The following is a 262,972-nucleotide window of genomic DNA, read 5'->3' as shown; positions in this document are numbered from 1 at the left end:
CGCCAGGTGTCCCTGTGTCAGGAGATGAGCTGACCAGAAGGGGGCCATCATACCAGCAGGGGCAGTTGGCCCCATCCTCAGGAGGGGAATGAGCGACCAGATTTGTACTCCAGTGGTCCACAGGGTGTCTCTTGGTGTTCCCCCGCCCAAGTGTGATGGTAACTAGACATCATGCAGAAGCCACAGCCCGAGAAGGACACGCCGACCGGGATTTCCAACCCTGGAGATGAGGGGCTGGGTCGCCCTGCCAGGTAAGCTGCCTCGACCAGCAGGGGTCCTGGCTGGTGGGGGAAAGGGGTCGAGAATGGACAGAACAGGAGGGAGGTGATGACTAGCATGTGGCCTCAAGACTGCCTGCAGCGAGGTCACTCTTACTCTGGTAAGTTTCCCCAGGAAAAGAGACTAACCAGGACCCTGGGGCGCTGTTTCCAGATGAGGCGAACTTGCTGCATGCAGCTGTTGCACAAAAGGTGATAAAGTACCTGCCCACACTCCCACTTCGCCGTCAAGGCCCCGATCTCCCGGGTGCAGGGAATGCTGTCTGCTGAAGGCTCACAACTGTTCTTCTCCAGGTGTGGTCCTCACCTGAAGCGAGCTGTCCTACCCAAGGCCCCGTCTCCTCTCCAGGGGCAGCCCCACCCAACCATTAGTCGCTGCAAAGATACAAAAGGCTGGGCCCCCTTACAGCCTTAGGACACACGTGTGTATCATGGTAAATATCTCACAACCGGTTCTCTGGGGGAAAAGCCCTCATTTGTAATGTTGGGAGATTTCAAACTCCCACCATGGCCAGTTTCAAGAGCAAGCTGACATCACCGAGTGAGGAGCTGGGAGGAGACACATGCAGTGACTCCCACGAGCTGGTAGGAACCAGTCCAGCTACTGACACCCCTCAAAGAGCCATCAGGATCAGAGCTCCCGTGGGATCCGCTAAGACCTGTGGAAAGCACATCCCTGTTCAGCTTCGCCCTCCACCCAGTCCTGCCTCCTCCTGCCTTCCAGGCGCTGAGCCTGAGACACGCCCAAGGCACCTGCTCGGTCGTCTCCCAGGGAACCTACGCCACAGCCGTCCCCTGGAGTTGGCACACTTGGGAGTCTGTCCTTGGCTCTGCCCTCGCTCTGTAGCCTTTCCCTGGGCAGACCCTGCCTCCCACACTTGGCCATCGCCTCTGAGTCAGGTGACGCCACTCCACTCCGGCCTTCAGAAGTCTCCAGAGTCCCGCGGAAGCTAAACAGGCCTCCCCGGTGCTCAATATACACAAAACACGCTCCTTATCTTCCCCCCAAACCTGCTTTTCCTTCTATGCTCTTTCAGTCAATGAGTCATCACCTTCCCAGCAAAGGGCTCGGAATTTAACTGTTTTTTCTGCCTAAACTCGTTTGGTCTCCGAAGGCAGGTCCCTTGCTCACTCCCTCCGTCCCCACCTCGCCGAGGTCCACGCTGCTCCTGCCGGCACTGTCCTCCCGCCCCAGGTCCCTGTGACTCCCTTCCCTCCGTGTCCCTGCCGGTCCCCGTGTAGCCCGGCGGCACCCGGCGTGGAGGGGCCTGCAACCCACTGGAGGCGGCAGAGGCACCGGGCCGCCCCTTTTAGTGAAACGCATGCTCACTTTTTTTGTCGCTATGGTCAATAAAGTTTGCAGATCACTGCTCACCACGGCCAATCCGGGGACCTTTCTGCCGCACAGATCCTCAGATGTCCCTCCTGCATTCGGGGCCTCCCTGGGCTCAAATGCCACCTCCCTCACGGGCCTGTCCAGTTTCCCATGTTCTCATCTGCTCCCTTCCCTTGTTACCAGAGCTCCTCACGTGACGCATACATTGTTTGGCCTTGTAATATAAATATTTATGTAAGCTCTCCTTACCCTCTGGCATGTTTTGAGCTCCCTGGGGACAGAGACTGTATGTGCATTTCCCCCAGAACCCAGCACTGCTCCTTGCGTATAGAAAGACATGTTTGTTGAATGAATATTTTCCGTATCCCACACCTCAAAGATGGACCTCAATGATGTACTTTACACGCGAATCATCTGTTTTTCTTAGAAAGTGTAACGGTGGTCAATAAGACGCTGTTTAGGATTAAACACTACCCTTTTCAATAAAAGTCGGCGTTCTCTATCAGGCAACTGTAACAAAAAGAAGTCATAGAAGGGCATTACCACAGGGACATTACCACAAGGTGGCAGAATGACATCGCTCTGCCATAAATATTTTCCAGCTTCAAATTCTCTTCCAAATGGTTATTAGCCCACCCATTAAGCCACCTTAGAACACGTCGCATGTCCCCAGAAAGTGGAGTTGGAGCCAGTTCTACTCCTGAGTCATCCTCAGTCCTTTCTGCTGGGCCCTGACCTTTGCAAAGGACACTAGGCAACAGGCAGGGCCATCTCCGAGCCCACGGACAGGGGGTGCGGACTCAGCAGGTCTGGTCCCTGCGCAGACGGTCGGACGCAGCCATCTCAGCCTCAGCACCTGTGGGCTCAGGGTGCCGGCGTGGCCTCGACACCAGACACCAGACGCCAGACGCCAGAGAACCAGGTGGAAGCTAACATTTGGAGATGTGAACAGAGGTGCCCCTGCCTGTCACTGTACCAGGCACCCCCCGCATTCAGTCAGGGGTGCCCACATGTATGGTTCATCATGGGGGCCCCGCATCAGACAGAATTCAGACAGCAGGACCCCACAGCCAAGAAGCCAGGCCCACGCCCCGAACTTCCGTGCCCACTGCTGCCCTGAGTGGGACACGTAGGAGCAGAGAGCCGGGCCTGCGGGGGGCTGAGGTTGCCCGAGGAATGACTCTACTGTGAGCCATATGGACTGTCCCCCGAAGGCCAGTCAAGACATCCGAGCAGACCTCAGCCAGGGTGAGACTCGGTCCCCCACTTCTGCCACAGCCCCACATAAACCCTCCACAACTTGGAAGTTACCCTGAGGAAAGGTTCCAACCAAATCGGTTGATTTCTACTCTCTAATGGATCGATGGCTCAAAGTAGAAATTAAATTCAGTACCAGAAAGGTCAACCAAAAATCTGGTTTCCTGCACATCTGACTTGGTCGACTGAGGTTCACACCCAGAGTGAGGGAACGGAAGAGCCCGGCATGCTGGGCACCGCTCTACCCAGCCCTGTTCGGCGTCAGCACCTTAACCACCCCCACACAGTGCGAGGGGCTCCTCGTCCCCCTGTGTTGACAGAGGACACCCAGGAGCAAACAGGTCAAGGGCTAGCCCTGGCCAGTGTGGCTCAGTTGGTTGAGTGCCATCCCATGAGCCAGAAAGTTGCCAGGTCGATTCCCAGTCAGGGCACAGGCCGGGATTGGGGGCTCGATCCCCAGTGAGGGGGCATGTGGGAGGCAACCGAGCTATGTTTCTCTTTCATCAATGTTTCTCTCCCTCTCCCTTCCTCTCTCTCTAAAATCAATAAAAACATATTTTTTTAAAAAGAGAGAGAGAGGTCAAGGGCTGCAAAGGCAATGGCCAGTGTGTGGTGGAGCCAGAATTCAAACCAAACTTTGTCCAACGTAAACTCGCAGGGTATTTCCACCGCTAGGAGGCCTTGAACATAGAGATCAACCTCTCCAAGGCCGCCATCCCACATCTGCCAAGCTCAGGGAGGAAGCGAAGGCTCCTGGACATGCCAACCAGCCCGCTCTGCTCTGTCCCCTCACTCAGTCTCTTCACAGAGAACTCACGAGGTTCTAGAATCTTCTCTCATTTGGTACAAATGACTCCTTTTATTTGCAGCTTTTGGAACTATCTTATCTGTGATTTTGATAAAGGGAGCTTTGCTGAAAAGCCCTTGACAGTTGCTCAGTTAGAGGAATTTTTTTATTTAAATAGCTTTATTGAGATTCATTGGCATGCAATAAATTGCCTATTGACATATAAAAAACTGTCTATTTAAAGCTGACAACTTGATATATGCATATGCTGGTAGAACAGCAGCCCAGTCAAGACAGTGAAAACATACCTTCCAGAAGTTCCCGGTGCCTCTCCTGTGTAATCCCTCCCTCCCTGCTACCTGCAAACAACCACTGCTCTGCTTCCTGTCACTATAGGTAAGTTTGCATTTTCTAGACTTTACCATAAGTGGAATCATACACTATGTGCTCCTCTTTGTCTGGATTGTCTGGATTCTTTCACTCACTGTAATTATTTTGAGATTCATTGACATTGTTACATGGATCAACACTTCATTCCTTTTTATTGCTGCATAATATCCCGTCGTCATTGCTCATTTATCCACTCACCTGCTGATGGGGATTTGGGCTGGATTCTAGGAACGTTAGTGTACGTGTCTTTGAAAATATGTCTTTTTTCCTAGGAGTGGACTGGATGGGTATAGGGTACGTGTATGTCTAATTTTTTAAGATACTAAAAATGGGTACACTGGCCTGGCCACAGTGGTTAGAGCATCAGGCCACTGACCAAGGGGTCTTGGGTTCGATTCTCGGTCAAGGGCACATACCTGGGTTGCAGGTTCTCCCCACCCCGGTTGGGGCAAGTTCGGGAGGCAACCAGTCGATGTGTCTCTCTCACATCGATGCTTCTCTCTCTCCCTCCCCCTCCCTCCCTCCCTCCCTCCCCCTCTCTCTCTGAAAAGCAATGGAAAGAATATCCTCAGGTGAGGATTTAAAAAGAGATGGGCGCACCATTGTACGTTTCCACCAGCAGAGTCCGAGAGACCCACCTTTTGCACATACTCACCAACTCTGGGTGGGTGTGGTTAGTCTTTTAAATTTTAGCCAGTGTGACAGGTGTGCAGTGTCGCCTCGCTGTGGTTTGAATTTGCATTTCCCGAATGTCTAAGGACGATGAGCAACTTTTCATGCTTACTTGCCACCCTTATACCTTCCATCCAGCTGGCTAACTTTTCCCCATTTTAAAGCTGGGTTACTTATTGCTGATTTTTTGAGAGTTCTTTATATATTCTGGACACCAGTTTTTTTTCAGATACACGCTTTGCAAAGATTTCCTCCCCATCTATGGCTTTTCTTTTCATTCTCTTTACAGAATCTGTCAAAGAGCAGAGTTTTTAATCTTGATGAAGCACAATTTATCAATTTGTTATTTTATGGGCTGTGCTTTTGGTGTTATGTGTAAGAAACCTTTGCCTAAGCCGAGGCAATAGATTTTCTGTTATGCTTTCTTCTGCAAGTTTTAAGTTTTACATTCAGGTCTAGATCCAATTTGAGATAATTTTTACATATGGTGCAAGTTATAAATCCAAGTTCATTTTTTTTTTTTGCATATGAATACACAATTCTTCCAGAACCAGTTGTTGGAAAGACTATTTTTTCTCCATCTCATTGTCTTTGCACGTTTGCCAAACATCAGTTGTCCATATATGTGTGGGTTTACTTCTGGACTCTCTATTCTGCTCCACCGATCTATTTGTCTGTCTTTATGCCAATGCCACACTGTTTTGATTGCAGGAGGGGAATTTAAGGTGTGATGAGAAGCTTAGAAGAAGGGGCCGAGGTCCATCCATCCTGGAGAGTCTGCGTGTCCCTCCTCCCCCCCAGGACAGTGGCAGCCCGCACACCCTCTTCCCAGGGCTGGTTCAGCAGGGCCCACCTTCTGCTCCGACGGTGTGAGGACGGCTGCCACCAGATTGCGGCAGAGAACATCCCGGGCCTGTGTGAGAACATAAATGACGGAAACTCTTCAAGAACTTTATCCATCATTTGAACCTAACTCCCCAAACCAGCGCCTGAACCAAGCTGAAAGCAAATAACCTCACGGAGCCGCACCCCGGGCAGGCAGACGTGTCCAGTAGGAATAGGGCTGTTGCTGTTCCTGGCACTGGCAACGGTGTGGACATTGCTGGCAGTTTCTGTAAAGATCTGCAGAGAGGGAGACTGAAATTAACCATTGAAGTGAAATTTGAGAATGTTCGAGAATTCATGGCACTGACTCCCTCCCAACATCACTCCCAATCCTTCTGCTTTGAAAATTGTGAGCCAGCTCTGATGAGACCCCGGGGGAGGAGGGGCTGGGAACTGAGCAGCGATCCCCCGGCATCTGTGGACCCTCCCCACTGGTGGAGCATTGGTTCTCCGTGGGCAAGTCAGGATCCAATGCAAATATCCAACACTTGGGCAAATTATGCGACACCATCGAGTGCAACTTTATGCTGGCATTAAAAATTATGCTTCTACGTGTAATCACTTAAAAGTATATGTAGTATTTCTGGGCAGAGGTTAACTCACTGTTTTATGATCATATTCGATATTTTCATGCCTGAAGAAAAAAATGTTCATGGGACCAAAGACGTAGCTGGTCCTTGTAGATTCTGAACCGTGTACATGGTGGGGCACACGGCTTCCCGGGCGGTTAAGCAAACCCAGGGAACTCTTTGGCCAAGATCTCCTGTATTCTGCTTGTGCAAAAAAATCATCCCTCTGAAGCTTATTTGTAGGAAAATCAGATGATTCAATTTAAGGTGCAAAAAGCTGAATGCAGAACAGTGATGATGTTAAATTTTATTTTATTTGTAAATCGTTAAAAAGATGAGGAGGACATATATGAAAACATGGTTGTCGCTCACAGGGGTCACTTTGTATTCTCTTTTTTTTTTTTTAACATATCTTTATTGATTTCAGAGAGAGGAAAGGAGGGAGAGAGAGAGAGATAGAAACATCAATGATGAGAGAGTCATTGATCGGCTGCCTAGCCCGCAAGCCGGGCATGTGCCCTGACCAGGAATCGAACCCCGATCTCCTGGATCCTAGGTCGACGCTCAACCTCTGAGCCACGCCCGGCCGGGCTGCATTCTCTTTATACGTTTCTACTTCCCAGACCCTCTGCAATAAGCACTTAGTATCTTTTAATTAGAAAAAAGGTAAACATTATCAAGTGGACACACTTCCGTGGCTGCCAGCCATGGGGAGCTCGTGGAAGCGCCTGGGACTCTGCCCGGGGAAAGGAGGCCGCAGACATGGCTGAGAAGATGCGACTATTTGTGTTGCTGTTGCTATGGTTACCAAGCCCCCGCTTCCCTCCCCGGGCTGATGCGGTGCGGACAGGCAAGGGTGATGGAGAGTTCACGTGAAACATAAAACCCAGCTCATTGCCATCCCTTGACAGAGAACACTCCAGGCTTTAGGAGAGCACTGTTAACTATTAAGGCCTGTACTAATGTGAGACCTTCCTTTTTCCCCCCATAGTTGTAATAAAAATGGGCCGGAGCTGGGTCCTGCGTGTTGGCCTAAGGAGGTCCCCATGTTTCCTCTTCTTCACACCAGGCATGGACTGTGGCACCAACTCAGATTCTCACACATTCAGTTGCTTTATGTATAGTCCGGATAAAGATATTTTTTTAGCCATTTACAGCCTACCCACTTTATATGACCCATGAAACTGCACCCAACATTTGTTAGCCACACATCACACACACCCTGTAGCTGTTGGCCAAGGTTCTTCAGAGAACAGAACCGTAAGAGATGATGGATGGATAGATGATGATAGATTAGATAGATAGATGATAGATAGATAGATGATAGATATAGATAGATTTTAAGAAACTGGCTCATGCAGCTATGGAGGCTGACAAGTCCCAAGATTTGTAGTTGACAAGCTGGAGATCCAGGAGAGCTGATGGTGTAAGTTCCAGTTTAAGTCCAAGTTCAAAGGCAAGAGTCCAATTCCCAGCTTGAAGAAAGTTGGGCAGAAAGAGCAAATTCTCCCTTACTTCATCTTTTTTTTAAAAAAATCCAGGCTTTCAGCGAGCTGGATGAGGCCCACCCACATTGGGAAGGGCAGTCTGCTTTACTCAAGCCACCAAGTCAAATGCTAGTCTCATCCAGAAACACCTTCCCAGGCAAACCCAGAATCCTGTTTAACCAAACATCTGGGCACCCTTGGCCCAGACCAGTTGACACAAAATTAACCGTCACGACTCCAAACTGCTGCTGCCCTCGGGAGCTCTCTGACCCGGAGACTCCCCACCCTGCTGCTGAGTGACATCACCTGGACACATGTAAACCCCCTCTCTGAGTCCCCTAGGCCTCAGGATTCCCATGCCCCCTTCCCCTTCTGGGTGGCGCCGCTGTGCCCCTGCCTCTGGAAGGGCTCCTGCTGTGAGGGACCTCCCCCTGCAGGCGATGAAGCTGCTGTGCAACACTGCCACCTGGTGGTCCCGTCGCTTCCTTCATCAGTTTCGAAAACCTCCCCCTGACCGCGATAATCCTCATTGCGGCATGGAAGGACTTCCTTAGGACCCTTCCTGCCCCTGTCCAAACTCTTGGGATCACCTTCAAATAATCATGTTCTCTGCATCAAATGTGTCCTCAAGCTCCTTGAATTTCTTATCCCTAGCCCAAGGAATCCTGGGAGAGAAGATGTGTTGAGGAGAAGCAGGCAGGGAGACCGAAGCGTCCTGTCTCCATCTTCCAGGTTCTCGGCCAAGTCTGCAAAGTCGGAACGTGGACTACTCTGAGACTTTTAGTGGTCCCGAGCCCAGAAACGGTTACGATGCCCACCACCTGCCCTCTATGACCTTCAAAATAAGAACAACAGTAAACCTTATAACTCAACCCTTCTATGTGTGTTGAATTAAAAATAATTTCTAGATTTTTCTGTAAGCAAAATGCTAAGTAAGTTGGTGGAAATCAAGTATTTTGTTTTGCTTTGTTTTTATTCCTGTCTTGTTCAAAACAGGGAACAATCCTGCACTGCTTACACTCAGGCCTGGTACAAAATGTACCAGGGCCACCCCATTGACACTCAGCACAGTGCTCAGTCAGCTTCTGAACTGATTTGCATCAACAAGGTAGAGAATTACAATGACCATTTTAAATTCGCATACTATGGAGGACTATGTTTTTCTTACAGTTGACCTCAAGCAACTAAAATAATGTGATATGGAGAGTACTGTATTATATTTATTGTTGTTTCTTTCTAACAAGAAAAATCAAAAGGGAAAAAAATCTTCATGCATGATCCCTGAAAAAAAATAATTGATAAACTGGACTTTATTAAAATTAACAACTTTTGCTACATGAAATGTCAAGGAAACAAGGCAAGTCACAGACTGGGAGAAAATGTTTACAAAAGACACAACTTGTAGAGGATTGTTATCCAAAATATACAAAGAAAGCTTAAAACTAAACAATAGGAAAACAACCTGATTAAAAAATGAGCCAAAGACCTTAACAGACACTTCACCAAAGAAGATATAAGGATGGCATATAGGCATATGAAAAGATGCTCCACATCATGTGTCATCAGGGAAATGCAAATTAAAAAACAATGAGATACCACTACACACCTACAAGAATGGCCAAAATCTAGAACGATGACAACATCAAATGCTGACAAGGATACAGAGCAACAAACTCTCATTCATTGCTGGTGGGAATGCAAATGGTACAGCCACTTTGGAAGATAGTTTGGCAGTTTCTTACAGAACTAAACATAATCTCAGACAATCTAGCAATTGTGCTCCTTGGTATTTACCCAAAGGAGTTGAAAACTTACATCCACACAAAAACCTGCACATGGATATTCATAGCAGCGTTATTCATAATTGCCAAAACCTGGAAGCAACCAAGATGTCCCTCAGCAGGTGAATGGATAAATAAACTGTGCTACATCCAGGTAATGGAATATTACTCAGTACTAAAAATAAGTGAACTAACCATAATAATACATGAAGGAATCTTAACTACATACTATTAAATGAAAGAAGCCAATCTGAAAAGGCTACATACTATATGATTCCAACTATAAGGCATTCTGGAAAAGACAAAGCTATGGAGACAGTAAAAAGATCAGTAATTGCCAGAAGTTAGAAGGCAGGGAGGGAGGGGTAAATAGGCAGAGCTCAGAGAATTTTTAGGGATGTGAAAATACAGTAGTCCCCCTTATCTGTGGTTTTGCTTTCTATGGTTTCAATTATCCATGGTCAACCTCGGTCTAAAAATATTAAATGGAAAATTCTAGAAATAAACGATTCATAAGTTTTAAATTAAGTGCTGTTCTGAGTAGTGTGATGAAATTGTGTGCCTGCCCTCCCCATCCTGCCCAGGATGTGAATCACTCCTTGGTCTAGCGTATCCACGTGGTAGTTACTTGGTAGCTATCTAGGTTATCAGACGGACTCGCAGTATCGTAGTGCTTGTGTTCAAGAAACCCTCATTTTACTTAACAGTGTCCCCAAAGTGCAAGAGTAGTGACGCTGCTTCAGATATGCCAGAGAGAAGCCATAAAGAACTTCCTTTAATGAAAAGGTATGAATGTATGAGAGAAAACCTAGTATATAAAGAGTTCGGGACTATCCAGGGTTTCAGGTATCCACTGGGGGTCTTGCAGTGAAGAGGGAGACTGCTGTACTCTGTATGATTCTATAAGGACTGACACATGTCGGATAGAATGACATGTCCAAATCCATGGAATGCACGCCAAAACTGAACTGTCATGTTATCTATGGACTTTGGGTGACTATGACATGTCCCTGTAGGTTCATCAATTGTAACCAATGTACCCTCTGCTGGGGGGTGTTGGTAATGGGGGAAACTATGCCTGTGTGGGGGCAGAGGGCACATGAGCCATTTCTGTACCTTTCCCCCAATTTTGTTGTGAACTTCAAGCTACTTTAAAAAATAAAGTCTTAAAAATTTTTGTCTTAAACAAACATTAATATTTCTAAATTTAAATAGAGATTAAAAAAACAAACAAACTCAGATCTTTGCCCTGAGTGGTGCGGCTCAGTTGGTTGGGCATCATCTGGTGAACAGAAAGGTTGCCAGTTTGATTCCCGGTTAGGGCACATGCCCAGGTTGTGGCCTCGATCCCTGCCGGTAGGAGGCATGCAGGAGGCAGTTGATCAATGTTTTGCTCTCACATCAATGTTTCTCTCTCTCTCTCCCTTCCTCTCTAAAAATCAATAAAAATATTTTAAAACTCGGGTCTTTATTTGGTAGAAGGAGGCTGCACTATTATATAACCCTTTCTGTTGCCAACATCCAATGTAAATTAACTCAAAGGTCAGAACTGTACATTAAAAATATCTTAAACCAGCCCTAGCTGGTTTTGCTCAGTGGTTAGAGCGTCGGCCCGTGGGCTGAAGGGTCCCGGGTTTGATTCCGGCCAAGGGCACACACCACAGTTGCAGGCTTCATCCCCAGCCCAGTCGGGGCGCTTGAGGGAGGCAACCAATCGGTCTGTCTCTCTCACATTGATGTTTATCTGTCTGTCTCTCTCCCTTCCACTCTCTCTGAAAGCAACAGAAAATATATCTCAGATGAGGGTTAAAAAATATATATATAAAATATATCTTAAGCCATTTTTTTGGATCACTGAAAGCACAGAAGACCTCTGATTTTCATTTGTCTTGTTATTAGGTAATTAATAAATATATTTAGAAAGATTCTTCCCTTCATAAAAATATTATGCTAGTTAATGTTCCTCATAAAAAGATGACAGGCAGAACCAGTATGATGCTATTTGCAGCATTTTCAGCAGAAAACTGAAGAATGATTTATTTGGCTCATTAAGCGCTGCCTGTCTCTGAAAGCCAACGCAACTCCAAACTCCGACTTCTTAAATGTCAAAACCCTGTGATTAACTGTCTTCATGGCTACAATCTGTCTGAGACTATTATCTGCTGAAATGTATTTGCTTCTGCCAAACACATTCCCTATAACCCTGGGTGGTTGGGATTTTCTTTGTTGGAAGTGAACTAACACTAAAGTAAGTCCCTGTTTGGGGCTCCTGGGGGGGTGCACCCTAGCAGGGGAGTGCAAGCCAGAGGCAGAGGACACCTTCCAAATCCGCAGCCAGCCTCAAATCAGCTCAGCTCACAATTGGGTTAAGGTGATCGGACTCCACTCTCCGCCTCACCAAAGTTTGCAGTGAACACTCTCTCGGAAAATAACATCACCCAGAACTTCTACACTGTTCCTAATCGGGGCCCTATGGACCCCCCGGGGCTTTGGGTTGCAATGCAATGTAACTGGTTTCTTTGTAAGCACATGCATCTGATTATCTGCATTTAAAAATATTCTTCTAAGAAGGAGTCTGTAGGCTTTGCTGGATTGGCAAAGGGCCCCCCCGCACACATTTCTCACGTACGATGTCCAGAATTCAGCCAACAATTACCAGGCATGGCAAAAAAATAGGACAGAGAGTGAAAATCTATTGCATTTTTATAGCAACAGTTGGGAAGCAAAATTAACACAAAACAAAACCTCCACTATTTACAATAGCAACAAAACTAAAGGGTGCCTGGAAAAAAAATCTAAAAAAAATGTGCAAGACCGTTACTCAGAAAATTATAAAGCCTTTGTTAAAAGGTACTAAAAAAGACTTATAAGTTAAAAAAATGTTTCATATTCATGTGTAAAAAATATTTAATGTCATAAGGGCATAATTCTCCTCCCAAACTGGCTTATATATTCTATTCAAAAAAAAAAAATCCAAACAAAATCGCAACAGGATTTTCATGTAACCTGGAAAGATATTCTAAAATGTCTGTGGAATATAAACGCAGGAATACGTGCGAAAGGGATGTATTGGGACAGGTTCCCCAAAAAACCGGTGGTGAAATAGGGCACATAAAGGAATCTACAGGGATTTGGGCAGGGCACCGGCAGCATTTGCTGTATCACCCCCAATAAAATGAATGGGGTGAGAAAATTCCCCTATCAGATATCAAGATGTATATATAAGGCTATAGTTATTAAAGCGGTTTAAGTAACTGAGGCTAATTAAGACAGTCAGAGAGTTAAAAGTTGACCAGTGGAAAAAAATTCAAGGTGCAGCACGGCCATGCTCCCTCTGAAGGCTCAGAGAAGATCCCTGTCTTGTGTCCGCCTACCTTCTGGTGGCTGCTGGCGACCTTGGGCAGCCCTTGGCTTGTAGACACAGCTCCAAGTTCCGCTTCTGTCTCTCGTGGCCGTCTTCCCTGGCATGCGTGTCTTCCTTCGCATGGCTCTCTTCTAGGGACACCAGTGCTGGGACTAAGGGGTGACCTCTTTAACAATCTGGCAGGCGCACCTTAAGTCTACAATCATGCACCCTTTCCCCCTCCAGGCCGCACTCACAGAGGATCAGCCGGGCCCAGGTGCTGTGCGGCCTGGATTGCTGTTCCCCACCTGACCTGCCGCACCCCCCAAAATCTCCTATTGTTTATCAGTCTGAGCCAGCAATCCTACTTCTAGGTACGTGCCGAGAGACATTCTTGCTCGAGCATGCTAGGAGGCATGGGTAGGAATGCCCCCCAACAGTAACGTTTCCCACTTTAAAAAAGCAACTGGAAACACTCCAGGGGCAAGAGAACCAAATGTGGTCTGTTTGCTCCGAGGAATAGCTTTCAGGTGTGAGAAATAAACGGACTACATGACGCGCAACAGCAGAGGCGAATCCCTCAACCCAATGCGGAGTGAAAAAACCGTGCGCAGCCCGGCCGGTGTGGCTCAGCGGCTGAGCATCGACCTAGGATCCAGGAGATCCCGGTGCGATTCCCGATCAGGGCGCATGCCCGGGTTGCGGGCTCGACCCCCAGCAAGGGGAGTGCAGGGGGCAGCCGATCAATGACTCTCTCATTGATGTTTCTCTTTCTCCCTCTCTGTTCCTCTCTCCGACATCAGTAAAATATTTTCTAAAAACCACAATGTGCAGAAGTGCAGCAGAAGACGACATAGACTGTGACATCATTGTTGTACAAAAGCGAGCACAAAAACGGCTGTGTATTGTGTAGCAGGCACGTGCGAGGAGGTGGGACGAGTGGTGGTAACTGCAAGAGTGTGATAGAGATCAGCAGCGCTGGTGCAGGTGCAGGTGCAGGTGCAGGTGCAGGTGCAGGTGCAGGTGCAGGTGCAGGGAGGTGAACCGCGGGTGGCACGGGGGCCTCAAGGCCGAGCCTGAGCGGGGCTCACAGGCGGGGAGAGAGGTGGTTGCTTTTTTACACAAAAGCTTTCTCTGTTCAGTCAGTCAGCAGCTATGGAGACGCAAAAGCTGTCGAAGGTGGGGCCTCTCCGGAGGCTCGCTGCTGAGGGTAAAAGGGGGGCGCTGGTCTGGATCATTCTGGAAAAGGAAGGAGCTCCAAACATGGGGAGGGGGCAGAGTGCATGAAGACTTTTTCTTTATTTTAAAAAATTTTTACTTCTTGGATGAAAGAAGATGTAGATTCCAGCTAATTATTACGTAATTTGTTTTTATTCGTAATTTTGTATACTCTTGATCTTTATATTTCTCAAACCAATTTCACTCCTCTTTGTTCATTAGCTTGGGTATTTTGTCACCTCCTTTAGCCTTATGTTTTATTGTCTAATTTCTCTCCTGTTCTCAAGATGCCTAGAACTGCCCTCTGTCTTTCCGGCCCGGCTGTCTGTCTTCTGCTTTCACTCTGGACCCTCCAACCTGCCTCGCCTGGGGCACCGACGCCGTTTGCTGCCTCCCAGGCCGGGTCCGCGGCCGGTTCAGGAGGAGCAGCCGCGGGTGAGAGTGGCCCGCGGAGCAGGCGTTTCCAGATGCTCCCGGGGCTGGAACCCAGGCCCCCCGGGTGCCCCGCGTCCTGGGCCCTCCTCGGCTCCTCTCCCTCGTCCCGTGTCGTCTGCAGGCAGCGGCTGCGGCCGGTACAGAACCTTCCCCCAGACCCGAGAGAGGCGGGAGCAGCCCTTCCAGGCGCCGGGCCCGAGCGGGGTCGGGAGCCATGAAGGAGTTGGAGCCCGGAGTCAGCTTCCTCGCTGGCTCAGCCCTGCGCTTAGCCCTGGACGATGCTGGGCTGGAAGCAACAGCTTCACCGCCCTCCAGGGACCTCTCGTGTCACCCACCGACTCCAAGCTTCCCCACTTCCTCTCCGGGGGTCCCAGTGAAAGCGAGTCCTAGGCCGCAGGGGAGGACGGGGCATTCTGGTGAGATGGAGACTGGAGGCGAGCTGGCACTGGGCGCGGCGAGCCGGCACTGGGCGCTGGCTCTGCGCTAAGGAGCCCTAGGACGGGGGAGACAGCAACGGTACCCACTCATCAGGTCGTATCAAATGAGATCTACACGGGAAGCCCGGAGGGAAGAGCCTGGCAAATAGCAAAGGGCCCCTTGAGTTAGTGGCGTTTTTCTCCATTTCACGAAGGAATCAGTATTTATGCAAATGAAGCCTCGGCCACCGCCAGCGGGTCTTCCTTCCGAACTCCTGCCTCCCAGGAAAGATGACTGTCCCGGGAGATGTGGCTGATTCACTGCACAAGCCCACGCCCCTTCTGTTTAAAACACAAGGAGTCGGTCCCACAGGTACCCAAACTTAAAGCTGGCCGAGGTTCTAGAGGAAATAAGAAAGTTTGTCCCCTCGGTTTCCTATGAGAAATCGTGGAATTGAAAAAAATTTAGCCTGTCATCATATAATTTTTAAATAATTTTTTTCAATTACAGTTGACATACAATGTTATATTAGTTTCAGGTGTATACATAGTGATTAAATATTTAGATAACTTACAAAGTGATCAGTCTAGTGCCCATCTGACACCATGCATAGTCATTTCAATAGCACTGACTATATTCCCTATGCTGCACCTTACGTCCCCTGTAATCTTTTATCGTTGGCTCATACCCATGTAGATCATGCAGAACTATACCATAGATCGCATCATCTTAGCTGCGCAGATGGATATTCAACAGAATGTAAGTAGGATGGCAAATATCTTAATTTTTCAGAAGCAATAATTACCCAGATAATGAATATTTGCTACCCTGTGATTTCCTTCTTTTTAGGGTTTTCTATTTTGTTGCTTCTCTCTAAACCCAGAGAAAGGATTCCAGGGCAAGAAATTGGGAGAGAAATCGGTGTCGCCCGCATTCAACCAGAGCCAGTGAAACTGAAGGATTTTTAATGGTGTTCTGTTGTGCTGTTGTTTTGTTTTATGTGTTTTAAGGAGTGCTTTTAGCTTTCTACATTTGCCTAAGGGCCAATCATTCTCTAGGGGACACTTGATTGAAAGCACACATCAGTATATCAGTGTGATAATGAACTCTGCATTAATAATATCCTGAAATATTTACCCCACAACTTGTGACAAGGCTTATGTTCCTTGTTTAGGATGGTGATGGTACAAAGCTTGCAAGTGCTAATCAACCCAATATTCGGAACATTCTGTTTTCCTAACTCGTTAGCAATTAGAATTTATTCATGCTGTACCCAAAGCCATATGTGAGATCTTCATCCTTCTGAAAACCCAACAGGAGCCCTGGCCAGGTGGCTCAGATGGTTGGAGCATCACCCCACACATCAAAAAGTTGCAGGTTCCATTCCTGGTCAGGGCACATACCTAGGTTTTGGGTTCGATCCCCGGTCAGGGTTCGTAGGGAGGCATCAATCAGTGTGTCTCTCTCACACTGATGTCTCTCTTTCTCCCCCCTCCTTCTCTAAAATAAACTTTTTAAAAAACCAACAAGAATTCTTATGCATGAGCACCTCATTCCTGATCTCTGAAAAACTCCAATAATTTCCTCTGAACCCAGAGAATATGGTCGGGTATGACTGAACGAAATGGTCCCTGAGCATAGGATTGGAATTATATTTACTGCCAAGTTAACTCCCATAGAAAATATCTCCCTTGTTTTCTAGGAGCCCTTATGGTTCACCAGGAGTGGAATTTCTGGCTTCACACCTATCTCACTCATCAGGTCTGAGTCAGGATGTCGGCTGGGCCTTTTGCAAAGTCAGATCTCCAGGCAACAATGAAGACTTACCACCACCAAGGTCAGGATTATACAAGGATGTGTTGCAGCCACAATGAAGTCAATTCCAGAAGAAGGATTCCCAAAATACTCTAGGCCAGGGAGGCAAATTACTGTGGCCACCAAAGCCAGCCACAGCTTGTTTTCATGTGGCTACAGCTAAGAGTAATTTTACACATGTTTAAATGTTTAGGAAAAAGGAGAATATTTTTTAGAGAGAGAAGAAAAGAGAGAGAGAAAGAAAAACATCGATTTGTTGTTCCACTTTTTTATGCATTCATTGGTTGATTCTTATATGTGTCCTGACTGGGGATCGAACCCTCAACCTTGACACAGCAGGAAGACACTACAACCAACTGAACTATCTGGCCAGCGCAAGGAGAATTTTTATGACACATGAAAATTACATGAAATTTCATTTTAGTACCTGCCAATAAAGTTTTGTTGGAACACAGCCATGCTCATATTTACCAATTGATGAGGGCTGCTTTTCTGCAGAAAGGGCAGAGGGGAGTCCTTGCCACACAGACTGTGTGGCCTTCAAAGTCCAAAACGGTGACTCTGGCCTCTGCAGTGGCTTCGTTGGGATCACGGGGAGCTGCTCCAGAGGAAACACACACACTTGAAAATGCAGACTCTGAGATGTATTGTTTAATTAAGCTTCACTCTCGCTGGGGACGGCGCCAGCGCAGCGCCCCCTGGTGTGACGGAGGGAGTTTGTCTTCCTTCTTCGTCACCAGCCCTATCAGCGCCGTGCCCATCCCTGGGTCAGGTGCTGTCAAGGAGGCCCAGGAGCACACCTAGGGCCTTGAAAGTATAAAGACTAGTTGTTTTTATTGTGGTAAAATATATATAGCACAGCCTTTACCATTTTCACCATTTTTAAGGGGCATTGAGCACATTCACATTTCTACGCAACCATCACCACCTCCCATCTCCAGAACCCTTTCATTTTCCCAAACTGACACTGTCCCATCCGACACCCCCATTCCACCCTCCCCCGGCTCCTGGCAGCCACCCTCTACTTCCTGTCTCCGGGAATTTCACGCCTCTAGGGGACTCACATAAGGGGAATCACACAGGGCTTGTCCTTTTGTCTCTGGCTTATCTCACCTAGCGTGTTGTCTAAGTCACTTTTGGTGGCTGTTTTCCATTTTACTCAGAGCCTCACACACATCTCTCACCTACGTGCCCAGCTACCCCGTGAGGCAGCCCCTTTCATCCCGCCAGAGCAGGTGTCGTCCGTCACCCGGAGACCACCCTGAGGTCACCTGGAGTCAGGCCCCGCACCTGCCCATGCCTCCCTGAGCCTCTCTGCCTCCAAGTGTTCTCACCGTGGCCAGCAGTGATAGGACATCTTTTATTTCATAGTTACTTTTTTGAATATAAAAAACTGGATAATTTTTGCAAAAATATCTGAAGACATCATTAGTTTTTCCCAAGAGCCTTCCTTAGACTTTGCTATTAAAACCCTTCTTTTTGGAAGTTCTCATCACATCACCATCTCGTTTATCTTCCTCTGATTCGACTGCTAAAGGGGTCTGACTGTGCCCGGTGCTCTTTTGGCAATAGTTTGGAATTTTATTTCAACAATTCTCCGACCCCTCATATTTTTTTAATTTTTATTGATTTGGGGGAGGGGGGGAGAGATAGAGAGAAAGAGATAAACGTCGATTTATTGTTCCACTTAGTTATGCATCATTGGTTGTCTCTTGTATGTGCCCTGACCGGGGATGGAGCCCACAACTTGGTGTAGCAGGATGACACTCTAACCAGCTGAGCCACCAGGCCAGGGCTGACGCCTTTTACCAGCTTCACAGGATCCTGAATATTTTGCAAGGAGGGAGGGAGGCTTGCTGGAAACCAATTTCATCCGTGATTACATTTGGTAATTAATGTTTTCGTGTTTTGAGGATTTTTATTTTCCACACCTTGTAATGTTAGAAATGTTAGAGCCAAGAGTGAAACAGAAAGAAGCTTCCAGAAAGGGGAGGAGGGCTCACACGTTATGGCTCCCTCCTTTCCTGCCCCTGCCCGCCCCTCCCCGCGGGCGAGCAGCCTTGGCACCTGGGTGCTGCTCTGCAGGCCCCTCCCAGGAGAAGCGGGGCAAGAGGTGTCTGTGACTCGGCGTGTTCTCCTTTCCGGGTAAAAAATCAAAATTTAACCTAAAATAATTCTTGCACTCAGGGCAAGATTGTAGGAACCCCATGGGCATCTGCCAGCTGCTCCTCACACAACTCCATGAGGGCAACTAACCGTCCCGAGTCCATCTACCTCGGGCACAGGGGCGGGAGGCGTGAGGGGACAGGCTGGGGCTCTCCGGGTGTCACCTCAGCGCGTGCAGTGCTGTCTACAGAGAAAGGCCCCGCGCGGGGGTGGGGGTGGGGGTGGGGGGGAGCCAGGTGGATGATGCAGTAACCACCCTGCCCTCGCCCGGCTCCCCCAACATCTGTCCTCTTGGCCTGGCCTGAAATGGCTGGTGCCTGACAAAGAAGGGAGACACTGGAGGAACATCCTGGAGCAGGCGCCGGGGCGGGCCTGGCGCGCAGCTGGGGGCTCACCGCAGCCAGGAAACGAGGGACGCCCCCGGGCGCGGGGATGCGGTGGGTCAGCAGAGAGGATGCTGGTCGGGGGCGGGAGGTTTCTTCTGGCTGCCGCCATTCTCCTGAAAAGGGAAGCGAGCCATCAGCGAGAGTGAGGGCGGAGAAGAGATGCTGGAAGACAGGGTGTGAAATGGCGATTCCAGGAAGGGGCTCCTGAGGGGCTCCCGTGTGAGCTGGACTAGACGGATGAATGGAATTTGCCAGACTAAATAAAACAAGGGAAGGGAACCTATGCCAAGAGAATCCCATCGTCTGGGGAACAGGTGACTAGCGGTGTCATTCGCTGAGAAAGGAACACAGGAGGAATGGCGGGGACCTGGGCAGGTGCATCCGAGGTGTTTGCAGGGCAGCAATCAGATGTCCTTCAGGTGGGTGGCTATAAGGACCCCCAGGACATCCGGGGGATACAGCACAGCAAAGGGTCATGGTCAGCTGGTGTAGTGTTGAGGGTCACTAAAGTGTAAGTGATTATGGATCAGGACCCCGGGGAGAGTGGGCGGAAGCAGCGAGCAGAGGCCCAGCCACTGAGTCACAGAAAACGTGGCCATTGAGGGGAGCAGCAGGGGGGACAATGGAAGAGAGGAGAAGACTCTGAGAAGGTGGGACAGGATGAAGCATGACACCAATGAGGAGAGAGTCATTGGTGTTTCTCTCTCTCTCTCTCTCTCTGAAATCAGTTGCAATACGGCTCGGAGTGTAGCTCAGGAAGGAGAGAGGCCGAGGGTCCGCAGAGTTGACGCAGGGACGGGGCGAGTGCAGGGCTGGTGGAGATAAGCTAGAACGGCTGCCTCGGCAAGGCTGGGTGACAGTGACAGCGGCTGGGGACAGGGGCCAGGAGCCACATGTCAGAGGACGTGAAGAACGTGGGCCAGAAGGCCAAAGACGACAGCAGCAGAGGCAGAGGAGGGCGGCGAGCAGGACCCCGCGGTCTCGGGGCGTCTGCGGCAGCCAGTGCACGGAAGGGAGAGGCCGACTTGCTCCTCTGGGGCTGGCTCGTCCTTGACTTCACTCGGGCCTGTCCCCTGCCCGGAACCCTCTCCCTCTTCAGCCTCAACCGAAGGGCACCTCCACGCAACATTCCCTTTTTACTACAAAGGATGTGATTTCACCTCCCTCTTGACTGCACACAGCGTGTTCATGGCACTCTCCTGGCGCGGATCTGTCTGCCGCTGGGAGCAGTAGGTGCCTGCGTGGTCTCCCCGCCTACCCCGGCCCAGCGGCGTCCACCGCTCCTCTGGGCCTTGTCCACATCCGGGAGCTTGGCGGAGGAGGCCACCCACGAATATTTTATCATGAATGCTACAGGCCTTCCCCGTCATCGGGGACAGGCGTCAGGCCCAGGGAATGCTCAGACACGGCACCCCTAACCTGCGATGCTCGGGCGCACCGTCCAAATTCCCAGTGAGCGTACATCCTCTAGTCTGCTCTCCACACGGGCTCGTTTACTTAAGTGTTCCCGGTTTAGTTTTACCTTATGCTTTACTTTGGGGGATGAATTTAGGTGAAATAAGAGAGGAATTTGTCCTTACAACACTGCCAAACCCCGAATCCTACCTCTTTGCAAATCATGACTCTTTAAACGGTTAGAAGAATTTTTATATTCATGAACACATTCGGTTTCCCCACTTTATCTGCAGAAGGGCCATTAATGGGAGCTTCCCATTAGTTCATCGAATTTCCCTTGTTCCTAAGAGTCTGTAATTCTTCTTCTCACCGGGGTCCCTCTGAGACGAGAGGAGGCTGATCGCTTTCTCACTGACCACGCGGCCAGCGCAGCCTCGCGGAGACGGCGGCAGAGGTCAGCACTCTGATCCCCATCTTCTCCGCATTCCCAGCGAAGACTCTGTTTCCAGTCACAAACAGGATCATTCTAAATGTCACCGCTCCACACCCATCTGGGGCTGCAGAGAGCAAGCCGCCTCGTTTCTGAATCAGATGTCGTCCCCCACTGAAAAGCCGCCGGCACCCGAGGGGAAGGCTGGCATCTCTGCACCGGGAGGCTGCCCCCCGCCAGCACCCGAGGGGAAGGCTGGCATCTCTGCACCGGGAGGCTGCCCCCCGCCGGCACCCGAGGGGAAGGCTGGCATCTCTGCACCCGGAGGCTGCCCCCCGCCGGCACCCGAGGGGAAGGCTGGCATCTCTGCACCGGGAAGCTGCCCCCCTCTGGCACCCGAGGGGAAGGCTGGCATCTCTGCACCGGGAGGCTGCCCCCCGCCAGCACCCGAGGGGAAGGCTGGCATCTCTGCACCGGGAGGCTGCCCCCCGCCGGCACCCGAGGGGAAGGCTGGCATCTCTGCACCGGGAGGCTGCCCCCCGCCGGCACCCGAGGGGAAGGCTGGCATCTCTGCACCGGGAGGCTGCCCCCCACCGGCAACCGAGGGGAAGGCTGGCATCTCTGCACCGGGAAGCTGCCCCCGAACTCACAGGAGACAGTTTCCTTCTGAAAGGAAAGGTAAGCGGATGGAGAGGGCAGGCGGCAAAGGGAACCGCTTCACCACGACTTCTCGGCGCTTCGGAGAAGTTAAAACAAACAGGAAAGGGCATGAGCACGGTGCTCCCCACAGAGCCACACGAAGCATCGCCGTTTTCACGGGCGCCCGGAGGAGGCAGCGGGAAACTAGCACAGCGACGTAATCCACGGGCCGTGACAGGGTCCCAGCTGAAACCCGGGACATGCTGCCGAAGTCACAGACCTGAGTCACGGCAGGCGAGCGTAAGACACTAAGACGCTGAGCAAGTCCTGCCAAGTTCCCTCCGAGACGTGGCCACGCTGCCACCAGCCCCTACCGCCCAGCCCCCTTCGGGAAGGACACGCAGAGATGCGCTCAGGAGGAGCGGAGGCCCGGAGAGCCAGAGACGGGCACCGGCTGCGGGCGACAACTCCGAGGCTGCCATAAATAACCCGCCTCTTCACGGGGAGCGGGGTTCCGAAAACGCAATGAATCTGGAATTAAGTTCCAATCGTGAAAACCGATGACAAGCAAAGCACGTCGAACCAGACTTTCACGACACTAATCATTCCCGCAGAGGGAAGGGGGGCCACGAGCAACCCCTCGACTGGTGGCCCAGAGTTTTCGTTCACAACCTGGAACGATGCTCTGCCGCGTGGCCGCGTGGATATTGTAACCTCTGCGGGCCTTTCTGCAGCGGCCTTTGCCGTGGAAAGCACTCACGCGTGTCAGAAAGAAGACCGTAAATCCACACTCCACATTTGGAACCATCCGAAAGCACTGGAGCATGACAGCCAGCGTGTGCTCCCCAGAACGGGAGCGTTTCTTCTTCCACTTGAAGGACTGGGGAGAGACTGACGTTTCTGGAACGTTGACAACAGGCAAGGGCTTTGCATGTCTTATCTCCCCATGTCACCCTCGCTGCGAGCCCGGAGGGGACTACACTGTCAGGCATTTCATAAGTGAGTCGACAGGGCTCCGAGAGGCTAAACCACATGCCTGATGTCCCACGGCCAGCAAGTGACAGTCAGCCTGACCCCAAACCCAGTGCTCCACTTCCTCAAGTCCCAGCAGATGCCTGTGGTACCTTTTCCTGTCCACATCTGCGGGCCTTCCTGCTAGAATAACCTTTATAGTTCTCGGGGAGAGCTTGAGGCGAAACAGAAGAGTTTTTTTGACAGGTACAGAAATGACGAGGTTCGTATTTAGGCATTTCCAGAAGATACGCTCCGAGAGTGCAAGCTCATGGTTAATCAGCATCTCACGCACACGGGTGGGGGCCCTTCTGTGTCACACTTAGGAGCTACTTCAGTTGTATTTCAAGCACAGGCTACAAATGACCTGCGTCCCACCATTTTTGTCCTCAGACGACGGTCTCGATGGTGACGGGGTTGCCACTGTCCTCCTGGCGCCGGGGCTGCATCTCATCTTTGAAAGCCCTGATCAGAACCACCTTTAGGGGCTCCTTGAACCGCTTCTTCCGACGGCTGCCCACAAAGAAGTAAATGAAAGGGTTGGCGCTGCTGTTGATGGTGGAGAAGAGCAGGGAGATGCCCTGGAGGGTCCCGAACGTCGACCAGTCCTCGTAGTACAGCAGGTAGAGGAGCCTCATGGGCATGGCGAAAATGAGGAAGATGACAGCGGTGATGGCGATGACCATGTACAGCTTCGAGGACTGGGACGGCCACGTGTTCTTCCGGATCTTGACCACCAGGACGGTGCTGGACACCACCATGAGCGGGGTGAAGACCAGGAAGCTCAGAATGGCTATGAAGATGATCACCGCCCTGCAGTCACCTTGAGAATGGCTCTGCCCTTCGTCGTCAATGCACATGACGTATTCCATGGTGGTCACTAGGCAGGAGAGTGCCCACAGCAGGGCGCAGATGAGCGCTGACTGGTGCTTGGGGCGATGACATCGGTACCAGATGGGGTACAGGACGGACAGGCACCTCTCCACGCTGATGGCCGTCAGCAGGTAGAGGCCCGTGTTGTAGCCAAACAGGAACGTCGCCGATAACGTGACGATCGTGTATTGGTAGCCAGAAGAGAGCTCGCAGTCCAAAGCATAGTCGACAGTCAAAATAAAAATACAAAAGAGCAGCGAGATGTCGGCGATGGACAGGTGGGTGATGTAGACGGTGAAGGGGTTTCTCCGCATCCGGAAGCAGAGGAACCAGAGGAGGACCCCGTTCTCCACGAAGCCCAGCGGGGACAGGCTCATGATCACCCAGTGCACGGCCGGGATTTCCTCGGGCGCGCCCCCGGAGGAGGCGTTCGGGCCGGCCGAGGCGTTCGCGGAGCCCTCCACAACACACGACGTGACGTTGGGCACATCCATGAGGAGGCCTCGCCCTGCGGCTCTTCGGGTAATTTTCTATAAATAAGTAAAAAAGAAAATTGATGAACTGGAGTAAAAGGGAGAATTTCAACTGTGAATCATAGCCTTCGTGTTATAATCAGACCCAGGTTATGATCATACAAAAGGTTACATACAGGTAAACTTCATAGAAAAAAATGTTTAAGAGACTGTGCAATTCTGTTTCTAAGGATGATAAATGAGACATTTCACCGGGAGAGAACTGATTTAATAATTGTTTTTGATCCCCCAATAGTCTTTAATTCTGCATTATTATTTGCATGTGGCTCATGCCAGAGGCATCCAGCAAAGCAAGAGGGTCAGGATTCCTGGTGTCCGTTTCTGGTCTGGTCCACGCCTTCTGAGTGGAAAATCATGTCATCTCCTGTGCCTCCATCTCCTGGCCTGAGGAACCAAGTTCTTCACATTAAAATGTGACGACAAGCCCAGCCGGTGTGGCTCAGCAGTTGAGCATCAACATAGGCTCCAGGAGATCCCGGTTTGATTCCCGGTCAGGGCATATGCCCAGGTTGTGGGCTCCATCCCCAGTCTGGGGCGTGCAGGAGGCAGCCGATCAATGGTTCTCTCATCATTGATGTTTCTATCTCTCTCCCTCTCCCTTCCTCTCTCTAAAATCAATAAAAACATTTTTTTTTAATGTGATGACAAAATACATGCTTGGGCAATGCTGCTATTGTCATTTTTTTAAGGCATAAAGTGCCGTAAGCAATAGGTAAATGAGAGGAAACAGCTCCCTAAATGATGCTCAACAGCGCGCAAATATTTCTGAAGGTGTGAGCAATTAGAAGGCATTTACTTCACGTGGTCTCGGTTCTGTGACAAAGCTGGGCACCTACTCAGACTAAGTGAGCTGTGCAAAGCAGCCCTGTGACAGATGGTGCTCACAACGAGGTGTGTCCACGCCCCCGCGAACCTCAGGCCAGACCATGCAGGCACACGACCGGCAGACGCTAAACAAAGTCCGCACCTGAAACCGAGACAAATGCTCAATATTTTCGACTGCAAAGCATAGATTCTCAGAAACTTTCCTCACACTTTCCAAAATGCAAAATAAATATTTGCACAGCCCCTCCTTCCTCTTGTATAACAAACATATACATGTGTGTGTGTATATATGTGTGTGTGTGTATATATATGTGTGTGTGTGTGTGTGTGTGTGTGTGTGTGTATACATATATATATACACACACACACACATGCCAGTTCCACCACTGGAGAGAGGAAAAGGGAAGTGGCCGCTGGAGAGCATCTCCCTTGCTGCAACTCCAACCTGTTCTTGGTGTTTCCTTCTAGACTCTTTGGGAGTGCTAAAATATTGTTCTTCTGCTTCTTTTTAATCCTTACCTGAAGATATGTTTCTATTTATTTTAGAGAGAGGAAGGGAGAGAGAGAGAGAAACATCCATCGGTTGCCTCCCGAACACACTCCGACTGGGGATTGAACCTGAAGCCTAGGTATGTGCCCCGACCAGGAATTGAACCCGCAGCCTTTTGGTGCACGGGATGATGCTCCAACCAACCAAACCAAACCGTGGAGCCAGGACTTGTTCTTTGCTTTTTGAACTTTGCCCTTGCAGACCACAGTCCCTAATTATATGCAAATAATTAACCTTTAAGAAGTTGATCAAAACAATAGTATGAATTAGCGAATATCTGCCTTTTGCCCAAATCAGGACATAGATGTGATATTTTGTGCAGCTTGAATGTCTCTGACGATATTAGATGTTTCTGGGATGCAGTCGGCAGAACCCCGGCATGGGCAGGCCTCCAAGTTTTGATCTCAGTACAGCTGTGCCTGAAACCTGGACTAGCAAGCAGGCTGGTGCGAAGGATAGTCCCCTCCCCGGTGGTGTGACCCAGGACACCTCAGCTGGGGACAGAGTCCAGGACGCTGAGTAGCTAACGGCACCACGACTGGTGAGCACTACTGGCAGCATCATAGGAGCATCTCTGGGGAGGAAGCAATGGGTTGGAGCAGAGAAGGCCGCTGTGCGGGACTTTCCGGTAGGGGGACCTCTCTGTGCCAGCCTTGCCTCCTCCAATCAGCTTGGGGGGGCCGATAAGGAAGGCGTTACTGTCCCCCTTCACAGAGGAAAAACTAAGGACTAATCAGGGGGTCAAGTTCAGAGCCACTGGGTCACACAGCTGCAGGGGGGCTCACCACTCCTCCTTCACTGTGCCTGGTGCTCCCTGGTCCCTGCAGGGGGTCAGGGCCTGAGGGGTCACATGGATCCTGAGCACAAAGCCAGCCAGGCAGGAGCGCAGGTCCCCACTTGTCTCTGAGAGCTGAGCCAGTGCCCCACGTAGAGTCTGAATCCATTGGTCTAATCAGACCCTTCACTTCACAGACCACTAAGTGGAAGCCAGAGAGCTCTGAGGGACCCAGCATTCACAGCTAACGCGGGGAAGCCGCCGAGCTGGGAGCTCCTCTCGCTCCTGAGCGCTCACACTCTGCCCTGGGGCCCCATCCTATTTTTAAGCCCTTACCTTTTATAGCCTCTCTGTTACATGTTTTCCAATCTACTGCACTTCTAATGCTTTCCACTTAAGGAATGGGAGGCATCCTAGTCCCTGATGTTATAGGGAATTTCTTTCCCCCAAAGACTTGTTTAATTTCTAACTGGGACTTGTCCAGTGTATAACCGGGGTCCCATGTGCTCTCTACATTCAAATTCTGCTGTAAATAAAGCAGCCACAGGTACTGATTAAACTGCCCTGCTGTACATATGTGTTCACTGAAGGAAATTTGAAATTTTTTCACAAATAAATCATACATGAAACCACTACTCAAGTTTAACCCCATTTAACATTTGGAATATTTCCTTTTAGTCCTTCTATGTCTCACACACATCTTTTAAAAGTTGAAATTGCATTTTGATAATCAGTTTTGGTACCCTGCTTTTTTTCATTTGATAGCGTGTTGTAAACCTATTCTTTGTCAGCATATACTTTAAAAACCTGACTCCAATAGTCACTCTTTAGATGAACCATAATTTACCTTTAATAATCTTCTAACCTGGGACATACCAGTTGCTTCTGGATGTTCTGCCAGGCACAGCTCATCTCCTAGGCTCCCTGCACCAGTCCCCAGGACCAGCCACTTCTCCAAGGAGCCCTAGTTCCTTTCAGTAGAGAAGGGTATTTAGAAGCCAAGATCTGGGTGCCAGGTGTGCCCACTGCTCTGGGGGTGTCGCTGCTCCCAAGCCTTTTCAGTGGACAGCCACACACACACACACACTGACATCTACACTTCAATACGTGATATCTATAGATATACTATACATCTAGATCTAGGTAACCAACGGGTTTACACCAACATACCGAGCTCAATATTGTTTTACTCTTCTCCATATTTGCAACCCCTTCTCTGATGGTGAGACACTTGGCTCCATGATCCCTCATACATTTACTTAGTTGATCAAATCACCTGTAGGTAGATCATCTCCTGTGCCTGCCACTGCCCATCCCCCACCGCATGCACAGGTGTCCTCCTCTTGTCAGGCCACCGATGCAGTGCCCCTGCCCTGGGGCACACCCCTCACCCAGCAGAAGCTCTGAACCTGGAACCAGGTCCCTTTGTCCACCACGCAGACGCCCTCTTCGCCCCGCCGTGTCCTCACCACCACCCTCACCCCGCTGGATGCCCCCCTGCGCACACTCCTCACCTGCTCAGGCTCCCACACCTCCCACAGCTTTGGGGGGCGAGGCGGGTTCACCATGGCAGAGGGTATACTTAATGCCCACCACCCTCCCCCCAGAATCAAAAGGATCCTAGGCAGTGTGGCACCTGCATGCAAGAGAGATGTTTGAGAAGAGAGGTGTGACATTGTTCAAATGACTCTGCGGAGGGGACTGCCACTCTGCCTCGAAGCCACTCCTTCCATCTAACTGACCCCTGATGTGAGCCCTGAGCAAAGCAGTGTGGCTCCGCTGACCTCGGCTCCCTCGCTTGGCTGCCAGTGTCATGGGTTTCTGAAGGGCTGGGGTGTAAGGAGACCTAGAGGTTGGAAAGCGCTTAGTCGGTATGAGTCTCCGGGAAATGCCAAACTGAGGCGGTGAATCAGCTCACAGACGAAACAAGCACAAGGTCTCCATAGACATTTGAGGAGGTGAGCTTTGCAGAGCCCTGGAAAGCTACCTGCATTCACCTCTCACAGAAGTGAGGGACAGAGGGACAGCAGGGCTGACAGAAAAGTAAGGGGAATCAAAGCAGGCAGAGATGTGGGGTAGTTTTGTTTTTTCTGTTTTTTTCAGCCTTATTAAGGTATAAGGCTTTGTGCTTGCTGACGTTTCCTGTGCTTAGATCTCTAAGGAGATCTGAGAAGTGAACATCTCTTTCTAGGTCCCCATTTAGTTGGCCACCACCTACCCGCAGTCCTGGATTCCCAGCCCAGCACGTCAGGAAGGAGGGAAGGAAGGAAGGAAGGAAGGAAGGAAGGAAGGAAGGAAGGAAGGAAGGAAGGAAGGAAGGAAGGAAGGAAGGAAGGAAGGAAGGAAGGAAGGAAGGAAGGAAGGAAGGAAACTAGGGTTCTGGGGGGCCATCTGAAACATTGTCTTGTTCCTAGGCAACCAGAGAGAGAGGCCTGACCCTAGGCTGGACCTTCCAGGTACACGGCTCCAGAGAAAGGGCAAATGCTCCTCTGTGTGTGTGTGCAGTGACCTGGACAAACAGAAACCCATCTGTGAGATGGAATTTCCATGGCAGGGAAGGGATCGGGTGGGAATGTGCTAGGCAGGAACATCTGTCCAGTATTTAACACCCGTCCCCATCTTCCTGACACTAGAGCCATCTGCATGGAGAGGCGGAAACTTGCACCCTCTCCAGGTGCACAGCAGGACTGACTTAGAGCCCTGGTCTCAAAAGGGGGGCTGTGATTTTTGTCCCCTAGGGGACATTTGGCACTCCTGGGGATTTTGGTTGTCACAACTGAGAAGAGGGGGCTACTGGCATCTAGTGGGTCAAGGGCAGGGATACTGCTAGACATCCTACAACACACAGAACAGCCCCCACAACAAAGAGCTGTCTGATCCAGTGTCCTGGGTGAGGCTGAGAGGCCCTGCTCCAGAGGCAGGCTGGGCGCCACCTTCTCACTGCCGCCCACATAGCATCGAACAGCGTCCTGTACTTTGCCCACCTTCCCCCACCACCCTGCCTGGGAAATATTGCCGAGATACTCACACCAAAGATCAAGGCTGAGCGGAGTCCTTTCCATAGACACCGGCCGCCCAAGGGCAGCACACCGACTCTGCAAGCCTCAGAGGCTAGTGCCGACGTGGTGCCCACTAAGGAAAGGCAAAGGAAAACCACTCCAGCCTGCCTCTGGCCGTGCCTGACTGCTTCTAATCAAGCGACTTCCCCAGCAAAATCAAGTATGATAACAGTCCTCTCAATCCCCAGCTCCTTTATTTATAAATTGATCCCACCCCATCACGAGTCAAAAAAAGAAAATGCTAACACAGAAGTTTCAACCCTGAAGTTGAAAAGCACTGCTTGGGGACAGTTAGCCCAGCAAAGACGAAAACTTTCCAAAACAAGGGCAGGAAGAAACAAAGGTCTTTGTCAACACACACAAACGTCTAACACACTAAAAACGACTGGCACAGAAAGAGTCCCCCGGGCGATAGCTTTTTGAAGAGGGAGGGTCTGGCTCTGGCTGTCAGGGGCAGCTGAGCAGTGAAAAAGTTGGGGCAGACTCACTAGCTCCAGTGGCTCAGGGAGGGTCAGAGGCGGCAGCAGGGAGGCAGTCCCTTCGCACCCCGGGGCACCGCCGCCCCGCCGGCCTCAGGGTCTCTGGTCCCAACGTCTCTGAGGATGGCTGCAGCCTCCCTTCTCGGAAGAATTGGAGCCGCTCCCCCACAGCTGAATGTGCCAGGCAGATGGTCCCACACTTATCAGCAGGAGCTGTGTTCAAATAGCATCATTCAGTGACATACTCGAGTGAAATCTTCACGCTGATCCCAGGCAGGAACAAGGTGGTGAACGTGCGAGGTGGTTGACCCCCTCGAACCACCAGGGCCAGGTGGGGCTAAGGAGAGAGAGGAGCCAGAGACCTGTCCCATGGAAGGGCAAAGTCACGTGTTGGAAAGATGGAGCCAGCTCAGATTCCCGACTCAGCCGGTAACTAGCCATGGGATCTCAGCCAAGCTCTCTGAGACTCAGTTTTGCCACCTGCAAAATGGAGCTAACCATATTACTGCAAAAAGTAGCTATTAAATGAGACATTTGTATATGCCTGCACAGCGAGGGACACGCTGTTCAATAATTAAGTATCGGTTCCCTTCCTACAGCCCATCTGCAGAGTCTTGTGCGTAAGGACGATGCGAGGGAGGGGACAGAAAGCCCGGGAGTGGGCTCCGAGGCGGAGGGACACCGTGGGCGACCCCAGGCTGCACCTCAGCCTGGTTTGGAGACCGTCCCTGGGGCAGCTGGCTCTGGTGGCCACATCTGCTCACCCACGCGGTCGGGTTACTTTCCCCGACCCCTGTCCCCTCTTTCCACAGACCCGACGTAAAGGCGCCAAGGCCGAGCGGGAGAGCTCCGGGAGGCCTGACCAGCCAAGGCCCGGGTGAAGACCCCCCTCGTTTGTGGCAGTATTTCTTCTTTTCAAAACCATTCCTTCGTGGTTACTGTGTCAAAGGAGTCACGGACCCCTGGGACTGATCAGATCAAAACAGGGTGAGAAGGCAGCTGCGGATTCTGTGGGAAAGCGGACTTGGGAACCCGAGCTCGAAGCCCTCCTCGGACTGTTTCCATAAGCGCGGGGCCCAGGGCCAGCCAGGCTGCTCCTGCGGGAAGCCGACCTGGGACAGGGACCCAGGGGACACCCCCTACAGACCTTCAACCACCGGCAAAGCAAGGAGAGAGCCGGGCACCTGCCGGACAGGCGGGGCCTGAGCAGCAAATCTCCAGAGCAGGCGGCCCCCGCCCGGAAGCCGCAAGCGCCCTTGGTACCTGGTCCTGATGCTCCAGCGAGGAAAAGAGTAGCTCCTGGGGTGCGCGGCCCCGGAGGGCGGTCAGGGGCTGGACGGAAAACCGGGAGCACCTGAGGCAAACGGCAAGGGCACCAGGCTCACGGGAGGAAGCACGAGGAGGCCCGGAGGAACAGTCAGGGCTGGGAAGGAAGGGACCCCTGAAGGGAAAGAGGGGTGAAGGACAGCAGGGTGGAGAGGGGGACCTGCTCGGCTCTCCTGCTCACATGCTGCTTCTCAGGCTCAGGGCTGTCCAGATAGTACGAGCATTTCACCCGGTCGCTGTGGGGGCTGTGAAACCCTGAGCAGAGTGACCAACGGGAAGGACTCCAACGTCACTGTTTAAGTCAACAGGACACGGGGCCTCACCAGTTTGCTTTTTCCAGCTCCTACCAGAACACAGAAGTCTGTGCATACTGGCAGAGAAGAACTTGCCCAATTTGGAAATTGATCAGTCCCAAGGTGACCGGGGAACGAGCCACCAGGAAGCTGGACTGGCCAGATGGTGTATAGGTAGGGGGGCTGGGGGGGGCTAGTCAGGGGAGCCTGGAAGAGACGGGCTCTCCCTCCAGATTGAGGGGGTGGAAGACGGCGCCAATTGTTTTGTGACTAATTGGCACCACTAACAAAAGCAGGAATTATTGCGGATAGAGCTGGAGTTTCATTTGTGGTAGATAATGATTTGGATTTAGAGAAAATACAGCAACTCCCTGTAAAAATAAAACTGCTTGCACTTCAGCCACAAATAGGCGGGCTATTTCTGTGCCGGGCTTGTCTTTGTGAGCAGTCCTCCTCTTTGGAGAGGTAAGGAGCGTTGGGGGAGGGAGGTGGGCAGAGCGCGGGTAACAGAACCAGCGCAGCCTGGGGACATGATGTCTGTGGCCCCCAAAGTCCAGTGTGGAAGGAGGTTCTAGCTTCACCTCCACAAGTCAAGTCGCACCTTCCAAAGTTTCCTAGAGAAACAACATCCCCGTTTCTCCCCTCAAACAACAAGGAAACATGGGGAGGAGGCCTGGGGAAGGACCTTATGGGGGCAAGGAAGAAGGCTATGGGATAGACCCAGAGTGGTAGACCCCATAAGAGGTAGACCTCATAAGTGGTAGACCCCGTAAGTAGGCCCACAAGTGGTAAAATTCTTTTCTTCCACCAGTTCACTCTTGGGTTCCTAACCCTCTCAATGCCACGGGAGCTTTACTCAGGGCCAAGCCCAGGGAAGCCCAGTGAATTCTGGTCACTGCCAAGAACGTATGTATTCCTCATGTGGAAGGAACTCTGCTCTCTCCACCCTAGGTGCTGAGCCTACGGTTACGGGGAGAAAGGTTTTAAGCGCTTCACAAAGCCCAGCACTACCCTTGGTGTTAGAAAGTTAGAGTTAGAATATCAAGGGCCTGGGCCACTCCTACTGAGAGAATGGCCACGGGTGCGGCAGGTCCAAGGGCCCATTTTCATAGCAAGACACCAGGCTCCAGTCGGGGCTGAGAAACAGCAGATCCCCGCGACGGCAGACAACTAAGATAGTACAAATTGTCCAGATTCACCATTTGGAAGCAGAACAACTTCCAGCATGCTAGAAATTTGGCCTTCCAAATTTGACAGGAGTGATGAGTGATATTTTGTCCCATCTGTTTGATTGACAGGGTCTCAGAGCAGGGCTGGCCCCGCCCTCTGCCCCCCAGTCCTGCAAGAGGGACTTCAGATCTCACTGGTCAGATAAACGGCTGAGATAAAACCCTGAGAACAGAACTCTCCCAGCTGACCTGAATCCCATCAGCCTTGGGGAATCTTCTCCAGGCTTCTCTACCCTACCCGGTCCTAGGATTGGTTGGGTCTGTCCCAAGGAACGATATTCACTTTCAGTGCCCTTTTCTTAAACAACAATTTTTTTTTTAACCCTCACCCGAGGGTGTTTTTTCCATTGCTTTTCAGAGAGAGTAGAAGGCGGGGAGGGAGGAAGAGAGAAACATCCACGTGAGAGGGACACATCGATTGGTTGCCTCTCGCTCTCGCACCCACCGGGGCCGGGGATGGAGCCTGCAGCTGGGGTATGTGCCCTTGGCAGGAATCGAACCCGGGACCCTTCAGTCCGCAGGCGGACACTCTAACCACTGAGCAAACCGACCAGGGCTTAAACAGCAAATCTTAAAGAGAAGTGGCATTTTCTCCCCATGTCCCTCTCCTACAACTACATAGGCCCACCTGGTGGGGCAGAAACCACAGCAGGCACAACGGGGGGGGGGGGGGACGGGGGGGCAGGGGAGCAGCCCCATGTGGAAGTTAAGGGAGCAATAGACTCCTGGATAAACCCTGGGAAGGGTCCAAAACGGACCCGGGCTGCAGATTAGACCCAGCTGTGAGAGGCTGGGTCCCCACCCCCGAGTGCTCGCCCCCAGCCCACCCCCCCTTTTTAGAATCTGCCAGAAAGGAGACTTTTCCAGATCTTACAGAGAGATGGGGAGAATGTGAAGTGACCCCAGACGAGGCCAGCAGTCCCTCATCACAGACGGCTCTGTGCACCGAGGGCCGCGGGAGCAGGTCTGCGGTGGTCGCCCTCGCAGGCACCGGGAAGGGGCAGGTTCCTTCACTTGAACAAGCGCGACGTCTCCCTGCGCTCTGCGCCGGCACCCCCTCGGCTGCGCAGACACCGGCCTCCGGATTCCTTACCCAGATTGTCACCGCGCGTTCCCTCTTGTGCAAACACCACAAAAACGTCCAGTTGTGAGAAAGAGTATTTTTGGAGTGTTGCCTCGGGACATGGAGTCTGCCCATTCCTCTACATGCTCTAAATATTCCCCGGGCACAGCCGCGTACTTGGCCAGCGCTGTGTCGGCCCTTCATCCAACTGTACTTTCTAAACCATCCTTTGGAGATATGCATCAGCTCGCTTTCAGGGGCTCGGAAAAAAGACGTAAAAGATCAGAGCTGTGTTGCTGGGGTCTGGCTCGCACCCCCCCATGCTCCGCGCCCCCTCCCGGAGCTCCGCATCAGGAGCAGCAGCGGCCAGGGCCCTCGTGGGAAAAGGGCGCCTACAGGTGTGCGACTGTTGCAACTGTTTTCTTCCCCTGCCAGGAAGCCCCAAGACACATAGGTCACCTGCCTTTGGAAATGGACCACGTGGCTACTTATAAGAAAAATGTTTGACATGTGCTACTTCCCTCAGCTCAGAACGTGGCCTCTGTCTTACTCCATCCCCGGCCTGGTGCCTGGGGTCCTCGGGGGGGTGGGGGCGCTCAGCCCTGAGTCCTTAGCCAGACCTGCTGGCCTAGTTGGGTCCCCAATCCTCTGGACCCCTTTCTGGGGAAGACTTTCGGTGGGTGGTATATGGGACCCGCAGGACGAGCACCCCGTTTTCATTGCTGCGGCGCCATCCGCACTGAATCCTGAAGTCAGCTAACGTGGCCGTCCACCTCGGACCCCAGCCTCTGTCTGATCCTGTGAGCGGTTACGTGGGGGGGCCACAAAGACGGCCCATCCTCCTGGTTTCAGGAGATACCAGTCTCTAGGGGCCAGCGTGGAGAGTGGGAAATCCAACTTGACGTAGGCTTCAAGTCTCGCTCTCACAGACTCAGATACACAAAACCTGCTCTTTGGAGGACATTTTATATGTCATTTTTTTATGTTAAAACACATACCCTAAAATTTACAATTTTAACCATTTTTTAAAATACTATATTTTTTAAAATGTTTTTATTGATTTTAGAGAGAGGAAGGGAGAGATAGAAACATCAATGATGAGAGTCATTGATCGGCTGCCTCCTGCACGCCCCGGACTGGGGATCAAGTCCGCAACCCGGGCTGTGCCCTGACCGGGAATCGAACCGTGACCTCCTGGTGAGGCACTAGGGGGACATGCCCTTCTTTCCATCTGGTTTTCAGGAACACTTTTGGAATCAATAATCTAATATACTTCATCTAAAACAACACAGAAGGTACTTTGCAGGTATTCCTGGCCCAAAACTCTACTTGGGCCAAGGGACCCGTATCAGTTAGGGTTTTAAGTGCAAACAACAGAAACAGACTCCCGCTAACTTGAGTGGAAGGGGGATTTATTAAAAGCCTACCCGCTAGCTCAAGGACTCTCCAGGACAAAAAAATCCAGGCTAAGCTAGGATGCCAAAAACAACTGCACGACGCTAAAACTGTGCGGCAGATTAGCTCCATCAGGACGCTGCTGCTGCCTCCGCCAAGCCAGGGGCCACGGAGGGATGAACCGCCCCCTCGCTGCCACTGGCACCGAGCACCCCGGGCACCCTTAGCTCTGGTCCTGCTGCGTTGGGTGCTCCATCTCCCTAACCCCCACCGGAGAGGATTCTCAGTGTCCCTGCTCCCTTGTCACCAGCGGTTGAGGCAAAGTCAGGACCAGGCACACCTGGCTGGCCGTGCCAACATCCCACAGGAAGGGAGGCTGGGAGAGGGAGACTGTCATAAGGTGGGGAGGGGCCCCCCGTTCTGGGTGTCCAAGAGGAGAGACAAAGGTCTGTGTTAGGTTTTAATGGCACGTGTCCTTCATAGGTCACCAGGAGTCAGAGCCAACTGGACCGCGGGGGAACACACACACCAGCCCTCCCCCACCCTCAGCACAGGCAGCAGGTATCCCTGAGCCCCACCCCCCTCATGTCCCGCCCACCTAAGTCCATAGCACCTGGACATGAGCCTGCCCACAGCCTGCGGCCCTCTCCCTGGAGGTCATGCTCTGGGAGCCCAGGGCCGTGGTTCTCTGGACCAAATAGCACTGAGCCTGCTCCCAGGGCCTGGCCCCTGAGGGTAACTGGTTGCCCACAGATACCCCTGGGCCAAGGGTGTGAGTGAGGCCCTCGTGGTGAGGGACAGGGCCAAGCTCAGGAGGAGGAGAGGGTTGGGCAGAGGCCAACGGCTGGCTCTCCCACGTGGCTATTTTCCAGACCGGGACTCCAAGTTGTCCAAGAATTCTGACTGAAACCTGGTCTTCTGATTGTACAAAGGTATATGTTTGTCAAGGTCGAAGGACAGGGTGAACTTTAACAGTTTGGTAGCTTGCATTTTTGTGGTAAAACATACATGACATAAACTCTACCATTTTAACCATCAAGTGTGCAGTTTAACGCGTTAAGTACACCCACGACACAACCGTGACACTGTGCAGCCATCTCCACCATCATCTCCAGAACTTTTCCATCTTCCCAAACTGACACTCTGGCCCCAGTAAACGCGACTCCCCAGCCTCCCTCCCCAGCCCGCTGCCCTGGAATCTGCCTCTGCCCCTGAGCTCACTCCTCTGTGCACCTCTGTAGGTGGGCCCGTGCAGTATTTGTCCTTCTATGTCTGGCTCATGGGACATCACGGCCTGAGGGGGCGTGTGAGCCAGTCCTCCGGGGAGAAACAAGAAGGTAGGATTAATGCACATGGCCAGCATTAGGGGACCACCTGTGAGAAAAAGGGGAGAAACCAACAGGCTGGAGAGCTGCCAGACCTCAGAGCCAGTTTGACCCTGTCTGAAGTGGGAGGGAGGGCAGGAAGGATGGCTGGTGGCATGTCCTGGCCTCCTGCAGACAAAGGAAGGGTCAGCAAGGCCCATGGGACATCCTGGAGCCCAGGTTGGCCATCAGTGGAGTCCCTTTGGCCTCAGCATCCTGCAGCTCAGCCTTGCTAGGAGCAGCACCGAGGAAGGGAGGCCTCAGGGTCCACATGGAGTTGGATCCCTACCACCGACACAGGCCTCCCCCAGCTATCACCAAGCTGCTGGCCTCTGGGCCTCTTCAGCCTGGCTCTGGGACATCTCCTCACTACATTCTACCTTTATCCCCAGCAATAATAAAAGTGCTTGTTCTCAGCCCTGCCCAAAGAAGTGATCACCCCACCAGCCTACCCCTCCCTGGCCACATCCTGACCCCTCCACCCAGGGTCCCAGGCAGGAAGTAGATTAGGGCCACCTCTCCTGCAGGTTCTTACACCCCCTGGGCTATCTACCCCCTGGGGTCTGAGCATGGTGTCGTGTCTCCCTCCTTCCCCAGGCCCCATGCCCAGCTCCCACAGGGACTTCATGGGCGGCATCAGCCCCTCAGTCCAGTCTGTCTTAAAATAGACACTGAGGCTTCAGTCCCCCAGGCGAGGCCTATAGACATTTGCAGCCCACCTCCCGGTCCCCAGGAAGCCTGCTCAATGTCTCCAGGATCATTCTGTAAACTCTTTTAAACTACAGGCTGGGCAATGAGGTGATGAGCTCTCCCCAGAACAAAAATACATCACCCTTAGTTCAAAAAGCAGCACCCATCCCCCACATGTGGGGAGAGTACAGTTTTAAATGACTCCACCAGGGACAAGGAGAGGCTCAGGGTTTCCTGTTTCTTGGTGCTATCAAGTGGTGAGTTAGGTTTTCAAAGAATGGAAATCGTTCAGCATAACCCATAACCCATGGACACAGGCAATAGTGTGGCGGAAACCTGGGGGTGAAGGGGGTCAATGGGGGGGGAGGGACATCTGTAATACTTTTGACAATAAATTTTAAAAAATCATTCTAATGATTATTCTGTTTCCCAGCTTCTGTAGGAAGTTGTGTTTTTCTCTCTTGAATTGTTATTTTAGGGGAGTTCCCCACCCCCAAAACAGGGAAGCTTCCTTTACCCGGGCAGACCCCAAGTTAGTTAAACAGCTGTTTTACAAAGTCAGTGAGTGAGAAACTCGAGTCTGAGGCAGCACTCACAGGGGTTTTGAGGAAATCCCTTCGTCTCCAGATAACAGGAGTGCTCGGACCCCACCCACACCGCTTCCACCGCCCTCCCTCCCCCTCTCCTTGAATTGTCCCCAAGGTCCAAGCGGGTACTGGGCGCTGCCCACCTCACCAGGGTGGACAAAGGTGGACCGGCCACTGCTCTTCCCTCAGAAGTCCCGGCCGTCCCCACCCTGCCTCCCCACCTACCACGGGGCCTCCTTTCCGCCCAGACGAGTGGGAACTCAGGCCTGTTCCCACGGCGGCTCCGTCGCTACAGGAATAGGAGGGCGGCAGCCGGCAAAGCTGGGAGAGAACTGACCACCATAAATATTAACCACTTTGCTTTTACCCTTAGTTACACTAAACATTTGAGATGACTTAAATGTTCATAATAAACGACGTAGATGAAATTAAGACCTTATATATGGCAAACTAATATTTGATTAGACCTTCACTCCTTCCTTCCTTCCTTCCTTCCTTCCTTCCTTCCTTCCTTCCTCCCTTCCTTCTTTCCCTCCTTCCCTCCTTCCCTCCTTCCCTCCTTCCCTCCTTCCCTTCTCTTTCTCTTTCTTTCTTTATAAGCTACACTGATGATGAAACGAGTAAATGAATGCATTTATCTGATCAGGATTCTTAAATGCGGTACTATATCAAGATAGCTCAGTATTTTAAAAAAATATTTTTATTGATTTTTAGAGAGAGGGAAAGGGAGAGATGGAAACATCAGTGCCAGAGTGAAACATCAATCGGCTGCCTCCTGCACGCCCTCTACTGGGGATCAAGCTCACAGTCGGGCATGTGCCCTGACCGGGAATCAACCAGCAATGTTTTGGTGCACTGGACACACCCAACCAACTGAGCCACACCGGCCAGGGCTCTTTTTTTTTAATTTTTTTTATGAGTTTATTTAGAAAGTCACAGAGGTAGAAGTAAGCTATAGAAGAAATGGGCTCAGGAAACAAGTTACAGAGGCAAGAGGGCCCTTGGAGCTTAGGGGGACAGAGAGAAGGGTAAAGTAACAGCCTGGGGGAGGAAGAGGGGAAGGGGAAAGGGAAGGGCATGCTCCCGGGAGAGCCACCCAAAGGTTTCTTTATCATTGATAATATTTACAGGATTTTTCGTTCAAAATATAACAAAATTCCTCACAATGACCAGACAGATCCGCCTGCAAGTAGAATACAAGTCACAGGAACAAAAGCAGGCCGGCCTCCTGGAAAGGGCGGAGAGGGCGAACCGCAGGCGGCTAGGGCGTCAGGGGCTAGGCCGGCCCAGGAGGAGCGCGGCAAGCGCCCAGGCCGTAACTACGCCGCAGACTCTGCAAGGCAAGACGTGGGTCGGCGGCCAGGGGGCTCAGCTGGGCCGTGCGCCCCACAGGCTCGCCCCTCTGGCTTCCTGACTTTGCTCAGCAAATGTTCCTTTTCCTCCCGCCTGTCCCAGCGAGCTGCCGCCTCTCCAGGTGAGAATGGCTCTGGGACACAGAGCAGTCACTCTTCCTAGCGAGTTCCATCAGAGGCTGACACAGGGAAAAGGACTGCCCCGGGTCTTTCCAGATGCTCTGGCTAAAAGCTCTGGACTCAAACTTGACTTTGCTCCAGTCGGTCAGTGACAGCACCTCCACTGCCCCCACTGTGCCCCCAAGCAGTCCAAGCCATGAGCAAACTGTGACCGGGTAATCCAGCTTCCAAACTTCCTCCCGCCTTGCATCCGCCACCCCCGCCCCGTCTGTCTCCTGTCTCAACAGAGCCACGCAGCACGGCTCTGCTCAAACCCCCCACGGTCTGCAGTTTCTCCCCCAGTTCTTACCCATGGCCCTCCATGCGGTTGGGACCCACTTATGACTCTAGTCTCATCTCCTTACTTGTTCACTCCTGGCACTGTGGCCTTCTGGCTGCCCAGGCACCTCCCACCCGAGGGCCTCTGCCTTGTGGCCCCTCTGCCTGGACACTGGGCCTCCCATCTTCTCCTTCATCCCCACCCCTGCCCCTCCACTCCCACCTCCTGAATTGCTCTTCTTGTTAATAAGCACCTGTCACCTAATAGATGATGCAGTTCACTCGATTACTTATAGATACTTCCCACTACAGTGCAAGCTCCCTGAGAACAGGAGCCGACATGTCAAACGTTACTGAATCACGTTCAGTTCACTACCCTCGTCGACGACTCCTTTACAGCACACACCAGCTACCGAACTGCGCTCCACGCAGACCAAATGGGGACCACAGGACAGTGTGGCAAGCAGCCTCAGTCCTGGTCACTTACTGCAACAAGCAGTTGATGTCCGGGGAGTGCCTCCAGTACCGATAGAGGGAGACCTGCAGGGTGGGGTGGCCCCTGTACTCCTTCAGGATGCTCCGAGCGCTGCCAAAGGAAGGGTGCTCAGGTCAGGCACGTGAGCGGCAGCCAAGTGGCTGTGGGCAAAGAGATAGGGTGGCCGGGAGGACAAGGGACGGGACAGCTGAGAACCAGGGCACCTACTCCTTGAACTTATTGGTCAAGAGCAGGAACTGGTTGCGCGTGAGTCGCCGGACATCGAATTTGCAGAGACTGTGGAACTCGCGGTAGACCTGCTGCTCGCTGACCCCAGGCCACCTCCTGACGCTGAGCAGGAGGATGGGAGGTCGGATACTGGGGTAATCTGGACCAGAAAAGTTCTGGAAGACAGGAAGAAGAGCCGAAGAAAGTTTCCACCATTCCTACTGATGACCCCCCAGTCTGAAAATCCTGAGAGAGAAGCTAGGAAGGGCTCCATCTGGGGTTGGAGGGAGGGGAGACGGAAGGAAAGAGAGGGTCCATGTTGGTTTTGGCAGAAAGACAAGAAAAAATAACCAGTTTGGTGGAGCATGAGCACCCCCTTCAACTCTGAGTTTGGTAGTTATCAGAACCCCCGAGATATTCCAGAGGACCAGGCTGCCTCTCAGCACAGCCTCTGAACAGGAGAAGGAGCTAAGCGAAGGCTACTCACGATCTTAGGGACCCCAGCTCGGATCAGATTCACCTGGTTCACGTAGGGGGCCAGCACGTCAAGGTACAGGGGGAAGGAAGGCTCAGGTATGGAGCCAGCTCTACACGGACAGAGAGAACCCGAAGCACTCAGGCAGGCACGCACCCACCCTGGGCCGGGGCTAAGATCCCCGGGCAGATCAGGGGAAGGGCTGCCTCGGACGACTCTCCTTTCCTCCCTCACAATTCCTGAGGCTCAGGTCGGTGTGCTTCCCCCACTGACCAACCTCATAAAGGTCCCTCCATGGCCCACACCGAAGCGGAGCTTCCAGTGGTCACCATCTGTTGGTGACAGTTTGGTGGCAATCCCTCCACTGATAAACATTAGCAACAGAGCTCAGAGAATTAGCGAGAGGCCACTGTTCAGAAGATGGTCCAGTGATCATCCCTCGACTCCACATGGCCAACCCTCAGTCCCTTGTCCCACCCCCTTGTCCTGCTACCAGCCCTGCCTCCATCCAGAGAGACCACACCCGAGCACAGGCTGTAAGGAGGCTCAGGCTTTGGAGGTGGGCGGGCCTGGGCCACTCCGGAGCTTCTCTAAACCTGGGAGGGTTTTAGGTGGTGAGGGTTGAAAGGAATAAAGGCCGTAGGCCCAGGGGCCATGGCACTGAGGGCCTCTGCTGCTGTTAGCTGCCTTGCCGCTGGCCAGGGACTGCATTTACGTAGTGACTTTCTGCGCCCTCCGTTCTTTGGGAGAGCCAAGGGAGCCCGGAGGTCAGCGGGGAGGGGGGCGAATCGCAGGAGGAAAGAAGGGACACTCACCCGTGCACTCTCCACAGGAGCAAGTGAGCCACTTTCAAAAGAACTGGGGGGAAAAGCCAGAAATGTAGCTCAACCTGATCATCACTGTATCAAAACGTGCAAACGCACATGTTACTTCCATCATGTGCAACCCACCCGGGAGTGCGTGGGACGGCATGCACTATCACAAATTAAACATGAATCTCCTTTTAATTTTTTTTTTTTAATCCTGACCAGAGGATATTTTTTCCATTGACTTTGAGAGAGAGTGGAAGAGACGGAGGAGGGGGGAGGAGAGAGAGAAGCATCGGAGAGAGACACATCAAATGGCTGCCTCCCAACCAGGGCTGGGGATCGAACCTGCAACCGAGGTATGTGCCGGAATCGAACCAGAGACCCTTCAGTCTGAGGGCCGATGGTCTAACCACTGAGCAAAACTGCACAGGGCAAACATGAGTCTCCTTTTAAAGGAACAGTGACTCACCTGATCCGCAGAGGAAGGCGTCGTAGGCTGCTTCGTGGGGGTACTTTGTCTCCACTGAGGCATTCCAGAAGCAGGAGAGAGTCAAGCAGCGATTAGAACACACCTGGAAAAGGAGTCTCTCCCCTACCCTGGCATCGCACCCCGTGGGCTGTGAACACACCGCTGTCCCCACCCAGGTCCGGGTTCCACTCGCACTGGCTGTGCACACACAACCTCCAACCGCCCTTCTTCCAGAGCCGCGTGCACCCGTCTCCCACCCACACCCCATCCTCACCTCGGTCCTCCCCAGGGCGGCAGGAGCACCCACAGGGGGAGGAAGCAGAAAGCCGAGAGCCTCCCAACAGACTACTCACCATGGCCAAGGGGAGCAGACACCCCCCACCCTGGCCCAGGACCTCGATGCCTCCAGGATGGCTCCTTTCGAGCGAGGGGGTGACAGGCAGCACAGGACAGGACACCGGTGGAGAAAGCCCCAGCCGCCCCGTGCACACTCCTGGGCCCCAGGGAGACCCGGCCCCAGCTCTGGCCCCTCAGCACCTCGCCCACTGTGAGGAGTGGGCGCTCTTGGGCACTTACCGTATTTCTCACACTCGCTGGCGTGAATAATCACTGGCCCAGAATTTTTGGTGGGATTCAAGTCACTGTTGCAGAAGAGAAACAGGACAAAGACTGTTTACCAAGAATAGTCCCTCTGGGTCTCCCCTCACGCTCTTAAGTGAACATAAATAAAAATGTTCTCAGTACTGGGGCACCTTTAAAGGGAAAAAAAAAATCTAGGCCTGGGTAAATAAGGCCTTGGTAACTAGGCAACTGGATGGGTGAGAGAGCAGCGGGCACAAAGCTGAACCGACCAGTGGTTCTGAGCATCTATGGGAAGCTTAACCCAAGCCCAGGCACCAATGTGAACTCGATGCCGGTTCTGCCCAAGGGCTGGCTGTCCAGTGGTCTCAAGGACAAACAGAGAGATGATCGCATCCGCATGCTACATGTGCAGCACCTGAGGCCTGAACAGGGCACACCAAAGGTCAGAGACTCACCCAGGTATTGGCATCACTCATTCATGCAAGTGTTTAATGTGCACCTATTACGTCTTGCACTGCTTTAGGCACCAAGAGAAACCTCAGCGTTCCAAAGAAAAACAAAACAAACAAAACCACCCAGTTCTCATGGAGCTCATCACTCCAATAATCAGAAACAGATCAAAAGAAACACAAAACCCTGGCCCACAGAAAATAGCACGTCATTAAACAGCTGTAGGCATTTTTACCAGGCCCCGCCCCTCTAGAACAGTTTCTCAGCCTCAGCACCACCAGCATTTTGGGCTGGAGAGCTCTGTGTTGGGTGTCCTGGGTGTCCTGGCCTCACTCCCGCAGTGGCACCCCCAGCTCTAACTGTCTTGACATTGCCAACCTGTCCTGGGGAGCAAAATCGCCCGACTGAGAAGCCTGCTCTAGAGGCAGCTCCAAACAAAAGCTTCCTCACCTGTTTAGGACTTCATAAACTTCGGAAAGATTTGAAACCCTTGGGAAATTCAGTTCCTATAATTATGGAAAACAAATTAGGGAGAATGAAGGGTGTTTGCTTTTGCTGACGTTCTGCTTCAGGTGCTAGCAAGTGGCCACTCAAATGACCTGGGGAACGTCAACTCCCATACCTCTCTCCAAACATACCTCTCCTGATTACTAATTAGATTGCCACGGTGGCTAGTGTCCTTGGATTGGGTTCCTATAAGGGACCCAATAACCCAAGCTAGAAAAAGCTGCCACAAACACAGCCCATACTATCTTCCTTTAAAGACAAGTGTTTAAGAAGTTCTAGAAACACAGGACTCCACAGACCCAGGCCAAGGACACACATGTAGAACACCAGGCATGCTAAGGACAGAGGGCCTCGGGCAGTGCAGGGTCGGGCGTCCAAGAGTCCGTCTCATCTTGTGTGGAAAGCAGCAGCACCGGTTCCCTGAGATCAGCCCCACACCCTTCCCTCTGCCCCAGGACAGTTACCCGGAGACAAGCAGCGTCACAGAACACTGTCAGAGCTGAAACATGTGAAGCACGAAAAGAGTGCGTCTCCAGGCAAAGATGTACCTGCCAGGCTCATTTTTGTGGCTCCCTTATGGAACCATTAACTTTAAGTGATCACCTTAAGGCTTAAAAACACTGGTCCAATTCCTCTTTCTTTGCGCCTCAGTTTAACGTCTAAGCAGCATTTAAACCAATTGGGTGCTTCCCCACAAATGCACAACAGAAGTCCCCTGGGAGCTTCGGAAATCCCAGCCCTCCCCTCCGACCCGGAGAAGCTGCCGGTAGGGTCCAGGTGTTGGGACTTAGTTCCCAGGTGATTCTGATGGGCTGTCAGGGTTGAAAACCCAGGACCTTAAGGCTCAGTAAAGATATTTTCTCACAATGTTTTAAGAGGGCCCCCCCCCATGCTCTTTACATGTTGCAAATACTAGGTACGAGTCAGCTCTAGAACAAGTTCTGCTGCCCCATCTAAACAACTATACACAAGTAAGTCCAAACATGGGAACGTGAATGAGGGAGGGAAAAAAATTATATATACGCTGGTATCATCCAGAGGGGCCAAAACCAAAAAGGAAACTGAGGCTGGTTGTAATATACGAGAGCACGGTTCGAGGAACAATTTTTTGAGAGAGAGAGAGAGAGAGAGAGAGAGAGAGAGAGAGAGAGATGAGTCACTGGGACAAAGCATCCCGTAACCTAAAGCAACGTCATTCCTCACCTTCCATATGTCCTTCGTCACATTCTTAGTGTCAATGAGGACAGGAAAAAGGCTGTGGATATTCAGCTTAAACTGATTGTAGCTTTCTGAAGGGAAAGACCCAGAGGGTCAGAAGTGGGTATGTCACAAAAGTGAGTTTGTTGGTAAAATGGGAAGTTCTTCAACCTAGCTCGTCACCAACTGGTTAACAAATAAAACAAAAAAGGAACCGAAAACATCCTTATTACTAGTGGTTAAGGATTCTAAATCTCAACCCAACCTGCCACCACCGTTTGTAACAGTAAAAGCCACATGGTTTTCCAGTACATTCGGGATATTGCCATTGCCAACATTGGTTCACGCAGTTTGCAAAGTTCTAGCCAATGGAAAAAGGGGAAAGGGGGGTTACTGGGAATCAAATATGAAATCATCACTTGTAAATGACTGTTCACAGAAAAATGAACTAGAAATCATTATAATGAGAGTAAAGTGCCCTGATAACAATTTTTAAACCGCCTGCTCTGCTCCTCTCACCACCTCCCATTTCCTGCTCCCTGAAGGCAAGAAGGCAACTGCCTTCCCTTCTTTTTCTGTTGGTGTCGCTCCCATCTCTCTAAACAACACATTTACCTGGCAGGTGGCTTCCCCAGGCTCAGCCACTTAACTACTGACCCCCCCTGTGTAAAACCGTAACTGCCTCCCACCCACGGCCAGCGCCCCTCATCACAGCCCGATGCATGCTGGCTGCCAGGGGCCACAAGGGGCCGCTCTCCAGCGACTCTGACTTTCCTATACAGCTTGTTCTCCCAGGACTTGCATTGTGCTCTCTGCTTAGTTTTTTAGTGAGGGCTTATTATTATTAATCAACCCCCCGTTCTCCAGTTCTCAATATGCTCCAATTGACGTGTTTTGTCCATTCATTTCTTGGGGAAATCTCTCCTAGAACCTCCTCACCCCCCCTTTCGATCTAGACAAGTGTTCTCTGTATATTTATTAGTTCAGTTAATCCCAAACAACCCTGGGATATGGGTACTATGAACACCCTCGCTGTATAGGCAAGGAAACGGAGCAGAGGTGTGTTAATATAACTCACTTGAGAACACACATAACCTGCTGCTGTACGTCCAACAAGGTGTCCATGTGGAAAAGTATGGGACAGCTGTACGGCAGGGCCACACAGCCATTACAATCACATTTATAGGATAATGACACAGTAAACACTTTCAGTAAGTGAAAAACAAATGCCAAATACAACATCAAATGTGTTATGTGATCAAACATGTAAGAACTCAGAACAGGAAAGGCCAAGTGTCAGGACTAGGGCTGAGATTACAGGGGGTTTGTCTCCTTCACCGTTTCTGACTCTGCCAAGTTTCATACAGTGAGACTGAGCACCCTCTGTAACGGGGGAGGAGCATCAATCCAGACTCGAGCTTTCTTCCCTGAGAATGTCCCCTGGTCTCTACTCTGGGGTATGGAAACCAGCACAGAGGTGCCAACCCCTGCAGAAGCACGCAGACCCTGGGGAGGGGCGTGCACGCAGGGCTCCTGTGCGAGCAGGATTCGGGGCCAATCCCCTTCCAGGTGTGAACTAAGAGCAAAGGAGGGAGACTGTCAGGCGCACCCTACCTGGGAGAGGTCGGAAGAACTTCTCGTGCAGATGCAGCAGGTCCATCATCATATTGTGTCCCACTAAGGGCTACTTGGATCAACAGGAAGGGAAACAGAACTTTAATAATAGAAACAGACACCTACAGACTAATCGTCTCCTGCAAAGGGTGCAGTTTTAGAACCCACAGCAATTCTGACCAAGTGGGAATCCATCCCCTCACCCCCACCCCTGAAAAGTAGCCCAAGTGTTTAAATCCCAGAAAAGAAGGAAAGCAGTGAGTAGGAGCCACACTGGGAAGCAGATAAACACTCACTTCCCCAGTAGTTAGTATTGAAATGCCTGAAAGGAGCAAAGAAATAACAACAATTCATATGGACGGTCTCTCCTCAAATTAACCCATCATGATTTGGTGAAAGCAAGTTAGACCCGAACAGCCAGCTATCAACAAGGAGGAATCACTTATTTTAAGGAATTTTCACCGTTGGAGGTCCCACCAGTGTTACGGCCAGAAATACAAAAGACTGCTACGGACCAAGAAAACAGAGATCTTCCTACCTTCTGGGCTTTCACCAGCATCTGGAAAAACACAGAGAAGCCCCTCGCAGAGAGAAGAATCTTCTCCCTCCAGCGGCTCTCTCGATCGCAGGAGGTGTTCTGGAGGTACCAGCGATGCTGCCTGCTCACCTTCTTCACCATCACCTGGAACGAGACAGGCTCCCTGAGTCCCGGGAAGGCTGCTGCCAAGGATGCGGCTCGTCATCGCAAAAGGGGGGGGGGGGGGGAGACACAGAGACTCGGATCACAGAGGCCAGATGTGGCCGGACGAGAGAGAGGATGGAGTGGCTAAGGCGCCGGCTCCAGGTGAGAACTCACCCCTTGGTCGCCCAGCACCGTCCAGATGTCAGGGAGGGCCTGCCTCAGGACCAGCTGCACCTCGAAGGCCTGGAAGCCTGCGGCAGGGAAACACAAGGCTTGCACAGAACCCCGCCACCCTGGGCCGGCATCCACCTTCCCCTCGAGAGGCCCGAGAGAAGCAGAAGCTGGGAGACGGGTCAGACGGAAAAGCAGCTCCCGGGTGTGCCGACGCCCAGGAGCCCACGCGGCAGGGACGGCGCAGCGTGTCGTGGCAACGATCTAGGGCAGCAGTTTATCTCAGGGCCCCTTTTCGACTGAGGGCCCCAAAGGGTCTTTTTGTGTGTGAATTATAGCTATCAATAGTCACTGTATTAGAAATTAAAGCTATACATTAAACTCAAAATTGTAAAGTTTTCTTTTCAAATAATAAGCCCATTCTGCTTTACCCAGGGTTTTGTAGCATCACACACTGGCTATTTGGAAAACACTGGTTTGCCGAGCTACACAGATCTTCCAATGTCTACACATTTCACTGTAGAACAGCAACAAAAGACGCCTGTAAGTATGCCACAGGCCTCATCAGAAAGGTCTCGGTGCTGCGAAGCTGTCAAGCCTGTGGCGGCAGACTCGAGTTTCCCAAAGCTCCAGTTTTGACTGAAGGCTCGTTTATCACTCGCGAATATTGAGTCATTCTCCCTGAAGGGCAGGCTCGCTTTTTTTCATTTGGCAAAATGGTTGAAAATACCCAAGTCAAAATAACTGCAGTCAGTTCCTTTAAGTAAAAATAATATTCCATTAAAAAAATAAATAAATAAAAGCAGCTGATTCAGTTCTCAACTCCAAAACGCACGATTTTTCCCTCAAGACAACCACGCAGTTTGGTGGGCAGCTGCAATGTTTTATGTACACTTACTTTTCTACATACTCATTTTGACACAGAATTATTTAAAAAGATGAGCAATGGTTGAGATTTAATAAAATTAAGAATTATTACTTTTTCAACAAGGAAAATGTTAAGTAAAAATTGATTTTTTTAATCCTCACTTAAGGATATGTTCATTGATTTTTAGAGGGGGAGGAAAGAGAGAAGCATCAATCAATTGCCTCTCACATGAGCCCCAACCGGAGACCAAACCTGAAACCTACTTAGGTATGTGCCCTGACCAAGAATCAAACCCGCAATCCTTCAGTGTATGGGACAACGCTCCAACCACACTGGCCAGGGCAAAATTGGATTTTTTTTTAACTGAGAGTAACTGGTGACAGAATATACTGACTACTGGCACGTTGACGCCACACCTTAATCTGTGCCCAGGTGATGACAGGTTCACCCACCGGTGCTTCAATACCATCAGCGCAGGTGGCACAGCGACAATGGCAATTGATAGCTGAGTGATATTCTGACACTTTCAACCTCATGGACCCCCCGGAAAAGGGCTGAGAGACCCCAGGGGTCCACAGACCAGGGCTGAGGACCACTAATCTAGGGCATGTTCATTGCAATTTAGCATGGCACTGTAGGGGGGAAATTCAGGGATTAACAAAAGTAAATACAAGTGCAGGGGGCACTCAGGATTGGGACCAAAGGATGACTCTGAATAGAACTTCACTTTCTCAACCTCAAAATTCAGGATAGGTCCAAAAGCCTTCAATTTCTGAATGCAGGTCAGGACTCTCTCACCACAAGGACCAAGCGTCTGCTGAGCGAATGCCCAGGCCCCGTGGAAGGAGAGGGTGTGTGTAGTGACCAGGCCAACGTCTCCTGCCTACCGGCGATACCAGGGAGAGTCATCCAGTCGCCTTCCTCTGCCAGGTTCAGCCACCGCGTCACCTCATCAATCACCACCTTCATTTGGTCTTTATCCAGAGAACTGAAAATGGGCACACGAGAGTGGAAATACTGGAGAAAACCCCCGGAACTGTAAGATGATGTTAGCGTGGGCGTGGCTCCTGAGGCCTCCAGTGTTAACATTGTGATCCTGGCAAGAAAACGTACCCAGAAAAGACTATTTATTTTCCAAGTCTCGTTCTGCAACAGGAAGCCAGGCCCTGGCCTGTCCCCCCATATGTCGATGGGAGAACGCCCCGTGCCTCCCGCTGTGCTAGCACCGACGGGGGAGCTGGCAACTAGCCGGCCCTGCACACTAACAGCCGGCCCGTCTCCCTAACTCAGCTTTCGGAGGTGAAAAGGTGCCACCTGGCCGAGGAGGACCAGACGGGAGCTCTGGGGAGAGCATCTTCTCAGGTGTCGGTATCCTGAGACACCGAAAGACTTCACCGACATCTGAAAACAGAACGCTAAAAATTCAAATTGCTCTTTCCCTTACAAAAAGCTACATTTTTATGTGAAAACCACAAACAAGGATTAAAAAAAATTTTTTTAAAGCAAAAAACTCCAACATGACATAAGATCATGATCTGGACCAAATAATGATCACCTTGCAGAGCAAAATGCTGTCTAATTTAACCCCTTTCCTGATGGGGCGTAGAACAGGAGCTAAGCCCATCCTGAGCCAGACAAAGGCATGAATCTGAAGCCCAGAGAGCTTAAGTAACTTGTTCAAAACCAGGCAACGGGACCTGGCAGCCTGTCCCTTCCACCACACAGTGCTGCCACTCACCCACCACCTCACCCCTGCCCCCGCTCTACAGGAGGACAAGATCTCAAGGATGACACCTGGCACTGGGGCCAAAAGGAAAGAGGCAGACACCTTGCCCTCGGGGGACACAGCAGGATCAAGCACAAGAGGTGAGGCATGTGAACTGCACGGTCAAGGTTATCCGTGACGTGCCCCTGAAAACTTCCTAGGACCACAGTGAGGCCAACATACCATCTCAGACAGAGCCATCTCCCCCAGCGGGGGTGCACTTCCTGCTTCTGTGAGTACCGATTTAAGAGTCAGTTCTTTTTCTTTTTTCCTTTCTTTTTTTTTTTTAAATGTTTTTATTGACTTCAGAGAGAGGAAGGGAGAAGGAGGGAGAGAGACAGAAACATCAGTGATGAGAGGGAATTGTTGATTGGCGCCTCCTGCATGCCCCCTGCTGGGGATCAAGCCCACAACCCGGGCATGTGCCAGGACAGGGACTCTGTTACCTCCTGGTTCACAGGTTGATGCTCAACCACTCCCTTCATCTTTAAGCACTGAACTCACACTCGGTGCAGTGAGCGGTCTCTCCATTCAGGCGTGGGAATGGCATCGCTGGCACTTCGAGCGGTTCTGTTTGACCGGGCACAGGCAGCAGGGGCCACCCCAGCTAAGGGGGACGGGGCCGGTCACCACACTCTGGAGGGAGCATGCCCACCCACAGGAAACGCGGAAGAACTCCCGCAGTGATGCAACCCCCCCAAGCCCCCCGAGGGCGGGCTTTACCTGCGGACTCTCCAGTTCCCGGTCAGGATGCTGTGCTGGATTTTCTTCTCCTGCTCTTCATTCATATACGGGATTCCATTTTTGAGAAACTAAAGACAGGAAGAGAACTGGGAGTCTAGTAGCGTCATCCTCGGTGTTGGGGAGCAGAGTGGAAAGAAACCCCCCTTATCCGGTTCCACACAGACATGAAAGGGGAGGGAAGCGGGACTCAGGGGCCCCTGGGACCAGGTGCCCTCTCAAACCTCCCGTTTCCTCTTCCAGTGCCATACCTTGTTGTAGTCGAAGCCATACTGATTCAAAAACTGAACACTAGAAGCCTGGAAAGAGAATTCCGAGTCCAAAATCCCAAACGTTGTAGGGAAGAGAAAGAAATTACATGAATGGGCTACGTACCTATAAACAAAAAAGTAAACACAAGGAGAAAAAGCCAAAACCATTTTTAAGACTCTGGCTCAGAGCAGGCTTCAGAGTGGGCTCTTCCTTTCACTTGAAAAGTAGTATTTGCATGTCGGCTGTTCCCCGTACTATGGCTGGCCCTGGGGGTCAATGAGAAGAGGCAGAGACGCTGCCCTTGAAGAACAGGATCTGCCCCCCTATCCTGAGCCCAGCAGGACTGCCATCAGCACTGTTTCAGACTGTTGGTGCCTGGGAGCTACATCACCCTCAGTATAACACTGTGCTCACTGCTGCCCTGAAGGCCCACTCAGGAAACAGGGAAAGGAGCGCAGAAAGTGCAGGGCAGGGTGTAAGGAGAGGCCCCCAGAAAGGTGTTGCTTCCAGAGACTTGAAGGACAAGCCGGAGTCTGCAGGGGAGAGAGCAAGGGAAGGGCACAGAAGCAGGGGAGACCATGCGGCATCCAGGGCCAAAGTGGTTCAGAGCCTGGAGCAGAATCTGGGGGCAGCGGGTGGAGAAGGGAAATTGGCGAGGGGCAGGTGTTCTGCAAAGGTCTGGGTACATACTTGTTTGGCTCTCCTTCAATACTGGAAAACACAGACAATCCTAGAAGAAGGACAGTAGGGGGAATGAGTACCAAAGAAGAGCCACCAGAAGTTAAACAAAGCATTTTGAACAGTACTTTGCACCCAGAAATACTGGGAGGGCTTTAGAGGAAGATAAGCTCTTTTTAAAAAAAATAAAGAAAAGCAGAGGAGGAGATACATTGAAAACACGAGCGCGGTCGACCTGTGATTCACCTGAAATCACTAAAGCATAATTGTGCATGGTTCTTCAAACAGCCGTAAAATTAAATTGACTTTTTTTTTCTTGGTTAACCCTTACCTGAGGATATTTTTCCATTGCTTTTCAGAGAGAGGGGAAAGGAGAGGGAAACATCAATGTGAGAGAGACACATCGATGGGCTCCTCCCGCACGTGCCCCGACCGGAGCCAGGGATCAAGCCTGTAACCGAGGTCCGGGCCCTTGACCAGAATCGGATCTCGAGCCTTCAGTCCGCAGGCCAACGCTCTAACCACTGAACCAAACTGGCTAGGGCTAACTGGACATTTTTATAGTTTTAAAACTAACCAGAGGAAACACCCAAAACCATGAAGATTTATATATTTAATTGACTTAAAATGTCTGTATTGTTAAAAATACCATACACAACGTGAAAAAGGTTTCCAAGCAACAGAAACACACGTGTTTCCCACACTTCTCAAAGAGGCCTTACAATCACCGAGTTTAACCACCCCCCCCCACCCCCCCCGGAGAATAAGCAAAAGACAAGGAAAGAGCAAAACACACACAGATGTTCACCATCATTTACAGGAAAAGCAAGGGTAAAACCTGTCAAGGCCTGTTTTATAAAGTTTTATTGAAATACAGCCATGCTCATTCATTCCTATACTATCTATAGCTGACTTCCCATCACCAATGGCAAAATTGAGTAGTTGTAACAGACCAAATGCAAAACCTAAAATATTTATTGTACAGCCTTTACAGAAAAAGTTTGTTGACCCTGTATTAAAAATGTAAATCAGAATAACAATTACATCATTTATTCCTCTACTACGTGGGCAACAAAAATTTAAGAGTCATAATAGCGAGCGTGAGTGAGGGAAACTGGCACACTCACTGCTGTTAGTGGGTCACTGTAATCTTTGTGGATGGTGGGTAGGAGGCAACACAGCAATGCTTTAACACACACTCTAACTCTGCAGCTCCACTGCTCCAAGTACCCCAAACACATACACTCACGAGAGCGCAGTAATGTATAAATACTAAGCCAGTCAGTGCTACCTTGCTCTATCACACACAAATGGTACCCAAAGTATGTACCATTAGGAAACAGTCAATAGATACATTCATAGTTTGGAATAAAGCTGTTCAACATGAATAGGAGATCTGCGTGTGCTGATACAGAGAGACCTCTAAACCCCATTAGTGAAAAACAAAGGATGCAGAACAACATGTGTGCAGTGTGATCGTTTGCATCGGTTTTCTCTGAACAAAAATCATACACATTTCTCCTTGAAAGATAGTACAAGGTACCTTAATGTTGATTTATTTAGGCATCGAAATATTGCTGCTAAATTAATCTCTGCCTGTTCCAAAGTGTTAGGTCCGACAGGCATAATACGACCAAAACCAAACAAGCACACAAAATGATAGCTAGGTTCTTTGATAGACGTCACAGCTGTTTGATCAATAAGAAACATAAAGACAATAAAAGTAGCTCTCTTAGTAACTCATGACAAACAACTGAAGATCAAACTCACCAATCTGACAGATGGTAAACTGCTGAACACTCTGACGTGTCTTTAGATACCACTCCGATGGCAAGTCAAAAAGACTGTGAAAAAACAGGCATCTCATTCCAGAGGCAGAGATGGCATCAAGGTGCCCGGCCTCCACACTGGATCAGCACCTCTCAACCATTCTTCCCTGTTACAGCTGGCGAACACCACTAGCCTTTAGTGGACAAAGGCCAGGTCCCCAGCGCCCCACAATGTTGTCCTGCCCGCCCAGTGCCTTTAGGTGCCTGCTGAGAAACAATGCTGGTATGGCCAGGATGCCACCCAGGGGGGCACAGGTGAGCGCCTAGCTCAGCTCTAAGGCAGTTTTAGCTTTACCTGATCTGCTGGGACCGGGACAGGTTAGTGCGAAGGCCGGTGAACTCTATGTCCAGACCTGCCGGGAAAGCAAAACAGAGGAGAGTCCCCGGCGCCACCGCTGCCACTGCTCTCTATGCTGTAAATGCTGCAGGTGGCAAGCTCGGCTCACACTGCTCCGGAGGCCGGGTGAGTTCAAGAAGGGAAAACGGAGGGAGCCAAGGCAAGGACAAGCCAGGCCACCCAGGTCCGTGGGATAGGTTCCTCCTGGGCCACTGAGGGGCCAAGGGGGTAACTGCCGCTCAATATCCCTCTGCCCAGGCCGAGCAGGAATCTGTCCTTCGGAGGGGCCCTCGCTGAGCCTCCCACGGCCTAGCGACCGTCCCGGCAGGCCTCCCCTCTCCGCCCTGTCCCACCCACGCCACACCCCCGCGGGCTCTCCCAGCCCAAACGGGAACCCCGAGCCTTACCCACGAAGTCCGCGCCCAGAACAAGCTCCTGCAGCAGAGGCAGGCTCTGCTCGAACTCGTTGGCGCCCACGTCCATGGCTGCGCGGCCGCGGCCCCGGTGCGGCCACGCGCTCCACGCGCTCCCACGCGCCCCCTCCGTGCCGCCGGCCTTAAAGGGCTCGCGCAGGTAAACGGGCCGCCCCGCGCCCACACCAGCCCCAGGAGCCCTAGGATCAGGGTCCCGGCCGCGCGCCTCCCCCCGGGCTCAGAGGCGTTTGCTTTTAAACCTTGTTGGCCACGGCAGGGTCGCTTAGACCCGCCTTTCCTTTTCCATGGAAGCCCGTTTGTTTACCTTGCTCCACAGCCCTTTCTTTAGTCGAGACAAACTTCTTCCCGTCCTTTACGTAGACCTGGAAAGCAGGGTTCGGGGGGCGGGGGGGAATTGGGGTCCGAGCACGAGCAAAACCAGGCCTGAGCGGCTCCTCAGCAGACGCGGGGATGGGGGGCCCACACCTCGCCTGCTTCCTGAGAGGCTTCTCCCCAGCTCTGCCATCCTTGCCAGTACTGGCCTGTCCCCCTCCGTTTCCCCACACCCCATTTTTTCCTCACTTTACTTTGTCTGCATCACCACTTACTGATTGATTTTAGAGAAAGAAACATCGATCTGTGGTTCCACTTATTTACGCATCACTGGTTGCCTCCTGCGTGTGCTCTGACGGATCCAATCCAAAACCTTGGCATAGGGGACGATGCTCCCACCAACGGAGCTGCCCAGCCAGGGCTGCACCCTCACTGTCTTTAATACCTTTATCACACGCCATACAAAGCCTCAAGAATTGCCAAACTGAAGGAATCCTTGGTGCAGAGATACCTAGGACAATCATTTTCCTTGCAGAAAAAAAAAAATCCCTGCCTACGGAAAGGATGCAGGTGAACCATTTCGTCATCATCATTTCCAAAGCCACTACTCCCCTCCATGGCCTTTTTTACCTCCTTCCTTGAATTCTGGACTTGTTTGAACAGCCTTCTAGAACCATGGCCTTCAAAATGAGATGCTCCAATCACTCTTTAAGGTGAGGGAAGAAAATAGAACATGTATTTGTAAATGCTCCACTGGGGAGACCCTGGCAGGGTGACTCGGTTGGTTGGATCCTCATCCGGATGCGCCAAGGTTTCTGGTTCAATCTCTGGTCGGGGCACATGCAGGGAACCACCAATGAATACATAGGTGGGTGGAACAGCAGATCAATGTCTCTCTCTAAATATCAATCAATCAATAAATTTTTTTAAATGCACTGGGGTATTTATTGATCAAAAGGGGATTAAGCCATTGCACTCCGAAAGCCTCTCCAAATCAGTTATACTTTTTAAAAATGTTGGTGAATACGTTATCTCTAAAAAACACACTGAATACCCAGATTGACAGTAGTAATGTTCTTTCACTTCTATAGGATGTAATTGGCTATACGTCTAATATTCAAAGGGAAAATGCTCTAGAAGCCACCCTAGCTGTTCACAGGTTCTCCCTCTTCTCATCTTCAACAGCCATTAATGGTTCACACCTTACTTTGATTTAATCAACTCCTTTGCGAGAACTGTCATGATTCCCATCTACCCCAGCTTCAACTTTAGGTTACCTTGAATGCACTTGCAGCTTCATCTCCCATCTCACAAATTTTTTCTTCATGGCAAATTCAGAGTATGCTAACCCTGCCCATTTCCACCTCCATTTTCAGTTCCTCACTGAATTCCTTCACTCTTTCAAATCTGCTTCTGCCTGTTAGGACCCAGGAGCCCAACTGGGGTTAGAATTTGTCCCTTTTATCTCCACATTACTAAGACTGCTTATAATAAATTGATACTGATATTTCATATTTAAAAAAACACCTCCACACCCTGAATAGCAACAGCTATCATTTGGATCACCCACTGTGAGTTAGACATAGTAACAAGTGCTTTGCATAAACCTCTTACGTGTACTCTTGCCAGACTGAGCTGAAAAAGTGAACAAATTTAGCATAACCAGAAAATAAAAGTTCATACTATGCCTTTATTCTTTAACTTATAAACATTTAATTTGTCCTTCAAAAGTTAATTACAAGTGGTGACAGCTTTTCTCAGACATTTCTCTCATGTCCAAGAGAAGGGAAGACTTTAGCCCCACACACACAAGGGGAGAAGGGGATGATCATAACTGCTACCAACACTCCACAGTTACGTTACAGCATAAAACTTCCAAGCTGGCTGTTCTTCCAGATGCTCCCTTCTGACGGATGTAATAGTTGACAGCCTGATATTTACACGTCCCAAACAATGCATCTATTTCATTCATAAATTCTCCGAGGCTCCTGTAGCACCACACCCCCTTCTGTCAGAGCACTCTGTAGTCGTTTCATCTGGTTTTAAAGACCAGAAAAAAAGGGAAAGATTAAATCAGCACCACAAGTAAGCTGACAATAAACAGCCCACTTCCCAGGAGAAACAGAACTGAACTACTGATTTGCTCTTCGCTAACTTCCCACCCACCCTGGTTTTTCAGAAGGTGATCTTAATGACATAGATACGAAAAAAGAATGTAGAAACATCAAGGATATCAAGCTGTTTTAAATATTATATAGATGGTGTGTTAATATGTGAACAGGTAATCAAAGTGTTCGGCATGGTGGCTATGGAATTTGTCGCTGTGGGTTTGAACTACTCCCCCCCCCCCCGACTCTCTGGGCAAGCCAGTCTCGGGGTATTTATACACAGAACCAGCAACATTAGTGCTGCCCTTGGGCTGCTGTGAGAATGAAACCAGGTAATGCACATCAGGACACTCACCTCCGAGTGTGATACATGAAAATAACTTGAAGTATGGAACTATTAGTATTATGTTAGTATCTAATGTCAAGAATTAACACAATGCCTTTTAAATAAGTACATGAAAACAAATATACCGAGTCTGAGGCTGCCTCCCAAGGAGTTGGTTGGTAGACCATGAAGTTGATTCCTGCCTGTAAGCATCGTTCTGCCAGCACTCGTCCTACACTCTCACAAGCCACCACGTTTTTGGTACTGTAAAGGTGCTTTTTAATAGCCCATTCACGTGTGGATGCAGAAACCACAACCTGGCCATTGCGATGCTCAACAAGTGCTTCTACGTGATGCTGAGTCCTTATAACTCGCAGCCTAAATGAGAAAAGAGAACAATATCATAAAAGACTCCTAAAGATAAACGACCACTGGTGAACACATGCCTAAATATTTTGATCATTTACTTCAACAGAGTTAAACTGGATTTTACTTGGGAAAGGTACTTTTCCTCTGCCCTTATGAGAATATCCTCAATAATAAACCAAACACTTCACTTAACCTCAAATATCAAAGAGAAACTTAGTACTTCTGAGAGCAGAGATTTATTTACACAGCAACTACTTCAAAAAAGGATTTGAGGAGTTAGAGCTAAGTTGCTGACCCTACACTGGGTAAAGATAAGCTTACTCTATGCTTTTATTTTCCAGCTAACACCAAAATAAGTGTAAGACGGATCAAAGACTTAAATGTATATAAAACAGCTAACATAGTTCCTGGCAAACAGAAAGTGTTCAGTAAATAACCATCTTTATAACAGACTCCTAACTAATCTTCTCGCTTCTAAAAATGCATTCTCCCTAAAGTAACCAGAATGATCTTTAATTCAGGCTCAAACTTTAAATCCTCTCATAGTTTCTCACTGCACTGAAACGAAGTCTAAAGCGCTTACTTTGATTTACAAGTTAACGATCTGTATCCTACCTGCCTCTCCATTTTCACCTTACACCATTCACCCCTTTGTCCACAGAGATCTTCAAACAAACCAAGCTCACACCCACCCTAGCTGCTGTTTCTTCTGCCGGCAATGCTCTTCTTGGCAGATAACTGGGCTTATTCCTCTCTCAGAGGGTCCTAGTAGGCACCCAGTCCCCCATTCAACCATCACCCTCTTTAAATGTTCCCCGTGACACCTCCTTGTTTCCGCCCCCTCACTTCCGCTACCCCCTCCTCCGCCCACCGCACCTCCGCTTCCTCAGGACAGAGTCCCCAGCAGTATGAATGGACTGGTGCAAGCAATCTGCAGGGCACGGCGCGCTGCTCTGTCAGTAGCCAGCAGGCTTAGTTACCTGTGCCAGAACTCCCGGGAGGGCCACACTGTCCCCCAGCCCCGCTCCTTCCTGGCCACAGCAAGGAGCTCCAGGTTCCGGGGGTTCCTGTTGGTGAACTCTGGGGCAACAGCCTCATTTACCAGAGGGTCCACTTCAGGCGCCACCTCTGTCTTGGAACTGGTGGAGAGCGCCGCGACCCCACGTCCTAAGAACGGAAACCACCAAACGGATCTTTAAAAATGACGAATACGGACAAGACAGGAACATTCCCATCCACTCCCCCCCAGTCTTTGCGCCCTGGAAGGGGAACAAAACGTATGCTTGGCCACAGCGTGGCCTGATCTCAGACCCCGGTCCTTAAATTTTTACGACTGTCACAATGCTGTTAGGTCGTTTACCCTTCGATGTTGAAAATAAAATACGACTTGCACATGCACTTCACCCCAGGGAGTAATCTCCGAGAAGCGGGAAGATTAAGTACCCGGGTTCCTGCAAACCGTCAACAACTCCCAGGACCGTGACCGAAGCGCCATCGCTGAGGGGATCATGGGCAAAGCCCAGGGAAAGCTTCGCCTCCTTCCCTCACCCGCGACCCCACGGCTCACTGGCCGCAGCCATATTAACTCAGGAAAAAGCCTGAGGATCACGCTGGTCACAGACGCCTCCGCCCGGAACTAACGACTTCCCTGCCGCTGAATGGCTAAGGAGACAACCTGTTATCTCCGCTCCTCCAATCATCGCTTACGCTGGGGTGCACCCAGCCGCCCTGAGCCGACCAACCACCTCGCAGAAACGCACCAGGGGGTGGGCGCGTCGGGGGGGCGGGGTTAGGAATCCGCAAAGGCGCACCGGCTCCAGAGCACTCACTACCATCGGCTTTTTGCCGGAGCCCCGCGAAGAGCCCGCAGCCTCTTGCTACCTTACTGGGCTCTGTGGTCGCAGAGCCTAGACCGACTGTGAAGCCACACACACCTGCTGGGCACCGGGAGAGACCGGGCAGAGCGTGATGCAGTTTTCTCTTCAGAAGCGGCGCCTGTCATTTTCCTGACGGGCCCTGGGAAGCCTCGCCCGGCCCAGCCTGGCCCAAGCGTACGCGCAGCCCAGGAACCAGGCCGCGGCTGTGTGCTCTCCAAGGCAGTTCCTGCGCTAAAGGAGGACGAGGAAAACGTTTACCGCGTAAGCCACGGGTGCCCGCAAGAATTTCTCAAACATGCAACCCCGGACTCGTCAGGGACACCGACCTCTTTTCCCTTACACTGTCAAGTGACGACAGCTTACACTGCCCAGTGTGAATGAACCAGAACTATACCTATTTTTGTCATATCGGCAAAATATACTTCTTGGTGTGCCACAAAACGGAAAAGCTGTTCAAACTCGCTGGTACAAAACAACCCGCACCAGCCCCTCTGAACCCCCCCCCCCGCTCCGCCGCCTCGAGGACGGCCCGCCCCTTCCCCTCCCCTCACGCTCCGAGCTCCACCCCACCGCGAACCACCCCTTCTAGAAGGCACTAGAATGTGCAAACGCGCACGCGCAGCGGAGCGCTTTCTACCAACGGCCCGAGACGCTGACTTCCGCTCTACCTTCGCGCCCCTCTCATTCGCTAATTGGTAGAACGTGCCGGTCCCGCCCCCTTCCGCACCTCACTTCCTGCACGTTCACGCTTCTCGCCCCCTCCCCCATTTTCTTTCCCGCCGTGCCCCGCGGCGACGCCGAGGCTGGGTTGGGGGAAGGGAAGAGGTGGAGCGGCGTTCCCAGCAGCCCCTGCGGCACTGCTTGTGTCCGTTCCACGCCGTCGCTGCCGCCGCCTCGAGTGTGGCCGCCGCTCGGCCTGGGGACCGAGGAGCCTTTTGTCCGCGGTGAAGCCAGACGTGCACCCTGCCGCGAGAATGGAGGGGCCTTTGTCCGTGTTCGGGGACCGCAGCACTGGGGAGGCGATCCGCTCCCAGAACGGTAAGGGCCGGCAAGGCCTGGGTTGGGCCGACGCAGGGCGCACCCCCGCTCCCGCCGCGGGGTCGGTCCGTGTGTTTTCCTTCTCCCCCAAAGAAGGGTCTGGGGGTGGGGTGCGGGCCCTACCCGCGGGGGCTCGTAGTTTCTGGGCGGGGCGGCAGCTTCCCCTTCCGCCGGGAGGAACGGCGCGGGAGCGGCGGGTTGCGGATGCCCGGGCTCCGGGGCGGACAAGCGAGTCCCGGCGCCACGTGCGGGCCGCGCCTGGGTCCCCTTTGGTTGCCCTGTGCCCCTTTTGTTCCGATTCCAACCTCGAGGAGCGTCTCTCAACCTCTAGGCCTCGTTTTAGGACCATTAACCAGAAAAGACTAGTTTCAACTGCTCCTTTTCCTGATGAGCAAATGGCCACGATTCGGACGACTTGCCCGTGGTACCCCACCTATCGCTGACAGCTTCTTGAAATAAAAATAGCCCGCGGAATTTTAGTTGGATGTTAGCATAAGCGATACTTGAGATGAATGTGCTCCAGTAAACACTGACACGAATTAAAGCATTTGTTGGTGAGCCTCTCTTGAGAGCGCTTACGCTTGGAGGCCATGGATGCCTGTCGATCTTACCGTTATTTGATTTTTGCTTTGGATGAATTTGCAATAAAGTCAGAACATATAAGTGAGATCATGCGATACTTTTTTGATTCACTGTTGATTTTAGTAGGATTTGTTCAAAAAGAACAACTTGCTAGTTTCAGGAGGAAAAGACATGTATCTTTCTCTTTTTTCCTATATGAGGTGGCAGAACCCGAAATTATGATTAGATTACCTTTTTTAAGTGATTAGGACAGACGTGTAGATTTGGAAAATTCAGAGACTGTTGGATGTCATTTACTTTCTTGAAGCTGAAATTGTCCTTTGAAAAACTGGCTTTTTCTAATGTCATTATTTCATTTTTACAGTTATGGCTGCAGCTTCTATTGCCAATATTGTAAAAAGTTCTCTTGGACCAGTTGGCTTGGATAAAATGTTGGTGGATGATATTGGTGTAAGTACAGCTAGATGTTTGTTTCTTTAAATTAAAAAGGTAGATCTTAAATGTTTTATTATGTAAATTCTTTGTTTTTAATCACAGTGCTGGTATTGGAAGGTGTAGTAAAGGTGAATGTATGTCATAATGTGATTGTGTTAATTAGAGGATGTACTGTTTCTGTAGGTGATTGTGGTATGTGTTTTTTTTCTTCCCTGTAAATTTCTTAGGATGTCACCATTACTAATGATGGTGCAACCATCCTGAAGTTACTGGAGGTTGAACACCCTGCAGCTAAAGTTCTTTGTGAGCTAGCTGATCTGCAAGACAAAGAAGTGGGAGATGGAACTACCTCCGTGGTAGGTAGTCACTTGGTAGATGGCTAAAGGCTAGCTTTCTTAAATCAAGCTTTCAGAAAGTAAACTATAGTAAATCATTTGCTTCTAAGTCAGAATTAAGTTACATAAGAGGGGGAAAATTTGTTTCTTGGGTAGTAATTCTGAAACAAAATCTAAAAAACTGATGGCTGTAACTAGTTCGCACAATTTAAGAAGAGAAGAAACTTAAGAGGTAATTTAATGTGATCCCCTCATTTAAGTTTTATTTTTCCAACCCCCTAATGACCTGAGACTTAAAAATTTCTAGCCGGGCCAGGCGTGGCTCAGCGGTTGAGCATCGACCTAGGATCCAGGAGATCACTGTTCAGTTTCTGGTCAGGGCGCATTCCTGGTCTTTGGGCTGGATCCCCAGCAGGGGGCGTGCAGGAGGCAGCCAATCAGTGACTGTCTCTCATTGATGTTTCCATCTCTCTCTGAAATCAATAAAGATATATTTAATAAATAAATTCTAAAACCTTCCCTCTATAATTATCAAATGAAAAAATATCACCAGTTTATAAAAAGATGTTTTTTATATTTTAAATGCTGACAAGGCAGACTCATGAGTTCAAAATGGGAGTGTGAGAAAGTCTATAAACGCGTAATCAGTAACATAAACTTGGAGAGCATCCAGCACATTGATGTAAAAACGCCGTTATTTGATGATGAACAAATAATTTGCTCTAAAGAAACTTTACTATGGGGGGAAATGTTTACATTTCTAAGTTAAACTATAAGCCGTGAAAGAATGAAATCTACCTCTTCTAAATAATAAAGATGGTCTTAAAATTATAATTTCCCCAAAAGGAGTATTTCTGAAGTCTTTTTAATTAAAAAATACTTTTTAATGTCCTTAAGTGATTTTTTAAACCAAGTAATAAGCTAAAATAGTACAGGTCACTTGAGTAGTCAGACTCTTCATTTAGCCTCTGTTGGACACAATCTTTAAAGGTAATGGATATGTAATCCTTTACTATTGTACTGCAGAACTGGTTTATTAGCCAGAACATTCTTGTGACTCTATTTGGCCTTGGCCATTTGCATTAACCTCTTTCAGGTTTCTAATCAGTTACTCATTTCACTGCCATCACAATTCTGGTTACTAATATCTGGTCGTTTTGGTATTTTTACATATGTGTTGCACATATTGAATGTCAGACTAATATTACAGCAGTGAATGTTTTCCCAACAGGTTATTATTGCAGCAGAACTTCTGAAAAATGCCGATGAACTAGTCAAACAGAAAATTCATCCCACATCCGTTATTAGTGGCTATCGACTTGCTTGCAAGTAAGATTGTTTGCATTCAGAGAAAATTTTATTATTTGATATTATAATTGCAAACTGTATTTAAATGTTTTCGTTAATGATTACATCTTATTTTGAAAAGGTTAATATTTGAAGAAAGAAGTAGGACCAGTGTCTTTTCTTCCCGTTTGACTACCACATTTTCTCCTAATAGATTTTAGTGGCTATGCTTATGGGATAGATTAAAACTGCCATGATCTGAAGAGGGGGGTTATTTGTGCCCTCCTTCTATATGAAATGGCTGAACAGAAAATTGGTGCCTATGACACTTTGACACTATGGTAAAACAGAAGTTTAAATGGTGAATTAATTTGTAACTCTCCCCTTCACCCCCCCCACTCTTTAAACAGGGAAGCAGTGCGTTACATCAGTGAAAATCTAATTATTAACACAGATGAACTTGGAAGAGATTGCCTGACTAATGCTGCTAAGACATCGATGTCATCAAAAATTATTGGGATGTATCCTTATGATGGTCCAATAAAGCTGTAGGCTTTTTTTTTTTTTTTTTAAAAGAACGAACTTGTGTGTGTTTTCATGCCAGGTGAAAGTTAATATGAAGTGTTTGTAGAAGTATTATGAATTGCATGTAGTGATAAATAGTACTCTAGCACTTTGGTGGTGTAAATAATGCTTGTTTCCTTGATGAGATTGGGAAAAGGAAGTGTCTTTGAATTACCCTTGATTTTCATGTTTACCTGTTGTCCATTCCAAGTCTCTTATTTTCCTTAACTGTTGCCTTAGAGATGGTGATTTCTTTGCTAATATGGTAGTAGATGCTGTACTTGCTATTAAATACACAGATGTAAGAGGCCAGCCTCGCTATCCAGTCAATTCCATTAATATTCTGAAAGCCCATGGGAGAAGTCAAATGGAGAGTATGCTCATCAATGGCTACGCACTCAACTGTGTCGTGGGATCCCAGGGTAAAGCTCCGGATTTGGTCACGTAACCAGGACTAGAGATTAAAATTAGCTTTTGTGGACAGCATACTATTGTCTTCAGATGAACTGTCCAAGCTGTGCACTTACTGTTACTTAAGGAATTGTACATCTGGTTGTCACTTTTCTCTTTAGTAACTTAAGCACAAACTTAGGAAAAATGCAAGTTAGAAGAAAGTACATGTGTTTAATACCATAAAAATGTGTTTGTAAGAAAACAACAAAATCAAAATTTGTGTTTACATATAATATTAATCTCTGTGTTATCCTCTTATGCTTGATGGCTGGGTGTATGTTATAAAATGTAGCATTATCAGTAGTTACTGTAAAAGAACTTTATATTATGTTCAATTATAGGCATGCCCAAGAGAATAGTTAATGCAAAAATTGCTTGCCTTGACTTCAGCCTGCAGAAAACAAAAATGAAGCTTGGTGTACAGGTGGTTATTACAGACCCTGAGAAACTGGACCAGATCAGACAGAGGTATGTTGACATTATTTTTGACCTCTGAAAAGAGTTGTTTCTAAATTACACTTCTTTTAGAGCAGACAGTAAACTGAAAAAGAATGAGTGCTATAGTTAATGTGTTTCCTCAGATAAGCAGTAGGGGAACCAAGCAGTATACTGTGTGCCTACTGTATGCCTGGCAAGTTCTGGGGGGTACAGATGGTGGTACTTATTAGCATGCTAGAGACCTAGTCAAATAGAAGTTTTTAATGGTTGGTCAGTTAGGTTTTTTTTTGTTTTTAATTAGCTGAACCAAATCTACAAGAAATATTTGCCAAGAGTCAGGAATGTTCTCATCAGAAAGTGTCCTTCCATCAAACTCCAGTCCCCCTACAATAAATGTTCCAGATTCCGTGTACCTTCTGCCTTAGAGCCTTGCAGTTCTTTCTCATCTGCGTCTTCAACTACTCATTCTACTCTTCATTCCTTTCTAGATTTCACTTGTAGCCCACACGTTTTGCTCCAGTTCCTCCCTATCTTCCCCATCTCTTTGCAGCCAGATGTCTTAAGAGTGATTTACACAAAAACTGTTTTCAGGCCCTTTATTTCTCATTCCTTTTACAGTTCTGTTCTCCAATGGAGGGCCACTTGCTTAGGTCACTGGTGACTAAGTGAAATTCACTGGACACATTCAACGCTCACTTGACTTTTATCGAGCCCTTGCTGCTTTCTTGAAACGCCTGGAGAGGCCCTGTGATACTGCCTCACCTCTATTCCTGTGCCTGGATGGCTGCCACCTCGCTGCTCGCCCCAGGATAACTCCATTCTGTGACTTCACTTCTTATTTGGGAGACTTCCAAATCTATTTCTCTGAGCTCCAAACACACGTTTTTGTGTAGTTAAATATTGTTTAAAACTAAACTTGTGTCCCTAGCCAGTTTTGCTCAGTGGTTAGTGTGTCAGCTCGCTGACCATAGGCTCCCGGGCTCGATTCCAGCTAAGGGCACGTACCTCCATTGCAGGCTCTATCCCCGGCGCTCGTCAGAGCACGTGAGGGAGGCAACCCATCGATGTGTCTCTCTCACATCAATGTTTCTCGCTCTCCCTTCCACTCTAGAAAAGCAATGGAAAAAATATCCTCAGATAAGGTTAAAACAAAACAAAAAGTCTGAACTGTGGTGACACACCCCAGATCCGTTCTTGGCTATTTTAGTATGAGAACCCCCTACTCAGGCAGAAAACTAGAAAGTATCTTTAACACTTTTTTTTTCTTTTAACCTAATAACTTTTTCCCTCCTAATTTTTCACCTAGATCGTCTGATTTCTTTTGTTTGTTTGTTTAATATATCTGTATTGATTTCAGAGAGAGGAAGGGAGAGGGAGAGAAACATCAATGACAAGAGAGTCATTGATTGGCTGCCTCCTGCAAGCCCCCGCCTGAGGATCGAGCCTGCAACCCGGGCATGTGCCCTGATCGGGAATCAAACCATGATCTCCTGGATTCTAGGTCGATGTGCTACCACTGAGCCACGCCCGGCTGGGCTAGACCATCTGATTTCTATCTTCAAATTCATCTGTTTGCCATTTGCATTCTCTGACTATGGCAGAGGCACCCACACTAGTCATCTGGAGCTCACTCTCATCCCCTCCTAGCTACTTCCAGGGCAGCTAAGTTGGTCTCATCACTTCTAAGGCCAGAGCCTTTTTAATACCCTACATATTCTTTTCACTGTGGTCCAACCACAACAGGGACTAGGATTCACCAAACTCTTCTTCCACAGGACCTAGAATGTTTCTCCCTCTGCCTGTAGCACGCTCTCTACTTACTTGTTTTAATTTTTTGCTTTTTAGGTGGTGTATCTCAAAGAAACTTTTTTTTTTAATATATCTATTTCAGAGAGAGGAAGGGAGAGGAGAGAGAGAGATAGAAACATCAATGATGAGTCATTGATCGGCTGCCTCCTGCATGCACTTGACTGAGTATCGAGCCCGCAATTGATCAGGAATCGAACTGTGATCTCCTGGATCCTAGGTCGATGCTCAACTGCCGAGCCACGCCTGGCTGGGCAAAGAAGCTTCTCTTTATCCCTCAGTCTAAATTATCCTCTACCATGACTTTCTATACCTTGTCTTCCTGGGACTTACCACAGTTTCTGTGTGTTTGTATGACTTAGATTATAAGTTCTGAAGGAGGTAGAGAGTGAATGATCTCCTTGGCTTTGTAGCCATTTTTAGTAGTTCCTGGCAGACAGCACTTGTTCAGTATATACAAAGGGATTTATTTTGAGGTTAGTCTTTAATTCATTTCATTTTAAGAATTCTTTGAATGATCTTATCTACTGTTTCAATGATAAATGAAATGGCTTCATTTATCTATATATTATTTCCCATAGCTTGCTTGTGATTTCCGTACATGTCTGACCGCCTCCGGGCAGCGTCACCTGAATAACACAGCTGCATCAAACTCGTGTTATTGAAAACTGAACTCTCCTTTCTCATCCTGCCTGCAACCTGTTAGTGTTTATTACTCCAGGAGTCAGTGGCTGAACCTGCCAAGTTTGATTTCTCTGTTCTGATCATCTGTATATCCTATTATTGCTTCCTTGCCTCAGTCTTCCACCTTTCCAGTGCAGTTTCCACAGTGACATCAAGGGATCCTTTTGAAAAAACAGATTTGATAATGCTACTCTTGTTTAAAAGGATGACACAATCCAGACTCTTTAACAGCCCTACAGGGTTCTTTATTTTCTGGTCCCACCTGTAATTTCAACTCTGGAACCCTCTCAGGTCCAGACCTTCAAGCTTTCCTTGTCCTGTCTGCCAGGATGGATTTCCGTCTCCCATGTGCTCTTCATCTCTGCATTCCACTTGTGGTGGCTTTGGCCACTGAAAATGGTTGACAGTCTGCCTCCCTGCCAGGTCATCAAAGGCAGGGACACTTTCCTTTCTAATCACAGTTCTTAGTTAGGAACTCCAATGGGGGTGTGGGGCAGCTAAGTGGAAATTTTTAATCCCTGGAACTTTTATGTAAATTGGACTGATTTAAATTCTGCTCATAGAAGGAAAAGGGTGGTTAACGTAATTTAATCTGCAGTTCTGTGAAAAATACTGAATGGAACTTAAAGCTCTGTTATATAAAAAAACAGAAAGTAACTTTGGGTTACTACTCAAGTACTTTATCTGTAGAGAATCAGATATCAGCAAGGAGCGAATCCAGAAGATCCTGGCAACTGGAGCCAACGTTATTCTAACCACTGGTGGAATTGACGATATGTGTCTGAAGTATTTTGTGGAGGCTGGTGCAATGGCAGTTAGAAGAGTTTTAAAAAAGGACCTTAAACGCATTGCTAAAGCTTCTGGAGGTATGTTTGCCAACTCTCAGGTGTCTGACATTTCACGTTACTGTACATGACCATGTATGTCTCTGTACACTAGAGTCAGTACTAAGCAGTGTCAAAAACTTTTTCCTTTTTACTCCCTGTAATGATTTGTTACACAAATATATTTATAGTCATTTTTCATGTAACTGGAAAAGTTCTTTGGTTTTACTGAATTTCTTCATCTCAAAATGACAGTTCCATCTTAATGACAAAAAGATAGTTGCTTGTCTGATGCCTAACTGTAAACGTTAAACTTGTATTTGAGCATCGCTTTTTCACAAATGTTTCTGAATCTAAGGATGTGAAAATATTCTTGGGAGGACAGTGTTTACAGATCTCTAATTACCTTCATAGCAATGATCCTGTCAACCCTGGCCAATTTGGAAGGTGAAGAAACCTTTGAGGCGTCAATGTTGGGACAGGCAGAAGAGGTGGTACAGGAGAGAATCTGTGATGATGAACTGATCCTGATCAAAAAGTAAGAGCTACTTTTTAAATTACAAAGCTATATAGATTTTATTAATGAATAAAAATAGATTGCCTTCCCATTTATTTGCTGCTATAGTCTTTTCAATGACATGAGCAGTTATACGCGTGGGATAAAAGAACATTGGGCCATTGTCAATTGAGATGGGATGACCGTTTCATCTCTCCTGCATGCATGGTCTAGACATTGTGTCCATATTTCAAATGTCCTAATGTAAGCAGGATTTAATCAAATGTCTAAACTGAATTTCTATACAGACTTATAAAAGTATTGATTTGAGAATTTCACTTTATTTTTTTAATAGCACTAAGGCTCGTACATCTGCATCAATTATCTTACGTGGGGCAAATGATTTTATGTGTGATGAGATGGAGCGGTCTTTACACGATGCTCTTTGTGTGGTGAGGAGAGTTTTGGAGTCAAAATCTGTGGTTCCAGGTGGGGGTGCTGTAGAAGCTGCCCTTTCCATATACTTGGAAAACTACGCAACCAGCATGGTAAGAACGTCCAGAAACCTACTTTCTTTTCAAGCACATGAGAGATTGTCTCTAGCATTTTGTTAATACGCTTCATCTGAAACCTTAGCTGCTGCTGTGCATTTTAATTTTTTTGAAGACACCACCTTGTCTGTCTTCTTAGGGATCTCGGGAACAGCTCGCTATTGCAGAGTTTGCACGGTCCCTTCTTGTTATTCCGAACACACTGGCAGTTAATGCTGCCCAAGACTCCACTGATCTGGTTGCAAAGTTAAGAGCTTTCCATAATGAGGCTCAAGTTAACCCAGAACGTAAGAATCTAAAGTGGTAAGTATACAATTTCCCTGGGGTTTTTTTTGTTTTTCATTGTCATCTGTATGTCATATATATTGTGTTTTCTGGTGACTTAGCATCAATGAATGTGTCTTAGGTAGCCCTGACCCCTCCTTGCCTCTTTGGGTAGTTAACCTACAGGACAATCCAGTAGAGGAAGAGGGGAGATTATTTTGGGGCAATCTATAACCATTTCTAAGCAACCCTTTTATAAGATAATAGTTTCTTTACTACCATCTAGTGCCTTTCTACAACTTTTTGCTAATTTTTGTTAATTCATAAAGAACTGCTTTAGTATTCAAAGGATAGGGTGGGTATGTGTTGTAAGAGGTCATTTAATAGATTTTTTTCCTAAATTTCAGGATTGGTCTTGATCTGGTTAATGGTAAACCTCGAGACAACAAGCAAGCAGGGGTGTTTGAACCAACTATAGTGAAAGTTAAGAGCTTGAAATTTGCAACAGAGGCTGCAATTACCATTCTTCGAATTGATGATCTTATTAAATTACATCCAGAAAGCAAAGATGATAAGCATGGAGGTTATGAAGATGCTGTTCACTCAGGAGCCCTGGATGACTGATCTGATTTATTTATAATAACACTGTAAGGTGCAGTTGTCTTACACCTCGCACGTTACACATTAAAGTACAAGCTGTCAAAGCCTTGGGTTCTTGTGAAGTGGAAGTGGCTTCCATCCTCACATTGGTCCTGACTTCACATATTGGTGCCTTATTAATTTTGAAAGAAATGAGGTTCAAATTTGTTAGGCAGGTTCACCCTCTCTGAACACACATTGCTATCCCCATCCCACCCCCAATGCACAGAGCAGCCACACCACGACGTGCACCCTCTCGCTCCATTGTGTGTAACAGGGTAACAAGAATCCGACAGCCAGATGCCCCAAGAGGATGGCCCAAGGCTATAGCTCCTCCTTCAGTGTTGACCTAAGGGGGGGAAACATCCATTATTCAGTAGATACAGGGTTAAAATCCTAAACTGTTACCTTTTTTTCTCTTAATGTTATACCAGTAAGCTACCCTCTTTAACTGTTTAGAAACTGATTTATACCCTTGTGACATCCACCTATCCTGACTACCTTCCCTTATTCCTTAAATTTTTTTTTAAAGCCCTGTTCCTGTCTGAAGTAAGCTAATGCAGTTGAGGGGGTTTTGCCTTGAGATGCAACAAAATAAATGAACCCACAGTCCTAGCAGGAACTTACCTACTAGCCACCCATTACTACTATGTGGTCAATACCTGGGATATACTATGCAACTACATATGTGTGTTTTGCTGTTTATAGTCTTAAAACTGCATTGTGAATGTTCATTTGCAAGCTCTCCTCAGGCTGCTTGCTCAGCTTTACCTTCTCTGGGTTCAGTCCAAGTTCCTTAGCTATTGCAACCGAGAGGGCTGCAAAGGCTTCGTTGATTTCAAATACGTCCACATCCTCCAGTGACCAACCTGCTTTTGCAACCTGAAGGAAAGATTAATGGGAGAGACCTAAAAACTGGGCAGAAGCATTCTTCATTGTAGACAGTAAGAAGGAATATGTTACAATATTGAAGGACCCCTAAAAACTGCCATCTGGGGTTCCTACATCAGCCTAGTGATAGCACATTTTGCCTTGACACCAATTCTAAGAGGTTAAGGACAAAACCACCCTTGGAAATTCTAAACTGTCTTAAGTTTTGAACCAGTAATGTCTGTCGTGTGTAGGAGGGGTGACAGAGTATCAGTTCCCCTAAAGCACATGATCCAAAAGTTCTTGGCTGCCCTTTGTAGTAGGGAGAATAGGCAAGGGAATGAAAGAGCTCATTTAAAGCTAATTAGGCCCGGCCAGGCATGGCTCAGCGGTTGAGCGTCAACCTACGATCCAGGCGATCAGGGTTCGATTCCCGGTCAGGGCACATGCCCGGTTGCGGGCTTGGTCAGTGACTCTCATCATTGATGTTTCTATCTCTCTCTCTCCCTTTCCTCTCTCTCTGAAATCAATAAAGATATATTTTTAAAAATAAATAAATAAAGCTAATTGGAAGACTCATAAAAGGGAAACAAAGCAAATGAAACCTGATAGGAATAAACATGAAAACAAGCTAAAGCTCAATCTTGCCATTTTGGAGTGGAAAGGAGCTAGACAAAGTTTCAGAGGGCAGGGCTTCTAACATGGAACTGCAGGTTAGCAAAAGACGCTAACATACAGAATCAAACTCACAGCTTGCTTTATTGCTGGAATCGGTCCTATTCCCATAATGGAAGGCTCCACGCCTACTTGTGACCAGGAAACTATCTGTGCTAAAGGTATGAGCCCACGACGATCAGCTTCTGACTTCTTCATGAGAAGCACAGCTGCAGCACCATCATTTATTCCTGCAAAATACGACTTGATTTCTAATTTCAGTTGTGTACCTGTGTTTACTCTTAACATCTGAAGACTTGAGTTAAATTAACATATCTTGGCAAAGACATGTGCCATATTTCAGACTTTACAGTATAATTTGAAATGGTAAGTTAGGAAATAAGACAATTGACCACAGAACATTCCAATGGGAGAAAGGAAAGATTAAAATAGTGGGGGAGGGGAGAGGAATGAAAATAGCCCCAACCTCGTGGGGGTACTGACAGTTTGGTTTTGGAAAAGTGCAAAGGGGAGATAAACTGGTGTTCCCTGGTTTGCTCTGTCATCTCCGTCTAGTTGGGACATTGGTAAAGCAAATCCATTCAGTATATACAGGTTAAGTCTAATCAAATAGAACATTTTCCCCTAAAGCAGCTAAAACAAGGTTTTAGAATAATGGGTATAAATAGTTAATGAAATAAAAGAAAAAAGGTATTAACCTTGCAGACCTACCAGAAAATGGGATTCTCCAACTGCCCTTTGAAAAACCTAACCTGGCCCTGGCTGGGCAGCTCAGTTGGTTAGAACATCCCAGTATGTCAAGGCTGTGGGTTCGATCCCCAGTCGGGGCACATACAAGGAGCAACCACTGAAGGCATCAATAAGTGGAACAACAAATTAATGTCTCTCTCCCCCTGACTTCCTCTCTCAAATAAAAAACGTGTTTAACCTGAAGCATTAGCTGCAGTGACTGTTCCTGTCCCGTCTGTAAGGAAGTGAGGCTTTAGTTTAGACAGGGCTTCCATGTTGCTCCCATGGCGAGGAAACTCATCTGTTTTAACTTCGGTAAGACCTGAGAAAAGAAATGATCTGAGATTAGAAGAGAGTGGCAGCACGTTTAGGAATGGTGGATTCCTCAGATCTGATTCATGAAGATTTGTATTTGGAAGGAAGGTTTATTAGAAAATACTTTGATTCCAGTAAAAGTACGCACTAATAAAAATTATTGTATGTTAAAACATTTTGTGAGCACTGTTGTCATGAGAGATTCTGAGGGTTTTCCATATCCATATCTGTGGAGGGCAGTTACAGAGAGTTCCTCATGCAAATCAGCTATGGCCTGAGGCACGGGACTTGGCTGGTTACAGACTGGATTTGGGAGTGGGAAAGCCAATCTCTTAAGGACTGGACATAAGGGAGATGTCAGTTAATCACTAACAGAACTTGACTGAAGCACTTGAATGCGAAGTGACCCATTAAGATCCACCCAAGAAATAAATGTACACAGAAGCAACGGCGTAATGGATGTTCACTTCTGAGGAGAGTTAGCCTGTAAAAGGTCAGACGTTGCCTCACGACCCTGAGCCAGTGTAGACACTGGGACCAAGAGTATCTGAATGCTGGCACAGCTTCCCATGTTTCCTTACCATAGACATCACCCCACCCCCAAGCCTGATTCAGATGCATCCAGGGTACATCTTTCAGTTGCAACCTGAAAGACATAGCTAGGACACAGTTCATACACAGTCCAATATATATTACTCCTACTTTAAACACCCATGCTGATGTTTAAATCGTCATGATTTACATACCCACCTTTTCTAGAAGATACACACACTGGTACAATCTCTTTGTCAAAATGGCCAGCTTTCTGTGCGCGCTCTGTCCTGTTCTGGGACAGGACTGCAAACTTGTCCTGATCTTCTCTATTCACTTGCCATTTTTTGGCTACATTTTCAGCTGTGAAAAAATAGACAAAACATTTACAGGAACTGGCTTTTGGTATCTCAAGTTTTTCACATTTAAAAGAGCACGAAGCGCCCAACACCAGCAGACTCACTAGTGGGCTAGGGTACAGTGCTTCTGCTGGCAATCTTGCCTCCCACTGGCAATGAATATGAAAATGCTGCAGTGACTTAAGAAGTCATTTTCTTTCTTTGCTTCCTTCCTTCTCTTTTCCTTTTATATAATTTTAAACTTTTAGAAATTTCCTTTATGCAGATTTGCCAATTGTCTATTTTTGCCCCAATTGCTTTATCATTCTCTTTCTGAACCATCTGAAAGTTATAGATATCACGCTCCTTTATCCCTACATTTTAACAGTGTATATTTCCCCACAAATAAGGCCATTTTCTTATATAACCACAGCTTTAAAAATCAGGAAATATAACATCAATACAATACTCTTATCTAATTCTTAATCCATATTCAGATTTCACTTATTGTCCCAATAGTTTTTTAAATACTTTTATTGATTTTTAGAGAAAGAGGGACACATCCATGTGAGAGTGAACCACAGATCAGCTGCCTGCTGCACACCCGCAACTAGGGTATGTCCCCTGACCTGAAGTTGAACCACTGACCTTTTGGTGCACAGGACAACACTCTACCACTGAGCCACAATGGCCAGGGTCCAATTACTTTCTTTATAGCTAATCTGTTCAATCCAGGATCCAATCCAGAATCATGCACTCCATTGTCAATTTCTTCACTTTTTATTTGAAAGAGTTCCTCAGACAACCTTTGTGTTTCTTAACCTTGGTATTTTTGAAGATCAGGGGCCAATTCTTTTGTCAAACGTCCCTGACTTGGGTTTGTTTGTTTCCTCAAGATTAGATTAAGATTTTTAACATTTGTAAACATGTCTTTAGCTATGTCTGCGTTACCTGTAATGCCCATGTGATAGTTGTGAAATGCATCTGTAAGCCCATCACAGAGAATACTGTCAGTCAGTGGTGTTTCCCCAATCCTGACTCCTGTCCTCAAGTGAACCAGGTGAGGAGCCTGGGAATAAGAATACAAGTGAATTTAGGCTTGGTTATAGCGGGTCCTCTCCCCCACTCCTACTATCCAGCAGTCCCCAAAAGCCCTCGTGACCCTCCCTCCCCAGTTCTGGCCCATTCTCCTCACCCGGGGTCCAGGACCTGGAAGCCCCTGGAATCAGCAGACCACTCCACCTGTCTACTCTTGGGAGCCTGTTACTCTCCTACCTACCCAATTCCATTTTCCATCAAACCTATCCTTTCATGTCCTATTTCCTTAAGAACCTCATTCTTTTTTTTTTTTTAATATATCTTTAGTGATTTCAGAGAGAGGAAGGAAGAGGGAGAGAGACAGAAACATTAATGATAAGAGAGTCGTTATTGATCGGCTGCCTCCTGCACGCCCCCGACTGGGGATTGAGCCCACAACCCGGGCATGTGCCCTGACTGGGAATCGAACCCTGATCTCCTGGATCCTAGGTCAATGCACAACTGCTAAGCCACGCCAGGCCAGGCTCATTCATTCTTTCCAAAGAGGCAACTAGTTATTTGTTAAATGAAGAGCTCATCTAAGGGCTTAAGTGATGCCAACAATGTGTTACTTATTTTTATGAGACATGTCTACAGTGAGAATAATCAGGTTGCCTAACTAACCAATGGGGAGGGATTTCTGGGTAGGACGCCCTCTTAACTCTTACCAACTCAACAGCAGCTATACTAGAATAGGACTTGGAGTCAGAAGACCTGCATTTGAATCCTGGCTCTGGGAGTCATTTTACTTACATGTAAATTAACAATGACACCGTCTACCCTGTAAGGGCTATTGTGACTGACTGTATAAAAGCACCTCATAGAGTACAACACAGATATTAGTAGGGTCCCATCAGAATCACTCTGTGTTTGCTACCTTCAGCCTGCCTCCTCCTGGGCCTCAGCAATGGCTGAGCTGAAGAGACCTCTGCTTAGCAATTCCCAAGGTCAGACCCTTGAACTGCCTACAGGAAGCAGGGAGATATACTTTTTCCTTTTTCATTGTGCCAGTTTGAGGGATGGAGCTTGGTGAAAACAAATCCCACCTAGCAAATTTATTAGAGAAGGGTACCTCTCAGTGGTCCCCTTTCCTATGTTCCATACCTCCCAGAGGTCAACAAAATTTGGTCCCTGGGGTCCTCTTTGTCATGTGCAGGAAGAAGTAGATGGCAACATCTGTCTTTGACTTTTCCTCACAATGAGAAATTGAAGACCAAGGATATCTACCAACTAATGTTATAGGTTTAATTCAGAAAATACTTTATGCTTCGTGAATACTTTAGGAAAACCATTCTGTTCTAATCACAGTGGTTGACAGGCTTTTTCTTCAATCCAAATTTCCCATCTAATTTGAAAAATATTTAAGATTCAGGTCAGGATCAAGGTTGAATCCATTTTTTGGTTTATTTGTTTACTGTCTGGTTCCAGCTCTAATGTAAATCTATTTACGCTGCATGGACACAACGAATTTATCAGCAAGAGGGTTATGACAGCCATCTCTTCACAGGCCTTACCTTGCTCATATTTTCCATGCCTCCTGCAACCACAATGCTGGAGTCTCCTATCCCAATGGACTGGGCTGCAAGGCACACAGCTTTCAGGCCTGACCCACAAATCATCTGGCAGCTCCATGCTGGAACAGAGTAGGGGATCCCTGCACCCACACTGGCTTGTCGAACAGGATTCTGCCCACAACCTAGGAGAAGGAAGAGAGGCCTCTCAGCAATCAAAGAGAAAGACAAAATATTTGGGTGGAGGCACTACGCAAAATACTGCAGCTGGATCTCCTGCTACTGCCAAGACAAGCTCTACCAGAGGCAAAAAGACCCATTACACTCTACATCTGTCTGAGTTTAGCCCTGAAATACGTATTATCTTGTGGTGTTCTAAAGATACTTACGAATATAAGCTTTCTTCTCCACAAAGTCATTAGTACCTTAAGAAGGAACTCTCTTCTTGACTTTTTGAAGGGCTTGAATAAGCACACACTCCCTTAAAAAGATAGGGCAGAACATGGGCATTGTTTATAGTTCTAGCTAGGCTCTGTAATTCCGTGATTGGCTAAGATACCTTAACCAGGGGAAAATAAGAGGGTTACTTAAACAGGAACATCTCTGATAAGAAGCACTTCTTTCCTTAATATGCACTAGGCCATGGCTAATTGGCTATGTAACAAGTTAGGTACAAAATGAGAACTGACAAATACCTTCCCAGAATTCAACTGTGAGGAGTTCCTTCAGGGAATGGGAAGAAATATATCACTCAATTTAATCAGAGTATCAGAGAAGGAGATGGAGTTGAAAGTTTTAGGTATTCTTAGTCACTGCTGTCTGTATTAAAGGGTGAGGGTTTATACAGTGGTCACTCTATTGCAAATTACTGATATCCCCACACTTAACAACTTTCCTTGGTGAGTTTGTTGGGGGGGGGGTAACCTAGCAAATGGGTTATTGACAAAATGTTGCGATTATATTTATCACAGTGTTATTAATCTGGGGTGAGGCTGGACATGCAGAGTCAATGTAGGAAAAATGTTAAAAACACAGTATTAAAATATTCTCTGAATTAAACTCGTAAGACACTAGTTAATAAAGAATGCAGTATTATTTAAGGTTCCTGCTTTTTAAGCTACAATGAATTACATATGCATTTAAGTTCTTTACAAAAATTTTATGTATTTATTCATAATCTTTGTCTTCAGGTACTTAGTTAAGAAATGAGTGTTGAACATAATTAATTAGTAGTCTAGCATTTAGCAAAATATGAGCTGCATAAGAATGATGATTTCTATCTTATGTGATCATTTATCTCTAGCTGATAGAATAGTACCTGGGAAATAGCAGGTGCTCAGTAAATATTTGTTATGTGATTGTGGACGGTACCTGGGCTTAAAGGCAGATGTGGGTTCAAGGGTCAGATCCTCTTCAAACTGTGACCCTGGATACATTACTTAACCTCTCCAAATCTCATTTACTCATTTGTAAAATGGAGATTAAAAGATCCAATAGACTAAGAGAAGTAAATGAGGCAACGAAAGGAACGCGCTAAGCACAGTGCTTTAACGGCCAGCACTAAGCAGGCCCTGAATAAACGTAGCTATATTTTTATTACATGTGGAGATACTGTAGAGGCGAGATGTGGAAAAGACAAGATAGAAACCAGTAGGTGAGAACCCTATGGCAACTGAGTAGGTCTGAGTCATGGGTCTGGAAAGGAAGGAGGGGTGGGACTGAGCAGCCAGTCGAGGCAGTACTCATATTTAAAGCCTCCCAATCATGAGAAATCGGCATGCTTCAACTTGGAGGCCCACAGGGACAAGTGGTGAAAGGAGGACTGGGAAAAGGAACTACACAGTAAATACACACAAAAATGGGCCAGTTATCAGCAAGGGTAGGTGCAGAAGTTGGTTGTCAGTGAGCATTACCAATTATCACTATAAATAATTAGGACTTATGCTACTGAATGAGCATGAGACAACTTACTGTTAACTAATTAGGAACTGGCAAGGACTGCTGGTCCATTAACCCCAGCGGGAATCAGAGGATTGCAGCGCTCTGGTGACTTACTGTGCCCATCCCCGGAGCGAGTCACCCCGTCTGAGGAGCGTGAGGCCAACCTGTCTTACCAGCTGGGGAGTGGGACCGGTGGGGCCGGACCTCACCCGTGTGGCTGGAGCCCTGTCCCAAGCGCCCAGCACAGTGCGGCCCACGGAGGAATTCCATGGGCTTCTACTGAATGTGTGGCACCTGGGGAGTACGGAGGCTCCTGCACACTCAGCCAGGTGCCAGGCCGGCCCTGCTTCTAAGGAATGAAAAGGCGGGGAGGGTGGGCCAGCTTCCCTCGGGACTCAGAGGAAGTATATTCGAGGCGCTGAGCAGAGGGGCTGCTCCCGGACGCGGCAGAGGGGCCGCGGGAGGACTATGACCGAAGGAGCTCCGCGCACGAACGGGGCCAGAGCAGGAGCTGGCGGGGCAGGGGCGGCTGAGGGGCCGCTTCTAATCAACAGGACCCTCTGCGGGGTCTCCGAGGAGTTACCTGCTGCCAAAACGTGCCCCAACACGACCTCTGACACCTCTTCCGGGGCCACCGCCGCCCTCTTCAGGACTTCTTTGATGACAGTTGAGCCCAGGTCATGGACAGGGACGGTGGACAAAGCACCATTGAAGGAGCCTAGGACGGAAGGGAAGGCGAGGGCGATGGGGAGGCCGCCCACGGAGGGGCCGGCCCGGGCTCTCCGCCCGCACGGGCGCCCCCCGCAGCTCTGCTGGGTACACGGCGGAGCGCGCGCGCGGCTCGCAGCAGCCGAGACCAGGCGGGCGGCTCCCAGAGCGCGTGGGGGGCCGCGCTGCCCCGGGAAGCCTGCCGGCCATTCCCCAAATCAGAGGGGGCGCTTCCCCACCAAGAGAGGCCGGCCCGCCCGCGCCCCAAGGCCTTTGAAAACTCGACGGCGCTTGGGGGACGCAGACAGTTCACAGGAACCCTCCGACCACCCGGCAGCCCCGCCCGAAGCCACAGCACTGAGGTGGCCAATCAGAAGGCCGCGAGAGAGCGCCTCTTTCTGCCAGCCAATGGGGGAGACGAACGGCGCAGTGGCTCTACCAGGGGAGCCAATCGGAGCACGCGGAAAGAAATTATTCTCGGCCGAGGGGGCGGGACTGCCAGGCGGGCCCCGGGAGAGGCGAGGCTCCAGGTTCTGAGGGTCCCGGGCGTCCCAGGGGTCCCAGGGGTCCCAGGGGTCCCAGGGGTCCCAGGGGTCGCCGGGGCCGGCCTGGCCCGCGTCTCCCACGCCGCGCAGGGCCTGCGGGCCACTCACCTATGACGGTCCGCGCCGCGGAGACGATGACCACAGGGTCCGAGCCTGCACTCATGCTGCCACAAGACCTCTCCACACGCAACTGTGGACCCGTTGCTCCCGCAAGCGAGGAACAGCCCCCTCTGACGCCAGCGGGCCACGCAGCGGGGCGGAGCCGCAGGCCGCCCCGCCCACCCGCAGGCGCTGGTGCGCAGGTGCGAGGGTGGGCGAATGGGGCGGGGCCTGGGGGCAGGGAACCCCCACCGAGAAACCAGCCACCACCTGAGCCCTTGCAAGCGTATCCCAGTGTCGCGTTTTCTTTTTTCTTTTTAATATAAAACAAATCCTTTAATAAATATTTTAAAAAACAATTTTATACTTAAGCCAGCCTTGAAGATAAGCACAAAACTTACCAGTATATATGTTAATATATATATTAATCCCCACCCAAGAATATTTTTTCCATTGCTTTTCCGAGTAGAAGGGGGAGAGAGAGGCAGAGATAGAGAAACATTATGTGACATCGAGTGGCTGCCTCTCCGATGACTGACGCCCTAACTGCTGAGCCACCAGTTTATATTTTTAACCCACAACTCAAGCACCCACTCTGTGCATGGCACTAGTCTAGGGGCAATAAAAGGGATTCTTAACCTTAGAAACGCGATTTCACTTTCTGAAATTGTATTACCACCTTTTCCAGGGAGGAAAAATAAATAAAATCACCATTCTTTACTACTGATCTGCCCCAAACTCACTTCAGGCTCAAGGAAAAGCTAATGTCTGCCAAATTTAAGGTGTTTCAATGAACTCACCAATGAGGCATTTTCTGTCATGACGTTTTTATTTGGGGAGGAGTGTTGGTGTTTTTGAACTTGGTGTTTTTCGAGTCAGTGAAAGGTTCTGCCCCACACTGGAATCCCAATGGCGAGAATATCAATGCAAATCCAGCCAAAGGCAGGCCTGCGCTCCGTGCTGTGCACTTTTGCTCTCCTGGTCGCGAAAGTTCCCCCACATTTTGCCTGGGTGCCTATAATCATCATTCCCCTTAGGGGTTAACTTGGTTCTCCTCTAGGCAGGCCGGTGGAAGGACTCTATGCCCTGTGGGGTTGACACCATGTGCCTTTCTTACCTGGCAGATCAGCTCCAGGTGAAGCAGCCCTGTCTGTGTCCTACAAGTCAAGAGGATTGCCTCTGGCTGACAGTTTGCACAATCTGAAGGAGAGGAACATGTAATAAATTGGGTCACTCTTCTGTTTAAAACCCTTTGCAACATTCTGTTCCCAATCTTGCAAAGTTCAAAATCTTTTAGGGCTCAGTGGAACCTGAACATCTGACCCATCATTTTCTAGCCCCAGCTCTGGCTGTTTCCCCTGGACTCGCCTCACTCACAATCTAAGCTCCTAGACAGAGGTCTCGCTTTGTCTTATTCTCACTAGCTCATAGGACAGTGTTGAGTAAGCAGTCGGAACTTAATTAATGCTTATCAAATGTTAATAACTTTTCAAGATTATCACCTTTAACAATCCCCAGGGCTGCATGAGGCCCCTATACAGAGAGGTTAGAATCAGCTACAGATATGGAGATTTACAAGTACCAAGCCTGACAAGCTCAGGGGAGGCCTGCATGGCAGGCCTTAAAAACTCAGAGACCAAAAGTAACCTCATAGGAGGGTTTGAAAATAAAAATTCCTAACTAAAATCAGGTCGTGGTGAGTAGTCACATCCTAGACCTGTAGCTTCCTTGACAAAGGTCAATCTTTACCTTAAGTGAGCCTATTGTGTTTTTTTGCATCTAAGATAACACCCTTGAAATATCAGAGTAATCCCTTTTCCAGACCTCAGAAGTTACACCCACCTCACCAGAGCACGAGACCACAGAGCCCCTCATTGTTACCTTGTTCCCCCAATACCATCTCTAGGTGCTGGAATAGCTGATTAACAACCCCATACCCACCAATGTATCTCTGTTTTACTCTATCACTCTCAGAGCTTTCCCCACTTTGCTTTCTCCTGCTTCCCTAACCTACCACCAATGGATTTCATGTAACTCCCCTTTTGTCTCCTTCAATTGTAATGTATAAAATAAGCTGCAGCCCGGCCGCGCGTGGCTCAGCAGTTGAGCATCGACCTAAGATCCAGGTGATCAGGGTTCGATTTCCGGTCAGGGCACATGCCTGGGTTGTAGGCTCGATCCCCAGTCTGGGGCGTGCAGCAGGCAGCCGATCAATGACTCTGTCTCATCACTGATGTTTCTCTCTCTCTCCCTCTCCTTTCCTCTCTCTGAAATCAATAAAGATATATTTAAAAAAAAAAAAAAAATCTATTAAAATAAGCTGCAAAACTGCCATTCTCCAGAGCAGTTTCTCAGTCCTTTGGGATTTTGCTTCCTGGCAATTGTCAATTTGTCTTAAATAGACCCTTAAAAATTCTCTACAGGTATGGTCGTTTCTTACGTCAACACAAGTATTTGAATAATTAACATTGAACCACCATCAATTGTCAATATTGGCAGGGTACGTTTGAGTAAAGGGTAAACACGTCGGTGGGATAACCAGAGATGGCTGGAATTTCATGATTATTACAGGGACTTGATACATTTCACCTCTTTCCATGAATCCAGTTATGGTGATTGATCTCCAATATCCATTTGTACTCCATAGCCCTGGCCAATGAGCATGTGACCTAATCTTTGCCACCAAAATGGGAAGGTTGTGGAGGGTGGCTCTGGGAAAGGTATTCTCTGTCCTAAGAGATACAAAGAAGATAGACCCTTTTCCCTTTGGACATTGCATCTCTGGCTGCTCCTGTCTCCTTTGGGGGCTTCCTTTGACTGCTCCTCAATATATTCCCTAACGTTCTTACCATGCACTGGCACTGTAATACCAGTCACTCCCATTGCTTCAGTTACCACCCATACACTGACTGCTCTGAATCTCTCTCTAAGCTAGTTGTCTCCTGAGCAAACAGGCCTTCTGCATTAAAATTTCCCATAAGCACATCAAATTCAACACATCTAAACCTAACTCGTTGTATCCACCTTTCAGCCTTTGTTTCTTCTCTATTTAAAATGTTGGTGAGCACTGTAACTATCTTGTTAGTCGACCTAACCTGTAGCACTCCCCCTAGGAAGGCCTCCTGGAGGAAGTGATGTCTATCTCCTGCATTTGGTGCTCCTTCGCATCTTAATTTCTGTTTACCATATGCTCTAATTCCTAGTTCCACCTGTCTCCTCTACTGGACTATGTAAGCCTTGCAAGACAATCTTGTTATATGGCTTTATGCACTGTTCCTGGCACATTACGGGCATTCAATATGAATACTAATATATTCTTTATGCCTAGTGCCTAACACATATGAATGTGAATATATTCTTCTGGATGCAAGGAAAGTTTCCTACCTGGGGGCTCTATCCAGAAGCAACTTTAAGAGCAAAAATTGAGAAGGTAATTGCTTGCTTTTGTTGTGTAGCCACACAGAACCTGTCCTCTGGGAGTCCTCATTACAGTTGCTCAGCAATCATCTATTCAAAACCATGTATGGGCCTGAGGGGGACCAAGAATAACGAATAGGTGAAAGAAGAAATCACTTAAAAATTCCTTTGGGATCTAGGATCACATGCCACCTCAGCTGGTGAGGAGCACGAAGGAGAAGACAGTTAGAGCTGGGCTCCTGAGCCAGTTTCTCCTGAAGGGGCCTTGCAACCCTTCTTGGTGAAGTTTCACAAACAGGGTCACAGGTGTCCAGAACAGATTTTAGCAGAAGGCAGAATTCACCAACCTCCCACGCAACAACTCTTGGTGGTCTGAAGGGCTAGAGCTGGAAGCGTGCTCCTTACAACAGGGGCTCAACTCTCCCACGATGGGTGCTTATCAAAGAACAAAGGTAATGGCGTACCCAGGGTTGTACAAACTGTTCATTATAACCACAGGAATAAATGAACTCTCAAGAAAGAGTCATCTGCTCGGCTGGTACGGCTCAGTGGTTGAGCACCGACCCATGAACCAAAAGGTTCCCATTCAATTTTTTTTAAAAAGTGTCATCAGAGAAGAGCAGTAGGAATGACTGGGTACAGGGGACAAACTGCTATTGAGAAATAAGGAACATCTGAGAGAAAACTGTCAAAGAATGTTTTTTTTTTAATGTTTGATTTTTTTGAGAGGAAGGGAGAGGGATAGAGGGAAACATCTATGAGAGTCATCGATCAGCTGCCTCCTGCATGACCCCTACTGGGGACCGAACCCACAACCCTGGAACGTGCCCTGACCAAGAATCGAACCGGTGACCTCTTGGTTCATGGATAGACGCTCAACCACTCAGCCACCGTGGCTGGGCAAAGAATGGTTTTGAGAATTATTTTTGCAAGTGTCCCAGAAACTAGATTGGTCACTTGCATCAAATACACCTGAGAAGCCAAGAGAACTGACATCTAGGGAGCCCTATGTAACAAGCACTTCTACATTTGTTCTCATGAAAATCTCCCTAGCAGTAAATTGTATCCACTAAACCTTACGTGAAGAGATGGCACCTGGAACACCCTCCAATGCCAGACCTTTGGGAAATGTTCTCATTCCTCTTGTCCTACAAGGACCAAGTTAACCACTGCTGGAACTAACCTCTTACCTTGGCCAGCATCTCGAACTATATACCTGAGCTTTACAATCTGCTTTTTCCATCACTGCATTACCATTTCACATGACTGTTCCCAGCCAGAATGTATCTGGCACAGCAACGAGACTATGAGATGTCACCCTCAGCAGCTCAGGTTAACATTTCTTCACCTCTTTCAAGATGTATTATGACACAGTGGCAAGTCTGGCCTCTTGTTATCAGACGTGGTACCAGCTTCGAGGTGTTGTCCAGGGAGCTTTAAAGACAACACCCCAGAGGGCAGCTCCAACACTTACCAACCCTTTGGTAGCTACTTGAACCTTTAAAGCCCATTTCCTATTCTGTAAATGGGGATATCAAGTGCCTATCTCATGGGGTAACGACGTAGATCATAACGCATACAAAATACCTGTCAGTTTCCAGCACGTATGTACTCCATAGATGTCAAAAAGTGCTAAGGCATTTTTTACTACCTTCAACTCTCTGGAATGATGTTAAATAACAAACATTAAAACTTTCTTACTGTATCTTGGACTTTATCCAAGTTGGCTGTCTTAAAAATTAACCTTCTTTGGCAGTACTCATCAAGCTTTCACCGATTCTGGGTTTCTTGGTTTCCAAGAGACAGCTGAAGACTGTTTCGCACTCCCACTTGTCCTGCTCCAAAAGCAACGCACTTTAAACAGAAAAAGTAAACAAGGGCAATTAGCTTTTCTTTTTTACATCAAAGGTATCACAATCCATTTAATTAAAGATACTATGGAAATTAATCAAACAATATTGACCAAGGGAGATTGTGGGGAGCCGGCTGGCTGCCCCTCATGAATAGTCTCCCTGGTAGGGTGCTGCCCTGGAGTCTCTCCAGGGGCTCGCCGACCCTAGCGCCGCCTTAGAGAGAAATCTCTGGCACGTTGACCCGCAGGGTGGGTCGGTTGAGCTAGCACCTCTACCCCCTGTAGCGTAGTTTAAAGATTGACCATTGCTTTAGGGCAGTAGAAGCTTTGCACAATAGATTTATGGCCTTACCTGGAGACATCCAGTCTCGATAAACAGGTGCGGATATGCGGGAATTTGAATTGTGTAAAGGTCACTGCTGGGGGCATTGTTTCACTGCTTGGGGTATTGTTTGGGTGCACTATAAAAAGCTTGTAATCAATAAACTCGGGGCCTCAGCCTGACTCAGCTTAACTTAGCTCTGCCTTGGTTGTGGCCCTCCCGATCCCATCCTTTTGTCTTTTTCTTTCTTTTCTAATCCTCACCCCCTCAATCAGGTCCCGGCTGGCTCCGGCAGGAGATGGCCTGTCCTCAGGGCTGAACTTCACCTTGAGATGGTAGTAATGGCTAACATTTATGGAGCAGTCACTGTGTACTTGGTACTGTGGTGAGCACTTTTTGTGTATTACCTCATTTAATGCTCTTTACAGGGAAGAAGTGAGCCACAGAGAGATTAAGCTGTTTGCCCAAGCCATGAAGCAGATACGCAGTGAAGCCCGGATTCAAACCCATTAGCTCCAGAGGCCTCTCTTGGCCTGCATTATGATTTACCACCTTTCTTATCAGTCATACCAGCAAATGAAGCATCACTTCCAGAAACGAAGGATGTTGACTCTGCACAACCTTACGTTCTCTCCACCCAAGTTATTCATTAATGCAGATACAAAGACGTGTAAAAACTGGTAATGACACATAATAGTTCTATATTAAATTTAGTCATAAAATTATATTAATAGTTGAACAATTAATGTCCTATTGAATTGCATAACACCTAATGGAAAGCGAGATTTCATTTTAGTTTAACTTGGGGAAATTAAAAGAACATTCACAACAAAAGAGCAAAACCAAAGCCCACAGCACTTGATAAATCAAGGGAATATTATTTAGTATTCTAGTACACACCAATATGTGTATCATTAGCAACTTTATTCAATTTTGTATAGGCTTTTAATTTACCTGGGCACTGCACAAAAGGTTAAGGCAAGAAGTGCAGTACTTTAAACACACCACGTAAGACAACCAAACAAGCAAAAACACAGGAGTTATTTTCAAATAAATTGTACCTCAGATTCAAGTATCATAATTCCACTTCTCAGGTTCCTTTATGATAAGTAGTATTATCTAAAACAAAAAAATATTTTGCTTTCAGCAAATCACACTTCATCTCCATCATACATATAAAAAGCTATAGATTCTATAGCTTCCAGTACCATAGACCTTGATACTTAATGTTTAAAATCACAAAGCATACTTTGAGTCTTGCATCTTAAAAACATTTTCTCCTTCATTCTAACACTCAACACCCTTACTATGTAATATTAGCAGATGTGTTAACAGTATAAATCAGTAGCAATTGGCCAATGTTTTGAAACAAATATCACTGACTACACAGAAACCCTAATTACCTGAAATCATTTCACAAAAACAATGTCTGCTTTACAATTAAAATCTAACAAAGGTCAACTATTTTCTTCTTTTATAGTTCTCTGTAATTTTGAATATTTTACAACATTTATTTTTACAAGTCAGGGGGAAAAACTTTAATTATTGTCCTAAACTCCAAGTTTACTTTGCAAAGCATAAATTTTTACTTTTTTTTTTTTTTTTTTTTAAGAGAACGGGAAAGGGAAAGAAAATGTGAGAAACATCAACAGGCTGCCTCCCACACACAAGACCAGGGATTGAACCTGCAGTCTGGGCACGTGCCCTGACTGGGAATCAACACTCCGGTGCACGGGACGACACTTCAACTGAACCACACCAGCCAGGGCAACAGCATAAATTTTTTAAAAATTAAGTGCACAACCAAAATTGATACATGGACTTAAGTTTCACCTTTGTGGTATGATACTGAAGGACAATGATTAGAAATTAAGCAACTCAATGAAAATAAATAACAAGTGCTAAACACACAAAAAAGCAAAACAACTAATGCAGGAGTTACAATAAAAATCTTTATTTAGGTTTGGTCAGTACAGGGAAGATATACTGGAGTCACAGAGCAATATGCATTAACAGGATACAACAGTCCATAAAAACTGAGTAACTATGCACACAAATTTCTTAAACATTCAGTCACCTAAAGAGAAAATGCACAGATGTATGGTGGAAAAAAACTGTATCTAACACTGAAACTACCATAGGACTCCATCAACAAGTCCAACTTTTAGTGATAAAACTACTGCACTGGGCAAACTTGGCAGTCATACACCCACACCTACTCTAACAAGTCTGAATGGTGCATAAGCATAGTAACAGCATGAGTAAGGATGCCCTACACAGCACAGGTTCTAGAGACACAGATTTATACAGACATCATTGTGTTATACTTGAAGGAAAGATTTCCATTTACAACTTCACATTAACTCATATAAAAATAACCTGACCCTACACAAAATGTCCTTTTAGCAACAAAGTAATTAACTGTTACAATTTTCAAAGTGGCAGAGGTATTGAAGCAAAGGAAAAGAAAAAATAAACCACACCCACCAAAAAAGGCAAATTGTGACAAAAGTATGCGGTAATTTTCTGGGTAGTATCCTCTCCCAAATTAAATGACACTGTATAAAAATTTGCTGGAAAAATATTACAAAACTGAACCCTGTACATTTACACTTGAGTCCAAGCCATTCTGAACGTGGCGGGAACCCGCAGTTCGGTTACCTTTCCCACTCACTGTTTTCTCCTCTTGAGGGTCATGATTGGAGTCTGTGTCATTTGAGTGGTGTGTGAGAGAGTTCTCACTGCCCGTGGGAGAGTCTACACTTTCATACCCCGCACTGAGTTGGTTTACGTAACTACTACCTCCTTTGCCAGTTCTCTCCTCTGAGCTGTTGGAGGCCTTATTACCATTCCCTGGAGAAGAAGGAAAGCCATCTTCAGTTGTCTCCCCCTCCCTGTGACATCCAGACCCAGACGTCCTCGGCCGGGAAGAACTGCCATTGCTTGGTCCGTTGGCCAGCCGACTGCAGTCTTTACCTGGGGCCTCTGCCTGTCCTCCAGGCTCGGAAGACGTAGTCCTGCTGGTACTTGGGGCTGGGGCTTGAGACTGCTGCTGTTGGTACTGAGCCAACTGTTGGCGTGTCTCCTTCAGTTGTTGCTGAAGAACCAGAATGGTACTCTGCATGCCCTCTACTTCTTCGTCAAGTTGAATGATGAAGTCATTCAGTTCTGCGCAAAGGAGAGTCAAACCTACTTTAATATCTCTTATAGCATACTTTAAAATACTTCTTACTGCCTGCCACAAAGCCAGATGGTCAATAAATACGTTAAGTGAACAAATACAATTCTAAACTTGATTTTAAAATTTTGCTTGGAATTTTAAAAGTCATTCAAAAATGAGTTTCTTTTGGGGGGGAAGACAGATGGTTAAAATAACTGTATTAAAGCAACCAAGTTTAAATTAACTCAAACCATCTAGCCATATAAAACTGATGACAGCCCACAGAATCTGCTTCGCGCCTGTCTGACCCATGGGTCGGCACCCTGGTCCTCTTGCTCATCCTCAGCCAGTGAGTGTTTCCAGCTCCACAGCGGGCCAGCCCCTAGAACCATATGGTGTTCAACTCTAACACTCCAGAAAAGCCTAGGCTGTAACCAAGGGCTTATTCCACATCCCAAAAACCCCAAAATCAAAATCCAGAGAAAATAACTCTTGAAAATTTCTAGAATACAAATGTCCATTAAGTTCTAAAAGCCTTCTGGGGAAGGAAAAAAGTCCTCACTACTACACAAAATCTCCAATTTGCTTTGTTTACAAAGAGTAAGAGCTAAAGAATATCACTTTGAAAATGGAGTTGTAAAGATGTATTTGACTACTGATCTTTGTAATTAACTGTCAGATACAGTAATTCATAATTTCATTTTCAGAGTTTAGATATTTTTCTTACCATTAATCTTCCTCATAAAGATGAGAAACAGCTATATTTGCCCCCAAAACGGATGGCAGCTGACAAGTTTGGTCTGTCCTAGAAATTTAACTGTTGTACCTCATTCAGTAAATAGGACCTCATCAGGCACAATCCACGAGGTGCCTTTAGACCACTGGAAATAGCCAGATACTTCCGAGATTTACGAGATAGACTGGTTAAATGAAAATACTCCCTTTTTTAAGCACTGATTATAAATTTATATATCCATGTACTCCCTTGGTAATAATGTAACAGCCTCTCTTTCACCAAATCCCACCCCTGAAAAACAAAAACTTATTATGAAATTACACAATAAACAATCAGAAGAGTGGGAAGAAAACCACTACAATTAAATGGCTTTTATTTACAGACTTAACTAAAACTGTTTTGTTCATAATTCCATAAAACCATTGACCAGGGATTAGCATGTAGAAAACCTAATCTGTAATATTCACGCCTGGCAGGTTTTAAAGCCAGTGCGACGTTAACCGAACTTTTCAAAAATCCCCTTACCATCCTGACTGCTTTTAAGCTCCTCACTATATTTCTTCTGTAAAGCCAACTCTGCTTCAAGTTGTGCAATACGTCCCTGGGACAGCTGCCTTCCAAGCTCTTGATTCTCCTGGATAAGCATTCGACACTTCGCCATTAACTTTTTGCCTGTTTGGCTGCAAAGGAAAGAGCCATCCATCACAAAATGAAGACAAAGCAGTCTACAACCTTCTTTGCTTGCAATTAGTACAGCGATACAGTTAACAGGTACAGAACATAACTATGTCACAGCAGATGCCTCCCTGTAATTACCATCTTCCTCTCTGGAACACATCCATCTTCAGCATTTCAGTATTCTGCCAATATAGCAGTAAAAATAAACCCTACACAAAAAGTACCCAAATGGCCACTTTTTATTGCTATTACATTAATAATTCTGAAATCTATTTTATTCCAAATTATCATTTGAAATAGAAACAGGCCAGTTAATTAACACACCTCAGACATACCAATATTAATAAAACACTACGGTACTTAGCTTTACGGAAAAGTTCTTGAAAAAAATGCAACATCATAAATGTACAATTCTTTAAAATACCTAATATATGAAAACCAGTACCAATATAGGGTGTCCCCCCAAAATGTATATACACACTTTGAATAATGATAAAGACAGTGCTTATTAAAATACATTTCCTTTTCAAAACTGAGCTATCAGTTGTTCAAGTGTGTATACATTTTGGGGGGACACCCTGTATAAATGAGAGTACACTTATTCTCACCAGAACAGCATTTAATAAGGATGCCTCTTAATAGGCAGTTCTAGCAAAAATGTTTATTGCATTAAGGAAGGCTTTTTCAGTAATTGTTTTTAAAGAAGCTTTTAAAAATAAAAGGCTTGAGACTATTTCTATTCACTAATCCTTCACTTAGCCTCTTTATATGATATACTTTTGAGCTGTCTTAAAATATGACATTAAAGTTTTTAAAAATTAAGTATTAAGACGTGTTTAAGATTTTATTTATGTTATAAAAGATTATCCTTAGGACACAAAAGATTTGGGTTACTTATCACAAATAATGCAAATATTTGCCAAATTAGGAGTGCTATATTTTCACAAATTAGTTACCAACTGCTAATATATATATATATAGTTACCAACCAGTGCAACATACTATAGAACCCTACATGCATGTATACAGCAACAGCAAAAAATGCAATCAAAAGCTCTAACAGCAGTCTCTCTTCTTTAGCCTCAGCAATAACAATAGAAATGACTTTTAAATGCACCTGACAAATATATAATTGTGATTGTTACCCTTGAAGTTTAATAGTCTTGTGATGGCATTAAGTTCAGAATGACCATACTGGTTAAAAAGATTGTTTTGCTGACACTTTCTATTTCTTCCTTCTTTTAGTGAGGTTTTCGCTTGCCCAACCTATTATTTCAGAATGCATCTGATTCTATTAAGCCTCAGAACTTTTAAATGGGAGCACTTTATAAATGATTCTCATTCTTTTGACTCAGCGTTGCAAGGTTCTTTTAGTGAGAAGTACCAATTCTAACCTAATTTCCTTACGCAAACCTGTGAAGTACAACCTGGGTTACTACTGCTCAAAGGAGCCTCAGGTGAAAGCCGCCAGTCAGCACCTGGTAAGGGTTTTATTCTCTACGTGGCAACTTTATTAGGTACTGTACTTGTTTGTTGCTACTGTTGCTACAGATAGCTCCCATTTCCCCTTAGCATCCTCAGACCTGCGCATCCACCTTAACAAGAGTTTAGAAATCAAACGAGGAATTAAACAGGCAGCACCATCAAAAGACATTGTTGTGCCTTCCTCCCACAACTTTTTCTTGCTAAGTATGTAATATCAGTGTTTTCCAACTAACCTGAAAAATCTTCTATACAAACTGAATAAAGACTAGGGGGAAAAAACAACCAAAATCAATACATTAATTTGTGACCTGACTTGATCTCATAAAGTAGCAAAAATTCTAATGCAAAAAAATTTCATTTATGAAACCAAATCTTTTTATAAGTGCCCGTTCTCAGATAATCCTATCACTTCTAAAATTGATTACTAAGACAAATCTTAACAAACTGCTGTTCTTTAAACATTCTGTAACTTTATGTCATTTTACTAATATGTCATGTGAAATTTGTGTTGTGTTCATTATATCACAAAAACATGGTTAGAATTTAATTATAAAGTAACTGTCTCTGGAATAATTTTTCTTAACTACAAAAAGAAAATATCCAACCCATTCCTAAAATAAAAAAATCCACAAAGGAAATATAATAGGAATTAATCTCAGAGAAAAAGTTTATGCAAAAGAATGGACACTGTACATTGCTTTATCATCAAGGGAGCGACAATATCTTGGAGAGATGTACACACAATTATCTAAATGGTTAAATGCAAACTGAAAACTGCCAAAATACTGAAACATACCCCACTAAATACTCTAAAACATATGCATTGTCACATGCATAAACTATTTTAACTAGAGTGGACAAAATAATTTAGGGAATCTCAAAATGAAAACAGGAAAAAAACAAACAAAAAAACCCCACAACCCATTCCATTCGAACTATTCCAGACATAGTACTGATTAAGTACTATTTGTTTCAAATTAATGATGTATTTGTAGTGCCTGGAATACCCTGGCTTATAGCTATTTTTTCAGAGAACAAAAATCCATTTATAGGTGATTAAAATACACTAAGACAATGGAAATATTATGTAACCATTAAAAATTAACAACAACAAAAAAAGGTAAAATGTCAAAGAGATAAAGTGAAAAACAAAATCCAAAGCAGCTGATCATCTGTAGCATGTTCACATTTGTTTAAAACCAATATATAAGATGACTGTATATGTACAGGACTTATCTTGATGATACCCAAGAAATTTTAACAGTGCTTATTGCTCCTGGAGAGCACAATGGGCAAGGGCAAGGTCACACCCAGGAGTGACTCTCACTTTCCGTCTTCACCCTTCTTCACGCTGTTTCGATTTTATTCATGAGCATGTATTATCTTAATTTTAAAAATATTTTTTAACAGTAAAAAGAAAAAACCCAGAGACTCCAAAGTGACTGTAACCTAAATGCAAAGAAAAATGCTGGCTATATTAAAGTACATGTTAATAATACATTTTATAAATTATTTCTTGACCTACAAAAAATATTTAGGCCATTTTTACTGTGATCTTAAATGGCATAAAGCATATACAAAAGCCTTAATGCGGGCACAATCATCTAATTTCAAACAGATTTTATTACTTACCCTCCAACCCCCACAAATAATGAGAATTTCAGAAGCGGATTTCTTGCTGTAAAGTCACACAAACCACTTCCTCAACCCACCCTCTGCCCCACAATCAGTTCCCTAAAGCATAAACATACATGATACTTACAATTGATTTGAATGATTAAGAGAGAACTTAAGTCACCCTTGTTAAAACTGCACTTAAACGTTGGGACAATCTGGAACATTTATCTTCACTCATCTTAGACTCCATTATCACCAAGAGAAAATTCGAATTGGTGACTTACAGAATGATCTGAAGAAAAAAAATTCACCTCCAGGACTGGATGGAAGCATGAAGAAAATGCCTCATTTATCTAAATGATCAAATGAATTTACTACAAATGATTCACAAAATGTCTCACTTAGGCCAGTCCACAGTTCCAACACATTATTTCCCCAATCTTCTGGCAGGCACCCTGTGAAGCTGTCCCACATTAATTTCTACTTCAATATCCTGGGACAAGGCGTCAAAAAGTAACAAGTCTCAAGTTTCCTTGTCTTTTATGATACCAGCTGGAAAACAGAGGCATAGCCTTTTCCTTTCCTTTGAAGAGCACAGCAACAATTTTCCCAAAATCAATCTGCTCTCCACAGCCCCCCAAAATCAAAATGTTAAAAGTACAACAAAATCATCATATAGTATTCCTTGAACTTAAAAAAAACCCAACTATTTCAAGGCACATTTAATTTAATATCAAGAGTGTGATACAAAAGGCCCAAAATACAATGAAGGAACACATTCCCCCATTAACACCAATGACAATGCTCTTTCAACTTGTGCCTGTTGAATGAAATGGGGATTTAATAAATTTCACTACTAAAAAAATAACGCAGTGAGTCTCATCACAGCCAATATCCTTATACAATCTAGTTGTGAAATGAATGTTTATAATGCTTCAAACAGTTTAAACCTGAAGTTTGATACCACACCTTCATGTTTGTACAGTCCTCAGTAAGATTATCTACAGTATTAGCAACCATTCAAAGAACAAACCATTGATTAAAACCACATTGATTTAAGGCTCAATCAGGTAATAGAGCCCCAAATTAAATGGTTAAATATATCAACTACTTGTATTGATATCTACTATTTGATTCTCTTATAACTATGAAGTTGTTTCTTAGCAAATAACCCCTTAAATGCAAAATTCACCTCATTTGAGTTTTAACCAAGAAGTTCAACAACAATCATGAAGTCCACAGTCTTATTGGCAAAACTGATATACAGTGTCTCTAAGTCACTATGCTCAAGGGTAAGAGCGATGCATATTCCATTTTTACATTTTACTGGAATTTTACATGTTCAATTCATGATTTTAAATCTCTAGGTTTTCATTCCTCCAGACTGTCTGAAGACACAGTGTGCCACAGACTTAAGACTTCTGTTTCTCCCTCAATTTTCTTCAAACAGAAACATTTCTCAAGTGTCTACATGTTCTAGAAGGGGAATTTTTCGGAGGTGGCCACTTCTTCGGAATAGTCCGACGCCATCAGGCCTCTGAAGCAAGGGGAGGGGGAAGAGAAAAAAGCTGAAACACAAGGTTCATCTGGTAAGTTTTACATTAACCAATACAAGCTGGATAGTATAAGAATGTGGCTTTTTTGGCTCAAAAAGTCTGAGTCTTGGAGTGGAAACGAGTACTTGGCTGTCCCACCACAGCTTTCTCGCAGTGGGACTGTCAGGGAAGTCTTGACTGGGGAGTATGATTTGTTTACCTATCAGGCGTAAACTTCCAGGCACTCAGTTCATTTTGGGCTTGTTCCAGTTTGTCTTTAGTCTGTTCCAGTTCACCTTTCATTTTTAGGAAAAACAAGTTGATCGCGGGGTCTACCATTGTTGATCTCAGTTGGGCGACACTGGGCTGCTGGACTTGCTTGAGGTACTGGATTTGAGTCTGTGCAAAGCAAAAGAAACAATTACTACCAAATCAAAGGAAACATACATAAGCAGGTGGGGTAAAATCCCTTTCATTCACTGGATTTACCAACTTGTTCATTAAAACTCTCCCTCTTTGATCTTAAAATCCTCTAGAAAAAGTAAAAATTAAAAACTCTTTAAGGTTATCCATGTAGGAATTAGGCTATTTGATTGCATTTCCCTATTTGGAATCTTTAAATAAAGAGGCTACACATTTTACTTTGCAACCAAAACAGTACCAAAAAAAAAAAGAAAAAAGTCTGTTTTATTTATTAAAAATACTAGCACAGACTGGAAAAAAACCAAGTTTAAAATATTAATTCTATAACACTAGAGTGCTTTACTCATTCAAATTTGTGCCTATGGAAGTTATTTTATATACAATGCAAATCCCTTAAAAATACACCAGGTATAAGGTTGTAATTTAAAATACACATTTGCATCTCTATATTTCAAAATATGCAGTATTTTTATATTTAAGTGAGTTGGCATTATTTTATAAACAGCACCTTATAAATAGCTTTATAAATAGCACCTTAAGACAAAATAAATCATGTTTATTTTTTTCCCCTTCAGAATAGATTTAAATCACAGAATTATAAAGTTGGAAAGTGACTGACCTAGTCTAAACTGCTTATTTTTGATAAATTACAGAAACCAATTGTCCACAAATACAGTTGGTTCAGTGCCAGAACTGGGACTAGAATTCTAGTTCTCAAGCCTCCTGACTCCCAGTCTAGGGCTTTTCCCACCACACCAGGCCTTCTCTACTTACATATGAAACCTTCCATTTCGACTTCAGTTTTTATTTACTAGCACATTAAAAATACCTTTCTAAAATATGAAATATAGTTTATTAGCATTCAATGCATCACTTTCTTCACACCCAAAGAAGATATGGTTCAAGATCCTGCTCCGCACTAAAGCTTAAATAAGATTTAGGTTAACATTTCATAAGTAGTTAGTTTCTATCATAAATTTAATAAAAGCTAAAAATATACTGAATTGATTTGGAATATAATTACTATTTCACTGAGCAAACAGCTGATTTTTACTTAGCTAAGGGAGATTTTTTTCAAACAAAAAAATACAACTGCTTATTCAGTGTAAGGCCAGTTGCTAAGACATTTAACAGGAATAAAGCATGCCATATAGTATGTACCACATACTACTATCACTAAAGAAAACCCTGCCTCTCTAACACTGACATAGTCACTATTTGGATTTATGGAGTGAACTGCTCTTGTCTGCCACATTAACCTGGCCCTTTCCCTGTGTTTTTGTTCCTGCTACCCTTTCTGTAAAACTTCACTCTGTATTCTAACTGAAAGAACACAGTTGTGAGTTCTTCAACAGGCCTGTGAAGGGACTGTAAAAAAATGTGGCTGGAAAAGGTTAGGTTCTAGTTGAGATAATCTTAAAATCTAGGCTGAGAAGACAAAAGAGTGATGGGGCATCAAGAAAAGCTTTGATCGGGCATGATGCTATCAACACTGCCAGTGTATACAGGACAGCTGAAGAATCGTAGACCTCAGTAGCACATATTGTCTAAAGGAAGTGGTGAGAAGTCCCTGAACTAGGAGAGCAAGAGGAGGACTCAAGAAGAGAGAGTTCCAGACACACTGGTGTCATGAGGAATTACCACTGGACCATCCATTCCCACTCCATCTACCAGGTGTTAGCATCTGGAGGTAAGATTCATCCTCTGCATATGTAAGCATCTTGCACAATGCCATGCAAACAGGGAGATCTAAAACTACTGAATAGGGGAATGGTAGAATCTAGAACCCTAAGTACCAGAAAAAGGAGGAAGGAATTAAATGGTTCTGAGACTGAGCACAAGAGAGAAAAAATTTTAGTTGGGAGGGATGAGGTGGGTGTTACATAAAAAAGAAAACAACAATATTCAAACTATTGGTGAGACTTCTCGGAACCAACAGCCAAAAGTGAGGATGGTTAATAGTTGAAAATACAGAAAGTGAAGGCCTACGAATACTGAGAAAAAGAGAAATTTATTAAATTTGCATTAGTTAGTGACATTAGAGGTGGGAAAAAAATCAGTGGCAGTGAAGATAGAAACAAAAGGAAAAAAGTGATGAGAAAGTAGAGACAATGACCAAGGCTACTGTTTTCTTAAGCAAAGTGACAGGTGAAGAGTCATTTTGAAAAAATGAAGGAAGAGGGACAAGAGACTTTTGTGAAGATGTGGACAATCTCTGCATAGGAAGTAAAAGGATGAGAGAACAGGAATAGGACTGTGCCCCATACATTAGTCCCTAGTGACCAGAATACTGCCATACGCATTAGATTTTAATAAATATATATCAAACGAATGAAGATTACAACAAAATGATTCAAGAAAAGTTCAGATTTTAAAATGAGAAAAAACAGTGATAGAGCTTCCTCTATTTAGTATAACTTACATATACTAACACTGAATTTAAAAAATGGCTACCCCTAGCCAGTTTTCCTCAGTGGTTAGAGCATCGGCCTACGGACTGAAGGGTCCCAGGTTCGACTCCAGCCAAGCGCATGTACCTCAGTTGCAGGCCCGGGGATGTGTCTCTTTCACATCAATGTTTCTCTCTCTCCCCCCACCCCAATCCTCTCTGAAAAGCAATGGAAAAAAATATCCTCGGGTGAGGAGTTCAAAAAAAGAAAAAAGTACATAAAATTGAATCTAAATGCAACCAGAGCTAAATCATCAAATATATCACTACAATTTAGATCTATGTAGACATGAAAAAGGGTACAAATAAAAGCTACAATAATTATACTAAGAAAAATAGTTTTAGGCACTGAGGGATAAAGAGCACAGAGAAGAAACTAATCAGATGGTTTATTTAGTGTCCTCCTTATACCCTCAGATATCAAGTTACTAAAAAAATATTTGAATCAATATACTAATTCTCATAAATCACGAACCTTTCAGGGAATAACTTTAAACTTCTGACTTCTTGGCCACACAAAACATATATATATGTATTTTAATCCTCAATAAAGGACATGTCTTTATTGATTTTAGAGAGAAGAAGGAAGGGAGGGAAGGAGGGAAGGGGGGGAGAGGGGAGGGGGGAGGGGGGAGGGGGGAAGAGAGGAGAGGGAGAGAAATATCGAACGGTTGCCTCCCATACACACCCCACTGGGGACTGAACCTGAAACACAGGCATATGCCCTTGGCAGGAATTGAACACGGGATCCTTCAGTCCGAGGGTCGACGGTCTGAGTCAAACTGGCTAGGACTATTTATTGATTTTCAGAGAGAAAAACATCAACCCGTCGTTCCACCTATTTATGCATTCATTGGTTGATTGTTGTATGTGCCCTGACTGGGGATCAAGCCTGCAGCTTTGGTTATCGGGATGACACTCTAACCAATTGAGTTACCTGGCCAGGGCACAAAAACCTATTTTAAATCCAATCATGACAGGCTATCAACCAAAAATTTACATTTAGCTATTTATAGCTCAAAGCATACCGACCTAACAAAACTTGAATTTATATTATTAAGTATATATAATTAGCTGAGTACTAATTAGCACATGAAATGTGGGCTAAAATACAATTCCTCAAAAAGAGTTAAAAGATCTGAAATACTTACAGTACACTCTTGCATCTCTTGCTCCTTGGTTGCTAGTCTCATTACAAGGATGTTTTCCCTTCGTGCAGACTCTTGCTGTTGTTGCTTTAGTTTTTCCTCCGACTCCCTTAAGCCAGTTACATCATTAGCTGATGATTAAAAAAATTTTTTTTCAAAACATTATGAAATACAATTCAAAATCAAACTGAACTAATGAAATAAAAGTTATGACTGCCCTTGTCAAGGATAATAAAAACCAGGGTAAAAAATCATTAAGTCTTTAGTTTCTATCTTAACTACTTTTAGAACAGGAAAGTTGTTCCCAAGCACAAGTGCTCTTTCAGGAGAAAATCACGGTGTGATAGTGGTCCAAAGCCACCTAAAACTAGATGGAGTTATGATACAGTCTAATCTGTTCCAATGGAACACAGGAAACTTTATTATTTGCATTTGTTTATATTAAACAGTATTCCAGAGTCCTGGCTAGTATTGATTTTAACCTATTCAAAATAATAAACATGTCAATAACTGCATGAACAATTACTACTTTAAGTTTTCATAATGTTCATAAATCTATAGATTATAATATAGTTGTATAATTGAAATTTCAGGATATTAAGCTTTCTGGGCTTAGAAAACAATATTGGTTTTTATACTCACAAATAGTATGTTACTCTCAGTGAAAAGTGACAGACGAAAATGGTATGAAATTATAAACTTTGTTGGTATTTTTAGCAGATTTTGGAAAATCTGTAAAAATATAGCCACGTCCTAGTTTTACAATTTAAATAATAATTAAGTCACAATTTAAATAAATTTATTACTGGTTGTTTCTATATACCTTCTAGACTAATAATTCATGCTTTAATTCAAATTCCTCTGTGGAAGGGGTTAGGGACAGACCTAGGAAAGTTTCAAATAGTTGTTAAGTTTCTCTATCCATGCTCTCTCAGAACCTTGCATATAATTCCGCTAAAACAGTCATAGTGTTATATGATCACTGCATGTCAGTCTTCCCCAATGACTGGAAACTCCCCAAGAAGAGAGATCATGTCTCATTCATCTATTTCCTAGCACTCAATATAGTGCTCAGACATAGTTCTTTAATGTTTGAATAAAAATTGCATTTGCTTAGCAAAATCAATTATCCTGCATGTCTATAACAGTCTAAAAGGAGTCTTTAGGAAGCTATAACTCAAACTTACAGTTCAGATCTGTGTACTTGCCCTCCAAAGCTTGCACATATGCTTCATACTGTTTCCATCTAGTACAAAAAGAAATTCATGTTAGTTGTTAAACTGAAGTAGCTTTATTAAAAACTAGAAAAATCACATCCATAAACTTATAAATTTAACACTGAGATTTCTGCAGCATGATTTTTTTTTTTTAAATATATCTTTATTGATTTCAGAGAGAGGGAGGGAGAGAGAGAGAGAAACATCAATGATGAGAGAGTCATCACTGATCGGCTGCCTCCTGCATGCCCCAGCCTGGGGATTGAGCCTGAAACCCTGGCATGTGCCCTGACCGAGAATCGAACTGCTATCTACTGGATCCTATGTCGATGCTCAACTGCTGAGCCGCGCTCAGCTGGGTCTGCTGCATGATTTTTAAGGTCTCTTCCATTTTGAGATAAGTATAAATCTAGTTTAACCAATAACAAACTAGTCACTTCATTATTCCTTCTCAACTTAATGGAGGTTTTGTAAAAGGAATCACAGAGAAAAGTGTCCTCTCCTGAGAACATACCACGTGTGCTTCTCTGGGTCAGATCACACACCATACAGGATTTTGTATAACTGATGTTCAGCCAATGCCTGGATAATGGAAGCTGAGTAAAAAGCCTACTACTACTTTCAGGTATGCTGTCCACCTCAAACAAAAGGAATATAAAAATATGCTTAATTGTAAGGGACTGCAGGTTGTCTTGGCTCTTTTGTGAATATAACATGTCACTCTCTCAAAATAATATTTATTTCTGCCTGTAAAAAAGGGGAGAGAACATACTATTTTTCAAGACTATTTTTAAAGCTGTATCTAAATGGCAGAAACAACTTGCATAAATGCCATATACAGAGTATGAGACCTTTCTTCCTCATTATATTCCTCTACCCACAGAACATAAGCTATATGAGCTGTTCTTGCAATTACTGCATACAAACAACAGAGCTTTTCCCAGTCATAGGTTTAAGCAACTGCTTATGCAAGAGTAATCTGCCCTGAATGTCACTATCTTGCTTACCGAATAGCTATGTTTTCAAGCTACTCTTCCATTACAGCTAATCAAAATTTAATTTTAGAAAATCTTTTTAATATCTTAAAAACTTTGACAGGTCTTCTGTAAGATTTATTATTACAATGTAATGGCCAAAAAATACTTCATAATACCAAGCTAATTTACCTTCCATATAAAGACTGTTACTCAGCCAAAAGTTATGGCCCAGGCAACCTAGGACACTAACAGAGTGCATTCACTGTTTGGGGATGAATAAAGGTCTCTTGTGGAGGCTATGTAAGAACTACTTGTTTTAGAGAACTAGAAAAATATAAAAGCTCAAAAAGAACATCTTTATCAAGAAGACAAAAGGCACAGACTAGTTAAGTAGCAGTTGATTTAAAATCACCGAGAATTAATGAGGAAAAAACTCACCTAAAAGTCATAAATGAGAGAATTCCCTAAAGAAAGATGTTAAACTGACATCAAGAATATACACTACACATGATTTTAAAACCTTAAAGGTAACATTAAAAAGTGTTACTATGATTTTTATTAAGATTATAGTACTAATCTCACACACACAATTAAACCAAGAAAAAAGACTGCACATACCAAGCAGAGGAATTACCTAAGAAAGGATAAAAGGCCACGTCAGAGGCACGAAGCAGGTGAACGGTGCATCGTAAGCCAGCGCCTGCCTCAGCACGTGAGGACAAGTGTTTCAGAAAGCAAGGACTCGAATTTACGTGGAGGAAACAAGCATGCAATGGAAAGCCTGTCCTACGCATGCGATTACAGAAAAGGAAGAGAAAGGGGCGTCCACAACAGAGTACGTAGAACAAGGGTGACTCTAGGAAACAACAGGAGGAGCCATCTGTCTGTCTTACAAAACACGTCTTCTCTCCCCTACCTCCAGCCTGTTAGATTTACTTAGTTCTTCAAGTAAAACTTCTTTGAAATTTCTAGAGAAAAAAGTTCAATGACCCTGAAAAAATTCATTTTATTTTTACCTAAAGATGTCATGTAAAAAAACTTACCAACCATGGTATAAAATGCAGAAAAAATGTGATCACCTTTTCTGATTTTTTTAAACCTCACCTGAGGATATTTTTTCCATTGCTTTTCGGGGGGCAGGGGGGGACAGGACACATATCCATGTGCAAGAGACACCTCGATTGGTTGCCTCCCGCACGTGCCCCGACCAAGCCTGCATGGAACCGGGGACCCTTTAGTCTGCGGGCCAGCGCTCTAACCACTGCGCAAACCAGCTAGGGCCCTCTTCTGATTTCTTGCACTTAATAAATACCGTAATGCTGCATCTGACAATCCAGGACATTTATAAAACCACCACAGAAAATCAGAGCTGGAAGTAACTGTTAAAAGTAATTTAATCCAACTCCTTCAACTCCCAGATGAGAAAATGAAGGATATAAAGAGCTACACGAGCTGACCAAGGTCAGTTATGAGAAAGAGTGACTTGCCTCCTCGGTAAATAATGTATTTCTTCCGTAACTAAAAACATATCCTTTAGTACTGACTTTCTCATATATTAAACAGAAAAGGAAGAAATAACTACATTAAACCAAGCCTACATATATTTTAAACTGAAAGCAGAATCTTTACTCACATCAAGTTATACTCATGAAGCATAAATGCTTTTCAAGGTAAAATTCTGAATATCTTCCCTTTGCAAGAAAAAAATTCAGGATACCTATTTGTCTAGAAGTTAGATCTTTAAAGTTATATGCTTTTCTCAATGTTTATACAATAAAGAAATAGGCCATAAAAACACATTCCAAAAATACATTAAGTGATTTTAAGATGTATCACATTAAAAAATAAAATATCTGATATAAAAACAAAAACTTTATAGAATCACAATGTAATGTTCTACAGAAATATTTTTATATTTTGATAAAAGAACATTTTACCTTAAAATTAACTCATCTCGTGCCATAACTTTGAAGTCTGTCTCACTCAGTCGAACCTATAAAGAGAATTACAATATGAACTGAGTGCTCTTGCTAAAAATTTTAAGTATTAAATACCACTAGCACTAAGCTCTTCATATTTTATGAAGACAGGATCATAACTTCTAATCCCTCAATTGCTGGTTTTTACTAGGATTCCCTTTATTTACTGAAGACACACAAAGCCCCTTCCAAAAGGAGCCCTGTACTGAGACATATGGAACATCTCCAGAGTCTGAGACTCAAATGGCTCAGTACATACTGTAATTTTTAAAAACACAAGCTCTTACTTTATTGGAAAGAAGTTTTAAAAAGGTGAACTATTTATCTTTAAAATGTGCATCATTAAGCAAATGCAAATTAAAACCCCAATGAGCTATCATTATACACCTAGTAAAATGGCTAAATAAAAGACTGTGCTAACAACCCCAAACAGGAGATGAAGACGCAGAACCTCAACCTTCATACGCTGCTGATGAGAACGTAAAATGGCACAGCTGCTCCGAAAAAGTTTGGTGGTTCCTTTCAAAACTAAAAATGGGTATGCTAGACAACCCAGCATTTGCACTCTTAAGCACGTATCCAAGAAATGAAAATTTATTTTCACACAGAAACTTGCACATGAATGTACAGCTTTATTTGTAACAGCCAAAACTTGGCAACTACCCAAACTGCAACAGGTGAATAGTTAAACTATGATACATCCACATCATAGGATACTAAAAAGAAACACACTACTGATATGTGCAACTTGGATAAACCTTATGGAAAACTATACTGAGTGAAAAAATCAATCTCAAAAGGATACATATACTGCATGGTTTCATTTATATAACATTTGTAGAGTAGCATAATTATAGAAAAGGAAAACTGTTTGCCAGGTGTTAGGGAAGGAGAGGAAGGGAATGGATATGGCTATAAGGAAATGACACAAGGGAGGCTTGTGGTAGTGATTCAGTCAACTAATTTGGTTGTGGTGGGGGTTATACTAAGTTATGCAAGATAAAACTACACAGACACTCTCTCTCTCTCTCTGCATATAGAACCTGTGAAATCTGAACAAGCCGTGTCAAGTTCCTGGTTTTGACAATGTTATGCAAGGTGCCTGATAGTTATACATGACATTAACACTGAAGGAGGTTGGAGGAAGAGTACAAAGAACCTCCCAGTATATTTCTTTGCAACTTTCTGTGAATCAATAATTATTTCAAAATAAAGTTTTAAAAAATGGGCATAATAGTCTAGTTAGCTGAAATTGCTTTGTAAATTGAGGGACATTTAACTGTTTTCTCTATAATGAAGATTATAAAGGTGAGGCACCTCTCCTACTCTAGTATAAAATTATGGCTATATTAGTTTCCCTTATAACGTACTTATCTCAATTGTTCACTTAAATATTCACGAATTAGTAAGCACACACCCTGCTTCCCCAATTGAATTATAAATTCCTCTTAGAAACAGCATTACTGCTTCTTTTTTTTACTAAAACAAGTATGATTTAACAATTTGGGACACATTTGACTTTGGGCTTGTGCTCTGTACTAAGGCAAGCTAACAGCTAGAATCTGAAGCACCACCTCTTTTTTCCCTTTTTACTGAATGTATTGAGGTCACACTGATTAACAAAATCATACAGGTTTCAGGTACACAATTCCACAACACATCTGTACACCACACTGTGTGTTCACCATGCCAAGTCAAGTCTCCATCCATCACCATTTATCACCCCTATGCCCTCCCCCTTCTCTACCCCCGCTGAGCAATCACTACACTGTCTGAGTTTTTTTCGCTCAATCCCTCCACCCCACCAAACCATCCCCAACAGCTGTCACCTTGCTCACTATCTGTGAGTCTGTCTCTATTTTGCTTGTTAATTCATTTTGTTCATTAGATTCCACATGAGTGAAATCTTATGGTACTTGTCTTTCTCTGCTGGCCTATTTCACTTAGCATAATGTTCTCCAGGTCCATCCATGCAGTCACAAAAGGTAAGATTTCCTTCTTCTTTATGACCAAGTAGTATTCCATTGTGTAAACATACCACAGCTTTTTTAGACACTCATCTACTGACTGACACTTGGGCTGCTTCCAAATCTTGGCTATTGTAAATAATGCTGCAGTGAGCACAGGGGTGCATATATTCTTTCGAATTAGTGGTTCCGGTTTCTTCAGGTAAATTCCCAGAGGTGGAATCACTGGGCCACAAGGCAGTTACATTTTAAATTTTTTTAGGCAACTCCATACTGCTTTCCTCAGGGACTACACCATTCTGCATTCCCACCAACAGTGCATGAGGGTGCCCTTTTCCGGCCAACACTTGTTTGATGACAGGCATTCTGGCAGATGTGAGGTGGTATTTCATTGTGGTTTTAATTTGCATCCCTCTAATTATTAGTGACATTGAACATCTTTTTCTTATGTCTATTGGCCATCTATATGTTGTCTTTGAAGAAGTATCTATTCAGATCTTTTGCCCATTTCTTAACTGTATATATATATATTTTTTTTGGTATTGAGTTTTATAAATTCTTTATAAATTTTAGATATTAACCTCTTATCAGGTATATCGGCGAATATGTTCTCCCATTCAGTGGGTTAGCTTTTCATTTTGTTGACAGTTTCCTTTGCTGTGCAAAACCTCTTAGTTTGATTTAAGTCCCATTTGTTTATTTTTTGTTTCCCTTGCCCAAGGAGATGTATCAGAAAAAAATATTGCTATGAGAAATGACTAAGATTTTACTGCCTATGTTACTTCTTGTATCTGTGTGTGTGTAATAGTGAATAAACTGACAGGGGGAATAAGACGAGAGGAAAAGGTAGAATCTAAGAACTAAGCAGCTGTAACTTCTTTTTTGGAAAAATATAGAAGTGATTTTAACATTATAATCAAAGGAATTTAAATTAGGAAAAAAGAAAATATGTAACTTATAGGAACCTGTGAAATAATCTCCTTTTCTGACATTATTTGTATAATGTTCATATAATAAGGGCTAAGAGCAGAGCATGGGGACAACGTTACAAGAGTTTTCCAAAATCTGAAAATGTTCTAAAAATACACTGCATACAAGAGACACCGTCTAGTATATTATACACCACCATGCTATTACTGTCACAGGGAAAGCAGTGAGCAATAAACAAACAATCCAGACAGACCCTTCAGCTCTATTATCCAAAAACAAACAACAAAAAACTGCTGGAAAAAACACACCTTTTTGGGAAGAGGTTCCTCGTTGGTCATCTTGAATCCTAGAAAAAAAGATAGAGAGATGAGGTTCTATTTCCTTTTTTTCCACTGAAAGTAGAAACAAAAAATACTGGCCTTTTCGAACCAATTTATTAGTGAACTCAATTATGACCAAATCATTAAGGGTTCTTTTTAAGTAAATCTTTTCTTTTATAAGTTTTAGATGTACAGAACAGTTGCAAAGATATTACAACAGGACTCCTGTATACTCCACACCCAGTTTCTCCTTTGTTAACATCTTACATTAGCATTACAATTACATTACACTACTATTGTTATTATGTTATTTTAAAATACTCTTTTGTAAAAAAGTTGATCACTCTTTTTAAGTTGCCATAAAGGATTGAGAGATAATTTTTCAGTGCATTCTTACAACTGCCCTATGAAAAACAAATCCTGCAGAAGGGACAGCTTTGTGTTGAAGTCAGATATTGACCTCAGGCAGTATCCCAGGCATCTTGCTGAACTGATTTAGAGGGTAGTACCAGTTGCTAGGCCTTTCCTCCTACAGCATTATGGTGTTACAGTTAAAGTAAAATTCATCTATCACTGTCACAATTCACTACTGTACAATGCTTACATATAACATATAGGTATTAATGAAAACTTTCCTACACTATTTAATTTCATGTCACAGTAATTTGTATCTCAAAATTAGTTCCTTTATATAAGTTTATACAAAATCCACTTAATCTTGCTGCAAAAGATAGGTAAACGAAAGAACTATTCTCATTAACTTTATTTGCTTACTGAAAACACTTCTGTTACTTCCTAATATTCAAATTTAACAAGGAGACAAGCTAATTTAAATTTATTTCTAAGTATCATTTCCAATAGCATAGTCATGAATGTTCCCTTACACACTTTCTTTATACTTTATCTTACTTACCCAAACTCACTACAAATTCCAAATTACTAAAAATTTAACTAAATAGAAACAAAGTCATGGAGATGTAATGTACAGCATGGTGACTATAGTTAATACTGTACTGCATATTGAAAGTTGCTAAGTTAAGTAAGTCTTTTTTAAAAAAATGTTTTTATTGATTTCAGAGAGGGGAAAGGAGAGGAAGAGAAAGATAGAAACAGCAACGTGAGAAGCATGAATGGGCTGCCTCCTGCATGCCCCCTACTGGGGATAGAGCCTGAAACCCGGGCATGTGCTCAGACAGGGAATGCAACCTGTGACCTCCTGGTGCATGGAACGATGATGCTCAACCAACTGAGCCATACTAGCCTGGAAAGAAAGTAAATCTTAAAAGCCTTCATCACACATACAGTTTTTCTTTGTATGGTGGTGCATGGTAAACTAGACTTAATGTGATTACCTCGCAATGTATACATATATAGAATTGTTACGTTGTGCACTTGAAACTAACGTTATTTGTCATTGTCAATTATACCTCAATTTAAAAAATGTAACCAGCCCAGCCGAGTGTGGGTCAGCAGTTGAGCATCGACCTAGGATCCAGGAGATTGAGGTTCGATTCCCGGTCAGGGCACATGCCCGGGTTTCCGGCTCCATCCCCAGCAGGGGGCGTGGAGGAGGCAGCCGATCAATGACTCTCATCACTGATGTTTCTCTCTCTCTCCCCTTCTCCCTTCCTCTCTCTGAAATCAAAAAAGATATCTTTAAAAAAATAGATACAATAAATAAATAATGTAACCAAAGAATTTATAGTGCTACTTGACTTCTTAGTGAATATATGAGAAGGGTATTCCAGTACCATTTTTTATATCACATACAATCCCAACTCTGTAAGTCAAATACTCTTAAGCCCCAATTTTCAGGTTACACTGTGAAGAAATCAGTACATCTTAGAAAATAAACATAAATTGATCATTACATAAATTACTGGCTTAATTCTTCCCTCTTTAATTAGCTTATCATTGGATGTCACTAGCAAAAACCTGAGTATATCATTTGTTTCTGAGCTGACAGCTGGCTCAGTGACTATCTTAACGTGAGACCAGTGATTCCAATCATTTGAGGAACAAACCCTCACCATGTTTATCTCCACAGAGGTCTGACTACTTACTATTTTAGCATGGCTTTAATGTGCATTCACCCCACTAGACTGTAACCTCTTAGAACCCAGAAAGTTTGCCATTTGTCCAGAGCTAAACAGAGTAGGTAAACAACAATAATCTATTAAAAAAAAACACCAAAACCCTACAAGATGATTTTAGAAGTTCTATCCACATTTAACCAGTATATAAATGTGTACCCATGTATGTCACTATTCTGGTTAAGTCTTTCTAAGGGCTTTTCATCTCACTCAAAACAGTGCATGCCTTACCCTGCTATCCCCTCATATCAGGCTTTGTTTTTCTTCATACCTCTTAGCATGACTGACACTTTATATGCATATCTATTTCTCCCAGTTATGAAATAAGCTCCATGAGAAAACTGTTTAATTCACTGCTGATGCCTCAGTACATGGTAGGCACTCAAACATATGCTAAATAAACAAATGAATTTGCTTCAGTTACCATTAAATCATAAAGTGAGCTAAATAAGCCAATCTAGTTTTTTTCCAAAATCAACTAAGATGACCATCCTGTAAAACTCTGAGTATATATACAGAACTTAATATTAACAGGTATTGTGATAGAGTTCTATGAGTGACAGTTTGAAAACAGCGAAATTTACCACTGTAGATAGGTAGTCTACCTGCTGTCTAGTTACTGGGCACCAGAGACACTCAAAATTTTAGTTATAAAACTAAAGTATCATGGATGCTATTTAATATAGAGTAAATATCAAATTGCAGTTTATAAACTAGTGTAAGTTTCTACAGCCTGACACTTTCCCAGGTCCATTTGTTCATTCTTTTCTTAATACATAGTTATCCAGCTTCCTATTCCATTAAAATAAAATTGCAAGTTTTAATTAGCAATAAATATGCCAAAGTGTTTTTAAAGGGCATTTACAGGACCGAGAAGTTCTAACAACCCTGCTTTTCTAGAACAGGGTGACAAACTGAAAATAAAAAAGGCAGCATAACCTCAGAGCTTCAGTTTCCCCATCTCGAAAAGGATTACCACCACCACCACCACGGCTCAAAATTATTGTACTATTTTTTAAGATAAACATTACACTTTAGCATGGTGACTGGCACAAAGTAAGCATTTAATTATTAGTTTCCTCCCCATCAACAAAAACAGGTTGAGAATAACAATATTTGTTTCTAAGCCTTATTGTAGAATGCTTGGTGATCTCCAGTTTTTAGAATTCGAAACAATTCTAATTTCTAACACTGGCTTACATTCTCTTTCCTTTTAAAGTTTGATGCTGGGTAGATTTTAATAACACACTGCTTAAAGGATATTTCTATTTTCTTTATAAAAAATTTCTAAATTTGTAATATAAGTCAAGAATAAATACAGGTTTTGTATAAATCTTCGAATTTCACAGGTCAATTATCACAGTCACAGGTCATTCCACAAGTTATGGGAATTCAAAGCAATTTAGAAAGAAACTCCTCCCTGCCCAGCCAGGCATGGCTCAGCAGTTGGGCATAAACCTAGGATCTGACCTAGGATCCAGGAGATTGGTGGTCCGATTCCCGGTCAGGGCACATGCCTGGGGTTGCAGGCTTGATCCGGTGTTGGGGGCATGTAGGAGGCAGCCAATCAATGACGACTCTCATCAGTGATGTTTCAACTCTCTCCCTCTCTCTTCCTCTCTTCTGAAATCAATACAGATATATTCAAAAAAAAGAAAAAAAGAAAAAAGAAACTCCTCCCTTATCTTTAGCTGATGATAAGTCAATCTTCCCTTGAGAGTCTATGATATTGCACAATAGTTAAATGGGCAGGCTGGCAAAAGGCAAATTAAAACAGGTTTAAAATTTAAAAGCATAAACATTCAACAACTTAGTCAAAATAGAACCTGGTTCTCAAGTTTGACTTCCACTGTGCACAAATGTGCTACGAAATTTATTATTTCCCAAGGCAATTTTTGGGGGGCACAAATGACAGCACAACAACCATCTAAAGTGAATTCTACAGTCATATAGACAATAGACATTCCAGCTTCTTAGTACAATCAATCTATTCGTGTACCAGAAAGATGGAATGACTGAAATATCATTTGAAGCTGAACCTTGAAGGAAAAAAATGAGTATGTGTCCAGTGCTATAAACCACCTATTTAATAATCACAACTTTTCAAAGTTAATCCCCATTTTCCAGATGACGATATGACAAAAGTCGGTAACTAATGGAGATGGGTAATTCTCCCTCTCCCCCATCCTAAACAATGAGCAAGCAGCTTATAGCTAAAGTAGAAAATGCAGAAAAGCAAAATACATAAAATTCAAAGTTGGCCAATTTGGTTACATTTTAGCACACTTAAGAAAACCGGTTAAACATAATTTTAAAATTATGTAACGGTTCCAGTTATTCATGTGGATAATTCAAAAAGATAATATAGCTCAAGCTTAGAATGTCAGAACCACCATCCACTCTTGATGCCTTAATATTGAAAAACAGCCTATGATCTAGAGGCTCAGTTTTGGTTGGCTAGGTGCCTAGCATCCCAAACCCCAGTACTTCCCAGCTCTTAGCATTGTGATCCTAAGTTATGCAACTCAGTTTTCTTGAAACTGAGAGGCAAGCAGCAGCCAACACAACTTCAGTAAGCATGTACCTGGCTAAACTCGTAACTAAACACAACAAACTAATAATCCAACACTGTACCAGCCTTGGCACTGTAGTAGAAAGGGTACAAGTTAGGAATTGGAAGACCACCTCAACCTGACTCTTGTACCTTCTAAGTCTTGTGATCCTAAGCAAGTCACTTAATTCTCTGGGCTACAGTCTCCAAATCAGCAAAAAGGGAACAGCAATTTTGCCTGCCTCACAAAGTGGGGCAAATCTCAATGCTTTAAGTGCTATACCCCCCAAAAAAAGATTTTTCAAGTAAAATACTAACATTGACGTAAAAGATAATTTTAATGTGCATTTAAAAAAAACTAAATTTCACCACGTATATTTTCAAGAAGGAGAACATTTATTTAGAACATTGAATTCTAGCCTGATTCACCACCTTAACAGCCAACATACTACTATGGACATATTAAAGTTTTCCTTCTGATGTTTAATAACAGAAAATTACTTAAGAGGCAGATTAGTGGGAGATAGTAGCTAGGTCTTGTTTTGCTAAATGACCCACCAACATAAAACTTTAAGAGCAAGAAAAAAACTTTCTTCCAGGAGCTACATAATATACAATTTATGAAAATGATCAAGACTGCTACTAAGTATACAGAGGGGGGCAAAAGTAGGTTTACAACTGTGAGCACGGGAAACAGTGTTTATTCTTGCTTTTTTAGTAATCATTGGATAATTTTAGATGTGAACTGTAACCCTCCCTTCGCCCACTCCCTGTATGTTCGGGGGGTTCCATACCACACACACACGAGACTGTGAGGGGCTGTGAAACTCACGCGCTCCACAAACGCGATTGTTAAGCTCACACCCACATCACAGGGCTGGGGTGCGGAGCGGGCTCCCACCTCCCGCCAGCGCGGAATTCACTCAGCGCTAGGAGATGGGAAACGAGACCGACAATTCACGACTATAAATAAATGCTCAGGGAGAGATTTTTCTGCCACGGGAAAAAGAAGCGGTTTTCACTATATTGACACACTTAGAATTTTAACACAGTCGTTTGGGATCGAACATCGAGTTGACTTCACCAACACAAGAACTTGGACTTGGGTTCCCCACAAAAAAAGACATGATTTAAGAAAAAAACTTTAACTGGCAGCCTTACAAGGACCCAAGGTGAGACTTTTAAGATTTCACGAAAACCTGTCAGTAATTCAGTAGAAAGTCGCCTTTTAACTCGGAACGCACCGCTCATTTAAAAATGGAAGTCTCTGGGCGAGCGCAGCTGCAGTCGCCAGCTCCTGCGCGACGTGAAATGTGGTCAATGAACGCGGCTTTCCTCCGCCGCTAACTTGCTGAACTCGCCAGCCCCGGGGTCCCGCCGCGGGGCGGGAGGGGCGACTCCGAGGCGGGGACGGGACGCACACCGAGGGGGCGGACTCCCGTCTCGCCCGCCCGCGGGACGCTCACCTCACACCGGGCCCCGGGGACCGGGGAGGAGGTAAAATGGCCTCGAGACGCCGGAAGTGTCCCCGCAGGAGGGAAGGCGGCGCGGCTAACGGGAGGCCGGCGGGCCCGGGGCGGGGGCCCCGAGTCGCCCTAGGGGCTCTGAGCGCCCCTTCCCGGGCCGGCGCGGCCGCGCCTCAGCCCTCGGGATCCAGAGATCCTCGAGGCCGCTCCCGCCGACGGCCCGCACTTACCTCTCCAGGCCGAGGTCGCGCCGGCGCCGCCCAGTCACATAGGCCGAGGCCGCGCTGCCCGATCGCCTCCCAGGCCGCCCGATCGCGCTCCCGCAGACCCCGCGCTCCCCTTTATTTGCGGGTCTCGCCGCCACAAAATGGCGCTGAGGGAGGAAGTGAGGCCCCGCTGCCCCACCCCCTTCCCGCTCCTCCCGCCGCCCCGCCCCGCCCCGCCCGGCCCCAACGCGCCGCCGCCCGCCCCCGGCCGCCCCGTCGGGTTCGCGTCCCGCCCACTCACCGACCGGTAGCCTCCCGACGGGCCGCAACTACCCGGCCGCCGCAGGCCCCGCCGCGGGGAGGAAAGGCCAAGGGACGGCGCCCGACCCGGGGCTCGAGGCGCTGAGAGAGGAGCTGCGCTCACGCGGAACCCCCCGGCGGCCGGAGCGCCGCACGCTCGGCGGGGGCGGGGCGGGGGCGGGGCGGGGACTGAGGCGGCCCGCGGGGAGGGTGGGCCGCGAGGTCGGAGGTCAGCCGTGAGGCATCACGGGAAGGGCAGCGGGGTCGCGATTGGCGGCGCCGGGCGGACGCGCTCGCCGGCCACCTGCGACTGCGGCGCGGCCCCGGCGGAGGAATCCGCGCCCGGGCGGCGCGTGATTGGCCGGCCGCGCACAAAGCCGGGCTGCGGCGCTTCCGCGGCCGGCGGGCCAGGTGCGCGCTCCGAGCGCCCGGGAGCGCGGCGGGCGGGGCGCGGGCTCGGTTCCCGCCGCCCTCGGGCTGCCGGTGACGCGCGTGGAGAGCTAGGAGCCGGTGCTTTGTCTCCCGCGGGGAAGGGCCGCCGCCCGGCCGCTGGGCGCCCCCCGACTTGACCTCTCGAGGCGAACGGCGGCGCCGTTGTCTAGCAGACGGAGGTTGTGCCCTCGGGGCAGCTCTAGGGGCACCTCGCTGACCCGGAGCGAGGGGAGGCGCGTGCCGTGGGGGTGCAATGAGCCCGGCTAACTGAGCCTTGAGGCCGGAGGACACCCTGACGCGGCGCCGCGAGCCGCGCGGGCCACTGCGGGGGGCGGGGGGGGGTGTCGCTGGAAACGGGGAGCGGCGCCGGCGCTGACCGCGGGGGTCAGGGGGTCTCCTGATCGGCCCGCCCGCACCGGCTCTACCCAAACGGTCATCCCCGAAGGTGTCGGGGGCTTAGAGTGGGGTATCCCCAGTAATCAGGTCGGTGTGGAGAAAACAGGTGCGACTCACATCACAGGATCCCCAAACTGAAGGACCGGAGCCCAAAGAGGACGCGGGCGAGCAGCTGGGGGGGGCGCTGGGAGCGCGGTGAGCCGGGGGCGGTGAGCGGCGGAGGGGCGCCAACGAGCAAGCCGCTTCCGTCTTTGAACTTGGAAGTCTTTACGTAGCAAAAAGTTAACAGAAAAGGGAACTAAACGCAAAGTTGAAAGCAAATTACAATAAGTGAACTTGACTCTTAAGTCAAATCGGTAACATAACTATGTCATTAAACAGAGAAAAGAATTGTCCCCCAGATATTTTTATTTTTTTTAATCCTCACCTGCGGATGTTTTTATTGATTTTAGAAAGAAAGGGAGCGAGGAAAAGAAACACCTATTGGTCGCCTCTCATAGGCTCCCCAACTGGAGATCCAACCTTCAACCTAGGTATGTGCCCAGACCCAGAATCAAATACCTATTGTTGACCCAGCTGACGCTCCGATTAGCTGAGCCACCCGGCCTGGGCTCCCCCAAATGTATATAAATATTTTTAATCCTCACCAGAGAATGATATGTTTTCCGTTGCTTTTCAGAGAGTGGAAGGGAGAGAGAGATACATCAACTGGTTGCCTTGCGCACCTGCAGGCGCCCCAACCAGAGCCAGGTATTGAGCCTGCTAGCGAGGCACATGTCCGTGGTCAAAATTAAACCCAGGACCCTTCAGTCCCAGTGCCAGGCTCTAGCCACTAAGCCAAACCAGCTAGGTGCCCCCCAGATGTTTTTAACATACTACTCAGAGAGTATGTGGTGGGGTGTGTTAGACGTGAACAGAACAAGGACAATGCACTAGGACAGAGACCAGGACAGAAAGCCCTGGATGCCTGCAAGGGGCAAAACTGGGAAAACAAGAACCTTGTCCCCAGGGTAACTTGTCCTCCCCCATCACATCGCTGGTCATGCTGCTCAGACCTCTGAGTGGTTCCTGCCTAAAGATAACATCTAGGCCTCAGTTGTAGTTTAGCTCCAGGCCCAGAAAAGCAGCAAAACCAGAAAAGTGGCCGCCTCAGGACCAGCTACATTAACTAATGGCCCCCTGCCCTGGCACCGGCCAATCTGTGGAGACAGTGAACCTGGAAGAGTGCACCTAGAAAGCTGATGACTATTCTATTGCAACACTCCCCTGAGCCCTCCCCTAAGATTCCCACCTGCAAGAGATAAATACTCTGAGGACAAAGGACCCAGAGCACGCTCCCCAGGTAGCTGGCCAGCACCATCTCCTTCCCTCCAAGGGGACCCCCCCACACACAAGACCTCCAATCGGGAGCAATGGGCAGTGGTGGCTTGTCCCTGTCTTACCCCCTGAAGCTGTCTCCAAGGCCCCTTCTCACTTCTCAGTGAGCTGAGGCAGCCGAGCCAGGCTCTCCTGTTGCTTCTAGGCTCTTCCTTGTTTAACCGTCCCAAGTATGTTTTTGCTGCCATCATGGACCCAGTACCCTTTGACTCATTGCTGGGTGACCCTTCCCTTTGCATATCCCCATCCCCTTTCCTTAAATAAATTAAATTTTTCTTTATCCACTGTCATAGATGGCTCTTTAGCCTCCCCGAGCACCACTAACCTTCACCTTTTAGGATATATGCTAAGGATGAAAAAAGGACTGCAAAGGAATCTTCAGCTACATTTAGTGGTTTATAATTAATGGTAATATTGTTGCTATGGTTTTGAAACTATATTGTAGGGTACACAAATATTTAAATGTTAAAATGCACAAGACTTTCAGTGTAAGAGAAAATGAAATACAGATACAAAATCAAGGAATTTCAGGGGAAAACCTGTAATATATTTAAATTGAAAATATCAGTTTGAGCACATGATTTTTTTTTTAATATATTTTTGTTGACTTCAGAGAGAAGGAGAGAGAGAGAGAAACATCAATGATGAGAGTCATTGATTGGCCCGCTCCTGCACGCCCCCTGCTGGGGATTGAATCCCGAAACCCAGGCATGTGACCTGATAAGGAATCAAACCTCTATCTCCTGGATCCTAGGTCAATGCTCAACCGCTGAGCCACACCAGCCGGGCAAGCACATGATTTTTAAAATTTCCTAGTCCTATGAACTGAAAGGATCTGGAAGAGTAGTTGACCAGTTAATTCCAGTTTGCCGGGGACTGAGAGGATTTCCCAGAATGTTTGACTTTGTGTTAATACTGTCCCAGGTAAACCATTAAGGCTGGTTAGCTTATAGCAACGATGAACACACTTGCCCATCAGATCATGGTTTCTAAATTCCACTTCCAACTAAATAGATTGAGAGCATCTTGGAGAATTGGCTGACTCCAGTTCTGGGGCAGGGAAAGTCCACGTTAGGTCAGACCTTTTGTTGTGCCTGAATGCAATGGAAGTGCTTAGACTAATGAAGCTATGTCAACAGCACTTAGGAGAACAGGCAGAGCTAATCCATAGTGATAGACGCCAAATCCAAATTTGGCTAGGAGGAAGAAGGAGCAGGATCCACTGGGAGGGAAGGTGAGGAAACTTCTGGGGGTGATGAACATTTTCTACATCGTGATTAGGGTTGTGATTACCCAGGTGTGTGTGTGTGTGTGTGTGTGTATATTTGTCAAAACTCATTAAACTGTACCACTAAAATGGGTGTACTTAATGTAAATTATATTTCATGTATATTATACCTCAGTAAAGTGTAGAAATAAATGAAGAACCAACAAAATTTAAAAAGCAGAGGCTGTATTCAGAGGTTGCTGTAGCAAGAAAGCCACCATCACTTGTGTTTGGCAGAGACTCAAAGGCAGGCAGAGGAGAGGGGAGCTTCTTAGTGGAGGGAAGGGGAGGCCCACATGCACCCTGGTGGGGGCTGTGGCAGAGACGCTGGAGGCAGCTGATTAGCGGTGGGGCATCCCTATGATTGGTTAGGGGTGTATATTTGGCTTTCTTCAGTTCTAAGTTGGAAGTGGGAACAAAAATTAGAGAAGCTGTCAGTTTTTAATCAAGTCCTACCATATTGAGCTGATTGTTACAGAAGGTTTGTTTAGCTGTCTGGATTGTTACAGAGATAACAGTCTGACTTCCTTCAAGTCTGACTTATAGCAGGCTGGCTTCCTGGGCTAGTTACTGGAGATATGGAGGTTGGTTTCCTAAGCATTTTGCTGCAGGTCGTGGGTCAGAATTCTATCTTTATATATGGTCTGGCCATGTCCATTTGTACATTCAGTCTTCAAAAGTAAATTTAAATAAGTAAATGTAAAATTTTTTTAAAAAGAAGCCAGCTTGGAAGATCTTTCACAGGCCAAATTTAGGGCAATTTTAGCATGTGACTACAATTGATGGTAAATACTGAATAGATAAAAATCTATACAGTTATACTTGATGAGAGAGAAGGGGGGCAGGAGACTATTTTTCATCATTGGAAATTACTACTACACCAAATTCTTACTCTGAAAATTGGTTATTAAAGGGAAACAGTGTTTGCCCTGCCTTTGCAATCGGGTGCTAACAACTAAATGTAGAATAAATGCTATAGTTAGAAAATGACTTATACAGATCCTAAAGAAATAATTGAGCCCTGGCCAGGCGTGGCTCAGCGGTTGAGCATTGACCTAGGATCCAGGAGATTGCAGTTCAATTCCTGGTCAGGGCACATGCCCGGGTTGTGGGCTCGATCCCCAGTTGGGGGTGTGCAGGAGGCAGCCAATCAATGACTCTCATCATTGATGTTTCTTTCTGTCTCCCTCTCTCTTCCTCTCTCTGAAATCAATAAAAGATATATTTTAAAAAAATAATAATAATTGACTTAAGCAAGGGTTATTCATGGACTTTAAAACCTTTAGATGGCAGATTGCTGAGAAATAGGAGTATTCATGTGGCACCAAAATATCACTCCACAGGTAATTTATCTAATTGTAGAGAACACACTTGTGTAGCGGAGTCATCTGGTGGTCACCACCTGTACCAACCAGTCATTTAGAATCTGTAATAATGAGACAACCTCCAATTTGCAGAAAGTACAGGAGAAAGAGTAGTAGCGCAAATCTAAAAATACTAGCAAAATTAATTATCCCCAAAAAACACTTTATGAAACTATCAACAATAAATATTTACTAAGCACCTGAGTTAGGCCTAGTTTTCAATATCCACACCACTTCAAGCTGCAATTTCAAATGAGATATCAAAGTATGATGACATTTCTTACATATTACTGTTTTAAGTAGCACACACTATTGAGTTAGATTGATGTTAAGAAAATTGGCCACATCTTTCCCATCTGCCTACTACTTAGACTCCAACCTTTATTCCTATTATGATTTAGGAGCCACCTAGTAGGATGTTAATAGACCAGATGGAAAAAAGAAAACTGCATCTGCAGTAAGTCTGGCCTGTGTCATTGGCACCCAAAAAGTCCAGGGACCCGTGACATGGGGAGAACAGAGGTTGAAGAAGTTGATAGTGATTCATGGGCGCTCTCATGAGCCTCAGAGCCGGTGTGACCATGACCCTGAGCATGAACAGATCGTGCTGTCCCGTGAGCCAGGACCGTTGCTCGGGCCATTCCTCCTGTCTGCAGTGCTCTTTCCACGATTCCTCACCAGGTTATCTCCTGTTCCTCATTAGCAATCAGCTTCAGAGACATTACTTATTTAGCTTATTATGTGTCAAAGATTTGTGGTTTTATAGTTATGGGAGCTAAACCAAGCTTTCTAGACTAATTCTTTTTTATCCCCACCCGAGGATATTTTTTTCCATTGCTTTTCAGAGAGAATGGAAGAGAGAGAGAGACATCGATGTGAGAGAGACACCTTGGTTGATTGCCTCCCACACTCTCCCCTACCAGGGCAGACACTCTAAGCGCTGAGCGGAACCAGCTAGAGCTGGTACACGGTTTCGACAAATTGTGAAACAGGCAGTGCTTTGTAGGACTCTGGGAAAGAGCGCCACCTAGTGAGGGAACAAAAGCAAAACATCTAAATGCTGTGCTTCCGAGCTCTGGTCAAAGCCAAGTCAACGCAGGCCCTTGGAAGACTATTCACTATAGACCCAGACTGGGGAGGGAGGCGGGGTTGTGCGGTCAAGAGAAGGGACTGATGAAGCCCAAATGGAATGCCTTAGAATGTTCCAGATCAAAGCCAGGCTCATCCCTCTTGAGCAGGTTGAAGTCTGTATGAGGTGCGTTACCCAGTGGGAGACTCGGAAATCTGAGATCTCGCTGGGTTTCTGGAGAGCAAATAGAATACAGGGAAAGGTGTAGACAGAACGAGAGATGGGAAGTGATGGCTAACCCTTTGCTGGGCACTTAGTGTGCATTGTTTCCTTAGTCCCCACAGCAGGCAAGAGGTAAAACCTCAACTTGGATGAAGTTAAGCTGATTTTAGACTCCGCTCTCTTAAACATTCACAACAGGCTTCCCATAGGTACATAAGCAATACTAGCAACCTTTAGCAAAATAACAGTACAACCACTGCAGAGAATGACATAAGGTGTGTTTAATCTCATCAGACTGATGTGGTAAACCTAAGTGTCTCCTATTGGGACATCCTCATGTCGTGCCCATAGGCTCTTGACCAGAATAACAAGTCTTCCTCTTGGCAGGAGAAAGCTTAGACATGGGAAGGTTGTCTTGTTCCTAGGAATGAAGTACTTCATATAGCGAAACGATTCCAGACAGTTGAGTAGTGTTTCTGCCCAGACAGAGGAACAGCCAAAAGGTAGGGAGGGCAGGTCTGGGTAGGAGGCAAACTAAAAGAGGCTACAGAGTCTTTTTTTATTTTTAGAGAGAGAGGAAGGGAAAGAGAGAAACATCAATGTGAGAGTAAAACATCAATCTGCTTCCTCCTGAACATCCCCAACTGGGGATGGAGCCCAAACCCTGGGCATGTGCCCTGACCCGGAATGGAACCAGCGACCTCTCGGTGCATGGCACAGTGCTCAGGCAACTGAATCACACTGGCCAGGGCCACAGAGTCTTTCTTAATAAGGAAAACAGGACTATCCAAGGCCTTGGAAAGCATGGAAAACTTAGGTGTGTTTAAGCAAACAAAAGTTTCCAGAGGCCCATTCTCAGCAGTGAGGGAGCCCTGGAGGTGGAAGTAAAGCAGGATGGGGGTGGGGCTCTGTGGTGGTTAGTTCCATTCCACTAGGACCCCAGGAGTAAGCCCTTCACAAAGAAGGGGATCCAGCCCCTAGAAGAAGAGACTGGCAAGGGCCAGGAAGTGTTCCAAGGCCTCAGACACTGAAAACAAGGAATGAGCAAGGTATACAGGAAAAACAGCAAATGAACAGGAATTCCTGTTCTGTACAGGAATCTTATTAGAAGGCATTAAAAAGCCCGGCTGGGCGGTTGAGCATTGACTATGATCCAGGAGATCAAGGTTCGATTCCAGGTCAGAGCATATGGGCAGCAGGGGGCGTGCAGGAGAGCAGCTGATCAGTGACTCATCTTTTGTGTTTTTATCTCTCTCTCCCTCTCCCTTCTTCTCTCTGAAGTCAATAAAAATATATATATTTAAAATAAAACTAAATTTAAACTGTTACTACTAAATATTTTTCTAAATATTTTAATAGAATAATTTTATTTATTTTAGATACAGCTTCAGAATTATTCTTGAATTTCTAAAGTTCCTTCTGTGATGGTTCTATGTGTCTTTAACCAAATGTTGATCATAACAATAGGCCATTAGGGCCCTAGCCAGTTTTCTCAGTGGTTAGAGCGTCAGCCTGGGGACTAAAGGGTCCCGGGTTCTATTCCAGTCAAGGACATGTACCTTGGTTGCAGGCTCAATCCCCGCCCAGGTCGGCAGGAGGCAACCAATTGATGTGTTTCTCTGCCCCCCCTTCCACTCTCTCTCAAAAGCAATGGAAAAAATATCCTCAGGAGAGGATTAAAAAAAAAAAAGGCCATTAGGCATTCAGTAACTCGTGCATTTACTGCATTTCTAAATGCTATAGCAAGCGGCTGAAGGAGAGCAGAATATGCCACTCCAAAATGTGCCACTTTGGCATGTAGATGAATCTGAGCTGAAGTCAATCAAGACCCAGCAGACTCAAGAAAAATGTTTACCTTTTTCTTATTTACTTCAAAGAATTTACATAGGGGGCCAGGCCCACAATGAGTACTATTATCAGAAATAACTTTTTATCTATAAAACCTATCTGTGTGGCAGGGCAAACATCTAATTACCAAACATTCCTTCTTTGTCCTGTGAATGACCTTCCTCTCTTTTTTTTTAATGTATCTTTATTGATTTCAGAGAGAGGAAAGAGGAGGGAGAGAGAGAGAGAGAAAAACATCAATGATGAGAGAGTCATTGATCAGCTGCGGCCAGCCACCCGGGCATGGGCCCTGACTGGGAATCAAACCCTGATCGCCTGGATCCTAGGTCGACGCTCAACCACTGAGCCACGCCCAGCCAGGCGACCCTCCTCTTTTTTGAAGACCCAGGCTCCTACTCCCATTCCAGAGCTCAGGACGGCATATGAACCTCAACTACCTGCTTTGCCCTCGAGTCTCATATCTTTGGGGCTCCTGCACACACAAGATTAAAATTTTTTTCTCTCCAGTTTATCTATGTTAACTTAATTATTAAGCCAGTCAAAAGAACCTAGAAGGGTAGAGGGGAAAAAATGTCCGCCCCTACACAGCTAGTAGAATTATGTTATCACATTTCTTGATATCTTCTGAATATTAATTTACATCTTAACATTTACTAGTTATAGAATCTCATATATATATATATTTGTGACTGGACTTGTTAAGTACTCACCAAGTCCATTCCTCTTCTTCCTGGTCATAGAGGTGAGCTCCGTGGTCCCTCTTCCTTGCAGTCTAATGTCGCCAGGTGGCCGAGTTCCAGATGATGGGATGTGGGCAGAGGGGTGTATGGCATTTCAAGGCTGCGCCCAAAACCACCTCTCTCATTCTCTTTCCCATCCTGCAGCTGATGGAGAGGAAGACAGGGAACGCGCATGCTGGACCGTGCTGGGGATGTAAACCCCGAAGAGGCAGGAGCTCATCTGCCGGAGCAGCTGATGTTTGATACTCTTCACACTCTTCCAAGAGAATTTCAAGAAATGTTCAAAAACAACCAAGGAAGCCATAAGGTGTCTAGGAGAACCTAAGTTGTAAATCTGCCAACTACTTTCTAAATTTGAAGGTCACATTTGGCTGGGGGTGGGTGCTCCTAGGCAAGATGGTTGTGTAAACTCCTAAATCCCCACTGAAGTGACTCAGGGCAAAAATACCCACATCAGTGCTAGAAACCTGGAGTTACACTCAGCTGCCAGAAATAAGGGGGAATGTCTGGTAGACTTTTTTGTTGATGTGTTACTAGCACATTGAGTAACTAGCACATTAAGTAACAGTGTGACTCTTGGGATGTGATCATAATGTGACTTCCCTTTTGTCACTCATTGTGTCTTTACATTGGCCTCATGGGTTTGTTTTTTCTTTGTCCCTGGAACAAAATGCTGGTTCCTTGATTTTTTTTTTTTTAATTCTTAGGTAACAAAAGGTCATATAATCACTTTAAGTCAGAACACAGGCTCAGTCTGAAATGCCCAGTCCTATATAATAAAACCCTGACTCTGACTTACAGTTGAGGCTTCCCCGTTCGGTGCAGGCCTGTAGCAGCCCACAGGGGGAGATAGGTGCGGAGCTGGTCGGGGGTTTCTACTTCCCTGCCTTGTTCTGCGCCTTCTCTGTTAGCAGACCAGTCATGGGTTCTGACTTCTCCATGTATTGAACTGCAGGAGGGAGGAGGTGTGCGGTTACTGTTCACGGTGGTAGCCTGTTAGAGGCACGTTGCAGGAGTATCTTATTTGACTACTATTGTCTTGCCTGGCAGTTGTTCGAAGGGGACTCTTTCTCTCCTGGTTTTAGAGACCACCCTGTTGTTGAGAATTTCTCACCTAGAGTTGAGTCAAAAAACTAAGACTACAGTTGTACTCCAGGGAATCTTAAGAAAACCATATCTCTCCTTTGGACTTCAAAAGGTTACACTAAACCTAAACGAAAAGTAGGCCAATGAAAAGTGAAATTTTCACAAAAATAGACATTGCGTCAAAGACCTGACATTTATTTTCACTGTCTTACAATTTTATTTGTCAATTATACTTCACTAAAAGGGGAAGGGGCGAGGAGAAGATGGGGTAGTCACAGTCTGCAAATGAGCACCATTGCCCAGGTGGAACGATGTCTCAGACTTGTTGGGACCCCAGAATTTGTATAGGCAAGAGCTTTGTGTGCCAGCAAAGACCAGACACTAAACACAACTTCCAGAGTGCTCCATGGAGATATTTATTCTTCATTTAGCGCTAAAAGATGAAGGCTTTTTATTCCATGTCATCAAAGTTGGAGTTAGAATAAAATATCACATACTTACCTTAAACAATGCATTTTAACTTAAAACATACAAGTGCATATTCATTCAATACTTTCCAGATGAAGAGTCAGAAAATGATTGGACCTACCTATCACCACACTATAACGCACTGTCTGTGATTTCCATTTTCAGTTCTCTGAAGGGGAGTGGGAACTTAAAGACACCTGCAAAGAATCTGATCCTTCAGCTGTTTAATGATTTTCCCAGTCTTATATATTTCTTTTGCCCACATCTAATTGAACAGTGATTATTTTTAGCGGCTCACCTTTATTGAGCATTCCATTTAGTTTTCATCGAAATAACTTTTCCTTTTCAAACTCATTTTTTATTAGTTTACGTAGTACTGTCCTTTCCGGTAGTTAATGTGTTCCCTGAGGATGCAATCTGATTATAATTAGCTTCATGATGTGTGTGTGCCGGGAGCTCACTTTGAGCCCTTTGTTAATGATACCACTTCTCTAGCATCACTTTCTCTTTTAGCCTGGATCACTGATTTTAATTTTTTAAAAAATATATATCTTTATTGATTTCAGAGAGAGGAAAGGAGAGGGAGAGAGAGAGAGAGAGAAACATCAATGATGAGAGAGTCATTGATCGAGCCCACAACCCGGGCATGTGCTCTGACCGGGAATTGAACCCCGATCGCCTGGATCCTAGGTTGACACTCAACCGCTGAGCCACGCCCAGCTGGGCCATGGATCACTGATTTTATTTCAGCATTTAAGTGCTACTCTCAGTCCTATTAACAACCCCAGTTATGCAAAGGAAAAGTTGGTCCAGCATTTTCACTTAGATTCCTACCTGGGTAAAATGTTTGGTACAAAGGATAAAATGGAAGAGAGAGAAAGAGGGAGGGAGGGAGGGAGGGAGGGAGGGAGGGAGGGAGGGAGGGAGGGAGGGAGGGAGGGAGGGAGAGAATGTAGCTAAGGTCACTCCATTAGTGGTCAGAGTTCACATCCAAGTATGTGGAAACACTGCCCCGTGGGAGGATGTGTGGCAGAGGCTGTATTTTCCAATCCATTACTCATTTTCTCTAGTTACGGAATTCCAGCCTTTTCCAGACTGGAAATGCTCACAGCTGAATGACCATGCTTTCCAGTGTCCTCCTAGCTAGGTGCAGCCTTGTACCTAAATTCCAAGTGGAATTGGGTGATCTACCACAAAGGATCCTTAAAAGGGAGACACCTGGGGCCCAACCTCTGCCCTCCCTGTTCGTGGAAAGGAGGTGAGACGGCTGGTGCAGTAGAAGCTACAGGGATCTTGAGGCAACTCTGAGGACAGAGGAACCTGAGTCCTTGATGACGCTGTCCTCTCAGCCCTGGACTGCCTACTCCAGATCTCCTCTACTTGAGGGAATGCACTCATGTGTTGGATGCACTGTGGCTGGGTCTCTGTTAGTAGCATATGAATGCAATTAATAACTGGCTCAAAATGATTTCACCTCGACATTTTGCCTCTTCCAACCAACATGTTGGTCTAGAGTACGGTGAGTCTGAAGCTGGCTGTGAAGTAGCCTTCAGAAGTTTATTCAAGGGAAATCCACAGTCATGGTGCCCTGATGTGCCAGATGACATCCTGAGCTGGCAGGAGGAACTTGGGACAGACCCCAGTCAACTGTAATCAGTCTAACCCCTTGCGCTAATTGAATGAGTACTGCTTACAGTGGTCACATAAAAAAGAGAGAGGCCTGTTTATTGGGTGTGGTAGGCAGAGAATGTAAGAAACTTTCTTCTCATTACCACCCATACCCCCAAGCCCTTGGTCTCAATCTCCGATACCCTCATAGTTGGGGTTGTCTTCTGGAAGGCTGTAGCTGATGCCAGACACTACGGTAGAGAACTCCCGCTGGACTGTTACTCTCACTTCCCCACTCCCGTCTTTGTTGCTTGTTCAAAGAGGGCATGTCCTTTGTGATAACTATGTGTGGTGCCAGGTGGGTACCAGACCTATCAGGGGGAATCACTTCTTAAATTATATAAATATCTAATCGCTGCACTGTACACCTGAACTAATAAAATAATATTGAATGTCAACTGTAATTGAAAAAAGACAAAAATTAAATCACACTTCTATTCCACCTCAACAGCATTTCCTACCCTTCTAGAAGTAACCGATATTCTATTCCTGGTGATTAACATCTCCAATGTGTTTTCTTATAGTTTTGCCAGCTCACTCTCTCTCATCCTGGTTTCGACAATACTATACGGTACATCTCAACTGCTGATCTTACCCTCCTTCCACTGTATTTCACATCCCATCTTACTGTAACTACCTGCTATATACTCAACTCCTTTACCCATTCTGGTCTCATCTCATCTGATACCTGAGTAAATCAGAATATCAAGTTTGTTCATCCCTTCTCCCCTGCAAATGAGATGACTGAAGAAAAATGCAAAAGGGGAAGGGGAATATAGTCAATATTGCGATAGTTTACATGATGACAGACTGTTACTAGAATTAGTGGGGTGATCACACTGTAAGGTTTAAAAATGTCAAGTCACTATATTGTACACCTGAAACTAACATAAACAATATAAGATTGTATACCAACTAAAATAAAATTTAAAAAAATTAAGAAAAAGGCAGGTCCTAGGGGTCAATTTAAGTCTCAAAGTATCATCTGTACAAACAAGCAGCACATTGATGCAGTGACTGGGCTGTCTCCTGAGAGTGATATTTTGTTCTCACCAGGTCAAGTCCTTTTACTAGTGACTAATCTGTCACTGAACTCTGTTGTTCCATCCCTCAAAATCCCCTCCCCATTTTAAAATATGTTTTTATTGATTTCAGAGAGGCAGGGAGATGGAGAGAGAGAGAAACATCAATGATAAGGGAGAGTCAGTCATTGACCAGCTGCCTCCTGCACACCCCCTAATGGGGATCCAGCCCACAACTCAGGCATGTGGCCTGATGGGAAATCAAACTGTGACCTCCTGGTTCATAGGTCAGTGCTCAACCGCTGAGCCACGCCAGCCTGACTCAATGTCCCTTTTTCTTCCAGTTCTCATAGCTGGTACCCTAAAACTGGCTCTTGGTACCTCATGTTGGATTCATGCAACAGCTTCCTAACTAGCCCTCCCCTCTTGACATCATGCCAGACTACCTTGTCTGAAAAACTACTTTTGGTGTGTCTCAATTCAGCTAAAATGCTTCTCAATTTCCTGTTACTAACCATATGTCTAAGGACTTCCATCATCTTTTCAACTCGAGTTTCCTCCTCCGAACACATCCTTGTTTACATTCTCCTGCCTGCCAGTAAGCCCAGCCCTCCTGCTGGGAAGCCCTGCAGTGTGGTTCCCCTTGCTGTTCCCCAAAGCCAAAGCTAGTCATCCTTGGGGGGGGGGGGTGTGCAGAGGTAGGGGTTAGAGGGTTGTGAAGGAGGTGGGAGAAAATAACTGAAATTCTTTTTCCTCATGCTCTAAAGGGTAATTTATTTGAATCTGTTAATTTCTTTTCTCTCAAAATTGCGAAGATAGAGAAACAAACTATGAGGCAAAGGGAAGCTGGTCTTTAAGAATTCGTGCCTTCGGGATTTTACTGGTCTAACAATCCTTTCAAGCTTGGAGCTGCTCAAAGGCGAACGTTGGATATAAGGAGAAAGACTGTTTCAAACAGGTCCTGTGGCGTGCATGCCGCAGCAGAAGCTGGTCAGAGCACACCGTTTCTTCAAACCCGCGTTGATATATAAATTAGACATTTTTGGGGGAATGATTAATTTCTGGTAGAGTCAATCTAACATTATGTCAACTTTTGCATTTATTGTAGACACTATTTTAAGTACTAGAGGTTAAATTTTAATCACCCAAACATGAGAATAACAGCTACTACTAAGGCGATGAGCTGTGAAATTCATTCCCCAGCAATGCTTTGAAAATATACCCTGGCTAAGAGAAAATCAGACTTTTTCACATTTTTCAGTCATCTATTGTTGGCTTGTCACTCTTCTTATTTGACCCCAACCAATTAGGCACCAGTGTTTCTCAGCTCTTCAGCTAAGGGCCATTTTTTCTTCTACTTCTGTGCACACAGGATTAGTCAAAACAATTTTGCCCAGGTTGGCCTTGACGGCACTAACTCTCTCCTTTTGACAGGGATCCCATGTTCGCCACGAGCACTTCATTCTTAGACAACTTTTGTGTGTTTGCTGTTTTTTGTCCCCTTCAGAGCACACATCTAGAAACCGTCTAAGCAGGAAATGGGAGATTTCCAATTCTGTGAAGATCTCAGGAAAACTCCAATTGCACCATGTACCTGACCCACCATTCTGTCAGCCTGGCAGGAAGTGGGGTGGTTTTTTGTTCTAACTCCCATAAAACCTGCTGGAGCGTCATACTGAAGTTTATTATGTTTTGCAAACAGTGACTCAATTTTGGAAAAAAATTAGTTTACACGTGTTAACGTAGGAAATCACTCAAATATTAAGAATTGTGAATAATTTGAGTTTATTTGAGCCAAATGTTGACAATTGTCGGGAAGCCAATACCTCAAAGGATTGAGGTAATGCTCCAGAGAATGGCAGTTTTGCAGTTTGTTTTATATACACTAGAATCAAAGGGGGAGACCTAAGTGGGTTACATGAAATCCAATAGTGATAGATTAGGGAGGTGGGAGAAAGCAAAGCAGGGAAAGCTCTGGGATTGGATAAAAAGTAACATGATATGCCCAGCCAGCGTGGCTCAGCAGTTAAGCATCGACCTAGGATCCAGGAGATTGAGGTTCAATTCCCCGTCAGGGCACATGCCCAGGTTTCGGGCTTGATCCCCAGTCGGGGGCCTGCAGGAGGCAGCCAATAACTCATCATTGACGTTTCTATTTCTCCCTCTCCCTTCCTCTCTCTGAAATCAATAAAGACATACTTAAAAAAAAAAAAAAGTAAAATGATAAATACATGCTTCTTTTACATAGGTGGGTACAGGATAGCTAACAGTCAACAGTTAACAAGATATCAATAACAATGAGAAGATTCCTGGTGTCTGCCCTGGTGCACTGAGCGCCTGGAAAAAGGGGAAATGACTGTTTTGCAAAGGTATGTATTAGGTATGTTATCTGAGATGCAAAAGACAACCCACAGGCTTAAAGTGAAAATTAACCTTTGTGAAGGAAATATACTGCCTTAGGGCGTGACTACCCACCACAAACTGCTTATGTTTAAAAAGTTTTAATTTCAGACCATCCTTTGTGGTTATTTTAGGTCTCTGAGTTTGCAAGGCCTCCACGCAGGCCTGCCCTGAGCCTGTCAGGTTAGCACGTGGCCCCTTTTCATCCACACACACGTTTTCCTTCACCATCTATGGAAGCAATACCAGGTTTGACTTCTATCTCCTGGCCCACCTTTAATTCCCCTTTTAGAATACGACCACCAGCTACTCCCGCCCCCAGCAGAGCCATCAACTTCTCAGCCAGGTTTGTTGACATCAAAGGAACTAAGAAGTATTTCAATATTGTTTTTTAGCTGAACAGAAATTGGAATAATAGGAGCTCCTTGGGGCTACTGTACCTTTCACAAATGCAAGGATCTGTTCATACTGTTTTTTAGCCAGGCTTGCTTTTACCAAATCAATTTTATTTTGTCAACTCAACATATGCTTTAGTTTCATTTCTACAGCAGCCAAATGTTCAGAAGTATGAGGCCGAGGACAAGACTAATTGCCAGCTGTCAACAGAAGAGCTGCATCCATCACTGCTGCAGGGTTCGGTGTGGTAGCCATCGAAACACCGTGGCCAGGACAGACGACAAGGGAAACATGTCTGGCTAATTTGAAGTTCCCTTTGGTCCCAGGAATGTCTGTAGGAAAGTCATGAAGTGTGCTACCTCCACAGGACCTGTAACATTCTGGCGGAGGACAACTTGAGTCATCAAGCGTATAAATGTTAGCATTAGAATATCCAAGCTTGATTGTAATATTTCTTTCTAGTTCATTTTTGAACCTGACAGTGTGAACTCCAGAAACAGCTCTTATACCTGTGTATTTCCCATGAGTTACATGACCAATTGCACCCATATTAATTGTGCCTTGTCTGCTGGTAACTTCACATGGAAGTGGCCTCAACTTGATAACATCCAGTGCAGTGAGATGAGATCCTGGGCAGAAAGATGTGGCAGCCTGAGTCGCTCCCGCCCCCTACCCCCCTGTATCCCCACCCTCGCCATTTTTGCGGGAGGGCTGAAATTTTTTTTTTTTTTTGGAAAGTGTTTCTTTTTCTTTTTTCTAAATATATCTTTATTGATTTCGGAAAGAGGAAGGGAGAGGGGTAGAGAGAGATAGAAACATCAATGATGAGAGAGTCATTGATCGAGCCCACAACCCGGGCATGTGCCCTGACTGGGAATCGAACCCCGATCGCCTGGATCCTAGGTCCACGCTCAGCCGCTGAGCCACGCCCGGCAGGGCAGCTGTATTTCTTTAATACAGCGGCTGGTTCACGGAAGCCACTCCTAACAAATACTGAAGACGACGGGCAGGTCTCAGTACCCAACAAATGATGGACCCCGAGTTCTGACCTTCCTCCTTTACTTAATAACCCTGTTCTCGGGGCAACCTGCTCACCTTCGGAGAACTCGACCTGCAGCCTCGAGTGGACACCACCTACCGGGGAGACGCGGCTAAGCGCGCGCACCCCCGCGGCGCACCCCGGCCGCTCGGTGCTCGGCAGCCCCGGCCCGGCTCCGGCCGGAGGAGGCCCCAAGGTCAGCTCCCGCGGAGAGGCCGGGCCGGGGCGGGGCGGGGCCTGCAGCGTCGCGGCGCCCGGGCGCCTTCCCCTCGGACGCGCTGGGCCGGCGCCAAGGCCGTTCAGGGAAACGGGAGTCGTTCCTCCGGGAAGGTCGCGGGCCCGGGGCTGCCCCAGCGCTGCCCCCTGGGAAGGGGCGGGGGCGCACTCGCACCCCCGCGACCCGCCTCGCCCTCCCGGACCCGCGGGCCGCGCCGGCGCGGGCAGGGCCGTGGGCCGTACCATCTGACACGGGGGGGGCGGGCGGCCTTCCCCGGGGCCGCGCGCGGGAAAGCGCGGCAGGGGCGCCCCGCGGCTCCGCGGCCCCCTGGAGACGGGGTCTCTGCCCCCGTTCTCGCGCCCCGTGGGCCCAGGGCGCGGGCCGGGCGTGGGCGGGGCCGCTCCCGGGGCCGCGCACCCCTCGGGGTGGGAGCGGCGAGCAGGGGGCGGGGCCTCGGCCGCGCCGTGTCCTTGCGGCGCAGCCTGCTCGCGGGTTCACTGGGTCGCTCCGGGCGGTCATCGCGGCGGCTCGAGCTCCGAGGGGCCTGCGCGGGGCGTCACCATGTTGTCCCGGGCGGCGTGCAGGTGAGGCGCCCGGGCCACGCGGCGCGGCGGGGACGCGGTTCGGGCCCCGAGGGTGAAGGGCAGGGGCGGCGGGGTCGAGGGCACCTTCGGGGCGCAGGTGTCGCGGGACGCTGCGGGCGGCCCTGCCTGAGGGCAGGTGTGCGTGGGGCCCGACCAGGTGCTGCGGGGCCGGGACATCAGCGTTAGTTTAACGCTTCAGGGAGTGTGGCTGGCGGGCGAGCGAGCTATTGGAAAAGAAGGCCCCGGGGCGCTGCGTGCCCTCAGCCTCCCGCCTCAGCCTCCGCGCCTCAGCCTCCCGCCTCAGCCGCCCGGGGCGCGCTGGCAGCGACCGGCCCCCCGAGCGCAGCGGCCTGTGCTTGTCCTTGCAGCACGAGCCGGCAGCTGGTGCCCGCGCTGGGGTCCCTGGGCGCCAGGCAGAAGCACCAACTCCCCGACCTGCCGTACGACTATGGCGCCCTGGAGCCTCACATCAACGCCCAGATCATGCAGCTGCACCACAGCAAGCACCACGCGGCCTACGTGAACAACCTCAACGCCACGGAGGACAAGTACCGCGAGGCGCTGCAGAAGGGTAGGTGCGGGCCCACCGCGGCCCCCAGAACCGCCCGGCCACGGGGCGGCCGGCGCGCCTCCGCCGAGGCTCCTGTGTTCGCACGGCTCCGTGCGCTCTTGAAATTCACAGGGAAAGGATCCTTGTGGGAAACGGAAACAGGCTCGTGTTTACTTACGAACGTTTAGAATTCAATGAAAATGTAATATGGAGTTACTTTTTTTTTTTTTTAAAGTCCGGTTGACAAAACCAGTCGCTCGGGGACGTTGCGTGTTGTGCGCCTGGGGGTGTAGGTGGGAACAGTGTGATTTAATGTTTCTGCACAAAACACTCTTACACTTTCGACCTATTAGTTTAAGCAGCGTTTGCAGAGTAGGTAATTGACAGTCGTGTTTCCAGACTACAGGTATGGCCCCATGAGCAACACAGTTACAAGCGTATTTTCCTTAAACAGACCTATTTTCGTTGACTTTCAGCCCTGTGAAGTAGGTGGAGTGAATTTTGGACAGCAGCATCTTGTTGACTGGGGGGCACCTAGTGGGAAAGTGTAGTATTTCAGCCTGACTGTGTGCGAGGCAAATGGCTGCACCAGGAGGAAGCCGCGTCCCGGAATGCTTGTTTACCCCGACCTCGGAAACCCCGAGCGTGGCAGGAGGCTCTGAATGCCGTAGAAGTCTTGGTGGCTTAGGACATAACACTGTGGGTAGCAGTGAGGCTGGGGAATATCCCAGTTGTGAAAGTGTTTCCTGTATGACGACAACATCTGACACCGGTGAACCTCTCTCTTCAGTATTTGAAAAACAGATTACTTTCCCTTCTTGTGCAATCGAAGCTTTACTTGTTTAATGAAAGTCACTGGAAAAAAAGCTTTATGTCACTTTCTGTATTGCCTGTAAATAAGTACCTGCAGAGCTTTTTTTTTTAATTTAAAAAGTTATATTTTAAAAGTTGTTAAAGAGCTAAATCTTCATGTTTGAAATTTGGGATAAAAGGAGTATAAGTAAAATTACAGCCTCTCATCACATGTAAGATGCTTTTCAAAGAAACACTGTTTGACGGAAGAAAAAAACTGAAGTGAAGTCAAAGAAAACGTTGAACTTCAGAAAAGTTCTTAAAGGCAGATCCTAAGTCCCCCCAAATTTCTGTTAAAATTGAAAAATTATTAACTAAACTTTAAGAGATTGAAATTATTAAACAAATTCTCAATAAATATGTTTCTTTCCCATTAGAAAAATGTAGTTACTGTTGACTTATTAAAACACAATTTAATAAACTTACATTTATTTTTAGGGTGACTTTCCAAGAAAAATTGATAAAGGGAGACACTGATCTGTGAGAAAATTATTTTGTAAACATAACAGCAAAAAGTTGGCATCTTAAAAAAACTCTTAAAGATCAACTACGTCTTCAGGTACACGTGGTCCTCTCCTCTGAATTGCTAACCAGCTGGAGGTGTGGCCTTGTTTCAGGAAACAGTAGTATTTCTTACATTTGTTCTTAGTGTGCCTTAGGAACAGAAGTATAGAGCTTTTCTATGATGTAAACTTTGAGCAGTGAGTGCTCAGTGGTTCTTTGTGTCCTTCACTTTGAGTTCAGTTCATCTGTAACTTCTAGAAGGCATAGAAAAAACATTTTATTTTGCCTACTTGTCAAGCAAGGTAAGAAAAAAAGCCTTTAAACATGACATTCTTTTTTTTTTTTGAGTACTATAGATATCAGAATTTTTTTACCTAGAAACTACATTCAGCATATTCAATGATCTAGTCAGTCAACAAGCATTCATTGAGTGTCTGCTCTGTATGAGGCAATTTCTCAGGCCCTGGGACACAGCAGTGCATGGAAGTCCTTGTCCTCACTGGAGCGTCCATTCTAGTGGGGAGACAGATGAACAAGTAAATATGTAGGATGGCAGGGGTTGTCTTAGAAAAGCAAGTAGAGGATTTGCCCGTTTTTTTACTGTGGTTAGAGAAGGCTTCACTGATAGGGTTGGTGGTTCAGTAGGAACTTGGAGAAACGAGGCAGTGAAGCATCAGGCTGCCTCTGGTGTTTCCCCATGGGAAGCTGGGCAGCCCTAAGCTGGGAGAGCGCTAGCTGCTCTTGTAAGAGCGCCAAGGCCAGTGTGACTGGGGCCGGGCCAGCTAGGAGCTGTGGAGGGTCACTCGGGCGTGTAGGGCGGGCATTTCTGTAGCTGATTGTAAGGACCTGGGGTTCACTCTGAGAGGAGCAGCCTGTGGAGGGGTTTGCCTAGAGGAGTGCTCTGATCCATGTGGCGTCTATAAGAGCCTTCTGGCCACTGCTTTGAGAACAGACTGTTAGGGCAGATGTGGAAGCAGGAGATAAGCGCCTGAGGGTGGCAGGAATGCTGGTGGGAGGTAGATGCTGCTGGTCTGCACCAGATATCGGAAGGCATTGGATTTTGCATGTGCTTTTTTTTTTTTTTAATATCCCTTTATTGATTTCAGAGAGAGGAAGGGAGAGGAAGAGACAGAGATAGAAACATCAATGATGAGAGAGTCATTGATTGTCTGCAGCCCGCAACCCGGGCATGTGCCCTGACCGGGAATCGAACCCTGATCTCCTGGAACCTAGGTGGAAGCTCAGCTGCTGAGCCACGCCTGGCTGGGCTGCATGTGTTTTAACGGGAGAGTGGGCCTTGCTGGTGGATATGCTGGTGGGTTAGGAAAGGAGTCAAAGATGACCAAGTTATCAAAATGGCCTGAGGAGATAGCTGGCACTACTGAGATGGGGAAGCCCACAGCAGGAGTAAGTTTGGGGTTGGAAATCTGGGGTCGGTTTTGAATATGTTGTGTTTCTTGTTAATGTAACAGATATTTCTCAGTGAATAGTTGTCTACCTCGATTAGAAAATGAGAGGTGGAAATTTCCGTATATATGGAACCATACATTTTAGCATTCCACTGTTTTCTTCTATCTTTGTTCTTCATTATTTCATTTGCTGAAATCTTTTCTATCTAAGAAAACTGAATTCTTTGAAGCTCAGAAGTGAATTTCCTTCTAGCTTTGCCACCCCTGCTGTCTCATTAGTTGTTCGGCCTGGTACCAATCACCTGAAAATCCACTGGGACAAATAATTCGGGAAGGTCTTTATTGGTAGAATATGAAATTGTAGAATTTTAGGACCTATAATATGTTATAGATAAGCTGATCCAATTATGACATTTTACAAACAATAAAATAGTGCGTAGAATGGCTGGAAAAGTAAAAATTTTTTTAAAATGTATTTGCATTTTAACATTTCAGGTGATGTTACAGCTCAGGTAGCTCTTCAGCCTGCACTGAAGTTCAATGGTGGAGGCCACATCAATCACAGCATTTTCTGGACAAACCTGAGCCCTAAGGGTGGTGGAGAACCCAAAGGTCAGTATATGTTGGTACAAGCTTAGCTACATTTTGTGCATGATAGGATTGACTGTTGATTTGTTTTGTTTCCCTAATTTTCTCTGAGGTATCATAATAGCATATTTTTCATAGCAAGGAGTGCAGTCAAGTTGTAGTAACTTCCAAAGGGACATATGTATGAATGGAGAGTGCATTTGGGGGGTCGTGTCATCAGATTTTATATGTACATACATGTAATATCGCATATGGTGTCGACTTTTGGTTGAAATGCTCTGTGTTGTACATTAGGGAAAGACCAAGAAACGGTTTTTAGAAAAGACAAGATTTCACTTACTAGCTCTAGGACCTGGGGTGAGATACTTAACCCTTCTGAACCTTCCTTTCTTCCTCTATATATTATAATAGGGCTATTTTGAGAATTAAGTAAGTTATTACATGTAAAGTACATAGAGTAGTGCCGTTTGCTCTTACTTTACTACTCTTCCTAAGAGATAAGAAGTCAGTTGTCCCAGAAAATTAGGTTTTCCAGGAGAGCTGCAGATGACGGGAGTACAGGGCTGATCGTCTGGCCCCTCCTCTCATTCACTTGACTTTCTGTGCAGTGTGCGGAGACTTTAGTTATCCCCCTCACCCCTGGGAAGGTCTGGGGCACAAATATAGCTCCCCTCCTGTTTCTGGGCTTCTGGGATGTACCTTAAATTTGTGTGTGTGTTGTGTTTTTATTTATTTAAGTAGGTCTATTGATTTCAGAGAGAGGAAGGGAGGGGAGAGAGAGAGATTGAAACTTCAGTGATGAGACAGTCATCATTGATTGGCTGCCTCCTGCACGCCCCCAACTGGGGATCGAGCCCACAACCCAGGCATGTGCCCTGACCGGGAATGGAGCCACCATCTCCTGAATCCTAAGTTGATGCTCAACCGCCGAGCCACACCCAGCCGGGCTGTGTGTGTGTTTGAATTGTGTTCTAAAAGGCATCTTATGCACTCGAAATAAACAATTTCATTAGGAAATAACACTGAATGGGGGAGTAAGTATGGGAAGTTGGACAATTTATTTCTTGTGAATTAGGTCTTCAGACCATAATTGAACACTGTTGAGGTTTTGTGAGTTACCAGAGTATCAGAGACACCCCTATTCAATCAACAGGTGTCGGTACTCTGCCACTTTGTGTTCTCTGCATCACGGTGTTCCATCGTTTGTGCTTATAACATGATTGCTTTTAACAGAGAGGTGATATTTTTGGCCTAGTTGAGTTGGTTGATGTGGTCAGTCTAGAATTCTATATTGCTACAGAATAAAATGGCTGTAGCCCTTAAAGTGTACCCTTAGTTCAGTAATAGAAAAGAAAAATCACTCCTTTTAAAATGCTATCATTGAGATAAGAAAGATCTAGCCCACCTTGGAGAAGAACCAGATAACAGCCGTAACGTTTTATTCCCAAATTGAGACAGAATAGGTAGAGTAGAAGTTGAAGTAAAATTTTTACTGACTGGAAAAAAAGAAAGCTAATGGAAAATATTCTTTCTTTCCTGATGGCAATAGCACAGTGAAGGAAGAAATCCTCCAATGCTTCAGTAATGAACATGTGAATTACAATTGAGGCCTGGGACACTGGTCTCAGGGCAGAGTAGCATGGTGTTGTGGAGGCTCATTGGGCTTTGTTGTGTCTTCTGTATGGTGTTGTCTAGTTGTATCTTTGGCCATAGGACAAGAATACTTTAATATATGTAATAAAATATTGTAACTATTGCCATCTGCTCATTTGTGGGTGTTCTTTGGATTTTTTTTTAAATAGGGGAATTGCTGGACGTCATCAAACGTGACTTTGGTTCCTTCGCCGCATTTAAGGAGAAGTTGACTGCTGTTTCTGCTGGCGTTCAAGGCTCAGGTTGGGGTTGGCTTGGTTATAATAAGGAACAAGGACGCCTGCAGATTGCTGCTTGTTCTAACCAGGACCCCCTTCAGGGGACAACAGGTTAGATTGGAAAGTTGTTACCCATTCTTTCAGGGCAGATGGTTCACTATAAGGCCTTTAACTTGAAATATGAAATACTAGCCATGTTTAAGCCTATAATGAGCATGTACTTATTTGAGCAAATCTTGACAGGTGATACCCAGAGTCTGTGTAAGTAAAAGTGCTTTAAAAGTTTTCAATATTTTGAAATCTTAAATTTTATAAAAAATAAGCGCATGTAATTTTACAGGTACATTAACAAAAAATGTTTTAGACATAAACTGCTTCATTTGACAGTGAGTTTGTATCAACTTACATAACTGTATGCACTAAGACGAAAAACTAAATATAAACAACAAGAACAAGGAAAAGAGATCTGATTTCAAACCTTGGACTCACTCTCTCCTGAGCACTTGTGGTCAAACTGGGAGGCGAGCTCAGATTTCCAGACTACTGCCCTGGGGGGTTTTGGTATAGGACAATATTTGGCTTAGAAGTGCCAGACTGGGCTCACCCAACCCTTTTTTATGTTAGCAAGCTCTTTAGGAGAAAGAATCCTAAGTCATCTAGCAGGTAGTGGGACATGTGACCTTAATGTAAAGAAGCCAAAGCGACACCTTAACATCAAACAACAGCGGTTCTCAGCCACCTGCTCTACCTCCACACATCAGAAGATTTGGTTACGTGACTCTTCAGTGGACGTACTCAGAGTTTTCCAGAACCTAAACGGCTCTTGGGGGAAAGTGAGATATCACAGAATTTGTAAAGGCAGCAAAAGATTTGTGAGCACTGCGTGCTGTAGGGAGCCGGGTATACCTCTGAAGGTACCCCACTGGAGACGCTGTGCTTTCCAGGCAAAACCTGGCTATGCCTTCTGTGTATCTCTGCAGTCCTATTCAGTTTTCCCTGTTAACTTGTTCTTTCTTTCTGCATCTCAAACACTTATTCTCTAAGACTAACAGCCTTGGGGAGCAGAGCAGGCTTCTCATCACCTCCCTGAGTACTCAGGATCTTCGGAGTGTCCTCTGTCACTCCACAAATGGCACACTCTTACTGAGACCCCCACTGAGAACTGGCTCTTAGGTAAATCTGTTGGTATTTTAAGGACAGCTATTAAAATACTGTAGTTAATTGATTTTCCCAGGTTTATTTTTACCATTTTTAGTACTAATCACATTTTCTTCCAAACAGTAAAGTTTAAAATTTTTTTATAGAAATATTTATTCTTAGGCACATTTTCTCTTTATGTAAGAAACTGAGAAATGTATGAGAATGTTGTAAAGTGTAATAGTGGATACATAGGATAAAGGTTAAATTGGGAAGATGCAGTGTTTAAATGGAAATAATTTTTGCTTTTTTTCTTTCCAATAGGTCTTATTCCACTGCTGGGGATTGATGTGTGGGAGCATGCTTATTACCTTCAGTATAAAAATGTCAGACCTGATTATCTAAAAGCTATTTGGAATGTAATCAACTGGGAGAATGTAGCTGAAAGATACATGGCTTGCAAAAAGTAAATCGTCAGCATTACACCGAGGACACCAAGCTCTTTCCGGTGTTTTTGTAGTAGTGCGGAGTACCTCAGTGTACCCGTAGCTGCTCCGTTGTAGCGTTTCTGAATGTAGCTTATTCAGGTATTTGATAAACACAATTTAATGCTATGAGTAATTTCTTGTTTTAAAGTTTTGCTATTGGGCATCTGTTTGAAGATATTAAATGCTTTGTATGATTTAGTCTTTTGGTTGAACATTTTCTTCAGAGAGCTAAAATACCCAGGAGCTTAGAAATGTCATCATAAAGCCATCAGAAGTATTGCATCCCTGTACCATTGGGGCCCCTATGGAAGCCTTTCTGATTCTGTTCTTCTGCATTTATAGGAAATCTACACATTTGCCCCTGTTGTTTAACAATAAAATATTAAAGCTTTTCCCAAGGGAAATACTTAGTTTTTCTATTGAAAATTGCTTGTTTTGCAAGTAATCCTACGTCTAGTATTATTTCTGGTAGGCATCACCCTGCGGTCTCTTAATTATTTGTGGTCACATGTTGCACAAAGTTAACACCATTTTGTCATTAAAAAATATGTATAATGTGATTGCCAATTGAGTGTTGCTTTATTCTTAGAAGGAAGTAGTTGTGTACCTGAATTTCTCTGTAGCGGGAAAGATGAAGACTTGTATGTGAAATTTTGTTCTCACATAGAAGAGTGTATTGTATAAGTGCTCAGAAGGGATACATTCAGGCCTGGGTGATAAAATCAGTGATAGGGATGAGGCCACCGCTTCCTCCTTTCAGGCCTTTTGTGAGCACCCACCTACCTGCCAGGTGCTGCCTTCCCAGAAAATGGCAGTGGTTCCTGGGCACAGCAGCAGTGCGCCTCCTGCAGGAACAGTCATGCTTAAAGACTTATTATTGAGTCATTCTGCCCATTTTGATGTTTTTCTTTTCTTTTAGAAAATAGTCACTATAGAAGCTTTATATAGTTGAGTGTTTTCAATAAAGGGAAAACTGCACATAATACTGCGACAGCATATCAGATTATGTTCCTGTTTTGTTGCAAAAGGAGCTGTTTGCACATGGCACGGTGCCATGGTGTATTTGGCTCAACATTGTGTGTTCCATGTTTCAGCATCTTCCTTTTTTTTTTTTTCTTTTTTAAATATATCTTTATTGATTTCAGAGAGAGGAAAGGAGAGGGAGAGAGAGAGAAACATTAATGATGAGAGAGTCATTTATCTGCTGCCTCATGCACGCCCCCGACCAGGGATTGAGCCTGCAATCTGGGCATGTGCCCTGACTGAGAATTGAACCCCCATCACCTGGACCCCAGGTCGACACTCAACCACTGAGCCACGCCCGGCAGGGCCCTCATTGTCTTTTTTAAAATTTGATTTTAGAGAGAGGAAGGGAGAGAGAAAGAGAAGCATCCATTAGGTGCCCCGTGCAGGTACGCTGAATAGGATGGCACCTGCAGCCTGAGTATGTGCCCTGACCTGGAATCAAACCCTTGACCTGTCAGTGCACTGGACAATGGTCACCCAGCTGAGCCACATTGGCTAGGGCCTCATTGTCTTAGTGGCTGTAGAACATTTTGTCAATCTTACATTTCCTAATTGGTTCTACAGTTCTCTTACTGAACACTTCATTTGTTTCTGTTTTATTACAAATAATGCTGTTGAGCAACCCATAGAGAGGTTTTACCTTCCATTGCAATATTTTTTCTATAGAGGTTTTATTCTTAAACCTATTTAGTAGCAGGATTATTTTCCCAAGTTCATCCCCCCCTTAATTTTTTTCATGGAAAAATGGAGTAACTTAGTTTCAATATGGAAGACTGAAGTTTTTAAAACAATTTAAGGCACTTTGAGGATTCAGTGAGGAAAGCATGCAGGCTTTGTGCATTGCCAGGTGTGGAGGCTGATGACTACCATGCGTGCGGGCACGTGCGGACTGAAAACGCTTCAGAGACCGACGGTCTTTCCACAGCGCAGTAAAGGGACCTGCCCGGAGCAGCAGTGATCACGTGGTTGCTGCTTGCATCCGTCGCCTGTGTGCCTGTGTGCCTGTGTCTGTGCCTGTACACCAGGCAGTGGGCCGTCTAGAAAAGGCAGGACCTTGGTGAAGGATGAGCTTTTGAATATGTGTGTTCTGCTAGGTCATGGTGTGTACTGAACTAAGATATGCAGAGACTACTGATTTATATAAAGCTCTGACTCTTACTGAGCTTTAAGATTTCAAAGACATTCACTTGAAATTTCTCGGGCTCTGTTTTTGCTTTGGCTTTATGTTGAGGGAAGCACGCTTTCTTGAGGCTTTGCTTTTTCTTCACCATCGGATTGATTTTTAGGAGACAAGATAATTGACAGTAAAGATTTTAATCATCCAGCAGAAAATGAGACCAAGATTCTGTTCAGCACTGTTTTTCATAATAGAAAAGAAACAGGAAAGGTGAAATAGCTGTCTCTGGAAAAGAGCGTGTTTGTGCAGGGAGGGTCTCTGGGCATCAGTGGTCCCTGCTCCAGCCCACACACCTCACAACTAGCGCGGTCTGTGCTGTGGGAAATGGGACTCAGACAGACACTGTCTGAAATGCTACCTGTGGCTTGATACATGTACATTGTGAGTTATATCTAAAACTAGGTGTAAATACAAACTTTATTTCCTGTTTTAATTTCAGGGGAACTACTGCTTAGGAAAGCTACTAGGTAATGTATAAATTACTTTCATTTTTCAGTCACACCCGAATGATCCAGCAAGCTAATGTTCTAAGATACGCGTGGGCACCTTAAAAATCCTATAAGGTCCTTGATAGTTTCACTTAATTGCTCATTAGTAAGACATTTATTCTATTGTAAGTGTGACTTTTTTGATTGTTAATAAGAGAGTGTCAACTATCAAAAGAGGTATACTATGCATGTGTGTAAAACAATAATAATTGTAGACTTTATTTTTACTGTGGGAAAGGAATACTAAATAGGTAGCTGAAATTTTACCCTTAAAACCCAGATGGCATATGAAGTCTATCTACATTCCTCTCTGCAGTAACGTAATGTAATAGCACATAAGGTATTTTATATAGCAAGTTATAAAGTTACCATAACATAGACCATTAACCAAACGTAGATTGTTGCCTAAACTCTGGAAAAAAGAAGTAATCAGGCTTATCACAAGATGTATTTGACATAAGGTGATCTTTTATTCACGCTGGTTTTGGAAAGTCTGAGCCTACCCAGTGTCCCTTTCCCTGGAGGGCTGGGATAATGTTTTGGGAAAGCAAGATGAGGCTCACCCGTGTCTGGTGAAGTCACGCTGTTTGCTGTCATGTGTAAGCTTCTAATAGCCTCCCAGGGTGCTTCTGGAGCACATTCTGAAAAAAGTACGATGTCTCAGTTTAGTTGGATGGTAAGAGAATGAATGTTTCTGCTTCATTGTACTTTCGGTGTGTCCATTGCTTGTTCATTTGTGTCTTTGGTCTCGCGCACACAATTCTGGGCCCATATTAAGATATTTTTATTAAGGGATGTGCTTTAATAGAGCCATCATAATGTAAATAATTGGTATCCCCGAGGCTCAGGTTAACACAGCAAAACCCACAGTCTGTGTGACGGCACAGCCCCTGTGACTGCGAGGGCAGTGGGCTCGCTCCTCTCCTGCTGCTTGCCTTTGCACACGGCACAGAAAGAACAAGGAATGAGGTCCTGGGAGGCCTGGGCCCTGGGGCCTTGACTCAGCGCCTGTGTGATGCTGTCAGCATGCATGATCAGGGGCTTATTCCTTTTACGAAAAACAATAGGTTTGCACAGGATCTTAGGTGCCAACTCTAGCACTTCCTGCATTTATCTGTGTGTGGACTAAAGTTATGGTGGGTAAACGCATATGGTGATACTAGATGGTCATGTCATTTACAAAAGGTGTCCCATGTATGTTCTTTACCAAGGGTTCTCCAACCGACAGGATACTTGCTGCTGGTCACAGCTGGCTGTGTCTTTGGGGCTCAGGGAGAATGCGGAGGAAGAAAACAAAAGGGTTTTTAGCCCCTAGTCCCCATCAGCATGAAAGGATGTGAAAGCCGCGGTCTGCGCCTACACCGCCCACTTGGTATCAGGGGAGTGGGATAGATAGCACAGGTTGCGAGCCAGCCTGCTGGGTTTGTTTCAGCTCCGTCACGGGTTTTAGTTCAGGTAAATACCAGTTGCTGTCCCGAGAACCCCTAAGCAGCCGCTAGATGAATGAGCTCCAGTAGTTGTTTTCTCTTGTAAAAAGATGCGAGCGCTGCATCTGGTTGGCGATCCACTCTCCTATTAGTGATTCGCATGCTCCGGCTTCTGTGGGGGCCCCACCATTTTCGATACATGGCTTCCAGGGTTCCTGTACCTGTCAGCAGCAAGCTGCAGGAGGGGGAGTTGCTCATGGGAAGTTCTATGGTCTGGCTCACGTCACTTCTGCTCACATTGCGTTGCTGAAACTTGGTCATATAGCAACATCAAACTGCCAGGACACTGGTGGGGAATGTAGTCTTGTCTGCTGGGATGGTCACTACTGTCAGCACGGATTTCTGCCTGATACCAAGTCTGTGTTTCATTCTCATTTTCAGAGCAGGTACCCTTCTTCAAGGGAGGAATCCCAAAGTCCCGGCTCCAAATAATGTACAGTTCTCTGAATTATATGTACCTGTGGCTCCCCATGGTCTGGGGATCTATGAACCAAAAAGTCAAGGTGCTTGCCTGACCTTCCTTTCCCAACCCATGGACAGAAAATTACAAAAAAAAGTCCCATTAGTAAAGGGGAGAAGGGCCCGGCCTGCATGGCTCAGTAGTTGAGTGTCGACCTCTGGACCAGGAGGTCACAGTTTGATTCCCGGTCAGGGCACACCCCTGGGTTTCCAGGCTCCATCCCCAGTGTGGGGGCGTGCAGGAGGCAGCCGATCAATGACGCATCATTGATATTTCTATCTCTCCCTCTCCCTCTCCCTTCCCCTCTCTGAAATCAATAAAAACAAATTAAAAAAAACAACAACTTAGCACTCACGGGTACCTGGCAGGCACTGGGGAGACACTCAGAGGGGGGTGAGAGCAGTCCCCTGATCAGACCCGATCTTGCTCCCTTCTCCTGTCTTTCTCTGTCAGCTGGGCCACTTCTCTATGTGTCAGCTTAGATCTAGGAACGGCCTCTTACATCATGTGGGCCCTTCCCAGACAAACTCCTGGAAAGGGTCACACTTAACAGTGCTTTCCCTTCCCCTATTGTGGACCATGCCACCACCCTCGGGTCCACCCCACACCTGTGATGTCCCAGCCCATGGCCCGTGTGTGCTGAGCACCGTGTGGACATTTGTAGTTCTGTCTGACAAACTCTTCATGAACTCCTTCCTCAGGCCACGCTCCGTGGCCTAAGATGGGTTAATCAGTGTTCTTCCCTCAAACAAATTTTAAAAAAATATGTTTTTATTGATTTCAGAGAGAGGAAGTGAGAGGGAGAGACAGAAACATCAGTGATGAGAGAGAGTCATTGGTCGGCTGCCCCCTGCACAGCCCCCACTGGGGATCGAGCCTGGAAACCCAGGTGTGTGCCCTGACCAGGAATCGAACCGTGACCTCCTGGTTCAGAGGGTGACATTCAACCACTGAGCCGCACGGGCTGGGTCTTCCCTCAAACTTTTAAGACTAGAATTTTAAAACAGTTAGTTCCTCTCTTTATACTTAAAACTGTTAGCTGTCTTTCCCCCACTCAGAGGGAACCTCAGGATTGCCCGCCCCCCAGTACCCTAAATACCCAGGGTGGGGCAAAAGTAAGTCCCATTTGTTCTTATAGAAAATAATACAGTAACGAATAAATAATACAAGGAACTGTTTTCCACCCTAGCAGTTTCACTCAGTGGTTAGAGCGTTGGCCCTTGGACAGAAAGTTCCCGGGTTTGATTCTGGCCAAGGGGACGTAGCTCAGTGTAGGCTCCATCCCAGTGGGAGGCAATCGATGTATCTCACATCGGGGTTTCTCTCTCTCTCCTCGCCTTCTACTCTTTCTGAAAAGCAATGGAAAAAATTTCCTGGGGTAAGGATTAAAAAAACAGAAAGTGCCTGGTCAGGTGCAGCTCAGTGGCTGGGCGGGTTCGATTCCCAGATGGGGCACATGCCCGGGTTTCAGGCTCGATCCCTAGTGGGGGGGGTGCAGGAGGCAGCTGATCCATGACTTTCTGATCACTGATGTTCTTATCTCCCTCTCCCTTCCCCTTTCTGAAATCAATAAAGATATTATTTAAAATAAAATAAACTATTTCGCATACTCAACTATAGACCTACCTTTGCTATACCCTGTATTTGCTCTAAAAACCACTAGGTGGTAGTATTTCTATGCTTTTCTTCCTCCAGGCACTGCTAAAAAAACACGAGATTTGGGTAAAAGCAGAATGGTTGGGGGTGTTGGGACCCTATTAAAGGACCCCCTCCCCGCCCAGGCACACATTACTGAACCTTTTCTGTTCATTTGACAAAAGACATTCTTTTACTTTTAAACTTTTTATTTTGAAACCATTTCAAATTTTCTTCAAAGTAGCAATTATAGTACAAGAACTCTAGATTTTTTTCAAACTTTTTTGAGGGTCCATTGCCCATAGGATGCCCCATCACTGTGAAGTACGTTGCATTTCCTGCAAACAAGGACAGTCTCCCACATAGCTACGAGGCAGGCTTCAAAATCAGTAAATTAACAATTACATACTTATATCCTGTGATTCTCAGATACCATTCAACAATTGTCCCAGCAATGCCCTTAATAGTGAAAGGATCCAGCCCAGAGTCACCACTGTGTTTAATTACCGTGTCTCCTGCCTTCAGTGCTGCCATGGTGTGGTTAGACGGTCCCCCAATCACAGACCCTGCACCAGCGGTGATACGGGATCAACACTCGTTTCTTTGTTTTGTGCCTCCACTGTGAGCAGTTAGCCTGCATGCTCAGTCTTGTAAAGGCTCCAAACAGAAACCTCTAAATCTGCCAAAGGTGAGTTTCTATGGTATGCCGATTTCAATTCACCCTTATTAGTTCTTTCTTACTCATCTGAAAAATAATTCCCTTTAGGCAAGAGCTCATTTTTCATGTTTTTTCAAATTCTTTGCTCTGACTTATTTAGGTTATGGGGATGTCATCCTCAGTTTTCAGACATTTTAAGAGGACCCCACCTGTGTTGAAGAAAAGCACGTGTGGGTGTCGACCATGATGTACATGGATTTTATTTTCTCCCTTCCTGCCCAGGAGTTTCTTCCCATGAGAAGATAATCAGATCTGTGTAGGTTATAATTCTAATTTCCTTAAATATTTCATTTGTTCCTTCCATCTCTTTCTCTTTCTGGGAAAATTCACTGTTCTCTAGGATTTAGTGTAATGCTGCCTATTTTATTATTATTATTATTATTATTGTTATTACTTAAGTATATCTTTATTGGTTTCAGAGCGAGGAAAGGAGAGGGAGAGAGAGAGAAACATCAATGATGAGAGAGTCACTGATCAGCTGCCTCCTGCACGCCCCCGACTGGGGATCGAGCCTGCAACCCGGGCCTGTGCCCTGACCAGGAATCGAACCCCAATCTCCTGGATCCTAGGTCGATGCTCAACCACTGAGCCACGCCTGGCCGGGCATTGCTGCCTATTTTAGACACCCCAGGCCAAACTGGTCATTCCTTGGTGCTCTGTCTGCTCGGCTCCCTGTTCTGGTTCTTACTGGTAATGTTGGAACAACTTGCTTCTAGATCTGTTCTCCCCGCGAAGCTTTGAGTTTCTTCAGCGTAGGAGTCAGGTCTTCATTCTGTGTTGCAGGGCTTGGCCCATAGCACATGGTGAGTTTAAAAACGGAAATACTTAACAGGTCCTTCGTATAGATATCTTCCTCTCACATTTTAGTCTAGCATTTTTCTCAGTTAGCTGGCACACGTGGAAAATGGGATAGAAAGCATTATCCCATATGCTGAAGACATGGTTTCTTATCAATAACTGGGAGCTGTCCTCATAGACATCTAATTATTGTCAGAGAGCATACCATAAGACAGTCTCTCTGAAAACCCGGACTGTCATTTTATTAATTTTATTTTTTAAGTGTCTTTATCTTTATTGTTGAGAATATTACAGATATCTCCTTTTTATCCTCACTGATCCCCTGCACCCCACATCCATCCCACCCTCAGGCCTTCCCCATACCAATGCCCGTGTCCATGGGTTATGTTTATCAGACGGCCACTTGAAAGGCTCGTTGCTAACCACATTATAGTTCAATTTACTCAAGCTTCTTGAAAATTAAAATGTTTCAAGACATTTCTGGCTCATTATTAAGATTTTTTTTTTTTTAATGGCTACAAATAGTGCTTGGTAAGTAAGAGTCATTTAAAAACATTGGTGAGAGTTATCAAGGGTATCCTTAATGGTCTACACCTTGCACTTCAAGGGTCCATTGTTTCTGTGTTGAAGTGCACCTAGAATTGTCCTCTGGGGGAGGACGATGGCCCTGCCTCCCACTGTCCCCTGGGCCACCTCCCTGTGGACTGAGTAGTCTTCTGTTCATGTGCATTGTGATTGATTCACCTCAACCCAGCTGACAATGAAGGCTTGTGGCCCTGCCTGTAATTTGCAGAATAGAATTTGCACTTCTGTTGGTTGTCAAAGTAAAACCCCAAACTCTCTGCTGACCAATGTTTATAAAATCAAGAAATAATATCTGTAGAAGTCTGAAGCATAGCTGCTTGGTACATGGCATGGATCCTTCATCAGGGGTCAGCTCTGCTCTTGCACCCTCACTTGCTCCCTTCTCCTTGTATTGATTATTATTATGGTAGAGGTGGGGGGTGGGGAGGAGTTCACTTAGGCCTGTTGGCCTCTGGAAGGGTGCTGGCTTTTGCTCTGAATGAGGTGGGAGCCATTGGAGGGCGTGGGTGAAGGATATGACCTTCAACTTGGATCTCACAGTTTTCTTCCCTCCTTCCTTCCTGGTTGGTTTTTGGATAAGATTATGAAAAGTCTGACTTGTGTGACTTCCAGGGTTGTGTTCTTTGTGTTGACCACCAGGAAGCTAGCCTCCGTGAGCTTCCAGGCACAAACCATAGTTGGTCATTACTCCCTTGGCTGTGTAATTGTTTGGTTACGGGTGATTTCCTCCACGGGACCATCGGCCCCATGAACGCAGAGGGCATGGTGCGTATTGTATCTGGAGGACCCACTATACTGTCCTTACACTTAATAGATGTTGGTTGGATAATCGAATACATTGAATCAGTGTGATAATTTTTATTTTCTTTACTGCCATAATGTGAGAGACGCACATTATGAAGCCTTTGTTCAGAGAGCCACAGGCAATTGTATTATTGGATAAAAATCTGTCTGTTTAGGAATACATCACAAAATTAAATTTCATGCCTGCAAGATGTGGGCCATGGGGCCCAGCTTTTGTCATGATTTAGCAATGGTTCGAAAGATTCCCACTTGGCCAATTTGTTGGAAGGTCAGACAAGAAGATTGCAGGGAAATAGTAAGATTAGATAAAGAAACCCAGTGTGTGTGTGTGTGTGTGTGTGTGTGTGTGTGTGTGTGTAAATGAATTTAGGAGACTAAACTGAGTGTTGTTGTTTTTTTAAATAGATCTTTATTGATTTCAGAGAGAGGAGGGAGAGGGAGATAGAGTTGAAAGATCAATGATGAGAGAGTCATTGACCGGCTGTCTCCTGCATGTGCCCTACTGGGGATCGAGCCCAGGCATGTGCCCTGACTGGGAATCGAACTGTGATCTCCTGGATCCTAGGTCGATGCTCAACCACTGAGCCACACCCGGCAGGGCTTGAGTGTTGTTTTTTAACTTAAATGATTTTATTGTATTTAATATGAATATGTAAAAATTCAAACCTATATAAAACGATTTGCAGATCTTATACAACTATGAAATCAAATAAATGTATCATATAATGCAAATGCAATTAGGGGACACAATTCAAATGAGTAACATTGGTGAAACTAAATTGCACTCCCCTGTGAACCTTGTCCCCCCCACCCCCTAGCCTCTGTGTTCTCCTTGGCAGGCTTCCCTGCCATCCCCTGAGGTGATCCAACTTTCCTAACACTCTGCTTTACTTGAAATATTGCAAAATAGACATTCTTTTTGCCTCTGCAATGCAATATACCTTTCGCCTTTGCTAGGTTAAAAATGCCCCATCTAGTAAGTTCATTTCTTGCTTAGCTCACCAAATTTAACGTGGTGCTACCTGGTGGCTGTGTCTCAGTAAGCACACTGCGAAGGAAATGGTCCTGATCTCTTCAGACATACGGCAGGTTCTCAAATCGCCCAGGAAGCGAAGTTTCCATTAAAATGTTTATATTACTACTGAAATAAAAAATTTATATTTTACTAATTTGTGTAGAAAAACTTGAGAGTGTTCAAAAATATAGCAGAGGACTGTAGCTTAAAAATGTTAGGAGAAGTAGTTACTTATTGGTTATTCATTCAGACCCAAATAATCGAATTGGTATTATTTCTTTGTGTATGTGTGCATGTGGTGTGTATGTGTTAGAGAGAGAGAGAGAGGGAAATGAGGAGGAGAGAGGAGTTATTCTTTAAATATAATTGTTTACTTTAAGCTGGTTCTTATATTTTGATGGCTACATAATCTCTCATTAAAAAAAAAATATATCTTTATTGATTTCAGAGAGAGGAAGGGAGAGGGAGAAAGAGAGAGAAACATCAATGATGAGAGTCACTGATCGGCTGCCTCCTGCACGCCCCTCCTGGGGGTCGAGCCCACAACCCGGGCATGTGCCCTGACCGGGAATCGAACTTTGGTCTCCGGGATCCTAGGTCGATGCTCAAGCACTGAGCCGCGCCTGCAAGGCTGCTACATAATCTCTTATAGAGATCGTTGAGAATCAGGCTATATGCTTGCCTCTGCTTGTTCCCAAGGTTTTTAACATTAAGTTGGACTTCTTGAGATGAATGGTACTATGTAGTTTTGGTAAATACATATAAGAATTTGAGAATGCATGTCTTGGGCAAATTCCAAGACTGTTGTTTTTTATTTTCCACTTAAGTCAAATATTTAAAAAAATTTTCTTTGGACATGGTGGTTACCATTTTGTTATATTCTATTCATTAGATAGTTTGTCTAAAACTTACTGATGTTTGTTTAGATGATAGTAAACAGGTTTATTATCTGTTTTTAGTCTTTGGTAATTGTCATGAGACAGACTTCATTTAAAATGTCATTTTTTTTTTTCTTGACTTTACACAGATGTTTTCTGAAGTGTTCTGCGAATTCTTCAAAAATACAGTATATACTTTACTATGGCCAAAGAATGCATGTGTCTTAAATTTGAGTTTGTGAACTTTAACATCTGTGACCATTAGAAATGGAATTATGTTTAAAAATCTAACGTGAAATTAATGTGGCATCTACATCTTGAAAATGTACGAGAGCCTCAATATTTAGATGACCGTACTAACACAAAGTGTAGGGACTTCAAATTCAATTTTATGTTTTATTTTCTAGTTCTATTTATAGAGCAATTCTCATGGTTTACTAATAAAATGTGTTAGATATTAATTAGCAATATACACAAACATTAAAATTTAGTTTTTAAATTTAATTCTGTCTTTGGGAAGGAGCAAAAGTGTATTAAAGTCAGACCATTAAATAAAACTTTAATATGTGGACATGAATTTCTGTTTCGTATTCCAAATCCCTGGCGATTTGGGACATGCATTATTATTTCTTTTTAATTTTCAACCAGATGTTTGGCATTGTGTAGGCCTGGCCATAGTGTAACGTGGCCAATAGATGTATTGACTCATATGGAATGCCTGCCATTGTGCTAGCCTCAGTGTCATGCCTGTTTACTCTAAGTTTTGCTCACTATTTTCATTAGGGCTTTTAAAATCCTACCCTAAAACTTTCCCCCAAAGCTTTTAAGTTTTACTGCCACAGGGAGATGCTGTTAATGCAATATTGGTAAAGTGTCATTCCCTCAAACACCTATTATTTTCTCTCCTAGTTAAGACTATGCTAATAGGCTGTACTTGTGTGTATATGTACTGTCCTTATACAATGTTTATTGTGTATAACCCCTAAATGTGTTGACACATTATATAGTACCTGAGTACATCAGAAACAAACTTTTTGTTTATAATCCATTACAGTATCATGGGATCACTGTTGTATTTATGATCTGTCTTTGACCAAAGTGTTGTTATGTGGCACATGACTTTCAGTGATAGAAAACCAATCAATAAATATTGGCCTTAATAAATAAATATCAAAGAATATTTAAAGACAGTCTGTTTGATTGATCGCGCACTCGGACATTTGTAATTTTGTGTTGCTAATTATAGGATAGTGAGAGCGTTGACATCTCTCTCCCTGAAATAGGGGCTCTCTGGGTCTGGTTAGCTCCGGGGACCGTGGCAGGGCACAGTGAGGGCAGGGCTGTGGGCTCTGCTCCATCTCCCACCCACATCAAGCCACACCAAGAGCCACTGAACGGCCAGTGTGGGTATTCTGGCACCGGCCCACCTCCTGACTAGGGCACATCTCCAACTTTCAGCTGTAATGAGGGTGGGGCAGTGAGGTAATTCTCACGTGAGACCAGCAAGCTTGATACCACAACTGACAAAACTGTCTGTGCTGTTTTCTACAAATGGAAAAAGTTGGATTGTTTATTTTCTTGTGGGAAGGCTGTTTAGTTCTGCTGGTGAGGAGGAAAACTTTCTTGCCTAGTTTTGCCCGATCAGACATGATGCCAGGGCCTGTTGTTAATATTTTGTGCTTAGATTCATTATTGTCTGACAGGGCTAAGTATTGTGGTGGCCACAGTCACAAACGTGGAATGAAGCAGGCCTAGTCACAGAGAAGGGCAGAGCGTTGCAGGAAGAGAGAAACAGCTGGGTCAAGATTCCAAAGAGGCAATGTAGATAAGCAAATAGCAGAAGTCAGAGCAATAACAGGATGGCCTTTTCCTTTCCCTTTCCTCCGGTGTCACCCCATTCTGGCCCCATTTCCTTACTTAGCCAGGTGGGAGTTACTTATAATTTGGAACACAGATGGTATAAACTTACTGGGCTGTCATTACTCTTCCCCTGCCCCCCACCAAATAAAATCGCTCAATTGGAAGATAAACATATTTTCAATTTTATTAGATAGTGCCAACCTGCTCTCCAACGAATCGTTCAAAACTTACCCTCAGGACTGTGTAACTCATTTCTCCATGTCCTTCTCAACTCTTGATATTTTCACATCTTAAAATTTTGCCAGTCTTACGGCTGTGAAGTGCCACGTCCTAGTTTTGATTTGCACTTTCCCAATTACCAGTGGAGTTGAATTATTTTTTTCCATTTGTTTGTTCACTGTTTGGACTCCTTCCTCTGAGGATTGCGTAGTCATTGCCTTTGTGCATTTAATTGCATGCTGGCCTTTTGCTTATTGATTTGCAGGTTTTAAAGAAGTGCGTAATTGGATATTAATCCTTGGTTCTAAGGGCAGAGGACCTTTTCTCAGTCTGTGACTTCTCCTTTAATTCTGTTCATAGTATCTTTTGAAAAATTTAAGTTTTATGTTTGATGAAGTCAAACATCGATATTCTCCTTTATTACTTATGCTTTTTGTGCCTTATTTAAGAGGTCCATGGCTCTGGCCAGTGTGACTCAGTGGTTAGAGTGTAGGCCCAAGCACAGAAGGGTCTTGGGTTCAATTCTCGTCAAGGGCATGTACCTGGGTTGCAGATTCCATCCCCCGGCCCCGGTCAGGGCGGGTGTGGAAGACAACCAATGGATGTGTCTCTCTCACATGGATGTTTCTCTCCCTCTCTGGCCCTCTCCCTGCCACTCTCTCTAAAAATCAATGGAAAAAATATCCTCAGGTGGGGATTAAAAAAAAAAAAAGAGAGATCCTTACCTACCTTGAAGTCATAAATATATTCTCTTATACTTTATGCTAATAATTTTAAGCCATTTTTCTTTCAACATTTGAATCTTAGAGCAATCTGATATTAATATGCATCTAATTTAACTCTTCAATTTGCAAAGTAAGTTGCTATACTATTTATTGGATGGCTCATCAGTTCTCCACTGATTGGGAATGCCATCTTTATCATATGCCAAATTTCCTTATATATACAGGTCCATTTCTAGACTCTCTATTCTTACTCACTGAGCTTTTTATCAATTCTGCAACATCATCAAACTGTTTTCTAAACAGGTTTTATTGAGGTATAATTAACATATAATACATTGCATGTATTTAGTTTTTAATTTCGTTAAGTTTGACTTATACGCTTTTGAAACCATCACTGACGGTACCATCCCCCAAAAAGTTTGATTGTGACCCTTGGCAATCCCTCCTCTTTGTCCCTGACTCCTCATGCACAGGCGTCCACTGATCCGCTTCCCGTTGCTGTACATCAGTGGTTTTCAGCCTTTTCATCTCATGGTGCACATAAACTAATTACTAAAATTCTGTGGCCCACCAAAAAATACATTATACTTTTTGCTGATCTGACAAAAAAAATAGGCATAATTTTGATTCTAATGTAGTGTTGACTGTTGTTATTTTATTTGACAATCTAAGGGAAGAGAGGTCAGTGCCCTGACTAAATACTCAGGTATTACATGATTTAAAAATTCTTGCAGCACACCTTTTGAAAATCGCTGCTATAGTTGCATTTTTTAGAAATTTGTGTTAATGGAATCATACAGTATATGCTCTTTTTTGTATAATTAACTTAACTTAGCATAATCATTGCGAGATTCCTCCATGTTGTGCGTATCAAGTGTTCATTCCCTTTAAAGAGGAGAAGTAGTTCTCTGCTTCTTTCTCGTGGTTATTTATCACCTCTACTGAAATGTGCTTACCTAAGTAAAATATTATTTTAGGTGGTTAAAAAATGGAATTCAAAATAGGATCCACTTTACATATACAGATAGATGTTTTCAAGAGGAAAACTAATGGCACAACACACCAAATTATGAATATTATATTAAAAAAAAAAGTATCTTTATTGATTTCAGAGAGAGGAAAGGAGAGGGAGGGAGGGAGGGAGAAACATCAATGATGAGAGTCACTGATCGAGCCCACAACCCGGGCATGTGCCCTGACCGGGAATCGAACCCCGATCGCCTGGATCCTAGGTCGATGCTCAACCGCTGAGCCACGCCCGGCCGGGCTGAATGTTACTTATTTGTGAAGAGGAAAATTTCAAATGTTTTAACTTTCATTTTCACCTGTATTTTTTAGTTTTCTACAGTGATGGTATACTTACATAATATTAAAGGGAAATGTGCTTTTCATTATGTAAAAAGATAAAAAATAAAAATAAAAAATTCATTTTTTTATCACCAAGCAGTATCCCATTGTATATGCTAGTTTGTTGATCCACTCAAAAATAATTATAATGCATATTACAAATACATTCAAAAATACGTATCTTATATATTTCTAATGCTATTCTAACAGTGCCTACAGTAGTAAGGACCTTTTTCCCTCAGCACGGCGGTGACTTTAGAATGCCCTAACTTCCTTTTCAATTTGCTTATCATCTCCCACCGTTATTATTTTAGACCCGCCTTTGTAACCTCAAAATGAGTTTTTATTTTTGTTTTTTAAAAGATTTTCTATAGATTTGAGAGAGAGAGGGAGGGCGAGCGAGAGAAGCACGGATGTGAGAGAAACACGGCTGGGCTGCCCCTGCTGCCCCCACCTGGGGCTCAAGCCTGCGACCCGGGCCTGCGCCCCGACGGGAATCCAGCCGCAGCCTCGGCGCCCGAGGACGCGCCGCCACCTGAGCCACACCAGCCAGGGCTCGTCATCTCTATTTTTGAGGTGAATTCTTGTTTAGATTCTTCAAGTCTTTTGTTGTTTTCGGCTCATCATGGCTTCAAGCACGCTTCTCCTTTCGGGGCTAAATTTTCCTCTTGCTAAAGTAGTATCAGTAATTACGTCTGAGTTGAAACAAGCGGCCGGATACTTCTCCAGCAAAGGGGTTGGTTTATTCCGAACAACAAAGAATTGCAGTTGCCGACAGGCAGTCCAACGGCGAACAACTAATGGCAGGTGCTGAGGGCCAACTGCCGCTCTTATATAGACTTGGGAAGAGGCTGCTGTAAAGGACGATTCCATTGGAGGAAACTGAGCGTTCTAAGTGTAGTGACTTCTCATTGGCTGAGCTATGGCAGCCTCCCATTGGCTGAGCTGTTACTGGGCGAGGAGGAACTTTTCCTTCCTGCTGCTGAGGTAGTCACGGGGTATCATGCAGGTGCCTCTCTCCCTATGGGGTCAGCCCTGCTCTTGAGGGAAACACGCGTGAAAGTTCTCGCCTCCAGCCTCCAATTTAAAGGAGGTTCTGTTTGTTTCCATGTTACTCATGAGGCCAGGCCCCCTGTAGGTGCCCTCGCGTGTTGGCACGTTCATCCCCCCGAAGCTGCAGGTGCTGAGAGCTCCGCGGGGCGCCCCACCTGTGCCTCAGTTTCCTCACTTCCAAACCCTCTGGATTGCCTGCTCACTCTCGGGGCAGGTCCCCTCTTTGTCTTTCTCCCGGCACCTTCCCTGCCTTGCTTTAGAGCTTGGCCTTCCACTGGCACACCACCCCGGGTTCCCGGCAGGAAGCGTGCAGGGGTCGCGGGCGGAACCCGTAGGTTCCGCTCGGAGAGAACCTGGGCTCGGCCGCGCTCGCGGTGGCGCTGTGGGGGCCGAGGGACTTCCGGGGAAGGGCCGCCTTTCCCGGACGTTGTTCTTTCTTCCTCGCTGGGGTAGTGAGCGCAGCGATCACGGAACGAGCGAGAGGATTATGGGCTTTGGGCTGGAAGCCGTGATGCTCACGCCGGCTCCCTCAGCTTTCCTGGGCTGGTTTCTAGGGGGAAGTCATGTTTAACCAGGGATTGTCACTTCCGGTCCTTCTGAGCCACAGACGCAGTACTGTCGCTCAGCTTAATAGTAAGTGCTGTCACCCCCCCCGCCCCCCAAATTCGACTGAGTTCACGTTAAAGATCTTCCGGGCTTCGTGCGCGACTCCCAGGCCGGGCGGCATCGGAAGAGGCAAGTGGAACCGCGGGGGCCGGGAGTCAGGCGCTTGCTCTCGGGAAGCGGGTTCATGATGGCGGGCGGTCTTCCTCAGCGGGCAGCAGGGCATGTCGGGCACCACACTGGCGGGCGGAGGGGCCGGGAGTCAGGCGCTCGCTCTCGGGAGGCGGGTTCATGATGGCGGGTGGTCTTCCTCAGCGGGCGGCGGGGCTTGTGGGGCACCTCAGGGGCGGAGGGGCCGGGAGTCAGGCGCTTGCTCTCGGGAAGCGGCCCATCATGGCGGGCGGTCCTCCTCAGCGGGCGGCGGGGCCTGTGGGGCACCTCGCGGGCGGGCGGGCGCCCCTGACTAGGAGTCCGGCTCTGGGGGAGCTGAAACTGGACTTCAGTCCAGCTTGGTGCGCGGGGCCTACTTGGCATAAGCGCCCTAGGAGCGTGTGACTGCTGTCGGAGCAGAGGGACGTCCGTCCTGGAACACGGTCGTCCCACCGCCGCCTGGAGGAAGGGATTTGAATCGAGAGGCCGGGAGAACGTATTTATGTCCGTTTGAGCCACTGAGATACCGCTTTTGCTCTTTCGTTTTTGAAATTATTACTACTTTTAATCCTCCCCCAAGGCCCTTTTTTCTTGCTTTTCGAAGAGCGTGGAGGGGGGAGAGAGACACCGGCTGTAGCCCCCTCGCTCCAGCCGGGGCGGGGGTCGTGCCCTTGACCGGATGGAACTGGGGACCCTCTGACCGCTGGGCGCACCCGCTGGCTGCTTTTGCTTTTGGCGTGCGTGTCTTCCTCTGTAAAAATAAGGCCACTGACGACACTCGTGTGTCACCAAAATAGCGACGCAAACGTTTCTCCTGACTGCAGCCACTAACTAGAAAGAACTTAAAGGAGAGCGTGCCGACAATTAAAAGAGGGTAATTCAGGCTGAATGCAAACCGTCTGGTGAAGGTGAACGTTGCTTTTACTTTGGAGCACAGGAAGCTACTGAAAAGCGAAGACGGTGTATCTCCTATGCTCATGTTCGTGTCACACCTGCTGCTGAGGGTTGCTGGGGCAATAGAGCCGTGGAACAGTGCGTGGGGCAGAGTATGTGCTGTAAGAATACCTGAAAAAACACAATCTACTGAGGATCCAAAATATAATAAGGCAAATAGTATTTTATATTTGAAGAAGAATGAAAAATATATTACCTAACTTGACAAGTAGGAGACAACATCTGAAAGCAGTCAAAGGAGAATTAATAAAAAAACAATTGGGTGGATTATCTGTGAACAGTGGTACCATCAAATATGCCATTGTAGAAAACTGGATCTGGGTAGAAGGTTCACAGAAAGGAAGGGGGAGAGAGTGAGGAAGGAAGTGGGCATTGGAATAGGCGATAGGGGGTAAATCAAAATGGTTCTTATGGAACATGAGTCAGTGATATCTAAATACTATAAAAGGCAAAAGCCACATTTGGACGTGGTAACAAACTGGCCTGAATAGCAGAACATGCTTCATTATTCCATTTCCTTTGGCGCTTGCTCGGCCCCAGCTAAAAAAAGCCTATTCAGACTTTCTTTTTGTTACATTTCCAAAAATCACATGTTGCATAAAGTTGAGAGGAGTGTAGCAATCTTGACCTGGAGTTTGGAAAAAAAGAGGAATATGAAAAAGTTACAAGCACCCAAACCAGCTTGATGTTGACTTAACAACCTGTGGCTCATGTTTGGAAGAGAGAAGCTTCGATTATTCTAATTAGTCCAGGACAGTGGAATAAGAAAGAAATCACAGCGTAAAGCTTCCAGCATCGGGAATAAATATTGGACACCAGGAATAACCTAACCACAGGAATGAACTGGTCAGTGGGACCAGCGGCCTGTGGAAGCTAGGAATTGTGCTGGGAATATTATGGGTTCAGAAAACTGCCTCGCGGGCTGGCTTTAGCATAAACATGTGCTCACAATCGCCCTGAGAAAACACTGTGATCAGCTGAGTCCGGTGAGGGCCTGTCAGTCCTCAGTATTTCTCTGGTATAGACTTAATTTACTGAGCCCCAAGCCAAGGACTGCCAGGGGAGCATACTGACCTTGTCTAGGGTTAAACCGCACTCGGGAGCATCTCATATCGGGCACCTTTGGCCATCCCATGCTGACTGACGGTGATAACTCCACTCCATGGTTTTCCTGCTCATGCAGTGGAAACCTCTTTTGCTTTTCGTCTGTATTCATTTTATTTCAGGAGAAAACCATTGAGGTGTCGCTGCCACTGATGTTAACACGTGGTCTACGCAGACTGGGAGCAAACAGGGAAAGCTGGAAACAAAATTAATGATCTGTGGAAGGAGCATGTCACACTGGCCAGTGCCTGTCCCATGGTCAGATCAAATGTCACCACCTCAGAGATTTCTTTTCTGACCTTTCTTATTGAGGTGAACTCGCCCTCCACCCCAGGTGAAGGATAGTACCTCAGTCGGCTTCCGTTGCTGAATGCAAGATCCAATGAGCCCGGCGACATTCCTCAGCAGCTTCCTGATTTGGATGATGAATTTTATTGTCATCCTGTCTTTAAGGTTCTGTCCACACCCTTTCACCATCCATTTGTACAGGGGCCACAGTGTCTCTTAAGATGAGGCTGGGATATGTGGAAGAAGGGGGAGGAAGTAATTGTAATTTTGGAGTTCATAAATAGTTATGTAGGGAAATTTTAAACATTTTAACACATAATATCACCCATTACCTAGCAGGGTCCCTGGCATTTAATAACTGTATTTTTTGAATGAACAAGACACAGCTCTTTAAGGTAGGAAGGTTTTGAGCGGCTAATCACCTACATCCTTTTGTTAGGAAAGGTGTCCCTGAATCTCTGTGAAGAAGGGTGCAGGTGGGAAAGGTCAAGAATATGCGAATCTAGTGTTGTGATTTAGGATTTTCTAGTTTTGGCAGGGTTGATCAAGATGTCTGGGAAAGCCTGGATTTTTGCTTTGGGTGATGGAAGATGTATTTAAAAGAGCAAGAGCATGTGGTAGGATCAAAAAACCCAATTAGAACAAAAGGCTAAAGTTAGAGGCACAAGTGTTCTCTCCCACAACTTGTACTCTCACAGGGTGATCAGGTGTACCGATTCACCTGGGACAGTCCTCGCTTAACTTGCTGTCCTGGTGTAATTCTGAGAGTGCTCCTTTATATCCTCAGCAACTTCCTGATTTGGGTGATGAATTTTATGGTCATCCTGCTTTAAGGTTCTGTCTACACCCTTTCACCATCCATTTGTACAGGGGCCACAGTGTCTCTTAAGATGAGGATGGGATATGTGGAAGAAGGGGGAGGAAGTAATTGTAATTTTGGAGTTCATAAATAGTTATGTAGGGAAATTTCAAACATCTTAACTCATGATTCTCCTAAGGTTTTCTTTTAATATGTTTTTTTAAAGTATGTTTTTAAAACTGATTTCAGAGAGAGGAAGGGAGAGGGAGAGAGAGAGAGAAGCATCAGTGATGAGAGAGTCATTGATAGGCTGCCTCCTGTATGCCCCCTACTGGGGACTGAGCCTGCAACCTGGGCATGTGCCCTGACTGGGAATTGAACTGTGACCTCCTGGTTCATGGGTTGATGCTCAACCATTGAGCCACACAGGCCAGGCTGATTCTCCTAAGGTTTTGCCAGTCAAATGGTCTTTGTGTTTCCCCTTTTTGTTACCTGAGGACATTTGGGGCCATAGCTATAGGGACGAAGGGTTTGGTGTCATTACAGTCAGGCTACACCATGCTACTTGATCTTAAGATACCACAGCTGTGTTACAGTGTCTTCCTGGGATTTTTATAGAAACTTGGTCAATTTTATTCATAGCCCTACTCTCGCTAAGGCGCAGGAAAATGTGCTCTTGGGGAGCTCTTTGGGGAATAATCAGAGAGATAGGCTGTACTCATAATTATGCCTCCCACTAACCTAAAAGTTTTTCTTGAACTTAGCTTCTAAACATCGATTCCTTTCTTCTTGAAAATGAGTCTTTTTCCAGGAGCCTTTTGGTCCTTAAAGCAAAGAGACCCCAGAGAGTGCTAAAACCATGCCCAGATATGTCTGAATCCTTGGGTCCATAGATGGTGGCCCATAAAGTCCAGTAACACAGGCAATTGTCTGACATATTTGAGTACTTTTTTTTTTTGAATATGTCTTTGTTGATTTCAGAGAGAGGTAGAGAGAGGGAGATAGAAACATCAATGATGAGAGAGTCATTGATCAGCTGCTTCCTGCACATCCCTGACTGGGTACCATGCTCGAAACCTGGACTTGTGCCCTTACTGGGAATCGAACCACGATCGCCTGGATCCTAGGGTCAATGCTCAAGCTCTGAGCCATGCCGGCTGGGTGTAATTGAGTACTTTTAAGTGACCAATAGTTCATGCCTGCACTTGAAGGGCTGGGGAAGGTCACTGAGTGATTCCTACAGGAGAGCATGCCGTCCCATTCCAGAGTGGTTAGATGATTAACTTCCCAAACCAGAGCGGGTGATGTGGCCAAGGGGAGAGGGCTGCATGCTGGCCAGAGCCAAACACCCTTGATTACGTCTGGGCTATGCTAAAGGCACAAGTTTAGTCAGTGAAAGTCGGATACCTAGATCATCGGAGGCAATGCATCACCGGCAGGTACAGGGGCTGGAGGAAGTGTTGCGGTAGTGCCCTGTCTCCACTGCAGTTTACCTGTGCATTGTACTAAGAGAAAAGACTTTAAATGTAGTATGTGATACCGTTTCACATATCAAGTAATGTAATACCAATAAATCATTTCCTATATTAATTGCTGTTATCCAGACCTGCGGCTACCCTGTAGCTCAGGATGTGAGGTGCTCTGATTTTTCCATTGTCTTTATCACCATTATTTAAAATGTTCCACAGTAGTCTATTGGGTTGGCATACCATAATTTGAGCATTCTTCAACTTGTGCATATTTAGGTGGTTTCGTTTTTTTCTGTTGTAAATACTGTAAAGCTGGAAGTATGTGAGCACCGTTTTCGTATTTTTGATTAGTTAGATGCATATTCACAGAGAGGAGAGGGATTCAGGACTGTTTGAGAGCAGCAGGAGGCAGAGGCTCTGAGGAGCAGTGGTGGTGTCTCAGGCGCTTCCTTGTCTATACAGTGCCCCTCATGGTCTTTTATCATCTGTTTACAAGATGTCCCTAAAGTTCTTTGGAATGTATAGCAGTAAACTCCCCATGGCAGGCTGGTGAAGGACTTGACAGTCTGATAATAAATTGCTTTTGGACCTTGACTAGAGAACATTGTACCCAAGTCTGGCTTGTGGGGAGGAAGGGAAGAAAAAGCCTCCATATATACACAATATTGCTTTTTTGTGCAACAGAATATGATTTATTTCCATTTCCATGCTATACACCTGGTTTCAACTTACATTTTTATTGTTTTCTTTCCTGTTATCTTTTCAAAACATGTTGATGGCCTGTGGGAAAAAATATTTCCCCGGGGTAAATAAGTAGAAGAAACTTGTGCAAATCCAAGAGAAATTTCACTCTGTCTTTCAGATGTCTTTGTTTTATTGAATGACTTTAAAGAAGACTTTACTGTTTTTCTTTTCTTTATTAGAAATTAAAATAGACTTTTGATGGGGTCTGATGTTTGAAAAGCTATTTTCTTTGAGAAAAAGGGTTTTCCCCTTTAGACTCTTGAGGTAGATGTGATGAAGTTGAGGAAAACTTATTTGGCAGTTGCTTGGTGTTTTTCTGGATGATTTTTTTAGAGAGATGTGTGTATCTCAGTTGCTTAAAGACCTCCTTTAGGAGAGAGTTCTCACTTTCATACGAGATAGATAACAATGTTGGATGATGAGATTCCACAGCTTCTGGTTGCTGGGATCATTCACATTTGAAGAAGTGTTGGAAAATGCTGAGAATGGCCTTGCAAAGTTCTGAAATAGAGTGGCCAGGCAAACAAAGCGAGGTCAGAGCGAAGTGTCAGGCACAGAGTTGTGTGCTTTATAACCGTCAACCTGTTTAATTCTCATGACGACCCTAGGAGGTAGGTACTATTAATTTCTCAGCATCAGTGGAGGGATTTGGACAGACTTGATTTTCTAGTTAAATGCTTGATCCACTGTATGGTACCCGGGGCCAAATGAGAGTCTCCACTTCCAGAAGCTGACTGCTGGGTTGAGGGCTTCTCTGGGGTCAGAAAAGGCTGGTCAGCACCACTCTCACAGGGTTGCATCCTAAGAAAATAAGAAAGTCATTGTCGAGGAGAATGGCTATTAGTCCTGGTTTTAGCAATTTGCAAAGTCCAGTAAAAAGTTCCAAAGTAGTGATGTGTTTCAAATCTGAGTGTTAACAGCTGTGCTCTTATTTCTTTGCAGAGTATAAATGTACAATTCTAAGCCTTTTTTTTGTGTTTAGAAGAAACTCTACCTTCACCTCAATGTTCTGGCCATACCCAGCTGTCTATTCCAAATTTAGACCCAATTTCTTATTTCTCTCTATGTATATTTCCTTTAAGGAGAGATCTAAAGTTTTAAAACAGCAAATTGCTAAGTTCTTAACCCTCCTCCAGCATCCCTTTATGCTTTTGAACATATTTACATATATTTTAATAATATTTTTAAAGAACTCCCCCATCCCTGTCTAGAAAGAAACCCCACAAACCTAGTTTTCTTTATTTTCTTCTTCCTGTTTTTCTCCCTTTTTCCCTCTCTCCTTTCCTCCCTTTTCATTTTTTAAAATGTAACGAATACTTCAAGGGAAACTAACCCCTTAATGTCTGTGTTAGAAGACCGAGGGGTGGCTGGATGTTTTATATTCCCTTCTGGTCTCAGTCCTGAGTCACTGACTTAGTTTGCTTTTTTAAAAGTCAGGTAAAGTTGCTCTGTCAAAACGAAACTAGTCTCCATGATTTAAAATGCCCACCAATGGAAGAACCAACAGAACCACTCCCCACAAAATGAACAAACCAACCCCAAGTCCCTGAAATCTAACACAAAACCTCTCCAAATAACTCAGGTCCTCATTTTGGGTAAAAGCCAGACAACCCTTTTTCTGTTCTAAGTAGAGGGTACATCTCTGAATATGCCAAGTGGAAATTCAGGTATGAGCAACTCTTAAAATTCTTATACTTTAAATATCCATTGTTTCTAGTTCTTTATTATGATAAAATTCCTGTATTTAGAAAGTCCACCTTGGAAAACAGCCTAGGGAAGGAGCGAGAGTTTGGGAGGGCTCTGCTTTCCTGCCTTCCCCTCCTTCAGAAAGTGTCTTGCTGTGGGAAAGAGGGCAGCACTTTAGGCTGTAGGTGCTTGAGGGTCCTGGTTTGAATCTGAGGGAACTGAGATGTGTCCCTCAAATCTATCACCTGAGTTGGACAGGCCCCACTAGAGCCTCTGCGGTGGGGGTGAGGGGAGATCCTGGGAGGCAGAGACCCCGCTGAATGAGCAATTGGTGTCTTGCCACTGGCTGGGGTGGCACAGGGAGCACAAAAGGACCGAGCGCTCTCCCCTTGCCCAGTCTCCACTCCTGTCCTCATTGCCCGAACCTTCTATCTGAAACTAAGGGTAGCTTCTGCTGTGCGCTCAGTCATGCTTTTCTCCTCTGCCTTTCATATTTTAAACTAGGATGCTAATATTTATGAAGGCATCAACTAACATTTAACCTTTTTCAGCATCCAATATACCTGCTTATTTGGTTACATAGCACTGGTCTAGCACCGTCCAGTTAATCCGGAGAATTGAAATATCATAGGAAAGAGGAAACGAAGAAAGCAAATGCAACATTAGCTATAGAGCACCCATTTAACAAGACAGGAAATAAAGCATATTTCCCCAAGGTCGATGTGATACAATAAAGTGGTAATACTTTAGTTTCTTTAATTTCATTTTTTCTCTGCTCTGTTTTCCTTCTGACCATTACCAGCACTCACTTGTGTCCCCTTTGTGACCTAATTTCTATGTGCCTGAGAGCTCAGGGCCATTGAGAAGTGGTCCCTCTTGCTTTCCTACCAATTTTCAGCTTCTCTTCAGTCACTTCCAGCCCCTGAGACTTATCCATTTGCCTGTGGGCCTAGTGTTTGGCTGAACTGGAGAAGGGACTTAATTATCCTACTGGAAAGGCTTTCTTGACAAAATTTACTTTCCGGATCCAGGAAATAAGGCTTCATGGCTTCATATATATGACTTATGGGGCAATTAGGCATCCTGGCAGGTCTTTTGGGTCCAGTAGGGATGTCTGGAAATTATATGTCAACTCCCACCCTCATTTTAGAGTCTGAAGTCTTCTGGCTTCCCCACTGGGGGACATGGTGATTAAATAAATGATCATTGATTGAATGAAAGACAAAAAGAAGAAAAACAAGTGATTTCATAAAGTGGGAGAATAAAGGAAAAATAGAATTTTTTACATTTTGATATCTTTTCTCCCTTGGACTTTCACCAAAAAACATAGTTTTCTTAGTGCCAAAGTTTAGATAATTCTATGTAATGATTTAAGATAAGTCACACTACATGACTGTTCTCTGGTTAAATGCAGACATCTGCACTGCACTCCCAGGAGTAGGTGCTAGGATGCTCGTGTCCACTCCTGGATGGAGAAACTATGATCGTAGAGGGTGGATTTAACAGGAGTCAAGGATGTAATCTTTCCTATCTTTTATTATTTTTTGGACAAGGAAAGGTTTATTGCTCAAGGAGACCTAGCTCGAGAAGTTGGGAGAACTAATTCTCAAATCTGTCTTAAGAGAGTCCCAAATTCTCTTCACTTATCTTTTATAATAATGAGAACATGAACAACCTTAAACACAAATTGAAATTGATGATTGCTGAGGTTTGGGAAAGCAGCGCATGTGGGGCTTGTTTTTGCCTTACAGCTTTTGCCTCCCATCTACTGTCACCCTGGCAGCGGTCCCCCTCTGGGCCTCAGTTTATCCTGTGTTCTTAAGCAGTCACTCAATAGAAGCAGCCTATGTGTCTTTCTGGATTTGTTACTAAATTCAGGAAGCAAATAGCTTTGGGCAGTGAGGGATAGTTGTATTAGGTCATGTGTGCTACTTATTTAAAACACCTTTTTTTGGTGGTGGTATTTAGGTTACCCAAATGTAATCTGTCCTTAAGCAGTGGTTTTCAAACTTTTATCCATCTGATTTTCCTTTAAATAAGACATTACTCTAAATAGGCTAATATTAAAACAAGTTTTATATAGCTGCCTTATTTGAAGCCTGGGTTGGGAGCTGAGCCCTCACTTTTGGTTTTTCCTCCTTGAGCAGCCCATGAGCACTTCTGTGGAACTGCCAGCCTCTTAAGGGAAGCCATTCATTGAAAAGAGTGGCTCCTTGGAGTCTACTTGGTACACACTAATTTGACTCCTACTGGGTTAGTCAAGTATCCCTTGAGTTTAGTGTTGGCTCCTGGAATTCTCCTGTCTACAATACATTAAAAAAATACTACATTTAGCCATAAAATAATACTGTGCCATTTTTGACTCAGGAAAGATTTTCACACAACCTAGGTGGGTGTTTAAAGCAAACCATCTTCTAAGCCAACACATGGAGAAAAACGAAGTTTTACCCTAATTGGTTTTTCTGTTTCAAATGGAGAGTTAAACCTGGAAGATGGTAGAAAGGCAGGCTGGTGCCTCTGAGATGCAATGTTCAGGACAGATGGAATGGTTGAATCTCATGTCCTGCCTTATTCACTGGTGTATGAATTTGAAGGATAGATAATACATATCTTCCTCTTTTCATAAAAGGTCTGGGTTGGGCCAGATGACATTTGGAAGCTGACCTCAGAAGGCTCTGTTTGGAAGGCTGATTTGTATCACATGATTAAAGCCTTGGGGATGGTCACCAGACCAATTGTTCAATGTGCCAAGCTAGGTCTCCATAGCTTTAAATCCATCCCAATATAATTGAAAACATGTGTTAAAATATTCATTTTCTTAAAGGTTCAAAATTTTCTTGTGATGTACTTTCCATACCATTTTGATTTAAAAGCAGAGAAGGACAATGCTGTGGCCAAAAATTTGTATGTCAGTATATGTGTTTTAAAACAAATCTTTTAAGAATAAAAATCCTAAAGAATGAACAGAAGACTGAATTATAGTTCTGAGAATTGAGGCAGGTGAGGAGACTACAGGAAAGGCTTAAAGCAGTATTTCTCAATGCAAAACCATGAGTTTTGTCATTACAGTTTATAATTTAGTACAAATGTTTTATACCCTTGCTTCCTTAAAAATGATCCTTGGTCTGGACACTGTGTTGTGACATCCACAAAGTGGAAAAAAAAGGTGTTTGCCTGTATTTATCCTGCACAAGTTTCTATCTGTGGCAGAGGTAGCAGTATCAAATGCCTACGGGGACCAAGCAGGTACATTATGTGATTGAAGCTAGCAGGTGAAGACCGTGGCCACTTGGATGCAAGTGTTCATTTAAAGGGAGTTGCCACTGATAAAGGCCAATCCAGGGTAGCCATAGCTTCTGATTTTTCAAGATAGTCTGGGAGCTAATATTCAATGTGAAAATCTCCTGACTTCTAAAGATTTGGAAATTAAGGATGTAAATACAGAGTGTGGTCCAGTATATACCTACCTCTAAAGTCCAGAATGGGCCTGAGGCTATCAGTTTGCAACCTCTGGTCTGCAGAGTGTGATGTTGGTTGGTAGCAGAGCCTTACAAAAGGCCTTACAAAGGGATGGGACAAGTCCTCCTGTTGGGGTGGGAGAGTAGGGCTAGCTCCATCTCCATTTACCCTAGTTTAAGTGGGGACAGTGAGAGTGGGAGCCAACTGCAGGATGAAGTCTAGCAAGGTAATGTGTAGGGAAAGCTGAGTTTTCCACCTGTGTGTCTCCCTCCTGTGTGTCTCCTTGACCACTCACAGCACACTTCACTCCTCACACACTGGTTACCAAATATGTGGAGCTTTTTCCCACATCAAGCAAGTCTGTGCAAGACTAGCTGGGTATCCTACAGAATTTAACTCAATTCTGATACTACTTACCTGGAGGTAGCACCAGATCCCACAGGTTAAGACCTCAGTACCATGAGACTAACCCCCACTTCAGATGCCAATCACAAGTTGTTAGGTCCCCAAGTTACTCCCCAATTCTGTCTGACTTGGCTACAGATCAGAGGTTCCCCCGACCCCCTCCTCAGTTTTGATTAATTTGCTAGAGTGGCTCACAGAACTCAGGGAAACACATATAGCAGCTTATTAAGGGACCTGATAAAGGATGTTTTCAGGGATGCTTGGCCCCTTAACCCTCACCAGCCTCCTTACCTCACTAAACTCTACTTCCTTTCTCATGTTGGTCATGGGGAGAATGGCCAACACAATAGCCTGGCAACACCCAGGACAAATGGGACAGCCGCTGTTGTTGACCATTGTGATACTGTCATTCATCTACAAATCACGGGCTGTGTGTATGGGGGGCAATCTTGCTGGAAAGGGACCTGCTCATCAGAGGTGGCCTGCTAACGATGGGTTCCTCTTAAACCAAAGGGACATCTTTCACACACACCAGTCAGGAGAATAAGTCCATGATTTGTAGATGAATGATGGCTGAGTATCCTTTCTATATTTGATTCTTTCATAGAATTATATAAACAGCACAAGGGAAACACTAATCTTGTGAGTCGGAAGTGAAAGTGTTCCCTCTCTCTTAGCTTGGCATGATGTCCTTCAGTGTCTGTGCCTGTTATCCTAGTCCCTGTGGATTCAGACCTTTACAGACAAGATGCAGGGGGAGCATTTACAAATTTGGGGGAATACCTCTCCATTTGCGGGAAAGAAGTGAGCAGCTAATTCCGTAGCAATATGTCCATTACTCAGGGAAGATCGTGGCTCATGTTCAGGGTTTGTGCTATTTGGCACAAAGGGGAGAAACCCATCATGTCCAGGAGGCAAACCTTAACTTTCTTTTATTTCCTGGCATCTTGAAGCAGCTCACATGTGAATTAACGGGAACCTGCAGAGTCTTAAATTTAGTTAATAGAGCCTAGCTCAGTTCCTCTTCACAAGGACAGCCACCTTTGTCTTGGTTTTCATGTGGTCCTCCAGGTGAGGGGTGGCCTGAGGGAAGGACAAGGGTGGATGGAGAACACAGTGCTTTCCACAGTTTCCTAGCTAGAACAGATGTTCCAGATGGCTCGCTAGCCAACAGCAGAATGTAAAAAACATTAAAATACGTATCCTTCAGAGCATTCTTAGCTTTACTCCTCGGTTCTCAGTAGCTTCTCTCTTGCCTTAAAAACGGAGAGGAAACCAGCCCTTTCCTGGTCTGTGTGCTTTGTGGGCTTAGCTCAGCCTTGGGCCAGCTGCTGCGGTGTGTCCCCTGGCCTCTCTGCGTCCCTTCTGTTTAGTCTCCCTTTCCTTTTGTAGACCAGCAACTTGAAACTGTGGAAAGCAGCTTAGTATCTTTGGCAGCTCCTGTGGAGAAACCCTGTCTAATGTCCACAGGAGCTGAAAGGATTGAGTTATTTCCCAGTGGCCACATGACTGGTGCAGTTTCAAAAGGGGCGTGTGGAAGAGATTGGAAACTGGCACCATGGACTGCAGCCCTGAGAAGAGCAGGCTGCTGGTCTCCTAGGATCTGTTGGGGGTCTTACAGGGTCTGACTCTTGGAATCTCATTGAGGTGAATTCACAGGTTAAGAAAAAAGTCGTGCTGGAAGGGAATTAAATCTGGCCATGTCTCTGCCAGCGCCCTTTCTAATTTTTAAGCTTGAGGCTTTGATTGAGAGACTGTGAATTATGGACCAGTAGTAAGTTCAGAACTCTGTCCTAGGACGTTGGTTGGGGAGGCCCATGTTCCCATGTTCCTCTGCACCCTTGGTGTCTCAGACTGGGCAAGGTGATGTCCATCCTGCCCTCTCATCTACTCCTGGTCCAGGTACCCAGTACATCCCCACACAGAGGTTGCAATCTCTTGGGGTGACTTATTCCCTGCAGGTTAGAGCAGTGGGCCCAAGGAAAAGGGAGGTTCACTTCTCTGCTCCCCTGGGGCTCTGCATGTTTATTTTGTATTGGGTTCTGCAAATTCTGTAGCTGGCCCTGCATGCCAGGGACCTGGGGTTGTGAAGCCACAGAGGAGAGAGGGGAGGATAGCAGGGAAACTTATTTATTAATTTAATCTGTGGTTGGCCCTGGAATCGGGACAAAGCTTGCCTTTAAGAAATTTATCGACACTGACCAGATTTCTTACCTTTATTCACATTATTTTTCTGCCCTGGAATATCTTCTGCCTCTCTGATTTTCCAGCTTATTTTTTACGGCTCAAATCAATATGAATGTCTTCCACAAGACTTCGGGGACATTCCAGGCAACATTGCTGATTCTCCACACTGAAGTCAGGGCTCTGTCTTTCCCAGCAGTATTTGAGAGTTAAACATATAATTCATACTGTACCTCCAGTGTTCATGGTTTGGCATTATTACTGAACTTCCATGTGTTATGTTTTGTTTACATGACTGTTCTTGGCTCAGTCTCCTAGTATGGCTGCAAAAACACTTGTTGATTGAATGACATGTTGGGTATGTCATGGCATTTTTGGAAAATAAGAGAAGGATTAAGGCCAGACTTCCTTTAAAAGTTACTGACTGGTTGAAATCAAACTTCCAATTTAAGTGATTTTGTGAAGAAGTAATAATAAATTAGAAACTGACAACTAAAACAGGAATATTTCAACTAGAGAAAGTAGTTTCTAAGAGTCCATTTAATTTGAACCCTGTTTTTAGCAATCATGAGATTATTAAAGCTCTGAATGATTAAACATAACTTTCACTGTGACATGAGCATGTGTCCCCTTTGAGATTCACAAATTATGTTTATACCCCCAACCATGAGGATGAAACCTGGGAACACAGGCAGTATGCCTCAGCCATTGCTTAGCTTTTGAAAGTTTACGCAGACTGGTGCAGATCTATTCAGGCAGTACTTCGCCTTTCTCTCTGCTGGACTTGCCAGATTTTGGTGATTTCTTGCATCTCTCCAGTTACCGCAGCTCCCACTGCACAATCCACCACAGCAGGGCCCCCCAGTACTGTGAAGCACTCAGGACTCAAAAGGTTTCATTTCACCAAATGATGCTCCTTTTCTGATTTCTTCCAATGACCAAGGTGGACACGTGAGCTGTTTGTTCCATTTTCTGAGGATTTTTTCAGGTCATGCTTTAACAGTCATGAGAGAAGTCTGCGTCTCCATTTTGCGCGAAGCTGTCCATCAGTGCCCTTGTTTTCTTTCTCTGGTGGAAGAGAGAGGTGTGTGGGCCTTCTTTCTCCCCAGATCTCCTGAGGAGTTTAAAAGCAGGCTTTGGGATATATGAAAAAGTGTCTATTTTTTCTTAAAATATTCACAGAATCCCATGACAGAAAACAAAAACAAGATTTCTCTATTAGTCATCCAACAATGAAAGAAGGAAGCGATTCACTTCTCCAGTGCTTCCTTTCAAAGCCACCTCCATGACCCTGTCAGACTCATGGGACTGACTGGCAACAAAGGGAATGACTTAGTGGGATGTGCAGTCTTATCTCTCGACAACATTTGAGACCTCCGTCCCACCTCACTGCCACCCTAGATGCAGACCCTCTTCCCTCCGAGAGTGCCCCAGACACCCCTTCCCCCATGTTTCCTCTGTCACCTTGGGGCTTTCTGGGTCCCACAGACCCACCTGAGAGGCTGCCTGTCCTCCTCAGGCCTGTGTGGGGCTCTGAGCTCAGTCATGCCCTGTGGCCCCCTGAGCTCTTGCCCTGCGCTGCAGCCTCCTACTGTGTTAAGATCTCATTTATATAAGTGACCTTGTGAGGCAGAAATGGTAATTTCAATGATATAGAAGGAGAGCCAGAGAGTCAGAAGAATTCACACACTTGTTAAACACTATTGCATTCCAGTGGTCTCCAAAGTGGCGTGGGTCTGCTGTTGGGAAGGTGCCCTATTAATTCTTATTGATTAACCACTAACCACATGAGAGCTCCTGACTGGCCAGTTTCTAGATGAAATTGTGGCAGGTGGAGTATTTTGGAAAAAAATGAAGTCCATTTCCATTTGGCCACATTAAGTCTCTGTTAATTAGTCACTGAAAACAGCTCTGTATGTTTACATAAGATTCCAAGTTTGTCTCAAGAATTATTCAAATATAGGAATAATTTCAGTGGTGGAACTCAAACTCTAAACATTTGGAATATGGACATTTTATTTGACTAAAACTAAAAACTCCATTGAAAACACAAATATTATTCAAGCTCCTACCTCAATTCCTGGCTCTTTTTCCCTCGGGAAAGAACTTCCAAAATATACAGTATTTTGGACATATATTTTATTTGTTGGCCCAGTTTCAATTCTGTTGGGAAATAACTATAATAGTAGTTAATACAGTCATGCACCACTTAACAATGGTGGGGATACTTTCTGAGAAATGTGTCCTTAGAGGCTTAGGCAGTTCTGTTGTGCTAACATTATAGTTGTGCTGACACACACTTAGATGGAATAGCCTACTACACACCTTGGCTCTATGGTATAGCCCAATGCTCCTAGGCCACAGCCTGTATAACATGTTACTGTACAAAACAACATGAGATTAAACAATTTATGGGATATAGTGAAGTATTATATAAGCATTAAAAGGATGAATAGAGCTAAACCAGTTGATTTGATAGTGTTGAGTAAAAAAAATCAAGATTCAGAAAACTATAATATATATATACACACACATAATATATATATAGTATATGTTTATATGTGTAAGTATATGTAATTCTAGAATGTAAACTCAAATAGCACAGGGACTTTATAGTTCATCATTACTCTGCAGTACTTACAGGAGTAATATAAACTCAGGGAAAAAATCAGAAACGCAGGCACTAGATTGTATGGTTATATGAGGTAAAAGGGGTCTAAGAAAAAAACCCCAAATAGTTTTATATTACTGCATTTATATATTTATGTAAAATTCTGTGTATGAATGTTTGAAGATATTTTAAAAAAATACAAATCAAAAAAGTTCATGCAAATTTTGCATTCTACAGCATTATATATTTATGCTTATACATAATGTTTATATTTATTTTAATGTGAAAAATATTTTAAAGTGCTTTAAATTGAAATAGGCCAGTCAGAGAAAGACAACTACCATATGATTCCACTCATGTGGAATCTAATGAACAAAATGAACTAACAAGCAAAATAGAAACAGACTCATAGAGTGCAGGCTGACAGCTGTTGGGAGAGTTTGGGGGGCTGGGTGGGGGGTGGTGGAGGGATTGAGCAGAAAAGAAAAAAAAGAGAGAAAAAACTCATGGACATGGACCACAATGTGGTGATTGCCCAGTGGGGAGGGTGATGGAGGGAAGCAGAGGAGGGTACAGGGAGGATAAATGGCAATGGATGGAGACTTGACTTTGGTGGTGAACACAATATACAGTGTATAGATGATGTGTTGTTGAATTGTGCACCTGAAACCTGTATAATTTTGTTAACCAGTATCACCCCAATAAATTCAATAAAAAGGAAAAAAATAAAGTGTTTTAAATTACTATGGAATTCTCTCAAAAGATTCATTCTCAATTGAAACAGAGACTGTGGTATTAAAGAATGATTACTTTTTAGATGTGGTAATAGTGTTGTAGTTATGTCAAACCAAACAATCCTAACGAGCCCCTGATCTTTGTGAACTGTGCACTGAATTATTTATGGATGAACTGATAGGGTGTCTGGGATTTGCCTCAGTGTGGCTGGAGGGGAGGGCATGTAGAACGAGATTGGCATGTGTGTAGCATGTGTTGACAGTTGTTGAAGCTGGATGCTGGGGACGTGAAGGATTCATTATATCATTGTAATTGTACTACTGAAACGATACTCTGTTGTGCTATTGAAATTTTCCATATAAAGTGTTAAAAACTAAAAATGTACAGTTTCCATAATCAGCTCTGTTTATCTAACTCTCGAAGTTATATTTCATAGCAGTAATCCATTCTGGAGTGTTCCTTAAATCTCCACTGTTTGCTTGATAGTAGTTAATTCAGGTTATTATTTGCAGTACTTCAGAATATAAATGAAATCTATTTAGTAAGTGAACTTTGAAAGTCACTGTTATTAAGACAAAAAAATAGGTCAGTTTTTAAATCTGAATTTCACCTTCTGTCAAGTGGTTTTCTCTTTTCCACTTGAAGATAAACAATTCCACCCTACTGCCCAGCTCTACTTTCTATCTGTTTGGTACTATAAGTGTCAGAATTACTTTCTGTTCTCTGTAGAAATTTCTTAAAATACAGACATTTTTTTAACCCTTCTTTTGTGTTATTTTACGAAGCAGGTCCTCCTCCCAGCAACCAGTCAACCCATCACCCAACAGAGGCAGCCACTCACTGGCTCACTCAGCCAGTTAGAGGCACTGTGAGGGACAGAGGTGAGAGGTGTGTCTAATGACTCATCACTGCCTGATCCGAAGAGTTAAGGCCTAAATTCTGTGGAGACTATAGATGCTCAATCTATCCTTAAAACTGACATGTCTCTACTAACTATGGGAAATCCCACTGAGCTTAAGCAGGAGTCAGGGGACTTCTACTGTCACGAATGTGGAACTCCTTCTGCTGTATCCTGCCAAATAGCACATCTACTTCCAAGGGAGCTTCTCACTCAAGGGAAATTACCTCAGAATAGCATGAGTGTACTGGGAGGGGCTCAGCCCGTTGTTTTTACAGAAAGAGTCATTAGGCTCAGACAGATGGGTAATAGTTAAATAAATTCTTAAAGCATTTGAAATCCTCTTGCTTGAAGCATATCTTTGGGTGAGGATTAAAAGACATGGTATAGCCCGGCCGGCGTGCCTCAATGGTTGAGCATCGACCTATGTCGCCATTTGATTTCCAGTCAGGACACATGCCCGAGTTGTGGGCTCCATCCCCAGCAGGGGGCGTGTGGGAGGCAGCTGATCAATGACTCTCATCATTGATGTTTTTATCTCTCTTTCCCTCTTCCTTCCCTCTCTCTCTCAAATAAATAAAAACATATATTTTTAAAAATGGCATAGATCAGTGTATACATCTGGCCCTCCTCATTCGCAGACCCCCAACTGTGGATAAAAACAGTACAGGTATCTGTTGAAAAGAATCCGCATATAAGTGGACCTGTACTTTTCAAATCTGTGTTGTTCAAGGGTCCACTGTATTCGCTGCTCCACTGAAGTAGAGAAATTTAGAGTACCTGGAGGTTTGAATTGTTTTTAGATAGCTCCACTTAAAATTACAATGTTTGTAATCAATTTTGAAATCAGGCTTATCCAAAAATCATAGAGTCTAGAGATTTACTGTGTTGAGACAGAAAGGATCCTGCACCCTCTGGAAACTCTGCACCATTCCTGGCTCTGTAACGGGATTGCTGTGGAAGTTTGTGCAAGTTACTTAACCTCCCTGGGCCTCATCTTTTCATCAACAGAAGTAGAGTAATGGAGCAGTCAATCTTTAGGATTTCTGCCAGCTCTAAAATCCAATGATTCCCTAAAGGGGGACTGATCTTATAACAGACCACCCAGGTGGATGGTTAACTCTAGAGCATACCTCATCATTTGACCCAAGAGAACATGCTCCACTAGGTCGTTGCCACATAATCATGAGCAAGGGCAGACCACAACACAAAACAATTGAAACAGAAACTTGGAACTGCTGTTGATTTATCTCTAAGATGTGTTTTTCCATTTTCTCTGGCAAGTTTGCTCTCAAGTAGAATCAGCTGCAGAGAACAAGCTGGCAGGATGCTCACAGACCCTTCTGCTTGGGGAAGGTTGCAGAGTCCTGGGCCCCTTCTGAGAGCCTCTCTATTCATCACTTTCACCATTAGCTCTTCTGCGGGAATGCCACCCAGGCTGTAGTCCCTCCTGCACCTTGCTACACAAAGGGAAGCTTCTTCACCAGGGGTCATGCCACCTTGTCATCTTCATACCTTTCCACTCCATCAGGAGGTGTGGGCCCCTCCCCTTCCTAGCAGAAGAAGAATATGCCCTCAGAGAATGTCCAGGGCAAGGGCAGTGTGTCTGAGTGGATGGCGTGCTTGTGATGGACTAGATGAGAGGAGGTGTTGGATGGTTTCCTGAGGGTGAGAGCATACAGCCAGTTGCTTTTTGCCAAAATGATATTGTATAGCTCAAGGAATGACACGGCCGTCTAAGCCAGGCGCCTAACATGCTCAGGCCCAGATTACTTCATGTGGACAGTGACACTGGCTTTGTCATAATAAATAGCTCTTAGCAAAAGGCCTGGCAGAGTGTGTATTTTCTCTGTTTTATAGATTGGAGGTATGGAAACAAGAATCAGGAGTCTTTTTGGGGAGGAATATGTGTTTCAAACTTGAGAAGCTTGGGGGAATTTAAAGTCTTTTTTTTTAGGTTTTTCCTTCTGATATTTGACATCCATTGGTGGGAAGAACAAATTATCCTTATCTTGTGATTTTCTCACTTTGAAGATCTCATGAGGAGATTGGTATGTCTGTCCTTGTGAGAACTCTGAGCACATTGGTGACATCTGAAAGCAGTCGTCCATGTGGAGTGTGGCATGGGCACTGCTCAGCACCTTCGGGCGTTTCTAAGATCACGTGTTCTTGGCAACATAACATTCAGAGTTTCCAGATACAATAAAAAAACACTCATACCAGGAAATAGGAGAACCTCTACATGGGTGAGATAAGACAAGGTTTTCTGCTCTTGGTGCTCACTTTTAGAGGCAGATGCTGCTTGTGGCCACAGGGCGTGTCCTTCCAGCGATTAGAACTTTCCCTCAGAGTGAGTTGGTGCTAATTGCAGAGCTTGTTCCTTTTTTCCAGTTACCAGTCAGAACCTCCAACTCCACTGGATCCTGATCAAAGTGCCTGTATTTCATGGTGATAATTGATACTTTCTCTGGAATAAATACCATAGAGAAGGACCCCCTGCTTTTTCCAGATACAGCCTTGTCTCTGATATGCAGGGAAGTGCCCTCCATGGATATAATAGGAGCCAGGCTAACTATGCTCTAGAACAGCTTGGGGTTAAGCTTTACTTCCTTAACTTAGTCAATATATACTAACCACATTGGAAACCATTGCTGGTGTGTTTGGGGAAAGGGCAGAACCTCATATGATTGCCTAAAGTTTAGAGCCATCTGGATAGAGTATACATTTAGATCAAAGTTTAAGATTTAGAGCAATAAACTGAAATCTGGATAGGTGCTATCCTGTGAGCACATTGGCTGGAAGAACTTTTGGGGCTGGAATATCTGGATGGCATTTTATTTCTCCTTTGGATACATTTTTGTGCCCTTGCTGTTTAGGGAGTAATCAGTCAAAAAGGTTATTTGTGTTATTTCTAAGAGGTCAATTTGTGGCTAATTTTGATAGAAGAGAGGCAATAAAATATAGTGGATCAATCTGAACTCTAGAGCCAGAATGCCTGGGTTTTAATCTCAGCTCAGCCACTTTACCTCTTTGTGTCTCAGATTCCTTATCTGTCAAAAATAAGAGCATTTAACTTGATTGAGTTGTGAAGACTTATCTGTGTGCATCTATAGTACTTATGATGAGGCCTGGTATGAAGCATTTGATACTTACAGGTTAGCTTTCATTATCCATTCAAATGAAAAGTGCATAGTATGTATGTATCGGTTTATTAGCATTTATCAAATTTTGAAGTTAAGCAAAGTGCTTTTAATCTGGAACAGAAGAAACCGATGACATTTGAAAGCATAGAGGCTGTGGTAACAGCCTACTACAGGATGCTTGCAGGGAAGATCCTGTGGGACTGAAGACTGAGTTTATGAGTACAGAGAGGTCGCCTTTTGAGGATTGCAGTCTAGCATTCTCTGTTGACAGTGCGAATGTAAATAGGCACAGGCCTTTTAGAGGGCATTTTGGTAATGTTTGTTAGTTTTTAAAGAAAATCCTTACATCCTTTGGCTTGGCAATTTTACTTCTAGGAATGCATCCAAATGAAATATCAAGGATGCAAACCATGTTTATTTACAAGGAATTGAAGCAATGCGTATAATAGCCAGAAATAAGAAAAAATGAAAATATCTAGTAATATGGGCTTGTTTGCTAAAAAAAAAAATGAAGTCATGTACATATACAGATTAAGCAGCTGTTAAAAGTAGTATTGAAGATTATTTAATGATGAGAAAATGTCAACAATATATTTTAAGTGGAAAAAAGTTTATAAAACTCTGTTTAATATGATTTTTATAGAATCTACCCCTTGCCCACTTGCCTTCCTAGGCTTTCTTAGCAGCACAAGCCATAGGATGGAGGTGGTCTTGCCTTAAGTATTGTTACTACACCCTTCCTTGAGTTACCCCATCACAAACAGCAGGAGAGCACAGTTCCCCGAGACTCCCACACTGCAAATTTCAGTAAATGTTCATGATCAGAGTGTGATAGCAAACAAGTGTCAGACCGTTTTTTTGTGTTGTTTTTTTTTTTAATTTTTATTGATTTCAGAGAGAGGAAGGGAGAGGGAGAGAGATAGATAGAAACATCATTGATGAGAGAGTCATTGATCGGCTGCCTCCTGCACGCCCCCTGCTGGGGATCGAGCCCACAACCCAGGCATGTGCCCTGACAGGGAACTGAACCTAGATCCCCTGGATCATAGGTTGATGTTCAACCACTGAGCCACGCTGGGGGGCCGGACTGTTTTAATAGGAAACAAAACAGTTTTTTCTGTTCATTCTTTGATGCACTAGAAGGGTGCAACACACATATTTCTCTCTACCCCCTAGGGGATTAAAATGATTAATTTTTCTTTGCCTTTGAGGATAAGGAAGCTTTTTTTTTTGGTAGCTAATGGTTAAGAATCTGGATTTAATAGTTAATATCTACTGTGCAAGAACAAAAGAGAGGAAAAAGGTTGAGGAAAGAAGCAATTTGTTTTGGAGAAATGGGGGTGGACATTCCCCTGGAATAGAAGCAGGGAGTGAGCTCTGTGTTCTCGACAGCACCCTTGGAAGATGGCAAGACCCCAGAGAGGCATGATGTTGGGGTATGACAGGACAGGTATTCCGAGCCTTGTTAAAAATTACTGTGTCCCAAATGTGACACTAAAGAGAAGAGGGGACCATATATAGAGGGAAAACTGGTGTCTTAACGATAACTTGTGTGGAACAGAGGCCCCCTCCAAGTTTCCACTGTTCCTTGGAGTTGCATAGCTTTGCATTCAGTTGTAGGGTTTGAAAATGTCAGAGTCACCCTGACTGAAGTCACTGCTGAGGGAGACAACAGACCCAAGCTCCTGTTTCAAATCTTCTTTCAGATCATCAAATAGCACCGGGACCTCCATTTTCTACACTGTTTCCAATATAATTTTAAAAAATAAGCTTCTCTAGCCTGGGTGTCCATTCAAATATAAGTAGTTTATATTTCAGATGGGTGAACACAGTATTTCATATTAGAACAATTTAACAGGAAAAATACAATAGAAAAAATAACCCTTCACTTGTGATGGAGACCAGGACACAAACAAGTTTTATCTCACTTGGGACCTCTCAGTAGATGAGCCAACTCACTAAGACTATTTGTTTACTTCATTAGTTGTGACTATTCAACAAAGACTATGTCATTTCACATCCCAACATCTGAATAAAGCACTGTTAGGTCCTGGTGCTCTGCTTTCATATTTCTTTCAATTAAAGCTAAGCTCACCACCTGATGATGGAAATGAGAAAGCAGCAGAGCTCATCTCAAGCTTCCTAGGTCTTCGTGTCCCCAGAAGACCTGGCTGTGGCCTGTCTTGCCTCTTTGGGGGTGAAGAGATTGCCAGGCCCTAGAAGAAGCCCCTGTTCCATTCACACCAGGATTTTTATACCCTCCAGTTTCTTCTAACTGCTTTGGAGTCTGGCTCCATGCCTGTCCACCAGCAGGGCCAAGTGACTGACAACAGCGGTGGCCCTGACTGAGTCAGTCACCTGTGACACGGGTGAAACAGTGGTCAGATTTCCAGTAGTGCTAGTTTTTCCAGTAGACCTAAAACTTGGGTCTCATTTTTGACCCTAAAGAAATCCCAGTGTTTCACCATTGAAATGAAGTTTCCATTGGTTTTGTTTTAGATTCTCTTCAGCAGAATAAGGAAGTACTTTGTTCCAAGTTTCCTGAGAGATTTTTTTTTTTTTTAAATCAAGAAGGGATATTGATATTCAGTTAAAATATTTTCAATTTTCATTTTGATTTTTTTGATCTAGAAACAAAACAAAAAACCCAAAAAACCTCTTGCCAAGTGTGAGAGTTGGAAGTGCTCACCTCTTGACGAAAACACATGGCTAGACGTCTTCTGTTACAGTGCGACTTCTTATCAGTTGGAAGGAAGAGGGTTAGTCATTATTCAGTGTCAGCTTCCTAAGGTGAGTTAATTCATGGAGTGCTTTTCTCTGCAGGTCTAGGTAATGATGACAGCTTGGAGTGGGATCACAAAGGGGTGGACAGGAAAATTAATTTTTGAAAGAAGGAAGGGAGGAATTCAGGTTCTGAGCCAGAAGTCTGGCCCCAGGAAGTCTGTTCAGGCTGAGAAAACAAGGCAGGGCAATCTAGCCCGGGACCTACTAGCAGGAGAGTGCTGGGGCTTGGAGGTGGTCGAGTCTGACCACGTGTTCCAGTGCTCGCTCTTGTCAACTCCCAGCTCTGGCCTCTGCAGCCCATGCCTCTCACTTCCCCTCAGTGGTGGCCTTGCGGAAATAAAGCATCAGATGAGAGCTTCTCCACTAACCTGCGTCCCTGCCTCCCACCTCCCCAGAACTGTGCTTCACAAACTACCCCTTCATCTTGCCACTTGCTCTTTGGTCTTTTGCTTATAAACATGCTGAGTCTCTTCCATTAAACTCCCAAACCAAGACCCCATTACTGTTACACATGCAATGCAGTATTCATTGTAGGAAATTTGGAAAATGCATAAAACTACAAAGAAAAGTAAAACCCACATATGAATGTACCACTGAAAGATAATTACCTTGAACATTTTTGTATATTAATTTTTGGATTTTTGTTTTTTGTATGTGTGTTGTCTTTTGCTTTCTCTTTATCTAGCCACCCTTTTTCCTACTCACAAAATTGGGATAAATAAAGCAGATCTATTTTCTAAATTACTTTGTCTTTCTATTAAAATACCTTTTCCTGCTGCTGTTTTCTTCCGCTCCCTCATCAGCATGGAGAGTCTATGCCCCCTGTCTACACTTCTGCACTCTTGAGTCAGTGTGCAACTCTGAAAGACTGTCCTGCACCCCCAAATCCTCCCTCCTCACTCCCATCAGCGGCTGGCGAATGCTGTCAAAGACCTTGGCACTGGCAAACCTTGCAGACTTTACCTTTCTTCATTTTATTGAACTTGCAGTGACAGTTGCCACTTTTGGTTACTGCCTCCTGGGGACTCTCTCCTTCCTTAATTTTCATGAAAACCTCACCCTGCTTCTCTCTCTCTCTTAGAATGCATCTCCAGCTTCCTGAGCTAGTCTTACCTATTAAAGTGCTAGGGGCCCTCACAGATCTCCCCTCGGTCCTCCCTCACTCTCCAATCTCTGGGCAGTCCCATCTCTATCAGTGATTCTATCTCAAGTTCCTGCTTTTCTCATGGGCTCCAAACCCACAGATCTGTACTGCTCACTGGCACCTCAGACATGACTGAAGTGGAACTCACAATGTGTTTGGGAGGGTTTTATGGGCCAGCCTGACAATAGCATGCATCGTTCTGCCCACGTTCCTCACCTAGAACTCAGTCACATGGGTGCCCCTAGCAGCAAGAGAGGCTGGGAAATGGAGTAGCCGGGTGATCAGGAAGGGAAGTGACACGGCTGGGAGAGCAGCCAGCCAGCCTCCATCCCAGCTACCTACAAGGAATGTCACGTGGCAAACTCACCCAAGGCATGACCTCTGCGGAGTCCACTGATAAACATCAGGATGGCAGCATGGGAAGAGTCTTCCAGGGAAGCCTGGAATGGAAACCCTGTGGAGGTTTTGCAAAGAGAGGTCAGAAAACAAGGACAGATATTAAAAGCAGCACATCAAACGTGATTTCTTCTCCACGAAGCCGTCCAAGATGAGCTCAGTGAAAGAGCATGAGGTCAGCGAGGGCCTCCAAGCAGCCAGATGGGGCTTTTCTCTCGGCATGGAGACGTCCAGCTCTCCTCCAGGAGGACACCAGGACAGTTGAGGCCATGCTTTGAGCATGCTTTCATTTATCACTATCTTTCCCCCCAGCTCAGCTGCAAGTTGGAAATGTTTAATGCTTTTAGATTTCTGGTCATTTTCAAAGATAGCCGGTGGTTCAGTTCTGTTTCTTTCATGATCCTTCTTAACTCTTTTTGTCTTTATATTTTTCTCCCTCTCATTGCCAAGTATCTTCCAGAAAGCATGGCTCAGAAGGCGAGGGGTGCTGAGAGCAAATGCAGCCTGGGTGCCTGTTCTTCCTTTGGCTGGAGCCGTTACCTGTTTGGTGTCTGTGAGGCATAAGGCAGTGGTCCCATCACACCAAATAATGGGCCTGACGCAGAGAGGAGAATTCTTACATTGTGAGTGTTTCCTTACCTGTAAAACATGGGTGAAGAAGATGAGTCATTCTTACCAACCACCCTTCCACTTAGAAAATGTTTAATGGAAGCTTTCTTTGATCTAGCTGGCAGGTAGATTTCCACAAATACTAAATAATAATCATTAAAAGTCTACATTTATTTGTTCTAAATCAAGTCTTCTTTCCCTTCTTTTTCATTCCCACTACCACCATCTCTTAACTGCTCTGTCTCTCTTTGTTTCTTGGGAGTTACCAAGAAGTAATGAGTTTTGCCCCTCAAGTCAGGCCACCAGGAAATCCCAGTTCTGCCACTTATCAGCCATGTGGCCAAGGCAAGTTCTTTAACATCCCTTTGCCCTCTGTTCCTCGTCTGTGACACGAAGGACATGATAGGACCTGCCTAACGGTGGCTATGAGGAGTAAATGAGTTAATTATTTTTATTGAGATATAATTGACATATAACATTAGATTAGTTTCAGGTGAACAACATAATGATTCAATATTTGCATGTATTGGGAAATGATCAGCACAATAAGTCTAGTTAACATCCATCACCACACAGTTATACATTTTTTCCCTTATAATAAGAACTTTTAAGATTCACTCTCTTAGCAGCTTTCAAATATACAATTATTAGTATTAGTATTATTAGCTGTAGTCACCGCACTGTATATTATATCCCTAGGACTTACTTGCTTTATAACCGGAAGTTGGTACCTTTTGATTACCTTCACTGCTTGTGCCCCCACCCCCCTGCCCCCAGCTGTGGCAACCACCAATCTGTTTCTGTTCTTTGTATCCATGACCTTAGTTTTTTGGGTTTTTTAAAAAGAGTTAATTTTTGTAAAGAACTTAAGGCAGTGCCAAGCATGTGTTTAGCTTTTACTATTACTATCCCCATTTTAATTCATTCAGAAAGCCAGGGGTAGAGTGTTGAAACCATTAATTTCTCTGCTAACAGTCTTTAGTGACTCTGCATTGCCAAACAAATGAAGTATAAATGTCATTCAGGGCCCTCCGTGATCTGGCCAGGATGCTTCCTTCCAGCATATCAGAATCAACCATGAGCTTATTCTTTGGATGCACCTGTCTCTTTACTACCTCAGCATCTTGGCACATGGCATTCTCTTTGCCTGGAATTTTATCTTTCTAGAAAGAAGTTTTACTTCTTTTGGCATGCTGCTTTCATCTCATCCTGAGTAGATTATGACTAAACCAATGGCTATTTACCTGGGGCTTTTTCCCAGCTCCCTGCAAACCTGTGTGTCTACCTGGGGAGAGGGCAGGCGAGCTCTGATGAGTTGATGATCAAAGTGAGAAGAGCAGGAAGGTGTTTGTTCCAGTTTGGACATCCAGATGTGCTCAAGGCTAATCTTTACACTTCCATACAATGCAATTACCCTCATCTAGAAAGTGAGTGAACAAGACATTCTCTGCCCCCTTTCGTAGGGTTACTAAGAGGTATAAATGATGTCAACGACATGAACATTTTGTGGGGAAAATAATAAGCTTCGCAAATATACAAAAGATCGTCATTATTACAATAGAGACAAGATTGAAAAGAAAGAGTATGCCCAAGACTTTGATCCATTACTAGACATAATCAGTACCAGCTTGAATGGCTATTATGTGCTATGCATAGTCCCATTTAATTTTAACAACCTCTGAGTTGTAAAGGCTGAGCCTAGGCCCAGAGACATGTAGGAACTTGCCCAGATTCCCATGGTTGATTGGCAATAGACACATAAACTAAGGCTTCTAATTGAATTCAGATCCATCTGACTCTAGAACTTAGGTTCTTCACAGTGACCTTCTGCTCTCAGACCTTATGAGTGATGTCAGTAACGTGAGTGCATAGAATTTGGAGTAGCATCTCCAGAGCAGAGGCCTCGAACCATGGGCAGCATCTAACTCACCTGAGGAAGCATTTCCAGAACACAGTTGCCCAAGTGCAGCCCCAGAGATTGAATCCATCGGTCTTGGGAAGGGCCTAGGACTCTGCATTTTGAAAAAATTCCCCCAGAAAATTCAACTGTTTGTCCCTATTAAAAACCTCTACTTTAATAAATTTGAATTAGTTGGGCACATGGCATTCTTCTTGCCTGGAATGTGCCTGTCTTTGTGCTGGGCACTGGGGTACAGATATGAATAAATCTGACTCTGTCCTTATGGGTCTTGTGTTTCAGAAGAGAATTGATTATGTGGAATTTGCAACAGAGCAGTAAGTGCTAATAACACTATGAGCAGTGCTATGGGATTGTGGAGAAGTGAGTGCCAGACTTTGAGCAGATGCTTGAAGGATGAGCAGGCATTTATCAGTTGACATAAGTGGCTCTGATGACATTTATTATTTATTGAACATGAAACAGATTAGTTCAGATTTTGGTATTGGAAAGATCACTGTGGCGATTTTACAAAGGATAGATAGAAGGAAAAGTAGGCCCACAGCAATTCAACCTTCTGGTCCCATTTGACCTTCACCTCCAGTCCAGGTCGTCTTCCTCATTCACATGTGGACCCATTATTGTTAGGCTCGATACTGCATGTGAACTTGGGCCTTCTCGAACATTCTCTGACATTTCTTACTTCCTGTGTCTTCCCGTCCCTTTCCCACTGCCATGGGAACTGCTCTTCGTGATCACCGTCCTCACCATCTCTTCCTGGGCCTCAGACCATCCCCATCTACACAGTTCATAATCGCTTTCCTGACCTCCCTTGCTTACCATACAGCCCGGAACCCTTTGATAGTCATTCCAATGAAACATTGGCTAATGTGTCCCCTTTGCCAAGTACAGAGACGAGTTTATTTTGAATACATAAATGAATCATTTTAATAGTATTATTTTTGGAAACCCCAGATGTTTTATGTAAGAAACATGGTCTAAAAAAGATAAAACATTAAAACCAAATGAACAGATAATATGCTGTCAATACTGACACATTTAAAACATAGAGCTTGGGCACATGTATGGGGGGAGCAAAAGTAGGTTTACAGTTCGTATGGAAAATAATACAATAATTAATAACACAAGAATAAGCTGTGTTTTGAGTATTCACAGCAGTAAGCCTACTTTTGCCCCACCCTGTATTTGTGTTGGGTTATGTAAGAGGTGTGCTTTGGTGAAACGCAAAGTTTGAATTATGTAGGATGAACTTGTCAAATGCTGTACTGTATGGAGATACCGTTTGCATGTTTATGTTTATATTTTCTTCAGAACTATGCAATTTGCTCTTGCTCTTGCTTAGCTGATTATGAAGTAGGAAGTTGGGACTTAAATGTTACTTCATGATTGACAAAATAATATATTAATTACTCCAAAGGTTCTTTGATTAGCAAATAGGTAGAATTTTTCCTGTTGTATTCTACGATCTTGGTTATCCACGACCAAATTAAATTAGGTGTGCTAGTGCCCAAATCTTAAAACAGATTCTAAAGGCATTCTAGCCAAATTGGAATTATTTTTTCCAATAATTTCCTTTATATTCTAATGATGTTGTACTGATTTTTATTGTAGATACTATTGAACCTAACAGTTTTATCAAACGGCCCTTGTAGCCCATGAGCTGTCACCTCACTGTCCATGTGTCCCTGATTTTCTTGCCCTTGGTCCCGGGTGGTTGAGCCTGTCCCGGGTGGTTGAGCATCTTGGGGAAAGTGCTGAACGAGGGCTTCTTGGTTCCAATTACTGATACCCCAGGCTTCTTTTTATTTATTCTTACTTGACCCATGAGCACATTTCTCAGGGTGCTTATTCTTATTCTGAATCTTTCCTGCCCTGCCCAATTCCTAACCCTCATCCCTGCTCTCTCACTGTTGGCGTATGGCCTTGTTTCACACTTTTCAGAGGAAATTGAGGTGGGCGTGGAGTCCCCTTCTTCCTCTCCATCTCAGCCTTTCTCTGAATCCTTACTTTGGTTCTGCTTCCCATGCATCTCAGAGAAAGAACTGTGCCTCAACTCCAAGATCAACATTTCCTCTTGATCTCTCCTCCCTCCCCTCCCCAGGACCGCTCTGTCATGTCATCTACGCTGCTTTCTTTCCATCCAGTCTTCCTGTGCCCTTCTCCCACGCCCTCCAGCCTTCCCACCTGCTCCGCTCTCCCAGCGTTATGCCATCTGCTTTTCTAATAGTTTTTCTGCACGCTGGCCCGTACCGCTCGCTTTTCTCCCTCGTCAAGGTCTGGTGTAGATCATTTCCTTTCCTCACCACCCTGTCTTCATTCTAGGACCCACCAAAGCTGTTTGCCTGTATGTATCTCATTAGCGTTACCATGTTCTTTCTTTCATTGCTATTTACGTACATCTTTTCATCAGTGTTTTATGGCTTCAGTCTGTGTGTGTCTGCTTGAAAATTTTCCATCATTAGATGATGCAGATGCAGTGTCTTCTGCAGTGAAGTGCAGTCTTCACTCAAATGTTGGCATCTCACAAGGTTTACATTGATCACCCTGCTTAAAATTCCAGCTTGTGCTCCCCCCTCTAGCACTCCCGATTCCCCCTGCCCCTTACTAACTGTAACACATTTAATTGCAAATAACATTGCTTTCTAAGAGTGATTTCTAATTTATAAACGTGTAGCTGGGAGCTTTGGGATTACAGTCTCATCAGGGTGATTCAGGGACACATGACAGCACTGAAGTTGTGATTAATAAACGGATTGTTTGAATAGAGACTATAAGAGGGAAGCCTGTAAGAGCATGAATTGTTGAGATGTCTGCCACTGCTGGGCGGAGGGAGGACACAGCAGGCTGGTTGGCCTCTGGCAATGTCTCGTTTGCTCTCCCAGCCCGGCCCTATGGAATATGGTGTGGTTACTTCAGGCTGACTCTGACGTTGATGTCAGGCCACCAGACATTAAGAGACTGGCCAACAGCTCAGACAGAGCCTCTTGGGGCAGGTAATAAGGGTTATCTTCATCCTGAAGAGCATGCACACAAGGATTTCAATTTATGTCTTATGAAAGTAACATTTTATGATGATGGAAAAAACATTAGCCTGAGTCGCAGTGGAGAATGTGGGTCCAGCCCTGATCCCATGAAGTAGACCTTGTGAGACCTTGGCCCCTGACGCCTTTGACACTCAAGTTTTGCTTTCCATATAATGAAGGGATTGAATTGGATGGGCCTTGGGATTTCTTTCAGCCATAAATTAGGATAATTGTGACCACCGAACTCAGCAAAATGTAAGCTGCATTTGCTACTAGGTGATACTTTGTTAGGGCCTGGAGCCCCTGAGCTCCATATAGGTTCTGGGCTTGAACAGCAGAAATGAGCTTACCAATAACCGGGAGGAGGCAAACTGATTACACAGTTTACTCATTACATGTCTTAGCTGATAACAAACCCCTGAACATCAAGCCCCTGAATGTCACCAGGTAGGCTGAAGTAAATCGGGCAGGGTTGACTTGCAAAGCTGATCTGGAATGTCCACCAGCCCAGGAGTTTCTGTGTCCTTAAAAAATCTGGGTAATGGGCATGATGCTTGTTAATATTATTCTTTCTACTTTTCTGTATGTTTAAAATACCTCATGATGAAAGTGATCTTTACTTGTTTTGGAAGAATGTGGAGAGAAGCACCCTGGGGCAGTTAAACTTTAGTTGAGGGCATTTTGAAGCCCAGTAGGCAGGCTGAACTAGGTAAGAGGATCTGGAGCCTCAGGACTGAAGGTAGCACTGCTGCCCACTCCAAATAGAAGCTTCCGAAGCCTGCATTCTCTCGCTCTCTCCCCCCGTGTGACAGGCAGGCTGCAGCACAAATGGTGAGGGGGGAGCACTGAGTCCCATTTCTGCACCTTGGGTTGGGGTGACCTGAATTTTCCCTGGGATGGCAGAGATGTGCTCACTTAGAGATTTCCTGCAGTCCTGAGGCTTCTCAGGAGGCAAGGAAATGGAGGCAATAATAGGAAAGGGAACAGGGAAGGCGTGGTCCCTGTACCCCCTAAGGCGCTGAAAGTGGTTACTTTTCCAGAACAGCAAGATTTACAGCAGACACAAATAGCATGATGACAGGAAGCGATCAAGCCACATATGGAAATGGAATTCACGTATTTTAAGTGTCTGATGTAGGCCCTGGGGTTCCGGGGTGGGGGCTGGGGAGATTAATTTCATATAACAAAGAGGCCCCTTGCTCTCAGTAACATACCTTTGAGCATCTTCTCATGGAACTTAGCAGCAGTGCTGAAAGCTGAAGATGAAAAATGTGTTTAACAAAGATAAACCAGTGACCAACTGCTAAGAATAAATCCAGTCGCTCCTGCCTGTTCACCTCCCAGTTCTGTATAAATCACCTTCTTGACAATTTTGTCCATTTTCTGCATATATAATAAGAATTTTAGAGATGTTCACCTAGGTTAACCCACCTTCTTTCACTTCCTTCAAATAAAGAAGGCACATATTAGCAAGCAAATATTTTTTTCTTTCTCTTAAGTGTTGGTATTAGAGAAAGCTGACAGTTCTGGAAACATAAGTATGAATTTAACCTAATGCAGCCAAGTCTATGCTGGCAGAATAAATATGAAGTGGGGACCTCATATTGCCAAATTTTATTTTACATATTAAACTTACAAAATGCATCCCCAAATTATACATATTATTACTTAAACTCTTTTTGCTTGTATTGTTCCTGCCTAAAATTAAGGATAATTAAACTGTGGACTCTGTGTCTTAAACTTTATTTTTTACCTTAATGAAACTCCTAATTCTTTTAAAATAAAATTAGAATTTAGACACTTTTTTCTTATCTTGGTCCTAAAAATTGCCATGCTACTCTCTTAAGGAACTTCAGGTAAAAAAACAAAAGCCCCAAACCAATTCTCTATTCTTTCCCAACTAGACAAACTCCTTCCCTCATTCTCTTAATTCCATGGATCCAGAGTTAAATAAATTTTTAGGTAACTAATTAAATATTAGTAATTTCTAATGTATTTGTCAGAGAAGTACTATTTTAGACTATAACAGAAAGGTGGGCTTTGAAATTGCACAAACCTGGATTTGAGTGACAACTTTATCATATGCTATGATCTTGGGAAAGTTTCCTATCCACTCAAAGCTTCTGTTTTCTAATCTATAAAATGGGGGTATCAATACAAACCACTTTGATTCGCTGTGAGTATTAAATGAGAAAATGGACCATGGGCAAAAAAATAGAATTACTATGTGTTGATAGTAAATGCTCAATAAAAGTGAGATCTTCCCATTTCCTTGACACAGCCTACCTCATGCAATCACTTCTTCTAATAGAGATATTCCAGTGATGCTCAGAGGAGCGAGAGGTGGGAAAAGCAGGTAGCTCCTGGGTCAGACAATTGGAGACCTGTAGGAGAAGAGACAAATGGAAGCACTGAGGAGCCAGGGCTGAAGTGGAGCCAGTTTCAAATGTACGCAAGGAGATCAAGGCCAAGAAGTTCTCTGCAAAGGGGAAAAGAGGGTGAGAGAGGCAGAAGGAGACTGTAGAAAAAGGAGGTACTGGTTCAGCGGGAGGGGGTGGGAGCCACCTCGCCCCATCCAAGCTGGCCCTCCCCTGCAGGCACCAGGCCCTGAGTGGGAACCTTAGAGGGAATGTGTGGAAAATGTCCATCAGGTATCCATGCTCCCTGTTCTTGGAGAGAGAGGCAGGTGGATGGTTTGGGAGGTTGTGAAGGATGCAGAGACTCGGGGCAGACACTTTGGGAGTGAAGTTGTCTAATTGGTTAGAGTTTTCTTATTTCTGGGTGCTGGGAAGGAGGTCAGGGGCTGTGGTGTGTTTTCAAGCACCCCAACCACTACCCAGTATCCTAAAAATATTCAGTATGTGGATAATCAAATGGTGGTGACAGTAATCTGGAGGGCACGAGGCTAACCCAAAAGTTGGTTGGCTTGTGCCTGAGGGGCTTGATGATAAATGTGAAAAATCATAGGGAGTGGAGTTTTCGATTTTTTTTAAAGAAGAAATTTGGAGCTTTGTTGCAGCTAATGTATGGGTCCAAAGTATTTTGGACAAAAATGTTTGACCAGTGATTCCGGGTGGCCCCAGGCGTGTTTTCTGAAGGGAAATGTGAATGGATGTGTTGCAAGAGTGTCTGAGGATGGCTGGGGATGCATTTAGTTTCCCTGTCTCAGTAACCTCAGCAGCAGATTTCTGTCTGGGCCTGGTGACTGTTTGGGAATTTGGTTATGAAATATTGATTCATTTACCCCTTTAGGCACCTTCAGTTATGAGGGATGATGGTGACTCAGTTGCTGGCACGGGCAGAGGACAAGTCCCCAGGGAGGCCTCCTGGGAGAGGACCTACACTGGGACGGGGACTGCGGGCCACAGGCTCTATTTTTAATGCCTCCTCCATTGTTCCACTGGAAAAGGGGCTGGGATGTAGGGCAGCCAGGGGCAACTTCAGGAATCTCACCCTGTATGGAAAGAAATGTGGGTCCCTGAAAAAAGGAGGTGGGGGAACGTTTCAACAAGGGAGTCAGCTTTGGACTGAACCAAGTCAGTTTATGTACATTTAAAGCATGCTGCAAACTCTTTCTCCTTGGGACTCAACTCTGTGGCTACAACTGCTGAAACTGGCGTCTCCTGTGAGGGCTCATCAGTGACAATCTGTATCACCATGGTTTCCTAACAAAGAACACATGGCAAGGCTGGAGGGCTGATGACGTCAGGTTGCATTTGCTTGAGTTTGGTTTGGATTAGGTTTGTTGGGGAGCAACAGAGAGCTCCTCCTCACCAGAAGTTTAATAAGGTGATGTTTTTATATCTCATGTAAAAGTCCATAGGGTGGCAGTCCTGGGCTGGTTGGGTGATCACATATAAATTCTGACAAAGGCTGAGAGGTGCATCCCGTGGCCACCAGCCTCTTTTCCTGAGAAGACCCCGTTTCTGGATGGGACCATTCATTCTCCAGACTTTCTAGTGGCCAAACCTAACCCTAGTCCATAGGGTTAGCAGTCCTGTTGCCTTTCACATTGTTGTTTTACCACGTGTGGCTGTCATTTCCAAGGTGACTTTGTGGTCTGACATCACCAGTTCCAGTCACCAACTCTTCTTTCCAGTGGTAGGAAGGAGGAGGGAGCAGGCCCTTCCCACTGAAGACCCAGGAACCACGCACATTTCTGCTCGTATCTCATTGACTCAAACTTGGCCACAAGCCCACCTTTGGCCACTAGAAAGTCTGGAGAATGAATGGTCCCATCCAGAAACAGGGTCTTCTCAGGAAAAGAGGCTGGTGGCCACGGGATGCACCTCTCAGCCTTTGTCAGAATTTATATGTGATCACATCCCAGCTAGTGCTGACATTAGATCAAGATCTTAAAATTAATCAAGGAATTTTCTGGAAATGTTGTAAATATCTTCTGGCTAGAGCTTGGAGGCTCATATATGCAAAAAACACAATTACTAGCGAGTTGGTGAAATGAAGGTCTGTTTTAGTGCGATGGTAAGTTGTTAACTGAAGTTGAAATGTGGACCTTTGTTACAAGTACAGTTTTATAAAATTACTATTCCCAAAGGAACTTCCTGACTGCACACTGATTATTAAGGTTTCATTGAGTTTACTCATTTAATACTATTTGCAGAGGTTTGTATGAGGCACTATGGAGAATGAACACTTCCTGGAAGGAGTTAGGGTAGAGTAGAATGATAAGATTATTTCATGGTTCTGCTATTAGGACAGGTTAGGTATGGCCACCCAAGTATGGGAATGTTATCTTTTTAACTAGCTCTTATTTCTGAGATTTTTTTCAGAGACACTTTACTGTTTCTACAAAGCACCATCAGCCTTTTTTGTCTAAAAATGGAAACAGCAGTGAGGCTGGTAAGGTGATAAGAAACTTACTTTGTAAATAGGGAAGTGAAGGCACCGGGCTCTTTGCTGCAGTGCACACACTTTGGCACATCTGGGTGTCCAGTCTACTAGATATTTCGTTGCTGAATTTTCCCATAGAGACTTATTCCTACACCAGGTATATGTGGGAAGTTCTGTTTTTAAAGGAACACAACTTTCTTAGTGCTTGCCAGATAATGTGGACCCATTTAACGTATGAAAGCAGTTCCATGGTAAATAGGAAGCTCTGTTCTTCTAGATACATTGATTAGGAAACTTACATTTCCAGTGGGTCCTTTGGGAAATTGTCAGCAAAGCCATGAAGGCAGGTTCAGGAGCCATGGTAAGATTGGAGGTGATGGTTCCCAGCAAGGGGCTCTTTAAATCGTTTCATCTGGCTGTAAGGGGCAGACAGTTAAGTCCTCTGCTGAAGACTGTGCACCTGAGCAAATGCTCTGAAATGAACGAGCATCTGGTGCAGAGGAAGCTGTGTGTGTGTGGCAGTTTTCCACCATAGTTCTTGGAAGTGTTTCTCTTCTCTCTCAGAAACATCCAGAGGCTCTGACACCAGCTTCCCTCCAGGCTGTAAGCACAGATACAGCGTCCTGATGACCCCTCCAGAGCAAAGGAACATGGGTACACGAACACAATCGCAGACGTGGAAGGGTCATGGTAAAGTGTCAAGACAAGGGTCTAATCAGTGTGGGACATTTGCCATCACTTAACTTTATCTGTAGTTTCTAAACTTGAAGTTGCATCCGTCACCTGTGTGTGACCCTATGACAGGTGCTCTTTCTCTACACTGCTGGCACTTTGCCACCAGGGGGCAGCAGTCTGAGCTGTAAAATGTATGCCTATTCTGAGATCCAGAAATACCCATGAATTTTCCAAACCATACTCATAAAATGAAAACTATATTAAGAAATCCAAACTAAAAAGTCCTTTCTTTCCCCCACCGTCCTCACTCTCTTGGCCGAGCTCATTGTGCCTCCCCTGTCTTTAGAATAAATAAAATGACACAGCTATTAAATACTTAGAAATCATTCAAAGTAATGACAAGCTTGCTCTTATATGACTGCTTAGAAAAGAAGAAATGATCTTCTTTCTTAAAGAAGGAGCTACAGCGATTGGACCAACTTCCTTTGTAGTTTTCAGTGGGCCAAGTAAAGAAGACTTTAGGTTTTCTTGGCATTCGCTGTGGCCCAGGAATGGCACTGTGTACCCTCTGGTCATAGCTTGGTTGGCAATAGATGCCGTCAGGGACAGAAGACACATTTAGAAATAGAAGGCATTCTTTTATGATAGAATGAGACTAAAAGGCAGTAAAAAATACCCCAGGGTGGAGGAGTCACAGAAGCAAATAGAGAAACCATTATTAGGAAGGCAGAAGAGAATGCGACGTTTTGATTAAAATTACTGAACCAACAGTGTAGAATTTTCAGAAATTTGTCTCTGGGCATATTAAGTTTAGTGCAAAAATAGCCATGACATTAGGTAGATTCCTGAGTGTTTGGGAAGTAGAAGGTAGTTTAGACTGCAAGGCAGCAGAGGTGTTTTAATTCCTGCTCTACAGTGGTGGGAGAGTGGCCTTGATTTGTCACCAAACCTCCTTGGGCTTCGGTGTTGTCATCTGTAAAATGGGGGAGTTGGCCTGAGTGATCTCAGACATCTTTCCTAGCTTGGAAATTCTGTGAGTTCTGACTCTATAGATAGAATTGCATAGCCCCAGGCAGGCAGTCTGAAAATACACTGTTCAATGAGATTAAAACAAGACAAGCTAACAAAATTAGAAGAGTCTCAGTTGACTACAGACAGGATTGACCTTCAGTTAAATTAGGAAAGAGGTGGTTTTATTTTAATTTAATTTTATTTGTTCTTCACCCTTCTGTTTGGAGCCCTGCTACCCTGAGTACCCACACTAGACTCATGTTGCTCCCCGCTCTGGCTCCGAGGACCCCACAGAATCACCCAACAGGAGCCAGACCCTGGGGTCCATCCTCACGCTGACTAGCCTCTGATCCCTGGAGGCCCTGTATTTATGCCTCTGTCCATTCCCAGGAAGCAGACTGGCAATCAGAGAGCTGTCCCTTCTCACGGCCAGCTCACCTCTTGCCTGAGTGGGAAATAATATAAAAGCAGGCTCAGTGTTTGGTGGGTGGGCCAGTGATCTTTGGATCATCCTTTCCCAGTCTGAGAAGGTTGTTGAGATGTCCCAAGGAGGCAGCAGGTATGACATTGCTTAGTGGCCCGCAAGTCCTTCCCCTGGTAATAGGTGACATTCCTGTCGTTGTTACCCCCAGGCAGGAGGTGTGGCAGGTGGATAGTACATTGAGGGAAACCAGCTACACGTCCTGAGCCCTGCTTCTAAATTGCTTCCCTCTACCCCCGAAAATGATACACTGGAAAAAAGTGAGATTCTCCCTTCCTCTGAGCCACATAGGTAGCTACAACATTTATTTTGCTGCAATGCTGTGCTGTTGATTTTGTATATCATAGCTTCCCATGTGGCAGACTGGGAAAGGACTCAAAAGATGAAGGAATCTGTTCAAGTTTGCATGACTGGTATGGAAAAGAGCAAGACTGCAGACCTCGTTCTGTTTGTCCGCAGGGCCCTGCTGCTGCAGGGGAAAGCTGTGTGGTCCCCTAACAACCTTTGACCATTGGCATGTCAGACACACTCCTGCCTCAGGACCTTTATACTTGCTGTTCCCCCACCCGCCTAGAGTATACTTCCTATAGTTGTTGGCCTGGCGCACTCCCTCCTTTACTCAAGAATCCCCCTCAGTGCACCCTCCCTAGACCTTTCGCCATTGCAGCTCCACCCCAGCCGCATCCCCTCCCCTCCTTTGCTTTGCATCTCTGCATCTACTGATTGGTGCCACCACTCTGAGCAGGCAGTCTGTATCTGACTCTCGCTCTCTAAACTTAGAAACCAGGTTCAGATTCCGAATAAAGGGGTGTATTTTACTACTTTATCTTGTTTGTTATCTGTCCGCCACTATCTCCATGAGGGCAGGTTTTTCCCCTGTTTTGTTCATGCAGAATTGCCAGCCCCTGGATCAGTGCCAGGCACGTGGTCGGTGTTGACAAACATGTGCTGAGTGAATGCCATGTGTCCACAGCAGCAGATGCTGTGGTCGAGGGGGTGGATGGGGAGCAGGGGCAGGGCCCAGGGCAAGAGCTCAACAACAGGGGAGGGGAAGAAAGTTCTAGCAGCGAAGGGAGCCAAGCCCAAAGCTCCTCCAGGGCAGAGTGGTGTCTGGGCTGCAGCCTGAGGTGCCATTTCTTCCAGATGACATGTCCCCCTTGCTGCAGCAGGAAGGGAGCTGTGAAGGCACAGAACCCACTCATACACGTGGTGGCCAAACCAGTGCTTGTGTCCATATAGCATGGAATGGAGGCCACTCCTCAGGCACTCACAACTTTGTTCTATAAATTGGTCTTGAGCCCTGGGGTGCATCTAAGATGTTGTCATGATGGTTTGGGCTCAAAGGCCAGTGAGACAGATTGGGGACATCACCTTTTCAATGCAGAGGACCCCAGGTAAAGTCAGCCCCCTGCGCTTCACGGTTCCCTGACTCCATCTCTAGTCATCACCCAGCTGCGTGGTGCTAATGACCTGGGGTGTGCTCTGCCCGTGGAGGGCAGAGACTGCGAGTATGAGCTCTGTGGTGGGAATTCCGGGGTCAAATCTGGGCTCCCACCCTTAGTACCAGTGTGACAGTATTACCTTACTTACAGTGCTCTGTGCCTCCATTTGCGTTGATATCTTCTCCATAGAATTATTGTGAAGATTGAATAAATTAAGATGTGTAAAGTCACTGGTGCCAAGCCTGGAAGATGGTTTAGGTCTCCCCAAGTGCACAGGAAAGTGTTGGGACATGGGGGTGCTCATTGCCAGCCTGTTGAAGAGACGGGGAGTGAGGAGATGGAAGGACAGCCTGAGATAGATTCAGTGGCTGCGGGAGAAGACAGTGGCCTGTGACAGAGGGAGGGTCCCCATGGTGCAGGTCTTAGGAGTGCTCCTGGCAGCCTGAGATCAAAGCCAGGCCCAGGGAGTAAACCGACAGGGTTTCTGGTGATTAAAACAGGGAAGGGAAGGACTGAGTTAGTAAATATAGCCGCAAACACATACTCGGTAACTAAGCAATTTGGCAAAGGTCCCCACTCTGGAGGGGAATTTTCCCCTTGAAAACTCGAATAACAGTGATGATTTCACACAGGGCTTTGGGGCGTGTGTCTGAGTGTGGCCATCCTGTCACTGAGGCATGCAAGGCCCTGCTGGTCAGGTCTGGTGGACATGCAGGGTCCCCCCCCCCTCCCGTGGCCACCATGGAAGGTCTCTCCAGACTGGGCTATTCTCATGTGGTCCTTCCATGGCAATTGCTGTGTTTGCCCATCGGCTCCTGCTGAGGCCTCAGTCCCCGTATCTTCTGCAGTGCATGTACTACCTGCAGAGGTCTCCTCAGTTAACCCTATAACGCAGGCTTCGAGGCGAGTCCTCGTGCTGGCGTCTTCGCTCGTTCTGTGTGTGGGAGGTTGTGTAGACCAGAGGAGGAGCGGAAGGAGGTAGAGGAAGCCCTCGGGGGCTGCACTGTCTCCCTCCGGCACCAGCAGCACGATGCTCAGTTTCTTGACCTCCCAGACCAACGGAGGTGCCCATCCCTCCCACCCATCTTCACAAACCAGGGTGATGGGCAGCAGCTTTGACTCCTCTGAGCAGGAGGGAAGCTCCTGTTCACAGGAGATAACAACTCCCCATCGTGCCACATTCCCTTTCCTCCCAAGGGAAGTCACTTTCTTTTCTGTTTCTTCTTGGAACAACCATCATCCTCGCCTTTGCCTGTCATCACTGGCCATAAATCCACTTCACAGAACTTCACTCGCTCACCACGGACTGTTAGGATGCCCAAGTCAAAAACAGTATGTTCCTCTTTTTTTTAGGATGAAGAGAATACCCTGTCAGTTTGCCCGTGGCTCGTTTGTTTTTCCAGCAGGTTGCCTTTGAGATCATATTGGGCAGGGTCGAGATTAGAACATTCATCTTCCACTCAGCCCGTGACTGAGAAACTTGTCGATTCCCAGGGCAGCTCTGTCTGTTTATAAAAATTGGTGAGGACTGGGGCCAGGCTCTTCAGAAAGAGCCTTCTATTGTAAGAATTTCAGATTCTAATCATCTTTGAGTCATAGTTTACATAGATGGAGCCAGAAGCCAGAGCCCTCCTGGGCTTGACAAGACTTCAGTCTTTTCTTTTTAAAATGAATTGTGAACCCCAGAGCTTGGGGCCCAAGACAAGGTGCTTGGTAGGCTGCTCTTTCTTTTACAGGCTGAGTACATAGTGATGTTCCAGGATTCAAGAATTCGTGGCGCACGCACACACACACAGGCACATACCCCATTTACCCCACAGGTTACTGGGGAAAGAACGGTTGTTTCAGGGCAAGTGTGACCTCATAGATGTGAGTGGGTATGGTGAACGATGAATGGACTTCACATAACAAAGTGAAGCACAGGGAGACAGTGTGGCAAAAAAATAAACAGCGTCAGTGAGCTGTGGGACAGCTTTATGTGGCCTGTTAGATGTGCAATTAGAGTTTCTGAAGAAGGGAAGAGAGAAGGGAAGACAAAAACAAATAGTTGAAATAATGGCCAAAACTTTGCCAGATTTGATGAAAACTGTAAACGCACAGATCCAAGCAGCTCAGTGAACCTCAAGTGCTGAAGTCGAGAGGACCTCTACTAGGGAAACGGCTGGGGAGCAAGGTTAGTGAGACATTCTCATAACTCCCTCCCGGGCAGCAGGCACAATACATTTCCTTTAACAAGAGCAAACCTAGCTCTCCTTTGTAGGACAGCCAGGATGGATCCCATTATTGAGGGGAAGCTGGCCCCGCAAGCCTGAATCTGAAATGTTCTGAAGATGCTAGAGGGGAGAGTGGAGGCAGGGAGACCAGTCAGGGGAGCTCACAGCTGTCCTGAAGTAAGGGAGCGGGTTGGGCAGGAGAGGAGACAGACTTTGGGCTCTCGTGGTGGTAGTGTTTGGAGGCTGGCTGAGAAGTAGGAGCTCAAGATTTTCCCAGGTTTCTGGCCTAGGCCAGTGGCTGGGCGACCGTACTGATGACTCAGTGGGAAATGAGCATGGGGCAGGTTTTCCGGGATTAGGAAGGGAGGAAAGTTTAATTTTGGGACTGACATTGAGTGGATTTGGCCTGCATGGGGTGTCTGTTGCTTCTTTTCTTTCACTAATTTTGCAGTTTTGATACCTACTGACTGGAGATAATCTTAAAAATGTGCCTAATTGCACTTTAATAAAGTATATGACACGGTGGAAGGAACCATGGATGGGAAGGGAAGAGATGTGGTTTTTGCTTGGTCCTTGAGTAGCTGTGTGGTCGTCAGCAAATGTCAGTGCATCCCGTTTCTTAGATCCCTTACTGTAGGTGAGCTGCATGGGAATTTCCTGGGTGCTTATTAAAAATAAAAACATCTAGACTTACCCCAGGTTTACTGAATCAAGATTTTCTGGGGGAGAGCCCAAGTAGCTCTATTTAAATTTTTAAAAATTGTGACATTTTTAAATAGGCACAGAAAAGATGCAAGAATCATACAAAGAATTCCTGAATAGCCTCACCCAGATGACCTGAATGTTAACACTTGACTATGTTGCATTCTCTCTCTCAGCCCAGCACACACACAGGCAGGTATATGTCTCTTAGTGTGTAAGTTTTTTCTGAACCATGGAAGAGAAAGTTACAGACATCAGAGATGATGCCTCTTTACCCTTAAATATCATTGTTTTCTAAAAATCAGGACCTATACAATATAATAAGTTCAAGAAATTAACATCAATAAATACTATTATTTAATTTAAAAGCTTTATTCAGATTTTACCAGTAGTCCAACAATGTTTTTTATAGAAAAAGTAAACTCAAGGCCTTGCATTCCATTGCCATGTCTCGTTAGTTCTCTTAATCTGGAACCGTTTCCGAGGCATTGTTTATTTTTTATGACATTGGCAGCATCATTGAAGAGTACAGGTCAGTGATTTCGAAACACGTCTCCCAGTTTGGGTGTGTCTTGATTCCTCATGACAGGATTTGGGTTATGTGCTCTGGACCATCTGCTGTGCCAAGGAGTGATGCTGTGTCTTTCTCTGTGGATTAGGTCCTAAGGGTCCTGAGTCAATTAGTTCCATTCCTGACGATGGTTACTTTGGTCATTGGTTATAAGGTGGCTCCTGCCAGGTTTCTCTACTGCAAAGAGATTTTACCTTTTGTAGTTTATAAAGTATCTTGCAGAGAGAGGTTTTGAGACAATATTAGTTTCCACTAGCTTTGGCATTCATTGATAGATACTCTTTTTTTTTTTTTTTTTTTTAATTAAAAATAATCTTGCCTGGCCGGCGTGGCTCAGTGGTTGAGTGTTGACCTAGGATCCAGGCGACCGGGGTTTGATTCCCTGTCAGGGCACATGCCCAGGTTGTGGGCTTGGTCCCCAGTCAGGGGCATGCAGGAGGCAGCCGATCAATGACTCTCTCAGCATTGATGTTTCTCTTGCTCTCTCCCTCTCCCTTCCTCTCTCTGAAATCACACCCCCTAATGGGGATCAAGCCTGCAACCTGGGCATGTGCCCTGACCAGGAATCAAACTGTGAACTCCTGGATCATAGGTCAATGCTTAACCCCCGAGTCACACTGGCCAGGCGATATGCTCTACTTTTAATAAGGCTTCCAGGGGATTCTGGTGTGCTGGCCTGGCCTAGTTTGAGGACCAGTGTTTGGGAACTCCTGTGTTCACTGGACAGCAAGCTCTGTGAAGGTGGAGCTTTGTCCCTCCCCCTGTGCTGTCCCAGCATTTGGCCTAGTCCTGCTCCCAGCAGGTGTTCAATGAGTTCAGAAAAAGGAAGCCAGAGGCAACTGTATCCTCTCTCTGGGTTGTGTATCATCATCAGTAAAATGAGGGAGATAACCAATCATCTGTGATGTTTTGATGACTGTATAAGTTTCCACTTTGACAAGTGAGATGGTAATTCCATTATACAATGCTTTCTTCAGCATGGTAGACTGGGGTTGTGTATGTCATGGAAATAAAGGAACCAAGACATATTTTACAGCTCAATACATGCCACAGGAAATGAAAGTTGAAATTAGTTTATTCATTCCGGCTCATTCAATCAACAAATTTTTATTGCACACCTGTATGTGCCAGGCACTGTTAAGGTGTTGGGCATCCAGCAGTAATAAGATGGGCGTGTCACCTGAGGATGCTAAGAACTACCACTTTTCTCAGCTCTAGTCAAGCGTTGGTGATGGGCAAGGACTGACCTGCAGAAAGGAGCTCTCTCCCCTCAGATTAATCCTGGTACAGATAAGGCCTGAGCAAGCACCTTCCAGAAGTGGGCAGAGGCATATACACGATGTAGAAAGAAGCCTGCATGATTCAGAGTTGCTTGTGAAATTAGTCTCCAGCGTTACTCATCTGAACTTTTTATGTATTTGTGTTGTGGAAAACTCACTTTGCATTGTTTTTAAAGGAATGAATCTGATCAGAGCCTGTTTATTTCTCAAACCAGCCTCGGGTAAAAGCCAAGATAAACTCTCAATACTTTCTGATTCATAAGTAAACTTAAGCTGCTTATATACAGATGAACTTTCCAGGATAAAACTAGTTAGGTCATGATAGTGAGTTAATTACCACAGTGCTGATGTGTACAGTATAACTTAGATGAGTCAATGAATGTCCTACAATAAAACATAACAAATACAGTTTCCTAAAACAAACAAAATAGCAAGGAAATGCAATTCTCCATAAACAACCATGCAAAGCAAGTATAGTGGAGGGGTTAAGGGCTACATTCCAGATCAGGTAATAATAAGGCTTTTAGAACTTACAAGCGAAGGGCATAGGAGAATTTTTGCAAACAAATTAGTGTAGACTCAGTGTGACGAGAGAGTAAGAATTGGTCAAACTGGTTAGCTTTATATCCGTGAGTGTCTTTGAGGTGTTTGACTTATGTCCTTCACCCTCTGTGGTAACTTTGCCGTAAGACGTAACCTTGGGCTCAGTGCTTTGTCTTCTCAGAATACTTGTGTCCATAGCTTTCTCATTGTCTGAAGGTCTGTTGAAACTTGTGGCCTTCGCTTTCAACTGTCCTCCTAACCAAAGCTCGAGATAAGAAGGTAGAGTTTATTGTGTTTTGTTTCTGCACACTGTATTTATTGATATGTAGATATTCCATTTATTTATTTTTAATTCTCACCTGAGGATATTTTTTCCATTGCTTTTCACGGAGAGTGGAAGGGAGAGAGCGAGACATCATCGATGGGTTGCCTCCCTCATGTGCCCTGACCAGGGCTGGGGATCGAGCCTGCAGCTGAGGTACGTGCCCTTGGCTGGCATTGAACCCGGGACCCTTCAGTCAGCAGGCCGACGCTCTAACCACAGAGCTAAACGGACTAGGGTGATATTCTATTTTTTTAAAAATATATCTTTATTGATTTCAGAGAGAGGAAGGGAGAGGGAGAGAGAGAGATAGAAACATCAATGATGAGAGAATCATTGATCGGCTGCAGCCCACAACCCGGGCATGTGCCCTGACCAGGAATCGAACCCTGATCTCCTGGATCCTAGGTTGATGCTCAACGGCTGAGCCATGCCTGGCTGGGAGTGATATTCTATTTCTTAAGCCCCCAGTACACTGTTGTTTACTGGAGACTACCTATTAAACTATTAATCATAATTCCTGCCAAGGGGATATGGTTTAATGTAGGCAGCTTTTCTTGGGGGTCCTCAGTTTTTCCCACCTGTGGTCTCTGTCCACTCTTCCCTTGTGTTCTCTGTCGGGCTCAGTCTGATGCATTCTCTGAGGGCATTTCAGGTAGAACTCACCTTTCCAACCGCTCTGCTTCCACCAGGACGTCATCATTTGCTGACAGGTCTCTCCAGCTACAGTAGTTGTTCCATGGCAGTGAATATCCTCTCTCGTTCACGTTTGTGTCCACAGGCTGTATGTAGCACAGTTCCTGGCACACAGGAAGTGCCTGGTAAAGTTAAGTGAATAAATGAAACAACCCAGGAAGGAGGAAAAGGGATTCCGGGGGAGAAGCTCGTCTGGGTCAGTGACCATGGAGTCAGTGGTCAGGCCTGAAGGATGGACTGGGGGGTATTTTCCTGAGAGCGGAGCTAGTGGGATGGAAGGGCTCCAAGTCCCACTCCCTGAGCTCCCCAGCACAGCCCTGCTTTCCTGCCATGCAGGTGAGGCCCTCTGGATTGCGTCGTCAGAGACTGGAGCTTTTGGAGCCATCTTCTCCTGGGTAAGAGAGTGCAGATGGTTCCTGCCTTGGTTCCTCAGTATTTCCTGTGATCACTCTCACTTCCACCAGCAGAAATTCCCTGGAAATTCACAGAATTATCAAACCTACACCATGGAATCAGAGATCAGATGTAACATACTAGTGCCATATTTACTCACATATGGCAGATGAGCTATATGAGCACACCCCCCTTACCTATTAAAACTCTTCTAAAAGGCTAGGAAAACCCCACAAACCTTTATCTACAAAGAATGCCAAGAGGAGGAAACAGTGAGGGATTTAAACACATCAGAAGAAGTGGCTGAGGAAGATGGGTGGCTCGTTTAGTCGAGGAGAGGAATTTATAAAATAGAGCCTACAGAGTGCAAGCTGGGAGGGGCAGTCAGCTTTGTCTCAGACCCACAGTTAATGGCAGAGAGAATGTGTGAAATACTGTAGACTTTGAGCCTAGGTGGCCTTTGTGTTCTAAGATGATTGTCATTTTTTCTTTTTCGGGAATTATCCAGCTACCCTAAACCTGCCCTGTCTAGTTAAGATGCTAATACGTTCACAGCCTTCGCTAGCTGCCTTAAGAGTTTCAGAGTCCTCCCACAGATATAATCTTCCCTACGTCACTTCCTATGCCGTTTTTGCCTGATCTTCCAGACCTCACTCTGTGGTAGGCAGGTAGGTGAGAAAATGCGCTCAGAAAGGTTAATCTTTCTGGTTAACTTGGCCCAAAAGCTCTTGTTTTTAACCCTTTGAAGGACAGGCAATATTGGCTCTAACTCTGCTAGGATTTTTTTGAGCACTCACAGTTGGCCTCGTCTGTCTTTCCGCATGGGGACTTGCACCAGAGCAGGCTCAGTGAGACAGGAGCACTAAGCAGTGTGCCTGCCCAGCAAGACTGTTCATGTCCAAAGAGCTGCCCTCAATGAAGGGTCCTCCAGAGATCCCCGAGCGGAAACTTCCTCTGGGAGGGGAGTCTGCTGTATTGGCGGGAAGGGGTAGCCTGCCGGGGGCTGAGAGGGCAGCCTCAGTTAGAGGCAGAACCTCTTGATTCTCTGAGGACCAACTCTGCCTGGACTCCAGTCTTTGCTCATTCTGTTGTCTGCCTGTGGGTGGCCCTATAGATGGAGATGCTCCTTCTTTGCTGAGTGTCCACCACAGACACATCATTCCAGCAGTATCTAAATGGAGGCCCTCCCCTGAGGATAGAGGACCCAAGGAAGCATCCTAATTGGTTATAAAGCCTGGGGGGGGGGTGCTCTGGTTCACCTGGGTTCCCTGAGGGAGCAGTCAAGTCTGAGGCTCTAGACTTTATTTTTCAGAGCATTTTTAGATTTATAGAGAAATTGAGCATAAAGTACAGAGTTCCTGTGGCCCACCCCTCCCCAGTTTCCCCTATCGTTAACATCTTGCATCAGTGTGGTACATTTGTTACAACTGATGAGCCCATGATGATACATTATTATTAACTAAAGTCCAGAGTTTACATTGGGGTTCACTGTTGTACAGTTCTCAGGTTTGGACAAGTGGATAACACAGTATCCTACAGGACAGTCTCTGTTCTAAAAGTCCTGTGTGCTCCATCTGTTCATCCCTTTCCCCATCTCATCTAACACCGTTATGAGGTGGAATTTCATAGGCCCCGTTACCGCTGAGAACTCCAACCTGCTGTCTCCTTCTCTATGCAACAGAGTGATGGTCGTGTCTACCTCATGTGAGTCTTCAGGAGCGAGTACACAGGAAGATGTGGGAGCTTCTGAAGGTCACCAGTGGGGTTTCTAAAAACATGGGGGCATGCCTCCTCCTCCCCCCAGTCCCTGGCAACTGGAGATTAGGGTTCAGTAGGGCAGGCAGCAGGGTGTTTGGGCATCAGTATTGTGAAAATGTTCTCTGGGGCACCCAGGCTGGGTTCACTGTTGGGGCATCTCAGTGCAGCTGTGCTGTTGTCCAGGGCAGGGTGTGACCCCCTGCAGAGCCTATCCCTGAGGAGTGGAGCAGGGCAGGACATCCTGGAGGGGCCCACGGGGAGAGTGCCTTGTCCTCGAACTGAGACCCATGTGAAGTCTTTTCCCTTTTCCAGAAACCTCGCTTCTCCTTTCCATCCCTGCTGTGCTGGCCTGGGGAGACCTGGCCTGCATCGTTCAGGGGTGAGGTAATGGACAAGGTGAGCTGTGGGCACTGGGCTTGGGCTACCTGGCCAGACTTGGAGGGTGAGGCGGAAGCTCAGGCTGGCTTAGTTATTCCAGGAGAGGCTGCTTTCTAAAGGAAAAAGAATCACTCATGAGTCTGGCCCGTCCCGAAAGTTTTTAACAGGCCCCACTTTGACTGGGAACACTGGCTCCCCACCTTCTCTCCAGCCCTGGGCCAAGAGGCCCATGAGAGGGTTCCAGGCTGTGCAGGGAGCCTCATAACTGCGCATTCAGGATGCCTTGGTGCGGCTTCCCAAAGCAGACCCTGAGCCAGGCTCCTGGCTCTGCCGATCCAGGTCTCCGCACCTTCGCACATTCTGACTTTGGGTGGACCCGGTCATGGTCATGCAGTGGGTGTCCTCTGTACAGGATGGGGGCGCAGAAGCCTTCATCTGCTTGTTCCCTTCACCGCCCAGTCCCAGAGTTCTGAGCTGGCTGGTGGTCCTGACATGGTGGGAAATGTAATCAGCTTGGTATAAGTTCGTCTGGAACCCTCTTGCCGCTGGAATGGTCTGGGCAGGAGACTCCCCATCGGGGGCACAGATCCTGTCCCTTCCAGGCGTGTTTCTGCTCTAACACTCTCAAATGCACTCTAGTGTTGACATTTCTGCTGCTCACGGCCGGGCTTGCTGCTCTTTCTGGTTAAGGGCTTGGAGATAGACTATTGCCAGGCCTGTGATGCAGGGGTCCCTTCGGAGTCTTAGCTGTTATCAGTCAGGAGTCAGTGTCTGGACAGGTATGGAGTCCACAAGGCAAGCTTGCTGAGGGCCCAGGGAAGTCCTCAGCAGAGGGCCATCGTAAGAAAGGGGAGAATGGTTTGGTGAGGACAGGCCCTCCAGAGAGAGAGGCTGCACTGAGCATGACTTGGTGTGCCTCTTCCTCAGTGGGCACAGTACCTACCCGGTGTGCTGACTTCCGAGACCAGATGTGCTGTCTGTCAGCAGGAACTGGGTCTTATTCATGGTCGATTCTTGCGCTTTTAATCCCAGTGCCGGCTCCATCGTGGACAACTGACACATTTTGCTGCGTGACTATAACCCACATGCATGAGTCAATAAAATAGGAAATCTCCAAGGTCCAACAAGGCAAATATCTAGCAAGTAAGTGGGTTTTACCCACAGTCATAGGAAAGACAGGAAGCAACCACAGAAGAAGGGAAATGGGAGAAATAGGACTAATCACCCAGCTAGCCCTCAGCGTGGGGGACACGGGTTTTCCTGTCTAAACCCAGGAAGGCCTGTAACCCCCGGCCACGCTGGAGAGGGCTTAGTAAGCATCTGGCAGTTTGCTGAATGTGTTTGACTTGGAGAGGGTTCTGCCTCCCTCAAGTCTTGCAGTTGATGAATTTGTGCAGAAGAAAGAACTGGAGCAAAGGAGAAGTCTGTGTAGTCAAGGTCGAGGGACTTTGTGCACTAAAGACTGAAATGTGAGGGTGTACATGAGGAAATCTTGCTTTCTCTGCAGTGAGGGTGTGGAGGGACCCCACGAGGCTGCAGGACGGCAGACTCAGGATGCGGAGCTCGGTAGAGCCCAGTGCTGAGCAAGGTTAGGCCGGAGAGGACAGCATCTGAGCCACACTGGCGGAGCATCTCCAAGCTTCACGGCAGTTCTGGTGCACAGCTGTGATTCATCCTCCCTCGGCACGTCCCCCTGAACTCAGACAGGCCACACGTGCCCTGTCCTCTAATGAGCTTCAGCAAATTTGGTTTCCCTTTAACATCAAAATAACTGTTAATTCTCAATCTTTTCTTTTTGCTTAGGAGCATCTGCAGAAGCTCCTACCTAAAGAGACGACTGGTTAACCTGTCATTGGCAGAGGCTTGGAACACACCCCAGTATGATCCTGGCAACAAGATGAGGCCTCGGGAAGGACAGCTGAGAAGAATGACAGAAAAGGGGCTCCTCACACAGGTGATGATTTGCAGCTTGCCTGTGGAACGTGATGTTGTTTGTGGCGACTTCTTTTATGAGGAGCTAGAGAGTGGAGATTCGTGTTTATCTAGCTCATGAATGGGAGTGAAGCCTCAGAATTTACTGGTGTTGCTTTTGGTTTTGACTTTACTTTCTTTTTTGAAATGATTTCTGATTTATAGGCATGTTGCAAGAATATGACAAAGAATTTCTGTCTTTCATCCATTTTACCACATTTGCTGTGTTGCTCTCCTCCCCTCTCTCCACATAGACATTTCCATAGCAAACGGCTAGTTGAGGTTGTTTAGTGACGGGAGAGGGGTATGGGGTGAGGTGGTGAGCACCAGGGGGAATGCTGGTGGAAACTGGGGGGTGATGAGTGCCCCTTGAAATTCACGGTCTTGCCTCATTATTTACGTGCATGAGTCTGTCGAGGGAAGTTACTGGACTTGATCTTTCCATGGACTTTAAGATTCTTAATTAAAGCATATTTGCTTTTATTGGGATGGAAATACTGTGGTTATTTGTGGGCTTGAAGGCTGTTGAGTCTTTCAACAATATCTAAAAAGGGAGGAATGTAGGGATATTGTTTTGGGTGTTACTTTAAGTGCAAACTTGTGGGTTTTGCTTTTTTTTTCCTCTGAGGATGGAGTTTACAGATGTTCCTCTGGGAGGGAGGCCGAGCGTGTGAGGAGGTGACAAAGGGAGCCATTTACAATGCAGTGTGGCCTCTTCCACAACGGGGCCGGGCCTGGTTATAGAATCATAAAAATAAAGACACAGTTAGACGTGATGGTTTTCTGAATATATTTCCTTATTGAGTGTAAAGCTTAATTACTCTTAGCCTGGCACTTGAAGCCTCAACAAAGAGTACATGGGTAACATGATTATTATGATTTTAAACATGAAAAATCATCTTTCTAAGTGGTATTTATTCTTCTGTGTGCCTTGGAGGCCCTCCCAGTTAATGTCAGCATGATGGATCACTCATTTAACATCATTTCTCAAACTCTCTCTTAGTTTAATGCAATTGGACCTTTCTTTTTTGGAAAAAGAAATTAAGAGTCATTTGAATTTATATAGGAAAAAATCACTTTTGATTTTTTAGGATGGAAAACATGAAAAATGAGAATGGCTTCTAAAGCCATTTATAGGATGAATTGGTTTCATGGGGGCAGAAGGGAAGAGAGGAGCACTGGGCAAGAGGAGGGAGCCAAGGGAGAGTGAGCAGGGATGCATGTCATTGGGGGACTAAGTGGTATGGAAAAGAGCGAGGCCAGGGGAGGGACGCAAGTTGGCCGGCAGAAGCTGAACCCGTCTTCTTTGCTCACCTTTTACCCAGTACTGGACCAGTTATTGCACTTAGCTCTCTAGGCTACCGGAGTGTCACAGTGTCCAGGCCAGCACAGCACTATTACTGGGTACTTCATGGCAGTGACATGAAGATGAGCAACACTGTACGCACATGCCAAAAGAGATTCTTTCTTTTCCTAATAGTGGTGGGGTAACTCAGACCAATCATCTCACTGAAAATAGCCACCAAAAAATTAAATGATATTTTAAAAGTTCCTCATAAGCATCAAGGAGCTAATAAGATAATGAGGAATTGTTGGATTAAGATTCAGGAGAAGATGAAAATCTGGGAAAGTGAGGCTGGCATTGAGGACCAACTGCTTTTGACCACGGGGCGACTGAAAACTGGGAACACATGGTCAGAGGATGAGCAGCACCTTACAGGTCCTGGGAGACCACGGGGACAGGAAGTTGGAGCACGGGCCCAGCAAGATAAAACTTCCTAAGCTTTGGTCTCAAATTCAGCAGAGCTCCTAATCCTGAAAATAAGGCTGAAATGGAAGTAAAACAGCTCTCGCAAGAACTACAGCCCAGTTCTGGGTCACCTGGGTGACCAACAAAATCTTATGTCCTGAAGCTGGAATAAAGGATAATGAATTGATAGTACCCCAGGACTCGACAGAAGCAAATGGAAATTAAATCTAAAGAAAAGTAACATCATCTTAGGCTTCAAAATATTTCTACAGGTATTAAAAATAATATGATCTGAAGCATATCATTAAACAACCCCCCCACCCCCAAAGTCGGGACGTGAAGGTGCACACTCACCTAAGAAAGAACCAGTGAAAACAAGAAATAACACACACACCTACAGAGTGGTCACCAGGAAACTGTGACTAAAGGAAACATTTAAGGGAGTTCTTTAGGCGAATAGAAAATAATCTTCGATATAAGGTTAGAAATAAAGGAGGAATCAAGAGCAAAGGAAAGTATAAATATATTAGTAAATCCAAGTGACATTGATTTTATAAAACAATAGTAATATTTGTGGGACACATATGTATGTAAGTTATTATCTATCTATCTACCTATCATCTCCCTCCCTCCCTCCCTCCCTCCCTCCTGACAGAACAACAAATATCTTTAAGTTGGGAAGGGGATAAGGGATTTTAAGTGTTCTAAAGTCTTTATGTTATCCAAGAGGAATTAAAAGTACCAATTATCATTAGATTTCGGCAAGTCCAGGATTCATGTTTTCATTTCCAAGGTAACCATTGAAAGCATAATAAGTGTAAAACTATAAAATTAAGAGGGTGATAAAATGGAATGATTAAAAATAGTCAATCCAAAAGAAGGCAAGACAAGAGAAAGAGCATGGAGTGGACAAATAAAGAGCATAGTGTAAGAGAGTAAATTTAAAGTCAAATATATTAGTCATTATTTTAAGTATAGATTACTTCAGTTAAAAAACAGATTCCTGGATTTATTACAAATTAAAGCCAAATTATACTCAATTTTCAAGGCATAAATTAAAAGATAAGGGTAAAGAAGGTTTGAAAATAAAAGAGTAGAAAAAAATTATACTCTGTAAATAGTAGCCAGAGGAAAGCTGGTAGATCTACATTAACATAAATAAATGACCTTAAAGCAAAAAAAAAAAATTACTGATTAGGAGTTCAACTCATCAGGAAGGTAAAACAATTTAAAATTTATATGCGTCTAAGTGGCCCCAGAATATATGAGAGAAAAAGTGATTGGAGGAACTGAACAGAGTTATGAATAAACCCATAGTCAGGCTGGAATTTTGTAACAGATTTCTCTCTGAAACTGATAGATCAAGCAGCCAGAATATCTGCAAGGCTATAGAAGATTTCAAAAACAGAATTGAAAACCTGAAACACCCAGGGACAAGAGAATGTACCTAGTTTTCAAGTATACGTTGAACAGTTACAAAAACTCAGCTGTGAAGCAAGTCTCAGTAATTTCAAGGATTAAAGTGACAGAGTATGTAATGTGACCACAGCTCAAAAGCAAAAAGAGCCCAGCTGGCATGGCTCAGTGGTTGAACACTGATGTATGATCCAGGAGATCGTGGTTTGATCCCTGGTCAGGGCACATGCCCGGGTTGCGGGCTCAATCCCCAGCAGGGGGCTGTGCAGGAGGCAGCCAATAAATGACTCTCCTCATTGATGTTTCTGTTTCTCCCTCTCCCTCTCTCTGAAATCGATAAAATATATTAAAAAAAAAAGACATCTATTAGTTTAAAAATAAATAAATAAAATATTTTTTAAAAAAGAAAGCAAAAAGATAACTGGAAAATTACCATATGTTTAAAAATGTAGAGAAGTATCTAAATAATCCACAGGTTAAAAAAACAACAACAAACCAACAAAAATATTTTCCAAAACACATGGGCTGTAACAAAAGCAATACTTAAAGGGAAATCTTCATCTTATGTTAAGAAAGGATGTAAGCTGGGAAAACTCAAAGAACTAACTATTCATCGCAAGGAACTAAACAGTGAATAGCAAAATAAATGCAAAGAAAGTAGAGGAAAGGGAATAATAAACATAAGAGCATAAAATACTGAGATTAAAAGCAGACTAGAGAAAATCAACAAAGCCAAAAGTTGTGGTTTTTGAAAAGATAAATAAAATTGATAAATCATGGGTGAGACTGATCAATAAAAAAAGCTTACAGAAGGTACAAATGTCAATATTGGAAATGACAAAGGGGACACATAGGCTGAGGTTTCAAGGGTGAGTTGGGAGGTAATGAAGGATTACGGGCACTGGGGTGAGCCAGGGCAGCCTGTGCCAGGGAGAGAGGCGGTGTGAGAGGTGGTATAGGAAATGGCAGGATGAGAGGCAGGTCAGGCCCACAGAGTCCAGGTTGGAAGGCTCAGCTGAGGAATCTGGGCTTATCTTGAGAATCAAGGGAGCCACTGGAGGATTTTAAGGCAGGGAAGAGGCCCTGCAACAGATTTTCCCTTTAGGCTGGTGGTCCTGGCTGCATTTGGGGGAATGATTAGGAGGTGGGTGGGGCCAGGATGCAGCCTGGAGCTGGAAAGGCCAGTGAGAAGGCAGATGCTGCCATTCAGGCAGGTAGGATGAAGGTGGAACCGAGGCAGTGATGTTGGGAATGGAGCAGGAGGGGCAGATCAGGCACGTCCTGGGGTGGAGGCTGAGGACAGAGGACAGAGCTCTGGGAAACACCAGTATTTAAGGGGTGAAAGGCCAATGATGAATCTGCAAATGGGGTGAAGATGATGAAATGACTGCCCAAACGAGAGAATTTCAAGAAGTAGAAAAAGTCACAGTGTTCTGTGTTATCTGCATAGTATTTGGCAGTCAGGACATCATCACTGACTTTAGAAAGACTTTAGGGAAAAGTCCAGTTTCTGAGGATTGTAAGTAAAGGGAGCCGAGTCCCTGGAGTTGGGGTGAGAACATGGCCGGGAGAGTAGGAAGGAGAGAGCACAGCCTCAGAAGACAGTGTGGGATCACAGAATTTTAAAAAGATGGAAGATGCAGTATTTTTCCCCATCTTCAAACCCCCCACCTGAAAAATTAAAATCGGTAACTTACGTTGTATGACTAAGATTTTCCAGCTATGTCAAACCAGGGTGTTCCATTTCTTCCCTCTTATTATGTATTAATAGGGAAATATTTTAAATTCTGGCCTCACAATTCTTTGTTTATATGTCTGCTTACTTTATTTACCACTTAAGAAGATGGGGAGATGAATGTTTTTAAGAATTGCAAAAGACATACAAATTTAAAGGATCAGCATAGCTGTTTCTGCCAAGGAAGTCTATGAACTGTTTAAATCAGAAATGGCCACTTGACATGTCAGGCTGCTATTTCTAAATTTCAGTTTTCCCTGCCTGTAAGATATTGTAATTGAAAGATGCCCAAACAGATGTTTTCTGTTATATGGATTCAGTTCCAAAGGTTTCTTCATATGCTGCTTACAGACAAATAATCCCTAAAGAGTTATAGAGGCCAGTAATTTTCATTTTTGTCATTGCACATGAAAATATTTCAGGCTGCTTATGTTAGATTAATTTTGCTTTTCAACAGTATTATTATTAAAAATGGACCCTGTCACTTTTCCATGCCCATTTTAACAATTCTTTTGCCTTACCTTGTTGTAAAAATCTATTCATTCCTTTTGTGGCTGTGAAATCATTTACTAATTTTCTGTGGTCATGCGAATCCTTCTTCCTCAACCAAGTTACACCCTGTGACCGGCGGAGCCCTCAGCGGAGACGCGCAGGCGGCCGAGCGTGTTCAGCACACCTGTCAGCAACGCAGAGCTCATGTTTCTGGTGGGACTGAGGCTCCAACAGTGAAATGTTGAGAGTGTAAAATAGCGAAAACTTTGTTTCCACAAAGACAGCTGGAAAAAGCACTATCTAGTTAGACTTGTGAAAACGGACAAACAGCACCTCCTTTAAAATGCAGCCTGGAGGCGAGAACTTTCCCGGGTGTCTCACGCAAGCGCAGGGCCGACCCCACAGGAAGAGGCACCTGCGTCTCCCACAGCAGGTGATACCACGTGACTACCTTGCGGGAGGAAGGAAAGGTTCCTCCTCGCCCAGTAACAGCTCAGCCAATGGGAGGCTGCCACAGCTCAGCCAATGAGAAGTCACTGCACTTGGAACTCTGTTCCTCCAATGGAATCTGTTTACAACGGCCCCTCCGGAGCCGGAGCGCGTCTCTCTCCTTTGTTGCGCTGTTCTTGTGGCTCGGCCTTAGCGCTGTGTCCCTAATTCCAGTTATTTGTGGTTCCTGAATAAACCCATTTTTCTGGAGAAGTAGCTGGCTGGCTGTTTAAAGTCAACAGACTCTATTAATATTACTTTAAATCTTACATTGTTATGACTCAAAGTCGTCCTGAAGTCAGAGCTTACTGTAAAGAATGGCTTGAAAAGTAAGAATAACCTCCTGGGCTCCCAAGCAATGACCCAAAGAAGGGAAAGGAGACCCCTGAGTGCATGAGAGGGACTGAGCAGCTCACCCACAGTATAACCTTCCTGGGTGGACCCCTGCGTGCTGTTCGGTACCTTCCTCTGTGACCATCGTGGGTCCTTGTGCTCATCAGGAGTGAGAGGGGGGAGGTGGCTGCCGGGCACCGTCCAGGTCTGATGTCGGATGTTAACTGTAAAACAGTTACTGTGTGAAGTTCCTTGTTCCAAAAAGTAGAGATTTCTTGCGATTTCTGTTGCAGGTAGAGGTGAGGAGCAGGCGAAGAATCTTCTCTCAGTTTTGTGTGCCATAGTTGAAGCAAACTATTGAAATGTTGAAGATCTAAAGGAGATCTAAAAATAATGAAAAGATAGTTTAAAAGAAATGTTGTGCTATTTCTATGGAAGCTCCAAGGCAAGCCTTATGTTCATTCTTCACTTGAATGAAGAGATCTGAAGGAAGAGAGCAGGACTGGAACAAGAGGAGTCCTTCTGTGCTCCACGTTAGCTCCACCTTAGCTATTGGAAAGAGATTCCTAACCCAAAGGCCCCTGAGCTGTCAGCACACATTGCAGCAGGGATGACTTTATCACTTGAGGGTTGGAGTTCTTTGGGGAGCCCATTTTTCATTGACTGCCACCTCCTCTCTTTCTGAATGCCTTTCTCTGAGCAGCAAGCACCTTTTATGTAGCCCCTCCCCCCACGAAGTTCCTGGACCACCCCTGTAGCTTCTGAGGCTGGCAGAGCCCCTTGGGTGGCAGCTCCTTTTTCTCCTGTTGCAGTGGAAGCTCACAGTCCTGCATCTCTTTCCTGAACTGCTTGCTCTGTGCCAGGTGCTACCAGCTCATCAGATCTACAATCCAGGCTTCTGGGCCCTTGTGCCAACAGGCATCACACTGGGGTCAGCGGAGAACAAGACTCTAACGTGTTTTCAAAGCTGTCTTTATTTTAACATTTGCCCTCAAAAAGCAACCAAACAGAATTTATTCTTCTCAAAGTGGGCTTCTGTTCTTGAGTGGTCATGCCAAATGGTCTCCAAGGAGACATGGAAACAATGGATGGAAAGCTGAGGCTCTTGCACAGGCCTGTTACTCCACTTGGGACGAGTCAATGGGTCTGGGCAGCAGGGCCTTGGTTCAGGCCTTCCCCAGGTCAGAGTCAAGCCTAAGACAAGGCTCTTCATCTGTGTGTCTGTTCCCATGCGACATCCCAGTTCCTGTCAGTGTTCTGTGAAAGCTGTATACACTTTGGACCAACACCAAAATAAAGGAAGCAGCCATATTTAAACAGGAAATATTTGCTCTTTTCTCTTCCCATCCTCAAAATCATATTCTTTTTTTTCTTTTAAATAAATATATCTTTACTGATTTCAGAGCGAGGAAGGGAGAGAGAGAGAGAGAGAGAGAGAATCAATGATGAGAGAGTCATTGATCGGCTGCCTCCTGCACGCCCCCGACTGGAGATCAAGCCCTCAACCCGGGCATGTGCCCTGACCGGGAATTGAACTGCGATCTCCTGGATCCTAGGTCGATGCTCAACCGCTGAGCCATGCCGGCTGGGCCAAAATCGTATTCTTCCTTTGAGTCTCAGCAAACGCTGTGCCTCCTCCATGAAACTTTCTATAAACTCTATCTGCCTTCTCTCCTCTCTGTCTTCTTCAAGCCATGCTCTTTGCTCAGGGACTATTCTCTATCACCAGCTGTGCTAGACTGTTCCGGGCCAACTTGGGCAAGCTTGCAGCTATGGTTCTTTGAATCTCTTCCCTGGGTTGGAATTGGCCAAAAGAGATTGGCATGAGATTTGGAAGGCAGGAGTGAAGTGGTTGCTCTTACTCTCAGAAGTTCATGTCTGGCGCCAGACAGATGCAGAGCTGCCCAGCAGCTCCCAGCTTGTGTTGAGTCTCCTTCGTTCTGTGTCTAGCACATCCTCCCAGCTGCTAGCCTGGTTGACTGATAGCGTTTCCAAGCCCACCACCAGGTTGTGGGCCCACTAGTTGCTGACACTCCAACTTCGCCTTCCAAGCTGTCATGTCTTGAGTGTCTCCCATGTTTATGTAAGGTCTAATTCCCGTTAAATCCCTTTTCCCTGAAACATGGCTTTGTTTTTCTGACTGAACCTTGACTGATATACCAGCCAACTCTCCCAGATAGGCTTTGAGCCTGCTGAGCGAAGGCCTATGCTTCTTCGAACTCCTTTATGGTGCCCGGGTACTATTGGAGACGAGTAGATATTCAGTGCCGTTTGTGGGTTGATAGATTGAAAAATAACTCTCTACAAATACTTTTGGATAAATGCCCCTCCCATTGCTTTTCCTCTCCCAGTGTTGGAAGATGGGGACCCCAGACAATGTAGGAACCTGGTGCTAGATTCCTGGCATGAGGTGGTTTAGGTGTCAGCATTTCTGTGTGAGGACCCACCATCATGTCTTAGGGCTTTGCCACAGGAAAATGGAGGGCAACGTGATGATCAAGCCCATTGGCCTTTCCCTCTCCACCCTGCCAACGAGCTCTCAGAGGCAGCCTTTTCTCAGAGGAGAGATGAAGGAAGGGAAACCAGTATTCACTAGTGCTCAAGGCTCTTGCTTCATGGATGGGGAGTAGGAAATAGTAACTACATCTGAGGACCAGCACACAGGCCCCTGGAATTGCTAGTGGCCCATGTGTTCATGGAATGTGCATGTCTCTCCACAAGGCAAGACCAAGCCTAGAAGTCTGAAAGTACAACGAGTAAGTCATACAGGTTACATGCAGCCTTCCCTCCTTGCTTCCCTCCCTCCCTCTCTTCTTTCCTTTCCATCATAAACATGTTTTGAAGCCTTATTTGCTCTCAAAGTTATAGACTAGGTACTGAACCAAATAGAGAGAGCAACCTGGTGGTAAGGTTGAAAGTCCTCTAAAAGTTATTTTAAAGTACTGTAGGGACACAGGAGAGAGATGTCAGGAGGGAACCTTCCCCAACAGGGTTGCATTAGAGTTGCCAAGGACCAGCTCTCTTGCCGTGATGACCTGCTCTGAAAAGGTAAGACCATTGCATGCTCCATGAAACAGCTTTCTGGGAAAACCATTCTCTGCACCCCCCACCAGCAAAAAGTGACTGCCACTTCGCAGTTTCCTTCAATCTTGTTACCTGCTTTTGAAAGCCCATATCCAAACCACCTGCATTCTAGCTCTAAACACAGGCAGGTGCTTATGAAATTCCACTGTGACTTCGCTTCTCAAGATGCTAGGATCCTGTTTTTCGCGACCTCTGCCTTGCCCGCAGGACTCTGAGGACCCCTGTTGGCTTGTCTGACACAGGCTCTCCTGGTCATCTTCGTGAGAACCACATTTCTTGTTTATAACAACTGTGTTTTTCATTTCTAAAATGTCTAAAATTTCCTTCTGGTCGTTAGTAGTCTTTTACTGCTTTTTCATTTTGGTGATTTTATATTTAATTCCTTCAAACATTTCATACGAACAGACTTATATGTCTGATGATTTTAATATCTGAAGTCTTTGGGTGGGGTCCTCAATATGTTGTGTTTCTGTAATTTGTACTCGTGGCATATTTTCCTGTGAATCTGTTCTTTGATTGTGAGTTCGAATGTGACTGATCTTCCTACTGGGGAATCTCAAGAGTCCAAGTGCGGCCGTTCCTCCAGGAAAGTTTGCATCTGCGTCTGTGAGGAACCGGGGCCCTGCAGTGTCTTCAGGTTGCCAGACTTAATGCCAGAATCTCAAGTTCCTCTTCCACCCAGGAGCAGGTGCAGGCTCAGGTTTCTATTGTGGAGTCATGTCACCACTTGCTCTTGTCATCCTGCCTGATGCCTTTGCTTAAAGCTCATGGCTCCCCACTCTGATTTCAGCACAGACTTTTTTCAAGAAGTAATTCTGTTCTTGGAGATTTCCCTGGCTTCTTAGAATCTTGCCATATAAAAAATTAGTATAAAGTCCATTTTATCTGGGATCCAGCTTTATAGAGAGAGGTGTTTGTGCACTTTTGGTGGAGCCCCATCTCTTACTCTCTCCGGGGCTGTTTCCAGGGATAACTTAGCTTGGTTGAGTCACAGAAGAGGTCTAGCTCCTTCGCCAAATTTTTAGCATTAGTGCTGAACTATTATTATACACTGATGCTGTATAAATGGATACTGCAGATGAAGAAAGACATTTCAAAGCCTGCTCCATTAAGCATTCTTGAAATTGCTCTGTAAATGTCAGAGAGTAAGACTTAAACAGTTTTCAGTGAGCTGAACCCAGAAATAGTATTGTCTGGTTTATTTTGTGCCTTTTCCTTCTAGAGAAGATTTTAGACTGTCCTGAGGCCAAGCTTTTTAAACTCTAAAGTATTCCATGTTGGAACCAACTGTAGAAAGTTAAATTGAGAAGTAGCTGCCTAACGCACTAATGGAGGAAGAGAAGTCCTATTTAAGCATAAAAGCAGTGAGTAAGATGTGAGCAGCCTGTTCTTTAGAGATGCTCTGAAGTGTTAAGGGTGGGGAGGTAGACAAATTATGAAGCTGCAACACCTGGTGTTAACACCTTGCTGACCAGCTGTTTCAAGCCAGAACTCGCCCATGGGGGTGGCAACTCTCCCATGGGGGGTGGCTACTTTGGTCAGCAAGGTGTTTAAAATTACTTAAATTAATGTAAGTGCAGACATGAGTTATCTTGTTACCAGTCAGCAATGTTTGTACTCGGAAGCACGTGTATACTAGTGACTGGTCAGGAAGGTGTTTAATATAATACAGTGACAAAGCAAAAGGAAAGCAAAGGTAACATGAGGATGGGGGATGTGATTTTTAAAACCACTATCGCATTTTTCCTGTTAGTAAAGGGCTTCACTTCCTTTACATAGTGACTGCTTGTTCTCAACTTGAAAACCTGGTAAACAAAAGCTTCAGCAACACAAATATTGCCTGGATCAAGGAGCAGCAAAGGTGCCATCCCCAGATCTGGAAGGCTGTAAAGATAATTAGATAATACTGGTTTTAATATTCTTATTGTATAATTATCCGATGTCCATTAGTCTTCCAAAATAATAATACTTTTGCTGTTTTACCAGCAAAAGAATTTCACTGGCTCTTTCGTTGGTCCCTACAATGACAGTTCTGAGAGGGTGTTACTGAAGGTCCTTCCACTGGTCGAAGTGGATCACGATGAGACATATAATACCAGGCTCCAGTAGGATCTATTTTTCCTTCAAAGTCCTGCTCAAAAAGACCTTCCTTCCTAATGCCATTCTCAGCTTCCCCGGGCCAAACTGATGGCTCTTCACTTACTGTTTCATTCCGTCTTCGGCTTGCCTGTGTGTATGCCCTGCATCACCTTGCTGGTGAGTGCTCATCGATCTCTCTCTCTCCCCTCCCCTGGACTCCAAACCACTTAGTGCAGGGACCAGAAGTCTGCATCTTTGCATCTCCCATGTGGCATGGAGCGGAGCACACTCTGGCCCTCAGCAGCCCCTTCTAGGTGCATTCATGTCCACTGAAGTGTTTGGGTGCATTGGAGGTCTTACTAGCCACAGCCAATGAGTGGCTGTAGTGAGTGGAGTCCCTTGCTGGTCTGTATTAGATGTGGAACATGAACAAGAAATGAACCTTTGTTGAAGCCCCGAAGGTTTTTGAGTCTCTAGTTACTGCAGCGTAACATATACCCTATCCTGGCTGATTCAGGTTACTCCTCATTCCTCACAGTGCAGAAATTAAAATGTTTATGCAGTACTTTGAAATGGATTGCTGGGAGGCCGAAGAACTAACTTACTAACTTCTGCTGTAGGTTGAATTCTTTTTGTTAGGCACTCATGTTTTCTTTGGAGGTTCTGGAGTTACTGATGGGTAATGACATTTTATGCCATGGAACTATAGGGTTCTGTATAAAATTTTCTTTTAAAAAAGGCCCTGAGGGAATCAGTGTTGAAAGGACTTGCTCTTATATTTCTAATAACTAATGTCAGGGAATCTTAAAGGAAAGATTGGTACAAAGAAAATTTATGAGATCACTACTTTAGAAATTTCCCCAAAGCTTATCACCAGCCTAGATCACAGGGAAGGATCCACAAATATTTGTGTAGGTGGTCAGAAAACATAGGCTGTCGTCTAATGAGCTGTGAAGTTTCTCCAGACTCGGACACATCTTGGTTCCTGTTACCATGGCCCCCTCCAGGACTCAACTCTCAGTGGACCAGCTTTCCCTGGATACCAGATGCTTCAGCTCCAGTCCAGGGCCTCTGGGGAACAGACCCCGGTGCTTCCTGTGGAGTTGCAGCTGCCCTTTTATTTGGAGAATGTAGGACTTGCTGGTGAATTGGTAGCTGAATTGCTTAATTTCCTTTTTGGAAAGGCAGGGTAAAGTCTGTTCTTTGGGTTAATTTATAGATTCCCAAGTCTCAATGAATGCCCTTGGCTTTCTGATGTGTTTTGTGGTTGCATCCTGTCCTGGGAGCTACTGGGTTAGTACTGAGGCTACTATACCTATCATGACTATGAAAGGGCTGCAGCCCCCGAAGGTATCTCAGGAAAACATTACTATGGGGACGACCTCAAATGCTGGGAAACTCTCCTCTGTCACCACTCCCACAATTTGGTCCCCTCCAGCACCATTTGGATCTGCTCATTCCCATGGTCACAGTCATGGGAAAGATCTGAGTCTCATCAAGCCTGGACTACTGCTGTAAGCTCCCTGGCCAACCTTTCTGCCTGCACTAGGCTCCTTCCTCTCCCTTCTCCAGGGGCTCATAGGAACTGGGCTACATAGAACTCTCTAGCTGCAAATAACGACCACCTAACTTAAGGAGAGGCGTCCCCACCTACGGACGGGAAAATGCCTGGGTCTCAGGGTTAGCTGGAGCTCAGACACTGAGAAGCCACACAGACGCTCTCTTCCTCCTCCCCGCTCATCATGCAGCACCCTGCTCCACTCAGCGTGCCAGAGCGCCAACATCCACGCTGTAGGACCGCGGCCACCCAGCAACGGAGCTGCACACCTACCAGCTGCGGCACCAGGAGAGGCGCGGGGCGTGGGGAACATGTCTGCCCCTGGGAATGGCGTGGATGGAGGTGGGTGGTGGGAAATGGTTCCCAGAAGAAGAAATTGTGCTTGTCTGACACATAGTAGGCACCTGTCACCCAAAGCAGCAAGAAGAATCTTCCTTCAGCGCCTCCCATACCTGCCACACCTGAATCACCGGCCTCACACAGCCTGCCTGTCTCTGCCTCTGAGTGTCATAGATATTGTTCAGTCACCATCTCAGAATCCCACTGCTCTTTGGGAAGAGTCTTCCTTTCCTCCTACAGAACTCACCTCTGCATGAACATCTTCAATCAGCCACACTATAGCCGGAAACCCTTCCACTTCTTGCTTGTGGTAGAGGTGGTTGAGTTAATCTGTGGATACAAATATAAATGTCAGCTGTGGCCTCAGGCCTCCTGGAGATCTTGGTACACATGACTGGAACCCCCAAATCTCCTGTTTTGGGAAGCCCACAGCCTTGCAAACTTGTTATGAGTCCCTGAGAGACTCAGGTGCTTCTCATACAATCTCTAGTCTACACAGAGTTGATCCTGGCTTAAAAACCATCCCTTGTGTTCCAACAAACCAAACCAAACAAATACATAACCACGTGTGCAGAGTACAGGCGGGCCTAGCCGACTTTACCGGGGCTGCAGCATGGACACCGGAGGGGCGGGGCAGCCCCAGCAGCGCCGCGCTCAGAAGGCAGAGCGGGCTCAGCCAGTAAGCAGCCTCTGCCGCTCGCCCTGGCCCGTCGAGGCCCAGCCTCCTCCTGTGGGCACTTTTCTGTTCCTCTTCCCTCTTGTCCTCTTCACCCATCTCCTCCCCGTCTCTGAAGCAAAACTGATAGGTGGCCCCTCTTTCAGGTCATCCTACTGCTCTCAGTGTGGAAACAAAGTTGAGGCAGAAATCTGGGTCCAAGCCACCTTAGGACTACGTGGCTGCCCATGGGCCCAGCCATGTGAGCTGCTTTCTGCTCAGGTCCTAACCTCCAGTTAGGACCAGTCTGCTGCGACCCGGAGCAGAGTTGGTCTTCTGTATGAGACACAGAGCATGGGCGCTGCCACTTAACTGGGAGGCGGTGCCCTCAGAATTGGGCTGCTTCCTGGCAGGGGCACAGACTCCTCCACATGGGTGGGTAACTCAGGGCCGGGTGGATGTAAGGAAGCAGCATGTGGACGGGCATGAGCATTAATCTTGGTTCCCTTTCTTATAGACAAGGGCTATTCCTGAGTAAGATACAAGGTTTTCACCCTGGTGGGTTGAGTTGGAGCTAAATATAAACTTTTGAGGAGGGAATATGTTGACTCTGCCAGGGGAGAGATCCCAGGCTGAGCCAGATTGACCAGGGATGTCCCTCCCTCCCTCCCCTCCATCGTAAAAAGGGATTTGCCCTCCTTTTCCCAGAAATGTGAAGACCATGAGAAAAACATCCTCCCGATCCCCTGACTCTGGATGTATTTTCATTCCTTCATCTGTTCATTCATTCACTTATTAATTTGATCAGTATTTGGAGGGCCATTGATAGGGTTGGGGAATAAAGCCCTTAAGCCTTAAACAAGTAGCTTCAACACAGCAATAGATAAAATAATAATAAAAAAGAACAAGACAATCTAGTTAAATTCCATTAACTAGAAAGTCTACACCAGTGATTTTAAAACTTAATTGTATAAAATTCACTAGGGGAATTTAAAAGAATATATGTTCCTGAGTTCCATGCCTGAAGCAGAGTCTCTGATTTTTAACTTTTTATTTTTTCTGATTTTTAACTTTTAAAATTATCAGAGCTTCCCAGGGAATTCTTGCAGAGCTTGCGCAGCACTGCACTGTGAGTTAGTGTTTGGGAAACACTAGATGATAGACCACCTCTAAAGTCAAGGTTGGAGCAGCACATGTGAGTGGATGGGGGATTGTGCTTATCCCACTTGCTAATGAGAAAGGTGCCAGGCGAAGGAGCCTGGCCCTAGCGACCAGACAGACAGCCATCTGCCACTCAGAGGCCTGTTTCCAAGCCCTGAGAATTGAGACCCACACACGGCATTTCTGCTCTAAATGCCTTGAAGCGGGGGAAGATGGCTTGTTATTTATACTTTTATTTGGTGCCAGTGGCTACACTGCAGCTCCAGTCCCCATACTTGCCTGCTAAAGTTCCACCCATTGCCCCATTTACCCAGATTCACCATGCGGGGTAGTGATGAAGACCCCCCTCAAAGCTGACGGATCAGTGAAAATTATTTCGAAAAATAACTGATAATAACAACAGCAATTCCCCCTCTTCAAGCCCTGTGTTCCCTAAGCATGCCCGTCTCCCGCAAAAGCAGTTGAAGGCATCTGCCATTGCTTTGGGGCAGGCTTTTATCGTTAGCATCCTCATAACTGATACTTTGTCTGGGGCCCATTTATTTTATGATTAATGAGACATACAGATCTTACAGTTAGAGCAACTCACTCAAAGTAACTCGTTTAGAGTGACGGCCCAAAGAGAGTCTCTGCCAGCCATGTTAGTAATAAAGCAGCCCACATTAAACTGCAGTTGGCCCCTTGCTTCATCTTTCTTCCCAAACCATATAGTGCACGTTTTGGAAACTATATTAAAATACTACTTATCTCCCCTCCTCCCCCAAGCCCTTTAATCTTTTATTAAAAAAATATATTGTTGACACTAGTACAGATGTCCCCCATTCCCTCCCACCCTCACCCACTTCCACCCAGCCCCCGCTCTCCCTCCCTCTCACTCTGGCCATCACCCCGCTGTTTTCTGTGTCCATGGGCTGTGCATATATGTTCTTTCACTAATTCCTTCAACTTCTTTTATCCAGTCCTCCCCACCCCTCTCTCCTCTGACATTTGTCAGTCTGTTCCATGTATCCATGCATCTGGTTCTATTTTGTTCGTCAATTAATTTTTTTTGTTAGATTTCACATGTTAGTGAGATTATATGGTTCGTCTTTCTCTGCCTTGCTTATTTCACTTGGCATAATAATCTCCAGGTCTATCCACTGCTGTTGCAAAAGGTAAGAGATCCTTCTTCTTTACAGCTGCGTAGTACTCCATAGTGTAAATGTCCCACAGCTTTTTTATCCACTCATCTATTGATGGCCACTTGGGCTGTTTCCAGATCTGAGCTATTGTAAATAACACTGCTATGAACATAGGGGTGCATATATTCTTTCTGATTGGTGTTTTGGGTTTCTTAGGATATATGCCCAGAAGTGGGATCCCTGGGTCAAAAGGCAGCTCCATTTTTAATGTTTTGAGGAACCTCCATACTGTTTTCCACAGTGGCTGCACCAGTCTGCATTCCCACCAGCAGTGCACCAGGGTTCTCCTTTCTCCACACCCTCGCCAGCACTAGATGTTTGTTGATTTGTTGATGGTGCCATTCTGACAGGTGTGAGGTGATACCTCATGGTTTAAATTTGCCTCTCTGTGATGGTTAGTGGCATTGAGCATTTTTTTTATAGGTCTGTTGGCCACTTATATGTCCTCTTTGGAGAAGTGTCTATTCAGGTCCTTTGCCCATTTTTTAATTGGATTGTTTGTCTTCCTGATGTTGAGTTGTAGGAGTTCTTTAAATATTTGGGATATTAACCCTTTATCCTATGTTTCATTAGAGAATACGTTCTCCCATACAGTGGGCTCCCTTTTCGTTTTGCTGATGGTTTCCTTTTCTGTGCAGAAGCTTTTTAGTTTGATGCAGTACCATTTGGTTATATTTTTCCTTTGTTTCCCTTGCCCTAGGAGATATAGTGGCAAATATATTGCTATAGGAGATGTCTAAGATTTTATTGCCTATGTTTTCTAGGATTTTTATGGTTTTGTGACTTACATTTAAGTCTTTTATTCATTTTGAGTACTTTTGTGTATGGTGTAAGTTGATGGTCTAGTTTCATTTTTTTGCATGTACCTGTCCAATTTTCCCAGCACCATTTATTGAAGAGACTGTCTTTACTCCATTGTGTGCTCTTGCCTCCTTTGTCAAACATTAATTGACCTTAGAGACATGGGTTGATTTCTGGGCTCTCTGTTCTGTTTCATTGGTCTATATACCTGTTTTTGTGCCAGTACCAGGCTGTTTTGATTACAGTGGCCTTGAAGTATAATTTGATATCTGGTATTGTGATCCCTCCAACTTTGTTCTTTTTTCTAAGATTGCTGAGCAAGCCCTTTAATCTTTTTGCTTTAGTTCACTCCTGGAGTTTTTCCTCAAGCTGTGGGTAAGGAGAGCCATGGATAAGTTCATCCTTTGCGTTAAAGTGACAGAGCTAGATATGTCTGATTTCTCTCTGTTTGGAAAAATTGAGTAGTCACAGAAAATCCTTATAACAGTGTTTATACAGGTGAGACCTAAAGGGAGTTCCTCCTGCTCCCCTCCCTTTCTTCCTTCCACTTTTACTGAGTGTCCACAAAGTGCCAGGCATTGTTCTAGGTTCTGAATCAGACACAGAAGTGAACAAAACAGTCACTGCTCTCAAATGTCTCACAGACTCTTGAATCTTTTCAAGAGAAGTATGTAACATTACTTTCATCAGTATAAAAAATATCTGAAGATGTCACAGCATGCTTTGAGGAATGACTTCCTGGCTCATAGTTCCCTTTCCTGCAGACTCCTTTGTTCAAGGTCCAGGCCTAGAAAGACACAAGACTCCTGGGTCAGAGACATAGGACATTATTACTCTCAGCACAGCGGTAGCCAGACTGTTGGCCTGTTTTTGCAGCAGTCCGGAGCCCAGGTCTCCTGGGCACTGTCAGGAGGGCCAGATGAGGCGCATGCAGTGCTCGCAGTACAGGAGAGGACCTGAGTTAGAGAACCCCCACCTTTTACTGGGGTCTTATTTCTGTCTTCCAAGGCTGTTTCCTATACATGGAAAATCCTCCCCCGACCCTTCTCCCCCACCCTTCTCTAAGTCCAAATAAAAATAAAGCAGCTGGCAGATTTAGAGTACGATGTAAGTGGGCTTCCCCTCTGGGTTAAGGATCCCGATGCCATCCCTGACCTGCTAGCTGTCCTTCCTGGCTCTGCCTTCTCACCCTCCGTCCAGGGCCACGTTCTGCTCTGCCCAGGAGCACAGACCTTCACACTGGCTGAGTTCTGGCACTAGTTTTAGATCCATTAAAAGCTGGGTTGGCAAACTACAGGCCACAAGCTGAATCTAGCTTGCAGCCTGTTTTTGCATGTCTCTGGAGCTAGAAATAATTTTTAAATTAAAAAAAAGAGGAAGGAAAAGAGAGACAGAGACAGAGATCACCCACAGAGCCTGAAGTAGTTACTATCTCGGGCTTTATAGAAAAAACTTGCCAACTCCTATTGTAGAAGAAACTGAGTCACATTATAAGGGAAAGTCAAATATGTAGAAAGATAGCAGCCGTGCCGTGCCCGTGATGGGCCGGGTGCTGCAGGGCTGGGCGAGTGCGCCGCCTTCTCAGAGACACTCACTTCCCTGGTGGAGAGCAGACTGGCCCTCCTGACACCTCAACAGGTATGGACACCCAGGTTATAACCTTGTATACACACACGAAATTATACATATACTGTTGCGAATTAAAGCAGAAAAGGTGCAGAAGAGAATGCTAATTATTGTTCCAACTGTGATGTGTGATTTAACCCCGTGAGCAGCCTTGGCCCCTCTCCCTCTCCCGGTTAAGTGTGGCTACAGCGTCAGTTAGGGTTTGGAGGATGTTCTCAGATCTGGGGAATGAATTGCTGAGTGCCAGGAAAATACTACTACAGTGTCTGTGCATGCGTGGAGCTAGCTGGACGGCTGCTCAAGCGAGTTTCCTTTGTGTAGTCAACAATTGAGCTCTGTGGAAATTTCCTCCTTTCTGAGTCCTCTTGGAGTCCCTGTGTCCTCAGATTCCTGCAGTCTCATGTTTTTTTAACCTCTCTATTGTCCTAAAGATATGTTTTAGCTCGTGCCTCATATACCTTGAAACATGCTCTCAAAAAGTATTAAAAACTGAAAAATATGCTTGAGAATATTGATGCTTACTTTAAAATGACTGTGGGATACTTTCTCCTTCTAGGTGCTTTCTGGGGTTTACTCTAGCCTCTAACCTTAGCCTTGGACTGTGGCCAACAGTTGAATAATATATAACACAGGAGACTCGACAGTGTCTTATTATGACTAAATCAAGTGTGGGACCAAAAGAAATGAGAATCTGAAGGATTTTTTTTGCCACCTTAAAGCAGTTTAAAATCAGAATACTCTATCATCTTAGAAACAGATGTTAATAAGATGTAACAATTGAATGGTGCTTCAAAGGAAGGGGATTGTACTGAATGTTTTTCTAACATTTATCTAATAATTCTCACTGGGTGACAGCAGAGTACAGAAGGACAACTGGTGTTGCTTAGGGGCTTTTCATGTATTAACTTGTTTAATTCCCACATCCCATGAGGCAGATGCTATCGTGATCCTCATTTGACAGGGAGGAAACTGAGGCACAGAAGGGTAAGTGGTATAGCTCAGATACAAAGCCTGAGGAGTTAGTTCCAGAGTTTGTAGCCTTCCTTGTCTGACACTCCACCTTCTCAGAACCCCTAGTCACGTTTGGAAGAGTGGTTCTCAACACTGGTTATAAGTTAGGATGACCTGGGAAATATTAAGAAAAAGTAATGTGGCCTGGGTGTCACTCAGACTTTCTTATTGGGGTTGCTGCCACATTTGCGGGTACCTCCTAGTATGTGATCACATGGAGACTCATTCGTCTAAGGGATTGTGTTAAGGTTCAGGTGCATGGGAGCTTTTTAAAAGTTACCAATATCTGAACCTCTACTCTGACCAATGAAATAAAAATCTAATTTGGTTACTTAGATTGTTATTTCATTAGTCAGGGTAGGGGTTCAGATATTGGTAATTTTTAAAAAGCTCCCATGTTATTCTCATGGGTATCTATGGTTGGATATTAGAAACTCATAAAACATTGCTCCATATAGGGCACCATTAAATAGAACCAGTTAATTTCACATTCCATCTAAGCATCCTTAAAGACCATTTAATTAGGTAACACTTGGCCTAAGGAGTTTTTGAGGTCTACTCTACTGTTTAAATCTGATTCAAACCACAGACTCTCTTTAAAAGCAGGTATTTTGTCTTATCTTACAGGTAGTGTCACTCATCTATGGAGGGTAATTTAAAAGACCAGTGTAGTGGCCTGGGCGATAGATAAAGGAAAAGGAAAATAACTTATAATAAAACAACACAGCTTTCCTTTCAATATGCAAGTGCTTAGGCACAACCGCATGAAAGGACAACGAGGGCTTAGCCAACATGACCATCTTGGATGTAGCCACTAATAACACACTGATGCGGGCGTGCTGGACTGCTGACTGCTCTGCTGTGAGCTGGGTTGCTGCTGATGCCATAATTTTTTGAAATGATGAACACTTCTTGGTAACACTTCGAAGACACAAAGTACGATTTTCTCTTTCCCTTACATGATGGTTTCATTCTTGGAAAATTAAGTGTCTTCTAAAACTGTGCAAAATACTATTTATATGTAAAAGTGGAGTTGGATTTAGAGAACTATAAACAATTTTTTTGCCTAGTAATTGCTTGGTGGGACATTGAAAAGTTGAACAAAATTTTCTCATGTGTTCCTGGCCTTCATTCACTAAATGCCGTAACACCCAACCTCCATAATTATCAAAGAAAAGGTCCCACACATTTCCAAAGTGCTCCCTAGGAGGCAGTATCCCTCCATTGAGAACACTGGTTAGACTTTTGGTGATGATTTACAAATGACATTTCTCCAGGGTAAATCAACATGGGTAAGAGTTGTCATTGGCAAGCAAATGTCTACAGTTCCATTTGTGTTGAAGGAGCAAGTTTGCTAAGGAGGGGGGCACGCTAAGGCAAGCCAACCTTTGCCTGGACTCACGCAAGCCTGTCCCTACACAAGGGACACAGTGAGAGGAGGCAAGAGGTTGCTGGGCCACTTTGGCAGTCTGTGATGTTGGTGACTCAGTTGTAAGGACACAAGTTGATATTTGACCTGAGTGTGCTAGAATCCAATAATTTAGAAGTGGACCTGCCAGCAAACACACAAGATAGATTTCTGGAAGCTGCGTTGGAAACTGTGATTGGCTAAGGTAGAGAGAGCTGTGCTTTCCAATATCTCCATCAAGACATTTCTCTGGAGCCTGTGTGTGTTAGGACATTCTTAGACTTGCCCACTGAGCCAAGCTTTCCCACTTCCTTTCTTTCTCTTGCTAAATGAGAAAATCGCTGCTTCTGGGGATTAAATGCTTCCCAATGACTTGGAAATTGTGACGGTGACTTGTAGTTCATGAATCATGAGGGATCACCTCGGGGCCTCACAAGCCCTGTTGATGCACACTGAAGACAGGCACCGAAAGCAGGCAGTAGGGCTGAGAACCACTAATGTGGTGTTTTCCTGTTTTGAACATTCTCTGTTTTAAAGCTATAAATAATGTCTCCTTCCCTTCTCAAGTCATTTTCTCCTAGGGAATCTTCACTTTATGACACACACATGCAGTTGTATATTTTCTTTAAAAGCCGTTTGCCACTGGGGAGACTTAGGCCCTAATTCTGTTTCTCCCATACGTCCCAGTGAAAGATTGGAGGTAGGGCTCCCATTTGTTTTTTGTTTTTATAAAAAAATATTTTTATTGATTTCAGAGAGAGGAAGGGAGAGAGAGAGAGAGAGAGAGAAACATCAATGATGAAAATCATTGGTCTGCGGCCTCCTGCACGCCCCTGACTGGGGATCGAGCCTGCACACCGGGCGTGTGCCCTGACCAGGAATCGAACCTCTATCTCCTGGATCCTAGGTCGATACTCAACCACTGAGCCATACTGGCTGGGCAGGATTCCCGTTTGTGAAAGAGATAAAAGGTACTCACACTGTTCCCCTTGTTCTCTTGGTAAAGCTGCTGGCAGAGCAGAGCTTGCCACTCTGGACTCAAAGTTCTCATCTGTACATTTTGCTGCTTCATCTGGCTCTAAAAGGAGAGGTCTTGGGAAGTCCTGAACTGGGTTCCAGCAGCATTTCAGACTTCCACTGACTGATTATTCAGAGCCACAGTTAGAGAAGATACATTGTGATGACCTCTACCATGTCAGAACTGCCAATATTTTAAATCCTTTCATGAATACAGTTGGTAGACATAATTGCTGCTATAAAATATTCTAGTTTAACCATGCACCATTAAAGGAAAAACTTGAACTGAAAATTCTGATTTTGGAAAACACATCATAAATTTCAAAAGATAGTGGTTTGTGGAAAATCCACAAACTTCAGAATCCACTAGGTCTGTGTGAAAGTCTTGGCTCTTGTATTTACCAACCAAAAGGCCTAATAAGTTACTTAACTCTCTGACTCTCAGGCTCTTTATCCAAAAAATGTAGTTCAAGGTATCTACTGTGCAAAGTAGTGTTTTGCACAAGGCCGTATGGGAGAGACAGAGACAGACGCGGTTAAAGACCAAGGCGACAGTCTTATCACCTGCAAGGAATAACAACTGGGAATTCAATTTATTACGCTTCATTTATGGTTCACCAAACTAAGCATTTAGCTTGGATACTGTGTCTTGATAATGGCACCTCTCAAAACAGAAAGTATGAATGTTTGAATGTCATTCCTTATCACACATCTGCATTGCACACCGTGAAGTTAAGTTTGATCCTCACCTACTCAGATTTTAAAACTTTTGACTATGTCGCCCGGCCGGGCGTGGCTCAGCGGTTGAGCATCGACCTAGGATCCCGGAGATCGGGGTTCGATTCCCGGTCAGGGCACATGTCCGGGTTGCGGGCTCGATCCCCAGTCGGGCGTGCAGGAGGCAGCCGACCAATGATTTTCATCATTGATGTTTCTCTCTCTTTCTCTCCCCTTCCTTTCCTCTCTCTGAAATCAATAAAGATATATTTTTTAAAAAATAAAATAAAATAAAAATAAAACTTTTGACTATGTCGAAAATCAGCAGTGCTCAGTAATTGTTTTGGAAATTCCCCTTTGAGAATCTTACGAGAGGGCACCAAAAAAATTCATGTATTTTCATATATTCACAAAAGTATGTATGCAACTTTAGGGGGCTCACAAACCTCTGAATTTCACACAAGAATCTCGCAGTAACTATGGGCCTTGTATTTGAAATCCCAGAATACACTCTTACATTATAACTTTAACACTTGGTGTTCTCAATTTTTATAATCATTGTCAGGATTTTATTTTATTTTATATTTTAAGGAAACTCATACAATAAGCTGCTTGTTAAAAGAGAGCAGAGATCATGGGGTTGGGGGGAGTCTGCTCCAAAATTGCGTATTGTCTGTGTGTGTTCTCTGCCAACACTTGGTGAGGGAAGAGGGAAATATTTCAGAAAGGTGTTTATGACCTTGGACATTCTCAGTGAGCTGTGGGATGAACACCCTATGCCCCCTGGAGCAGCTCACTTTGTCTCATTGTTTGGAGTGATTTCTCCCAATGTCCAGCCACGTGTAAAAGAGAAGAGGGGATGGGTCCATGATGGACTTGAGCTATTGACAAGTTCATCTGGGGACTTGGCTCCCTGGTGGCCTTGTGGTGTTAGATAGTTGCTCTTGGGAAGGTAGGAAAGGAGAAAGTATATAATCCGCTTGCTGCTCTGAAAGATTTCCCCTCAATTGGAGGTTGATCTGACGCTGGAAGCGTGATGCTTAGTCACCATCCGTAGTGTTTGGCCATTACTTCAACCAGAGCTGGACCTCTGGCATTGGCCTCACTGGGGGAGAGTTTTGTGTCGGCTGAGCTGGAGGACTTCAAGACCAGCTCTAGAAGTTAGGGCACTTAGGGGAAAAAAGACCTGCAAATGATCTTGGACAAAGTCACTTCACCTCTCAGGCTTTTAGTTTCCCTATTGTAAAAGTAGCCACGCAAGACTTAGTCATCTCCATAGTTCACCCATTTAGTGATTTCATTCAATTCAAAAGACATTTATTGAGAGCAGTTTGCCAGGAATGTTCTAGACACTTGGTACAGATCAGCAAACAAACAGAAAAAAATTACTGTCCCCCTGGAGGGCATTGGGTGGGGGTATTGGGAATTGTAATTGTTCATAGGCTGGCCATTGAGAAGGGAGACACTTGGGGACCGGGTCTTTGAGGAGCGGCAAGGGGGACAGTGCTGCTGGAGCTGTGGGGTCTGTGGGGAGTGAGAGGCAGAATATGAGGTCAGAGACGTAATGGGGGCAGATACAGGTCAGAGATGCCCAGCTTGGCAGATGGAGCTCAGGCGGGTTTTGGGCCCCATAGACCCCCTCAGCATTGAACAGCCTGCAAAATGTGCAGAGTCAGGGATATCCTGAGTAGCCCCACATCCACTTGCCTAAAAAGGAAAGATGAAGGCTACCTTTCTTTAGGTCATGATGGCATTTGGTTCAATAGGATTGTGACGATCTCAGCGCCACTAATAAAGCTTCTGAGGCCCCAGGACTTTGCCCTCCTTCCATGAACCCCATACTTCTACACTAGGGGCTCCTGAAGTCGCACATGTGCTCGGAAATGACCCCTCAGTCCTGGCTTGCCATGGTGTCCTTTTTGTTGTTCCCAAGCTCACCAGTGTCGCTGGGAGCGTGGCATGACCAGCGATGTTCCTGGCCATGTTGCAGTGTCTCAGCCTGGGTCAGCTCTCGGCCCTAGGGTGCATGGCACAGGCTCTCTTCGAGGCTCACTGAGCCTCTGCAGACTGGACGCTCAGCTGGGAACCTTGCTGCAGAAGCCTCCGGAGTGGCATGGTCATTGGTGTCAGAAAAAAGCCACTACAGTGAATGTGTTTCACCCTAACTTTCAGGTCTGCAGCAGGTTGGCCAAATAATTTGGGCTGTCACCCAAGTTTTTTGCATGTGTGAAATGGGGATTGTAACATCTTGTCCTTTCTCGTGGTGCTTTGTAAGGAGTAAATGACAGTACGTATAAAGCACTTAGCAGAGTGTCTGCACGTTGTAAGTGCTCGATAAATGTATTTTTACAACTTTACAAATTATCTGGAACAGTACTGATTTTAAAGTATTTTCTCATGGGTACTGTCAGGAACAGGTGTTACGTATAAGTTGGTAAATGTTTCCATAAAAAATGTTGGTGATGTTTATGGAGAGATTTAAGATTTTATCCCATTATGCAGTAGCTCTGCTTCTTGGATACGCTATGGAAATTTTCAGAAGTGTGAACAAAGATATATTTATAACAATGTTTATCACAGTATTTTTAATAATAGCAAAAAATGATGGTAACCTAAATTTTCAACGATATCTATAATGGGTAAAGATAATTATGGTGTTTGCAAAGTTACAATGTTATACAGCCGTTAAAAGTAAGTTTTATACACAGTCTTCGATGACATGAGACAATGTTTGTGACATAACCTTAATTGGAAAATTGGGGTTGCAAAATTATATATACAGTGTATCCCTCAATAAAAATTATATTCGGTTATAGACAGAACTGAAGAGAAACATGGATCCAAGTGTTCCTAGAGGTTATTTCTGGGTGGTGGGTCTGCAGATGGTTTGCTTCTCCTTTGACCTTCTCTGACTCTCTGAAATGAACACGGGTTACTATTTTTAAGCAGGAAAAAAAGGAGCACACTTTATTTTTAAATAGTGTGGTGAGTACACAGAGGCTTATCAGACAGACCATGTGTCTAGAATTTCATTTGGAAAATATGGTTACAGTAAATATAGGTCAACTACTTTCCAAGAATTTTTAATTGGAAACTTTAAAAAACTTCAAAATAAATTATTTCCTGGGCTAGATCTGGATGTGAAGGGAAAGTGAAATTCTAAAGGAGATGTGATAGTGCCTTTGACATCCCCACGTATAAATAACTCTTCTTTCCTGGCCTTTGGGACAGTGTTTGGGTGGAGTGTCTTCTGTTTCTTATTGAGAAATAGCTCAGAGGCCTAGAGGATCATCTGGGCCAAGGGACAGAGTTTAGGTTCAGAGGAAACAGTTTTCCTCGACTTTATCGCTGTTATGTCAGTGCGACAACAGGAAATGCTAACAGAAATTGCTTTATCTGGGAGTGACAGCCCTTGGCGTGCATCACTAAGACAGGCAACCATTTTTCAAATAGCACCCTTTATTTTTAAGAGAGCCTCAGAGAGAATTCACAGTATAAAAATGGCATTATGAAATGGCATGGGAGAGGGCTTTGTGAGCCTTAATGTGCCTAGGAATCACGTGGGGATCTTGTAAAATGCAGCTTTCCAAACCAGTAGGTGTGCGTGGGCCCAAGAATCTGTATTTCTGTCCAGCTCCCTGTGATGCAGATGCTGCCAGATGAGGATGGCACTTTGCCTAGAAAAGACATAGGGCACCAAAAAGGCCTTGTATTTTCCTTAGAAGAGAGGAGATGGGGTTTGGGGATTGCCTTACACTCCGTGAAGAGCATCTGAGTACCGCAGGCTGCGGTTCTAGTCCAGTGGCTCTTAACCTCACTGTGCACCCAAATCACGAGGACGTTTTAAAAAACAGTCAAAAGCCTGGGCTCCATCTTAGAGAGATTTTGATTCAGTTGGCCCTGAGTGTGCCTTTTCCAAAAGCTCTTCGGGTGGTCTTGCTGGGCAGTGAGAGCTGAGAAGGCGGCCCCTGGGCCCCTCCCCTCTGTCCAGAGGCCCACCTGCTTGCAGTGTACCCTCAGCCTCTGTGCTTACAGAAGAATCTTGCCCTGGCTCCCCGCCCCACTGCCAAGGAGGTGAGCCTCCTGGTAGACCCAAGGAATAGCCGCTTGAAAACATTTATAGATTCATGTGGAGTCTCACATTTTTGGGACATCTGGTCAACACTCAGGAAGCTAGTGGAGGCTTGGATAACATTTCTGGCTCAGGCCCTTCTGACTGTGGCTATGAGAAACTCCCAAAGATTCTGAAATTGGAATTTCTTTTAGAGAAGTTGATAAATGCTAAAAATTCAGCTCCCTTCTCTCTTAATTAGTAAAATGAACATCTGTGGGAAAGAATTAGTACTGCATACAAAGAGTTTAGATTCCAAAAGAATACCTTCTCTGAGCTCCAGTGAAGTATAGATTAAAACCCCAGCAGTACCAGAATTGTCAACTGAATTTGGAGACATAGACATTAAAGGGGAAATGTTCAGTTTCCCTATTTACAAAAAAAGGTAGAGTAGTGTAAAAATGAGAGCTGCAAAACTATAGAAGGTATTTATTTTTGGATTAGGTCCAAATCAAGTGAGATTGCTTGGACTATGTTTTTATTTCTTTGCTTATCTATCTACGTATCTATTTATATTGTGGTAAAAACACATGACAGCCCAGCCCCTGTGGCTCAGCGGATCCAGGAGATCTCAGTTCGATTCCCAGTCAGGGCACATGCCTGGGGTTGCAGGCTCAATCCCCAGCAGGGGGTATGCAGGAGGCAGCCAGTCGGTGATGTTTCTCTCTCATCAGTGTTTCTGTTTCTCTATCCCTTTCCCTTCCTCTTTCTCTAAAAATCAATAAAAACATTTAAAACAAAACACAGGACATAAATTTACCATCTACAGCTCAGTAGTGTATATTCACATCATTGTATGACGGATCTATAGAACTTTTTCATCTTGCGAAACAGAAACTCTGTACCCTCAACACGAATTCTCTGCCTTCCAGCCTCTGGCCGCCACCACTCTGCTTTCTTTTCCCACCACTCTGCTTTCTTTTAGACTATTTTACAGACTTCACCTGAGTGGAACCACACAGTATTTGTTCTTTTGTGACTGGCTTATTTTGAAATGAGTTCATTCTTTAATGAACCCTTTCAGAAATAGACTGTAGACCAGCATGAATTAATTAACAAATAACTGAAAAGCTCATGATTGTCTTCAGTTACATGCTGGCCGGTGGCAGGCCCGGCATGGGGGGCACTGTAGTTAGAGGACCATACACGTCTGGCCATGAGCAGCAGGTGGTGGATCCTCCAAGCATTTGTGGAGGGAAGAGACCAGATGGAAATGTGGTGAAATGCTTCTTTTAAAGAAAAACAAATGAACAAACAAAAGCCAGAGCCTGGGATTATTTTAATAATTGCATCAAGTAGATCCTAAGCCAGCTTCTTTGCCATTTGACTCCTCCGTCACTTGCGGCCACTTCAAGCCTCTTTGGAAGGTCACGGCCTTTCCTGGTGAAACTTGTTCACCGTGGACTGTTAAGAGAGCCTCAAATGTAGCTTTATAATAAGTCCCCAGGGCAAAGAATGTCAGGATTTGCCCTTCTTGCTTTGAACATGAAAGTGCCAAAAGCTCCATGGGCACAGAGCTCCACGAGGTGGAGCCTGGCTCTGCCAAGCAGCCAGGGGCACAGGCTGGAGAACAGGCTCGGGGGCAGAGCCACACTGCTATTTTATATGAAGACAGAAGACCCTGCCCAGGGCCCAACCCTAGTCAACATACAGCAGATCTTTGCGGACAAACGGGCTCCCTGATTCTTGCCGTGTTAGGCGATGCACAGAGACTCCAAAGTTTAGTCTTGGAATGAACATGAGGAAAACATTCCCTGCCCAGCCCACCAACCCTGACTTGACCAGAGCAGATGGCCTAGGTGTCGGGGCCCATCTCTTTCGGAAGTTGGTGTGTGAAGCCACAATGAAGAGATGTGGCCCAAAGAAGGGAACCTGAAAACGTTTAGAGGGGCCAGAACTCGGTGACTGGAAGGTGAGAACAAACAGAGGTATGCTGCGGGGCAGTGGACAGAGAGGCGAAGAATGGCGAAGAGCTGAGGTCTCCAGTTTTGCTCAAACCGTGGTAATTTCCCAAATGTCGTGAGGGGCACACGGGTTGAGTTCATCCTTGGACAGTTTAAAGGATCATCAGCTCATAATCCCATAAACACTCTGCTGCTTTGGCCTCTGGTTTTCACAGAGGGACTTAAAGGAGTCAGGAAAGAAGAACGCCAAGAAGTTACTTAAGACACAGCAACCATAGCAACACGGGCTCCTTTGGATCCCAATTCCACACTTTAATGGAACATAACATTTGTGGACAGCTAGGGAAATTTGAATGGAAAGTGTATTCTAACTGGTAATGAGGAATCCTTGTTAGTTTTGTTAAGTGTGATACTGTTATGGTGGTCATATAAAACACAGGACTAGCAGAGATGACTTTGGAAGTATTTATAGCAAAATGACATGGTCTAAGATGTGCTTTAAAATAGTGCAGAAAAAAGTGTGGGTGTGGGTGTGCATGCTCTCTAGACGGGGGGAGAGAAAGGTGGGAGGAGAGGGAGAGGTGTGGAAAAACAAAGAGATGAGCAAAATATTTTGATAATTGTTAAAACTGCACGATGGGTAAATGAGGGCTTGCTATTACAGTTTCTCTGCTCTTGTCTGTGTTTGAGATTTTGCATGATAAAAATTTACTTTTCCCCCTACCAAGTCTGTATTGATTGAATCTCACAACAGCATCAAGACGTTAACTGCAGAAGCCTCTGGCTGGCGCATTGTACTTGGGAACTCTGGGCAGCATGTTGCCCTCACTGGCGTGGCAGAGAGCCTGGCGCGCTGCAAGGACCTGCGGTGCCTGCTGAGAGGGCTGCCGGGCCCAAGCCCCCAAGTCTGTGCAGCAGTCTAGGAAGACAGAGGCCTCTTCTCTGCCTGGGGGTCTGTTTACTTTTCTGCAGTGAATATAATCTTAAAGATTGATATGTGGTACAGTTTGCCCAGAGGTCTACATTTTACCAGCAGTGTAAACATTCACAATTGGTGGCCCAGCGTGCTTGCTTATCTCCGGTGAATTATGTAGGATTCATAGACTTGCTCTGCGGGAGCAGGTGGAGGAGGTGGGCTGGTCCATCTGTGCTTGGACAGGACCTCCTGGGAAGAGAATATCTCCTCCAGCAGGGGCAGTCTTCCTGTGGTTGCTGCCTTGCCGTAGCTCAGGCGGGAGCCTCCTAAGACCCTCTGCGTTTTAGCCTCTTTCCTTGTGTCTTCCTTCTGAGCCAGGAGAAAAAGCCACTTGGTTCCTTTTTTTTATATCATTATTGATTTCAGAGAGAGGAAGGGGGGGAGAGAGATAGAAACATCAATGATGAGAGTCATTGATCAGCTGCCTCCTGCACGCCCCCTGCTGGGGATCGAGCCTGCAACCAGGCATGTGCCCTGACCGGGAATCGAACTGCGATCTCCTGGATCCTAGGTCGATGCTCAACCCCTGAGCCACGCCGGCCGGGCTCACTTGGTTCCTTTTTGACCCTTAGAATTTATTCTTTGAGTTTGCTTAAAAGTCTCCCTTCTGTCTTCTTCCTTTCCCTGCTCTGGAAACTGTGGTCCCTTTGTTTCCTTTAGAGTTTTGTCTGAATTACTGGCACCTTTGGTTGCAGGGCCGAGACCAGACATGTCCAGCTAACCCTGAGACGAGTGCTTATGTTCCGGGAGCCTAGTAATTTATTAATATGAATAACATTTTCAGGAGTCCTTTGAAAACCTTCAAGCTTCTAGACAAGCATATGGTATTCATATCAAAACCTACTACAAAGCTCTAGTTCAGGCAAGGCATATATTCATATTGTGTTCTTGTTTGCAGGCTAAGGAGTTAATGCCAGTAAGTCGTAGGACTTCTCAGTTAGTAGGAACCTTAGGAATATTTATTCCAGTACTTTAGCCTGTGTGGAAATCTGTCCATGCATCAAACAGAACCAAGTAATGAAGTCATGAACAGTTTCACCACTTGAGCATCTGTTGAGGGTGAGAAGGTAATGTTTATCTGAAGGTACCTACGGCGGGCACAAGTGGATCCTGACTGAGAGCAAGGTGGCAGGTGTAGGGATCAAGTTGCCCGAACTCGATCACAGCACAAAGGGAAATGTTCAGTATTTTCCCATTATTTTTGCATTCTAACATGTCTTCACCATCAATCATTATATGCATGGCAGCATTCAGTTACTTCTTAAACATTTGCTTAAGTATTTCACTACATAGACAAAGTTCTGTTGTTTACATTTATAAAAAGTAATGGCTCTGTCACTTCTGGTCGAATAAATCAGAAACTTTACAAAATTCTTGGCAATAGCAGCACTACAATATGCTTAAAAGCTGGTGGAAACAGATAGGTTCTTAAGCATGTATTTATAAACATTATTAAATCATTTATCTGGTCAGCTAACCCAGTGAAATAAACCACATTTTTTCTTAAGTATATTTTAGAATATCAAGAGGGCAAGAATGTATACAAGTACTAAATTATTAAATAACCATTTTCTTCTTATTTTTTTTGCCATTGGTTAAGAAATCATTCAGCTGTTCTGAAACAGACATTTGTCTAAAAAATACATCAAAGGTGGCTATTTAAATTAGAGCTTTTCTTCATATTTATTTTTATATTTTTCTTTTGCATTTCCAGCCTTTGTTTCTCACAAACTCTTTGATAATAGGTTTAAGAAACTAAACCAGATATAACTGAAGCCAGCTATTTTTCCTAAAGATTCACATATTAATAAAGAAACTCATATCCTAATTGGAGGTGGAAATGTCAATAGATTAATAAATTGATATCCACATACAGCTGTCTGGGTATAAGTTTAACCTTTGGGCCAAGTTTAAAGAGGTGAAATTTATCCCTATTGTCTTTCTTACCACCAATGACAGTACATGTTACAAATCAAATCCTGCTGTGTGTCACTTAACCAACAATGTCACCCTCTGATGCTAACACCTTTTGTCAGTTACAGTGCACACATTTGTAGGGCAATGGCTCCTAGCCACTTACTTCCCATGTCCCTCAAATCACATTACATTGGCAGGTGCCTCTGTAATCTGCACACACAGGTTCCTATGCCTCTGCTTGAGCTCAGTGCTGTTGGGGTTCTTTGCGTGTGAGGAAAACGGGGGCAGAGGAAAACAAGAAGGGGGTGCAGAGGAAGAAGTATGGATAATAAACTTAAGCAGCCTGGATTTGAATCCCATCCCTGCGGCATGCAGGATATTGAACCTCTGAGAGCCTCAGCTCTGTATCTGTAACGTGGAGAGGACAGCTAACTCCCAAGGGGCTGTGAGGGTCAGCGGGCTGCTCCTCCGTGGGGTGTTGGACACAGGCGGAATGGTGGCCATGACTACTAGTTCACAAGTGTTATTTGCTTAGGGGCTAGGTGCTGGCGATAAAAGGATAAGACAGAATCACTGTACTCCAGAAGCTTCTAATCAATTGGAGAAGACAGATTACTTTAATGTGTGGTAAGTGATCTAATAAAGAGCACTTCTCCGAGGAATGTGAGAATTGGGACATTGTAGTCACAGGCTCATGACCAATCAAAGACAAGATGCCAATGACTGCGGTTGGTACCAGCATCTCAGGGGAGATAAGACCTAAGCTGGGATTGACCAGCGGATACCGTCAGAGCGAACACAGAGGACCAAAGGCTCTCAGATGAGGCAGAGTGTAAGGCTGCAGGTGAGAGCAGCACAGCCATCATGGAGGGAAGATGTTTGGGAGTTGGGTTCCTTATAGGAGAGATTCCTTCCAGGGTAGTAGTCCCCAAAGGCTCCACAGTGAGGCAGGGATTGAGCCTCGTTTGGAGTGTGGATTTCATCTCCAGAGACAGGGAAGGGAAATTGTGCCTTTTACAGGTGAGATTGGTGGAATGGGCAGATTTGCAATCACAGGGTAAGGACAAATAGGTTGACCAGGAAGATAAGTAGGCATAGGCGTTTTAGAACATTGGCGTCTGGCTAGGGTGTTTGGCTTTTATCCCCTGGGTAAAGAACAGGACTGGGAGACTCTGGAGGTGGGATCCTGGTTAGAAAGCTCTGTGGCGGAGCAGTAATGCATATGTGTGGTGCTAATACCAGAGATGGGATCATGCCAGAAGGCATGAGAGGGAAGGGGCAGAATAGGGGATACTTTGAACAAATAATCAAGAGACCTGGGTATCTGACTAGATGTGGAGGTTCAGGGGAGGTAGAAGGTAAGGCGGACTCTAAGATTTTTCACTGGGTAATTATTAAAAGGGGTGGTTCTTTCAACAGAAAATAGTGACATTGTGTGTGTCGGGGAACTGGGTTTGGTGATGAGATATTGATGAACTTAGATTTAATTTTAAAATAATGCCAGGTCACCTAATGAGCTATGGCCAAAGAGCATTTAGAGAGGCAGGAATAGAGATTAGAGAAGAGGAATAGGCTTGAACTTCAGATCCTTGCAGGAAAGAAGGTGTTATCAAGGGCCATCCCATCTACACATGCATGTATGCATTCATTCATTCATCAAATCCTATTGCAACCCCTACTCAGCGCTCGATATCGTGAGGCTATTGCTGGAAGGGACAAGACACAGCCCTGCCCCCAGGGAGCTCACTGCTGAAAGTTCCAATCTTTGTTTGTAAGCATTTTGACTTTCATCAACTTCTCCCCTAATTGCTGCCTCAGTTTCTTTTTCTGCAGATATGAGCTGCCTATGCAAAATGTAGAATCAAACTGTTTCAGGTTTGCTGGAGTAAAGGCCCATGGATGGGAATATGGAGTTATATTTTCTAAACATTCTAGGATACTTATTCTTTTTAAATTTGAAACAGATAGAAAGGACATTTGCCAGGGTAGAAAAAGCTAGTTTTCCAGACAGTGATCATATTTGAGCTGGACTTCCAAGCATATGGAGCCCAAAGGTATTACCTTCCTGGAAGTTATCTGCTGAGGACACACTGTCTTTGGGGCTGAGTCCAAAGCACCCTGCACCCCCATTAGGCAGGTGTGATCCCGCTCTTCAGCAGGTTTTGGGGGAGCAGGGCTTGGAAGCTGAGTCCCACAGGATGGATCTGTCTGTGAAAGACTTTCTGGGTTCAGAACCCTATCTTTGTCTCTGTGCTTGTTTTTGCACATGGATCTTCTCTTTGTGCATCTGGTCAATAGTTTATTCCCAAGAATGTGAAGTCATTGTTGGCCAGGGAACTTCAGCCCTTGGAATCTGCTCTTTAACTCCTGAGTGAGTGTCTGGTTTTCTGGATTTCTTGTGTCCTCAGTGCCCCTAGGGTTAGCCTCCAAACAGACAGGTGCCGGGAGACAGGACCATGGGTAGACCAGGGGACATGAGGGACGATTTTTCCAGGGGTTTCTGCTTTGGTGTCATGACTCATAAATATGAGCTTCATCTGTTTCATGTGCTGCCAGGGGCGCCTGCACTGGTGCTTTTTCCTCCCTCTTACAAGCACTTATTGTCCCCATTCCCCACGATTAGTCAGCCTCAGACACCTGGGAAGAGCTGTGTGTTTTCCACTGAGCAGTCAGAATAATCTCTTAAAGAGCTTTTGGAAGACCCCAGGCCCTTTGTGGCACTTGCTAGGGCAGAGCTTTTAAATTCCAGGGGACAAAAATCACATTACATTCTAGGAGAATTTTGCCCCCTTAGAGTACAACGCCCAGAACATGAGGCAGTTGGTACCCCTTACTGCCATGTGATCTGGAGGTGGTGAGAAGATCTCCCTCTCAAGGGTGCAGGGCTATAGGATCTGCTCCTTAAACACATCCTCCGCTTGTTTATGTGCCAGGAGGGAGCACCTGGTTGTGGAGGCATGTCTCTCCAACTCATTGGAAGCTCTGTGGAGGCCTTCACTCCCCGACACCACAGCACTCAGCAAACGAAAGACACATGCTACTGCTGGCTGTTGGTTGAACCACAGAAGTCTGTGGGGTCTCTATGAGGGCTGGGATGGGAGAAGCAGTTTAGGTTACGCTCTGGTTGTCTTGTGCTATGTAAAAAGCCACCCACAGCCTGGTGACATAAAACAAGAAACATTTTATTATGCTTATGAATTCTGTGGAACAAAAATTTAAATATGGCACACTAAGGTTGGCTTGTCCCTACTCCATAATGCCTGAGGTCTCAGTTGGGAGGTCTAGAATGCCGGAGAGGGACTCGAGTCACTGAAGCTGGAATCATCTGGGGTTCTTCAAACACGTCTGATGCTGGGCTGGTGCTGGGATGCCATGGAAATTGGGCTCATAGGGGTTCCCACCAGAGTGCTTGCATGTGGCCTCTTTGTGTGGCTTGGGCTTCCTCCTAGCATGGTGGCCCCAGGGTAGTCAGACTTGTGACCTGGAGGCTCAGAGCTCTGAGTGAATGTTGTGGTAAATAATTCCTTTTATACCCAGCCTTGGAGGCCACTTTTACCATCTTCTATTGGTCAGAGCTGTCACAGACTCCTCCACAGTCAAGAGGGGAGAGTTTTACCTTCAGTGGAAAGAATGTCAAAGCATTTGAGGCCATGCTTTAAAACTGTCACAGATCCCATTTGAGTGAGGACTCAACACCAGTATCAGAGATAGGATGGGTACATAGGTGGGGGGAAAATGAGAGTCCTATGGCCATAGGGGCAGATGGAGTCTTTTTATTTTTTAATTATTAACTCTGGGGCAGCAACCCTGACTTCTGAGAGCTTCCTTACCCCTTCTACTTCCAGGTGGGAGTGGCAGCAAGGGTTCCAGGTGAGTCAGCAGTGACTTCCCGGGGGCAGGGCTGGGTCTGGGTACAGGTGCTTACATCATCCTCTTAGTACATGGCTCAGAACCCCTCGGTCAACATGAAAACTGAAGACCTTTCTTTCAAAACTTCTTACAGAAACTCTTTCTTGGGAGAGCATCAATATTTTTCCAGACTTCTCTGATTTGGAGACGCGACAGGGCCTCTCCCTGGGCGGTGTTTAAGCAGATGCCCCATGGGACTGCAGTTAGTGGGGTTTAGTTCAGATGCCCCTCCCTCGTCCTGAGGATTGAAGTTGGCTGGAGAAGACATCTAGGGGGACCTGTCCTCAGAGTCCCATACTCAGCCCATGGCCCTGGAGCAAGCTTACGAGTGCTTGACCTTTCCTCTGAAGCATGTGGGGATTTCCAGTTTTCAGTCTGGGATGGGGGTGTGTGTCTTCATTAGCTGACTTCACCTGTGAGCGTTACTTTACGTGCGCTAGAGATAAGCCTTATCATGTGTGCGTCACCAGGGCTGCCTAGGAACCAGGGAAGGAAACATTGAGGCTATTTTGGGAAGCATCTTTTTCTCTTTAGCTGAAATAATTTTTAGTTCTCTAAGATTCACTAGCTCCATTTGGCCATCTGGTTGGATTCGTTTGCCTCTGGAAAAGCATTTTACTGTTAGGAGGTTGGGTCCAGGAATGTCCTCTCTGGGAGCAGCCTGACTTCCAGTGGAATCTTGGCTTATCACTCAGGCTTGCAGCTTGAAGCTCCCAGGAGAGGCAGCTGATCTGTTGCTGGAAAATACCCCTTGAAGACTATTCTGCCTCAAGCTGCCCTCAGGACCAAGGAAGCCCTTTCTGTTTCCGGAACTTTAAGAGGCCTACTAGGCACAAGGCTGGACCTTTCATGAACAGATACCTTCCTGGGTTTTCCTTAAAAGAGTTCATGTATATTTTGAGGGTGATGTGAGATAAAAAGGGGGAGATGAAATCTGGAGGGTGAGTAAAGCAAAGGGAGGTGGGGACGAGAGAGAACAGAGAAAAGACGGGGGACGGGGCGAAGGCATAGAGCCACAATTGGACACAGACAAGGCCATCTCATCGGTTACTCCATAGTGAGTAAAATCCTCAGCTCTGATCCGTTCAGGTGAAAGGAATTATTGGGCAGGTGTATCTGTGGCAAACAGCCCTTACAGAAACCGTAATGGGAGCTCTGAAATAATTCACCCTGGCCTCGCTTCATTCCCAGGCTCCCTGCCCCAGCATGTCCGCGTTAGTTTGGTATTAGCCCCGTGAGGCTGTGGCAAAGCCAGATTCCTCATATAGAGTCGCCCAGCTGCAGAGCATGAAGCCCTTTGGTGCAAGCTGGCCGGCGTCAGAGAAGACCCTGAAAGCCCAGTGGCTATGAGGTCTCGCCTTCACTCCCACGGCCTGGTTCCCTCACATCTGAACCAGCAGATTACTCAGTGATTGTATTTTGGGCTGCAGCTCAGAGATCAGCCCCTCAGGCACCTTTGCAGGTAACAGGCAGCGAGAGCCTGAGCCTCAGGTGTGATTTAGCACCTACAAAACCTCTGAGGGCACAGCAAGTTCCCATCCACAGGTGAAACCAGAAAGTCAAGGTTTCAAAGAAACTGGAAACTACTGAGTGATAAATGGTGAACTTCTAGGCTGTGAGCTACCTAAGAGAAATGCCTCCGGATTTCTGTGTTTCTGGGAGAGCTCTGTGCCTAGCACACGGGAGGACCCCAGGAATGGGTGGGGCAAGCATAGCAGCCTTGGGGAGAGTCTCAGGGTCACCCTGCAAAGTGGCAGGTAGGTTGAGAAAAGCAACTAGGTTATTGACAGACTTATCCCAGTGGTAGAAGAGGTCATGCGTGGGGAACCCCATGGTCGGTCTTGGATACTGTGGGCTGCTGGGAGGCCGGGCCCCTCTGACTGGCTGAGACCAGTGGTGGAGGGGATGAAGGATGTGTACTGAGTGCGCTGTGCTGAGATGTGCCAGTGTGAAGGTCTGAGTGCTGTCACCGGTGGCCGGAGTTAGTTTCAGCAGAGAGCCCTGGGGACCTCTGTAACCTCTGGACTTGCTCCTGCCACCTGCCACCTGCCACTCAAGCCGGGCTGGGTTCCTCCCGAGTGTCTTTGTGTTTGGATTTTGGCATCTGCCGCTGATGGACAGAACGCACTCTCTAGTCCCCTGCTGTTGCTGGCTGCTCAACTCCAACTTGAGAGGCGGAGAGGATGTTTTTTTCCTTTTAAAAATCACATTTAAAAAATTATGAATTTAATAACTTCCCAGTCTAAAGTTTTATTTTCTAAGGCCTCTGAGCAGCCCAATCTGACAGAATGCCTAGAAAAATAAGATTCTTAATAGAACCAGATTAATTGGCAGCTCATGTGCTTCCTGCGTTCAAAAGTTCTCATTGTTCTCAGGAGGGGCCTGGACAGTACTCAGTTCCTCTGACTACAAGTCCTCCTGCTCTTAGAGACAATGATTTTTGGGAAGGCAGGGGCCAGGTCTGACTCACTTGTGCCTTTTTGTCCAGCTCAGCGCTGGGCCCCCAGAGGACACCAAGCTTATTAAATAATTGAAGGGTGGTGTCACCTTCAGCCCTGTGCCACTGGCTTGGATACAGGATGCCTTTGGAAGAAGCTGATGATGTCAGAAGGGTACCGGCATTGTACTAAGTGCACGGGTTTTGGATTCTGTGGAAGGTTGTTTCCAAAGATAGCCATCAAAATCCTGACCAGTCCTCATGCCCTTTTGAAATGTGCCTCTCTCTCCTCCCATCCAAAGGGGGAGCCCATTGCCCTCTTGTTGAGTCTGGGATGGCCTTTGATCTGCTTTGATCAACAGAAGTAGGGGAAGTGATGTTACTTCATGTCCAGAGCTGTGCTTTAGTCCACCTTGTGGTTTCCATTTCACCCTCTTGGAGTCCTGAGCCATCACAAAAAGAATTCCCTCTGTCCTGCTGGAGAAAACAGGCCCTGCAAAATGAGACTCCATAGAGAAGAGAGGCCTTGCAGGATGGAAGCCCAAGAGCAGAGGGGTCCCCACTGAAGGGCAGACATGTGAGTGAGGCCATCTTGGGTCTTCCACACAAAACTGCAGCCTCCTGAGAGAAGCCAGACAACACCCTGTGGAACAGAGACACGCATCTGGGTGAGCCCTGCCTGGCTAGCCCACAGAACTGGGCAAATAAAATGGTTTTTGTTTTAAGCCACGAAGTTTTGGGCTAATTTGTTACGCAGCAATAGGTTACAGCTATAAACTGACAGAGGTTGTTTTCAATTCGGCCCTTGTTAGTTGTGTGATAAGGGCAAAATTTGTTAGCCTCTTCCTTTATATGTAAGATAAAAATAATAATACCTACCTCCTAAAACGAGTAGTAAACATGTTCTGGAGGACCTTGCCAGCCACACCCTCTAATTTGGAATTGCCCACAAGCCGGGTTCAGGGTTGGTCTTGGGTGGCCATGAATATACCACGTGGTTTTAGTGCCTCCCTATTCCACAGCAGCTCAGACCACAGGCAGCCACTTGACCCGATGGATGAGTTCATAGCTCAGGTGAGCCTGTTCAGTTTTCTCTTGAGATTAGAAACTGAGAAGCCCAGAAATTGAAGGCAGAAAGTTGAGCCCTGGAGTTTTCAGGTCCTAGAAAGTCGAAGCCAGGATCAGAGCCACAAGGAGCCAAAGTCACATATGAGCTGAAGGTGAGAGGGAGCTGGAGCTCTGAGCAGGCCAGGGGAGCCGGCCCGCAGAGCAGGTGTGCGAAGGAAGCCCAGAGCAGGGGCGTCGGGGCTGCTGACCTAGCCTCCCTCACGGTACAGCTCAATTTCCAGTCTTTAGTGCTCTGACCACCCCATGGCCTCTTGCCTCAGGCGTGTGTGTAGGCGTCTGTTGCTTCCCACCAAACCATCCCTGACCACATTTGAAAATGGATGTAAATGCTAGACATACAGTGGGGGTCTAATACATGGTGATTATTAAAAATATTCAAATCTTTAGCATAGAATAGTGTTTTTCTTTTTCTTTATAGGTCATGGAGGCAGGGACCATTTATGTGCTTTTCTATCGAAATCTGTGTTCTGTCTTCTCATTAGGTTTGAGGGCATAAGTCTCATGCCCTGAATCCCAGGGCAGATGCTGACCTTTTTCTGAACTTCACATAGAAGCACAAGAGTTTTTCCTTTGCTGCCACAGATCTGCTGAGTGGGGGTGAGTTGGGGGCTGCCTCTGCCATACGCTAGACCTCCCCAGGCAGCCCACTGACGAAGGGGGGATGAAAGTCCACGTGCGAGCAGCTCAGGTTCCTGGATGCTCCCTGTGAATGGACCCACACCAGAACAGGACTTTTCCAGATTTGCAGGCCCAAACTGGATGCATTACAGGTTGGCTCCAGAGCAAAAATTCTCAATCTCTGGGAAAGAAGGACTCGTAATCTTTTGATAATATTTTCCTAAGAGCAATAAATTCTGTGTCCTCAATTGTGTAGAAACTTTCTCTTATAGCTGGGAGCCATAGCTGGGCTTTTCACTAACTAGCAGTGTGGCCTCGGGCAAATCATTTAACCTCTCAGTCTTAGCCTTCTTGCCTGTAAAACCAAGTTGGCAGGAGTCTGTGCCTCAAGTTGTTGTTGGAGACTCAAGATCACTAGAGGCCTGGCCCAGTGCTCAGCAGGTGCTTGGTGACTGGCTGTTTCTATTTCTCCTGGGACCACCCCAGGTGATCTGCTTCTCTTGTCATTGTTTGCTCCATTTTCTGGACCCAACATTCATATACGTCTTGGACTAAATTGACTTTTATCAACTTCAAAATTCAAACTCTGTCTTGCAGGCGTGGCTCAGTGGTTGAGCATCGACCTATGATCGTGGTTCGATTCCCGGTCGGGCACATGCCCCAGTTTTTGGATTCAATCCCCAGCAGGGCGGTGTGCAGGAGGCAGCTGATCAATGACTCTCATCATTGATGTTTCTCTCTCTCCCCCTCTCCCTTCCTCTCTCTGCAATCAATAAAAATATATTAAAAAAAAATTCAACTCTGCTTTCACTTTGCTTTTGGGTTCTGACTGCCTCGACTCAGTGCCCCTGCAGGCTCCTTCCCTGTGTGAACTCAAGGCAGCCCCTCCCACTCGGTTCATCGTGGCTTTGAAGTTGAGACCCAGACACCCCTCAGCAGGCACCATCCTTTGACTTCTTTCTGGGGGAGAGAATTGGCCATGTAGAGTCATTCATTTGTTGCCAAGATCTTCTTTTTATGTGTCTCTGGCCAGGGTTAAGGAAAAAAAGGTGGATGTCCTGGAAAAGAGCCCTTCTCTACATTCTGTATGAGATGCACTCATTAGTCCTTCCTTGAAGTCAAGTGAGATGTTCAGTAAAGACCTCAGGTAAAACATGGAGGCTGGTGACTCCTGCCTCCCAGGCCCTGACCCCTCACAGGCCCTTCTCTGTAGTACCTCTGCCTATGGGCTGGCACCAGGCTCCCAACCTGCATATGCGCCTTACCTCCCCTCTGTCTAAATGTGCTCTCAGGCCCTGAGGAACCCATGTCTACTCAACTGCAAACTACCAGAACCAGTGTTGCAGTCATGAGTATGACAACGGTGAATAAAACCTGAAGTCAACGGAATAAACCTCTAACTGGAATATTGGCCATTGGCGGCAAACTGATGTTGGATCGAAGAGGGGGTGGGGTGACAGTGACAGTGTCACCACTAGAGACACTCGCAGAGCCTCCTCTCTTACCACATGCGTTGACTACTAACTCTACCTTCTGGGGAAGCCTGCTCCAGAACTAAGCAGCAAACACTGAGAGCCTGCGCTGTGTTCAACCAGCTGAAGCACAGTGGGAGGTGCAGTTTGTGACCTTGTGCTTGGCCATGCTGCTGCCCGGACCTCTGGGAGCCCCTGTCCCCACCACCTGGCACTTTCTATTGCCAGGTGCACAGGAAGCTGTGCCATTTGCCTGCTGCTGTGCACGTAGCTGGCAAGAGCCTGTGTGTCTGCTGGGTTCCTTCCACCACTCTTCCCTGCAGATGCCACCCAACCCCAGTGATCTCAGATAGGATGTGCTGGGTAAGAAGGGCCTAGCTGCTGGGAAGTTTAGGCCTATTGCAAATTAGCGGAATCAAGGAATTAGGATATTAGTATCTTGTCTGTGATGGATGTAGAGAAATTAGTCCTTGTATCTTTGCCTCTAATCAGTCAGTCATGCATTTTTTCATGATTTTAAAGTTTGGTTCCATGTGGGGGTGATTAATGTTCCTGAGTCATTTGTGCTTCGATATGAAAAAATAAGTTGAAAGAATATTTACTGTCTGGAAAGTATTCTGATGGTTCCAGAAACTGTCAGGGCTGTTTCACTCACAGATTGGGAGCAGAGTGAGCGGATGTCACGGGGTCCGCTCCACGTGACTCGGCGTCAGCTGGTGGAGAAGATTAGAGTTCTGTGGCAGTAGTTTGGCAAACACAGTCCTTCGTTCTCACTCCCATGTTTAAAACGTGGCTTCTCAGTTGTGTAGTGACAAAGACCCAGTGTGGGGGTTTGCTGGATCAGGGGCTTCCTTGGGCAGGAATGAACTCACCACAAAGAAGAGGGAGGATATTATGGCTGTGGATCAAAGAGAAAACTTCGATAGCACTTCATTTGAAATGTTTTCTGTCTTTGCTAAAGTTTTGTGAAACAACGTGAACCTTGCTATTCCAGAGAAATTGTGATTTTCAAATGTAATTTTTGTTCAGGATTTGAAGTTTCTATCAAAACAAATCTGTATAGTAGTTTAATAAGTTATATGTAGCCCTGTCGTGCATGGCTCAGCGGTTGAGCATCGACCTAGGATCCAGGAGATCACGGTTCGATTCCTGGTCACGGCACATGCCTGGGTTGGGGGCTCAGTCCCCAGTCAGGGGCCTGCAGGAGGCAGCTGATCAATAATGACTCTTTCATCGTTGATATTTCAACTCTCTCTCTCCCTCTCCCTCTCTCAGAAGTCTATCATATATATATATATCTTGATATATATATGAAGAGCTTGAGTGGGCAGGTGCTGGGAAGGAGCTTAGGGCTTAGGGCTGAGCCACCCTCAACTTGGCAGTCCCTGGGTTCTGCCTTGCCCTGCCTTGTAAGGCTCTCCGGCGGACCTGCACTTCTGAGGTGAAGGTGAAGGTGGGGTCCAGGTGCATCATTTGGGGGTGATGGAGGAAAGGGGAACTCCAAGGTGGTTGGGGAGGTCAGAGGAAGGGAGAGAGAAAGGAAGCTCACCTGGGAGGGGCGTCCCTGTTGATAGCCTGAGGTTCCGTGTGCACCCCAGGATGAAGCGCATGGGAGGCACTAGGGCAAAACCAGCCTCTCACATGCTGGACAGCACGCAGGAGAGCCCTGGGCCCGCGCTCAGGCCTGTGCGTTTCCCCATCCTTTGCAGGCAGGGCACAAGCTGGTCAAGTACTGCTCATAGGCAAAGAAATTACACGTTAAAGAATCCAGCAAGAAATTAAAAACGGCGAGTAGGTTTTTGTGATCCAAAATATTCTAATAATGTTAATAGGCCAATTTAGTCAATATAATATGGTTTAAAAAAAGAGAAGGAATGAGGCAAGCCTCCGTTGGAATTCATACAGACCAAACAATGGGCCATTGTTTGAACACTGAACTTTCGAGCTGGTTCCTTTATCGGGTTGTTGGCACAACTTGCATCTGAGTGAAGAAAGCTGCTCAGAAATCTCACAGAGCCATCGCCAGGGAGTGGAGCCGGGGAGCAGATTCTTCAGATGGTTGAGCATGGTGGTGAAAAGCGGCTGTGGGGGTTGGGGGTGGAGGCTGGGACGTGTGCTGAGCATCCTTTGGGCACTTAGCCCCCACTGCCAGTCCTGCCCCCCTCTCCGGCCTGGCAGGCTGCAGATTTACAGGAGAAACACAGATTCACAATCTGTAGCCATCAGCAGGTGATTGTCTGAAGTTGGCTTTCCCTGGGGGTGAGAGGGTGGAGGGCTTCTTATTTCAATAAGCTTTCCATTTATTTAGAAAGAGAAGAAAGGTTCACAGCAGGACTGCTCTAATTAAGCTCGCAGTCAACCTGGGTGGAAGGAAGGGAAATCTTTATAACAACAACCTTGCATGCACACAGTAGATTTTTGCCTCTTGATGGGGAATTTATGATAATGAATTTCCTATTTCTTTTGGTAGACATTTCCCCCAATTAGAAAACAGCGTAACGCCTGACCCTAACTAGGAGAGGGGCAATGTCATTACGGCAAAAGCATGAGACCACGGAGTTACTGATGATTTTTAAAGAAATAAAGCTTTTTCTCTACACATTTTGCCTGTAGTTGCTAAATTCTTACTTGAGTTTAAGAATGTTATAATAGGATGAGCATAGGAAAGAACTGTCGTGACCTCAAAAGTGCTTAATGATAAAATTCTCAGAAATATTTGTAATTAGCACCTTGTTTTTCAACATTAGTGCTGTTTGTCCATGTCCCTAAAAATAGTTTATTCACTTTTGCCTTTGTTTATGTCGTTAATGTATTTATAACCAGCACAAAGAAAACTCAGACTAATGTGTTAGATTTTTTTCTCCCTTGGTAAATCCAAGTTAATGGGGTGTAACTTAATAACGTCTTCTTTTTAAAATTAAACTTTTGTGTTTAGTTTTGGCTAAAAATGTAAGTTTTCTACAAAGTTAAATCCTATGATAAAGTCATTAAAGAAACATATATTAAAAAATCAAAGAAGGCCCGGGCGGGCGTGGCTCAGCGGTTGAGCATCCACCTAGGATCCAGGCAGTCGGGGTTTGATTCCCCGTCAGGGCACATGCCCGGGTTGCGGGCTCGATCAATGACTCTCTCATCATTGATGTTTCTCTCTCTCTCTCTCTCTCTCTCTCTCTCTCCCTCTCCTTTCCTTTCTCTGAAATCAATAAAGATATATTTAAAAACAAACAAACAAACAAAAGATAGAGTTTAGCCCTGCAGGGCGTGGCTCAGCGGTTGAGCGTCGACCCAGGATCCAGGAGTGTGCCCTCCTCTGAATCTGGGTGGGTTTTTGTATTTGTGTTAACCAAGAGCATAGAGCAAAGTGAAACTATGCAATTTCTGAGTGTAGGCCATAAAAATACCAAACACTCATGTCTCCTGCCATGCAAACAATCTGACAGCCATGAGACCACCATGCTGTGGGGGAGGCCCAAATGGAAAGACCACGTGGAGACGCTCCAAGACTGCATGAGAGAGGTGTGCCAGTCAGCTCCCAGCACCATGACCCCTCCCCAGTTTCAGCTCCCAGCACCACCTGACTGCAGATCCATGAGGGGCCCCAAGCCAGAGTCACCCACTTGAGTTTACCCAAATTCCAAACCCACAGAAACCATGAGAGATAATGAGATGATTGTTGTTTCAGTTCCTAAGTTCTGGAGGGATTTGCTATTCAGCAACAGATAACCAGAACAGCGTGTCTCATCTCTGGCCACAGCAATTGCTGCAGGATGGACACATGACCCACTTAGTCTAATCAGTTCAAGTTTTCAGCTGTTTGCTCTGAGTGCTGGAGCACAGATATTCTCTTCTCTGGACTTGTTGGCATGAGTCCACAGGCTCAGTAAGATGCTGTAACCGTCAGACTGCAGCACGAAGGGGAGACAGGCTGGGGGCAAAGTCAACACAAAAGGAAGCAGAGCAGAGATAGAGCGTGATGACGTCATTGAGCTCTGAGTCAAGCCCCACCTGAAGCTACCATTAGACTTATTCATTACCCACTAAGCCATCTACATTAAAAAAGTTTTGGAATTGCAAATCACCATATAGACAGCAGAATTTAATTTCTTGTATGATACCTGGAGTTCTCCCATTTTACTCCTGATCCATGACCAGCCAGATATTAGAAAACCTGCAGACAGGGAGCTCACTACCATCTGGAGCATCTGTTCCATTCCCAAGCAGCTTTAATTGTTGAGCCAAAATCTATCTTTCTGCAATAGTTTTCATAAGGCAAACTAAAATGTCTAAGAATTCCATATATAAGAGGAGTGACTAAGTTTTAGCAAGTTCCCTAAGAAAGAATTTTATGATATTCAAATTGCCAAGATGGAGAAATGTGAGCTGGATGCTGTAATAGTCAGCTAGATTGACAACTGTTTGATCACTTTCTGCCTAAAGAGCACTGATTCATCTATTGACTGGAATCAGCATCAGACAGGAGGAGCTGCTTGTCCTTGGTCTCCTTGGCCTTGTCAGTATTGAAACTAGTGGCTTGGACAGGCTGTTGGGGTTATGATGGAGTGGCATGAAGCTGTGAGGGACATCTGTTACACTGGGTGAGAAATCAGGATCCTGAAATATATTGATCTGCGAAAGAGCTACTGAATCCAACAAGATAAAATTTGAAAGAGAAACACGTAACATTCTGCCCTCTAGTCTTCTCAAAATCACTGTGTAGTATGAGATAAATGAAAAGTGACTGAGTTCAGAGGTAACGCATATGGATTTAGATATATACTTGTCAAAAGGACTTGATGTAAGACAAAGGGGTTATGTAGCTATCAAAAAAACCCATGTGATCTTAGGTTATATCAGCAGAAGCACAGTATCTAGAATTAGGCAGACAGTCCTTTTTCCTCTATGCTGGTGAGACTTATGCTGGAATACAGCGCTCACTTTGTGGATGCCATGTGTTAGAGAAATCGACAGGCCAGTACAGACATGGGAGCTTCTGAGCTATGGTGAGAAAATTTGAAACCTTGTCTTAAGGGAAATGCTTAAAGAATATGGATGTTCGCTTGGAAAGGACTCTACAAAATCTGAGCTTCTGGAAAGTCTGATAAAGTCACTGTTTTATCCTTTTGGGGAAATTATCCTGGGGAAAATTCACAAATGCCTGCCAAGTGAGAACTTGACAAGTAGAGCTGCTAAAATATCTCAGTCTACACTGCAGATTGGGAAAGCTCTTGAGAAACTGACGGGTGCTCCAGAACCATTTCCCAGAAAAATCACAGAAATATAATCATTCACACTTTTTCTTTAGGTTTGTGGGTCCCTACATGATCTGTACATTCCATCTCGAGAATTCCTGTTGGTAATAATAGGAGACTACATTAATTAATTTTGCAAATCACCCTATCATCAGAAAGCACACAAGCCCTCATTATATCATGACTTTCTATAACATTCCTTGTAATATCCATTTGTTTCCTTCTGCCTGTTCCCTCTTCTTCATAGAAGTGAATATTATAAAGCCATTGCTCCACATTGCTAAGAGGGAAGGAGTTTCTTCTAGTGATTTTCCCTTTCTCACCTTCAGAGTGAAGCAAAGACCACTTAGAGCTTTCTCTTTTCCTGGCAGTTTTCTTTTGCCCCTTCCTTAACACTCTTCATTTCCTTCTGTCTTCCTAGTCTCTTCTCTTCCACCTCTCCCTCCTCAACAAAGAAAACAAGCAGGGATGTGGTGGCTGTGGCCTTCAAGGGCCGGCAGCATGACTGACTGGAGGGAAGCTGGGACAGGCCAGGGCTCTTCATGCTTCTTCCCTGACCCCCGACCCCTCCTTCCCATCTCGTGTCCTCTGCTCACCTTCACTCCAGAACTCTGAAGATCCTGTGACTCTCAGCAGCTTCTGGGCAATAGCCACGCCGACTTCCTCACGTGGGGGGTTTGGGGGTTGCAAGGTAGTGGTTACTCATGTTTTTTTATGACAACATTCTGAGCTTTGATAAAATATGCTATGATTTCAATGAAGGTTATACATTAACTTGAACTGTAACTCAATTTAATTCATTGCTAGTCTTCTCTTTACAAATGGATTATAAATTCCTGACAGACAGAGGCCTCATGCTACCTTTGTGTCTTTCCCAGGAAATTGTAGCATGGCTGATTTTACTGCCTCTGCTCGGTGTAAACCGTTGGTGTGTGGTCCTCATATAATGAAGGATAATATCAGGTATATGTCCAAAGGAAGTGAAAACAAGACCTTGAATAGACATCTACCCCCACTCACTGCAGCATTACTCACAATAACCAAGATATGACCTAACACAACCTCGGTGTCCATCAGCAGACGAATGGGTGAAGAGGACACTTCTTGTGCGTATGCAGTGAGTGTTACTCAGCCGTGCACACGGCAACAACAGGGATGGGCCTTGAGGCCATTGTGCTCCGAGAAATCAGACAGAGAAAGACAAATCCTGCATGATCTTACCTACAAGTGGGGTCTAAAAATGCTGAACTCTTAGAAACAGAGAGTAGAGTGGTGGTTACCGGGAGCTGGGGAATGGGGGACATGGGGGTGTCGGTCAAAGGGCATAAACTCCCAATTACAAGATGAATAAGTTCTGCGGATCTAATGTACAGCATGGCGATTATAGTTAGTAGTCTGTATTATATACAGGTGGGGTAACAGCAGGTTTACAGTTGCTTGTATGGAAAATAATACAATAATAACATAAGAGTAAATTTGATGTTTTACATACTCACAACTGTAAACCTACTTTTGCCGCCCGACCCTGTACTTGAAAGTTAAGGGAGTAGATCTTAAGCGTTCTCACCACACAGTGTGACGTGATGGAGATGCTAGCTAATGCTGTGGTGATAATCATTTTGCAACATGTAAGTGTACCAAACCAGCACGTTGTACCCCTTAAACTTACATGATGTTATGTGTCAGATATATCTCAATACAGCTGGAACGACAACAATATAGCGCCACACTGTCAGCTCCTGGATAACTGAGTGTTAGATGCTAATCTTAGGAAAAAAGAGCCATGGAGTCAGCTGCCAGGCTGGAGCTGAAGTCCTATGTCACCAACGTGGATAGCCTTGGGCAAGTTCCTGGGCCTCTCTGGGTCTGCTTCCCCACATATAGAGTGGAAATCATAATATAAAGTGAGGTTAGGTGAGTGTTAAATGAGACAATTTATGTAAAGTACTTCGCCCATACTAAAAAAATCCTAGTCATTGTTATTTTAACAAATGTGGTCTTTACATACATTTTTGAGACTCTTCAGAACTTTTTAGCAGGAAGCGAAATTTACATTAGAGCAGGTTGTGTCTGACAGGCCAGTCCCTTCTTGTGATCCATGCTCCAAGGAAACTTTCTGTTAAAATGCACAGGGAACACAAGTTTAACACAAGAACTAAAACCCGTGGAGAGCTTCCAAAAATCCGATTCCCATGGATATCTTACAAAAAGATAACAGAAATGACCAACTGAGTTCATTCAGTTTATTTGCTGACTTCTGGATTTTCTTCATGTTTTATTGACTAGATGAGCATGTTTCCATTTGTGTGATTGCTTTAAATACTGTTCAGCCTTCATTTCATTTATTAATATCAGGTGCAGCTAAACTGCCTGAAGCAAAGAAAGTGCTTATTCCTTCAAGTCTCCCATTTTCAGCTTAATACATTCCACATTCCCAGTTTGCTCTCTTGCCAACACGAGCATGCCCAGTTCTCTGGGCAAGAACCTAGGGTGAAAGGAGTCAGTGGACAGCGTCCGGTATGTGGCGGCCGTGCCCACAGGGTCGAGGGCTGTGTCTGATGATAATGCATGGTGTGCACAGAGGCTTCCAGATGTTCAGCAGAGAATCCAAGGCAGACTTTCTCATGAGGGGGAACCTGCAAAAACATCATTTGTCTAAAAGAGGAGGGCGGTCTGGCAAGGGGTCAGGTGGGAACGTGCTTTCTCTCTGTGTGTGTAACCTGCAGAAACAGCCCTGGCCTCTCGGGTGGGCTCAGAAAGGGCCCCGTCTGGCCTGTGGCAACACTGGCTCCGCTTGGGATAAAACCCACATGGAGAAACGTACAGAGGAAACTATTCGAGAGGGAACTGGGTGTGCTTCAGACGTTAAGTCTGCAGAGAAAAATCTGTAGACTTTTTTTTTTTAAAGAAAAACAAGCCCCTGGAAATGAACTTTGAAAGAGATCATTTATGCAGGAAATCTTCCCAGAAGGGGAAAAAGAAACGGTTTAAAAGCAATTGAAATTTTAATACCCTCTCCCCCCATACTAGGAACAAAAACTAAGACAGAGGTTGGAAAACGGAACAGTTCCCCAGAGCCCAGAGAGAGGCCACGGGTGTGCTGAGCAGAAGCCGGACGGCAGTGTTCTCGCGCTGATGCGTGATTTCAGTTTTTCTCTCTCTGTGTTAATAGCTGCTCTGCATCTTCGTATCTCCTGGTGACTGAGGAAACGACATAAGTAACAACAGTGACCACTGTCCTGTTTACAATCCTGCTCTCGGCTCTCTCTTCTTTCCTTTCACTTTTCCCCAGTGCATAGACACTCTCATCCTCTAAGTGGAGGGGTGGAGGACAGGAGGCAGAACAGGAGGGTGAGCTGTGGGAACATTCCAGAACCTCAGTCCTGGAGGGGCACTCGAGCGTTACCACTGTCTGCTGGCCCCTGCACGCTGGCCCCCACAGCCACCGGGAGCAGAGGCCCAGAGGCTGAGCACCCGGGCCAGCTGGTCAGAGCTGGTGTTCGCTCACCAGACCCCGGACCTTGGGTGAGTTTTTTAACTCCTTTGTGCTGATGTTTTCCCAGTTATCAAATGAAAGTTCAAGTGGTACTGTCTTTACCGTGATGGTATGAGAATCAACTAAATTCAGAGAATCAGAATTTTCAACCTGATTTTTATTCTCACCCCTGTTTCTCACCCAAGGAAATATTTTAGGTCTGTTTTTTCTGCTCACTCCCCGCATGGAAGTTGGGTCCCACAGATGTGCTGTGCAGGGCAGGCCCTGTTTATATACCTGCTACTGCTCCTCCCACCCCACCCATCCCCCCCAAAATTCACTCACATTCAGGATTTACTGCAGGGAGGAGAGAAGGCTCTTGAATACTTTTTTACCCCAGGTGACACATGCCATGCAGAGCTCACTGAGCAGAGCCAGTCCTGAGGCCTGGTTGTGGGAGGAAACTAGGGAATGAGGGAACATGTGGGTCTTCAATGCCATTCACATGGCCTGCGGTAGGAATTGTGCCTCCTGTAGTAGTGGGCGTGGCGAGCCAGCGGATCCTGCCGGGTGACGGTGCTGCATTGTGTGCTCCTCTTGATCCAGCTCTGGGTATAGGGCAAACACACCCGGTGGTGTCCCCATGTCCCCACCTGTCTCCAGACTCCATGTATAGGAGGCTGGGCTCTCCCTAGGGACATATCCCCAGGTGGTCATCCTCCCAGCTCTATTTCCTCTGTGTCCTGGTGTAATCTCCTTGCTGCCTTGGGCAAAACTAACTGAAGAGGGGTGTGTGTGTGTGTGTGCATGGTGTATGTGTATGCAGCATTTGTATGTGTGTGTGTATATGTGTGATTGTGTATGTGTGTGCTTGGTGTGTGTAAGTATGTGGCATATTGTGGTGTGTATAAGGATTGTGTGTATGTGTGTGTGTGTGGTTGGTGTGTGTGTGTAAAGTCATAAATTCAAAATACACTCGCTCTCACCTGAGGCTATGCTGACATCACTGCCTCTCAGAGCATCTGGGAGACCCCACATCAGGGGAGGGACTTGTTGAAAGGCAATTTCCTGGGCTCCCTCTCCCTGCTGCACCAGAATCTTTGAAGTGGGACCCAGAAATCTGAAGTTTAATGAACATCCTGAGGGAATCCTTTTGCAAATTGAAGTTTAGAACTATTGGCTCTAAAATACTCAAATAGTTGGGTCAATTTAGTGACAGCATCAAATCAAAGTATTGATATTTCACAGAGAACAATTCATTTGTCTATATAAATACTTCAGAATCTACATATATCCTTGTGCACCTTTTGCAAGTTTACAAAACATCAAAGCATTTTGTACCCTTAATGTACTTAAAGTTTCAGAGGCAAGATTAGAGACAAAATTGCTGAGCCAGTGACAGCTCTTTTCATTTCCAGGGGAGGAGTCCCCTCCACCAAGAGCAGCTGTTCCAAGTGTCAGCACCCTCCATAGGGTCACCAAGAAAGACACATAGGCACTGGGTGGACAGCACTTTGTGCACAGAGAGATGACAGAGCAAGATTAGCCTTAGTGGCAGCCTGGGTCCCCATGGCCTACAGATCTTGTTCTGCAGCTGATGCAGCCCTGAGAGTTCCAGAATCCTTCCTGGGGAAGGTGGAAACTTAGAGGGGCCTTGAAGGCTGCTAGATAGAGCCTGGAATGGATCGATGCTCACAAGAAAGAGCCTGTGACCATGGGCACCAACTGGCTAAGCCCAGAGTGTGCAGGGAGCTAGGAAAACCACACCCTGAAGGTTAATGAGGCTAGAACAGGAGGGCACTGGGCTCCCACTAAGAGTTGGGGGGCAAGGCATGGAGAAGATGAGGGCTGTTTGGACATTGTTATGAGTTGAATTCTGTCCCCCCAAAAGATATACCAAAGTCCTAATTCCCTGTGCCTGTGAAGTGACCTGATTTCAAAATAGGGTCTTTGTAGGTTAAATCAAGTTGCGATGAGGGCGAGTGGGCTCTTATCCAATGAGATTGATGTCCTTATAGAAGAGGAGAGACATAGGCAGGCATGCATGGAGGGAAGACACACAGGTGACGACACGGGGGACAGCATGTGACTTTGGAGGCTGGAGCAACGCGTCTACAAGCAGCCAATGACACAAGGATTTCCAGGAACACTGGGAGCTAAGAGGAGGGCATGGAATAGATCTTCCTCTGAGCCTTTAAGAGAGTGGGGTGCGGCTCTGCCGACACCTTGATTCTAGACTCTGGCCTCCAGAACTGAGAAGACGTTTCTGTTGTTTCAGGCACCCAGCACTTTGTAAAGGCAGCCGTGGGAGACTACAGAGATGGTGGTTGAGTTCATCCCTTTGAAATGGGACTACTGTCCTGCCACTGTGTGCGTGCCAAGTGCCTTGGGGGATACTGTGTTCTGCACCTGCGCGGGCAGATGTTGTCATTCACGTTGGCACCTTTCATAGCGCCAGCAAATGTGTTCCTGAGGCCATTATGGTCATGACACCCACTGCTCTTTTCTCTAAATATGTGTGAGGAATCACAGGTGTGCGCACATGCAGTGAAACCTGTTGAGCAAACTTCCTGCAGGAGCACGTGGCCTTCTAAAGGCCTGGCTGACCCTCAGCACGCAGGATTTCTCTTTTCCAGTGTTTTCCTGTTTAGGGTCTCGTCCTCAATGCTAGGAGGTGTAATTAACAGCTCACCTCCACCTGAAAACAACAGGACTCACAGCAATGGGTCGAACATAACCTGAAATGCCTTTAGAGTGCATCGCAGATGGTTGCCCTGCTCTCAAGGAGCTCAGCATAGCGGCGGGGGTGGGGCTAAGCCCCAAACCCACTGTAAATCCAGATCCACTGAGCAACCCTGCGAAGTTCAGGACGAGGCAGCCACCAATACGGGCTCCTCAAGTGAAAAGGGGAATTCATTATAAATACGTAGACAAGCAGTGCTAGGCTGCCCAAAGGGTGGACTGAGAGGGTGCTTATGTCATCGGTGGGGAGCTGTGTCCCCACTGGTTGCTGCGGGAAGTGTGCTTCTTGCGATATCATGACAAAAAGAATTTTCCGAGACTGGCACAGGAGGATGATGTATTGTAGAAAGCTGTATTTTGGTGGAATCAAACCCCTGAGTTTCCAAGGTCCCATTTCCCTTCGTCTGGCCAAGAAAAACGTCCCATTTTGCTTCCAGCAGAGCCAGGATTAAAACTGTTGCCTAGAGTTTCTGCTCCATATTTACACAGTCCAGGCCAGCATCAGGCTGGCCTAACTTGTGTCCCCGCTGGAGTCCATGGCCACACTGCTCTGGACGGAACAGGGACCAAAGCAAGGAAGCAGGAGGGAAACAGAAACAAAAGAAAAGCTGCATAAATTCCTTTGTCTCGGCATTTTAACCTTTCAAGATTTTCTGTGCTTGCAGTGCCCCCTTGTTCCCCTGGCCAATGACCTCTATTCCAGGTGAGAATGACAGACACCTTCCCTGTCACCCAGACGGCACTGCGCATATGCCCATCCCTGCTTTGTCCAGTCCCTTCCCACCCCACCCCACCCCTAACCTGCAGAGAATGGGCAGGTGGTTCCCTGGGGAGCGTGAAGTTGCAGCTTCCTGGGAAAGCTGCCCGCCCCATGACCATGCTTATAATGTCTGGCCTCCCTTTTGTTCCTTCCTATTATTAATAACTAGCTAGTTACAACAGTATCACTTACAGCACCTGCAAAGAATTTTTTAAAAGAAAGAATCTGATACGTGGTGTTTAAAGAGTAAAGTAGTCAGCAGGTGCAAACCATAACTGTGACTGTGCAGGACTTACTTCCTCATACCTGAGCAGGGTTTTTACTTTTAATGACTTATGCGGGGTAGGGAAGGTTCAGTCTTCTCTGGTTTGGGCCTCTCAGGGTGTTAATGTGGCCCAGATTCCGGGATGTCCCCTGGGATCCAGGCTGGCAGTGCAGCTGGGCCCAGCTGGCAGCTGGCACAAAGGCCCTCTGAGGAGGGCTCTCAGCCCTTGGGTGTGGTTGGTGTCTGCACAGCTGTCCTGGTAGCTGGCTACCTGGCTGCTCCAGGCAGGGGTGAGGGAGATGGTCACCCCATTCACACAGCACGGCTCTACCACGTGCCTCTCTCCCCCTCTCACACACACTTTCAGTCTTAGTTCTAAATATGCACAAGGGACTCTGTCTCTGCTGGGCCAGGACCCGCTAGTTACCGAAGCTCAGCTAGGGGCAGGTGGGGCTGTGCGGTCCTGTCTGGAGAGGGAAAGACAACGTGGCCGAGAAGGGTACAGATTCAGGAGTTGGATTAATCTCTTGCCATCCCGAGTCCACCTCGTCCTGATGACATGTGAGCCACATTTAAAAACCCCTCCTGCCTCAGTTTCTTCATCTGCCAGACAGGGCAAGGAACAGTACCTGCCTCTTAGAGTTTCTGTGAGGAGTGAATGAGCCCCTAAACTCTGTGCTTGGTGCATAGGAAGTACTCAAGAAATGTTAGCTAAAATTGTTATTAAAACTCCTAGGAGACCCTGTTACCATCTGGATCAAGGAGGGAGGGCAGTTTCCAGAAAAAGGGTGTTAATGGCTTAAGAGCCAGACAGCTGGCCAAGGACTGGGCAATAGTGTGAACCATATGGGGGGCTTGGAGCCATGGTCAGGAGGGAGGGAAATGTGCAGGACGTGGCTGAGAAAGATTCCGTGTGGATGAGGGCCGCCTCCTGCCCAGAGGCAGCTGCTCCGTCCCAGAGAATTGATACGAAGGTTGTGAGAAGGTTGCTGTAATCGGGGCTGCCGGTCACTGGGAGATAAGACTGTGAGTCGATCGTGTGGGAAATGGTTGAGGAAACATTTACATCAAAAACAAACTTAAGTCCAGAGAGTTGCAGAAACCCTCCTCGCTGTTGACATCTGCTGCTGCTCTGTTTTTGAGAAAGTGACTCATGAGCAAGAGGCAGCCCTGGTGACCTACAGCTGTGTCACTGTGACCCTCGGTGTGACCTCCTTCCTTTGCCAGCTGCTTCAAAGCCTCCTGACAGGAGCAGAAAGCAGAGCTTCCCCGTCTCGGAGGTGGAGGGACTGGGCTTGGGCGGATGGGAGGAGAAAGGAAACTGGAGGTTCAGGCTCATTCTAAGCACTAAGTGCATTTTCTCATTAACATTTAAATCCATTTGCAGATAAGGAAATGCCACTGATTGAAAAATTCACAGCTGGAGCTATCAATTCTCCCCCTAGAATTCCTGACTTTCCTCTCCAACCTCTATGCTCTGCCTCCACCTGAGTGTCAAAGGCATCTCCAAATCGACCTTTCCCAGTCTGATTTCACCACCTCCCCCCCCCCCCCCCCCCGCCCCACTTCTGCTGCTCTGCCCACCAGGATGTCCAGACCAGAAACCAGGGCATCACCTCTGACTCCTCCCCCCACCTCACCTCACCCCTCACATGCAAGCCATTCATCACTCGGTTTGCCCTTCCTCCTACCGGGGCACCATCTCCACAGTTTCCATTCTCCACAGTGCACCAGGACCTTTGTATAACATTCAAATAGACCATCTGTATTTGTTGTCTATTGATATGTAAGAAAGTATCCCCCAAATCTAGCCACTGAAAACAACAAGCATTCATTATCTGACAGCTTCTGAGGGTCAGAAATCCAGGAGCGGTGTGCCGGGTGGTTCTGGGTCTGGTCTCTCTTGGGCTGCAGTCATCAGAGAGCTTGTTCACTCACATGGCTGTGGGCTGAAGACATCAGTCCCTTGCCAGGTGGGTCTCTCCACAGTTGCTTAGAGCATGGCAGCTCTCTTCCCCTAGTACCAAGATGGAAGACACAGTCTTTTTATAACCTAACCTCATAAATGACATCCTATATCTCCTGCTGTGTTCTGTTCATCAGAAGTAACTCACTAAATCCAGCCCACACTTTAAGGGAGGGGATCACACCAGGGTGTAAGTACCATGGAAGGTGGAGCCACTGGGGGCCACCTTGGAGCCTGCCTGCTACATCACACGTTTGCTCAAAACACTTCAGGGAGCACACATTGATTTTAAGACAGAGTCCAATATGGGTTGCAAGGCCCTGAATTGGGAACCTTGCTCACTCTTCCAGCCTCACATGCCATCGCCTGTCCACACGCACTCTGCCCTTTCCTGCGTATGCACCGGCCATGCAGACTCACCGAGCTCTGTACAGGGATGCTCCTCTGGACTCAGTGCCATGCAAACCACCAAAACATTAGCCAAACAAGAGCATCCTTCCCCCTCCTTAGAGTCAAGTGACCATTTATGTGACTATCAACTTTTTTCCTTACAAAAATAAATGTAATGAATTTTAATATCCTAAGAAATGTATGAAATTTCATTTGTAACATCTTTTACACTAAATGTTGCTAAAGAGCCATGTTTAGAAAAAAACCATTGATAGAAACTTTATGAGTTGTTCTTTACAGCATTATTTACAATAGGCAAGCTATGGTGGCAACCGAAGTGCCCATCAGTATACAAGTGGATAAAGAAGCTGTGGTACATGTATACAATGGAATATTACTCGGCCATAAAAAAGAATGAAATTTTACCATTTTCCAAAGCATGGGTGGACCTAGAGGGTTTTATTCTAAGTGAAATAAGTCAGTTAGAGAAAGACAGGTATCGTATGATTTCACTTGTATGTGGAATCTAAAGAACAGTATAAACAAACAAACAAAACTGAAACAGACTCATAGACACAGAGAACAGACTGATGGTTGCCAGAGGGGAGGGCGTTTGGGGGACTTGGTGAAAAAGGTGAAGGGATTGAGAAATACAGATTGATAGTCACAGGGGTGTAAAGTATAGCATAGGGAATATAGTCAATAATATTGTAATAACTATGTATGGTGGCAGATGGGTACTGGAAATATCAGGGGGGATACTCTGTGGAGTATATGATTGTCTAACCATGATGCTATGTATCTGAAACTAATACAAAATAATAGTGAGTGTAAACTGTAATTGAAAGAAAAAGAAAATGTATGTGTTTATATGTATAGAATCAACATTGGAATGGTAGTTATTTTCTCAGTGTCTAAAATGCTTGACCAAAGATCCAGGGAGCATTAACTTACGTCTCTGTCCTTTATGACTTTTTTTGGTCACAAAGGTAAAGAGCCTCACAGGAGTTCAGTGTCTTGTTCCAGGGACCCTGCACTGCCCTCCTGCCACAGATGGGAAAGCAGGGCGAGTGGGCAATATCAAACAAAGTGAGTACAAAATAAGTGAGGGAAGGAGCGGAAATGGTCTTTTTTTCTTGTTGGAATCTACCTAAGTTGCCCAGGCAACAAGACTCAGACACTCTGAATGCAAAGGTGACAGCGAGGTGGGAGCTAAGGGACAACCTGTGTCCAGGGCGTTTGCTGGCCCCTAAACGACACACATAGGCTCTCAAGTGCAATCTCCAAGGCCATCTCTTCCCCCATCTTAAAGCTCTAGAGCTTCCATTGCTTCTCCAACCCTCAGTGAGTCCTTAAAACGGTGGCTTGTGGCTTCTGCCATTCCTTCCATCCCCAGCTTCCAAAACCTCAGAGCCAGCCTATCAGGGTGCGTCTGCTTTGGCTTAAACAGAGCATTACAAATCTTTCCCCTAATCTCTCTTGGCTTCTTGCCTTCTTTCCCTGGTATACTGTTTGTTCCAGCATTCAGAAAACGGCTTTCCCCTTTATCAAATATCATGGTTTGTAATTTCCCAGGTCTTCATTTCTAGAGCAGTCGGATGCCTTGGTCTCTTGAACAAGCCTCTTAGAATAATCGAGCCCTCACAGCACCATGCTCTGTTTTGTGGGGTCCCTCCAGGGCTTGTTTTTTTGTTTTGTTTTTTGGCTCTTGGAACAGAGTCCTAAAATTGATTGTTCCTGACCTGAAGCAAAACTGGGCACCTCTTTCACACTCCCCCAACCCTGCCCAGTTCAGTCTTAGGTTAACATGGATCTAAGTCCAGCTCAATGGGGGGGAAAAGGCTTTATAGTGAAATCACCGCTAGGAGACCCGGGGGGGACTCAGATACGGCAGGCATCACCTCCACCTGCCCCAGACCTGGCTGCGAGCTAAACTGAAACAGGTGGTTCCCGTGAGCTTGGCTGGAGACCCCTACCCAGCAGGTTAGTGCAGCCGCTGAGACTTAGCTTTGGCGTCATAAGGACCTGGGTTTAGATTCTGCCTCTGCCACTTGTAAGCTGAGAGGCCCTGAGGGAGCTGTTCATTTCGGACGCGTTGTCTTCGTCTGTAACGGGAGTGCTGGGTCTGGCCGTGAGCCGTGGGGGTTAATCGAGGAAACGCAGAGCCTTGGACCAGCGCCCGCTCCTGAGTGCTCAGGAGGGGTGGGGCGCACTTTGGGCCTCCGTCTTTCCTGGCTCTCATCAGGATGCTTGTTTCCTCAGCGTCCAGCTCAACGGACTGGCAAGGAGACGAAGCTCATCAAAACCAAAGGTGTGAATTGCAAGGAGCTGGAGTCAGCGACAGCTCCCCGAGGACATTGTATGCTGCAGAGCACGCTCTTAACGAAAGCGGGAAGGTCTCTCAGTGGAAACTCGAGCGATGAGGCAAGGACAGGTGGGGACCCAGTGTCTTCTCTGTAGATACCAGCTGTTGACTGAGGGCAAGTTGCTGAGCTGGGCTCTCCTCTTTGGGAACGTGTCCTTCGTCGGGTTCTGGTGAGAATTAATGCAGATAAGAGGGCCTGACGGCTAGGAGGTGCCGTCAAGTTCTTATGGCGTAAATGGGGGGTGTGCTGCGGTGCTGGGGCAGCGGGCAGGTGTGTGCAGTTTACTTTGAAATGCATCAGAAAGTCAGGTGGATAGGTGGGTAAAGGGCTCAACAGCTCGCTGTATCTTGATAAAACAAGTACAATAAAATGCTAATGGTAGACTCTAGAAGGTGAGTCACGTGTTCACCATAAAATTCTGTCAACTTTGCCATGTTTGGAAATTTTCATAGTAAAAAAAAAAGACAATTCCACAAAAAACAGAGTGTGACTGTCTTTCCCTAAAAGAATGACTAAAAGAGGTAATTCAGGAAGAAAGGAAGTGACCACAGAAGGAACAATGATAACTGAAATACAGGAAAATAGCCTAGAATTTGGGGGAATGATCAGAGTTAGTGTTTTATGTCCTGATTATTATTTAGAGGGAGCTGAGATATTAACCGTAACCTTTATCAGTACCTCCTGTCTCATAGGCTGGCTGTGGGGATTAAAAACATGGAAGGAGGTAGAACACAGTCTGCCACATGGCATGTGTTTGCCATATATGCAAGGGTTGGCAAAAGTAGGTTTATAGTTGTAATACAATTAAATAATACAATAACTAATAAATAATAATACAAGAATAAACTGTGTTTCATGTACTCACAACGGTAAACCTACTTTCCCCACCTCTGTGCAGTAAAGTTGGAAGGGGTGGAGACTTCCTTAATGATTGACAAATGGTGTCTATAGAAATGAGAGCCAATGGTGAAATCCTAGAGGAATTAATTTTAAATTCAGGAACAAGGAAGATACCACAACAGCCATTTCTATGATAATAGAAATCTTAGCTCATTAAGAAAATAAAAGTACAAGTAACGAGGACAGGAAAGGAAAAGAAACACTATCATTATGGTCAGGTGATGCAGT

The 262,972-nt window shown here is 45.5% G+C and overlaps 7 protein-coding genes, 1 long non-coding RNA gene and 1 pseudogene across 15 annotated transcripts; 3 read left to right on the top strand and 6 right to left on the bottom strand.

Annotated features, from left to right (window-relative positions):
- Positions 1–23,086: 23,086 nt before the first annotated feature.
- Positions 23,087–24,064, bottom strand: MAS1 (MAS1 proto-oncogene, G protein-coupled receptor; the record flags this gene model as incomplete). Its single annotated transcript, XM_081140180.1, has 1 exon — positions 23,087–24,064. The coding sequence occupies one exon, from the start codon at positions 24,062–24,064 to the stop codon at positions 23,087–23,089; it is 978 nt and encodes a 325-aa protein (XP_080996306.1).
- Positions 24,065–39,007: 14,943 nt separating this feature from the next.
- On the bottom strand, positions 39,008–54,293 carry PNLDC1 (PARN like ribonuclease domain containing exonuclease 1; the record flags this gene model as incomplete). Its single annotated transcript, XM_081139441.1, has 19 exons — positions 54,065–54,293; positions 53,616–53,673; positions 53,262–53,335; positions 51,504–51,543; positions 50,813–50,936; positions 50,544–50,632; positions 48,943–49,091; positions 47,191–47,267; positions 46,873–47,016; positions 46,335–46,404; positions 44,727–44,812; positions 43,467–43,522; positions 42,561–42,625; positions 41,985–42,038; positions 41,522–41,564; positions 40,719–40,818; positions 40,232–40,407; positions 40,016–40,114; positions 39,008–39,071 (listed from the first exon to the last, which is right to left on the bottom strand). Exons 1-19 carry the CDS (start codon positions 54,138–54,140, stop codon positions 39,008–39,010), a joined length of 1,644 nt encoding a protein of 547 aa, XP_080995567.1. The 5' UTR covers positions 54,141–54,293.
- A 1,780-nt stretch (positions 54,294–56,073) lies between these two features.
- Positions 56,074–58,840, bottom strand: MRPL18 (mitochondrial ribosomal protein L18). 2 transcript variants are annotated; one of them, XM_081140165.1, is made up of 4 exons: positions 58,649–58,840; positions 58,186–58,372; positions 56,983–57,214; positions 56,074–56,439 (listed from the first exon to the last, which is right to left on the bottom strand). In XM_081140165.1, exons 1-4 carry the CDS (start codon positions 58,713–58,715, stop codon positions 56,368–56,370), a joined length of 558 nt encoding a protein of 185 aa, XP_080996291.1. In that variant the 5' UTR covers positions 58,716–58,840; the 3' UTR covers positions 56,074–56,367. The 2 variants fall into 2 exon arrangements, with proteins under 2 accessions (XP_080996291.1, XP_080996292.1); XM_081140166.1 differs by having other exon boundaries at positions 56,093–56,439; positions 57,132–57,214; positions 58,649–58,800.
- A 1,046-nt stretch (positions 58,841–59,886) lies between these two features.
- Positions 59,887–69,544, top strand: TCP1 (t-complex 1). Its single transcript, XM_081140727.1, has 12 exons — positions 59,887–60,120; positions 61,067–61,152; positions 61,365–61,493; positions 62,704–62,801; positions 63,170–63,280; positions 63,564–63,745; positions 64,118–64,244; positions 67,395–67,570; positions 67,943–68,066; positions 68,380–68,572; positions 68,715–68,878; positions 69,247–69,544. Exons 1-12 carry the CDS (start codon positions 60,057–60,059, stop codon positions 69,461–69,463), a joined length of 1,671 nt encoding a protein of 556 aa, XP_080996853.1. The 5' UTR covers positions 59,887–60,056; the 3' UTR covers positions 69,464–69,544.
- ACAT2 (acetyl-CoA acetyltransferase 2) lies at positions 68,346–79,740 on the bottom strand. Its single transcript, XM_081140728.1, has 9 exons — positions 78,827–79,740; positions 78,049–78,183; positions 75,528–75,709; positions 73,888–74,005; positions 72,818–72,961; positions 71,952–72,074; positions 71,099–71,253; positions 70,250–70,360; positions 68,346–69,827 (listed from the first exon to the last, which is right to left on the bottom strand). The coding sequence occupies exons 1-9, from the start codon at positions 78,879–78,881 to the stop codon at positions 69,657–69,659; spliced, it is 1,194 nt and encodes a 397-aa protein (XP_080996854.1). The 5' UTR covers positions 78,882–79,740; the 3' UTR covers positions 68,346–69,656.
- Positions 79,741–86,338: 6,598 nt separating this feature from the next.
- Positions 86,339–112,051, bottom strand: WTAP (WT1 associated protein). 6 transcript variants are annotated; one of them, XR_013999091.1, is made up of 9 exons: positions 111,647–112,051; positions 105,018–105,055; positions 101,771–101,826; positions 98,827–98,885; positions 97,643–97,770; positions 93,840–94,018; positions 92,230–93,621; positions 88,830–88,984; positions 86,339–87,576 (listed from the first exon to the last, which is right to left on the bottom strand). XR_013999091.1 is itself a non-coding variant. In XM_081141272.1 (8 exons), exons 2-8 carry the CDS (start codon positions 105,045–105,047, stop codon positions 86,993–86,995), a joined length of 1,191 nt encoding a protein of 396 aa, XP_080997398.1. In that variant the 5' UTR covers positions 105,048–105,055; positions 111,647–112,051; the 3' UTR covers positions 86,339–86,992. The 6 variants fall into 6 exon arrangements, 3 of the variants coding, with proteins under 3 accessions (XP_080997398.1, XP_080997397.1, XP_080997396.1); XR_013999092.1 differs by lacking the exon at positions 111,647–112,051 and adding an exon at positions 111,370–111,559; XR_013999093.1 differs by lacking the exon at positions 111,647–112,051 and adding an exon at positions 110,918–110,994.
- On the top strand, positions 111,892–120,680 carry LOC308559061. The gene is made up of 3 exons (XR_013999094.1): positions 111,892–112,056; positions 112,926–113,006; positions 120,505–120,680. It is a non-coding gene; the product is annotated as an uncharacterized lncRNA (long non-coding RNA).
- A 6,526-nt stretch (positions 120,681–127,206) lies between these two features.
- On the bottom strand, positions 127,207–128,098 carry LOC308559150 (eukaryotic translation initiation factor 2 subunit 3, X-linked pseudogene; annotated as a pseudogene). The gene has a single exon. The product of its transcript is annotated as a eukaryotic translation initiation factor 2 subunit 3, X-linked pseudogene (transcript).
- A 999-nt stretch (positions 128,099–129,097) lies between these two features.
- SOD2 (superoxide dismutase 2) lies at positions 129,098–137,199 on the top strand. Its single transcript, XM_081141269.1, has 5 exons — positions 129,098–129,240; positions 129,609–129,811; positions 133,051–133,167; positions 134,946–135,125; positions 136,476–137,199. Exons 1-5 carry the CDS (start codon positions 129,218–129,220, stop codon positions 136,619–136,621), a joined length of 669 nt encoding a protein of 222 aa, XP_080997395.1. The 5' UTR covers positions 129,098–129,217; the 3' UTR covers positions 136,622–137,199.
- Positions 137,200–262,972: the final 125,773 nt, after the last annotated feature.

The sequence above is a fragment of the Miniopterus schreibersii genome (genome assembly GCF_964146895.1).
Source record: "Miniopterus schreibersii genome assembly, chromosome: 6".
In the NCBI taxonomy this organism is placed as follows: domain Eukaryota; kingdom Metazoa; phylum Chordata; class Mammalia; order Chiroptera; family Miniopteridae; genus Miniopterus; species Miniopterus schreibersii.
This window is presented reverse-complemented; position numbering and strand designations above follow the sequence as displayed.

What these genes read in the sequence shown, in the direction of transcription:
- TCP1 (XM_081140727.1), top strand. Translation starts at nt 60,057, where the DNA reads ATGGAGGGGCCTTTGTCCGTGTTCGGGGACCGCAGCACTGGGGAGGCG. An exon ending in TCATCAAAAATTATTGGGAT is followed by an intron (nt 63,281 to 63,563) that starts GTATCCTTATGA and finishes CTGTTGCCTTAG; the next exon opens with AGATGGTGATTTCTTTGCTA. An exon ending in GAACGTAAGAATCTAAAGTG is followed by an intron (nt 68,879 to 69,246) that starts GTAAGTATACAA and finishes CCTAAATTTCAG; the next exon opens with GATTGGTCTTGATCTGGTTA.
- WTAP (XM_081141270.1), bottom strand. An exon ending in AGGAACCTCTTCCCAAAAAG is followed by an intron (nt 101,827 to 105,017) that starts GTGTGTTTTTTC and finishes TTCTCTTTATAG; the next exon opens with GTTCGACTGAGTGAGACAGA. An exon ending in AAGAGATGCAAGAGTGTACT is followed by an intron (nt 94,019 to 97,642) that starts GTAAGTATTTCA and finishes TGCTTTGCACAG; the next exon opens with ACTCAAATCCAGTACCTCAA.
- ACAT2 (XM_081140728.1), bottom strand. Translation starts at nt 78,881, where the DNA reads ATGAGTGCAGGCTCGGACCCTGTGGTCATCGTCTCCGCGGCGCGGACC. An exon ending in GTGTGTATCTTCTAGAAAAG is followed by an intron (nt 72,075 to 72,817) that starts GTGGGTATGTAA and finishes TTCTTTTCTCAG; the next exon opens with GTCTTACCGAAGTTAAAACA. An exon ending in TTCCAGCAATAAAGCAAGCT is followed by an intron (nt 70,361 to 71,098) that starts GTGAGTTTGATT and finishes TCTTTCCTTCAG; the next exon opens with GTTGCAAAAGCAGGTTGGTC.
- SOD2 (XM_081141269.1), top strand. Translation starts at nt 129,218, where the DNA reads ATGTTGTCCCGGGCGGCGTGCAG. An exon ending in GGGTGGTGGAGAACCCAAAG is followed by an intron (nt 133,168 to 134,945) that starts GTCAGTATATGT and finishes TTTTTTAAATAG; the next exon opens with GGGAATTGCTGGACGTCATC. An exon ending in CCCCCTTCAGGGGACAACAG is followed by an intron (nt 135,126 to 136,475) that starts GTTAGATTGGAA and finishes TCTTTCCAATAG; the next exon opens with GTCTTATTCCACTGCTGGGG.
- MRPL18 (XM_081140165.1), bottom strand. Translation starts at nt 58,715, where the DNA reads ATGATCCCCTCAGCGATGGCGCTTCGGTCACGGTCCTGGGAGTTGTTG. An exon ending in GACGGTTTGCAGGAACCCGG is followed by an intron (nt 58,373 to 58,648) that starts GTACTTAATCTT and finishes TTCCGTTCTTAG; the next exon opens with GACGTGGGGTCGCGGCGCTC. An exon ending in TCCCGGGAGTTCTGGCACAG is followed by an intron (nt 57,215 to 58,185) that starts GTAACTAAGCCT and finishes TTTCTCATTTAG; the next exon opens with GCTGCGAGTTATAAGGACTC.